The sequence below is a fragment of the Mya arenaria genome, chromosome 8 (genome assembly GCF_026914265.1).
Source record: "Mya arenaria isolate MELC-2E11 chromosome 8, ASM2691426v1".
NCBI classification, from domain to species: domain Eukaryota; kingdom Metazoa; phylum Mollusca; class Bivalvia; order Myida; family Myidae; genus Mya; species Mya arenaria.
Window position 1 is genome coordinate 41,750,045 of NC_069129.1, and position 288,358 is coordinate 42,038,402.

Below are 288,358 nucleotides of genomic sequence, written 5' to 3' on the forward strand. Positions count from 1 at the left end.
GTTCCAAACTTCTTGCTCATTCAAAATATCATTAAAAGGAGAACAGGAATTAATATCTGCGTAATGTTCCAAACTTTTTGCCTATTTAAAATATCTCTATTACAAGAAAAATATTCACACTAACCCCGCCCAATAAGAGATGTTCAAAGATATCAGTTTTCCATTAAATAATGTCAATAAATTATGAACAATTATTTTAACATTATTTACAATGGTAGTAACACAAGCTCAGTAATAATATGTCTATTATGTGTCTAGTTACTTGTGTAGAAATGGGTGGGGCACCCTTTCAAAAGGCCTCACCACTATTTTGCTTGGCCACACCCCTCTCTACCAAGCCCCAAAAGTAAATGGCATCATATACTTTTATGAACTCCTTATCTCCTTTCGATGATAAATGTAAAGAATTATTTTATGAAAGGAATTTTGTATTCATATCTTCAAACACCTTTGCACATAAATAACACTACTTTTTGCATTTTTGGATCAGATTCCCCATTCAATATTGCTGGTGAAAGTTTTTCGAGCCCAAAATATTATTATTCTCTAAAAAATATTTTTTGGGGAAAGAGAAAATAAATACAAAGTTCTTGTCTAAACATATGGCTTAAAAAAGTCCCCCTTATCATTATCTGTGTCCGCCCTGCTACAAGATTTTAATTCTAAATAAAAGATGCTCAGTTTAACGAAAGACAACAAAAAACAATTTCTTCAGTAAGATACGTATTAGCATAAAAGGATAGAAAAAAACGCTAAATGTGGAAATAAAAGGCATCTAGTTCCAGTATCATTTACATGTTTAAAGACATGCAACTTCCAATTGCATGCAATTCTCCCACAATCCTTTTCTTTGTTGAAAGTTTCACTCAGGTAACAGAAGCAATAAGGCCTTCATTCAAAAAATGTTTGCAATGGACACTCATATCAACAGCAGTGCAAGTGGATCATGGCAGCCAACGCTCACCCGACTTTTCTTCAGTTGATCATCTACAGTCGAACCTTATTGGCTCAAACTGGTTTTGCTCGAATATATCCTTGTTGGTTCAAACTGACGGTTAAGTACAGAATTTGTTTCTACCGTCTGCTATCATTCACGCCTGACTCAAATTTCCCAAGGGTCAAGGTATTTTCCCTGGTCCCTGAGAGTTTGAGCCAACAAGGTTCGACTGTATTCACATTGTATCAGGCTGTGAAGAACCTTTATATTCTAAATTTGACAGAAAATGTAGACTAGACGTCAAATGGCAACATGCCTAGCCTGTTGAAAGCGCCTTTGACACAGACATAATGCTCTAAACTCTAATATCTTGTAATGTTATTATTTTATGGTCCAGTTATCTTGTTTGTGCACCAGCAACACCAATAACACCAAGGCTTTGACACTGACACCATGGCTTGCACAAGGACACCAAGGCATTGACAGTGACACCAATGCTTTGCAAACAACACAAAGGCTTTGACAATAACACAAAGGCTTTGACAATGACACAAAGGATTTGACAATGACACAAAGGATTTGACAATGACACAAAGGATTTGACAATGACACAAAGGATTTGACAAAAACACCAAGGCTTTGACAACAACACCAAGGCTTTGACAACGACACAAAGGCTTAGACAACAACACCAAGGCTTTGACAACAACACCAAGGCTTTAACAACACCAACACCAATGCTTTAACAACAACACCAAGGCTTTGACAATGACACAAAGGCTTTGACAACAACACCAAGGCTTTAACAACACCAACACCAATGCTTTAACAACACCAACACCAATGCTTTAACAACAACACCAAGGCTTTGACAATGACACAAAGGCTTTGAAAACAACACCAAGGCTTTGACAATGACACCAAAGCTTTGACAATGACACCAAGCTTTTGAAAACGACATCAAAGCTTTGACAATACTTCAACTTTGACAATACTGTTAAACAGGGGCCTTGGACTCACAGGTTTTTTTTAAGTCAGGCCACTGCAAACAAACATTTTTTTAAGAATGTTCTGACATTCATTTACAAGAGATAGGTGAATAATTCCCTTTGAAATGGAGAACATTTGAGAATCATTTATGAGATTTTTTCCCAAACTCTAGAAGACCTATTATAACAATGGGAGCTTTTATAAGTATCATTTTCACCATTCCTCATGTTAAATTGCATTGTCATTATGAAGATGAAGAAACCACAGCAGGTTCTTGAGAGTGGATTACTTTCATTTTATTCATGTACTTTTGAGTACTGTTCTTTGTTTTCCTGGCAGTGTGATATTTCATATTTAGAAGTTCTCACACAAGGAACTTAACTTTTTATGTGGAATAAGTTAGAAAAGCATAAAAACTTGAATAGACCATTGTAGGCTAAAATTTTCTAATTTTTCTTACAACCCCCTGGCTCATTTTTTTCAGTTCCTTTGGTCGAGCGTACATGCCTGGTGCAACCCCTAAATGTCTTTCCTGCCTGTAACGTCAAATTCATTGACCCGCCCCTGTATTTGATACTGACATTTCACATTAATGGTTACCTTATGACCTCTCAGACCAAATAAGGCCACCAACATCGCAAAGTCTATAACAATACCTTCACTCTGTAAACTTTTCTTCCAGGATCTGTGATCAAATCTTGTTCTTCATGTATATCCCTTTACATTAACAGAGAAACATGTTGCATTCCTAATGAGATTTTAATATCATCAGTGACAGATTTCTGCTATCTCTGATCTCTGATACCTACTGCTCTTTGATTGGTCGATATTAATCAACGATACAGCACTGAGAATATGATCCTTTTCCAAGAACAACTAGTCAAATACACCTTCGTTTCAGGTAAAAACTTTATCTGCCACTCATTTCCAATTCTAATAATCCTCTGGCAAATTTACCTTTTGTTCGTGGCACCATCACGTGGAACATCTGTGACCGGAATCTACAACATTTCCGTCCTGCAATTTCATTCTATCGATTCCATCCAGAGGACAGCTAGCTTGGAATAGATTGGAACTTCAGAACACTGGCGACAGCTGGCAGAACTTTGCAGCATCACAGAGATGGAAATCTACCTGAAACATAATGTTAGAATACAGAATATATTTCATACATCATGTGTCATAAGTCTCTAACAATCATATTGGTATTAGCAAAATGGGACAAGGGCTGATCTCATGTTGAAGTAGAATTTTGAGGGTGTAGTTCCCACCCCCCTTGAGTTCCAACCACTTTTCCATTTTTTACCCGCAACCTGTAAAACAAACAATATTTCATGATTTTGAGTCTGCATGCTGTATGATGCCAACTTTAGAATTCCAGCATCTGTGTTTTTCAATCTCTAGAGTCCCAAGTACTCCGTAACAACAATAATGACTACCTGATACCAAAAAGGGGTGATTCATCCTCTTAGTGAAGTTAAGTGTATACCAATTCATTTTAGCTTGAATGCCTAGGAAGCCAACAGGTTATTTAAAACACTTAAGTCCGGTTCCTGGGTCAACCTCACCAGTACTGCGTGCCCATGTGAGGGGCCACAAGAACGTTACCTTATCGAGGATCAAACTTGTGACCTCTTGGACGCGAGGTAGTAACTACCTCTGAGCCATCCTGACCATCAGCCTCTTCATCAGATAATCTAGCTATACAAGTCATAGATGACATGAAAGAAGTTAAAAATATATTCATCTATCTGCAGAAAATCTGCCAAAGAATTTTAAATTTATTCACGACTTACGTTTCTGATACAACACAAAATAGAAAAAAAAGGAAATTGAAAGAAATTTGTTAAAAAATATTACGCAGTGCCTTATTTGAATGTTTCTCACAATGAAATCATAACTGACTTAACTAAAAATTGGTTAGTGTTTCTTTTTGGTTTTCTAAACAATGAAGATGACAGGCCCTGGAGTGCAGCACTGTGCCGATTTATTGCTAAGAAAACCAAAAATAAATGCTAACTTTCTTGGTGTTCAATGGGAAGTACCCTGCGAATGTCTCTATACTGAGCCTGTGAGCATGTGAGAGCTTCAAATCACTCAATTTATAAAATTAATGAATAAATGGAAATTTGGCAGTTGTTTTCATTGCTAAATGGTAAGTTGGCAGTTGTTTTCGTTACACAATGGAAATTTAGAAATTGATTTCATTACTTAATGGAAATTTGGCAGTTGTTTTCATACTAAAAGGAAATTTGGCAGTTGTTTTTGTTACAAAAAAGAAATTTGATGGTTGTAATCTGCTTAATGAATTATTAATTGTCCGAGGTCTTCTAAATGATTAAATGAAAATTGGCATCGGCAAAAGCCAGAACACTTAAAAGTCTTTCACCTAAAAACAGTTGTTCTTGTTTTTTAAATTAGAAGGGAACTTAAAAAGGCTGGCACATAATAAGGAATGGGAATCCTGTATTTCAATAATTCACAGATCCTCTTCTGAAACAACTTATACAAACTTTTTATTCAATAATTGCCAGTCTTTTGCACTTCAGTACTGTGGGGTTCTTTTCTATCCTATTTCACAACTTCTTTTCAAAGATAACTGACCTATTCTATAATGACCACGATTCTATAATGACCACTGGTTCACATAGCAGGGTCCTGCTGAATAGAAATAAGATGCTAATTTTCTCTCCCATAAAGTGGGTCTTTGACCAAGTAAATAGCCCGTGGCATTCTCAAATGGCATTTTTCGCCTTTTTGGTCGCATTGTAAAGTAGATCTCATTTCACAGGACAGTACATAATGAGCCTATGTCCATATTTAGTGTGATACTGACTTATCTCGGTAAGAAGTCAATATAAGCTAAATCAGTCTATGTACCATAGTCACCCTTCAGCGATGTCATTTCGAAGGGTTAATGATTTCTCTGCGTACCTGGTTTTACCTTCATAACAACATTTTTATGGTTCTGTTTGTGGACTTTGACAGATCGTCTTTGTTAAGAACTGCCCAGAACGAAACCTAACAAGCTGAAATAGTGACCGGCCCTTTGAATATCAAATATGATATGGCATTTACGAGCAGTACAGTAAGTGTATAACAAAAACAGTGGCAGGCATCATAATGCTTCAGCCATCATTATTCACTCTTTTTTCGCTCAATGTCCTAGACAAAGAATCTGTTTCATGTGGTGAGTTCAAGATGACAATTAATAACATTTATTGCAACAAGTGACAGCCCAAAGAAGCCGCGGAGTACCTCTCTTTAACTTGTAAAGCATGCATGTGGAAAATAGGACCTTTTTCTAAGTGGTCATTGTTTCTTTAAAGTAACTCGCGCATGGTTTGTAAAATGCACTTCTTTTTTATACAAAAATATAAAGTGTGGCAAATCATAAAGAGTGTTAAAACAAAAATACCAAAAGCTTGAACCCTTCAGTAAATGTTGATATTTGCTCAAATATTGTCTTTGGAGACCACAATTTTCAATCTCACTAGTATCGCGATTGAAAATTAATTACAGCTGTGGTGTTGCGTGATTGGTTGATTGACATTATCACGTGATGTTATCAATGTATCCATAAAAGGTCAACATATCCACCACTTTTGTTAAAGTGCCGGTGGCAGTATGAACTGTTTTCTACTTTTTTCTTGACTATACCAGCGTAGGTTAGAACCTCAATTGAACCAAAATACTTTTTTATGCTATAACATGCTATAACTGTATTTTTTCTGCAATTTCGATACGATAGAGTAAAATTAACTAAGGATAAAATAAGTGTTTTCAGATTCATTACCGGGAAAACTTATTTTTGGTCCATAAACATGAGCGAGTCGCTTTAAATTATACATGTAAACATTATGGAGGTATGACCAACATATACAATATGACCTGTATAAACTTTCAGATGGCTTGTGAAATTTGCCTCAAAGTTCTTGATCGAACACACATTTTGATTTATTTTTATTTTTAAGTACTTATAGACTAAGCAAATTTTGCATGAATTTCAAATGATTTTTTTCATGATTTGTTTGTTTTTCATCATGATTTAAATACTTAGCTTAAGGTTTAAGAACTAAATGGATTAAAAAAATTTTGCATGAATTTCAAATGATTTTTTCCCTGATTTGTTTATCTTTCTGCATAATGTAAGTAAAGTAAGAAATTTAATACCCTAATACTCATGACCTGGAAAAATAACAAGAGATGTTTGTCAAACATTATGCCCCCCCTGAGCGCCATGTTGTCAGGATTATATGGACAATTGAATGAAATATGCATGGACCGAAATGACAGCTGATTTGTTGCCGTTAAGGCAGTTTTAAGATTATGACCATTAAAGTGTGAGGATAGAGTGTGTTATGACCATGACCTTTGACTCTATTAACTCAAAATCCAGAGTCATCAGCTGGTCACCAGAAACCTAAATGTCAAGTTTGAGGGCCATGGGTGCAGGCATTGTCAAGTTATCACTCAGACAACCTTTTATCATTCAAGGTCACTGTGACCTTGATGTTTGGCCCAATGACCGTAAAATCAATAGGGACCATCTTCTGGCCAGGCCCAACCTCCAAGTCAAGTTTGAGGGCCATGGGTGCAGGCATTGTCAAGTTATTACTCGGATAACCTTTTACTATTCCAGGTCACTGTGACCTTGACCTTTGGCCCAATGACCCCTAAAATCAATAGGGACCATCTTTTGGCCAGGCCCAACCTCCAAGTCAAGTTTGAGGGACATGGGTGCAGGCATTGTCGAGTTATCACTCTGACAACCTTTTACCATTCCAGGTCACTGTGACCTTGACCTTTGGCCAGATGACCCCCAAAAACCATAGGGGTTATCTCCTGATCAGGCCAATTCTCCAAGTCAAGTTTGAGGCCCATGGGTGCAGGCATTGTCGAGTTATCACTCGGACAACCTTTTACCATTCAAGGTACATGTGACCTTGGCCTTTGGTCCAATGACCCCCAAAAACAATAGGGGTCATCTACTGGTCAGGCCCAACCTCCAAGTCAAGTTTGAGGGCCATGGGTGCAGGCATTGTCAAGTTATCACTTGGACAACCTTTTACCATTCAAGTTCACTGTGACCTTGACCTTTGGCCTTATGACCCCCCAAAACATAAGGGGTCATGTACTGGTCAGGCCCAATCTCCAAGTCAAGTTTGAGGGCCATGGGTGCAGGCATTGTCAAGTTATCACACGGAAAACCTCTAACCATTCAAGGTGACTGCGACCTTGACCTTTGGCCAGATGACCCCAAAAAACAATAGGGGTCATGTACTGGACAGGCCCAATCTCCAAGTCAAGTTTGAGGGCCATGGGTGCAGGCATTGTCAAGTTATCACACGGATAACCTCTAACCATTCAAGGTGACTGTGACCTTGACCTTTGGCCAGATGACCCCAAAAAACAACAGGGGTCATGTACTGGTCAGGCCCAATCTCCAAGTCAAGTTTGTGGGCCATGGGTGCAGGCATTGTCAAGTTATCACACAGAAAACCTCTAACCATTCAAGGTGACTGTGACCTTGACCTTTGGCCAGATGACCCCAAAAAACAATAGGGGTCATGTACTTGTCAGGCCCAATCTCCAAGTCAAGTTTGGGGGCCATGGGTGCAGGCATTGTCAAGTTATCACACGGAAAACCTCTAACCATTCAAGGTGACTGTGACCTTGACCTTTGGCCCGATGACCCCCAAAAACAATAAGGGTCTTCTAATGGTCAGGCCCAACCTCCAATTCAATTATGAGGGCCATGGGTGCAGGCATTGTCGAGTTATCACTCGGACAACCTTTTACCATTCAAGGTCACTGTGACCTTGACCTTTGGCCCGATGACCCCCAAAAACAATAGGGGTCATCTACTGGTCAGGCCCAACCTCCAATTCAATTATGTGGGCCATGGGTGCAGGCATTGTTGAGTTATCACTCGGACAACCTTTTACCATTCAAGGTCACTGTGACCTTGACCTTTGGCCCGATGACCCCCAAAAACAATAGGGGTCATCTACTGGTCTAGCCCAACCTCCAATTCAATGATGCGGGCCATGGGTGCAGGCATTGTTGAGTTATCACTCGGACAACCTTTTACCATTCAAGGTCACTTTGAACTTGACCTTTGACCCGATGAGCCCCAAAAACAATAGGGGTCAGCTACTGGTCAGGCCCAACCTCCAAGTCAAGTTTGAGGGCCATGGGTGCAGGCATTGTCACGTTATCACTCGGACAACCTTTTATCATTCAAGGTCACTGTGACCTTGACCTTCGGCCTGATGACCCCCAAAAACAATAGGGGTCATCTACTGCTCAGGCCCAATTCCCATGTCAAGTTTGAGGGCCATGGGTGCAGGCATTGTCGAGTTATCACTCGGACAAGCTTTAAAATTATTTTAACATTAAAGGTCACTGTGACCTTGACCTTTGACCTGATGACCCCCAAAATCAATAGGGGTCATCTACTGGTCAGGCCCAACCTTCATGTGAAGTTTGATGACCATACGTCCAGGAATTGTTGAGTTATCACTCGGACAAGCTTTGGTCTACCGACGGACCGACCAACCGACCGACCGACCGACCGACATACCGACATGCCTGTGCAAAGCAATATACCCCTCTTCTTCGAAGGGGGGCATAATTATTAAAAAAGTTACTGGCACATAAGAGTGCATCTTTAAACAAATAACTGAATAAGGGGTTTATTGCATTTACTATTGCTCCAAACTAGATACAGCAATCAATACATATATAAAGCACAGACAATATATTATATGGCAAACAATTATATAATATGATCAGCGCATTATAATGTGAACACAAACATAAACACTCATAAGCAGCTTCAATTGAATAGCATAGTGTAAATACTTCGATGAAATAAGAAAGCTAAGATAGAATGCACAATTAAAATTGCATCTGATGATAAAATCTTGAATCTTTAAATACTGCCAACCGGCAACATAAATATCGTGAAACCGTGAAAAAGACACAGTTTTCTTTGAACCCAAAATTGTTTCACACTACTAACATTATAACTAAATTATGCCATCTCTTTGCAATATAAAACATAAGGAAATGTAAGAAAAATAGGCGGATCCGTGGTCTAGTGGTAACACACTTGACTCTCATTCCAGGGGTTGCAGGTTTTATTCCCTGCCGCAACACTAAAAAAAATACTAAATGTTAAATGGGGGTCCTATGTGACAGTGTTATTATACACTGGTGCTTGTCGAAGAATCAGGGTAGCTCTTACTAGGTTTACATTCTGTTTGTGCACTTTGCTGCAAAAACCTAAAAAGACTTAAATGACTTTCAATCATATCGGAACACTAGCTTAGATTGAGTCAATTAGATCTTAAAGGATGTTGATTGCATTTTAAGTTGTCACATATTTGTAGGACTATGAGTTTGGAATTAAATATTTCTCTAACATAATTATGTAAAGGATTTTAGCTAAAACCACCGAATTAGGAATTAAATTTCCATAAGTAATATATATATATTGGGAATTCTGCATGGTTATAAGACTTTTTGAGCCACTTAGAAAGGCTCATGGGAATACCTAAAACAGGCCTGTTCAAAACTATATTTTCCTCTGTGTCTGATCGGAATTAATCTCTGTATCACTAAAAGCTTGACAACATGATCATGCAGCACCTTGCAACAGCTTGCAAGGCAATTTCAGCACCAACAGTCTCGTAGACAATCCATGGAACAGCTTGACAAAATATCTTCCAATATCGGTGATTCCTGGTTTTCAAACATTACAAAGATTAATTACCAGGCAAGTTAAAAGTGTATGCTGTCCAACACCTGAACAATCAAACCCTCTTTTTATTATTTACGAGGATTATAGTCCACATCAAATTGATGTTTTGTTCTAAGGATTTACGGCGCCCATAATTTTGTCAGAAAATTCAAACAAAATACGGTATATAAATCATTATTATCAGACCTCACATATTTTTTTACCATAAAGTTTGTTTTTTTTTGTTCAAACATGTTATATTACGTCTGTGACAACTTTTTGAAGACTGATACAAGTTCATATAATGAATATTTCATTGGATTTTTTTCTTTAACTTACACTTAGAAGAGTGATTAATGTTGTAATTGTAAAGTATTGAGACAATTATAAGAAATCATTATGTTAGGGAAGAAATGGTTTCACTTTCACCCCACCCCATTTTTAAATGGAATGGAAAACATCTATTTTTGTTTGTATTACCAATCGCTCGTTCAAGTTTTTCTAATTTAAAAAAAAGGAAAAAAAAAGAATAAAAACTTAAATTGGTGTGGCTTTATAAGATTTCACCTGGAAAATAGTTATCATGCAGCAAGCTAAAAAATAAAATACAATGTATCAGAAATTCAAACAAATTTCCTGGGTCCTATTACTGCATTTTCAGAGGATTTAGAGAAATTTGGATGTGCACATGTAGAAGGATGCATAATTGACCAAGGGGAGTAACCCAAAAATTATATATGAAACGAACTTACATTGACTTGGTAACAATTTCTGATTTTTCCCTGATATTTAAGTTTTTGCATTACAATGAGGATGCTGACAACAACAACTGTGACAACGACAACACATTGTTATTACAATACCTTATTTTTTTCCTCCAGAAACAACAACACTGCAATTAATACACGTAGAATATAACATGTATACATGATATTTGTGTTCTTTGGTAACCATGAACACTTCTTTTTGAGACCATAAAGGTTTTAAAAGTTTGCAAAATGTGGTTCTCTTTATATGATGTAAATCATAAAAGTATGTGTGTATCTTTGATGGTCACCAAACCAAGTTAACTGGCTTATTCAGACCTCTGGGTACTTCGGTTTCCCCCAAATCACAAGACCACGCTCTTTGGAAACATTGTGCCAACAACAGTTATGTTGTTATAACCTAGGTTTTACAATCGTTGCAAAATAAATAAGTTTAAACTTAAGATAGAAGTTGTCATTTCCAATATTTTCACTGATTTGAGTGTGAATTCTTACAACTAAAGGGAGACAATTCAAATACGAACCCAGCAACATGAAATACAATGGCAACACAATCATGAACATACTTAAAATATTCACAGTTTTTTATATTAAACTTCGGAATAATTAGGTTTCCAATGATTTTGCAACATATGGGCACATAAGAATTGCTTCCACGTGTAATAATGAATTTATGATGAGCTTATCAGTCAAAAGAATCATAGCTTCAATTATGCATAGCTGATCGAGAAAAGACATTTACATAATATCTACATCCTAACATATTCATATTCCATGTTTTTTTTTCATTTCAAACAAGTAGCAGATTGCAGACATGGCTTCAATGCGTTGTTTTAATGACGATTGACTGACGTCACAAGCCAATGGAAACATAGGCAGTTCATTCAACAGTTATATAATTCCAGTTGTTTTAACAGGGACAAAGCTAGCTGCACAATAATATATATAATATTGATAATTGCGATGGTTCAGTCTAAATACATACAAAACAGCCCTTCATGAGGATGCAAATGCTTGTCCTCTTTCTAAATTGACCTTGGAACTTTGAGTCAAGGGACTTGCTTATCAATGTATTAAAGCATGTGTATTAAGTTTCATGTATATCTCCAGCGTTACAAAGTTATCAGAGCCTTTTAGGGAAAATTGGAAAAAGCGGCCTAAGCTTTTCATTTTGGGAATTTTTTTGAAAGTGAATTTCATGCAGCATTTCAAATTGGGAAAATTTAATGCATTAACGCTTCAATCTCATTTAAAATTGACATACAATTCAAAAACAACAACAACTATAATATCAGCTCAAACAATGAGTTCATGAATATTTTTTTATGGGTACAGAAAAACATCCCTCCAAGAGATTGCGAATGCTTAATGTCCGCTTTCTCACTTGACCTTGAAACTTAAAGTCATGGGACTTGCATGTCAATGTAACCACGTGTATTAAGTTTGTATGTGTATATCCAGCGTTGTAAGTTATGGTGCCTTTTCAGGGAAAATTGGGAAAAGAGGCATGGCCTTTTCATTTTGAGTAATTTTAAGTGAATTTCAGCATTTCAAATATGGTAACTATTTAATGTGTTCAAGCTTCAATCTCATTAAAAATTGACATACTATTAGAAAACAACAACAACTATAACATTAGCACAAACAATGAATCCATGGCTATTAATTTTTTCAATTAATATACCGATTCGTAAAACAAATGCCTAAGTTACTTTTTTCAAGATTTACAGCCTCGGCTAAATAAAGGTGAAAAAGCCATTATTGTAATTTTTAAGTTTGGGCATGATACCGATGGCCACAGCAATCCTCGGTCCTTCCACAACACCAAGAATACTGTGAAATCATTTATATTCGTTGGCACGAAATTTCGTGGTTTGCCGAAAAAGTTCGTGGGTACTTGAATTCGTGGTTTTTCGTTTTTGAAAAAAAAAATCGAAATTTCGATCGTCCTAGATCGACTGCATTCCACGGCTGGCCCGTGATTTCCGCTGTCTACATCACTCGGCTTATGACACTCGCTAAAGTGGTATGACATGCCAATTAGTGCATATAACCTTGTCAATTATCGATTTAATTGGAAATTAAGGTCATAAAAGAAGATGTACCCTGATCCTTAATACAGATAGACGAAGCCATAAATGAATGCCATATAAGAATTTTGCAAACTGTAAAAACACCGAGAAGGTCCGTATATTTGAGTAAACAATCCCTAAAGATAGCTGATGTTTACAAATTCAATTACTACTTTTGAATATCATCTCATTTCAATATTTATTTACACGTTTTTGTTTAATAAGTATATTGAACGCTTTGTTTTGTACATTGTCACATTGGGTGCTCAGTAACCTCTAATGTAATCGATTAATTATTTCAATAAAGAAATAAAATCGAGAACTGACACTCATCACTCACATTTTGTAAACCTGGAGATTTTAATGAACAGCACATGTTAAAGGCTGATACTAGTATAATATATTAACAAACAATGATAGTAAGATATACATTTAGATGGATATTTTTGATGTGTACTGCGGCCTCCGTAACGATTAAACTAGAGTATGTACAGAACATGGCAATTGAAAAAGGGAATAAAGGGTCAATATTTCGTGGGATCTTGAATTCGTGGATCACCCAACCCACGAAAACCACGAACATTAATGCCCCACGAACATTAATGACTTCACAGTATGACAATTTCATTCTACCTTTTAAAGCTACACTCTCACAGATTAATATGTCCGAAAAAAAATGACTTAGATCACTTGTGTATTTTGGCATCATTATACCTTCAATTCGGTCATGATAGATGATTCAAAATAGAACAGATCTCAATTGTTTAGGAAACTGCTTAACATTTCTTTTCCATTAGTAATGCTTTAAGCAATAAAACATCAATTTTTTAACATAAATATAAAAAAACTGTGATCTGTTCTATTGTCAGCAGCCTTATATCATTGGTTTAGACACATTTATGGAATAAGTGGCTCGTTCATTTCAAGACAATAAAAAGTTGTCAAAACAGTCAATCTGTAAGAGTGCAGCTTTAACAAAAAAGGACAAGCTTAGAAAACAATACATTCTTCCAAAATACATTAACATTAACTATCCCAATTTTGGAATTTATAAAAAGAATCAACTTGGAAACATAATCTTATAGCCCATCAGAGCTCCAACCATATGAATAATTATTTAAGCGAATTTTTGCCCATTTCTTAGATTCCCCAATTGATACTACACCCATTTTAATTTTATGTGCATCTACTTTCAGCCCGGTTATGGGAAAGTCAGAAACTTCATAGCTTCGAGCCACTCATTTTCATATACCCAATTTTTTCTTTTAATCTATATTGGGAATCATAAAAAGTTTCCATCGAAATTGCTTTTCTAAAAGGTAAGCCTAGGTAGTAGACAGCGAAACGAATGAATAAATTTCAGTCATTTACCTCAAAGCAATTTTTGCTATCAGCATGTGTACGCATGTGAAACGATGCTAATACATTTTCATCTACTAAGAGTTATTCTACCGACATGACAGCCCAACTCATAATCTCTCCAACTTCGAACTATAAAAAACGCTATCATCTTTTTATGGTAGAGTGAACAATCAGATTCATTTCGTTGCCAGGTATGACAAAATTTAATAGACACATCTACCATGCAGACCATTTCCAACGCCCTGGAGGCCATTATAACCATTAGAAGGCCACCATTTGTTTATTTCTTGTTTCACTGTTTTTAAGCCCACTCTCAATTCCAAATCAAACATCAGCACACCAACAGGGCTGGGCCACGTGAACATTTTTTTGTTAATAGTTTCAATGTAAGATCGCCATATATTTCACCTCTTTAACACTTAAATGTATATAATGTTTATATATATATATATCACGCCTCCAACATATATGACGCAATGCCATTGGTCCAGGATTGGTCATGCAGTGACCTCATATTTTTCCATATTGGGTAACCAAATTTATATAGTACCAAAATGGTGTCTATTTTCCGATTCTGCTGAATAAATGGAACATTTAAACATGTAAACAGGTAAACAGGTTGATATTGTATATATGTTATAGGTTTAGTATGTGACCCGATATGGGATATACGGGGCGTGAAAAACATATTTGGGTTCGAGCTTCGCTGCCGATCTCACCCGATATGGTTTCCTAATTGCCCCATATATCCCATATCGGGTCACCTACTAACACCGTAACTTATAATATTTATGCATATATGTGTGTATATATAAACTGATGTAAATAAAAAACGCTACAATGGTTTTATTTAGGTCGTATTTAATGACCAACACAATTTTTTTTACTTATTTAAATAAATACTTTTCAAACAACAATCCTATGGTTATCAAATTATGCAGAAAGTTAAACATAATGCTGTTAGGTGAATTTTTATTTCAATTGATTGCCGCCACCTAATTGGTAATATTGCAATATGCAATGATTTTTGATTCATCACTTAATATCACGATACACCAATGACAAGCACGATTGTGGATCGCCGACTGGTGTCAAACTTGACGCCACCTGAAAATCATGCCGCAATATGGTCTCCTGCAGCGTATGCCCTGCTCTAGTAGCCCATTTCTCACCTTTTTTCCAGTTGATAATCCTTCCTCTACAGCCTTCAATAAGGTTGGACGTTGAAGGCACTGTAACAAACCGATCGAACAAACCGATCGCGGAGATGACGTGTACATATGGTATTGTCCTGACATGCTGACGTCACACACCTTATCTTTGCCTGTCTAACACACTCATGTTTCGTTTATCCGCTGTACTAAGCGTGAAATTGTCGTATGAGACACATTAAAACGTCTAGCCATGCCTTTTTATGTACGTCAACATTATAGCATGTCCAAAATCCTAGCCCAATTTCATAATTTAGTCTATATAGCGTAAATTAATAAAAGAAGCAAGACTTTTGTCCAAAAATCATTATGTAAATCATTATCCGGGTATACATGTGATATTTTAGAGATCAAAAACTGCATGGTATAGTTTAATAAAAATAGCACGTGCAAAACTTGCGCAAGCCCACTCAGGACTGGATTAATGTGTATTGGAGCGTAAATTTGTTTTGTGCGTGTATTAGATGCATGAAATAAATACATCTATTGGGCTTACGATGATAATTTTGCAAGAAATATATGAACATTTTTCAAAGTAGCGTTTTTTTATTTACATCAGTTTATATAAATGTTATGCCTTCCTACCCTTTGGTGGTGGTGGTGGGGGGGGGGGCTAATATATATATATATCTTTTAGTTCTTTTACTCTTTTACAGTTACCGAAGCTAGGGAAAAACAGTGAAACAACCAAGTAAAAAAACAGTGGCCTTAAATCACAGTACTCACAGGCATACAGCATGGAGCTCCATTAAAAGATGAATATTTTCTCAAGCTTGAAGGCCAGCCCCTCCAAGTGAAAATACTTACTGTGAACGTGTCATATGCCGGTGATCAAAGAAGGCCGCGTACATTGAACATTTTCAGGTGCAAACTTTCATTACATTGACTGATGGAATGCAATTTAAATTCAGGGTTTGTTTTATAGACCAAAAAAATGGGTTATTTTATTATGATGAGGTCCAAACCATTCTGAACCACTTACACTGTAACTTCATTGCCATGACATTAAAGCCCCAATATAGTGACCCAAAGTATAGTTTTGTTAAGATCGAATTCATTTCAAGATGTCTTTACAGGGGCAGTTCATAAGGTTTTCATGTCCAAGGGTGGGCGTATTCTTGCTACATCATCAGAAAAAGGTTTTTACTCAAATAAAAAGCTTTTTGAATTATGGGAGGTATTCAAGTTCTCAAATAATGTTTTGTTGTAAATAAGCATGCCTTTTGTTTAACTTTTATGACTATTTTGATCAATTTAATCTTCTGTGTTTGGGTGGGGCATGCTAGATTAGCCTCTATCTACATTGGCAAGTAATTTCTATATAAACAAGAGCTGTCACAGAGACAGCGTGCTCGACTATTCCGCTGCTTTTCAATGTAAGGATTGAAAAGTTTTGGCGAAACATGCATGGATCACTGTTAGATTAGATTTCATTTTATGCAATACATGGTGTGTTGAGATATTTACATAAATGTGGTTACATGCAAAATTTTAACGAGAATTTCTTAGTCTAATAATAAAGGGCCATTATTTGCAAAATACAGTTATCTAATTTGGTTATTCAATTAAGTTGGGTGGTCGAATACCATTGTATAAAGTCTCATTGCAATACATCAAATAGTTGCCGAGATATTCTTGCACACCAAACGAGTTTCCGGTCATGTGACCGGTGCTGGAAAAACTCATCTTACACCCCCCATGTAAGATGAGTCACCGGCAACAACGCGCCACTTCTTATTTCTTTTATTGTATGGTTTATGAAAAGTATATTATGCAATTTCAATAAAGCGGAATAAAAAATATAAGTATACAATAGTTTTAATTAAAATTGAAAATAAATAATCTTTAAAAGCGTGATTTTTAAAGGAACTATTTGACGTCGATAGTGATTTAAAATTACTGCGCTTTATGACGTCAGTACACAACGTCGCACGCGCTTTTTGGTGAAATGTACAAAAGTGCGTTTTCTACGTCAATTTTTCCACAAATTCATAATTTTAGGTATGCAAGAAAAATATCACCCTCCGGCAGGCTGCCTGACCGGTAACTCGGCAAGCTTACGCGCGTGCCCTAGGGTCGGATTTTTCTATCTGTACCGGAAACACATGAAAGATACTTATATTATTCTATGTGTGCTAACATGCAAGACCTTAACCAGAATTTCTTAGGTGCATAATAAAGTGGCAAAAATTATATATTATAAAAAAGATTTATCTTACTTGATTAATTAGAAGGTTAAATAGATGGGAGCCTGTGTGTAAAGTTTCAATGCAATACATGATGTATTCGCTGAGGTATTGACTTAAAAGTGGTTACATGCAAAACCTTAACCAGAATTTCTATGTCGAATAAAAAAGGGGCCATTATTTTAATTTAACACAAACTGGAGTTATCTTACTTGGTTATTTAAGTAGATTGGATGGTTGAGTACCATTGTATAAAGTCTCAATGCAATCCATCAAGTAATTGCTGAGATATTAACCTATGTGTGCTTACATGCAAAACCTTAACCAGAATTTCTAAGTCAAATAATAAAGGCCCATAATTTGCATTATATTCAAAAAAGTGTTATCTGGGAATACATATCTAATGTTTCAATGCAATACATGATATATTTGCTGAGATATTGACTTAAATGTGGTCACATGCAAAACCTTAACCAGAATTTCTAAGTTGAATATTAAAGGGCAATTATTTTGCATTAAATGCAAACTAGAGTTGTCTTACTTGATTAATTAAGTAGGTTGGATGGTTGACTACCATAGTATAAAGTCTCAATGCAATACCTCAAGTAGTTGCTGAGATATTAACCTATGTGTGCTTACACGCAAAACCTTAACCAGAATTTCTAAGTCGAATAATAACTTTAGGCCTATTATTTGCATTATATTCAAATAATTGTTATCTAACTTCATTAATTTAGTATGTAAGATAGTTGGGAATACATATCCAAAGTTCCAATGCAATAACTGATGTATTTACTGAGCTAATGACTTAAAGGTGCTAACATGCAAAACCTTAACCAAGGTGTGACGCCAACGCTGACGCCGAAGCCAACGCTGACGCCAGGGTGAGTAGTATAGCTTTCCTTATTCTTCGAATAGTCGAGCTAAAAAACGATTGTAGAATATATTAAACTCTCTCATCCCTATAATTATACCTTTAAGTTATACTTATTTTCTATATCTAAGACATGAATGAACACATTCATGGAATATTCCTGTCTGCTGCATACTAAGTCATAAAGACAGTCATTGATCTGATATCAATAAAGCTGTTAAAACAGCATCCTGTCATTGACAAAACACAAGCGCCCTGAGATCCAGATCTTCGCGGACCTATTACTCACAATTGGAAACTTTCCATATATGAAAAAAACAAACGCCCCGGGCAATTGCAATATGATTTTCAAGCCCCTGGTGACACAGACTTTAAAAATCCAACGCCCCCATACCGGAGTGCTTAAATGGCCTTGGGAAGCCTCTGGATAGGTTATTATATAGTTCATGAATTAACATTTTTTCCAAGGGAGCAACTGCGACTAACACTAAACTCAAATATATGTATGTATATCATTAATTAGGTATAAAATCACAACCCAATAAATGAATTGACTCAGCCATGTGTACCAATAAACAAAATACAAAGCATGAAATATATGGCTCTGCATTATTCTGTCTTAAGCCAAGTGAAGATGTACATAAAATAAAGACACCACTTTAACTTTCCATTGTTCAATCCAGAATCATTTCCTATTGTTAATTTCTTGCCTGGCATTTTGATATATTTAAAGCTCTGCTCAAGTGTTCTGAGATTGCTTGTTAACTTTTGATCCCAGTTTAATATACCAGACAAAGCTGGAACTTTTTTCTCCCTGGCACTTGTAGACAGAGGGGTGGTGGTTCAATTTAGGTTCTGTATTTTGGAGCCATTATCCCATGATTCTATTAGGCATTTTCTTTTGTCTTTAATAATTCCTGATATTTTGCAGCGTCTGTTTTGAACTTGGAATTAGAGGAATGATTAATCCTGAAATTGTAATATTACAAAGGCAAATTTCACCCAAATCTGGTACACTATTAAATTGCTATGGTAATCTGGATCATACTGGATCTCTAAAGCCTCAGGGAATCCAAATTTTTTGTACTATCAGCCCCTAGAGATAAACATGTATCAACGTACACCACAAATGTAACAAATGTATTAACTGTTAAAGGGGGGTGGGGATTTTGTAGAGAAATCCAGGGAGTTTTGACATTTGCCCAGGGGATTTATAACAGGTCTCAAAAGCACAGCATTATAGCTCATACATGCCATTTTTCAGGAAGCCGCCCAAGGGGATTTCACTCAGAACACCAAGACAGTTTGTCCTTCAGTTAAATAGATTTTAGGTCACTGTCTGTGGGTCTTTAAACAATTGCTTTTGAACATGATAAGTTCAAACCGACTCAGTAGTTACATGTAGATATCCACTTGAGCTTGGTTCCTTTTGAAAATCAGCCAGATCCACACATATGTGTCTAGATTATGGCCATTTAATGCTTTTTTTGAGGGAGACAACTTTGTTCAGAAAGTTTTGTATCATTAGTTGGTGCCCAGAAGGGCGCCGTCTATATTCGATATTGTCCAAGATATTGTTCCAACATAGGGACCAGTTTATAAATTGCAGAACAATGCTTTCGATATTCTTCACGTTGCATATTACACAATAAAATGTGAAGTACAGTATATTTTATAAAATATCTACACATTAATTGAAAATGAAGTCTTCAATTATAATAGCCCCGATTATTTTTTTTTTTTGAAAATTTTGATTTTAACTACCAACTTTTTTCCTGAATGCATGGCACTATAACAATATCTTACATGTTTATCAACCTCCTATGCAGTAATCTCGCTTGACGAGCTGCGATTTTAAAAAGGAGTTTTGAAAAACTAACATTAAACTTAATTGTTTGTTTTGAAAATGTTGTCTGAATGGATGAATCCCAGATTATTCCCTCATAGTGTTTAGTCTTTTTTATCCCCGCTTTATCTACTCATAACAGTAAAGTGTGTTCACAAAAACAAATATAATTGTAACAATATGTTATCACCCATAATGTTCTTCAAACATATGTATACCTTACGTGTAATCATTGAAATAAATATCAACTTTATTTTGGTTATTAACATGCATCTTTTTCTTCTAATTGTATGGCACTTTCAATTTTTTTCTTGTTGTAGTATTTGCCTGTCTTTGAAACATGTTCAGATGCTCTGAATTAATTAAAAATGACCAAAAGCCAAGGGAGACTACTTTGTAAAGAGAGTTGTGTATTATTGTGTTTGCCTCCCTTTGAAAATACCATTATCAGAGCAAGTCTCTAATTTTTTGCAAGTTCCGATTATGCATTTTAATAATAAATCTAGTTTACAAATTTACCCCCTAAGTTTCACCCCCTTATAATGTTGAATCCTGGATCTGCCCCTGCAATGGGCTGGATTTTGACAAGCACTGTGACAGATCAAGACTTTGCAGGATTGTTTGTCAACTTTTGCTCACGGAATTTACCAATATAATAAGTTTAACAATTGTAGTCTGGGACAACAAAATTTGTCCCCTACCGCTTTCCCGGGTGACTAAAAAAACATTTTAATATAATTTGTTCCGGGATTTCACGTGCATTTTTTGTACACAAGTGGTGAAGGATTTCTAGGTAATTTAAACTGATTTTTTTTAAAGCACCAACCTGCACATGTCTGTTTTAAGTTGTTGGATGTTGCACGTGAGTAATGGTTTCTACTTTCGGTTTATGATTGACATTTCGGCGGGAGTTTTACTGCAACTATGAAAGTTCCAAATTAAAATATAATTGTATCACTTACATTTCTTTGAATATTTTTATTTGAATTTTCTTTTAACTGTCAAACTTAAGAATTTAATTTAATTTCGAAATATTTTATTAGTCATTCAGTGCGGAATGACAAGATGGCTGCCTCCATACACATGTGAATAAAACATTTTTCAAACGTCAAATTTCTAAAGGTAAGAGGCTATTTTTAAGAAACAAGCACAGAATTCATATAATAATCAGTTACTTAATCGACTACTTTAGCTAGTTTTATCATTATATATTTCCGTCAGTATGTAATTGCTTATCTGTTTCAGATGTAGTAGTAAATCGGATACGGTATATTCGGATAAGTAAATATGTCGGTGTTACTCGGTTTTGTGGTCACTATGTTGTGTAACGTTTGCTAAACTGTTCATTTGATTAACAATTTCATAAAAAGTTTATTTGCAGTAGATCAGTGTTACTTTATGGAGTCATTTTTCTCGAATATTTACAGTTCATTGATTTACCACCATGGGGGAATTTAGAGTTCATCACATTAGATTTTTCGAGTGGACACCCCAGCCAGTGCAGTGTTTGGCTTACAACAAATCGCAACAGAAACTTGCATTGTCAAGGTATACAGTTTTGTCAATAAGAACTGGATGCCGAGCAAAATGGATTGTTCATATGGCAATTTGGATGGTTCAGGGTTCGAATTTAGACTCGCATACTCGCAAAATGCGAGCGACATTTGCAGATTGCAAGTGACATTTATTCAAGTTGAAAAATTCTGCAAGTGGCTTTTTCTAGACCTCAAAATGTTAAAAGGAAAGAGAATAAACATGAACTTAACTCCGCTGCGTAGTCGAGTGTAAACAGCCTATAAGTGGCATGTTTCCACTACCAGTATAAAAAAGACAGTAACGAGTCACCCTCTAGTAAGTTTTCAAAAATAGAACAAAGGCAAAGTTTAATCTCGAATCTTTCCAGGATGCTCCGAGGCGTGCATAATACAAAGTGAATACAAATGACGTAATCACCTAGCTCAATCATTAGCTAAATTTAGCGCAGTCATGCACTATATGTAAACCCCGTCAACCTTTGGATATATTTCCGCCTAACTGTCAAAGTGAATAGACTTCGTCAATTGATATTTTTAATGGTCCAGAGCATCCTCGCTACATTTACTGGTGCTTTTATTCATTTAAATTTATAATGTTATTGTTTTTAATACTTATAGACTTTATGAAATCTGTACCATGCTTGCCAAATGGATATTACCCAATGGCGAGGGTAAATATACAAAGTGAACAAAGTCAAATTATTGGACAGCTTTGTAATCAAAAAGCGGCCAGCATCTGATGAGTCTTTCCGTACCCCCCAAAAAGAATAAGCCATCAACAAGTTCTAGTAGTCGAGTTACTCAAGATTGATACATTTTAATATTTATAATATGTCTTTAAAGTTGTAAATTTCTACTTAAATTAGACAAAATCATAAGGGAATAAAGCAAATAATAAAATTGCAAGTTGATTTTTCATTTTGCGAGTTGCCTCAAAAAGCACTCGCAATGTTTTGCGAGTGCTCCTCAAAGTTAAATTTGAACCCTGTGGTTTTCATTTTTTTGAAAAATAAGTGAATTTTATGTACAATAAGTAGTTGCCGGTCAGTTGTTTCACCATTTGAGACAGTATAACCGAGAATTATTGAGAACTCTTGGTCTTACAAAATCCAGCAATGTCCTATTTTTCTAAAATAGTAAAAGACTGATGGTGGAACTGATGAAAGTTATGATGTTTAATGAAATAAATGCTGCGTTTTATTTGTAAGCCAATGAGTTCTGATGCATAGGACTTATCATAAGGGTGTTTGTTTATCATACATCAGTATATGGTAATCTTTTAATTTCAAAAACAAATTGTCACTTGTTTCCATTGACTACATGTAGCCAGACTATTTATATGTAAATATATGCTGTTCTCTCTCGAGAGAGTTTATTCTAAATTATTTTAGTGTTAATCGTGCTGATGGTATGGATAGCTTTGTTCATCATACAATAAAAAGTTACAACTATCATACATTAAAAATAGAATTGAAGGATATTGTTCCTTAGGCCTTGTGAATTTTTCCAAAGTTTGAAGTTTCTTTTGAAATATTTCCCAAACACATGTGGCGGATTAATACATTAATATGGTGTACTCTTCCAGTTGTTTTGCCCAAAGGTAGTATACTTGAATCTTGGCATTTATCTCATTTAGTCTTTGTACTATTTTTTTTATTACACCTTTAACAGTTTGTGTATACCACTTGATAAATTACGTCATATATGCTACGTCGGATGTTGCTTAAAATAAAGACTTAAATCTAAGATTACTTTTCTTTTACTACACCATTTTAAATGAAACAGAGGGCAGTCTATGCCGCATAAAGAGCCCCACCTTTGTTTTATAACCAGAGTTTGATAAGGTGATTAGTTTTATCAAACACTTCGGCAAACCTGTTTCCAATACAATGTTTTTACAGTGCTCCGTCAGACGGCCGTATTGTGAAAAGGTTTGTCGAAGTGTTATAAGAAACTAAACTCTCAATCAAACTTTGGTAAAAGACCAAAGGCAGAGCTCTGTAAGCGGCATAGACTGCGCTATGTTTCATTTAAGATGGTAAAGAAAATGAAAAGTTATCTTTGTTTAAAGTCTTCAAGCGAAGCAAAATATTGCCTTCCGACATAGTATTTATGACGCAATTTAACACGTGGTATACACACACTGTTTAATTGGTAACAAACATTTCAGGTCAAATGGCGGCATTGAGATATGGGATCTTACAGATGACTGGTACCTTGAAGATGTAAGTAACACATTTTTTGTACTTTGTTCTTTAAACTTGATTGTGACAAAGCTCATAGCTCATAGAACCAGTACTGATATCATTGAGAAAGTTTCCTTGGTGGGGATTTAAACGTAGCTTCCTTTGGTTGAGGGTACTAATATACTAATAAAACAGTTATGAGGCGAAAAGCAGTTTATTGATATAAAGTTCAACTGCTGTCCACCTCTCATCTGAGAGGTAATGGTTTGTGGCTAATCTGAGGCACTGTATCTCAAAAAAGAACAGTCCTGGTTCTGCTGTAGACTCCAGAGTGAATTATTTCAGCTATCTTTCACACTAAAGCCGAAATAAATCGGCACACAATTTCTCTGTGTCATATTGTTGAATTTTCAATATTTTGCTGCTGATTAAGTATGATGCATGGCATGTGTATAAGTCATGCTTCCGTAGGGTTGCAGGTTCAATCCCAGGCCCCATCATACTGAAAACCTTATAAAAGGTTACAATATCTCCTTGCCTGTATGGCATTTGGCATGAAAATTGTAGGTATCTTTACTTGGATGTGTGTTATGTTGCAAACTTCAGTAAGAAGGCTGATGTTATCTTTTTTCCAAAAGCAATGTTGAATATGCCTTTTTTATCTTTATCATCCTGTAGGTAGTCCCTGGCAAGGAGGGCAGGTCTGTGGAGGGACTGGTGTGGCAGGGAAACCGATTATTTACTGCTGGTCTCCATGGAAACGTGACTGAGATTGACCTGGTTGCTCTACAAACTAAGGTTTCATAAATTTAAGCATTTGATATTTCGTATTCTTGATTCGATCAGTGACGTTAACTAGTAGAATTCATTTTCATACATCAATTTTAAAGGTAAAAATCATTTTTATTTGATCAGTTGAAAATATTTCAATAAACTTGTGTCATCAAATTCATGTTCTGCTTAGCTCTTATGATTATTGTAACATTATATTTTTATTATCTGATAAAATTGTATATTTCCAGGATAAAAAGTATGCTTTGAATTAAAACCCCCTTTTTTGCAATGATAGTTGAGTTGTTCGTCAAATGCGGGTCCGATTTGGTGTCTTACATCAAACCCATCAGGCTCTCGTCTTGCTGCCGGGACAGAGGAAGGCTGTGTCGTCTTGTTCAACACTGAGGATGGGGCTTTAGAATACCTCTCTAGGTTTGACTCCCAGGTAAGCTTGTTTGTATGATCAAGGGTTTTTAACCAGGTTTTCAACGTCAAACATTGGTTTCTGTTCAATAACTTTAGTTAGCATTGATAGATATTGATGAAACTTGTGTGTAGGTAGCTTATGGGAAGAGATTGCTTGGGATTGCTTTTGAGGGGGGTGGGGCTAAGGTCAATGTCACTGTTACTAAAAATAGAAAAATGGTTTCTGCCCAATAACTTTAGTTAGCATTGATAGATATTGACGAAACTTGGTGTGTAAGTTGCTTATGCGAAGAGCTAGCTTGGGATTGCTTTTGAGTGGGGAGGGGCTAAGGTCAAGGTCACTATTACTTAAAATAGAAAAATGGTCAAGGTCACTGTAACTTAAAATAGAAAAATGGTTTCTGCCCAATAACTTTAGTTAGCATTGACATTGATGAAACTTGGTGTGTAGGTAGCTTATGTACAGAGCTAGCTTGGGATTGCTTTTGAGGGGTCAAGGTCACTGTTACTAAAAATAGAAAAATGGTTTCTGCCCAATAACTTTAGTTAGCATTGATAGATATTGATGAAACTTAGAGTGAAGGTAGCTTATGTGAAGAGCTAGCTTGGGAGGTGGGGTCAAGGTCACTGTTCTTAAAAATAGAAAAATGTTTTTCTGCCCAACAACTTAGTTAGAATTGATGGATAGTGTGAATATAGCTTATATGAAGCTGCAGATTGAACTTTTGAGGGTGGGGAAGAAGGTCAAGTTAAAAACTTAAGGTTTTTTTCAAAAAGCAGACAACTGATTTTTTGAGAATATTTTACAAGAACATGCATGCCTTTGAAGTGAAGCAGGGTCTGTGTTCACTATCGTCATGACTCTGAGTTTTAGACTCAGACTCAGAAAAGGGAATTTTGAAATGTTATATAACATCTTTAATATAATCAGCTTGACAAAATAAGAGTGTGTTATCATTGAATATGATTTTAAATATGTAAAGCCATTTTCTCAAATATTGCTCAGCAAACAGTGAATTTACATTGAAATTGGCATTTGCATTTTATAAAAGTGTTAATAATCAGATTAAACATTTTGCTTTGTAAAAATAAATTGTCATTGATATTCAGTGATGTTGGCTTGCAGAAAGTTAAATCATTGTCATATGCAAAAAAATAGGTAAAAGATATTCACAAAAATTGAGACTTAGTATGAATGTTGCAGCGAAACTAAACACATAAGATACTTAATTAGAGTAATTTTCAGTTACGTTTCTTTTTGATAAAAGTAAAGATAAAGTCAAATTAATTGGCTATAATTTCTGATTGCCCATAACAAAAACCTGGTTTCGTCGCATTGCGGCGCTTCTAGTTTAATGATACTTAAGTGTAAGATGATATCCATAATACTTTTTATTGCAAGATAATGCACAAATTATAATGCACAAATTGCTCAAAAACAAGTCAATAAATTTGATACTTAAACATACTTATTTTCAAAATTACAATTAATTTAAATACTAAAAAATAAAATCTATGGGAAAAGGGGGACAACTACGATAAATAATTCTTGATAATTCTCCCAATAATTTTAAGCACTGATATACAACCATAGTTATGACAATTTTATATAAAAAAACTTTGAATGACAAGCTCTAGGATTTGGAAACCATTATACAGGAATTAATATAAGGGCAAAAATTCATAAAAGCAGTCAAAGATTGTCAACTTAAAATCGCTTCTATTCGTGAAAAATCTTCTATTCGTGAAAAATTTAAATTCTACCGGTTTTGTAATGGTCTTTATGAGCTCTTACTGATGATAATCTGATATAAGCTATTTAAAACATTAAAATGATGGGTTTGAGTTGCTTATAAATATTCAGAAAAAATAAAAGTTATCTTCATGTAGTTTGATGCTGTTTTTTTTTCGTATAATTATTTGAGTGCTATCCTATTTACAAATGAGATACATATTGACTGCAAATGTATTGAATGAATTCATGTATTTTGATAATTGCCATTGACACATAGGCTTATATGAGCTGCAAAGCTTTACCTTACGACAACAAATAAATGAAAATAAATGTCTTTATTAACTGATCAAGGTTCCACTTCATATGAATTTACATAAATGACACAAGTCAGGTGAATGCATTTTCATTTGAATATGTACAATGGAAAATAATCTCATAGAAGGTATGAGAGTTTGACTGCATGTGTACATCATAGAGCATGTTTGTTGAAGAAAATTATGATTAAGTGGATCATAAAGTATAATTAGTTTATAAAAACCAATTGAATTTATCTTAGCCAATAGTATGTGCAACTGGTGGAGTTTTAATCACAATCTCTCTAGTAAAAGGTTTATGCCCTGCAATACATCCAAACCACTCTTGTCCCCTGCTCACTTTTGTCAACCTCCTTTTCAGGAGAGTCGAATCCTGTGTCTGTGTTGGCATCCGACTGAGGACCTGATAGTGACAGGTGGAATCGACAACATCCGTCTGTGGAGCGTGTCGTCTGGACGGGCCGTACAGAGAATGACACTGGCTAGACAGGACAAAAACAAGGAGACAGTCGTCTGGTGTGTCGCCTTCTTGAGGTAAAATGAATGTGTTTAAGTGCATTCATGTTCATCCTTATAATAATGTAAACATAACAGCATTATTATAATTAATAAAATTTTACCCCAACTTCAGAAAGTGAAGTGGGGGCTATATAGGAGTCACGTGTGTCATCACGTCCATCTGTCAGTCCGTCAGTCCCATTTTTGTTCCAGTACATATCTTTTTCTTTCCATGTTCGTTTTACATGTTAGATGTTACATTTCTTGAGAGTTCAGGTTGCAGTATAAACCGAGGTTAAAGTTTTGTATGACATCACACTTTTGTGCAGTTTAAAAAATACTTCTATAAGAACTGCGTTGTAGAGTGAATTAACTGAAGTTAAGCCACTAAAAAAAATTGTTTTGTTAGGGTTACATCCTTTTCAAAAAAAGGTAGGGTAGGTAGGCTTTTTATTTTTTTTTATTTTTTTTTTTTATTAGGCTTTATATAAGAATGTCATTTTCATCATTGGAGAATGGTGTTAAAGTTATCTTCTATATAAGCAATTAAGGTTTTAAACTACATATTGAAAAGCAAAAAAAAAAAGAATTTTTCATTTTTTTTCATTTTTTTTTTCAAACTGACTATAAAAACGTTAGGTTCGGCGCCTATTCCGTAGGTAGGGTCGGGTAACCCGAACCAAATGTATTTTTTTTTTAGGCCTAAGTTGAAAACACACTTAAGAAAACCTCTGTTCCTCCAGCTTTAAGATTTCTAAATTTATTATTAAGATCCTTCCCTTGTGTCCATTTTGAGAGAGCATGGGAATGGGAACAAGCCCTTGATATCTTGTGTGAGAGGGGTCGACACCTATACCACTATCCCACTCAAACAGTTTATTATTTATTTAATTGCCAGTTTTTCAAAAAGAAAATCAAAATAAAACAAGGGAAGTAACAACAATTTGCTTGATTATAATGTCTTCTCATGAGTTACCCTCCTTGAAAGGTTTAGAAGTAGAACTGCAACCATCTCCTTAGCATTTATTTACTTTTCATCTGCTTTTCAAAGAAGTCAATGTTTTGTAATTGCCTAAGTGTCTTACAAACACTAGAACCATGGTTACAACTCAAATATTGTTCAAAATGTGGAATTCACAACAAACCTAGTCCACGTCAGTGTATTTTCCCGTTTTGGGATTGGGGACCAGGAGCCAGGATATTTATGATTAGCTTATTGTGTCATTTTGACTGAAATTGCCAATTGCCCAGAAATGGACAAGAATGGTTTAAAAAACAGACAGAAAAAAATAGGGTGATACATTTATCTTTTAGATTACACAAATTCTTCAATCTAAATGTGGTTTTTCGTTCATTTGTTTATTAAAATAATAACAATAACATTCATTTTCACATTTGGGATAAAGGTATATGTTTTAGCATAGGAAAAGACCTAAACTGGTCAGGAAAAAAGCCACTGCACATGGGTAGCACTTCCATTAATCTTGTTTCACAAATTCTTAAGTATTTTTCTTTTGATGATCAACATGATAAGCATTAGTACTGAGCCTTACATTTTGCCACTTCACAGAACAAGTAAAGTTTCCCTTGTATGTTTCAGTGACATGACGATTGTGAGTGGGGATTCCCGGGGTAAAACCAGCTTCTGGAACGGCCGACACGGAACTGTCATCAAGGTATGTAGGTTATGACGACGTAAGTTTGCCATTATTCAGATGAAGTTTAAAATACCAATTCAAATTACGTTAATTGTATAAATTTCTTATTTAAAAGAGTATTAATTCTTAAAGGAAATTATTTTGAATATAACCATGATAAGCTACTTTTTTATGTTAAATCTAGTATATGCAAGTAATTTTGCTCAATAAATTAAGATACTTAAAGCAGTTTTCCTTAAGATGTTTTAAGAAAGTGGAGCCTGATTTTGTGAGTTAAAATACATTTGCTTTAGATATTTAAGTGTTAAATTATATTGTAATGAAGAACTCTGCATTTTTTTCTAAAGAGTATTAGCAGCCACAAGTCAGATGTATATTGCCTCGGGGTCGACCCCAGTGAGACCATGGTAGTATCGTCAGGTGTAGACTCCAAGGTCGTGCAATTCAGTTATGTTGCGGAGCGAGAAAACAGCGATTGGCGCGACTGGGTGCCAACATTCTTACACAACCAGCATACACACGACGTCCGTGCCATCCAGGTTATAGACAACCAAGTTGTGACTGGAGGTAGGTTATTTTTTATGTGTGATTTTGCTTTTGCATTTTATAAGTTATCCTACAAATTCCAATATTTGGAACTACTTTCCTGATGAGAAAATACTTAAAATTCATTCAAAATTTCCGATTTATTCAATTTCCTTTAGGAATTTCTATTCCTAATAAAAAAGGGTTTGGAAATAATTTTCCCAAGTGCTTCATCCCAAAACACCTTGTCAAAACTCTTAGAAGAAGGATTTCCTGATGATTAATGGATATGCAAACTGTTAAAACCTAGTTCTTACCTCATGAATAACCAAAAAAATGGATTTATATCTTAAGAAGACTGTGTTTTGATATATGAGAATAAATTGTAAAGAGTCTTCCCACACTTTTCAAATTGCAAAATTCAAGGTTATTTCCAGGACTGATTTTCCTGATTTTTTTCCTTGAATTAATGGTCTTTCAGAAACCTTCTTAAAAGTTTTTTATTTTTTATATAAAAGAGTTGCTGTTATTATTTTTCACTAAATTCAGGTGTGGATACAAACCTGATATTGTACAGCATAAAACGGCACATAACACAGAAACCAAAGATGAAGGAGAGAAATCAGTGGCGACGTATACCATCTCTTCCTCAGGTAACGTTTTGTTTATGTCCTCAAATTAGAGATTCGTAAAGATGAAAATTAACCAGGTAAACACTTATATTAGCATCTTACATTATTTATTTATAATCATTTTCAATCATTATATTAGCATCTTACATTATTTATTTATAATCATTGACAATCAATCTGAAATACCGATTGATTGGAAATCTTTGCATACAACAGAAAATCTACAATCTTGTTTGGATGATCACATCCCTTGAGTGAAGAAAAAAGATCAGTACAACTGAATAATACTTGTATAAAAAATGGCAATATCACCTATCTCTGTTACAAGGAGAACCTTGCCCCTTTTTCAACTGAAAGATATGACAAGTGTTGGCGTTCACTTGGCCGCACTCTTTAGTTCTCATTTTATCCCCAAATTTTACCAGACTTGGCTTAGATGAGTTTCATGAACTTTGTATGTAAGGTAAATACTCTTCATTTAACAAGCATACGTTATTTGAGAAGGGAAAATCCTGGCTTATATACATTATGTGTTTTCATTGAAATAATTTCCGAATATTCGAATATCTATTTTGCCATTCGTTTGCATCTCTATATTTAAGGCATACTACTATAACTGCTACTACTACCAGAAGTACTGTTACTCACCTCAGAGTTTGGACACCTTAAAATAATTAATTGTCTTGTTGTTATTTTAATTCTCTCATGTTTCCTATGGGGAAAAAAATAACAACTGAACATTTGCATTTGCTGTGCGTGACTATTGTTGATTAACAGACTATGTATGTATGTATTTGTATCCCATTTCAGAAGCCGCTGGTTCACGTTGCAGGGAAGGAGAATGTCGTAATGTTACAGTACCCGAATTATCTTGAAGTGTGGAGGCTTGGATATACTGACAAAAGTGGTAATGTTTTACACAAGGTTCAGAAAACTTTGTAACATTAAAATCTTTATATTAGACAGTTTTGAAAGATAAACTAAATGGGAGAAATATGCTGTTAAAAATACCATATATAGAGAACAAGGCTTCAAGTTTAACATGGAGCTAGATAGGCTATAAGGGATTATTTTTAGCTTGTATTTTTTTTAAGAAAACATACATTTTTTTTATAAGAAAAACATTTAGACAATATCATTGTTTTGATGTCATTATTGCCAAATGAATTTGCATTGACTTCATGTAAAAATTTAATGTAGAATAGTTAATAAATAGTTAACTTCATTAAAATCGAAGACAAATACATTAGATATCATGACATGATTGAAATTTGCGGATGGTATTCAAAAGCTTTTTTTATGCCAAATATATTTCATCTTGCAGAAATGAGACATTCATGTATTCAATGATTGAAAACAAGGAATATAACATTGAAGTAAAATGAAATAAATTTCTTAAAAAGTGAATATTTGAAATCAAGCCTTTTTGTACATGATGGCAGGAATCTTTTCTGCTTTTCAAGGGGGATTACTGTGTAGGTACATAGATACATGAAAAAGTAATAGGTACATGACATGTTATTTAACACATTACACATATTATCTTCAGGAGTGAATGGTGATATATTATCCCTGACATCCAACCCTATAAAGCTGATTCAACTGAAGACGAAAGGAGGATCACCTGTTTACTGTAGCGCGCTCGCTCCGACGGCAAAAGTGCTCGCGTACTCAGATGGCGAAACTGTGCGCACCTACACGATTACCATGGTAATATTTAATATATTTTTTAAGTCATCAGTCAACTGTAGCGTACTAACTTACATGGCTACTGTGCTCGCATAATGAGCCGAGAGTGTCTATGGCATTTACATGGTTATATAGCATGTAGGAGTGAATAAAATTCACACTCAGAAGGGTGATGGTGGGGATGTAATTTATGATATAAAATAATTTAAACCATGGTAATCCAATAAGTACAAACAGTATTCTTCTGAGTATGCAAGCACTTTAGCTGTTGGGATTCCTTTAACCTGTTTACTAAAATTGATTAAAACCTGCCAGGGCTCGCTTGTATCAATTTCAGGCCTTCCAGCAGCCACTAACAAAAAAGTAGGAAAAAGTAGGAGGTTTTCTAACAGAAAAGAAGGAAATAGTAGGAATATTTTTTACAAAAAAGTAGGAAAAGTAGGAATATATTTGGTTAAATATGTAATTATTAATAGCTATTAACTTACCTAGAGGAGATGTTTTTAATGCAAAATCATACCATTTTCACCCACACAGTTCATTTATTTTTGGGTAACCCGACCCTACCTAATAGAAGCTGCAGACCCTAGTATTTTAAAAAGAAAAAAAGCAGCAAAAAACCCGGTCCTCCCGCCATAAACTCAATTTTGTTTAAACAAACTGTCATTAATGTTTGACAGAGAATAAAGCTTTATAACAACAGCAATATATGAGTGACTTTTGCAAGAAATAGTGCTGTTTGCAAGGAAATGACAATGTATATTTGGAAAAAAAAATCCCTACCTACATGTACCCTACCTAATAATTTTGGGGATGTTACCGTTACAAATATCTTTTTAGGCATAATGACCATGAATTAGATATCCTCTTTGGATTTTCATATGAAAATTATTTGGTCTGTTAAAGCACACTCACACCCATGGCCAAATTGCTCCCATTCTCTTGTGGAGAGTGGGTCTTGGGCACTGGTATTGAGAACGTACATCGTAGGTGAAATCGAAAAAAATCTTGAAATAAAAAAGATCTTGTAGGTCAATGAAAATCATTTGAAACAGGAGTGTTAAACACCATTTGAAAGATTTGCACCTAAAATCAATCATTACCAGTAGTTAATATTGCCATAAATATTGCAAGAATTTTACTATTCGAAACTTTGTGATTTGATCAAGATGAAGATTTAAAACCAAACAAAATAGTACTTAGATAGATAGATAGATAGATTTATTCCTGCATATATATATGTCATAGTAACAAAACTTAACAGATGTTTGATAAAAGGTGTCACAATTTTAAAACTCATGAAATCTGTTAGGCAATAAAATCACCCAAAATAGACCATGTGAATTAAATAAACTCAATAATAACATTGTTGAAGTTAACAATGTTGCTAATGGGATCGTTGTTAACTTTCAAATCTTAAATAATCTAAAAGTTTTGTGAACACGGATGTCTCTTTGGTTAAATTCTAGAGCCGCCCCTGGTATGTTATTTTGTGACAATTAAGTATACAAACAACTATAGCAAATTTCGCTTTAAATGTCTTATTTGTCTATAATATCAAATAATGCTGATGGTTTGAAAATACTGGTCTAGACTTAATAACATCATTTAAAAACCAACTTATAAATAATGCTTAAAAATAACAGAACATTCATACGTATATGAAAATCATCAGACATAGACAAATATACTGGAATGTTATTTGTCAAATCTGAAAAAAAATATGGAAATAATTGTAAATTAGTCTGGGTGGTCAGACACATTAAAGTTCCCTGGAATTTACATTATTTTCTCTCAGAACTTGATTTTATTGTTGACGATGCACTCGGTATACTTATCATTTGCATGTAGTACTATGCAGACAATCTGACATACTTCACTTAGGCTTACGTTATTTCAGCTTACTTGTTTTATGTGTTTTCAAGAGACATATTTTGTTGAACACATGGTAAAGAGTATCAAGCTTGTTTTTTTTTTATTTGAATCTTATTTTAGTGTCTCCAAAGCATACTGAAGACACGGAACAAAATCCTTCATTTCAGTACATTTTTTTACGTTCTAGAATGGGTCTACTTAGCGTAATAATATTTGAGTAAATTGCCACCGGCCTCATTACATTTTCTGATATTTTGAAGCCTATGTATAAGGTTTATTCAGATGATTGCCAGAGATGGCCGAGTTGTTACGATTTATATATGTCTGCAGTTGCAGAAATAAAATAGTTAATATCAATTAAATGCCCTCAGACGGCCTTAAAGAAAAAGGAAATCTTCCATTTTTAATCAACAAACTATAAATTGAAGGTTATAAGAAGTCGCAGCAGTTGCAGAAATTAGATAGTTAATATCATTTAAATGCCCTCAGACGGCCTTTAAGTTATTTAAGAAAATCTTCCATTTAAAACCAACAAACTTTAAATTGAAAGGTTATAAGAAGTTGCTGCAGTTGCAGAAATGAAATAGTTCATATCATTTACATGGCCTCAGACGGCCCTTAAATAAAAGAAAATCTTCTATTTTGAAACAAACAAACTGTAATTAATGGTTTTAAGAAGTTGCTGCAGTTGCAGAAATGAAAAAGTTCATATCATTTCAGACGGGCTAAAAGTAATTTAAGAAAATCTTCTATTTTTAAAATCAACTTACAGATGCAGATTATTAATTAGGCAAATGAATGCAATTAAATGGAATAAAGCAAGAAAGACAATTTGATTTTAGGTTACTGTCATTTTATTATTTTGAAATATCTTTTGGCAGGAAAATCTGAAGAGTATTCAACCGGAGGTGAGCATGTGCCGTATCCAGGGCGACACAAACCGGGGAGCAGATGGCGCTCACTGTATGTGCTTCCTGTCAGACGGGGAGAGGCTTGTTACCGTGACAACATCGTCTAGACTGCAGCTCCTGGGTCTAGAGTCTGGCAAAGTTACTGTGGAACATACGTTTCCGGCATTGTCTGGTAATTTTTCGTATAATGGGAGATGTTAATAAGCGGTTAAAATAAAAAATAAAATGAGATTACAGAATTGGTTCAGAAAATTGTAACAGACAACTATTTGAAACAACATCAATGAAAATTCACATCTACTGTTGCAGCTTAAATTCATTATCTTTATTCATCATATGTTTTCCAGTATTTTATTAGTGAAATAAAAATGGTATTTCACTGTTTCAAACTGCGAAAAATATCAATTAGGTATTTTTCACTGTTATGAAATTTTAGCCTGTTATTCGCATTCAAATCAAACGTCAGCGTGCACACTGCTTGGACACAAATTCAACAAATGATGTCAAGTTTGCGCACAATTTGGCATGCTTTTCTGGAAAATTACAATAATGTCACAGTGTAAGATTGCAGTATATTTCATCGAGTGCTATGCAGCTTATAGCTCACTAGCTAATGATGCTCACTTTTGAAATATATTGCGTTCTAAAGCTAAAATAAATTATTGTCCTATATGTGAACAGCCACAAAAAGAAATGGGTTTTAAAGTAAACATGATGTAAAGCACAATGACGTCAGAGTTTCTTCTTACTAAAAGGACAACTGTGCTCTCTATTGTGTGTATTAATTGTCAAGTTAATTTTAAGGAAAATTGTATTTAACATTTCTTATAGTTTAACTTATTTGATTATTAATTTTTACCTTATGTAATAGAGCAAATAAAAGCCCTCTCCACCTTGGAAATTAAGATTAGTTTTTCCTCTAAAACTATAATTGCTTATCTTTAATCTTAAAAAAATAAATAGATATATTTTTTTTCTCTTATTTTTTTCAATTCTATACAATGAGAAATTCATGATTCATTAAAGGATGTTTCTGAGCGATATATTTTACTCCATTTGTCACCAAAATGTTTGAAATAGTACGGGTAATCTGAGACTGTTTTTCCAAAACTGAAAAAAATCTCTTTTTTTCCTTTCAAAAAGGACTTCCCCACAACTGGTTTGAACGTTTGATAGCAAATTGAAGCTTAAACATGCACATTATATACAAAAAATCCCCCTTTTTTACGCGAATTTTCCACCTTTTCAAAAGGCCCCAGGCCCCCTCCCATTTGTTCAGAAAAAAACCCCTGTCAGATTTAATATAAAAATGCAAAGATTTAAGATAAGATCCCATTCTACTTGGGAAAAAATTGTTTCTGAATAATGAATGAAAATGTAGCAACTTTAAGACATTTTTTTTATAACGCCAAAGAAAGAAACGGCAGGGACACCGCCTATTCTGTAGGTAGGGGCAGGTAACCCGAACCACATGTATCTTTTTTAGGCCTAGTTTCTGTACAGTTCAAGAAATATGATTCATGGTTTATGATTCTTAGTTTCTATGAGTAAAGCATAGATTTTAAGGTTTTGCATCATATTGCATAGCACTGTCATATGTAGTCTCTTGTTTGAAGTTGGTTAGGCGATATTGATAATTTACTAAATTTAAATGTTAATTAAAGACATTATTGTGAGTGAATAAAGTTGTAACTTTCTTATGTTATCCCCAGAGAGTTACCATCTGTTGTGTGCGAGTTCCGATGATAGGTACGCAGCAGCTGCGGACCACGCGTGCAACGTGCACATCTACAGTCTCACCAGTAAACAGGTATGCAGGGATGTAAACAATTTGAGTTAAAAAGACCCCATCAAGCAGATTAAATGCACCATATCTACAAGCTGCAACCTTTCTTTTGGGATTGAACGCACCATATCTCTTGAGTTCAATATTTATGCGAAAAGCTTAATTTTGGTGAATGTTACCAATAAATACACATATTTGCATCATTCTGTCCATATGAAAATTTTGTTGCAGGTATAACTTATAACTTAATGTATTTTGGGGTACACTCATAAACTCATAATGATATTCTGCTATTAACTGGAAGATGGTTTGCACATAGAGTTTTGTATGACATATCTTTAATATAAGGGGTCTGAACTAACAGTCCTGGGTTTGATTTCTTAATTGGGCGCCTGTGATTTTGGTTTGCAGTCAAGAAGCTGGACAAGTGGGTTTACCGTGGGTAGTCTGTTTTCCCCCACAACACAAAACCACACTCTCTCGTGCCGTGCCGATGAAAATGATTACTATAATCTGTTTCACAAATGTTGTAAATAAAGAGTTTAAGCTAATTAACTATAAGAGTCTTTGTCTTGTTTTTCTTCTGAACAACACTAACCATGAATTTAAACTGTGAAAAGTTAAATAAGCTAATTTCGCCATTAGTCGTCATATTGGTCGCCATTGGTGTTCAGTGCACTGACTGACATTACTAATACAAACTTACACTTGACGAATATAGTATACAATATCAAGCTATATAACAGGGCTTAACAAAGTTTATTATAGGCAAAGGTCCTTAGTTTTCAATGGAGTGGCAAATACATAATTTTTTATAAAGACTTATTGATTTACTACTGCAATAAAAAAGGCTAAAACGAGAACATTATTGCGAACAATTTTTTTTATATGAATATATTGGTATGTGGAACAGACATAATCAGAGTTGTTAAACTTGAGGTTTAAACTATGCCATCTTGTACCCTCTGTTTGACATTTCAATGAGTGCAGAGGGTTAAAAACTGATAACCAATTTTATCAAATCTTCAAGAAACGCAGCCAGATCATGTCTCAGCATGATGCTTGAGTCAAGTCAGAATATGAGTCATATCGGGTCAAAAAATAGGTCATTAGATGTGAGTGTTATAAAACAGTGAATAAATATAAGTGATTGTTATTTAACCGCAGTTATTATGTCGCCGCCATTTACGGGGAGACATATTGTTTTTCCCTATCAGTCAGTAAGTCAGTGCGTCTGTCACACTTTGTTTCCGCTCAATAAGTTGAGAACACTTGGACCTAGGAACTTCATACTTGGTATGCCAATTGGTCATGACCAATCGATGACTTCCATTGATTTTGAGATCAGAAGGTTAAAGGTCAAAATTGAGTTGACCTTGAGGTGAAAAAAAAACGCAGTTTCTTTTTAATAGATAATGATCCATTAGATCCAGTAGCTTCATATTTGATATGCAAGTTGGTCATTACTAGTAGATGACCCCTATTGATTTTGAGTTCAATAAGTCAAAGGTCAAGGTCAACTGCAGTGACCTTGAGGTGAAAAAAAGAGTTTCCGCTCAATAACTAAAGAACACTTGGACCCTTGGACATGTTTCAACAATGTTTCTTAGTCTTAAATCTTATGCTCCAAGTGCATGGTTTTAACTGTAAATTACGGGCAGAATCTTTGCGATAATTGTCCTTACAATATTTTGAGTGGAACGCAGGTTACACCAAAAACAGAGTTACGCCTAAAAAGTTACGATCTTAAGCCTTACAATCTTTATTAAAATGGGGCCCAGAAACTTCATACTTGGTATATAACCAGTCATATATAACCGGTCATAACCAGTAGATGACCACTATGTTTGTTCGTCTCCAGTCAAATAATACAAATTTCATGTCCAAAATTGATAATTTCTCACCTACGTTTGGGGAGACAAGCTCTTTTTCAATAATCTCTAGCTGAAATTATATTTGAGCACACAGTTTAAGTGAATAGCATTGATATATAACAGCATTCTAGTTACTGAATACCATCTGTTTAATGTTTAAAACCAATCACCTTTGCCTCTTAAAATTGAAACCTTGTACTGGGCCAATATGTATGTCCAATCTTGAGTCTTGATTATAGACTCCAGACTGAAAACTGCAATCTTAATTTTATTGTGACTTTTTTTCTTGCAGAGGTATTATGGTGAAAATTGCTAAAATTATTTATACGTTGGAAACTCGCTATGTTGAATTCATTGGGTCTTTGGTAAATGCTTCAGTATATTAATTATAACGGAAATTGTATAACAGAATAACAGACATAGAAAACATGTCTTACTAAACCCTACATATTTTAAAAACAGTTTGACATAACCAGAATATTGAGATAACACAATTTGACATAGCGAGTTTCCACTGTACTTGCAAATTTAAGTATGATTAACACAGATTATGTTAAAAAATGATGTAATAAGTCTAGACTCAGACTTCTGACCTACACCGAGGGTTTTGCCCAGGAAACAAACTCGATAGTGATACATAATTATTACCTGTTAGGTTTCTTATTAAGCTGAAATTAAATTAGGATAAGATAAACCAATCATCCCACTATATATCTATGATGTTTTCTGCGTTGTTTCAGCACGTATGTAGCGTTCCACACATGACTAGTCAGGTGACTGCTCTTGCCTTCCACCCTGACGGCACGCAGCTCGTTATGGCATATGCCAACCAGAAGGTAACACATATATTGTCATGTAACATGTATTAAAAGACAATGAAATATTGATAGTGCAAAAAAAAAAAAATCTTTGTGGGTTAATCCATTTAACCAGACAACCAATCCAAGGAAGGCATTTCAAATTGTACCATCCTGTCCTCCTATAAAATATCAATGTAAAAAGGTTGAAAAAATGAATAGGAACATCCTTATTGAATTTCTTCATTTTACTGTCCTTGTATTTTAAATTGGAATAGCTCTTTAAAAAGACTGAATGGCCAGAAGTTTGTGTTTTGACTAATGTATCATATCTAAACTGTTGCTCCTCTATCACATAAAAGGCAGTGATATATCTCTTTAATAAATGCAGATTTCTTTTTTTTTTAACATACTGCGGCATATTTTAACTTTTATTTTTTTTAACAGAAATTTATTATTATTTTGAGCAATTTAAGAAGTCTTTGGTGACAGGTTCACACCTACACCGAAACTTTTATTATCCTGAAAAATCATAACATATAAAAATTCAAGCTTATTTTTACAATCCTGTTTTAACTTTGGTTTGCCTGGTTACGGAAGTGGTTGACGCACTCGCTTCACACCAAGGCGATCCATGTTAGATTCCTTGCCTGGGTGCATGTGAGTTTGGTTGACGGTCACCAAGCCAGACAAATGGGTTTTCTCCAGATTCCCCTACAACACAAGACCACATTCTCATGCAACATCGTGCCAACAAGAGTGACTTAATATAAGTTTATAAAACTTTCTTCACAAATGTTGTAAAATAGATAACATTTAAACTAATCCTCCAAACTCTCGCTTCCATTTATCATCCCCAGATCGTCGAGTTTGATGTAGATGAGGAGCAGTATAGCGATTGGACACGGGCAAACATGCAGAAATTCATGCGGTCTTGGCTTACACGACGTTCCAAAATCACCAACATCGCCTACAACCCATCCAATACATCACAAATCGTCTTCAATGACGAACAGTTGTTCTGTATACTCGACAAGACACAGGTAGGGAATTCTGAATTATTTTCTTATTTTATCTCCCTCAGACATGATGCCATTTTGCATCTTGTGTTAGAATATATTGTCATTGACATATGTTTTCAGTCTATGTAAAAACATAAAAAAGATGGACTGCAACCAAAATCATTAAAGCCACACTGATCAAACGTTGCTCTTTAAATTGTAAAAAAAAAAACATTTATGAAGTTTGAAAGGTAAGTTTACCAATAACCTGTAACATTGACAGTCCCATATGTGGTATATTTTGGTTTCCCAATATTGAGAATCGTGTTGAGTAAAGTTGTGTGATTTGGCGTTGACTGGGGTAATACTCACTTACATCAGAAACATGAAGTGGGATTGTATACATTGTCACTGGCCAGTTCTCTGTCCTCCAGGTCATGAGGTGGTGTGCAATTTTAATTCAAGAACACAGTACAGTTTATTTGTTACATATACTTACTGTTTAGGCTTTTGTTTCTTCTGATCAGAACGCCACAAGGTGTCCTATACACAGAGGGGCATCCTAACACAGTGCACTAAGATGCCCTGAGAGACACTATCTGTTTTCTTGTAGTTTGTTTGAAAGAGAACCCTTAGTGCACTGTTCAGGCTTCATGCCATTAAAATAATTCTCAACAGTTTCCAGACTGGGGTGGTGATATCAATGTCACATTTACCTACCCATTCACTGTCTGATGTGTGATGACATGACTTGACATACATTTGCAATTTGTTTCATGTGTATTTCTCCATTTCAGAAATTCCCAGACTCTGGTATCTCATGGCAGCGACTGTGTTCACCAAACCCTGACCACCCCTCCGCATTTCACCTGTGTAAAAACTACAAGGTAAATATTTATCACTTGGTTCATTGGAGCAAAACTATTATAAATATCATCTCATTGTCTCAAAGTCAAGCTAAGTACTGAACTCATTTAATCATGTAAGATTAGTTTTAAGACACATTTAGATTTGAAAGCTCAGTGTTTCTAAAGGAGTCTATGTTGTCCAGTGATAATTCAATTTTAGAGGTGTCTTGACCAATTATGAAATATGTGTACATAGGTATCATTATTAAACTTACACTTACAATTACAAAGATATTTGACCCTGACCTTTTGTGTATCTTGTACATTGGTTTCATTACTCAACTTGACCTTGACATTTTGTGTATCTTGATAAGTAATCAGTACGTGAATATAGGTTTTATTACTCAACTTACAATTTCCATAGCTAAGATATTTGACCTTGACCTTTTGTATATCTTAACCAAATCTTAAATATGTGTATGTAAATTTCATTACTAAACTTACACTTCCCATTGTGCAGATATTTGACCTTGACCTTGTTTGTTCCAGTTTCTGCTACAGTTGACCCCGTTGCCAGACAACTGGCTGGTTGCCGTGGAGAGGCCCCCACTGGACATGTACAGCTCCCTGCCAGAGGCACTCAAGCGGAAAAAGTTCGGCACATGATGGGGGACCTTCGTTGTATTGGAAATATATATATATGGACCAGTATGATATGCCTCTGAATTAAAGGCATTTAAGTAAAGATTCGCATCAGATTCAAAGTGGAAGTGGTTAATTTACATCAAAAAATATACTGGTAATATAAAAATAAAAAAACTGATGAATTGGTTGGGAAAAAAAATGTTGGTGAAATGATGATGGTCTTCAAAGAAAATCAAGAACGGTTGCATCAGTTTAATCTAGCTTATCTATTCTGATTTTTAAGAAAAAAGTTGAGATTTTGTCATAGCCTCGCTGTTAACATTGGCCTGCCAAAACTTAAACTGAACATGGGCATCAAGTTTCTTGAGAATATAATCATTATACTTAGGTAACGCTTTTTTGGGGGGAAAAGCTTATAATTAATAACCACTATCTCAAAATCTGTTCAAAAATATTCTCATGAAACTTTATGCACATGTTACCAATGAGATTATATACATGATTAGCAGAGTCCATAAATCCAACATAAACTTTTGTTTCACAAGCCATCTGTCTCTAGATTGATAGAAAAAACAACAACAGAGGAGTAAATTGACATTTATACAGCGCTCTTAGTGAACGTTAGCAAAAGAATAGTAATAAAAAAATGAAGTTTTAGATGTGCATGAATATCACTTCAAAATTGGTTGTTCATTATAAAAAAAACACAGGAAATTATGTTTTAAACCTTGTTGTTTGTGACATAGTTATTTTGAAGTCTGAAAATTATATATTTGATTAAATCTATAAAATTAAATAATGTTGTTATCAATCATATGCCCTGAAGCTGAAAGATGACTTTGCAATAGATGTTATCTGAGCTTTATATTCATGCCCCACTTCAAAGAAGCGGTGGTATATTGCTTTACGGTAGAAGTTTCATTGTCCTATTGTTAACTTGAGAAAGTTTGGGCCTATGGTCCCAAAACTTGGTAGGGAGGGTTATCATGATCAGCAAATGTCCCCTATAAATTTGGAGGTCAGTTGGTCAAAGGTCATGGTAGGGTGACCTTAAACACAAAAAGCTTTTTTGTTGGTAACTAGAGTATTATTGGGCCTATGATCTTCAAACTTGGTATCGAGGTTGGTTATAACCTGCAGATGGCTTATATTGATTTTGGGGTCAGACAGTGTGGTGACCTTGAACACAAAAAGCTTGTCTGATTGATAACTAGAATATGCTTTGGTTAAGGACTTCAAACTTGGTAAAGAGTTAGGTTATTGCCTACAGATGACATCTACTTTTGATTTTTAGGTCAAAGGTATTAGTTACTAACCTTCAACACAAAAACCTTGTCTAATTGATAAGGATGCTTGGGCAGTCCTCATATTTAGAAGGGAGGTTGGTCATGACCATCTCTCTGTGCGACAAGACGCAATCAGGGAGGAATTAGTCACTTGATTGTGACAGCTCTTGATATTCATTTTAAATAAATGTTTCATCTCATGTTGATAATAATGTAAAGGTCAAGTTTCATATATTTCCATTGGTTTTGACTCGTATTATACACTTGACGCCATGCCAATGAGTTCGTCACATGATGTCTTCGCTTGTCTGTTTTTGTGTTGTCATTGACATGCAGAAACTTAAACCTTGGACATAATTCAACATCTCATTCAAGAACATGAAACTTGGTAAATGAAAAAAGCGCGACAATAGGCAAATATGTAGCAAGGCCCATATATGTAGCAAGATCCATATATGTAGCAAGGCCCATATATGTAGCAAGGCCCATAACTCTGGCAATATTAATTGGGCTAATTTACTTATCAATAAAAAATCCTTGAAGATTCTAGCATTGCCGACTGCTTGTGATGCTCCAGTTACACAGTTTGATGGCCATGTTCATTCCATAAGCATTATCAATCGTTGCTTATTATATGCTTTCATGGTGTTTATACAGATTTTTTAGTGAAATAAAAATGATATTTCACTGTTTCAAACAAATGTGCTGATAAAATCAACTCTGATCAAATTTGCATATTTTATTTCTTTTATATGTTTTTTTGTTTAATTCAGGGGGCTATTTGTCCCCCGCCGGGAGACACGGGTATGAATAAAATTTCCTGGGGATTTTTCCCCCCACCTGTGATATAGCGTGTATGGGTTCTAAATACAATATTCTGGATAAGCAAATCATAGTACATTGAATTATACATTTGAGGAAGATACCAATTTGAGAAATTCCTGAAATATTCAGTTTGAGAAAGATATCCATTAAGGAATTCCTGGAAAACTACAGTTAAGAAAAATAAATTTCCTTTAAGAAATTCCTAGAATGTTACAATTGAGGAAGATATCCATTAAATTATTCCTGGAATATTACAGTTGGGGAAAATATCAATTTAAGAAATTCCTAGAATATTACGATTGAGGAAGATATCAATTTGAGGAATTCCTGGATTAATACAGTTGTGGAAAATATCAGTTTGAGAAAAAAATAAAAACAGGAATATTAATGAATATCTGTCAAAGGTGCCATCTGTACACTGGAGTGGATAGACAGTTTAATGAAATGGATATTCAACTGTTCAGATATTAATTGTTATTAATAACCCTATCTTTTCAGGAACGTATCATACAATAGTTTTGTCCGAATCATATTTCAGGGTAGTGATAATACCTTTATTTCCATCATAATAGTTCGAAAATGTTTTTTACAATTTTGGAATTAAAATTTCCTTTGTAAGACAGTGTACTGGTGTCCATTTCAAAAGGTCATGAGAAAATACTGCTGGTGGGGCCCGAACCCATAACTTTTGGATAAGAGGCGAACACTTATACCATTGTCAATGAAACCCATTGGGTTATACAACAAGTGCTTTTATATAATGAAGAAATGTATTCCTTTCATTGGTCGATTGACTGGTTTGAATGACAACATGGGTCATGTTGATTTTTGTAGGTGAATGTTAAGAGATGACATCCCGGCCCCAATTTTTCCAAAGTTCTTCAAGAGTATCAAGCTTAAGTAGCTTTATTCATTAATTAAGCCATATTTCTTACTTAATCAGAAAACCCATGCTCTATTTTTAGTAACATGACCGTAACGTTGACCCCACCACCCTCAAAAGCAAGTTATTGATCAGAAACCAATGTTTAACGCCCGCACTCCAGTCTGTCTACCTGCCCACCTAACCACCCAACGACATCTTATATGTTGTAATCATGCTTAATTAGTTTATTGTGATTACCAAAAATGTAATTTCCATTCAAAGACCAAAAAATGACAATATTGAACATTATTACTAATTTTGAGAGTACTTGTCTAAGATGATATGTCCATAGAATGTTGTATTGATTTTGAGGTATAAAGTTCATATCTAACTATATAATTATAATTTTGAGAGTAATTGTCCAAGTTATTATGTCCATAGTTATCGAATATTGTATCAATTTTGAGATATTATGTCCATATCTAACATTATAATTATAATTTTGAGAATACTTTCCCAAGACATTACTTCCATATTGATCCTTGCAATTAAGTTTGAGAAATAAAGTATGAAAATTGGTTAAAAGTTAGAGAGCAGGAAACAAGTGGATTCCCTGAAAGTAGCTTACAAACCACTTATTTCCAATAGGGCCCTCGGGACATGTTGGCATGGCTTTGATTTTACCTCGCAGCAAAGTGCATTTTACGTTAGACGTGCAGCTTTGCATGGCTATTGCTGCCGGTCATTCACTTATACTTTGGTGCTGTCTTCTTCACTTTCTGGTAAATTACATAGGTGACAGTTTTGACCAGAGATAGTGATTTTTTTATATTTCTATGTAAATTTATATAGATAATAAAAGTCTATATATATTTAGTATATAAAATAACTGTCTTTTTCGAAAATGCCACCTGTAATCTTAAAAATATATAATTATATACAAAAAAAACAAGACAAGATATGATCAAAACTGTCACCTATAACAATTCAAGTCATGACAAATATCCATCATTGTCACCTTATAGTTATTTGAGACATGACAGAATCCTTAAATTGTTGTCACCTATGGTCAATTGAGACGTGACAACGTAATTCTATATCCTTCACTGTCACCTATAGTTATTTGAGACATGACAATATCCTTCATTGTCACCTATGGTTATTTGAGACATGACAATATCCTTTATTGTCACCTATGGTTATTCTAGACATGACAATATCCTTCGTTGTCACCAATAGTTATTTGAGACATGACAATATCCATCAATGTCACCTATAGTTATTTGAGACATGACAATATCCTTCATTGTCACCTATGGTTATTTGAGACATGACAATATCCTTCATTGTCACCTATGGTTATTTGAGACATGACAATATCCTTCGTTGTCACCTATAGTTATTTGAGACATGACAATATCCATCATTGTCACCTATGGTTATTCTAGACATGACAATATCCTTCATTGTCACCTATAGTTATTTGAGACATGACAATATCCATCATTGTCACCTATCGTTATTTGAGACATGATAATATCCTTCATTGTCACCTATGGTTATTTGAGACATGACAATATCCATCAATGTCACCTATGATTATTTGAGACATGACAATATCCTTCATTGTCACCTATAGTTATTTGAGACATGACAATATCCTTCATTGTCACCTATAGATATTTGAGACATGACAATATCCATCAATGTCACCTATGGTTATTCTAGACATGACAATATCCTTCATTGTCACATATAGTTATTTGAGACATGACAATATCCATCATTGTCACCTATCGTTATTCTAGACATGACACTATCTTTAATTGTGACCTATGGTTTTTTGAGACATGACTATATCCTTCTCGTCACTTATGGTTATTCTGTACAAGACAATATATTTTATTGTCACCTATAGTTATTTGAGACATGATAATACCCTTCATTGTCACCTATAGTTACTTGAGACAAGACAATATTCTTCATTGTCAACTATGGTTATTCTAGACATGCCAATGTATTTAATTGTCACCTATAGTTATTTTAGACATGACAATATCCTTCATTGTCACCTATATATATTTGAGACATGACAATATCCATCATTGTCACCTATGGTTATTAGAGACATGACAATATCCTTCATTGTCACCTATAGTTATTTGAGACATGATAATATCCTTCATTGTCACCTATAGTTACCTATAGTTATTTGAGACATGATAATACCCTTCATTGTCACCTATAGTTACTTGAGACAAGGCAATATCCTTCATTGTCAACTATAGTTATTTGAGACATGAATATCCTTCATTGTCACCAATAGTTATTCTAGACATGACAATATCCTTCATTGTCACGTATGGTTATTTGAGACATGACAATATCCATCAATGTCACCTATAGTTATTTGAGACATGACAATATCCTTCATTGTCACGTATGGTTATTTGAGACATGACAATATCCATCAATGTCACCTATGGTTATTTGAGACATGACAATATCCTTCATTGTCACCTTTAGTTATTTGAGACATGACAATATCCATCAATGTTACCTATGGTTATTCTAGACATGACAATATCTTAAATTGTGACCTAAGGTTATTTGAGACATGACTATATCCTTCTTGTCACTTATGGTTATTCTAGACAAGACAATATATTTTATTGTCACCTATAGTTATTTAAGACATGATAATATCCTTCATTGTCACCTATAGTCACTTGAGACAAGACAATATTCTTCATTGTCAACTATGGTTATTCTAGACATGACAATGTATTTTATTGTCACCTATAGTTATTTGAGACATGACAATATCATTCATTGTCACCTATGGTTATTTGAGACATGACAATAATCTTCATCATCACCTATGGTTAGTCGAGACATGATAATATCCTTCATTGTAACCTACAGTTATTCTAGACATGACAATATATTTTATTGTCACCCAAAGTGATTTGATACATGACAAAAATCTTGATTGTCACCTTTGGTTATTTGAGACATGACATTATCTTTACTGTCACCCATTGTTATTTGAGACATGACAATATCCATCAATGTCACCTATGGTTATTCGAGACATGACAATATCCTTGGTTGTCACCTATGGTTACTGGAGACATGAAAATATCCTTCATTGTCACCTATGGTTATTCGAGACATGACAATATCCTTGGTTGTCACCTATGGTTACTGGAGACATGAAAATATCCTTCATTGTCACCAATGGTTATTCGAGACGTAAAAATATCCTTAGTTTTCATATATGGTTATTAGAGACATGACAATATCCTTCCTTATCACCTTTGGTTATTTGAGACATGACAATATCCTTCCTTATCACCTTTGGTTATTCGAGACATGACAATATCCTTCCTTATCACCTTTGGTTATTTGAGACATGACAATATCCTTCCTTATCACCTTTGGTTATTCGAGACATGACAATATCCTTGGTTGTCACCTATGGTTACTGGAGACATGACAATATCCTTCCTTATCACCTTTGGTTATTCGAGACATGACAATATCCTTGTTGTCACCTATGGGTACTGGAGACATGAAAATATCCTTCAATGTCACCCATGGTTATTCGAGGCTTGACAATTTCATTTGTTGTCACCTATGGTTACTGGAGACATGAAAATATTCTTCACTGCCTCCTATGGTTATTCGCGACATGACAAAATCCTTTGTTGTCACCTATGGTTACTGGAGACATGAAAATATCCTTCATTGTCACCTATGGTTATTCGAGACATGACAATATTCTCTATTGTCCCAGTGCAATTATTGAGCTGCTATGCTTTGTCTGAGAACTTAAAATAAATAAAATTTGGTGCTTTAATGGATTCGGCGCTGTGGTTTAAAGCACGGATACCGTCTCAGACTAAACTAATCAAGAAAAGGAGAGATGGCAATCAGAGACGAATTGTACTTGTCCTAGACCGAGCTTGTTGTTTGTATTGATTGTTTTTGTCTAGACTGTTCTAATAAAATATAGAAAGAAGGCTTGAAAGCACATTATTCCTGGAAATATGTGTCTAGAACTTGCCGTAATGAGGGTTTGTCACTAGTGATACTTCACACCAGGTGACTGTTTACTTGCACGGACAGATCCATTGTTATGTTTATACGGCTCTTGGGTCGAATTGTGGGTAAGCCTATTGCTTCCGTAACTGCTGCGTAACATCAGAAATGGTCAGGATACTTCCTTTAAAGGTGCATTCTCATAGATTGACAGTTTTGACTTTTTGTCATCTTTATTTTGGTCTCAGAATCAGCTGATTTTGGCATCAATGTCTTCAATTCAGGCATACATTCTATAAGATATCTCACAATAGAACAGATCTCAATGATAGGAAAACTGCAGCAAAATTCATTTTTCTAAAAGCTGTGATTTCAGCTATAAAACTTCAATTTTCGAACATAAATATAAGAACTGCAATTTGCTCTTTTGTCAGCAATCTCATATCACATTTATGCAAAAATTGGCTCATTGGAGCAAGCCAACGCTGGTCTGTGTTTCTCCATCCATCAAGGTCATAACTTGGCAAGCCAATGCTGGTCTGTGTTTCTCCGTCCATTAAGGGCATAACTCGGCAAGCCAACGCTTGTCTGTCTTTCTCCATCCATAAAGGGCATAACTCGGCAAGCCAACACTGGTCTGTCTTTCTCTGTCCATCAAGGGCATATCTTGGCAAGCCAGTGCTTGTCTGTCTTTCTCCGTCAATCAAGGGCATAACTTGGCAAGCCAATGCATGTCAGTTTTTCTCCATGTATCAAGGGCATAACTTGGCAAGTAAATGCTTGGCTGTCTTTCTCCATCCATTAAGAGCATAACTCGGCAAGCCAATGCTGGTCTGTCTTTGTCTGTCCATCAAGAGCATATCTTGGCAAGCCAATGGGTGTCTGTCTTTCTCCGTCAATCAAGGCATAACTTGGCAAGCCAATGAGTGTCTGTTTTTCTCCATGTATTAAGGGCATAACTTGGCAAGCCAATGCTTGGCTGTCTTCCTCCATCCATCAAGGCCATAACTCGGCAAGCCGATGCTGGTCTGTCTTTCGCAGTCCATCAAGGGCATAACCTGGCAATTATCAAAGCATGTCAATATGTTTATTTTAGAGAGGTTTGAGAACACTACTTGTATGTGTATGTACGCAATACTTTCTATGTGCACTATTTTTTGTGGGTATGTGAACATTATACAAATTTGAAATCGCATCCTAAAAAGCACAAGTCACACAATTTATTTCTATACCAGCAAGACTTAGTTAAATGCTTTACAACTCCTCAGCAACTTTTCTATTGTACCTAAAGCTACACATACAAGAACACGTACAAGAAAAGATAAGGAACCTCTCTATTGTCTTACGTCACATGGTTACACTTCACTTGTGTTCTAAGTTTCATGTCAATATTTTGAGGGGAGACTTACACAGCCAATGACCATAGTATACATCCCGAGATTTTTGACAATCCTTCTGTTCTAGGATTGGGTTCAGAGTTCAGATAACAAAATTTGCACTTTATCCAAAACAAAAACCAAAAAAATATGTACCCTCTGCTTCAAGACAGATGCTGTTTAAACTCTTAAGCTTAAACCAAACTAAACAGTGAAATGGTGTGGATCTGATACAGGATTATTCTGGGGATTTGTGTGTCTCTCTTCTAAGCCCTGTCTGGCAGGAGCTTGTTTGACAGCAAAAGGTGTTCCTTGATCCTAAGATACAAATCACATTAAAGCTCATCTTTGGTAGATATTTCAGTCTTAGGATTAGCTGTCTCGATTCTAAAAGCACAAAATGTTGTAAGATTGCTTGTGATGTTTTCTAGACATGGAGGATAATTCTCTGGAACATCTTTCTGGAATTCTGTCTGCCAACATGATGGACATTTCTGTCTGTTTGCTTATAAATATGTGTTTTTCTGTCCATACAAATCATCAGCAGGCTTTTTCATGCTTACCTCATCTGCTTTTTCAAGAGAACTTGCACCAATGTTTTGTCATAACCTTGCTTTGGTTGACAAAAAAACTCATGGTTATTGTTGGTCATAACAGGGAATCAAATATTTTCTGTAAGAGGGGTCACATTATGTTGTGATGGGTGCAACAAATTAGGACATGGGCTCCCTCCACTAGAAACCAAAAAGTTGGGCTGCAAACATGGTATGGGAGAGCTTTTTTTAGGAAAAAATTAGTCGGAAATAGTGCATTCTGGTATAATTCATGCATTATTTATTTTACCATATTGACAGAAGAAAATTTCTCGACCTCTTAGTTAATATAATAATACTTTTTTTCAGTACAATAAACATGCTATATCTTATTTAGTGAATTAATGGTAACATATTTACACCTCAACTTCCATTCCTTAAATGGACTACCTTTAGGCAATTGCGTTCATCAATCGATGAACGCAACATCTTCGGATATGTTCGGATCGTAATTCATTGCATAACTATATACATGAAAGCTATTGATCTTGTTTTTGGTTGTATTGTGTCTGCAGGTCCTGTAAAATATAGATCAACATTTTTAAAAGTGTTAGTTTATTATATCTTAAATATATTGGTACCAGACGTGTTTCAATTTTACGTTTTAAAGTGATTTCAAGTGGTTGATCTTCTGCCGCGTTATTGTGACGTCATTTGAAAAAAATGTTTCCGGTTATAGTTGGGTCGTTCTATTTACCGAATGGGTAAGAACGGGTTACTGAAAGGTTTTCTTAAATGAAACTAGAGCTGTCACAGGAGTGACGAATACCCCCAAATGCCACCTGGACACAGGAATGGCAAACCATTCCTTTGAAAAGAGGCCATAACTCCAAGGTTACTGCACACTGCATCTTCTTTTATCATGCATGTATTGTTTTATTTAAATCTGTTGAGTAATTTAGAAGTTACACTGCTGCAAGAAAAACTAGCCTTTCATGAGTTATCGTCTGGAAACCGTTATTTTTAGTAACAGTGACCTTGACCTTGGCCCCACCAGCCCCAATATCGAACTTGACCTGTATCTTCTGATGTTACACCTGTGTACCAAAAATTGTTCAAATCTGTCAAGCCTTTCATGAGTTATCGTCCAGAAACCAATTTTCTATTTTAAGTAACAGTGACCTTGACCTTGGCCCCATCAGCCCCAATATCGAACTTGACCTGTATCTTCTGATGTTACACCTGTGTACCAAAAATTGTTCAAATCTGTCAAGCCTTTCATGATTTATCGTCCGGAAACTGTTTTTCTATTTTTAGTAACAGTGACCTTGACTTTGGCCCCACCAGCCCCAATATCAAACTTGACCTGTATCTTCTGATGTTACACCTGTGTACCAAAAATTGTTCAAATCTGTCAAGCCTTTCATGAGTTATCGTCTGGAAAACTTTTTCTATTTTTAGTAACAGTGACCTTGACCTTGGCCCCACCAGCCCCAATATCGAACTTGACCTATATCTTCTGATGTTACACCTGAGTACCAAACTGTATCTTCTGATGTTACACCTGTGTACCAAAAATTGTTCAAATCTGTCTAGCCTTTCATGAGTTATCGGCCAGAAACCGTTTTTCTATTTTTAGTAACAGTGACCTTGACCTTGGCCCCACCAGCCCCAATATCGAACTTGACCTGTATCTTCTGATGTTACACCTGTGTACCAAAAATTGTTCAAATCTGTCTAGCCTTTCATGAGTTATCGTCCGGAAACTGTTTTTCTATTTTTAGTAACAGTGACCTTGACCTTGGCCCCACCAGCCCCAATATCGAACTTGACCTGTATCTTCTGATGTTACACCTATGTACCAAAAATTGTTCAAATCTGTCTAGCCTTTCATGAGTTATCGTCCGGAAAACGTTTTTCTATTTTTAGTAACAGTGACCTTGACCTTGGCCCCACCAGCCCCAATATCGAACTGACCTGTATCTTCTGATGTTACACCTGTGTACCAAAAATTGTTCAAATCTGTCTAGCCTTTCATGAGTTATCGTCCGGAAACCGTTTTTCTATTTTTAGTAACAGTGACCTTGACCTTGGCCCCAACAGCCCCAATATCGAACTTAACCTGTATCTTCTGATGTTATACCTGTGTACCAAAAAATTTTCAAATCTGTCCAGCCTTTCATGAGTTATCGTCCGGAAACCATGAAAACCGACAGACCAACCGACCGACAGACAGACCGACCGAACGACCGACAGACCAACTGACTGACAGACCGACCGACCGACAAGCTCACTCCTATATACCCCCTCAAACTTCGTTTGTGGGGGTATAATGAAGTATTTTTTTAACAATTCTTGAATGAAATAATGAACTATTGGTGTAAATATAAGGAATGAATTGCGGGGTTGATGTCATTATCGGGGATATGAACGCAATTGGGTTAGTCAAATTACGCGTGGGGTCCTTCAGACTCCACACACATTGACCAACCCAATTGCGTTCATACCCCGATAATGACATCAACCCTGCAATTCATTCCTTAATTAAGCTATATTAACCATTTTTTTCTTATTACAACAATAATGACATTGAAATGTTGTCTTGAAAGTTGCGTGTCCATGCATCTTGTCCGAATGGAATTTTTCCCATTGTTAGTGACAGACTGAAGGTAATCATCGGATTCATGACGAGAAACAAGACACGCCGGAGTTTTCTTGATTCTCCATTTCCACATTGCCGAGAGGAAATGTCTGCAACTTTCCTTCTCAGACGGTATTAAAAGAATGGGACATTTGCAATGTAAAATTAAGACAGACAGTGCTAATGATCACCTCACCATGACTTCTCAGCAAAAATGTTTTTTCTTCAGCCAGACAATCAATCCTTATTTCTGTAATGTACTGTTGTAAGCTGGAAGTCCTTTATTCTGCGAAAACTTAAGAACATGTATTATATTTCAAACAACCAAATTATTCCAGCAAAATTAATATACTTATGAATGAATTAACAGGATCTTGTTTTAAAAGTCCAAAATATGTGAAGATATACGTTATTTTGTTGGTATAAAAACAGGTCCCCTCACTTAGGCTACAAATTGAATATGTATTATTGCAGTTGTCTCCCTTCGTACAGACAAACATGTCACAGGCATTAGAAGCTCAAATTCTAAATTTAAACTTATTTTAAAACAAAAAAATTAAATGCATCTCCCACATTTGTATCCAATGTTGGTATGTTTTCGCCACTCCAGGGGGCTCCTTTCTCACTCCCTCCAGATACGAACTAGACACATATTTAGTCTACACCAGGGGCAGTATTAACGATATAATTCTTATCATTATCCTTAGATATGCCTCGGTGATTCCATCCGGTCTATTGGCCAGTTATTTTAACAGTCCAATCAAAACACTATTTGAATAAGGCCCCAGACTCTCTGCTAGATGGTCATGGTCACATGTTGAAGTCAAAACACATTCGGGTGTACGTGGTCTAGTGGTATCAGTCTCTGCCTCTCTCTGGAGTGGTTATTGGTTCGACCCCCTCCAAGGGAACTGTTTCATAGCTTCTCAAAACTATTTCTGGTTTCTACCCAGAAAAAGATTTCAACAGCATAATTCTTTCTATAAGCAATCAGCTTTATTTTACCAGATATTAGCAATCAGTTTTATTATATAAGCAATCAGCTTTATTCTATAAGGCATCAGTTTTGTTCTATAAGCAATCAGCTTTATTCTATAAGCAATCAGCTTTATTCTTTCGAAAATATATTTATTCTATAAACGATCAGTTTGTATTTTCATTTATAAGCAATCAACTTTATTCTACTGTGCATAAGCAATCAACTTTATTCTATAAGCAATCAGCTTTATTCTACCGGAAATTAGCTATCAGCTTTGGTTGCAATCTAGCAAAAAGAAATCAGTCAAAACACTTCCACATTATGCACAAATGTATCTGACTAGACTGTCTCTGTCTGAGTGGTAGAATATTTTGAAATAACTTCCTTCTAGCAGCTTGTTTAACAATCCTCAAGATAATTTATTTGCATTTTTCATGACTGGACAATTTTGCAGCACAGTCTGAAGATGATCACATGACAGGAAAAACACAACACAATGTATTTGACAATTGCTTTTTTTTATTTCTATAATGCAACAAGGGACAATTATAAAACACAAGCGATTTTAAACCAACATGGTTTACCTTCAAATTGTGATCTGCTGAATGGAAATGCCAAACTTTGGTCACATTTTCTCATCACATTACACTCATTTTATGTTTTTGAAACAAATACTAAAAAGATGTACAATTTTCTTTTAAAAAATGTTTTAAAATTTCAGTCTGACCAAACCACTCTATCAATCTTCATGAGTTAAAGAATGAGGAAATGATTTGAATGAGACCATTTTGAAAGTTAAAATAATAAATGAGGAAAATCAATCGTAATATTTATTACATTTTATTAAGTTATAGCTCCTTACAGAAATCTCGTTCTGAAAAGTCTAACTAGAAATGGAAAATTTTGAATTGAGGAAAAGTAATAATTTAATTATCAGAACCAACATAATGAAAACAAATAAAAATGTAACAGTTGCCATGGATACAAAAGAATGTGACGAAAGCTTGGCTGAGTGAGCTTTTAGCTTCAACAGAGAGAAATCCTCAGACTCAACAAGTATACAGCACGTTGTAATAAATAATTTGCGTAGTTGACATGTCTAATAGCAAAAATACAACAGTTCCTTGTACCATAGTGGAAAAACTGTTCGGTTGTTTTTGTTCAGTTATTAATTTTCATATCAGAATGGTAACCAGAAGGCAGAGCACTTACCGTGCAATAAGTCACTAGTTATACCACATGCTAGTTATTGAACGTTTTCCTTGGTAACATGGTACAAAACGGTTACTTCACCTACTACCCTCAATATTGAAATTATACAATTTAACAATATACAATAATTTCAATAACCAGGGTAGTGGGTGAAGTTGCTTGTTATTAATTATCTGAGATAATGGGCTGATTGTTCAGAAGTTTCCTTAAGTTAACAAGGTTATTTAACTTCATTGTTGTTAACTTTCAAATCGTTACTGCTCTGGAAGTTTAATTGATACACATGTTATCTGCTGTATTTCTAACAAAATTTGAGCTGAACTTGTTTGTATTTAAATATATGAGCACATCATCAAATATTCACGTTTAAAAGTTAACAACGATGTCGTTAATCACGTTGTTAACTTTAACCAAGTTCTGAACAATCGGCCCATCATTTGCATTCTGTGTTAGTATAATTTTTTATCAGTGATACTATGACTTTGTGCAGTTTTGAGCATTATTGTATAATTTCAAGATTTGACCATTAACAAGCGTTAATAAATAAAGACAAAGATACAGCATTTTCGCATCATGATGTAATTAAACAATCGAAAAACATGCAACACAGTTTCAATGAAAAAAAATATTGAAGGAAAAAATATACAAGTCAATGAAATATCACATTTATTTTTTTATGTGATTTTGAAACAACAAAGTCATAAAATATAGCAAAATAGTAACAAATGAACAATGAAACAATTTCTTGGTTCTTTTAGGTAATGCCCTTGAAATATTCAACATTTCTTAAAGCCATATTGACGCAGTGTTCACATTTTCCTCAATATAATTCTTTAACTACTTCATTGTGAGAAATTTCAAGTCTAGTTTTGCATATTTGGCAAAATGCTTGCGAATCAGTTTTTTACCATATGCAATAAACAGAAAAAATCTTTTGGTCATAAATATCAATTTTTTACTATCTGTGAATGAGAGTTCAACTCAAGAATATGTTAAAATTCTTTTCTAAACAAGACTGAATATCATACTCAAGTCTGTCAGTTGTGTGCAACTGAGCTGGTGTACAAAGCTGTCATAAATATGTTCAATATGTCTAGACAGGTAATAATTTGATATAATTCTGTTTGATCAAACAAATTTCTAGTAATTCATAGAAGCAGTGCTGACGTAACATTTAAAAAAACCCACATCAGTTTTCTTGAAAATCAGTTTTTCTTGAGCATAATATGCTCTATAAAGAAATCGTAAGTCGGCCATGTTATTTGTAAAAGTTGTACTCCATCAAATGACAGGACAATTTGTAAAAAGTCTATTTAATATCTATCATATGAATTTCTAATTTATATGGCTTTATTTTTAAGGAAGTGAAGACCCAATAAGCCCTTAAAACAATCAACTTATCTGCAGTAACATCTGATAACCTTAAATATTTGCCAAGTTATTTTGTAACATTATCGATTCCAATCGATGACTCTCGTATTCCATAATTTATATCAATTTCAAAATGTTTACATGGTTTCACAATTTTTGAAATCTTAATTTCATTCATTCTCAACAGCATAGCATGGTGACCTTGAACTTGCTCAGAATATAGAGCAATTTCGTTCATTGACTCTGAAACATTACACCACCATTATGAACAGCAATAGCCGATCAGGACACAATGACATAGGAAAAAAACTGCTGCTGTTATCAGCAAAATTCATCAATTTAATTATTTTCCATTTTTGTTTTCAAAATAACATCATAAATTATGGACTAATTATGTTTGTTTTAACCTTGGTAAAATTGGAGAAATAAATATATTTATAGCCAATAAAGATAGGAAAATATATGATTAATTCAACAACAAAAGTCATAATTGGTCTGATCAAAGTCATTATTCCAGGAAAAAGTTTTATTGACAAAGAAAAACAGCTGTTATTTTTACGAAACTCGTCATTGGTTAAAAAGTGTCTGATCAAGGGTATTGCACCTCCTAAATGTTTTGTTGACAAAAGAAATACAGCATTTCAAGGACACGCTGCAAGCAGGTCCTAACTCCATGTAACAAGAGCTGTCGTAAGACAGCGCGCTCGACAATGCCGCTTTGACTTAGAATACAATAACAATGTAATAATACCAAGTTTGGTCTCTTTATGTCAAACCTAACTAAAATTATTCTATTCATAAGGTGACTTTGATGCTGCCCTCCCACCAGCCCGCCCAAACAATGACGTAAGTCATTCAACTAACTTGATTTCCCATTATGAAAATGTGGTTAAGAATATACAAATATGCCTTTCAAAGGAAATAAAAAAAATTAAAAAATTCAAGGGTCATTATTTGTATTTAGGCTTAAAACGGAGTAATGTTTCTTGTTGTAAGATGGTCGTAAATAATTTTGAATTTTATTAAGTGCATTTAATGAACGGTATAGATTTTTTTTTATTAAAATCCCAACTTGCCCTTAACTTTTACTTGCCTAAAACTTTAACCTAAGTCAATCAGGGGCCATAACTTGTATTAAGGATATGGAGTTATGTAACCTCATTGGGTGATGGTCCTGAACAATTGTGTGAAGTTTAAGTCAATTGAATGAAGGGTATAGAAGTTATTAAACAATATCCTAACCTGCCCTTAAACTTTAACCTAAGTTCCATAGTCAATCAGGGGCTGTAATTTGTATAAAAGATAATATGGAGTTATCTAACCTCATTATGTGATGGCTCTGAACATCTGTGTGAAGTATTAAGTCAATTGAATGAATGGTATTGGAGTTTAAAGTGAAAATCCCAACTTGCCCTAAAACTTTAACCTGCCCTAAAACTTTAACCTAAGTCAATCAGGGGCCGTAACTTGTATTTAGGATAACATGGAGTTATGTAACCTCATTGTGTGATGGTCCTGAACAACTGTGTGAAGTATTAAGTCAATTGAACAAAGGATATAGAAGTTATTAATAAATATTCCAACTTGCCCTAAAACTTTAACCTAAGTTCCATAGTCAATTAGGGGCCATAATCTGTGTAAAGAATGATATGGAGTTATCTAACCTCATCATGTGATGGCCCTGAACAACTGCGTGAAGTATTAAGTCAATTGAATGTAGGGTATTGGACTTATAAGTGAAAATCCCAACTTGCCCTAAAACTTTAACCGGACGCCGATGCCAACGCCGGGGCGAGTAGTATATAGCCCACCTATTCTTCGAATAGTCAAGCTAAAAATAGAAGGAATTATGACAGTTTTGCGCCAAGCCCTAAATTGACTCTGACCATGATTTTGTCAATATTAAACATACCTATATTTCATGCTGGCATCATACATTTCATAACATTTGTTTTTCATGTTAATATAACAAGAAGCAACTTATGATTCCAAGTTTAGCTCAGTGTGTTTCAAAATAAATTATTATTTTCAGCAGACCTACTTGTATATGTCTTTTGTGCATATATCGTTCAACTTGAGCATTTTGACGCTCGAAAACAAATCAACGCTCTTTATCATTATAAGAACCTGGGTTTTAGAGCCAGTTGAACTAAAACGGAGCGTATTGGAATGCAGACAGCACAGACAACAATTCACTATGTCTATCTCCTGCATATCTTCAATATGAAACAAAACATTTTACAATCTTGCTTAATCAATAAAGATTGTTTCAAAGAAGCTATTAAATATAAAAAACAAATATAAATAGAAGCATAATATAAATAGAACATTGTTATTATAATTTAAAGAATCGTGCAACTGATTCGGCATTAGTACACTGAACAACTAAAATTTAAGTTTTGTTATAAAGCAGAAAATTGGATTTTCAAGTACCAACTTAAGTCTTAATTGTAAGGCATTAAAAAATAATTGTTTGTTTCCACGAACCCAACCGCCCCATTTTTTCCTCCCCACCCTACACTGTTTTTTTACTTTACAGTGGGTTGTGCAATTTCCTAAAAAATGTTCATTTATGAGTGAACATGTTAAAATTTGACCATTTTACATTTAAAACTTCTTACAATAGCGATATATTCTGGCATAGGTTGGTTTTATACAAAAAAATCGGGGTTCCCTTTAAAAAAACGCCTACCCTACCAACCATATTATGGAGATGTTAGTGGAAAAAAAGATTGATTTTTTTTTGGCCTCAGGTACATGATTTCTTAAACAAAACAGAAACGATGTATATGGGCATGAAAAAGAGGCACCATAGGCCAAAGGAAATTAATTGTTTGTTTCTACTAATGTCTCCCCCAAACAGTTTATATGTAGAGGGGTTGGTAGGAATAAGCAAATTCTCTAAACTTTTTACTCATTCATCTCTTTATAACGATAATGCCTATGGCCTCAAGATCATGAAATCTTTTTTTCTAAATATTTTTCATGACATCTTTTATTACATATATATATCTCAAGATACTTGTTAATGACACCTTTTTATGAAAGTTTTTATTTCATGACATATTTCTATATTATCTGCGTCATGTACAATTTGGCAAAAATAACTGAAAATGGACACAGCATTAGAAGGAAATATATCACCCGAGAGTATTCATGGTCAGCACTAAAAAACACTGCCCCAATTTCTAAAAACATCTTAAGTCTCTTATAACAAGATTAAGCAAAGCTGACTATTTTTGTTTTGGTATGATTTGTTTCATATTTATATTCTATAGTTTTTTTTGACTTTGAAAGGAAATTATCTTTATGATAATTGCGACAAGCTAATTTTTATAAAACCCTTTACTTCATGCCAAACCAAGCCATATTAGGCCTGCCAGTGTATGGCTTATCAGTACATTGATTATCAGTAGCCAAAAGATAAAGTACCCTTACTGCATAGGAGATTAATGAAAATCAAAATTAAGTAAGGAATTTGCTCTATGAAATATAAGCTACTTAACGTAACGCTTAAGAACTTTCAAGAAATTGGCGCACGGTCAGTCAGGTTAGCAGAAACAAACAACTTAATTTCTTAAGACCGTATCACATGACCTTGCTATCTCTTCTGATTGGCTATATATCACAACGTATTAGGTCGCCAAAACGAAAAATATTACGCCACAAATGAACATTTTGGGTAACAAAATAGCATTTGAATACCTATAACATCATTTTTTGTTCTTTGTTTCATTCATGTAACATACATACCCAAAATCTACATTTTTAAAGGCTTGTACAAAGTTCATGTATCCTGTACTTCATAAGCATTGGCACCGTTTGTTTCACAAAATTAGACAAATAAAACACATTTATCACACAAAATCTGCCCTAAATGACTGTTATTTTAGGTCAAAACTTTGACCATGATGCTAATTTTATTACAGATGAATAATGTTCCTTCATCCAATCAGAATGAGTCGACTTAGCCTTGACAATGATGGACAGCATTCGCTGCAGAAAAATTCACATACAGCACAAGCATTCACATTTCGCGACTTTTAAGCTTTCACGATTAACAGCCTCTGTTATATACACATACACGCTTGGTGTGTACGACAAGGTAGCGCCATAACGTGGCGTTTCTTGCCTGTTGATGTATACATAGACGTTATATATATAAATTTGTATAATTTATACTTTTCACAATAGTGTCATATAGAATCACAGAGCCTAAAAGGCAATTAAGATCACACGCACCAAGACTCAACGACCTTGGAGTTTTCACACAGTCACTTTATAGCACAGAATACACACAAACTCTTTATAACTGCCCTATCATACGTTGTCTATTTTTAGACTTACTTGACTATTATTATCACTAGAACTCACACCCTCGTAGTCAGGTGGTTCGTCAATATGTAAATTTGGTGAAACACTATTTTTCGCAGTTCTTGTTTGTCCGTCTGCTGCTAAATTTGTAGACAACGTCCTAGAATGGGTTCTTGTGTTAGCAGACTGTCTTTGCGATCGTGATGCGTCCTTTGTGCCGTTTGCCGCTGACGGTTTGACATTCGACGACATGCTAAAACAGCGTACCATCCGAGTAACACCGTAAGAGTCTCTTACAAGTCTATTTGCTGGGTTTGCAAAATTTTCTAAACTGGCAGTTTTAGAATCATACGGGGGTGGGCTCTCACGATCATGAACAGTTTTATTTGGGGGTGGCCTAAATATCATATCGTTCATATTTCTGGGTTTACATAATAAATGTTTTTGACTATCAGGGTATCCCTCCTCTCCATCTTTCGAGATGGGTATTTGCGGGGGAAGGTCGAGCATAGTGTCTGTCCGTACAGAGCGCACGCGCTGCTGGTGCTCGCGTATTTGTGAGATCTGGTGGTCGAGAAGTTTATCCTGGCTAGTTGCAGGAGTTGGAGAGGGCACATACACCACCTGAAAACAGACAAAACAACTCGTAAACATACGCTGCCATTTTCCATTTACACATAAAGTATGAGGCAATCCTTAATAAATTGTTTACAAGTGTAAGAATCAACCCAGTAAGCTCAGTCAGTGCTGTGCTGTGACAGGGTATCGTGCAGTGCTGTGACGGTATCGTGCAGTGCTGTGACAGGGTATCGGCATGCATGGGTTAGAGCCCTGCACAGGGCACACTTTTTCCATCGATTCACTTCAACTTGCAGAGGCCTCCACCAACTCGATGAAAAAGCCCCTACTCATTTTTTGGCATAAGCCACTGCATAAAAATAGTTGGTAGATTGGGATTTACCTAATGCTAGGAGTAACCCATAATCACTTATAATGTCATTCATATGTATTGTTACAATTTTGATTCTTGTTATTATCGCTATGTTATATGTTGTCTGAATTGTATTAAATTGCATATATATACATGTATGAATATGAACACATGTTTTGCACTCTTCGCCATTTTGTATGAAATTCGTCTTCTGGAAAACAAATGTTATGTTTTGTTCTGTTCTGTTCATTATAATATAATGCTAACTCAATAGGTCATTTCTTATTTACAAAATATTGTAACAATTGTGTTCAATTATGTAAGTATTGCTGTATTAATAGGTTAATGTACTATATTGTCTACATATTTAACCGCATTACCAGAAAACATGTTCCAAGGTTGCAATATGACCATCAATTATATTTTTATCATCATACCGTAAACACCATACGTTTTCCTGATATTTCGTAAAGGACAGTGCATTCAAATCTGAGCAATTTTCCCAGATATTACAAAAGGCATGGTGTTCCGTGCACATGTTTCTGCAAGACAAGAATTGATTGCCCAGACAAGGTAAAAACTGTATTTCTTGCAGGCGTACATTCCCGCAAATAGCAGACAAGATACGCACAATTGTGATAAACACCTCTTTAAGACCCTTTCTCTGAGAAAGGACATGAAATACAGCACCAACCAGACAACCTAAAGTACTAAGGCTTAAACATCTATTAGAATGTAAAACATTTTGCAAAGAACTTCTTGTAGACACGACAAGGCAGGTTGAAAGTAGGCGAGACAGTTATATTTAAAAAAGAGGCCCAAAAGGGCCTATGCTCTACCGACATGGCTTTTGAGCTCATATCAATCCAGAGCATGTATGTATGGGTAAAAGGCAAGAGACATATAGTTTATGTTTTGTGTTTGGGTTACCTGAAAACGTAGCACGTTCAACATCTGAGCCCAGAAAGTATTGTAAGCAGATTAGTTGCATGAACTATTTTAATATGTGCAAAGTAAAAGTCATCCCACAAAAAAAAAATGCTTTCAAAACTGTACTCATAGTAAAAAATTCTGTAGTTTTAAAAGTTAAAAAAAAGTGGTCAAAAGGTCAAAGTCAAGGGCATCCTAGGACAACATTGATCAATTTGAACAAACATTCACAATCAATTGTGCTGAGATGAATGCACGAACACACAAAAAGATTTTCAAACCTTTCCAGATTTATGTTTACCAAACCTGTGAATCCTGGGTGTGGCCAGTAATGACACCAGGTGCATAACTTAAACATTCACAACCAATTTTGTTAAGATGAATGCGCAAACTACAGAACTTAAAGCTAAAAAATGGCCTTTGGGCTTTCAACAAGAAATAGGCAGAGTAATTCACAAAATCAACTGCAGAAGCAAAAAGCAAATTGTCTCTCAAAATCCTAGACTTGCAAATTGTCTCCCTTAACTCTAGACTTGAATTTACATGTACATGTAAACTTGGCTAAAAATAGAATTCGCTCATGCAGACCTGGCTAAAAAAAGAAAGCATTTCTTTAAAACTTTCATGGCCCATAATCTAGGCATTCATGGGCGGATCTTGCTGGTTTTCGAAAGGAACCAAGCTCTAATGGATATCTAGATACTGTACAAGTTTCATCGAGATACAATCAAAACTGAAGACTGTATCGTGTTCACAAGCAATTGTTTACAGACGCACGACCACACGGATGCACATACTACTATGAAGAGCTCTCCACTCAACATGTACTATGAAGAGCTCCCCACTCAACATACACTATGAAGAGCTCCCCACTCATCATACACTATGAAGAGCTCTCCGCTCAACATGTACTATGAAGAGCTCTCCCCTCAACATGTACTATGAAGAGCTCTCCACTCAACATGTACTTTGAAGAGTTCTCCACTCAACATACACTATGAAGAGCTCGCCACTCATCATACACTATGAAGAGCTCTCCCCCCTCAATATGTACTATGAAGAGCTCTCCACTCAACATACACTTTGAATAGCTCTCTACTAAACATACACCTTGAAGTGCTCTCTCCTCAACATACATGCTTTAGTCTACATGATATACCCTCTTATGATATTCTCTCAAGGGGATCTACACTCTGATGAGCTTTTTCTACAGGATCTACACTCTGATGAGCTTTTCTTGCATACCGGACATGTGTTTCCGGTCATGTGACCGGTGCTGGAAAAACTCATCTTACACCCCCAATGTAAGATGAGTCAAGCGCAACAACGCGCCACTTCTTATTTCTTGAATTGTATGGTTTATGAAAAGTATATTATGCAATTTCATTAAAGCGGAATAAAAAATAACAATATACAATACTTTTAATTAAAATTGAAAATAAATAATTGTAAAAGCGCGATTTTTCAAGGAACTATTTGACGTCGATAGTGATTTAAAATTACTGCGCTTTATGACATCAGTACACAACGTCGCACACACTTTTTGGTGAAATGTAAAAAAAGTGCGTTTTCTACGTCAATTTTTCCACAAATTCATAATTTTGGGTATGCAAGAAAAAATACCAATACCGGTACGGATAGAAAAATCCAACCGTCGGGCACGCTGCGTGACCGGTAACTCGGCAAGCCTCGTTACCGGCTTACGCATGTGCCCTTGGGCTGGATTTTTCTATCCATACCGGAAACACATGATAGATACTTATACTCTTTAGGTGATCCACGCTCTGATGAGCTTTTTCTACAGGATCTACGCTCTAATGAGCTTCTCTCTAGGTGATCCACGCTCTGATGAGCTTTTTCTACAGGATCTACGCTCTGATAAGCTTCTCTCAAGGTGAACTACACTCTGATGAGCTTTTCTCTTCATGATCTATGCTCTGATCTATGCTAAATTTTCCCCCTAGATCCAAGATTGGCAAGAAAGTTCATAAATTGAATAATAAAGTATGTTAATATTATATGGTTTTATATAATGTTTTCAATAATCAAGCGTCACATGTCAGACAACAATTTTTTACATAAACTGAAAGCATGATGTCTAGCTGATTGTTTCGAAATGAAAATAATATTAACATGCAATGTAAATCCATTACCGCGTTATTTTGGGTGTACTTTATTACCTTTTCTATTGCCGTAATTTTACATCTGAATGCACCGGAAGAATTGAGAGAGATTTCCTGATATTGTTGTTATAATTGCGTTAAATGCAAGAGTGCAATTACCCAATACTGATGCAAGTTACATTATAATTCGCTTGTGTGCACTCTCCCATCACTTAATTGAAACTTCAATAGAATATGCCAGACACATAAAAGCTTAAAACCGCTTCTATCATAGCATTCTGAATGTTTTTTTATCAGTAAATTACGCTTACATCACAAATCAAAGCTTAAACAAAAATTATATTACGTCAGTTATTACAAGAAAGGTGAACTGCATATAGTTTTTGATCGAAATTACAAAGCTGAGTGCATTTCAGCAACAATTTGGGAGCACAGTCTAATCGTGATCATATACCGTATCTGTTCTTATAGAGGCCCATTCCCTTTTAGAGACATACACAGGGTCTTTTTCGTGATCATCTTCACATAGGACCATACCAATACTTATTTTGATAAAAGCAGTAACAAATTGAGATTATTTTTCTATATCTTTATTTCTCTAGTCTTTTAAATAGACAAAACTCGACATACATATTGTATAACGTACAAGTGGTTATGATGTCAGAATATTTCTTCTTTTTTTTTCAATATTCTCTGTGATAACATTACATTTAAGAAATGGTATTTTTTATGTTTTTTTTCGACTTTGGGAAAAATACAAAGTCATGCTAAAATAGCAAATAAAATCATGTTTTCACTTTTTATGCATACATTATGCTGTTAATCAGCTAGTCAAGATTTTGTTATTTTTTTAAGAAATTCATTGCTTTTTATTCATTTAAAAAAAACTGTATTTTATTTATTGGGAAAATATTATGATCTTTTTGAGAATATCAACTCTTCACGAGGGGAAACAGCCTTTAGAAGGCAGTAAATTGCACCAAAAAAATCACTGTATACAAACATATGTCAATAAATAAGCAGCTGCACAATTTAGAAATTACTTATTTTCAATTGCGATGAATAATTATTTAAAACGTAAATATAATCGATCAAACCTTAATTAACATGATGTATCTGTAGCCACTTTGTTGACAGCACCTGTTGATGCCATTAAAGGGACTGTTCACCAGATTGGCACCAAAAAAAGTTTTTTTCTGTAATGAATCTCAGGACAAACCTTTAATAGAATGTGTTACGTTTTGATATCATAACAGAACAAAACAAAAACATGATTTGTGTACACATAAAAAAAGTTAGCCTAATAAATGTCGTTTTTTTGTTGTTGTTATTTCAAAATCACAGTAATGTGGCCACAAAATTCCTCAATTAAAAAAAATGCTTAACTTTTTTTGACTGTATTCAAATTATATACTTTTGTGTTTGTTTTGACGACTAAAGCCAAAAGAGTTAAACATAATAATGCATTATACAATACATATATTGTCCTTCTTAATGCTAGAGATTCTGTCAAAATACATGTGAAAGGGGCATCTATTAGGATAAATATGGTATGTTCAATATCTTGTTTACAAAGGACATTTACAAAACTAATGCTTCATTTAGGTGAATAAGTATTTCAATCATCAGTCATTTGCACCTTATGCTCGTTACTTTACATCCGTTTTCATGTGTATTTATATACCTAATAACTTGTACTAATTTAAGCTTGCCTTTAATAAATCGCAGTGTATGAAAGAAATTCTATAAATGATTCCATTGAGGAATGAATCTGAGTCAATCGCCTGTTAATTAATTACACTGACTGAAAAAACAAACATTAGAGGCAATGCACTCGGTTTAACAATCAGTTGTCTGTAGCCTTCAGAACATCCGCCCACCTAACCAGCCTGCTTGATTGTGGATGTCTGCTGCACTCATTGACCACAAAAAACTTCAAGGTTTCCGATTCTGACAAGCTTCTTTTTATATCAGGAACAGCCTGTTCATTCATCACATGAATAAACATCTCTATCAGAAACAGACATCAAGCGAAATAACTCCATCAACCACCAGACAACCTCAAACCACTACACTGTACAAACAGCACCTTAAAGAAATCCAGCAATCAATAATTTTTCAGACTTCTGACAACTATGAGCAGAAATGGAAATACAAACAGAAAATATAAGGGACCCCATCTATTCTATAATAATGATTTTTTTAATCAGACTTCTGCTCGCGCGACAACTATGAGAATATACAAATAGAAAATGTTCGGGACCCCGCCCCATCTATAATGATTTCTTTGATCTTATTTAGCCCTCCCCTGTACTTAGAATATTCCTTTGAAAGTGAGACCCTATGAATAGCCTCAATGAAGTTCGTGACCAAATAACCTCAGCTCTGAGGAGCTTTTTATTCAAAGCTTTTTATAGCGACAAACATATACAAATGAACATTCAACTAGAAATGTTTTTCAGTCAGTTTTGAGAAACAAGTGATTAAGAACCATATAAAATTTGTGGGGGCCATTTTATTAAAGGTTCTTATCAAATCTTTATAAATGTCACAAATTGCAACAAGTTGATATTTAATAATTTCCTCATCTTTGCTTTTATTTTAAAATCTGGCAAAGTTCAAATTACAAAAACATGAAGCAAAATAATGAAAATATGACAATCAGATAATTTAATTTTTTTACCAAGATATATCAGGACCTTGCGTAAAATGTGGGCTCCTCCCTCGGTGATCTTAATAACCAGTACTAGCCATTGACCATCTTTAACTACTAACAGGGATCAAACCTTAAATAGCCAACGCTACTGACAAACCTTTCACAATATTGACTAGTTCATATTAACTGTTACATTCAATGACTGAAATACATCAAGCGCTCGGGCTTCCAATATCATGACAGGTCTGCATGTCAAGCCAATATGTCAATCCCCTGACAGCGTATGCATATGTCAAGCCGCAGACAGCGTCTGCATATGTCAAGACCCTGATAGTATCGACAAATGTTAAAACTTGACATCGTCAATATATGTGGAGCCTCTAACACCATCATTATGTCAAGCCCCCGAAAGCGTCAATTTATATCAAGGGCCATGACAGAGTAAAAAAAGGTCGAACATACGGACTTGTCAGCATTTCTAAATAGCTCGCTACCTACGTGTGCTTGATATTCTGTCTTTCCGGAGGCTTTCAACAACTGTCGTCTGAAGCACTCAACACTCCCCTGGTATAGCCATAAGTCGTGTGCCAGACAGGATTGCTGACTATTGAACCATAATGGTGGCTAAGGGCAAATCGGGTATAATTGCTCTAACAGAAATCTTCCAACCACAAACAGTTGAAAACTTCTATGGATGTATGGCCTTGCAGACATAACATCATCAGCAGAACATATAAAGCAATAACCTACAGTATTCTGGTGGCGAGAGAAAAGTGCAGGAAATCTCAGAAATGGTCTGTTTGGGTTATGGAGGGGATTAAATTTAATAGTTTAGCACCTCTCTGCTATCACTCTTCACAAATGTACGCTTTCACCCTCGGTATTTATGCGCTCATCCTCAGTATGTACATGATCATCCTCAGTATGTACACGTTCATCCTTGTTAAATATACGCTTTCACCCTCGATATATATACGCTTTCACCTCGATATGTACGCAATCATCCTTGATAAATATACGCTTTCACCCTCGATGTGTACACGATCATCCTTGATAAATGCACGCTTTCACCCTCAATGTGTACGCGATCATCCTTGATAAATGTACGCTTTCACCCTCAATGTGTACGCGATCATCCTTGATAAATGTACGCTTTCACCCTTTGATATGTACAAACACTCAAAGACATTCAAAAAAACATTCTGTTGTCCTTTTTCGAGAGTAAAAGATAACATAACATGCCCCTATTTACCAGGCTCAAACCTTTGTCCAGACGTTTTTGAGAAGCAGACGGCTATTATAACCACTGGAATACTCAAATATGGATGTATCTTCACTAATTTCCCCCACATTAATCACAAAAGTACTTAATACATACAGGAAAAGTATCTAAAAATAGTCCAATGTTATTGGTAAAATGATGAATGAACAATTTTGGATGCTGGTTGTCAATTTCATGTAACATTCAAGTGACCAATAAATGGATTATATTTTGTCAATAAATAGTAAAAAATGTTTGTATTATCTAATGGATAACTTTGTCACCTCTGACCAACAACTTCTAACAAATAACCAGCCAGAGACAGACTTGTGTCGATTATACTTTTTATATGAAAATCAACAATACAACAACACAACTCAATAAATATATAAAATACTATTACCTTTGACTGCCACAAAATCCCCATGATAAATTCCAAAAGAACACTTTTCACACACAGAAAACTTAATCCATGTCAACGCTGTTCCAAACTCTTAAGGCACAGTGAAACAGAATAACAACAACAAAAACAACGTTAAGTTGTAATGCTATTCAGAAACAGAATGAATCTGTCCAGTATAGCGAGCCTAACTCACGAGCCAAGCTCTGATAAATATTGATGAAAATAGGAAAGTTATTCGTAGGAGTAGTTATTGAAGTTGCTGTTTAGTCATCTAATATCAAGACATAACTACAATCTACTCATTATACTGTCTGTCGCTTTCTGCCCTTAGTAATCCTAAATGGTTAAAATAAATGAAAGCTTTCCCTATTAAGTAAAGCTTGGGTTATGTCTGAAAGTCGTTCAATGTGAGTATAAATGCCAGACAATATCCAACCCTACACTGTAAACATATCCATCCTCTCCATATATAGCAACTACTGTCTACATTGCCTCTGTCTCGCCAGTCGTAATATTACTGCAAGCATAATTATCATGGTATTTTCTGATAAATTCCCTGAACTGTATACAAGCTGTGAAGACCGCTAGACTTCAATTAGCAAATCCGTGACGTGCTGGCTAGCCATACCTATGTATTGACATGTACCTTTAAGATCTCTCTATCAAGATCAGATCTCTATACGATCAAATCGTCTATACACTCAGACAAAAAAGTCAGAAAAGCACCCAATACTATCTAATTATCACACACAACTGTATTTATCAGAGATCAGTAGTCAGTAAAAATGCAATATCTGTCATTGATTTTGTCTACACTTTAGCCGTTCCTTGTGCGCTGTATGCGCTCACGATTTCACAGCCTTTCAACAGTGTTGCCCAACCTGTTAAAAAGTAAGAATCCCTTTGTGCACTATTATGCATTCAAGTGTCAAACTTAATCATTCATATTATCTCACATTTCCACAATGGCGGAATTCAAGGGCTAAAAATAGTGTCAGTCATTATTGTCATGACGTGTGATAGCATGAAGTCAACATCATCAATACCAGACGTCTACCGATTAAGGTTTTTCACTTTTATCCAGTCACTGTAATCTTGAGTATTTAAATAGCACTGATATCACTTTAAAAATAATAACGCAGCATAGGAGTATCCAGGCGAATAAAGTTCAATTAAATTTAAAAATGATCCCCAAAAAGTTCCTTATGCTGGTGAATTAATTTTGAAAGAGATCATTGTAAAACATCCACAAAAATGTAGGTGCATGAGGCAGACTATAAATAATTCATTCTGATGAAGAAAAAAAAACGGTGAAAATTTATGACTAGTCATCTAGTTATCAAGAGCTGGGAAGGATTTGAAAAATATATCTGATAAAATCAGCCAGCCGCAAATTTAAAGTCAGACGAGCATTTAGGCTTGCCATGCATTTAAGTGCATATCATAAAACTAAGGCCAAAGGAAAGTTTATTTATGCGAAACTGAAAAATATTTATGTACATCATCAACACATAAACATTTAATGTTAAGGATGTTTTCCTCTTTACATTAACTTCCATAACAGAACAGTAACATAAGAAGGCAGAGCTTAACCATTCAATAACTCGTGTGCAGGTAAATAACAATACTATTCACTTACACTGCATTTTAGTTAATGAGCGTTGTCCTTGACAACATGGTACAAAACAGATACTTCACCGCCATCTATGCATGAATTGGAAATCCTGATAATTCAAATTTATTATCTAGCAGTATCAAATAGGACCAGTCCAAAGGTGTTCAAAATCAAATTAATCGAATCAAATTAATCGATTACTATTACAGTCCAATAGTCTTCAAAATCAAATTAATCGATTACTATTACAATCCAATAGTGTTCAAAATCAAATTAATCGTTTACTATTACAATCCAATAGTGTTCAAAATCAAATTAATCGATTACTATTACAATCCAATAGTGTTCAAAATCAAATTAATCGATTACTATTACAGTCCAATAGTGTTCAAAATCAAATTAATCGATTACTATTACAATCCAATAGTGTTCAAAATCAAATTAATCAATTAAGATAACTAATAAGGACAGCCAAACAGCACTCTGGCCATGACCAACAGTCGATATTGTTATAATTCTAGCAGTCGACGAATGAGGCACATTACCCAGACAATTAATAAAAGCAAGAGTTATCGGAATTGCTATACATGTGCCTAGTGCCTAGTGTCTCAGAAAACAAGTGTACCAGTTCTACTCCAACCTTTTGAACAGTTTTTGAGCTACGGCCGAAGGTTAAAGTTCTTGTGCCGACGACATAGACACAAAGGCCCATTTGTCCATTTATCAAGCACGTATCTATTCTAAAAACAGCGAGTTGCTAGTTGTCTCATAAGAACATATTCAGTCCCTATCAAGCGATGCTCTGTCATTGTTAAAGGAATTGTTGACAATACAATTATTATCAATAAATTTTACTGAAAACAAAAAAAATATCCATTGCCTCAAATGATTAAACCGTCTGGCTCGCTAATAATATCATTGATCAGGAAATGCAAATGCGACAAAGGTAGACGCAAACAAACAACCATCATATATTAATATCAGTCACCAGTTATGTAATATAGCTTGCATGTTCAAAACAGGATACTTTTTAAAGGATCATATTAAATTAAGTGAGAAAAATGACCCTGTCTGCAGCCTTTATCATTGTCAAAAGGCAAATAAAGCGATATAAGAAACACATGGAACATAGCACAGACAGACAATTAATCATAACTTTTCTACGAAGCAGAGATAGAACAAGAAAACAGGAAATACAAGAGTTATTGAACCTTGAGAAATATTCTGTATTGACTTTCTGCCAATGAATACAGGTTTGTACTTTTTGCCCATGAATACAGTCTGGACTTTCTGCCCATGAATATTGTTTTTTTAACTTTATGCCCATGAATACAGGTGTACACTTTCTGCCCATGAATATGGCTGTACACTTTCTATCCATGAATTCAGGTATATTTCAGAATTGGTCTGATATCTTTCTCAAGGTCATACACATTTTCTTCTGAATGTAAATAAATAGTTTCAATGTTAAAGGGACTTGTTCTTGTTTAATGCGGTCAAACAGGTTTGTTTGTTTTTTGCGTGAAATGTGAACAAAATGCTGGTAGCATTAATTAATGAAACATTTATGAAAGTTCAAATTGGCTCTAATTTTAATAATTACTGGAAAATGCGACAGAAGATGCTCCAATTTGTCAAAAAGCTTTACTAACGCTGTTGAAAATTGAAACTTTTTTGGCTTGGAATTACTAATAATGTTCAAATGAGGATCTGGCAGTTGCTATTTAGTCTTTGTTATGAAAGTAAGTAAATCAACTTAATTTCAAGTCCTTTTCAAGTGAGAGAAATCTTCTACTTCACTAGGTAACAGTTAGAAGACATGAAGTAAATTCATAATGACTAAGAATGGGCAGGGTAAGCATAGCAAACCAGTCTGTCTTAATCATTAAGATATTGCTTCAGGTCATCTAACTGACTTAGAATACAACATTATTGGGTGATGCATTGTCAAGCAAAATCTGACACAGGGGATGTGTATCAGATGAGTGGTAGTAGACGGACCTTTCAACACCTGTGAAAGTTGAAATTCTTAATGATAAAATCTACTACTTAATGATTACCTATCTGCAATTTCATTGGCTTAAAATGAAGGTTGTATTCTAAATACATAATGTGTTTATATAACCTACATTTCCAGCAAATGGAACTTCCTATTGGCCTCAACTTTCTATGCTGTAAATCATCATGGCACTGCAGAATCACAACTTAACAGACATGACGTCATAGTAAGGTTCCTCGGTCAGTTTGAACATATTGTGCTAAATCTTAATGACTAAGAACTGCTGGCTCCCATCCCTCCCTCCACCAACAGTACTTAATCCAGGCCACTTAACCTCACTAGAAAGAACCTGTCAAAATTTTCAACAAAAATCTGCCTAATTTCAACGATCAAATGTCTGCTTCATGCTGTTCTCCAAGAACTGATACCTATCAATAATTATTGCTGACAAAAACACGACATAGAAAGAGTGAAATATTGTATTAGCACCGTACTTTCTTCCCATTTGCTGCTAGATGAAAGCAAAGATAAAAGAACTAATAGTGAAACATTGTATTTTGTGGAAAATCAAGATGTCTGGTAGCTGAAATTCAGAACAATTATCTTCAATTTTGAAAAATCGAATGACGTAATCAGATAAATCATAATTACACATTTTTGACACCTTAATTTAGTACCAAAAAGTCACATTTCTAATTATTTCAGAAAGTGCAGGGAATGGATTTATCTGAATCAGACCTGGAGTACACATGCAGGCTTTATTCGTGGAAATGAGGGTGTTACCCACCTCCCTCTAATGTACCAAATATCCCTTGATTTTATACTGGAATTCTTGAGTAACATATAATTTTGAGAGAGTCTTACAGCAGGGGTGAGGTGGTGGTGGTAGTGTGTGTGTGCCATGGGTAATTTCAAGGGAGTCTTAAGACAGGGTGGGGTGGTGGTGGTGGTGATGGGGGGATTTCGAGGGAGTTTAAAGGAAGGGTTGGGGTGGTGTTTTGGGGGGGATTGGGAGAAATTTTGAGGCAGACTTAAGGAAGGGGTAGGGTGGTGGTGGGGATTTCGAGGGAGTCTTAAGGAAGGGGTGGGGTTGTGGGTGTGTGTGCTGTATGTGTGTGTTTGATTAATTTTGGTCAAAGGTGTTGACCAAGCCTGACATTATCAGTGCTGGTGTGTTTTTTCCACTGTCGTAATAAAAGAGGCCAGAGCTAGATGCCTCACCCAGCCCTGTTAGATTGTCAATGTCCAGGGGAAACCATTTCCTGAATATTATATTCTTCAATGCCAGTAGAAGAGTTTTCAGGGGGAAAAATGCACATTTTCTGAAAATGATTTACAAGCCCCGACCTCCAGAGCCTACACTGAGCCTGTGGAAGTGGTATACATGTACATTGATTTGTAGAAAACTGTACATATGCACTCATTGATAGACTGACTGGTCAATGACATTACTGGTGAAGTAATGGGAGATTGGTATCAAGTCTATCCAGATATATGATGCCATCATTTACAAGGGACTGTAACCTTGGTGAGAATAAAAACTTGGTCAATGACCAAGTGACATGTATCTGTGGTCATCTGAGAGGTCGAAATATGAAGCCATCACCACCATTTACAAGGAATTGTAACCTTGGTGAGAAAAAAAGCTTGGTTAATGACCAGGTGACATGGATCTGTGGTCATCAAAAGGCTGGAAATATGAAGCCATCATCACCATTTACAAGGAATGGTTTCCTTGGCGTGAAAAGAAGCTTCCTCAATGACCAGGTGACATCTTCCTGTGGTTAACGGAGAGCAAGATATACAAAGCAATCATCACCGTTTACAAGGAATGGTTTCATTTTTGCTGAGAAAAGATGCTTGGTAAGTGACCAAGTGACATGTTCCTGCAGTCATCAGAAGGTCGGAAATATGAAGCAATCATTTACAGAGATGGTTTCTGTGGCATGAAAAGAAGCTTGGTCAATGACCAGGTGACATATACCTGCGGTCAAAGGAGAAAAGTAAAGATTGAATGACCATAAGCATTCAACAATCATAATGTGTTTGGTTAGAAATTATGTTTTTCACCTTAGTGTTAATATTTTTACTTAGTGTTTACACTTAAGCCTCTGATCAATGGGAACATCAGACAGATTCTCATTTTATCATCTACAAAGCCACCATCCCAATAGCTCAATGGTTGTGCCTTTGCTTCAGGTACAGAAGGGTGGGGTTCAAACCCAGGCCGTGTCAAAGACGTTTAAATATGGTACCAGTAGCTCCCGTTCCTAACGCTCGACGTTCAAAGGTCAGTTCTGGGAAAACGGTGTACTCAGTACTGGTTCAACCCAGGAAAGTTGTATCCCGTGTATTGGTGCTTTACACTTATCATGTTAATGCTAGGTTATCGAACCCAGATCTCTTGTATCTCACTCTGTTTCTTCAAGTCTTCCAATGTCTTAAAATTGACTGCCAATTGCTATCACTTCTATCTCATGTCACTAAAGGCATTTTAACACAATTTAAGTTGTGATGGCGTCACAGTGGGGGTCAAGCCATAATGCAGCCAATGGGTGCAGGCAGAACTTGATTAGCTCACATAAACAACATCAATGTAGAAAGCCTCTGTTGACAAAGTTTATTGGTATTAAATATAATCATCGTTACGATTATTGAATTTTACAACACCATATGATGTTTGGTCCCACCAGATATCTAGGCCTAGTGTTTGCACCCATGTCCACAGGATCGCCAGACATTTTCTGATTTTATCATTTAATTAATTGGTTTTATTAATTGGATTATATAGCGGTTCGTGCATACACCCTAGCTAGCATCAAGGCATCAAAGCCAACATTAAGTAAATAATTACTCTTTTACTTTAATGAACAATCAATTCATAGCTTTAGTGATTCTTGTAAATTTTCTAAAAGCTTTTTTTTATTAAAACTTCATAAGAATGAAATTGAGTGTGTGGGCTTAAAAGTTGAAATAGCTGATACGCTGGTGATAAAAATTTAATATGTTGTTATTATATAAACTCCAAAAACTTCCTTAATCATAATAAAAAAATCTTCACCAAACACACAGTTTTGCTGTATGAAAACATGAAATGCAAAACCATATCCTTGGACTACGATTCCTGCGCATAATATTGTTATAATTTATGTCATATAACTGGTATTTTCCTAATTATCGAATTTTATCAACTCAATGCCATAGATGTTATCAAAGTAATTGCTTAAAGCTTCACTCTCACAAATTTACCGTTTTTACAACTTTTTTTTACTTTTTGTCTTGGAAAGAGCAAATTTTTGCGTAAATATCTGCAAACCAATGATAAAATATTGCTGACAAAAATCTGAGCGCAGATTTGCATATTTCCATTAGAAAATTAATGTTTTATGGCTTAAACCGTTACTAGCGGTTAAAGAAAAATGCATAAAACATAATTTTTTTAACTTAAATATTGTTCTATTTTTTGTCAGCAGTCTTATATCACTGGTTTCCAAGGATTTTCGCCAAAAATGGCTCGTTCCACGAGAAAAATTAAAAAAGTTGTAAAAATGGTATATCTGTGAGAGTGCAGCTTTAAAGTTAAAAAAAACAACAATGATCTATCATCATACTTATGAATGGCCAAGTACACGAGCATGCAAAAACATCGACCATAAATCATTTAATAATGTGCTCAAAATGGAAATGTAAATATCTATATATCTATAAAATGACTGAATTATAATAAAACATGATACACAATATCTGTAACATAAATTTATGGGTAGACAGACAAATTTCCCCCAGCCTCCAACAATTAAAGCATAAAAAATTATGCGGACAAATCTCCTCTATTGATAATTTATGCAATGTTTTTTGTTTTATTTAAATGCATTTTAACGCTCAACTTAATTTAATGATTAAAACCAAAAAACACAAATGATTTTATGTATCGATAAAAACATTAGCCTTTATAATTATTTTTCTTTAAATTAAAATCTACGTGGCAACAAATTTCCCAGATCAAAAAGCGCTTAAATACAGCTAATATTTTTTTTATCTCTTCATAAATCATATGTTTTTGTTTTGTTTTGATCTTTAAAGACAAATGAATAATTAACAATAATACATTGTGTCTCTTTTTCGATTGCGATACTGTAGATAACTAGGATATCTACATGGTTTCCAACAATAACATGTTGATACCAGCCAAATGTTTATTTCTAAAGTACAGAAATCGCCACCCAACGACTAAACGGTTATCAGTATTCCAGCAAACCAAAAATGGCCCAAGAGATTGTCTTAGAGCTCTAGAACATGTCTCGAGGGTCGGACAGGTACAATCACCCTGAATAATAATGCAGTTGACAGCCAACGCTGCTACGATGCCAGGGAGCGATATGGAATTAGCGTTATTACTACCCATCCCCGAACGTACACTCAGACATAACTATAGCCCTTAACTGAATAAAATTTCCATCATATCCAGTCATCTTAATGTCTAAATCAGCAGACAAACTATCGTGCAGGGAAAAAACTGTTTTCCATAAATCGCAGGATGACTCAAGCATTGAAATACAATATACAGATAGAGTTTCTGATTAGTTAAATAATATAACTATGCATTTGAAGAAACTTAATTACCGAGTAAAAACACTTTTTTTTTAAGGAGATCAAGAGCTACTGTTTAAATTTCAATATAACTGTTTAGAAATAAACTGATCAAAGCTTGCTTGTCAATTGATTAATACAATCACACTTATTATGTCATTTTGCAACGAAGAGGCAGTCAATACATACTTCCCCCCAAAGCGATTTTAAACAGCAAGTTTTTGGCACTTCAAAGAGATTTGATTGTAACCGTACCGTTCCCGTATGCGTAATTTAAAGCTGCAATTTGATTGGTCAACGATGTAAAACCAATATAAAATGAACAAGCATTGGATAATATGGGAGGATAAGAGCCCGCCTCTTTATCAATTAGTTCCTGGTGATAAGTCAAGAATACGCCAAAATCGCTAATGACTGCAGTCCGGGCTCCCTTTGATGTGGGGAGACTCGATCGACTGGTGAGGCTAGAGAGGTTGCACTTGATTTGTAATGCACTTGTTGGATTTGGGCAGACAGAAGCCACAATCATCCAATGTATCACAACTGAAATGCTAACTTGAAATGCTAAGTTCAGTAGAAAAAAGTAGAAAGTGCACAAAAGTTGGACCATCCTTGGTACGAAGCATAGAGCATCGCAAGGCTATACAAAACACTATTGACGAATCTGTTCTGCTTTTCTCAGCCAATGAGAGTCATGGTATCGAATTTGCTACACAAAGTCATCGTTCAAATATGTATCAAATTTGATCTGAGTTTCTTATTAAGTTCTCGATAACATTGAAATGTTTGCAAGACTCCATTTAACAGCCTCCAACAGCCCCTAAAATGCAGACTCCGACAGCCACTAAAATGCAGACTCCCAACAGCCACTAAAATGCAGACTCCCAACAGCCACTTAAATGCAGACTCCCAACAGCCACTTAAATGCAGACTCCCGACAGCCACTTAAATGCAGACTCCCAACAGCCACTTAAATGCAGACTCCCAACAGCCACTTAAATGCAGACTCCCAACAGCCACTTAAATGCAGACTCCCAACAGCCACTTAAATGCAGACTCCCAACAGCCACTTAAATGCAGACTCCCAACAGCCACTTAAATGCAGACTCTATTGATGATTGTGACAATACTAAGACTAGAACAATAACTTCATTTTTCCTTAAAAAAAACCCCAGGCTTTAATTGAGTCGATAAGAACCACAAAACACATCCAAAGCATGAAAACAAATTGTCTCCCTTTGAATCGGATGAAAAAATATGGCTGATTTTGAAACCCTGTCAATGTATAAGGGCATTTACTAAAGTTAGCTTATTTCTCACCTCTGAGGTGCAAGACTCTGGCCGCCCCTGACTATTTTCTAATCTGTCTCTGCTGCGTCTGCGGCGTGGCCACATTCGAGAAGCCAGCGGGCAGGGGCTCACCACACAAATGATGAGGAGAAGGCCGGGCATTAAAACCACGCTGAGTAGGATGGCCACGGCCTGGATCAACTCAACATCAGATGGTGCTGCGAAGATAAACATGTACACAGTTGAAATATCAGCAATATAATAAATCTATACATTGTTGATTATATCTAGTGTTGGGAATCGGTTTTAGTTTGACTGTCGATAATCTGTTCCACTCAAGTAACTGATTATCAATAGTACAATAGGTATTAGACAATACCTTAATTGTAGTTTTATTTTTGTACAATAACTCGTAATCATTAACAATGCTTATGTTATGTGTAAGTTTGATGTTATCAAGTGTTGTTGTTGCGTTCATCCATATTATTGTTAACGATAAAAAAGGAGAAAATTGGTGCAAATTAACTAAACGCAAATAACGGGAGAAGAGAAGAAAAAACAACTCGCCTGTTGAATCAATGATCGATTATGACCAAATACAATCGATTGTAGCCGATTTCAGGCCCAACCAATCAGTTTATAGTTATACCTTTTACTACTGACACTAGTTTAACAAGTAAGCCTTGGTGGAAAAATAGACCTTGAAGAAAGTTATGATAACTTATCCTAAGTCGATCTTGTTGGCACCATGTTGTGCGAGAGTGTGGTGTTTTGTTGTGGGGGAGTACCCGGAGAAAATCCACTTGTCTGACTTGGTGACCACAAACCAAACTCACATGGGCCAAGGCTGGGAATCAAACCTGGGTTGCCTTGGTGAGAAATGAGCGCGCTAACCAATGTTCTAACAAGACAACCATTGGCCCAAAGAAAAATGCAAACAAAAATTCTTATGAAAACAGTGCATAGATATATTTCAATGTCCACGATCATAATTGAGGAATACTTCGTGTGGCACCAATGGTATTTCTTTATTGATAAACTCTTTTTTTTTTTAAATCATACTAGATCCATAACTTTTATCTATTGAAAAATAAAAGATATCTGAACAAAACAACTACTAGGGCCTCAAATAACAGTCAGTGAAAGGAAAATAGCTGTAGCTAAGCTGTGAGGATGTCCTCTTTCTTGCTACATCATCGCAATTTGTCTTAAAAGGAGGACACAATTCCTGAATGAACACAAAGGGATTGATGTTGCAAAAAAACAAACATTAGGTGAATCGTTAAATGTTGTCAATTATGAATGCATAACTATTGTAAACAAAATATTGCGAATAATAGTCCCATGGCTAGACGGTGAAAGTCAACACCGGATGGCCTTGTAAATAACACACTCATCAGTTCTATTAACACTTGACGTAGCTCCACGAGAACTTTATATCCATTATTTACAGAAATTCTTTAGTCTTGTAACACTTTCTGAAAATGCTTCTATTTACTTTTGATGTAATGATGTAATAAAACTTTGGGAGTGGTGGGGTGGGAAGAGTTGAGGAAGTTTGCGGAGGTAGGGGGTGGGAGACGGGTGCAGCATGCAACCACGAAAACGTAGTTAGACTGGCCTGCACAGTTGAGCAAACCCCCAACCCCCACCCATGGATGAATTCATGTCTGGAAATTGTACATTACTGATCTAGGGACTTGTTGATTTAATGTTGGCCATTTTTTTATTGTTGAAATTGGGTTCTTTTACTTACTTTCATGAACAAAGACCAAACAGCAACTGCCAGATCCTTATTTGAACATTTTTAGTAAATCAAAGACAAAAATGATTCAATTTTCAATAGTGATATTAAAGCTTTTGGCAAAATAGAGCATCTTTTGTCACATTTTTTAATAATTAGAGCTAACACAAACTTATGTAGATATTTAATCATTGCCACAAGCATTTTGTTTACATTTCATACAAAATAAAAAATGGAATTCGAACCCTATAAAATGTGACTGAGTCCCTTAAAAGCTGTACTCTGACAGATTGACCATTTTGTCAACTTTTTTGATTGATTGTCTTGAAATGAGCCAATTTTTGCATAAATGTCTGTAAACCAGTGATACAAGACTGTTGACCAAAGATCAGAGCGCAGTTTTTCCTATTTATGTTCGAAATATGTTTTATTGCTAAATGCTTTAAGAAAAATGAAATTTTCGGCAGTTTCCTAAACAATTGAGATCTGTTCTATTTTGAGTCATCTTATATGACTGATTTGAAATTATTGCTACCGAAATTAGCTGATTCTGAGACAAAAATTAAAATAACCAGTCAAAACAGTCAATCAGTGAGAGTGCAGCTTTAAGTGTATAATATACAACTACACTTGACTATATAATATAACACACACATAAACTCTTAATTAACCCACGTTTACGTGTGCGTGTACATAGATAATACATATGCACCGGGAACGCGAGTTTGGCACATGCATACTGCTTTCTGGCAGGCGATATATCTTCATATGCTATCTTGTCCACATTACTACAAACCAGAGACCAGACAGGCAAAAAACTCTGAATTTGTTGCTAATTATACAATAAATATGGCACATGGCCAATTAAAAATATGCTCACATTTAGTGCAACTGAAAGCATGCGGAACACTATAATACACAATAGCGGCAACATGCATGCTTAGACACAGAAGTTGTCAAACGCAATTGTACAGCTGTTGTTTACAACATTGTAGACAAATCGGCACAAATTGTTCAGAAATCAGTACTGAAATCTGTATATTTAGATGAAAGGATCCCATAACAACAATTAAACCCATGTTTCACCATGTGCAAGCTGAACAAGAGACACAGGATTTATTCTCCTCATTTAGATAAACAATATAGGGTATAATGACATCATCAAAACATAATTCATAATTAATAAATTGAAGAAATAACTACAGCTATCACAGAATTTGATGAAGGCCCTCACATGATAGCATATTTGAACAAGGGATTTATTTGAAGGCATGATCAAAGCACATTGCCGCAAAATGACATCAGTATAACATGACTAATAATTCATAAAGTGCAGAAATAGCTTAAGTTATCACACAATGTGATTAAGGCCCGCACATGATAGCATATTTGAACAAGGGAGTCATTTGAAGGCATGATAAAAGTACATTGGTGCAAAATGACATCAGTATAACATTACTAATAATTCATAAAGTGCAGAAATAGCTACAGCTATCACAGAATTTGATTAAGGCCCCGCATGATAGCATATTTGAGCAAGGGATTTATTCAAAGACATGATAAAAGAACATTGGAGCAAAAAAGACATCAGTGTAACATTACTAATAATTCATCAAGTGCAGAAATAGCTACAGCTATCACAGAATGTGATTAAGGCCCCCACATGATAGCATATTTGAATAATGGAGTTATTTGAAGGCATGATCAAAGCACATTGGCGCAAAATGACATCAGTTTAACATTACTAATAATTCATATAGTGCAGAAATAGCTACAGCTATCACAGAATTTAATTAAGGCCCCGCATGATAGCATATTTGAGCAAGGGATTTATTCAAAGACATGATAAAAGAACATTGGAGCAAAAAAGGACATCAGTGTAACATTACTAATAATTCATCAAGTGCAGAAAAAGGTACAGCTATCACAGAATGTGATTAAGGCCCCCACATGATAGCATATTTGAATAATGGAGTTATTTGAAGGCATAATAAATTAGTACATTGGGGTAACAGCTCCAAAATGTGGCCATTCAGTAAAAATCTTGCTCTTGGATCATAAGCACTTTCTCTGAGTAATTATATCTGTATTAAATGTGATACAAAGAAGTTTGTTTATATCTACTGATGAAGGCGTTACGCCGAAACGTTTAAAATAATAAACTTTAAGTGTTTGTATGGTTTATTTTATTCATACAAAGAAGTTATAATATACAATAACCTAACCATAGGTATCATTCAAAGAATATGAGTATCTTACACAACCAACAGTGAAAGACATGTTCATTTCATCCACCCTATGGGACGGTTTCAATGAACCCATCTTACACGAGCAGCCATAGTAAATGTATTTTCTTCCACCTCATTTAAACAAAGTTAAAATGTATTTATTTGGCTATTTAGCTTATTTAACCTTTTTGTGCAAATTGAAAAAAAAGAGTTCCATACAAGTTCTTTTTTATCTTTGCCTGTTGGCAAGAAAAGGATTTCCAAAATAGTCAAATATTTGGAGCTACTTATCTTGGGTTGGAGAAATAAATTTCTTGATCTGTGTACATGTTCCCATCACTGTCTGTTTCAGTTATGTCACTATACATTTTCCTTGAACTACAAGTATGTAAACATTGCCATAATTATATTCATGATTCACAACTCATTCAATTAATTTCAGAACCACTTTTGTACTTTTTGTTTTTCATCTAATAAAGTGAAGCAATTTTGTTTCAACTTGTCACAGAGCTATGATTCTTCTACTTCACACAAGTTCAAATTACCAAAATTATAATGATTACTTTCAGCACTTTTTCAGCTTTTTTTAAATTCTTATAAAAAGTATATTGATTTGCTGAATTTGATTTTTTTTTACAAAGGGCTGTATATCTGATAAAATTAAATCTGAGTTATATATCTGTTCATAAAAGAGCGTTTTGTTACTGTCAGAACACTTTATATATATCTTCAATAGCTTCAAAGTTATTTTAGAAAAACAACAACAGATGTGGACATACAGACACATAGGCAAACAGATGTGGACAGACAGGCAGAATCACAGATTATAAGGCAGCCCACAAATTCTGTGCAGGGTCCAAAATTACAATTTACTTAAATAACTTCAGTTCAAAAAGGTGAGCAATTATCTCCACAACATATTTTTACACCAACAATAATTCTCAAGCCAGACAGAAAAAAGTGCCATTAGTGTTGCACCCTTAAAACCTCTGACAAAATAAATAAGTCCAACTTCCTTTTACACTGCACACACTTCTGGCAGTAGACAGGAAACATAGCTTACACTGCACTGAACGTAGACACAAAAACCTGCAAACCTGCCTGTTTATGTTCATAATTGCTAAATTATGCAGCATGGACAAGTCTGTAACAAGCTAAGAGTAAGATATCTGAGTGTGAACTGCCTTTAGAGACAAATGATCACAGACACATAATTCATAGGGCAAGTGGATCGAGCTATGCATAATGTAGCATGGATGAGAACAGAAAGGGCATCTTACAAATATAGTCAACATTGCCTAAATTAACAGGGATTATCTAGTTCGGAGTTTGGCTGATCCGTGGTTTAGCAGTTACACACTTAACTGTCATTCCAGGGGTCGCAAATTCGATTCTCCGCTTCATCACTAAAAAAATTACTGTCTTTCAGGAGGGACATTAAATGGGGGTCCCATGTGAATGTGCTATAAGTGGTGCACAAAAAAGCACCTGGGTAGCTCTAACCAGGGTTAAATTCTGTCTGCGCACTATCCTCATAAATCTAAAATGACTAACAAATTTATCGGGAGCCCTTGCCAAATGGGCAAAGCCCGAGTGCGAGTATTAACAAGCTTACACACCTGGGCTGACACTCCTGGTGAGAAACCTAGCTTTGGCCAACACTCCTCGTGGGAAACCTAGATTGGGCCAACATTTCTTCCGCGAAACCAACTTTAGGCCAACCCTTATTGAATAAACCTAGTTTAGGTTAACACTTCTAATGTAAGAACCTAGTTTGGGTCTACACTCCTTGAGGGAAACCTAGTTTGGGTCTACACTCCTTGTGGGAAACCTAGTTTGGGTCAACACTCCTTGAGGGAAACCTAGTTTGGGTCTACACTCCTTGTGGGAAACCTAGTTTGGGTCAACACTCCTTGAGGGAAACCTAGTTTGGGTCAACACTTCATGATGGAAACCTAGTTTGGGTCAACACTGCTTGAGGGATTGTTTTGACAAACACTACTTGTAGAAATCCTGGTCTCGGCTGGGGAAACATGCACTGAAGAAAAACAAACTATCAAACCTGCATGTGAAAGCCAGACTTATTGAACATTAACCCCCAATCCATCAAAAATCAGTTATTTCCAAATAACAATTATTAGCATACATAAACCATAGAGTACAAACATCAAACAGCTTTCTAGGCTAAAAGTGCATGTCAAACTGCTATTTAACATGCATTATGAGTTCATCTCATAATATTGCTCTGAATGGGGAGAATATTTCCCTGATGTCCACCATCTAAGCCCCAGACATACAGACATGCACTCCTCATTGATTTCCTTAGTCTCCCAGACAGGGAAATTGAATCAATCCAGATGATTCATGGCATATTTTGTTGTGTTGGCATCTAGTTTGGAAACCAAAGTTTGTAAATTAACTCTTGATGCCTTTTTGTGCACTTTGTTGAAAGAAAGAGGGCATGCATTTGATATCTACAGACTGCATGGTTTGCCAGCCGGGCAATCCAAAGATAAACCATCACAGGCTCAGTTTGTTTCCAGTTTCTCCAAAGCCAGAAACAAAGACATCAGAGCAGCCACAAGGGCTGATTAGTTATTCCTTGATTACAAAATGAAATGCCCGATTAACTGATGGCATTCAAGTTTGAATTTAACTTTATGTCTGTGTTTTTTTTCTGCCAACAAAGTCATTGTCTGACTGAATTTGATCTCTGAAATTCATCTTTAAACCTGAAACCTGCTTTCTGAGAAAACAAAAAAGTAATCCTAAAAGTAGTGCAGACCTTCACACTGACTTCTATGAATGTTCCAAGTTTCAATTCATTCCTTCAAATGGTATCCAAGTTATGGTTTGCTCTAGATGAGTTAACAAAGGGAGTTAATTTGCAATCAAGTGCACAAGAGTTATCATTCTTGCAAGGTACACAACTTCGCTTAACCATCTATCAATGTTTCATTCAGTACTTGTTTCCTGGCAGTGAGTAGCATCAGATTTACTGCGGATCAATTTGGTTGAAGAAGCGAAAATAATAAGAATAATTACAAAAACTCCCCACAATACCTCCCTTTGTTGAAAGGGAGGTATAATTATATTAAGCAAATCAAGAACCGAAAACCCATTGATTTTAAACTGAACCTATATTACTTTTTTGTTTACTATAAATGAATTATGCTCACTTAAAATATATTATACAGAAATAAGAAACACTTTTCATGTGGGTGCAAAAAAGGCAAAGAATGACACAAGCATGCGCTGTGCACATCAAGAACCAAAACCCATTGGTTTCAAACTACCCCTATATTACTTTTTGTTAACTATAAATGAATTAAGTTCACTTAATTTATCATACAGAAATAAGAAACACTCATCATATGGGTGCAAAAAAGGCAAAAAGTGACACAAGCATGCGCTGTGCAGAGCAATAGATATGGGTACTAGTATTTGGTGTTTATACGCTATGAAATGCGCCAATTAAAATTTCAAATTAAACATCTGTTCATAGCGGAACAAATTTAAGGGTGTACCATCAACTTACCACCCTTTCAAGAACAACCATTCTGACAAAATCGAAGATACCGATAAACCAGCGCAGAATCATTTCAACTCCTACAGTTATTCCCCTTGACGTGCATTTTGTTTTATAATACAAAGGGGAGGACGCGATGTCCTGTGTATTTAACCAAGCTTATCGTGTATGTAAAATACATGCATGTTTAAAATTGCACTTCAATGTGCCAGTAGACTTTAACAATCACCCTTACGATTCATTCAATGAAACCTAAGTGTACATTACACTTTACAAAATTACATATGGGAAGGTTACAATACACTTTAAGTATAACGTTATCTGTAGCTCTAACTATGATATTGCAAAGAATTCACCAAGCCAGACAGAAGCATGAATTATAATTCATGCCTACATCTTAGCCAAAGCACACACTGAATTTTCATTTCTCAACTAATTATGCCTGTCAATTCTTTATCAGCCAGCTATCTGCTTCTTATGATGCGCACCACTACATTTTGGTAACGTCTCCCTGCATTCTTTATGTGTTTAACTTGTTATTTCCATATTGCACGCATAAATGAAAACTAGTGTCTACCTGTCAACACATCTACTGTATGATAAATGAACACATTCTCTGTATTGCCACTTAACACTGAGAGACTGTGGAATTTATGTTCAGAAATTGCATTCCTGGAGTTTGATTTTTTATGTACATTCATTAGGTCCAGTGAAAATTCGGTGAAAATATTGTTGGTATCTTAAAGATAAATAATGTATTGTTATAAGACTTAAGAATACTGCATTTTTCCATTCATTTAGTTTCTCAAATTTGAGGCCATCGCAGGTGCTATGTCTTTTACTTGTCAAGGATAAATGTAATCAATCGTTTGATTTTTAAATAGGTTTATAAACATAGAAATTCCATCAGGTCCTCGCGAAGTGTGCCGCAGTAATGATAGCATGGAACTTGTGCAATTTACAGTGAAAACTGTATTTATAGACCGTTTTTATAAGTTATAGAAGAGAATTAAACCAATTCCAGTGTGGTATGTTTTTAACAAGTATTCTGACCAAGTTTCATAACAATTGCATAAAACTAAACAAAATTTATTTCTTTTTCTAAGATTTGACCTTTTGACCTACTTTTTTTACCCCAGGTGACCCATAATTGTTCAAGACAACATGCAGACAACTATTCTTACAAAGTTTTATTACATTTTGATAAAAACTATTGCATTCATGATGTTTTTTCTTCTTCTGCAGATATTTGACTTTGTGACCTAGTTTTTCATAATTGTTTAAGACAACATACAGACAAGAATTCTGACCAATTTCATAACACTTGGATAAGAACTATTGAATTTATGACATGGAATAAAAACTTAAAGCACAGAAAAACTCTTGCTAAACAATTATTTTCAATATTGCATACAAAACTTGTATTATGACTAAACATTTTCACATAAATATGGCCGAAAATTGGGCCCATGGGTTTTCTTCCAGATTTCTCATACATGGCATATCCTCCAAATTTCAATCCATCTCCAAATTCCTCCTCAGAGGATGTACATACCCTGGAGTTTAATAAAAAGAAAACTAGAGCTATCACTGAAGGTGATTAATACCCCCGAACGCCGCCCTGATATGAAATTGCAGTCAACTATTTGGAAAGCCAACCTATAAATGACAACTTTATTTTATGGACTATCGTCTGTTATTCATTTTTTGATTATGTTTTAAAAAAGTAGAACAAAGGCTTTAAACAATATCAGTGATGCTAATACTGAGATGTTAATACTGATATATTTGATGTTCTAAAGCACAGAATAACAAAGGGCAATAACTCTGTAATTGGCTGAAATAAAATTGCGGTTCCTGTACACTGCACTTTCTCTCATTATGATCTATCAATGTATGAAGTTTTATTAAATTCCACCCAATAGTTTTCAAGTTATGCTCCGGACAAGAAAAAGTAAACAAGAGCACCGCGGAGTGGGTGCCAACGCTCGTCTGATGAAATTCCAAGTCGAAAAGGGGGGATAACTCAATATTAATTAAAGGCAAAATTATATGACCTGCTATAAACATGCATAGTGTTAATAGGAACACGTGTAGCAAGTTTAATGTGAAAATGTTGAACGGTTTTTGAGTTATGAGGTAAGGTTAAAGTTTTTGGACGACGACGACGACGCAGACGCAGACACAGACGCAGACGACGCCGACGACGCCAAGGCTATCACAATAACTCGACTTTTTTTCTTCGAAAAACAGACGAGCTAAAAAGGGCAGTAACTCTGTAATTAGCTGAAATAGAATTGCGGTTCCTGTACACTGCACTTCCCCTCATTATGATCTATCACTGTATGAAGTTTTATTAAATTCCATCCAATAGTATTCAAGTTATGCTCCGGACAAGAAAAAAGTAACAAAGGGCAATAACTCTGTAATTGGCTGAAATAAAATTGCGGTTCCTGTACACTGCACTTCCTCTCATTATGATCTATCACTGTATGAAGTTTTATTAAATTACATCCAATAGTTTTCAAGTTATGCTCCTGACAAGAAAAAGAAACAAAGGGCAGTAACTCTGTAATTAGCTGAAATAGAATTGCGGTTCCTGTACACTGCACTTCCTCTAATTATGATATATCACTGTATGAAGCTTGATTAAATTCCATCCAATAGTTTTCAAGTTATGGTCCGCAATTGGGTTGGTCAAAGTACGCGTTGAGTCCTTCGGACTCCACACACATTGACCAACCTAATTGCGTTCATACCCCGATAATGACATCAACCCCACAATTCATTCCTTAAGTAATTAGCTAAAGTAGAGTTATGGTTCTTGTGCACTGCACTTCCTCTCATTGTGTTTTACCATTGTATGAAGTTTCAATAAATTCCATCTAGTAGTTTGCAAGTTAATGTCTGGAAAAAAAATTGACAGCAAAAAAACAAATAAAGGGCAATAACTCAGTAATTAGCTAAAGTAGAGTTATGGTTCTTGAACACTCCTCTCATTGTGTTTTACCATTGTATGAAGTTCCAATAAATTCCATCCAGTACTTTTGAAGTTATACTCCGGACAAAAAAAGTAACTAAGGGCAATAACTCAGTAATAAGCAAGAATAGAGTTGTGGTTATTGTACTTTGCACTTCCTCTCACTATGCTCTACCATTGTATGAAGTTTAATCCAATTCCATCCAGAAGTTTTTAAGTTATGCTCCGGACAAGGTAAATTGCAACGGACCGACAAACCGACCACAGGGTGACTCCAATATACACCCTTCAAACTTCCGTTTGTCAGGGGTATAATGATATATAATATATTTTTAATCATTTCTTTGTATGCTGTGATTTGGAAAAATTGAAGAGGAGACATTGTGAAATCCATTTTCTTACAGCAAATATTCTTTATAGTACAGTGCTTTTTAGTTCAAAAGAAATGCTAATTGATATAAAATGATTTTAGAAGTAGAATAAGCCAAAAAATATAAAGCTTGTGGCAGAGATGATAATGATTATCTATAAAAATTCCCCTAGTTGTGTGCAGAAGTTGTAATATAATAAAATCCCTTGAAAAGTCTTCGAGAAAAATGGCTTGAAAGAGATACTAAAAAAACTCCTTTTAATACACCCCCCCCACACACACACACCAACCCCCTTGGCTAATGTAAAAATTCCCCTGGTTTTCTGAACAAAATCCCCTAGTGAGGTTTCCAGAAATATGGCATGTCTAGAAATAAAACTCTGTCAATGATGCACGCTGATTGATTTTTTAATCTTAAACACTATCTATGTGTTATGCTTATAAATATAACATCAGTACTTTAATCTGTATGTAGCAAGTTTTAACCAATTAACGCAACTCAAAATCTGTAGTAGTAAAAACCAGTTTTCATTTTTTGCCACATGCATTATTCACAGCACGTACTGGAGTGTAATTTGCACAGACGAGTGGACTGCACTGTATTTAATATCTTCAATGCATAAAATGTTATTATCAGTTTATTCACCGCAAAAACTCCCATCTTGTTTAGAAGTCGCATCAAGCTGTTGCAGACAACAGATTGTGCTTTGACGTAATAAACCATACAGGCCGGGAGCTAGTGCACTTAATCTATGCGTGCAAAGTAAACAATTACTGTCTGACATTGGGACCCATTTGAAAAACAAGCCATATTTTCTGTGAAAATGCATGATGAACTGGCTATTTTTTCAACTTCCTTTCTAGCTAAAAAAAAACAGGAGCCTTCAAAAAATCCATGCAGCAAAAACGCTCAATTTTCCTCAATACAGACAAAACATGCCCTTATGGTTATAGTATATCCAAACTTCAGACAGAAATTCAGACAGGAATATCGGTTTATGCATTGTTTATGATTCATGTTTCCACAATAGAAATATTAAACAAATGCAGTCAATGAGACACTGCACACTTTTAAAAAAAGAGTATTTGTTTACTGACTTTGTACCGGAAAAACTAAGTTATGTCTGGGAGTTATCAGTCACATACTTTTAGTAATTGTTAGTGACAGTTTTGGTATTCTAGACAATAAAGTCGGCACACGATTGAGCACGGACTGCTGACCTCATTGTTTAGACCATGCTTACTTTAATTACATGCATGCTGCTAGCACAGAGGAATTTGGCGCTAAACACCAAGCGCCAAATGCCTCTATGCTAGCAGCATGCATGCAAATAATGGCTTAATGAAAATATGGCGTTTCTATTCGTCACAGGCTTTCTAAATGATTTAATATGTATCCCATCAGTGATCCAATTTGCACAAGCATGAACACACTAATTACACCTAGAGATCAACTGTTAAATAGATATCTAGAGGCTAAATAGCCAAAGGGATCAGACTAAGGTTAGCCCCTTCGTGTGGTGGTGGGGGGGGGGGAACAAAAAAATAAAAAAGAGAATGAAATTTCAAGGTTCAATTTTTCAAGGGGGAAAACGCCTATAAAAAGATAGACATGTCTTTTGCGAAAGTCATATAAACCAGTGTAAAATGTGGAGTCTTACAGAATAGCATCGCACCGAGGACAGGCATAACTCTATTAAATATTGACTGCATTCATAATTCCTTTTATCTGCCCTGCCTTATGAAATAGCCATTATTGTCAAAACATTTCATAAAGCACTTCCTATTGAAATAAAATATGCCCAGCCTCTATGTAAACAATTACACTATCTTGTAAATGCACGCACGTAACATATTGCATCCTTGGAAGAAACTTCCTGCGTGTTTTGCCTTCCAACTTCATTTGCTGGAAATTCGGTCGCTACTTTTTACAACTGCCGACAATATCAGGTAGCACCTGCTCTTTTTACAAATTTGCATGTTTATAATTGGTCAGAAATTGGTCACCTTTTTTATAACGGTTAATAATCAGATTATCATGCAACAACGTACTCTGATTACAAATTTTCATAATTATAAAACAGCTATAACCAATTTCACTTTTGAGAACTATTTTGCTGCAGTGAACAAACTTGGCTGCCACAACCAGCCATAAGTGGCGCTATTTCTCTGTCATGGTGTGTTTGTTGCAGTACTGGTTAACCAACTGACCTTTCTTAAAGGGACTAGACACCAGATGTTCCAAAAATCAGCAAATAAGTATCTCTTCATATCAAGTCTAGCATTATCAATACGAAGCAATACGAGGCCAATAATACATCATTTCACATGATTGAAAAATATTTTGTCTCTTTCGTTGCTGAGTTCAGATACATGTGTCATAAGCGATGTGATACATCAGTAAGTATAAGATGCACTAAGTAAGATGTACACAACAATATCAATTTTGTGCAGGTTTTTGACAATTTTCTTTTTTTTTAGCAGTGCTATTGTCTGGTGTCTAGTCCCTTTAAGGCCCAACCACATTTTTTCCAAAAGAAAATATTTCCCTCAACCAACCTAGCACGCTTTTTTGTCAGCATATACCAAGAACCGTAATATTTCTTTTAGCCTTATTTTTTTTTCATTAATGGATGTCTTCAACCTGTTATTTAAAACATTCAGTTTTTCCTCCATGACTGTGCAAAACAAGTTCATTCTTGAAAACGTAGAAATTGTCTTGACAGTATAATCATACTACACCCTGTATAAAATTCATCAATATTCATTGCATTAATATCATGTTTTTTGAATGCAATGAATTTTAAATGAAAAATATTGATGCAAAAAAAGACAACTTTTTAAAAGTACATGTACTCTTTACAGACAGGAAGGAAAATTTACATGTAATGGAAGCTGTCAATGACACTATTCGAATAACATTCCTTATTTCTGTAAAGGTTTGAAATAGAAAACATTTTTGAACTGGCTCCAAAGAAGCTAATAAGAAACAAGTAAGGACACATTATACTATGACATCGGAAAATGAAGTTAAACCATGAAATAAACGTGATTTTCTTATTTGATGACAAACGACTATTTAAAAGCAACACCATGTCTGAAGAACAAGCTGAATAAATATATAAATAACAGTTTAGCAAAGCAAAAAAAAATATTTTCCAGTTTGAAGGCTGACCCTCAACTTTTGCAACCAGACCAAGGGAGACAACTCTTATTGAAAAGCATCAGTGCTCTATGAGAAAGGGAGACAACTGAAGTCTTGTTTGACAAGGTATACAACTCATACTGAATAACACTAGTCTGTAACAAGAAGGTAGACATTACTCATTGAGATCTTGTTTGACAATAAAACAACTCGCACTGAAAAGCACTGGACTATATAACAAGGGAGACAACTCTTACTGAGAAACACCAGTGTTCTGTGAGATAGGGCAACAACTGTTGTCTTGTTTCACAAGGTAAACAACTCACACTGAATATCACTAGACTATATAACAAGCGAGACAACTCACAATGGGAAAAACCGTGTGCTCTGTGAAAATGGGAGAAAACTGGTGTCTTATTGACAAGGTAAACAACTCACACTGAATTGTACTAGATTATATAACAAGGGAGACATCTCACATTTAGAAGCACCAGTGCACTGTGAGAAAGGGAGATGTACAACTGTTGTCTTGTTTTACAGGGTAAACAACTCATACTGAATAACAATACTGTATAACAAGGGAGACAATTCACATTGAGAAGCACCAGCACTCTGTGAGAAAGGGAGTCAACTGTTGTTTTGTTGACAAGGTAAACAACTTATACTGAACAGCACTAGACATTACTCACATTGTGAAGCACCGGTGCTCTGTGAGAAAGGAGGACAACTGTGCTCATCGGAGTTATCCGTGCAGTCTGCTCGTCCGTCACACAACTGATGGTCCGACAGGCATACACGGTCATCACAGATCTGCGAACAGGAAGCTGAAAATATACAACAACAACAAATTTAGTATTGATGTTTTTGTGTTAACAACTTCATGTTTGTACCAATAAAATTTAAGATAACAGTCTGGTTTTCCAAAATCTTTCGTAACAAATACATTTTTCTATTTTGCGAGTATGGATACCAATAATTCTTTAGTCTTTATGTGCACCACATACAACCCTCCTGCGTACTATTTTGGCCTCTACTTTCTGGAAAATATACTACGATTATGGTAATAACCTATATTTATTTTGAAGCCAATGAAATTGCCTGACAGCTTCCAACTTTTCCAGCTTTTATAATTGCAGTTTTACACTGATGTTATAATCCCCCCCCCCCCCCCCCCTCCACACACCCAGTCAGTAAGAACATATTATGTAGAAGCTTATTACCTAAGAAAGGGCTTGCTTGCTCCGACATTCTTAATCATTAAGACTTTGCACAACATGCTGTAACGACTATTTATATCTCTTAAGGACAACTGAACTTTTAATTATAGCTCAAAACTCATATTCAAATTTTATCAGACAATATATTGAGCTTATATAAGTTTTTATTACCAGACAATGAAAGAAGGAAGCATTTTTTCCCATGGAATGATAAATTCCACAGGTAACATACTTTCCTCTCTGATAATGATAGCATGTCAGAAGTACTCCAGTCAGCCTTTCCACCAGGGGCAAATTCCTCGAACCACAGGCAGTGGTTTAAGCCCCCCCCCCCCCCATTATATGTTTTTTTCTCTCAAACATTTTGTTCCATAGAGGTATGCAGTTTGGCACAGAAAAAGTAACATAATTAGTAATTTACTTTGCATTTACCGAACCTTCGGCATATTCACTTGTGCAGGTGTTTGAATGATGGCATTTTTCTTTCTGTGTACCAGTTTTCAGTGCAAGTTCATCATGTTAATGTAAATGTAAATACATAGTTAACATGAATGGAATTATAACTATGTTTACTGATTGTCCTCTTGGCGCGGTATTCATAAAAAATCTCAAGTCATTTCCTAACCTAAGTCATTTTTCTAAGTTCAGTATCTAGTCATATGATGTGATAACTAAGTTAATCTATTTTACTTAATTTTCTTTGTTTTTATTGAATAAACATACTTTTATGCTAAAAACACTGACCCATTTCTTTTAATATGACTTTAAACATATTAGGAATACAACTTAAGATGCATGGAAATGACTAAATCAGTTTTATGATGCAACCCCAGAGATTTATTCACACATGAATATTCAAGATTTCTAATTTCTGATAAATCACATAATTAAGTTAAGAAAAAGACTTAGATTACGAAATGACTGAAGATGTTTTATAAATACTGGCCCAGCCCATAACTGCAGGAAACCAGTTAAACCATATTAACATCCTATTAACATCATGTTATTATTTACATCCATGTATTGACTTCAAAGAACCTGGATATTTAAGTCTCAAGAAACAGTTTCTTGGAAAATGAATGACATGATATATATAGATACAAATAAATATTAGCTATACACTGCACTGGCTAAACCTACTGGTTGCCTCTGAGTACTCTATTGTAAACAGACCATTCACCTTATCACTAGGATGTACTTAACCAGTAGTAACCCAGTTCTCAGACAGGCTCTTAAATTGCAATATCTTGATATATGGCATGTCCGCTTATGCCAGTTACTGGTCTCACCATGAAAAAGGCCGCTAGAACATTCACAGTGTGTCTATACCACGTGATAAATTGCGTCATAAATGCTACATCAGAAAGCAATATTTTGCTTCGAATGAACACTATAAACAAAGATGACTTCACCATTTTAAATGAAACATAGCGCAGTCTACGCCGCTTACGAAGCCATAACTCCGGTCTTTTACCAGAGTTTGATTGAGAGTTTAGTTTCTTAAAACACTTCGACAAACCCTTTTACAATACGGCCGTCTGACTGAGCACTGTCAAAACATTATTTTGGAAACATGTTTGTCAAAGTGTTTGATGAAACTAATAACCTTATCAAACTTCGGTAATAAAACGAAGGCAGGGCTATTTAAGCGGCATAGACTGCCCTTTGTTTCATTTAAAATAGTGTAGTAAAAGAAAAGTAATCTATGTTTTAAGTCTTTATTTTAAGCAAAATGTTGTTTCTGACGTAGCATTTATGACGTAATTTATCACGTGGTATGCACACACTGATTCACTATGCTGTCCAGGTTGTCCCCCTCGACACATGAGGACTTTGTCAAAAGTTTAGCAGTCTACTGAATGTGTATTAAGGCTTGTCAATCACAGATTTGGACATGAAGGTCACACAAATTTATTTTAGTAATTGTTAGAATTCTTACATATTATTTTAAAAACTCTGGAGTCCTCTTCCTGGGTCAAACTCGTCAGTATTCAGTGACCTTGTCAGAGGCCACAAAAAAGTTCCCAGACTGAAAATTGAACCACAGACCTAATGGACATTAATGTGTTGAAATAGCATCAAGTTTAAAGTGACACTTCGTTTTTCATGCATATTGTGTCAGTTTGGAAGCATGTTTTCTATGAATTCATAGATGATGCATTTTCACATTTCCTCTCAAAAAAACACATGCTTTAATAAAGTAAACAGCATAATTACACTCTCCTGAAAAACTTTTCCCTTTAACATGGACAAATTATTGATGGCTGTATTCCAGTGGAAAATTTATAAGACTCAAGTTTTCCAGGAAAAACTATTTTTGTGCCAGGCTTTAGTTACTTGAAGATTAAAGCCAAAATTTTATCCAAAATTTAAATAACCTTACTGTTTGATATATTCGACAAGTCTCAACATTAAAGATAAATTTAATGGCACACAAGACCTTGTTCATTTAAAAATTGTGTATGCTGGCAGGAGCCCAAGAGAGACAACATGTTTTGGCTGCAAACTGTGCACATGGCTGATTATGTTGGCAGAAAAGTATCTCCATTATAACTTGTTTGGTGCCTGGAAGACCTAACAAAACGTTAACAACTGGCAACTGCAACAGCAAAAAGTAATCTCCTAAATCTAAATACACCAGAACAGCCCTTCCATAGTCTGTCAAAATAACATAACAGGTTTTCAATTCTGACCCCTGACAGCACCAATCAAAATGAACCAGAACAGCCCTTCCACAGTCTGTCAAGACAACGAAAAGGTTTTCAATTCTGACCCCTTACGTACCAATCAAAATGCACCAGAACAGCCCTTCCACAGTCTGTCAAGACAACGAACAGGTTTTCAATTCTGACCCCTTACGTACCAATCAAAATGCACCAGAACAGCCCTTCCACAGTCTGTCAAGACAACGAACAGGTTTTCAATTCTGACCCCTTACGTACCAATCAAAATGCACCAGAACAGCCCTTCCACAGTCTGTCAAGACAACGAACAGGTTTTCAATTCTGACCCCTTACGTACCAATCAAAATGCACCAGAACAGCCCTTCCACAGTCTGTCAAGACAACGAACAGGTTTTCAATTCTGTCCCCTTACGTACCAATCAAAATGCACCAGAACAGCCCTTCCACAGTCTGTCAAGACAACGTAACATGTTTTCAATTCTGTCTCTTGACGTTCCAATCAAAATACACCAGAACAGCCCTTCCACAGTCTGTCAAGACAACGTAACATGTTTTCAATTCTGTCTCTTGACGTTCCAATCAAAATGCACCAGAACAGCCCTTCCACAGTCTGTCAAGACAACGTAACATGTTTTCAATTCTGTCCCTTGACGTTTCAATCAAAATGCACCAGAACAGCCCTTCCACAGTCTGTCAAGACAACGAACAGGTTTTCAATTCTGACCCCTTACGTACCAATCAAAATGCACAAGAACAGCCCTTCCACAGTCTGTCAAGACAACGTAACATGTTTTCAATTCTGTCTCTTGACGTTCCAATCAAAATACACCAGAACAGCCCTTCCACAGTCTGTCAAGACAACAAACAGGTTTTCAATTCTGTCCCTTGACGTTTCAATCAAAATACACCAGAACAGCCCTTCCACAGTCTGTCAAGACAACGAACAGGTTTTCAATTCTGACCCCTGATGTACCAATCACCAGAATACAAAATACACCAGAAGAGCCCCTCTCCCATGATGAAACCATCATAACAATCTGTTATTAAAAGGGACTAGACACCAGATGGTCACAAAAAGTACAGAATTTCCTCAAAACCAGCATAGAATTATCAATATGAGGCTGATGATAAATCATTTTCACTGTCTCAGCTGAGGTTGCCCATTTAAAAAACGCTCATAACGGTTTCTCAGTTTATAGTGTGTATATTTAGCATGTTAAAGTCACGATATTGGTACAAATACCGACGCTATTTTTGAATTTACTTGGATTTACGTAGAAGATAAACCCAGTTAATTTCATATTTGAAGAAATAAACAAACAAGAGGCCCAAAAGGGCCTATGCTCTACTGGCATGGCTATTGTGGTCATATCAATCCAGAGCATGTATGTATGGGTAAAAGGCAACAGACATATACTTTATGTTTTGTGTTTGGGTTACCTGAAAATGTAGAACGTTCAACATCTGAGCCCAGAAAGTATTTTAAGCAGATAAGTTGCATGAACTATTTTAATATGTGCCAAGTAAAAGTCATCTGACCAAAAAAAAATGCTTTCAAAACTGTACTCATAGTAAAAATTTCTGTGGTTTTAAAAGTTAAAAAAAGTTGGTCAAAGTCAAGGGCATCCTAGGACAACATTGATCAATTTGAACAAACATTCACAATCAATTGTGCTGAGATGGATGCACGAACACACAAAAAGATTTTCAAACCTTTCCAGATTTATGTTTACCAAACCTGTGAACCCTGGGTGTGGCCAGTAATGACACCAGGTGCATAACTTAAACATTCACAACCAATTTTGTTAAGATGAATGTGCAAACTACAGAACTTAAAGCTAAAAAATGGCCTTTGGGCTTTCAACAAGAACAAGGCAGAGTAATTCACAAAATCAGCTGCAGAAGCAAAAAGCAAATTGTCTCTCAAAATCCTAGACTTGCAAATTGTCTCCCTTAACTCTAGACTTGAATTTACATGTACATGTAAACTTGGCTAAAAATAGAATTCGCTCATGCAGACCTGGCTAAAAATAGAAAGCATTTCTTTGAAACTTTCATGGCCCATAATCTAGGCATTCATGGGCGGATCTGGCTGGTTTTCGAAAGGAACCGAGCTCTAATTGATATCTAGATACTGTACAAGTTTCATCGAGATACAATCAAAACTGAAGACTGTATCGTGTTCACAACCAATTGTTTACACAATAGCATTTTTTTATACTATCAAGGGCCATAATCTAGGCATGCATGGGCGGATCTGGCTGGTTTTCGAAAGGAACCCAGCTCTAATGGATATCTAGATACTGTACAAGTTTCATCAAGATACAATCAAAACTGAAGACTGTATCGTGTTCACAAGCAATTGTTTACAGACGCACGAACGCACGACCGCACGGACGCACGGATGCACATACTACGTACACATTACCATCGCATAAGCTCTTCTGGCCTTTGGCCAGTAGAGCTAAAAATGCGAAAGATACACATGTTGTAAGCGATGTGATACAGCAATAATCAAGATTTAATGCATTGTACACAACGATATCAAACTTATGTAAGTTTTTTTTTTTAAATATTTTTTTCCTGCAATGATATCATCTGGTGTCTAGTCCCTTTAAGAAAAAAAATCTTATCTATGATGCATAAAACTATACCAGAAAAGCCCTTTCATAATAATTGTTATGCAGTCTGTACACGGCTAGGAGTATTTAGTTCCAATCCCTGTCTAACCAATCAAATTGCACCACCCCAGTTGCGACCATTTTAAAAGTCTGTTAAAATTAATTCTGCTTTTCTTTGACATATCTTAACAAAAATGCACCAGAACAGCCTCAGACTAGTCTCCAATATACTGAATCAAAATGCACCAGAACAGTCCTAGACTCAACCATCAAGATAACACTACAAGTCTCTGACCTACCTGAATCAAAATGCAATAGAACAGCCTCAGTCTCGGCCATCAAGATAACACTACTAGTCTCTGACCTACCTGAATCAAAATGCACTAGAACAGCCTCAGTCTCTGCCATCAAGATAACACTACTAGTCTCTGACCTACCTGAATCAAAATGCACTAGAACAGCCTCAGTTTCGGCCATCAAGATAACACTACAAGTCTCTGATATACCTGAATCAAAATGCACTAGAACAGCCTCAGTTTTGTCCATCAAGATAACACTACTAGTCTCTGACCTACCTGAATCAAAATGCACTAGAACAGCCTCAGTTTCGGCCATCAAGATAACACTACAAGTCTCTGATATACCTGAATCAAAATGCACTAGAACAGCCTCAGTCTCTGCCATCAAGATAACACTACAAGTCTCTGATATACCTGAATCAAAATGCACTAGAACAGCCTCCGTCTCTGCCATCAAGATAACACTACTAGTCTCTGATATACCTGAATCAAAATGCACTAGAACAGCCTCAGTTTCGGCCATCAAGATAACACTACTAGTCTCTGACCTACCTGAATCAAAATGCACTAGAACAGCCTCAGTCTCTGCCATCAAGATAACACTACTAGTCTCTGATATACCTGAATCAAAATGCACTAGAACAGCCTCAGTCTCTGCCATCAAGATAACACTACAAGTCTCTGATATACCTGAATCAAAATGCACTAGAACAGCCTCAGTTTCGGCCATCAAGATAACACTACTAGTCTCTGACCTACCTGAATCAAAATGCACTAGAACAGCCTCAGTTTCGGCCATCAAGATAACACTACAAGTCTCTGATATACCTGAATCAAAATGCACTAGAACAGCCTCAGTTTCGGCCATCAAGATAACACTACTAGTCTCTGAGATACCTGAATCAAAATGCACTAGAACAGCCTCAGTTTCGGCCATCAAGATAACACTACTAGTCTCTGACCTACCTGAATCAAAATGCACTAGAACAGCCTCAGTTTCGGCCATCAAGATAACACTACTAGTCTCTGACCTACCTGAATCAAAATGCACTAGAACAGACTCAGTCTCGGCCATCAAGATAACACTACTAGTCTCTGACCTACCTGAATCAAAATGCACTAGAACAGCCTCAGTTTCGGCCATCAAGATAACACTACAAGTCTCTGATATACCTGAATCAAAATGCACTAGAACTGTCCTAGACTCAACCATCAAGGCAGCTTTGGGGACAACTTGACTTTTGCAGCAGTCAACATAATTATATATTATCCAGTTATGCTATGTTTGATGTTTGATCATTATAGATATGCACCCATCCCAACAGGGAGTAACCTGACTCTCAAACAGCATTAGTGTCATAAAAAATAGCGCTCACTGTCAGTGAGGGGAAATCTCAAAACACTGGCAACCATAATACCTAGTCAACTGGTGCATTCAGTCCCTATTAGAAATGTGCATTTAAAACACTGGAGTAGTCAACAAAATTAGACTTTTTGGTTTGATTTGCAGTGCAGCAGTCAACACAATACTTACTCGTCATAGTTTTGATATGCACTAAAACAACAAGAGCTGTCCAGGTTTAGACCTAAGTGCCGCAGTCAATACATACTGGTGCACCTTGCATGTAGCTTACATATGCACTAAAACAACAAGTGCTGTCCAGGTTCAGACCTCAGCGCAGCAGTCAACATATACTGGTGCACCTTACATGTAGTTTAAATATGCACTAAACCAACAAGAGCTGTCCATGCATGGACCTCTGGCAGCAGTCAATACATACTGGTGCACAATAGCTATGCTATGCACTACAAAACAACAACATCTGTCCAAGTTCAGACCTCAGGGTGCAGTCAACACAGACTGATACACCATAGCTTAAATATGCACTTAATCAACAACTCATTGTAGCAGCCATCAATACAAACATATGTTTATAATAGAAACATAATATTTATGCACTAAATACACCTTGGCAGTCCAGACAGTGTACATGTAGCTGTCAACAGAACAAACAAATGATCCTTAATAGAATCATAACAAATATGCACTTAAAACACCAGGGCAGTCCAGACAGTGAAGCAGTCAACAGTAAATACTGAACTGTATCATAACAGATAATCATACTCTCCTCTCTGAGAATGACATGACTGAAGCCACATTTACGTGCCAACAGAAATGCAAGCCATCAGACATGTGCTTTGTAAAGGGAAATGGCACTTCAGAGTAAAAAGTCAAGCTGATCTCTTCCTATATAAAGCTTAGTCTGGAACTAGTCTGAACTTGTTATCAGACTCTAACTCAGACAACAATCAATGTCTCCCTCTTTTCTGTTAAGTTTATTGCCCTTCTTAGACTGGAGACATTTGCCATAATGCATGGTTAGGAACCCCAGCCATATTTTTTCGTAGATTTAGAAATATCAAGCCAACAACCTTAATATAGGTTTAATACACTTTGTAATAATTCACAGTATGTGTAAACTGACAAGATTACATGAAATAATTTTGAACGTGAAAATTCAATTAGAATTCTGCAAAATGAAAATGCTGCTTCATTGGGGCGGCCTCTTATAAGAACAGAAAATTATTAAACAATTATTAATTTCGAGAAAGGTTGATGTAACTAGAGCAGCAATGTGTCATTAATGAACTCAGAATGAATAGTGTTATCTAAGTGTTCATCAAATTTGTTCTGATATTATGCAAATAACATTGTAATGAAATGAATATTGAATAACACATGCTCAAGTTTGAGTGCTAACAGAGTGAATTTAGTCATATTTTTACAAATCAAGGGCCGTTACTCTAGAGTTAATAACATTTCTGGCTGTTGATTTTTTTAACAATGCTAATAATAATTGTGACCAAGTTTGGTGAAAATTGAATTAGAAATGCTCCACTAAGAAAGAGGTCAAATGGAATTTGGTAAAATTTTGACTATTCAAGGGACATAACTTTGAGTGATATGATTTGATATGCCTGTTAATCGAACTCGGTGGAGATGATATGCAAATTACAATTGTGATCAAGTTTGGTAAAAATGGATATATAGATATGCTCCGGTTTGAGAGCAAAGTGAATTTTGCAAAGTTTCGACAAGACAAGTCAAGGAACATCACTCTTAATTTAATAGTGTGTTAAATATCTTTAATACTTTCTGAGTAATGGCCAAGGTTTAAGCTTCATACTTCATTGCGATGATGAAGCCGTAGTCCCTTTAAGATTGTTTTTATTTATTTTCAACCAGCAGACTTGAAAAATGGTAGGGTCAAGTAACTGGAACCAAAAGTATTATTTTTCAGGCCTTATTTACTAGAACAGATGAATGGTGAACAAACCAGTTATTGAATGCCTGTCTAGACACCATTGGGAGTGTAAAGATTTCCTGTACCAGTTCAAAGAAGCAAGTGCTGGTCAACAACATTTACTTGTACAAAAAAACAGAAAAAACCAAAAACGGTTTTCTTGTCGCAATAACAATTCATAATTATGATGCTGTCTGTCATTCAATTGACTAATAGAGGGATTATATTTTTTCAATAAACAATAGAACACATTTGTATAATCAAGGGCACTTCTTTGACCATCTCTGACATTAAAAGGTCGGCTAAGAATTACCCCCCCCCCCCCATGTGGAATCAGCAGGCCACTCAAAAATATTTTAAGTTCAGTGCTATGAATGAAAATTATTTGTTGTCAACTGAGCTTTCAGAACGCATTGACCAACATCCGTTAACACCAGCGAATGCCCATTATGGTTAAACATCAAATCTGACAGTGAAATGTTTCCAGTAGGATAAAAAAAATTGACAGTCAGCTGGCCTCGTTACCGACTTCCACACATTACCGACTTCCACACAATCCCTTGGGTGTAATTTTTTGCACCAGAAACACATGGAAGTTACTTAATGACACAAAAACATATTTTTTGTTAGAAAAACAGACATTGTGTAAATAAACTGATGATAATTGTGCATATAATTTTTTTATATCAATAAAAATAGTTTTAACCACAAAAAAACCAGTATTTTTTGTAACTTAAGTCTCAAAAGATACATCAGTTGCAACTTAAGTGCAAAATCTCAAGGTCTGATGTACATGCTAAAATTATCCTCAGTCAAACCTTGATACTGTCTATTCATGATAAATTTTCCAAGAAATAAACATGATCCAAAATCAATTTATTACAAATTGAAATCATAATTATCCTCAGTCAATCCATGAAACTGTCTATTCATAAGTTTTCCGAGAAATAAAAATCAATCCAAAATCAATAGATTACAAATTGAAATCAAAGTTATCCTCAGTCAATCCTCGATACTGTCTTTCCGGGAAATAAAAAACGATAATACTTGGTCTGTGGTTAGATAAGATTCACTCTGAGCTTATTATTTTCAGGTTGTGAGTTAAAGCCCCAGAACACATTCTATTCTTTTGTTGCATTTTTTTAGGCGAGTATAAATTAATTGTTAAATTTTCATCAACGCCCACCCTCCCCCTTTTTGTTTCCTGGAACTGCCCATTACATTTTATTTTCTTAAAATAAAAATGTCGAACTAGGGTCTGTGTTTGTATATCGGTCTGGAACTGTCCAGAAACGATGTTTATTCATCATACCGTAAACTTGTCGATGTATATAAACATTAACATGTAAAAAAAGAGAAATGTAACAATGGTGTTCATGATTCATCTAGAAATACATGTATATATTCCCTTATGCAGTAAGAAAGAGCATGAACACATATTCAATGGTGAAACAGTTATGTAAGACAAAGAAAAAAAGCAAATGTTACCCCCAACCCTTATTTAAAAAAATTTGAATGAAAATCTCACATTTTTTTATTATATATTGGCCTTTAACTCTCGGGAATTTTAAGTGTTACCTTTAAACACTAAGACATCTCATGAGGGCTTTTTTAATTATTTTTTTTTTAATTTTAATTATAGTAGGTGTAATAGCAATCTCATGAAATATCGATTGAACACGAAAAAGAGGTAGTTTCCCGAGACAAACTTGTATCATTTATGTAAAAAAAAAATGTTCATTTTTCATTAGCTATGTGGGACACTGACTTCACTTAAATTCAAAGATTTCAAATCTAAAATTCTAATCAGTATTTGATTTTTTATGCAGAAATAGTGAAGTCACACAAAATCTACAGCTTAAAGTGCACTGACAGTGCAATTATAATGCTTATGTAACAGTTTAAAGGCGCACAATACAGAAATTGATGCAAAATCATATATTTTTTTAATTTTCATGCATTTGACTCATGGACTTTCATGATAAAAATAAAAAAGGCGTATGATTAAGGTATAGATAAAAAATATAATAGCTACATTAGACTTTGTGGCAACATAGCCATTAATATACAAATATGGAAAGCATTAAATATGGAAAGCATTAAAATTTAAAAAAGAGAGGTTTTTTGCATCGATCTATATTGAGTGCCTGGAACCAAATTAGACAAAATAGGTTCCTAAATAATTGCGTTTAGCATCATGACTGCCTATGGCGAATTAAATTACCGTAAATTATGGTAAATTTTTCCCCCCTGATGTTGACTTGGTATTATCAGATAAATCAGATCTTGCTAATTTATGTCATTGTCTTACAGTAAATCGGCAACCAATTCAGTCCAAAGAGGTGATGCAAGTGCAACGATGCAAAGCACACAGTCAATACTACATTTGTGCAAGTGCATTAAAGCAAAGCATACCTTTTATATTCAGGGTTGACTCAATCAGATCAATTGGTAAAAAATCAAGGAGTTTTCAGGGAGAATTTAAGTCCCTTCATTCAATTTTCCAGAACTATCTTAAATAACAAATTTAAACACATATTTTCAATCTTATGAAAATAACCCATATTTTTGACATAGTAACCTGTCGAACATTTCATTTTACTTTAATGTTTTTCTGACTGTAGGTGGGATTTCAGGGCAGACTTGACTATTGAACTCAGATGTCAATCACTTTTATGCAATGTTTACACTCATTTTGAGTTAATTTTCATGGTCAACCAGACAAGGATAAAAAACAAGAGGGCCATGATGACCCTTAAACGCTCACCTAAGCAAAGGGCCACAACTCTTTGATAAAGCATTAATAAAAATGTTGCAATTTAAACATATCTTTACTGATGACGATGCCTTGTTTTATTTGTAAAGGGTCATGCGATGAAGCTACCTGAAAAGTTTCATTGAATTTAGCCTGGTAGTTTCAGAGATTTTTTTAAAAGCAAAACAGGAAGTCAGCCATTTTGTTGTTGTTGTTGTTGATCAATCTCAATGCCTTGTTGTATTTTTGTAGAGGGTCACCCAAGGAAGCTTCCTGTAAAGATTCAGTGAATTTGGACTGGTAGTTTCAGAGGAGATGCTTTTTAAGGCAAAACAGGAAGTCGGGCATGTTCTTGTGGTTGTTGTTGTTGTTGTTAATCAATCGTGACCCCTTGTTGTATTATTGTAGAGAAACACTCAAGGAAGCTTTCTGTGAAGTTTCATTGAATTTAGCCAGGTAGTTTCAGGGGAGATGTTTTTTAAGCAATTGTTGACTGACCGACGGGCGGACTGATGAACGGACAGATGATGGACAAAGACCGATCACAATAGCTCACCTTGAGCACTTCATGCTCTGGTGAGCTAAAAACACAAGAAATTATTTTGTTGATACGCAAGACATTCACAGCAAAAACGAAACCGTTAGCGGAAATAGACTGATATGTTCCCATGTAAATTGTACCACTTCTAAGTCTAAAACCTGTACAATCTCCGTACAGTCACACGCACGCAAACAGATTTCGAAAGAGCGTCCACATAGAACAAACGTCTTAGGTCAAGATGAACCATTTTTATTTCAGGCACGCAATCATTGTAGCAAAACAATAATAATTTGAGGACTTTTTTCAAAGATACAAGCAAGTTTTCAAGAAAAAATAAAAATTCAAGTAGTATTAATGAGTTAATGGCAAATTTAAGGACTTTTTATCTAGCGACCATAAGTACTTATCAAGTCTGTGCGAAGGCTGATACTAAAAAATGTAAGTGCAAAAAGGCAAAGCATGTGTCAGTCTATTAACTAAAGTACGCCTTTATAAAAAATGCAGAGCAATGTCCTCATAAAATGTGGTAGACTTATATATCGTATTTATATGTTCTGTGTCCTTGTCAAGAAGAACAACAGAATTTAATCAGCGGGAATTAAATCAGTCAAACTTGTATCAATAACAGAACTTTGAGCTACATGGTACTTTGGAATTCTTTCAATAAAGTCTATTGAAAGCTTAGGATATCCAAGGTTAGAACACAACTTTAGTAACAATTTCAGCCAATGGAATTGCAGAAGACAATCATTATGTTATTGGCTTAATCATGAAGTATTTCAACTTTCGCGGGTGTTTAAAGGTCCACCTACTGGCAATCACAACCACTCCCTGGGTCAAATTTTGTGTCAACAATCTGTCAGCCAATGAGGTTGTATTCCATGTTTGTTAGATGACCAGAAGTAAAATCTTAAAGATTAAGAAGGGCATGTTCGCTACACTCACATATCCAATTCTTAATCATTAAATTTCTACTTCATGTCTTCTAACTATTACTTACATAATAACCCATATAACCTTCAATAAGTAATATAATGCCTTATCATTCAAAATAACATCTTTACATCTTAACAGACATGACGCAATAATTTGGTTCTCTGTATGTTTTATTAGTTTCTGAATGTCTACATTCATGCCTACGTCAAAGGGATCAATGTTAAGATTCACTTTTAATCATTTAGAAAGCCCTGAAGAAAACAACCACCAAATTTCCATTCATAAGCCTTAATTGTTTTTTTCAAGTGGGTTATTTAAAAGCTCATGGAATACGCAGTGGGCTATTGTAGAGGCATTTTGCGCTCAGCACTAAGAAAGTTTGCAACTGTGTCCAGCCTGCCAACTTAATTGTTAAGAAGACCAATAATAACAAGTAGACCTTTTCCCACAGGTTAACTATTTTATTCCCAAAAATAATGCATAACAAATAATTCCAAACCAATTTCATACTCAGCATACTTAATATAATGCCAAATAATGAGATTCTGCATACCACATTTCACAATCAAACCCCTGAATGTTTACCAAAAGGGTTCCAGTTCACACCCTTATAACCAGAACTTTTGAACATTGTGTACTCTAAGAGACATGTTTTTACGTGGTCTGCCAAACACAGTTCCATCATCCATGCCTTTTTTTTTCACAAAATAATATCTAATTTCATCAGTCATCAAAATTAAGACTTTTGGATGAACATGCCAAAATTCTTATAGTATTGCTTGCCATCAAATTTTTTAACAACTGCCCTGCTATATAAAATTCAGAATTTGAGCAAGCCCTGAAGACATTTTACCAGTGCAGGGCTTGCGGGCTTGTGTTAATTTCAACCACTGTGTCATGTAGCATTCCTTTGTGCAAATTATTATTCATATTGAAATTCAGTACATGTACAGCACAGGGTATAATACTTATAAATTATAATAACCTGAATTTATGATAATTGGAAAGATAAAAACACGGTTAATATTGCACCAGGCAAAAATATCAACAATATTCACACTGAAAAATCGGGCAGGCCTTATTTTTGTCACATTATTGCCTGCCAGTGGAAATTCTGTCTTGACAAGTCTCGCTGCTAGAGGAGAATACTTCAGTCTCGTGTAAATGCTGTCTACCTGAATGGCACATTGTCATGCCAGATGGCACAGTTCCCACTCAAGTTTATTTTTCTGGGGGTGCATATACCCACTGCGTAAAATTCTGGGGGTGCAAAACAGTTTTGGGGGGTGCAGTAACTAAATGATTACTTTGCGCAGAAATAAAACTCACATTGATAAAAACAAAGTAGATTCAGCTGTGTTATTTACTTTTACATCTGCTGAAAAGATTAATCAATAAGCATACAATTTTCAACATTTTTGTCAGCTGCATTTGAATCTTCGAATGTCATTGCATATCCTGTCTATCGCTTATAATATCATTTAGTACTACACATTTAAGTCGTAAAACATTTTTTCAATCTATAAAAGCTGCTGAAAAATGCTTGTCTGGATTTTTTTTAATTAAACAAGGGACATAACTCACCAATTATTCAAGTCAGAGTTACTGTGATGTGCCATACAGTATTATGACATTTTTGTGTGTGTATGATGTCTCTGGCAATATATGCACCAAGTTTCATTTTAATATCTTGAAAAAAAAACAACATCTGTATGAACTTAAATGTTAAACTATTTGCACTACAAAGACAATGCTGACACATACCAAGGCTATCAAAATACCTAGACTATATACATTCTGTGAAAAACAGACAAGCCAACCATCCATGAAAATGTCTTCAGGGGTATAAAAAAATTTCAAAAAGTTTACATTGTAAATCATTTTCTCATTTCATTATCACTGATTAAAACTAAAAGGCATAATGTAAATACTTGCAAAATTTATATTATACACTATGACTAATCAAACAAAATACACATCATGGAATATAAATGAAGGGAGACCACATCCTATTCCATATCTTGATTCCCAAGAGGGTCTAGACTTGCAGCTTAGCAAATATGAAATCTCGAAAAAATATTGACATTCTAATAAATCCTAAAATAATGTAGCCATTCCCAGACTAAAGCAGCAGACCATTTGGGTTTAAGTAACACTTATCTATAAACAAGCTGGCATACTGAGGGACTGGTTGCCTGATCGCCCTGTTGGTTTCGGACAACCTTTTTTTAATTCTAGTTGTCCAAACCGGCAAGTAGAAAAATCGTCCAAAAAATACTTTATCGAAAATTTCTAATCAAACTGTCTTAAAACCCTCGCTTATTGTCAAATTTTTAAGCCTAAAATTATGAATGCGTTTATTGGCTATTTGCATACATGAGAAGAAATCCATTCTTGTTTTAAGCTGTCTTTTTGTTTTTCAAGTTGTGGTTCAAGAATGCGTGGTTACAAAAATTCCTTTTGCGACTGATAATAAGATTAGTTTTTTTAATTCTTAAACAATACATTTTTATCTGTTTAGTTGTTAAACTAGAACTCCGCGAGTCGGATGTGTCGCCTGACGAATTATTTAACTGTCAACATTATAGCTGTTAGATTGGCATTTTATTCATTTATAGACAATGATGTTGCCATTTAACTTTCAAGTTAGGTGGCATTTGAACTGAAGGTAACAATGTTAAGCCAGGAGCAAGCAACTGGTTATATAAGCAAAAATGAGCACAATAAATACTGAAGTCAATGACATTGAGAAATAATTTGAAGATAATGGATTAATACGTTTTCAGGTGTGAAATGAGCATCTCTGTCTTGCTTCTGTCTAAACTGCTATCCAGACCGGTTTATGATGGCTGAAGTTTCAAGTTAATACCCCTTATATTCTTCAAGATATGCCCCGGACAAAACTTTAAGCATGAAAATTAACAAAGGGCAATAACTCTAAACATATAGATGCAAGAGTTACGGTTTTTGTGCACTGCACTTTCCCTCAATCAGATATACCTACGGAATAAGTTTCAGGTTGATACCTCCTATAGTTTACGAGATATGCCACGGACAAAACCTAAGCAAGAAAATTAACAAAGGGCAATAACTCTAAAAATATGACAGCAAGAGTAACTGTTCTTGTGCACTGCACTTGCCCTCAATGAGATCTATCTAGCTATGAAGTTTCAAGTTGATACCTCTTATATTCTTCAAGATATGCCCCGGACAAAACTTTAAGCATGAAAATTAACAAAGGGCAATAACTCTAAACATATAGATGCAAGAGTTACGGTTTTTGTGCACTGCACTTTCCCTCAATCAGATATACCTACGGAATAAGTTTCAGGTTGATACCTCCTATAGTTTACGAGATATGCCACGGACAAAACCTAAGCAAGAAAATTAACAAAGGGCAATAACTCTAAAAATATGACAGCAAGAGTAACTGTTCTTGTGCACTGCACTTGCCCTCAATGAGATCTATCTAGCTATGAAGTTTCAAGTTGATACCTCTTATATTCTTCAAGATATGCCCCGGACAAAACTTTAAGCATGAAAATTAACAAAGGGCAATAACTTTAAAACTAAGAAAGCAAGAGTTACTGTTATTGTGCACTACACTTGCCCTCCATGAGATCTATCTACATATGAAGTTTCAAGTTGATAACTCTTATATTCTACAAGATATGCCCCGGACAAAACTTTAAGCATGAAAAATAACAAAGGGCAATAACTCTAAAATATGGAAGCAAGAGTAACAGTTTTTGTGCACTGCACTTGCCCTCAATTAGATCTATCTACAAATGAAATTTCAAGTTGATACCACTAATAGTTTAGGAGATATACCCCGGACAAACTTTAAGCATGAAAATTAACAAAGGGCAATAACTTTAAAACTAAGAAAGCAAGAGTTACTGTTATTGTGCACTGCACTTGCTCTCCATAAGATCTATCTACATATGAAGTTTCAAGTTGATAACTCTTATATTCTACAAGATATGCCCCGGATGAAAAATAACAAAGGGCAATAACTCTAAAAATATGGAAGCAAGAGTAACAGTTCTTGTGCACTGCACTTGCCCTCAATTAGATCTATGTACATATGAAGTTTCAAGTTGATACCACTAATAGTTTAGGAGATATACCCCGGACAAGCGAAAATGGGATGCGGACGCCGCCGCCGACAAAAGTAACCCCTATATGTCGTCTTTTCAGGCGACACAAAAATAAGGTCAATTAAAAATTGATAATTCAAAGCACTGCATAATATTCCACGACATGCAATCAGTCGTCAATGACTATCGGTTAACGTCTGATTACATGAACTTAGGGTTTAAAAGGTGAGCCTAAAAAAAAGGCTTGTTTCTAGAAACATGCAGAAAAAATAATGGGCAGGTTGGTTTCTTTTCATTATGGCATGTTAAATTAGTGTCAAAAGGCATTTTTCATTGTCATATGGAAAGAAGTTCTATTGCATCGTTTGGTGCTGAAAAAATTCTTGTTGGGAAATTAGCAAATGCCATACTTTCAAACAAAAGATGCATATAAATAATCATATTGATTAAGCTTAACTGAGTTTAACTTACCATGGATTTTATGTTTAATGAAAATATTTTTTTTTATAACGTTTTAGTACATCAAACAGAAAAAGAATTTGAGAAATTAATAAATATAATAAATATAAAAGCCTGGTGTGCTCTCATCCAACTATTGTTAGATTTATATATAGAAAACTTAAAAATTTCAGCTGTTCATGTTTGTATTTAAATAAGTGTTAAAATGTTTTTGAACAAAATACAAATCAATCATTTTTTTTTTTTTAATTCATACACGTTGAATGGAGTGTGTTTAATTTTTGCATATATATTTGAAAGGAAGGCACTTCGTTTTGATACGTGTATACAAAGCTGAAAGTAGACCAAACTCTAGCTCAGCACAGTTTTCTTTCTTTTTTTATTGTGCGGTAAGGCTGTATAATTTTTTTTATTTTTTTTTTATTAGGTTTCACATAAGATTATTATTGTCATCATTGGAGAATGGTGTTTAAGTAATATTCTGTATAAAGGTTATAAAGGTTTAAACTACATTTTAAAACACATTTTTTTCACCAACTGACGAGAAACATTAAGAGTCGGCACTTATTTCGTAGGTAGGGTCGGGTAACCAGAACCATATGTATCTTTTTTAGGTCTTAGTTAAATTAGACTTTAGAACATATCAGTCTCTTCTTTAGAAATATTTTGCTGTGTAATTTAGACCTTATTTAGATCAACAGAATGAAGGAGTATTCATTAAATAATAACAAATTTCTTCATATATTGTGTAATTATGAAGAATATTTACTGAAAAACCCTGCCAAAATCTAAGTACCTCCCAGCCCCCCAAGGGCATATCAGATATTGCATTCTTTTATAGGCCAAATACCAATGGGGGCAAATATACCCAACATCCAGACATGGGGCAATAATTAAATTACCCCAGTAGATATTTGTGTTTATATGCATATATAGGTTAAATATTGTCAATTCAACGGGTTAAATGTCGAGCACAGCAGGGTAACAGGGCCTGGGAAGACACCCTAGCCCTTTTGTGGGTAAAAAGTGTGTGTTTTTTCAGTTTTGGGGGAAATTTCTCAGAGAACATGTATTTTTATTTCAATCGATTTGGACAATTTAGTTTAACAAATGGAGTATGAATTTAAAATACCTTATAAATATATAACTATGAAACATCATTTAATGAGTCATAAGATTCTTATAATATGAAATAAAAACAATAATAAAAAAAATAACAACAACGGGGTTTGGCCATTGGGGAGAGTGAGCTACGGCAAAGAAGGGAAAAAATGCTCTGGGCAATGAAACATTTTTTAAAAGAACTAAATATGCCCTTAAAACAACATTAAGAGTCACTTAAAGACCTCTAGGCAAAAATTTCCCTTACACACATTTGAATAACAGTGGCCTTTAAGTTTTATCAAGGGACACAATTCAAAAACTATTTGAGCGCAAGTGATGGTAATTGCTCCACATGTTATGCAAAACGGTAATTGTAAACACAGCGTTTCTTCATCTAACAATACCTGCCTTTTTCTCTTTGAAAAACAGACAAAGTAAAAGTTGATAATTTTCGATTATGATAAGCCCGAGCACATGCCAGATGTATGGGAAGAAAGAATGCCAGTTAACAGTTCAATCAGCAGACAGTGTAAAACATCTATAGATAGAATAAATAGAGAACTTCAATGCAATAAAGATGAAGAAACAATGAGCTTCTAAAGAATTTGAAGAATTTCACATAAATGCACCACTTGAGCTTCCCACAAAACACCAGACCAGCAAATAGTCTACTTATTTTCACCCATCTGCTACTGTGGGCAATTTCTAGTGCACAACCAAACTTGGGAGGAATATCATGACGTTATCTGGTAATTAATTGTTGCAAAGTAAGTCAAAAGAGGCTCTTATAGGTATATTTTAAGCTTCAACATGCGACTCCCCGAGGAGTGGAGGTGCATCAACCAGGTGCAACGCCAGATGAACATAAAGATGATAGAGTGCATACCAGTGTTCTTTTAACTTCGGAACATTAATTTAATGCTCAGCGTTACTGAATGTCTGATCAAATATTAAAGAATTCATTCCTAGAATAGAGTTCCTCATCATAAGGAATAGGATGTTATTGACGCCAGACGAAATGTACGGAATCACTCCATATTATAAGCAGAAACCCTACATATCATGGTCGTTAACCCTTACATAAAGTGCAGAAACTTTTTAAAATTAATAATAATAAATATACAATAAATATCCTACTAGATGTGCATGCTGTAATAGACGCACAGGGGGTCTTTAGTCCATCTATTTTCCATAGCTGAGACTTAAAACAATGCTTATTTTAACTCTTTAAGCTTAAAAATGCGATCAGTAGTAGCGATTAAAAGCGTTCCATCAGTGCCTTTTATTTATAGCGCACCTGCATGCTTATAAACCCATACCCGATCATATAATTTAGGTCACATACCACCTACATTGATAACCGGGTGAAACATTTCTCATTCTTGCCAAAATTTGTGTCATAATATTCTAAAACCACCCGTTCAGTGGACAATTTAAAGGAATTATACACTAGCTTAGCTAAAGTGGATATTGATTGCTGGTTGGTCAGTCCTAGGCTTTCGACTCCGCCTACCGTCATGTGATTGGTAATTGTGACAAGCGAAGTTTATATTTGATGTTTATAACTCTATGCATGACTGATCATCGAATTAAGCGGTTCTTATTTGGCGCCTAGCGTTTTCTTAAAGACACGCGCATGACCTAATGGACAGACAGAAATCCTATACATGAATTAACCAACAAAATGCAGACATAATTGTCAGAAAAATCAGATGTAATAGAGAACAAAACTTTGACATAACATCTGATAATGGACAATACCAATGGCTGTTTTTTTCCCCGCCATTCGGCCATTTCGAAAGCCATGAAATATGCATTGACATTGGAGTCAAAGCCTTGAACAGTAGTAGGCAGAAAGCTCAACAGAATGGGCGAAAATCCATGACAAAATAAGCAGAAATCCTTGACATAACGACAGAAACTCAAAATATATTAGACTTAATTCTAAAATAGACATCAGGGAGCCAGAAACATGACACGTTTCTGACATGTTCAATACAGATTCTCGATAAACACTTAAACATTTAAAGAATTTGATGTTTTGCATTCCTTCGAAAAAAATAAATCAAATATTACATAAAATCAAGCAACCAGAAGAGAATATCTATACAAAGAACAGCTAAGAATCACTCTCAGACAGTCTGGCATGAGCAGAAATGTCATAAGTAATTAGCCTACAAAGAAGAAGAGGCAATTTACAGATCAGCAAAATGAAGCTTGTCGAAAATATTTTCAGCCTAGATCCGCCTTGCTTATTCTAATACACCGGGTAAGAAAACACACTTTTTACACATGTCTAACCTGTAAACACTTCGTACACAAACAAAATTTTACTTACTGTTCTGGTGAAAGTCAAAATCCAAAGTAAATCCACTGGAATGATTCTCCACCCATATATACGTTATTTTAACAACATTTAACTTAGAATGAAAGACTTTTGGGAATCCTATATACCGCGAATTTCTACAAATTCTCACAATATTTTCTTGTCTATTTTCGTCGTCACTATCCGTTTCCGTCAAGACCAGTTCCGGCGGTACGCATGCGCTCTTCACGTCTTTGTTGTATGATCCAACTGACTGTAAGTTACCGGTTGTCATGGAAGATCGAGAACGGAAGCCAAAAAATCGAGTAATATTCAATTCTATAAAATTTGTTCTCGGTGCTCGAATGTTGTACTCGCACTGTTTGTATCCCTTTTCCTCGTAGTGCTGTGACAATGCTCTGATCTCGTCTTTTTGGGAGTACGTGAAGCTACACACGCCTGAAAATACACAAGAGATAAATATCACTCAAACATCAATTAGCGTTTATTTATTTCATTTCCATCAAGTGTGCATATATACACTTAAACAGGACATTATGCCAGTAATCAAAGCATGTGCTAAGCGCACTCACGTTACGGAAGTCCAACCAATAAATATCGACTAAAGTCTATGAAAATGTTGAAATAAGCAAGCGCACCAGTCCCGCTTTAGCCTCCTGCAATATGACTAAGACAGGATTTGGACTAGTTTTTTTTTGGTTATTAAGTGCGCGCGCTGCGGACAAAAACAAACCATACTTTCTTCTTAATTCTTATTTCAATCTAAGTTACAGAGTTACATTGTGCAGCATAAAGGAAGTTGTGCACATGGGAAGTTAAATACCATAAGACTTCATGCATACCAGCGAAAGGCGGATAGTGAACTGAAATTCTGTTTACTGAAATATATCACAACAAATGCAGCATTAGTCATCCGGCTATTCGGATTGCTTGGTCCATAATTAACTTCTCTTTCTTCCGATTATTAATTGTATCAGCAGTTATATTTAACATATTGCAATCCAGTATTACAAATGATGTATTTAATAATATGCTAGTGTGTGAGTTTCATAATAATTAAGACCAAATTTAACGGACCAATAACTTAAGGTTTAGCAAGCTGTCGTTGACATAAACCATGCAATAAACAATGGATCATGACCGATTTTTTCTAGCTCATTTATTGCGAAAGATCATTATACATATATAGATAGAGAGCAAGGACTTTACCCTGCGTCTAGACAGGGAAATGTATCATTATCTTACGTTCAACTGCATCTCCGATTTCATTAAGTTGCACAAAAGTATTACGAAAGTATGCAGGCAATACCAACAACCAACTCAAAACACCTTTCACAAAACTTGGCATAAAGTGCAAATAGCTGTCATTTTGTATAGGATACGCCAGACTATAGTATAAATGTTTATACAAGTCGTAAATTATGAAAATGATTTGCATGAAAACTGCTTCAGGTCTGACAATTTAGAGTAGGAAATATGCTAAAGTGGGCACTTCAGGTAAAAGCATAAATTTCACAACAGTTTCACATTTCAACTGTTGAGAAATGTCACTTCACTGCTATCGTTAAGATATAAATCACAATAAACATCAGTAGCTGGAACTCACATAAATGGAATAAATATGTCTTGTTTTAAGCAACACTTTAAATCTTCTGTAAGCAACTTTTGAAATTAAGTTTCTGAATTAAGTGTATATGTTTAGCTCTTTTAAAAGCATGTAGCAGAATACTTAATATCTAAGGTCATTGAATGAGATAAAAAAAAGCACAATTTTATACAAAATGCAGCACCCCCACCCCTATCTCCCTCTAACTTACAGTCAACACCATGCAATCTTATACAATTCAAATACATCTAGAGTTTGCAAAGTTTTTTTTATAAAACTTAGTTATTCAGTTAAACCAACTTTTAAGTAAAGTTTAAGTCTACAAACTTGCTTAATAACTTATTCCAAACATTATAAAATCCTCTTCGAGTTTAATACATCAATGTTAAAAATAATATGAATTAATATATCAGTCAACCTCCAAATGTGACTGAACTCCAAATCAACACACCAAAACTCCAGACAGACCACAAAGGTCAGTGGCTAAATTTGATCCCCCTTTTTCCAAGGGTCATTAACAACTACCCTACAACACTGCAAAGAGCCTATTCAGACACATGTGGTCAGGGAATATTACTGCATTATTGGGAGCTGATATCTGGGTCAGTGTGCACATGCTGTCTAGCCAGCATTATTGGCTATAATACATGTACCTAGTGACCCCAGGTATAGCTAACACTTTCAGTAGAGACTGGCCAGGGGTTTAACCTCTGCTTGCACTCAAGTGTATATAATGACAGCCCATGTAATGTGACATAATAATATATATTTGTGTGTATAATTTAATCACTGCATGTAATCTTTGACAGGGGTATAACTTGTGTTTCTAGCGCATGACATTTTTTTTATTATCATTTTAAAAATGTTTTTTTGTTTGTATATATATATATATTCTTCTATTTTATTAAAGCAAATGATTTCCGATTAGGAGATATATATATTTCAGATTTGTCAACAAGACATGTCAACAACATCATTACGCACTTAGGCCTAAAATAACATATCTGTGTTGACTGACTAAGCCGGTCTCAAAAAAACTAATGCTAAATTTGTTGGAAGTTATTTTAAGCCCAGTCAAAATGGTTGATTTTTTTTTTAAGTCCTGTCAAAACAGCAAAGCAGGTCGCGAATGCTGTGAATTCCATAATTAATATTTGTGTTTAATTGTATAAATATAATCAAAACAAATGGATTTCAGGGTCAAAAATAACTAAAAATCGGAAAATTGCATATTTTTTCACTCTTGGGTCGAATCCCCCCCCCATCTACGCTCGAGTAATTTTGCCAGGTAGAACCTGGTTGCTCTAAACACAGGACCAGGTATCTTTTTAGGCCTTTATATGGGTTGCATGCTTCTCCAATGATTAGGATTTTAAATTTCCCAAATTAGATTCACTTCATTCAAGTGCCCTAATTATCAATCATAATTCATTTCATTACGTAATCCATCATCTTGTCACAGAGATACACAATAGTTATTATAACTGCACCCACTTATAACTGGAGCTATTTATAATTTCAATCATGAGGGTCGTTAAGCAATGTTAACTGCACCACCCACTTCAAGAGTTATTTATAGTTTCAATCATCATGGTTATAGGGTCTGATTTATTTATAGTTTCAATCATCAGGGTTATTAAAGGCCTGAGTTTCAATCAACCATTGATGGTTGAAGTAAATGATTGCAGCTAGGTAATGAATTGTCAAACTTACTGTGCAATAAGAAACGTGTGTATATTGAATGAACTTTGTTATTTATAGCATGCTACTTATTGCATGCTACTAATTGTATTGGAACAGGTAAGAGCACTGACTCACCCAGGTTTATTGCAATCCTTGTGTGTGTATATTGAATGGACTTTGTTATTTATCGCATGCTACTTATTGCATGCTACTTATCGTATGGTAACTGGTATGAGCTCTGACTCACCAAGGTAATTATTATGATATGACAATTAACGAATAAACAAAGTTAACACCCCCTATATATATATATATATGCTTATGATATCAGCAGGAGTTATACCACACACAACATCAATGGTCAGTTGAGTCGAAGATTGACAAGAGAAATCATGGCTGTTTAGTTTCATTGCACAGAATATAAATTAACCTGTATATTCATCATATGCTGAATGTGCATAACGTTTTTCTACATGTACAATATTACTATGAATGAACTTCTAGTTCAGAAACAAACTGTCTGGCCACTTCAGTCTCCAAGTAACAATGTTGCATACCAAAAATCTGCCAACTGCACCTTTGGCCATTGTAAGTGGCAGTTTTAATACTGTTTGACCATTTGACCACTTCGATGACCAGTCAATCCCTTGGTCAAACAACTGGTCAGTCTGCACTTAGACTGCCCAAGGCAAGCTGACTGGCTATAACTTTTCCAATTAACCATGACTAATAACGATATTGAACTATATGTCTGGTATGACCAGCATTTACAAGGTTTTGACCACTGGAGTTAATTTGGGCTTTAATCTACTGACCAGCACCCCATGAATTTATTAAATATCTATTAATACCATAGTAAACTCTGAAAACCACAGAACAATGGTTAAATCACCCTCAAAAGTTCTTCTAAATATATAATTTGGCTTAATTGCTTCTGGGGTTTATAAAATGCAACAGTCATGTATATATATATATATATGACATAATCCATGACTAGCTTATATATTAAATATTGAAATATTGCAAACTCAGCAAGGTCATAATCTATAATGATAGTGCACCTTTAAATTGTAGCCCATTGAATATATGTGTCAGACAGTCTGAAATAGAGAATATTTGTGAACAATATAGGACAGTTTTCAAGTCATTATAGATAAAATGTCGCACAAAACTTCATAATGAAGTCCCAAATGAGGTTTGTAATTATGAATTATTGATAAAGTATTATTCCTAGTGGAAAGGTACAAAATTGATGATCACCAGACAGGAAAAAAAACATTAATAATATTTCTGTCCCAAAACAATCAATGTATCAATCAATTTTTCAAACTGTTTAAATTAGTCATGGGTCTGAGCATTGATGGCCAAGCTATTTGTAGACCTAGAAAAAAGGGGGTCAAACCGCAGACTGTATAATCAGAAATAAAAAAATTCACCTCATATAGCCTCGCTGATGCACTTAACGGAATTGTATAGAATCTGACCCAAGTCCTATATTAGGGTTGCATCCTTTTCCAAAACAGGTAGGGTAGGTATGCTTTTTATTTTATTTTTTCAATATGCGTTATGTGGGAACATTATTGTCGTCATAGTTTATAAAAACAAAACATTTTGAAACACAAACTTAAAAAAAATAATATATATATATTATTTATACAGACTGACTTCAATAACAGTAGGGTGGTGACTTTTTCATAGGTAGGGTCGGGTAACTCGACAACAGGTGTTATTTTTTTATAGGTTTAACTTATTTGTACCATGTTCCATATCGGAGTTAAATTCAGCCATTCAATAACTAGCATGGGGATAAATGGTAATGTAATTCACTTTTACTGCATGCTAGAAATGAACGCTGTGCATGTCAACATAGAACAAAACAGTTACGTCGGCAACTTCCCACGTGATACAAATTATACACTAAAGTTAAATGGCTCAGTTATAATTTTAAAAATAGGTGTTGCGAGTGCAACTTACAACGCTATTCACTTATATGCACCCTCTATATTGAACGTTGTCCATGGTACAAAACACTTACTTCACCCACTATACCCTGGCGTGATTGATATTATACACTCATGCGGCGTTAGCGCTGTAATTGTAACTTCACTCTTCTTGGATTAGCAGTACATTTTGCAACGCCTTGCAAGGTTAAATTATACCCTTATAACAAGATTTCTTTCCAAAATTTATTCTCAAATTACAAACATATGTAAATGAGCAGAAATCGCTCACTGCTATAATGTGACAAACCAAAATGAATGGAACTAAAATCTGAATAAATATTATATTGGCGTTTCATTTCTATACTGCTTTTATTACCCGTTAGCATTTTTTTTATTTCTGCATAAACAATTCATAAATGTTAAGAGCCTGCAGAACTCCTGCAAGCGCCATAATAATTCCAATTTATAGCATACAGTAGAAAAAAGACCCGTCTGCGTCATTCCTTGTAAGTGACTCAAAAGTTTAAAGAAATAGAACTTCTGTTTAATTTACCAGTCGTCGTTCAAACATATAAGCCATATAAGGAAACAAATGATCGCAGAGATATATATTTTTATTCTTCTCCAGTGAATGTGCATGTGCAATTCTCTTAATAATTGTCCCATGTTTAACAAAACCTTCGGTGGGTTGTCCTAGGTTCATCAAACTTGCATGCAGTACCCAGAGATCAAAGCCAAGTTTCAGACAATAATTCACAGTTAAGTATTGTTAAACAAATAATACATGATTGCTTTTCACCATATTGAAAAGATCAAAATGATAGTGCACAAACAATGTTAACTGCTACACAAACAGACAGTTTTCTTTTTCTGTTTGATCTCAGACAGACACTGAAGTACTGACCCCAAGAACCTCAATAGTTTCTTTTGTCTGCAATACTAACATTTTTATTATATAATATTTTTCACGAACATAAGTTTTCAAACAAACAATTAAAAAAAACAGGTTGAAACTTCGGTGAACAGTCCTAAAAGTCCACAATCCTGGAGAGTTGTTTGTGCTGATGTAAAAGTTGTGTTGGCTTCTAACTGTAGTTTGATCTTCAGTGTTACGCAACCATTCTAAAACCTTTATAGAACAACACTACATGACTAATATGTGTTTTAAAACAGTATTTAACTCTTAACTAAAGGGCTCATTGCAACTGTTGTTTGTGTATATTCTTTTTTCATTGAACAAGGGGCATAACTCCCCAATGAATGAAACTACAGTTATGGGGCTTGCTATACATGAGCATATTTTCTTTGGCAAATAGACTGATACCATAAGTTACAGGGTAAGTAGGTGACAGTATATGGGATATACAGGCAAAGGAAACAGAGCAAAGATGTAAATTCAACTTAATTATTTACCGAGAGCGCAGCAGAGTGAAGGACAATGCTGTCTGGTGGGTTTTTTTTTAATGAAACAGGGGGAACATCTCCCAAATTAATGAAGCTTCCTATATATGTTTGTATTGACTTCGGCAACTTATGTACTAAGTTTCATTCCCACCTGGATCAGATTTTGAACAGATTTTGAAGAATTGCCAATGTTAAAGTTTATGCCAATTGTCAATAATGTCAAGCCACTGCGCGACAACACCAAAGCAATATGACAATTCTATCGCCCTTTTTTGGCAAATGCAGGCAAGCCTTTAATTTATTAATTTATACATTTCACATTCTACAGAGTCGGATACAGGGATTGGTATCCTATTCAAAACAAAGATATCTAGCAAATTTCTCAAATTTCAAGATGGTAACATGTTTTAACAAATTCCAATAGATGGAGAAGTGCAAATGAACTATCTGCTGTCTGTCGTGATTGTGATAAACTATGTCTACCATTACATTACAAAATCCTGACAATTTTATCATATCTATCATAATTACTTAAAACCAGACACTGTAAATTCTAATGCAAGGCCAAAGGTAAATATAATGTGGTACCCTCGCCCCTATACCAAGATATTTAGTATGTTTATTTTTATTTTTTTTAACATGTGTATGGATCATCTCAACAGGCATCTATCATTAAAATTGTGTTCGCTACAATTTAAAACATAAATAAATAAAATAAATAAATAAATAAATAAATAAATAAATAAATAAATAAATAAATAAATAAATAAATAAATAAATAAATAAATAAATAAATAAATAAATAAACAAATAAATAGACATACCTATATAATTCCTATCATTTTCAACACCGTAGCCCTAAACACACAATTCATTTCCTAAGCCTTTGTCAAGCCGCTTTTAACAGCCTGACTGAATTAATTTGAATACGAATAACCTTGACCAAATTTATCAAAGTTAGAAACAAACACATGAAAAAAACATTGATACAAGCCATAGAATAAATACACACATGAATAGGCTAAAATTGGCAAGGTGGTTGACCAAAATATGGCAAGGTTATCACTATATTATCAATATAGATGTCTCATTTGCTCAGTCTAGACACACATCCAAATACTATAAACCCAGACGGCCAGTCATGATAATCATTATCCTTTGTTTAACATAGGAAATTTGGACTTTTACTCACACTGGTAGTGTAAACAATAATCTAGCCCATGATCATATGGAATGTTAGAAGGTAGACTATTTATCATTGAATGCACATTTTACCATTGCAAGAGCAGAAATGTTTTACTCATTTGAGGGCAGTTTGGTTGGTATATAATTGATAGTTAGTGGAAATAATTGTTGCATTTATATAATTGTACTAAAGTTAATGGAAATATATATGCAGCATTTATAAATTCTAAGTTAATGGCTAAAATAATTCTCTATAAATAGCATTGGCACTATATGACAATATCATGAATTCACTCAAGTTAGGCCCCACCGAGGAGGCAATGTACGGATCATTAATAAGGGGACTTTATTAAAGACTCAGACTCTCAGGATTTTGATAGCTTGTGGGGGGATGGGACTGCCGCCCAGGAAACAAACATGGTTACGTTATTTCGTCTTAAGATTATTGGTGCTCCGAACAAATGAGACATCCATCTTCCCAGGAATTTCGACCAGCCTTCCTAATCCATAGGCAGGATTAACATAAATAAGTTTGTGATATTTCTAGATCTCATGGGTGAGCCCCTTTTCGCCCTTTCCCACCTGTGGGGTTTCCATCTCTCTGTGGGGGAAAATATTGACGTGTGTTTACGTAAGAAAAATCTGTGGGCAGGACAGTCAGACTGTTATTTAGACAGTGTTAGCATTTTTTTCCAAGAAAAAGACAAGACAAATTAACGAGGTGTCTATCCTTTTCTTGCCATCAAAAACCTAACTACAGCCCAGACAGTGGCCCAGTATAAAATATGACTCAAGATACTATATTATACTGCAGACAGGAACATTTGTAAGGAAACATCCATCTTTATTGAGTTTTGCATATAAAAGAGTTGGCAATATTTACACGAACCAAGATCAAGAGCATTTTGAATGAACGTTATTAATACAGGAAATGATCTGATGGCAAAAAGTTGCACCAGACAGAATGATAAATATTGGTTTTATCCAAATACAGGCAGAAGAATACTAAATATGACAATCCTCAGGTTGAGAAAGCATTCTACATAATTACGGTCTACATGTCTGCGCATACGAGGTGGCTGCAATGTAGTCTGCATGGTACAAAGCTTGTGTTTTTTGGTCACATTAAACCATTTCATTAAGTAACTCCGCCTAAAAATAAAAATCTTGCTAAAATTTAAAATTCAGGTTTAATTTTTTTTTTTTTAAATATGCACATATCATATGCAATATTAAAAAATAGTATTTATAGGCCTGATCTTCCAATGGCTTAAATCATACAAAGGTCTGTAGATAATTGCTTTAAATACAGCTGTGACAAATGGATATTGTAGTATATATATCAACATAAAATTATCTAACCATAATTGTAACACATTTTCAACAGAATTTATAACCCTTAAGGCAAAAGAGATATTTAAAACATTTCTTTTCTCTGAAAAAGTGTACTGTAACATTTTAATGACAATTTGGCAGTAATAAATTATTCATAATTTTTAGTTTTGACACTGTCAAACAGACTTGACGAAAACAAAATATGCATCATCACTGTTTAATTTACATTTTCACTCTTACTTGAAGTAAGCAGACATATTAATTTTCAAAGTACGAAAAACAAGAAATAAAAAAATTGAGCTTGAGTCATGATGAGACATTTTAACATGCAGCTGCTAGAAACTTCCCTCAAGTTTACCAAGTTGATGTACTTGCATCTAGTTCATTCATTCTGAACTTGTTTATGGACATACAGCATTCAAATCCAGTATTTTCAATTGACAAAAACTTTATCTTTCGGCCATCTTATCTTTCGGTCATCTTAAAAAGAAAATTGTGTGTTTGCAGCTATCCAACTGACTCAGTGAATTTGGCAAGACTCAAAATGTTTTGGGTGCCTGCCTGCATTGTAAAATTTTAAGGGGGTCTATTTACTACAGAGGGGCCTATTTTTTAAAACTAGCCAAAAGGTACATACATCAGGAAAAAATACATTAAAAGATAAAATCCCTATGGTAACCGTAAACAACCATTTTTAAAACTGTGGCCTTGAGATTATTTTTTTGATATGTCAAGTCTTTTACTATTGTTAACTGAAGAATGGAGAAATATCTAGACATCCATTTAAACACAATCAATTAAATTGAAATATTTTAAGAAAAATAAAATCCTTATGGTAACCGAAACTATTATTTTTAAAACTGTGGCCTTGAGATTAATTTTTTGATATGTCAAGTCTTTCACTATTGTTAACTGAACAATGAAGAAATATCTAGACAACCATTTAAATACAAGCAATGAAATTGAGATGTCTGGGTTATACTCACACCCTAAATTAACTTCAGCAGACTAGGTTCATATAACATATTTCTTCCAGGAAAATTTCATATTATTCTATGATCAAATATTAATCTTGATGCTTCATTTCAGCAAAAAACCGATTCCCAATAGATTTTCCCTAAAATAGGTATCAATGATACATTTCAAGCTACAGTCAAAATCCATTAGCTTGATATCGCTTGGCTCGATTTCCTCGTTGACTTTAACTGGATCATGTAAAGGACCTATTTTGACTTACTCTTTTTAAGCATTCACGCTTGGTTCGAAATTCGCAAGGCACTTTGAGCCTTGAGAATTTCGAACCAAGCGTGAATGCTTTTTTGGTCATTCCCTGGGATATCGAGCCAACCATAAATTTTGGCCTCCAAAGCTCACCAAAAGGCTTAATGTTCATTCGTCTGTTAATGCTTTTTTCCATATATTATTACTCAACCATTATTAAACCCAGAGTTATAAGTCTTGCTACATATGGCAGTGCCTATCATCTCTGAATATCTTTTTAACAGCTATTGCAAACGTTAATTTTTTTTGGCATAACATCGACAATGCCCTTGCAGACCTTAACAATACTTCACTTTTTTTTATAAATATTCATGCAATTCCTCATGGGCTGCAAATTCATCAGCCAAACAACTTTCTAAATCTTTACTGCGATTGTTTAAAGGGACTTGACACCAGATGGTTTCAAAATTGGCAAATACAGTATTTTCTCAAAATAAAACTAGAATTGTCAATATGAGCTAGTATGAGGCCGATAATACACGTACATCATTTTACATGATTAAAATAATATTTTGCTGCTGTCTCAGCTGAGGTTACCTGTTTAAAAATAGCGCACTATGGTTTCCCAGTTTATAGTATGTATAGTTAGCATGTGAAAGTCACATGATTAGTACAGGTACATATACCAAGGCTATTTTTAAATTAACTGGGATTTAAGTGGTAGACAAACTCAGTAAATTTTCAAATTGGTAAAATACGCAAAAACTTTGAACGATACATGTGCTGCAAGCAATGTGATATATCAGTAAGATTCAATGCCTTGTACACAACAATATCAATTTTTTGATAACTTTCTATTTTGTTTGCAGTTGTATCACCTGGTGTTTAGCCCCTTTAATGCTAAAACACTCCATGGGCTACACATATTTTTAATCAACCGAGCATCACATGCTCAAATTTAATACTGCACCAGATATATTCCATAACGTCATGTCTGTACCCACTTCAGTGGGCAAATTCACTCACCTTGCTGAGTGCAATCAACAATCTGTTGAACCTAAAAGTACTTTCTTTAATGCGAAAAAAATATAATTGCAATAATATGCAACACATTGCACACATCATGCTCAAGCTGTTTTGCTCAGAAATCAATAGTCAGTGCGCAAATTATTTTTAAGTCCAAAAGCGCATTGTGATAGGTGTTTGCGACTGAAGCGATCAAAAGAGTTTTATTCATTTTTTTACGCACTGGGGAGGATGATCTATAGGGTCGGGCCTTGGCGCCAATGGCAGTCACAATTTTGGGACTTCGGCGCTGAAAAAAGTATGGGCGTACTAAAAAGCGATACAGCTTTATGAACGTAAATCTACAGTGAATTTTGTGTGCATAACATCAGCCGCAAAAGTGAGACAATTTTTGCCATAATTGCTAAAAGGGTAAAAAAATTAAGTCGAAAGGGAAAGTTAAGGCCCTTGATTTTGTACCTTGTAGATTACATCCAAATCAATCTTGCTTTACCCCCCTTAGGACTGATGGTGGATGATATATATAGTGCTGACAAGACCAACCCCATCTCCAATCCTCACCAATGACTGAATAACTGGCTACATTTTAACAGCTGAGCATTATGATAATTATGTTTCCAAACGTTACCTAAAACAGGAACATTTTTTAACATTTTTAATAGCAACTCGTCCTTTCAAAGAATGCTCATTTAGAGCAACAGAAATATTCATGAATTCACAGCTTAACAAATTCTTTTAAGTACAAAGTGATTCAGCCGAGGCCTAGGTAAAACACACAGTTCAAAAGGTTACAAGTTTGTAAAAACTCGGTCATTGTTAGACACTACTTTAAATCAGCGGGTTACAATATGGCGAACTTGCAAACATCATTAATTATCAAGTATTATAATAAATAGATTTTAATTATGAAAAATATATGTTTGATGACACCATATGTACAATTCATACCATGTTTTGTGCAATGAACGCAGATGATTGACTTACAGCCAAAAAGAATGTCACAAAGAGAAATATGTTACCCTAATGAGAAATATTGCTTAATGAGGAAAAACTAATTCGATCCTCTTCATCAGTAGGAGCACATCTCATTTAAAATGACTTATTCTTTTTTCAATTTTCAGGTGCATCTGAGGTTATAAATTTTGCCACAATCAGAATTTCTTGGGCAATAGATCAACAAAAATACCAATGCTGTTTATATAAAGGTACTTTACATTGACTTTAAAACCCCCCAATTATATTGGGAATAATCTGAACTTCATCCCTAAGCATGTTACAACAAAACCTATCTGAACTTCATCCCTAAGCATGTTACAACAAAACCTATCTGAACTTCATCCCTAAGCATGTTACAACAAAACCTATCTGAACTTCATCCCTTAGCATGTTACAACAAAACCTATCTGAACTTCATCCCTAGGCATGTTACAACAAAACCTATCTGAACTTCATCCCTAGGCATTTTACAACAAAACCTATCTGAACTTCATCCCTAGGCATATTACAACAAAACCTATCTGAACCTCATCCCTAAGCATATTACAACAAAACATATCTGAACTTCATCCCTAAGCATATTACAACAAAACCTATCTGAACTTCATCCCTAGGCATATTACAACAAAACCTATCTGAACTTCATCCCTAGGCATATTACAACAAAACTTATCTGAACCTCATCCCTAAGCATATTACAACAAAACCTATCTGAACTTCATCCCTAAGCATATTACAACAAAACCTATCTGAACCTCATCCCTAAGCATATTACAACAAAACCTATCTGAACTTCATCCCTAAGCATATTACAACAAAACCTATCTGAACTTCATCCCTAAGCATATTACAACAAAACCTATCTGAACTTGGTCCCTCAGGAATAGTACACAAGACCTATCTGAACTTGGTCCCTCAGGAATAGTACACAAGACCTATCTGAACTTGGTCCCTCAGGAATAATACATGAGACCTATCTGAACTTGGTCCCTCAGGAATAGTACATTGATACCTATCTGAACTTGGTCCCTCAGGAATAGTACATTGAGACCTATCTGAACTTGGTCCCTCAGGAATAGTACATTGAGACCTATCTGAACTTGGTTCCTAAGGAATAGTACACCAGACCCATCTGAACTTGGTCCCTCAGGAACAGTACACCAGACCTATCTGAACTTGGTCCCTCAGGAACAGTACACCAGACCTATCTGTACTTGGTCCCTTCAGAATATTACATTGAGACCTATCTGAACCTGTTCCCTTTGGAATAATTAAATGAGACCATATTCTGAAATTGGTTCCTTAATAGTAGATTGAGACCTATCTTAACTTGGTCCCTTAGGCCCTTCAGGCATTTTGATGTCAGTATTGGCGCCTGCTGCTAGTTGAAGTGATGAAAGGGATGTTTCTTCTCTCCATGTGCTAACATATATATATGACGTTACCCACCTTTGTGTTTGTTCTGCCTTTTCACTTGACAAGCAATATAAAAAACTTCCAAACTTGTTTATGTTTCGGACATCACAGTTATTTCGAGAATAGGAAAGTGCGTATGTACTATGCTATGCTATGTCATGTTTATTGTGCAGCATGACATATATACACAGGAACCAGCGGAAAATAATGAAAGGGTACCAGGGTCCAAAATTCAACCCGTCCATGCCTAATTAGTTTGTAGTCCGTTCAATTGGATGCTAATGCTGAGGGAGTAACCAAAGACCTCCAAGCCCCTCCCCCCAACCCACACACCCACCCACCCAAACCCTCCTAGCTTCCTAAATACTCTTTTATTTTCTGCCACATTCCTGTGTTACAAAATTCTTGACCGATTGATGAGAGTCTGCACACCATATGATGCCAATTTTGAGCTTCTACGTACCAACCTCCTGAGTCCAGATTACCCTTTAAATAGTTTTTGAAGACTGCACTACAAAAATGGGGTTTTCAGCCTCATTTCCAATCCTGAATAGTCTGAAAACTTACATTGAGTATGGACCACAGGACCACAGCAGACGGAGTAAAATCCCTGTGGAAATTATTTATATTTGTACATATTACAATTTTTAATGCAAATGTCTAGCAAAAAACAAAATTAACGTCTGGAAATTTAATCTCTCAATCCTTATTCAGGATTATAATCCTGAATTTGATTATCTCCCAATGCTTATGCACCAGTCAATTGTAACCACGCCCCCCCCCCCCCCCCCCCCCCCAGGTCGGGGGGTATACTGGGGATAGCTAGGGAAATCGGCCTGAGTCCGCGGTGCAGAATGAATGTGATTGTTTTGTCTTTGAGCAAAATATAGCAGGGAATTGGCCTTACCTAGGGTCCCTTTGGTGCAGGGGCATTTTGCAGGGATTTTACCATTAGTTCGTCCCCACAGAGCGAAGATTTTACCCGGGGTTGGCTGGACCGAAAGTCAAAGTCCCCGCTATTCCCCGGACCTTGGGGGGATGTGGTTACAATTGACGGGTGCATTAAAGTCAGATGTTAGTAGCTTTATCTCAGTTGGCCAATGTGCATAACTGAAATCTCTATTCTAAGTTTAGAGGTATGGGACATGCTGCACAAATGCACATTAAATACATCATTGCTAAGGTATGTACCAAGTGAATATCTTGAATCATTCACAAGTGATGGCTGATGAATAAGGTTTATAATACATACATTGCCAACAACGATGCTGACAATTTACAATTAAATAAGTCATAACTATACAATTGCTATAAAAATACCTCAATTTTATTTCTTTGAAAGTCAATTGAACCCAAAGTTACATTATCACAGATGTGGTTTCTTACGCTTATGGAAGTAAGAAACAGCTAATATTAAAAAGCCACCACAAATCTGGTATAGTTTTTCATGTGGGGAGTACAAAATAATACAAAAGAACTTTCCGCCAGACTTGCTGGAGTTCAATATCCTAAAATCTATAAATACTGGACTAAAAGTTCAACGGCATTGTGACATTCAGCATTTGCCTTTCTCAAAACCGAAATGTTCTTTTAAAGAAATTGAGGAAAGCATGGATGCATTCAAACATATGCCCTAAATATCAGGTCAGAAGACTAAACAGAGTCTGAATAGTCTGTATCAGTCGGTACAAAGCTATGTTTATATGTTATATGAAAATATACACAAATAATTTTGAAATATATTTGAAATATGACCTAGTTGATGAACCCACCACACCCAAACCCCCCGCCTCCACCACCACCCTGCATTCACCGATTCACTATTTTCCCCAAATCTCAAAACATACAATTGAATGATTGATATAATGCACCAGTCAATTGTAACCACGCCCCACGCCCCCCCCCCCCCCCAGGTCCGGGGAATAACAGGGACTTTGACTTTCAGTCCAGCCAATCCCGGATAAAATCCCCGCCCTGCGGGCACGAACACATGGTAAAATCCCCGCCAAATACCCCCGCACCCAGGGAACCTAGGTGAGGCCACCTGAAAGGTAAAAACACGGCCCATTTCCCCGGTTATCCCCGGACCTGGGGGGGGGGGCTGTGGTCACAATTGACTGGTGCATAAGTAATAAAGTTCTCCTTAAAAAACACAGAAATGGAATTAAAGAATCAAGTCTTTATTTATTTATTCTTCACATGTTTTTTTCTTCACATATATGATTTACATTATTATCTTAAAGTACAATCATGAATTTAATTGTGACCGAAATCATAAGACCTTGAGATTTCATAACTTCAATTGCTGGTTTTATGATGTTGTTTACATATTTTTACTTTATCAATTGATGTTTTGAGCTTTGCAGAAAAATTGAGGAGGGGGAGCGCATTTTGGGTGTGGGGGGATGCGTGGGTGGCCCTTAAGGTGGGTGGACGGGTCATTAAGAAACTGCCAATTGCATTTATGAACACGTTCAAACAATATTACTGCCAGTAGAAAACAGGACAGAGAAACAATCTCTCTCAATCTGACACCGAACTATAGAAATTCAGCCACACTATTTATGTGTACATTCGATCTGACACCGAACTATAGAAATTCAGCCTCACTATTTATGAGTGCATTCGATCTGATACCGAACTATAGAAATTCAGCCTCATTATTTATGAGTACATCCGAGTTGCAGATCAGGTCAATAACAAGCATTTTCGAGCAGACACCCACCACCTCTCCGCACTGAGCCTTTCTAAGACCAATACTCGTGTCTAGACGATCTACATCATTCTGCATAATCCAAAACCAACACACCCAAGTTTTAAGCCAACCTTTTTTGCTATACTTTCATATTTTTTAACAAAAACTATTTCAAACATTTTCACACTATATTGCTACATATAAATGTATTGTAAAGCCAGAATTACAAATACATATCCTTGCATATGTATCATCAGAGTATGCCGGTAACAGCAAAAACCTAGTGAGCTTCAAGATGTCTTCAATTCAATTTAGCATGACAAGTATGCATGCAATATGGAGTTAAACAACTGTGTGCTTTCTCCTATTTTCATTACACTCCAGTTTTTTACGTTGACCTAATTTACCAAAAACATACCTTTCACAATGTACAATTTAACCCAAACACTCTGCCTACAGTGAAACAAAATATTGACTAAGCATTTGCAACTACTACAGTGGAAATACCTTACCTGGACAGCCACTATTTTAAAGCCAATTATTCCCCATGGAATGTCACAAGCTACTATTTAAACAGAAAAAGTCAACGTTGTAAGCTACACTGCAGCAGATTCAAGAGAAATACTGCTGTTTCACTAGGTATGTTAAATCAGGCTACTCAAGAACACAAGTGTGCAATCATACTGCAGTGTGTGTGTGTGTGTGTAGACCCCAGACATTCTCGTCTAGCTAGCCAGATATCAATACACTTTTAACCAGCATTAGCCATAAGCTCTTACACTGGCAAGCGTAGTATGGTATATAGTACCAAGTGGCTCAAATCTTACAATCTAACAACATGGTGACCTATTCATTATATTTACAGCTGTATTATAATTTACAACAGAATGTTGCATTCAATAGCTACAGATTAAATATAGCTACAGATTTAAATATAGCTACAGCTTTAAATATATATATATAGCTACAGTAGAAATTGATGACTGTTGTATTTTATTTATAGCTGAAAATAAAATATAGCTGTAGTTAATAATTTACTACTGTAGCTTTATTTTGTGTCTTACTGTTGTTGACAGTGAATTGTGTGTGGGTAAAAACCAGACGCCCGGTTAGCTTAAGAGCGTTGTGCTAGTGTTCCAGCAGCCATGGGTTCGAGCCCCGGTTTGTGCCCCGCACCGAGCGCATTTTTCCTCTGAGGTTTACTTTAATGGTGACAGCTGTAAACAGCAGGGGTGCCGCCGTTGGCCGAAAAAGGTTAATGGGGGAAGGAGTTAAGTATGTGTGGGTAAGAACCAGCCGCCCGAGTCATAATAGAACCAAGCCCAGTTGGTTAGACCACCGTGCTAGTGTTCTGGCATTCATGGGTTCAAGCCTCACCTTTTCCTCTCAGTTTACTTTATTAATGGCAGCAGTAGACAGCAGGAGTGCCTCCCTAGGCCTTTAAGGGTAGGGAGTTAAGTGTTAAGTAGGTAAGAACCAGCCACCAAGTAAGCTCAGTTGGTAAGAGCACTGTGCTAGTTCTGGCGGTCATGGGTTCGAGCCCGGCACCTGGTGCACTTTTCCTCTCACGTTTACTATAATGAAAATTAATTTTTTAGGCCACCTGGCCACCATATACTTCTGTGTAGTTTGTGGCCAAAGAAAATCTTGATAAGTATTAATTCCTGCTAAAAGTATTCTTTCACTAGTTATTTATTTCTTAATCTACTTTTGAATCAAAGTCTACAGATGATGTAACAACAATAGCCTCGGAATTTTGGACAGATGTCCAGGATGAATTTGGCAAATACTCCTGGTGATTGTATTGTTTGATGAAGTTCTTTGCAATTTGACGAATCTATTTTTTTATGTTTTTAGGTAATTAAGATCTTTGCCTGACATCTTCAATAATCTTCGTGTGTTTACAAACATGCTTAATCTACTTCCAGCAGTGTAAATACAAGGCTCCCGGTGTCCGAATTTACTGATACCTAAGATAAGTTTGAGGTTGCCTTATTGATGGAGAAAAAACATTCATACTTCATCCAAATGTAATGTATAAGTTTATGGTTAAATAAATGTTTGTTGATAAAAAAACGTTTTCGTTATTATACATTGGGATTTGAGGGGGGGGGGGGGGGGGGGGGGGGGGGCGTCTGCGTTTGGTAAAAAATATATAGAGGATAATAGTTTGTTTTCAGTGTAAGATCACAATATATTTTTCACCGAGTGTCCCAACACCAAAAGCTTTTCAAGACAGGCGGAGCCACGAGTAAAATATTTATTTGTGATGTTCACAAGGTGAAATATTTTGCGATCATACACTGAAACAAACAATTTTTTTTCTTTTTATTATATCTTAGAAAGGATATAAAATGTCATTTTCATGTAATTTCTCAGAAAAGCATGACAAATTGTATGCAAAATGAACATTATTGGAAAAAAATTGGAAAGTCGTTGAAATTGTATCCCAACCCTGAGCGCACTGGTGTTTGATCTTGGTCCCTAGAATGGGTTAAAATTTCAAAACAGTGAATAATATCAATTTGATATTTTGACTGTTTGAAACAGTGAAATATTATTTTTATATCACTGATAAATCTCTATAAACCACCGGAAAGCATATGATAAATATATTTATATTATACACATTTCAGCTATGCTTGCAGCATTAAGTAAGCAGTAAATTGCTCTTGATCATTTTGAACAGTAAAACTGAAACAAACAACAATTAATTTTGACAGATTTGGGAATGCAAAAAAACAAACACAACAAAGGCCACAGATGCATTTGACAACTGAGAAATATTTTAAGCTTAAGATAGTGCGCACAATTTCTAACCCCAAGGTTTGTTTGAACAGTCTGACCTTACTGTAATCAGTTAACGATGTATAGTAAAGGAGTCAATTTGATGCAATATGTATGAAAAATGCCAACTAAATCTCCTAATTCGGAGCATTATCAAGTTAATACAATCTTAAACCCTATAACAAGATAGCACAACCATTAATTAATACCCCCAAAGAGGGTTGACACTTTCGAACAATAGTTGTTGCAAAGTACTAATTTCAAAACAAGGAGATTTGTTTATCTATATTTCAAACTCCCCAGCCTTTTTTTATCAGGAAAAGTGCAAACAACCCCATAAAATGTGTAGTCTGCAGTGTTGGAGTTTTTGTTCTCAATTTTGGGCGAAAATTTGACCCCATTCCTTATAATAATTACAAAAACATTTTTTCCCAAATGTAAAAATAAAAATCCCAGTTTCATGTTTTTTTGTTGTTGTTTTTTATTGTTTTTTTCTTTAATATGAAGATTATGCGATCCTAAAACCACTTTTGCTTGGAAAAGCTGGTGTTTTCATAAAGATTATTTTTTTCTGCAATTCTTTTATATTTCTGTCTATATCTTATAGCAATTCTTGTTAATTTCTATGCAAATTTGGAATTTCCAAATTTAGTCAAAATGACGAAAAATTACTCAAGCAATAATGTTGTTATAGGAATCTTAAACATATTAAAAAAATCAGATTAGCATAAGTATAATCCTTACTATTACCTTAAATGATTTCAAGTTATGGCCTTCAAGTATTTCAAAAGACAACAAGATCAAAAACGCCACCTGGTGCACCAATGATGATTACCAGAGCAATGACAATGACCTCATGATTGCTGTCAGGGTTGTAATTGCCGACATGGGTGTACTGTATATATCTCATTAAACATGCAGGGCGTGTGTCTTTTTGAGAACCCTGGGCACAAAAAGTGGAATAATTTTTACCTATTCTGCAACTTTTTCAAATCCACTGAGTCAAAATCATGAAATACAGATCAGTATATGTATCTGCTGTATCGTAGCTGTATACACACCCTGCTGTGTAAATCACTAAAATAGTCCACTGAACACATGGCTTCAATATATCAATTAACAACTTTCCGCAACTTTATCGCACCTGTCCTATGTTCAATAGGGTTTTTTTTGCCGTATATGCATGACATTAGCAGGTGCTTTGAAATGGTGGCCGTAGGAATGCTTTTCATCGGAATAAATCACATATTTTTGAGTTTTAAGGAAATCATACTTCATGTCACAGAACTCACCGAAAAATCCCTAGCTAGTCTATAGGGCATGTGCTGTAAATAGGAAATTTACGGTAGCTTGACTGAAAAGAGGCATAGCCAAAGTTTTAAAGGAGTCTGAGGGCATATCCCCTACACATTTTTACGGCAAGACTGTCTGAGGTGCCGGTTTAGTATAATCTAAGAGGTTATGTCCTTACATTTTACCTCAAGTATATAATATTATATATATCTTAACTATAGCTAAAAAACAATCTTATAGAAAGATTCATATTGGTAGTTTGGTTTTGTTTTATTTTCATAAAAAAAAAGTGGATGCTATGTCTACAACGCCTACTGGAAGGCGCACTTTGTGCTGGCTGTAATGCTTTTTATGCACTAAACATCTTAAGCAAAATTTATGAAAGACTTATATGCACTTAAATTCATAACTATCGTCGTGGCCTATATTCTGTCATGCAACTACAGCTATATATATTTTTGGGGTATCAATGTTGCAGTTAATTGATATTTGCTACCATTACATGTTGATACTTGAAAACGATTCTGACAACTATAATGACAAGATCGCGTGCTTCCTTTTCAACTATTTTTTCAAGGCCAGTGCACGTCTGACTAGGTAATTTTTTAGACAGAGGGTATAGAACCATGCAGTTTAATTTACAGATTTTTTCTAACCATTTATGAAAAGACTTATAATGTGGAAAGATTATCATTTTGATATCCTTTTGTGCCATAAAAAAAGAGAGAAAAATCAACTTACTGTAATTTTACAACATATAGGCAGCTATGAATTAATTGCTAGATTTTCATCCCAGTCCACCCCCTCTTTTTCTTTCAGCCACCCCTTAAATTTTATTGTCTCAAATAAAAATGTTGAACTAGGGTGTGTATTTCAGTCCGGTACTGTCTGGTGTTGATGTATAACATTCACATGTATAAAAGGGAAAATGTTACAATCATGTTCGTGGTTTGTCTAGAAATGCAAGTATAATTTATTACCTTACGCATTAAGAAAGAGCATGAACACATATTCAACAGTGATCTAAGAAAAATAAAAAATAAAATGTCAAAACCACCCCCATTTTTAAAATAAAATGGATGAAAATCCAGCAATTAATATATACTGGCCTTAAGGCAGCTATTAAAATGCCATGTTTTTTCATGTCCTACAGTCTACCGACAGAGAAACCATATATAGGTCAGTAGCGTGTCATAAAGCCCTTACTATGTAAATGAGATCATTTAGAAACAATTGCACATTAAAAATGCACGACAGGAAATGGATCGGCAGGAAATGGCTTTATTTGACACTTGCAGAAAGCTTGTTAATGACAATAACATAAATGGTTAAACGCTATTTGGATAAAATTTCGATACCCATTGAGGGGCCTCGCTAGAGTAATTGATGTGTCGACGATCAAGAATGATCGATTATATTCGGATATACAAACGCTATCCGACAATCGACAACATTACATCATTGAAATAGACAGGCATCCCCCATTTGGTTGAAATCTTGTGATTATTTTTTGTTCAATGTTTTAAAGCTGCACTCTCAAAGATTGTCAGCTATGACACTTTATAAAACAATTGTATCAGAATCGGCAAATTTTGGCATCAATGCCTACGATTTAGTCATATTAGATAATCAGAGAGCAGATCTCAATTGTTTGGCAAACTGTCGAATATTTCATTTATCTTATAGCGTTAGTATGCTGCCTTGTATTTCAGCCATAAAACATCAATTTTCGAAGGTAAACAATAATAAGACTGCTGACAAAAATCGGATCGCAGTCTTTCATATTATGTTATTATTATTTTTGTCAGCAGTCTTATATCACTGGTTTCCAGACATATACGCCAAAATTGGCTCATTCCATTATTTCTGTCAGAATACTGGTATCACACTAGACAAGTACAAAAAAACAGGAACAGGAGATAAACCTCATTTTATTCACAAGAGTACATAAAAAGCAGTAGATCTATATTGTCACTTTCATCTTAACTTTTGGTTAAACTGACACCTCTTTGCCTGGTTTAGCACTAGGAAAATAACTGGGCCTTGCCAATTACATTTCACCAGAAAAATAACAAATGTCACTGGTACCCACATCCTATTAATGAAACAACATGCAATATCTTTGAGGAACTGTCGGAGCGATTCGTTGACCAATCAGAGCAACTCAGACGGAACCTGCGATTGGACAGATGACCATAATTACTGAATACTTTTAACAGTATGGGACACTTGAGTCATACTTATCACCCAATGAAAATAAAGAATTTTGCTGATCACACTCCTTTCGATTGAAATGTGATGGTCACAGAGGGTGAATGTGGTCTGGGGTGAAGGTGTCTGCCTCTCACCCAAGAGGTCATGTCAGTACGATCCCCACTATGGGTACTATTTCATGGCCTCTCAAAACAAACAGTATACTAAGGTCACAGAATGATAAATTCTAATTGTTAAAAGTTACTGCTTTTCTTCGCAGCATACAAAATGTCACCAAGCACATCAGGCTTGTTGTGAAGAATCCACAAGCCGGATGGAATTTTAACTCCTGTTTACCCGGCAGGCTTGTGCAAATTATACACACTTATGGCATCCTGGGATTAGCTATGACATTTGCAACTTAGGAGTTATGATATCAAGCAGAAATGTTATGACAATTACTGAAAGGGAGTTATGATATCCAGTCATGAAGTTATGACATCAATTAACATTGTAACGACATTCTGATAGGAGTTAAAGGATATCCAGTAAAGAAGTTATGACATACATAAATTTCAGAGTCATTATGACATATTATTTGAGACACACCATTTTTTTTACCATAAAAAGCGTTTGCTCCTAAAATAGAATTTTGACAACACAATTAAATTTTGCTTTTCTGATCTGAGTCACAAACATTGCCTCTTGAATTTAAATATGTCCCCAGGAACCCTCATAGATTTTAAAGCTGCGTATTCCTCTTATATACCCCTACATATACTTGCGAATCCTCTGAATGCACCAGTCAATTGTAACCATGCCCCCCCCCCCCCGGTCCAAGGGTATACCGGGGAAATGGGCTGTGTTTTTACCTTCACAGTGGCCCCGCAGTGCCAGGTGAATGTGGTGGTTTTGTCTTCGTGCCAAATATAGCTGGACATGGGCCTTACCCAGGGCCCCTGGGGTGCGGGGGCATTAGGCGGGGATTTTACCGTCAGTTCATCGCAGTAGGGCGGGGATTTTACACGGGCTTGGCTGGACCGAAAGTCAATTTCACCGCTATTCCCCAGACCGGGGGGGGGGGGGGGGGGTGCTGTGGTTACAATTGACTGGTGCATAACCATGGTGGTAAGGACTCTGGCGGTTATTGGGATTTTGTCAATGGGTAAACATTGATCATGGGGATTTTATCAATAGGGCCTAAAAAAAAAATACATTTGGTTCGGGTTACCCGACCCTACCTACGGAATAGGCGCCGACCCTAACGTTTTTATAGTCAGTTTGAAAAAAAAATGAAAAACTAAAAAAAAAAAATTTTTGGCTTTTCAATATGTAGTTTAAAACCTTAATTGCTTATATAGAAGATAACTTTAACACCATTCTCCAATGATGAAAATGACATTCTTATATCCTTTCGAGTACCGCTACCGTACATCGACGCGCTACCGTAGCCGCCTAATGTAGACCAATTTTTCAAGGGTGCTGGTTACCGCTACTGTTTTACTGTAGGAATACTGTAGACGACTGAAACGTACCGAAAAAGTAGGTACGTCCAGTTCCACAGCCGCAAAATGCACATTTTCCACAAATTTGTGGTACGTTTTTCATTAAAATAAGAAGGATTGTGAACTTTAAAAACAGCATTAATACGCTATGGTACTTTGTCTTAGAAACAGTTACTACACTACGGAATTTCTTTCAAATATAATAACCATGCAAAAATAAGCAACGGTATTTCTTTAAAAATCGTCATTCAACATTATTCGCCTCTGGTATTTGTAAATTTGCTTTAATAAAACCGCATTCTTATGCTTTTCCTCTTGTATCAGAAGTACGCTGTGGTATCACTGTTAAATTTAAGAAATGAGCAAAACTGCGCAGTGGTATTACTGTGATATTTGTTTAACGGACTGTGTGTTAACTTCGATAAGGTAGACATTTCATGTTTGAATTAAACTAAATCAGTCACTTAAGTGCACTTTGGTAGCGTTCTTGAATCTAGAAGTATGCAAAACTACGCAGCGGTATTTCCTGTATAAACATAATACGTAATCAACATAACACAACCCATTTCAAAGGCGACGTTGCCTTTGAAGGTCATTTAACGCTAGTTACGCTTCCTTTTAAAACTGTTGACATATATGCTACAACTTTCTTATAAATCCAACCGGACATCTATTACGTGATCGCTTTAAAGTTATCATGGAAACCATAGTGACTGCAAATATATCAACAGAACATCCATTACAAAATAGCTGTCACAGTTGCCATGAAAACCACTGCAATAGACAATAAACCAACCGGACAAATATCACAAGGTCGCATCAAGGTTGGAACCACAGTGACCCCTGTTATGAATGTTGTATGGGAAAGGAGCATTACTTAATACAACATGCATCAATACATATCTGTCGTTGAAACAATGATCAAATGTCACGGTCACCATTCAAGAATCGTTGGTGCTTCGTGTGTCATGGGGCATCTTAGGAATTACCAGGCGTACTTAAGTCGAAAGATAGAAGTAGGGTTGACTCAAACAGTTGTAGAGAACTGAAGAGAAGATGATCATGTTGTATTTGCCGACAAGTTTAAAACATCAGTTCCTCTGGCGTTTGGAAAAAAATCTATACTTTCGTGTCACGCATTAAACACCGGAAGGACATATTGGTCAATCGCAAAATCAGTCCACGAAAAGAGATGGCAAAGTTAGGATGCTCAGCAGAGGGGAACACATGGCATGAAATATTGCGGACCGGAAGCTTATGTCCACTGCATGGGAATAATCAAAACATGTGTGCAACCCGATGACATGTTTCAATCCTATAATAAATAGCCGACAGAACAAGGTTTTGGCGGAAGAAGTAAATGCAAAAGGAAAGTGGGAAAAACATGCATCAAAGTTATTTTATAATTAAAAAAGAACATGGGTGTTGTAGACAGTGAACATTTACAGTGTACCAACACAAAGTGCTTATTTGTGGACATAATGTGTGTGGTTTGCCGTGTACATCTCGCTTGTGATTCATCATGTATAAAGCTTCAACCCTCCGGCTACCTATAAGCTGTTTGAGAGAATGGTAATACTTTTTTACAGTATATTACAAACATGCTGTAGAATGTTAAATAGTAACCATAATCAGGTTTAATAACATATTGATTGTTGTTGCATTACCACCAAAATGAAACATGAATAACATCTTTTAAAATCAATCAGCTGTTTAGTGTTTTATGTTTCTGTTTTTAGGTTGCAGAACAACTTATCGGCGGGAATAGCACACGTATAAGGAAATCCAAACAAACAAGCGACATATTTTAACTTGACCTCTTTGGCAATGTGCAGTGCAGAGTCAGCTTGCATGAGTATAATTCTAATGTTTATAAAATAAAACGCAAATGAAATGTTCTTTTATTTAAGGGAATGTTTTATTTCGTATCGTGGCATTACCTCTAGGAAAGGCCGAATGGAGGTCAAGTCCAACAAGACTATGGCTCCAGAAACACAGAGGAACGGAAAACAACAACTCATGTATCCTAAACATTTTCAATAATATATGTTTTTTATATAATTGCAGTTTGAAATGACCCTTAAATCGAAACAATGAATGGCCTCTGAAGTTCATGAAAATGCATACTTTAAATTATTTCTACTGTTTAATGGCACATCTTGAATTTCAGAGTCTAGTACAAGAAAGCGCCGTTTAGATCAATCATGTATTAAAATAAATTTTCAATATAGTATTGATGAAATAATCATAACAAAATGTTGTTCAGGTGTCAACATGTTGTTCCTGAAGGGACGAATAATGTTTGTTTTAATGTTTTTTTTATAGAATTAAACATTTCAAGCTTAAAATGAGGACATATTTTTCGAAATTACACATATACAGTGCAATTGTCTCTAACAACGTGTCCTTATAACAAATATTCATCAATATGTGATTTCTTTTTACAGACCGATGATATTGCATTGCACCAGAAACTCCACTAGACTCTGTTGCCGTTTCGTTAATCGCATGCTGTGATTATACTGGTGTTGTTTCCCGTGACAAATCTTGCGATATTTTTAACAATATAATAGTTACAGCCAAATTCTTTGATTTATGTTTTGGTCTATGTTTTTCTATTATATAATTATGTACATGTGTTCTTTGTTGATTGGAGAAAAAGTATTTTCATTATTGATTTTCGTCGTGTTTAATTTTATCCCTATGTATTCCTCAAGTTCCTATGATGTATATAATTGATCTATACATTTTATAACCTTGATGTATGAATGAATTGTGAATCCGTATTTGGATTTTAGTCCTATAAGTATACATTTATATAGGAAATGAATGAACATGTTTGTAAAATATCATGATAGAGAATTGTTATTTTAATTCCTTTCTGATCTATTTGATGAAAAACATATTGTTTTGTAATCGCTCTATGCATGTATAAATACTAAAATAAACAAAAATATGTATAATATAATGAATACTACAGGGACAATCCCATTAGTTGAACAGTAAAAAATAGGCCCTGTTAAGGTGTACACGTCAAGGACCCAAACAACAATGAACTAGAGACACAAACATTGTTACACCACTTCTTAAATCATAATTTTCACTTTTTGTTTTATTACTGAATTTTACATAAAATGACACGTGCCTGGAAAACTGTGATAATGTGATGTATGCATTAAAATTAAGCACAGCTAAAATAGCGCATTTATACATACATGGTTTAGCCACACATGGCATTCCAGAGAGTGTTTATGTGGATTTTTTTCAATTTACTCCGATTCAAGCACACACATGCATAATATGATTGAAATAATAAAAACATTTCGCAACGTTGCCTTACAAACATATTTTTAAGCATTATACTTTTGAAATATTTTGGAAAACCTTTTTCTACAACTGTAGTACAAAATTGCTGTTTGAGAAATATCAAATAATAGCCGTAGTGTATTTATGAGGAAAACAACAGACATAAATATCGAGTTACTACAAAAGTTAAAACTGCCATAGTGTATCTATGCATGCACACGTGGTATAATTCCAAGATTGATCATAACATTAAACGTCTCCGGCAATTTTGAAATACATATACCTGAAATGTTTGTACTAGAACTACCAGAGTGTATTAATGCATAATATTATCCTTTATGTACTTAACAAATTGTTCAAAGAAGTAATTCCTATCTACAAAACTCGCCTATAGTAGTTTTATAAACATTAAAAAGTAGCCAATACCGAAGATGAAAAATACCACAACCTACATATCACAGGATTACCATTGCGCTGTTTTGCATGTGCATTTACCTACTGATGATTGTCTTCAATCAAATTACTACAACACACGTCTACGGTTATTCCTACATTTGTTCAAAATTCATCATATCCGTAGTGTATTAATGAGAGTTTTGTATTTTTCCGAAGTCAACCAGAGCGTAGTTATGCCGAAATGTCATATATATTAATAAGTGAATATTTTAATTGCCGTTACATAATAAAACCAATAAAATGCATTTTATTGTATTAATGTGTCTATCAAAGGGTTTAAGTAAAAGGAAAAATGTACATTTTCACTAGAACATTACCTAATTAGGGATAATGTATATGTCACTAATTCGTGAAATGCAAACTTGATTTATAAGGGTGTTATGTTATATAATTTTATGTACTATATAATGTTTGTAATTAATTTCTTTAATTGTGTTATAAATTTATACTGTTTCGAAATTGATAAACATTTTACCTAATTGCTAACGCATTTTAATCGGGAGATTTAAGTCTCTGCTTTTAGCAAAACATGTACAAGATTATAAAAATAAGCGGTATTCCCACGCTGTACGATAGCGGTAATCAGAAGCCGAAAATTTGAGTACGGTTTACACTGCTGTGGTAGTTCGCCGGTGTATGATAGAGGTAATGGGGACACCCGAATTTTGGGTCTGCATTAGGCGGCTATGGTAGCGGAAAGGATATAAAGCCTAATAAAAAAAAAAAAAAGCCTACCTACCCTACCTATTTTTGAAAAGGATGTAACCCTAACCAAACAATTTTTTTTTTTAGGCCTAGGAAAACATTGTGGGGACTTAAATTGTTTGTCTCTTCCAGCTAAGGCTCAGTACTATAATATCCCACTGGCATTGTTTAATAAAGTCATGGCAAATATAGCATACAAGGAATTTGTTTTGTCAAAATCCAAATGTCTAGCAATAAAATTCAAAACAGCAGCCATTAATACCTTCCAGAAGCAATGGTGGAGCCAGGGGCGGATCCAGGATTTTGGGTTAGGGGGGGCATAACTTTTAATCACTCTGAAGGTTGCACTAGCAGATCCAGGGGCATACCTATAGTTCTAATATCATAACGAGGTTTCTATTAGAACGACTAAGTGGCTTATATAATTTGTATATTTTCGTTAAGCGGGAAAAACGAGGGAAGATACATGTATAATTGTGAACCCATGTTCAGATACTTTTACTATTCAACATATTCTAAGTGCATAGCTATCTATGTGTATCTATTCGCACAATGGATCTATCAGTAGCATGCGCCTAGGATATTTCCTGGCGTAGATGTTCACAATTTCCTCAATATCCAATTTTATGTCCCTATGAATGAAGAGTAGCATGAGAGCGTTGAACCCAAAGGAAATTAATTGACTGATGTGTTTGTTTGTATGGGTTTTACTTCGCATCAACATGATCATGTTATATAGTGCCGAATTATTACAGTAAGGGAAGGCGGGAACGTTTAAATTGTGTGCACTCTGTGTTGTGTACGAGTACATCGCAAAAGGCAATGTTGTATAAAGATACGCGAGCTAAGCGAGCGAAGAAAAAATAGGAAAATATAGTATATTTTATTGTTTCCATACCAAAGAACATGTAAGCTCCGGGAATTTTAGGGGGGGCGTGCGCCGGGTGCGCCCCCCCCCCTGGATCCGCTAGTGGGAGCTATAAACAAATTCAACAGGGGTAAGATTTCAAATTACTCCAAGGATGCCGACATCTAAATGCAGACTTAATGCTAAATATCTGTAAGATAAACTTCATCTCCATTATTATTATTATTATTATTATTTCTATAGTAGACAAAACAGAACAATTTAATGCACATTCTGTCTAAAATGCCATTTAATAAATTTATGGTTAGGAAATCAGCAAAACCAGTCAAGTCTTAGAATTGAATATGTTGATTTTGTTTGAATAATTGTTTATGATTTCTTTGAATCTTGACCAATACTGTCTTGAATCTTGACCAATACTGTCTTGAATCTTGACCAATACTGTCTTGATTGATCAATACTGTCTTGAATCTTGACCAATACTGTCTTGAATCTTGACCAATACTGTCTTGAAAGACATTTAGTAGTTGAAAACATTTCTTAAGCAGTTGTACAGGTGGGGCAAGATGTAAAACATAACCCTAAAGTAGATTAAAATACAAGTTGTATTTACAAGTGAGTCATCAAGCTGGACCCTGTTTACATATCCCCCACAAAGCTGTTTGAGACTCTTGAGAATGAAGGATTTTCCCCTGTGACACACTGTCACCAAAGCAAGGAAGGCATAAGCCGTACAAGAAAGCCTTATAGCTGCCATGTCTAGACAAAAAGCCATTATTACATAGGGTTATTGTCATGCAATTCCTGGCTTATGCAACGTTAAGCTCATAGCATTACCCCGATATTGTTGGTTTTAGTATTGACTAATACACATGGAAATCCTCGTATTATCACTGACTCAACACTGGCCACAATTCTTAGAAACTCTAATGGCAATGGACTATTTTAGACTTCTGAGATTGTTACAATGATTTAGTTTACTCACAGCATTTTTTTTAACCACATTTAAGTGACACCGGGGCAGAGCCCTTCGATAGGGGGGAAAAGCGTCGTTTAGGCCAAAAGGGAAAAAATATGAACGTAATTCATATAACGTTGAACGTCCTCAAGCCTTTATCAGTGGTGGATACAGTTTTGATGTTAGAGGGGGCGTAACTTAGGGGCGTAAGAACCAGACCCAAAATTATTTGGTTTAAAGTGTCGACAGGAGGGCTTAGGGGTCCTCCCCGAAGAAATTTTTAACAATTTCTAGTCTGAAATGGTGCATTTTGGGCATAGTACTTTACTCTCTATGTGTCCCACTCCAACCCCCACCCCACCTGGCACACTGGACAACTTATCATACTTATCAATGGCTTATCATTGGGGAAGACCAAGTTGTGCCCCTACTGGTTCATGAGCACACAACCTATTGGGTGAATGAGTACAGCTGTACCCACGTGACCTGACTCACTGGACAACTTATCATACTTGTCAATTGCTCTTGTTCATTGGAGAAGACCAAGATGTGCCCCTACTGGTTCTTGAACACACAACTTCTTGGGTCAGAAGCCGGAACCTATACCATGTGGCCTGACTCGCACACTGGACAACTTATCATGGTTTAAAACAATTACTGGTGTTCTTTTGAAAAGACCAAGATATGCGCCTGGTTGATCTTGAACACACAACCTCTTTGGTGAGAGGCTGATACCTATACCACTTGATTTATGATTGACCCAACTCCTACACTGGACAACTAATCAAGGCTTTATACAATTGCTGGTGTTCTCTGGGAAAGACCAAGATAATCCACTGGTTGTTTTTAAACACACAACCACTTGGGTGAGAGGGGAAAGGGTACTAGTGACCTGACTCGCACACCGGACAACAAATAATAGTTTCATACAATTTCTGGTGTTCTTTGGGCAAAATCAAGACACGTCCCAGACCTGGTCGTTCTTGAACACACAACCTCTTTAGTGAGAGGGGACAGCTGTACTAAGTGATTAATTTGACTCCCACACTGATTTGAAAAATCCATTTTTCAGCAGAAAATGAGAGTTGAAGCCTTTATTTCAGCTGATTACACCAAGTGGAACATAAATTTAAATGGATTTGCACTTAACTTATGTTCATAATCTAAAGATAGAGTTGTACACAGAAGGCATACCATAGGTTGCACTTGGCTGCATACTTAATAAAGATATTGTGTTTCAAGGTTGTGCTTTTACAAAACAATGCTCTGAGCAAGTCGGTCAGTCAGTCAGTCAGTCAGTCAGTTTGTAATCATTAATACTACATGTCATTATCATTAAATCATGTTTATTTTAAGTACCATTATCATGCAGATTCTTGGGATAAACAATTGACTGGGTGTTTAGTAGTAATTACCGTAATTCACCTAAGAGTTCGGACACTCTAAATATTCGGACACCCATAATTATTTTCCAAAATAATTTATTTTGCGTACCTAATTTTCGGACACGCAAAGGACATCAATCTTAACTTTCACAGTTACCAAGTTTCACAGACGAAGATTATTGATTTTTATCTTTACCATGCCTGGCTAGATTACCTAACCGCATGTATACACCATTGTGACAAGTTAATTAGTTACTACCCATCCTAAACGATTTATTGCCAGTTGAAAATGAAGTGTGATATATTTATTGAAGGATTAAAGAAACAACAAGGGCAATCAAGGGATTAAGAAAACATAGACATGACATGTTTGTAAAACGATCTGCCAATAAACTTTCAAACTTGTACCACACTTATAGACTGTATGAAGTAATAATCGTACAGTTATACATTAATCCTGCATAGCAATGTCCATGCTCTCCACGAGATCCTCCTTGTGGGTATAACTGTATGTTATGTGACGTCACACAGTGTGACTCTTTGATCTGAAGCCGATAGAATGTGTTTATTTTAGTTCAATGCATGTATAAAATGGTGTTTTAACTAACTTGATGAAGGATTTACACTTAATGGCGTAATAAATAAGTTTATGACCATTGATTACTACGGATAAATTAATAAGTGGTAAAATGCAAATATGAAGAAAAAAGGCAGGTTAAACAAACATGTAAATAAAATGTAAAAATGGTAATTTTCTATGTATTCGGACAGCAAAAAAAATAATTAATTTAAGGTGTCCGAACTCTTAGGTGAATTACGGTAGTAATTATTGGATAAATATATATTGGCCAATCAATAAACCAGTGATTCTTATCAGATTCAATAAACTGTCTCCATATACAATCAAGATTTGAGTCAATGTTGTTGTTTTTTGCTGAAATTCGGCCCCATTTCCCTCCTGGAAAAGTATATATATTTCCCCTACCCAGGTAAAAAAAATATTAAAAATTGTCATAACCTGTCTTTCAACATAAATATATATATATACACATATATGAATGGCATAAAAGCCCTTGCATGATTTTAAGAAATCTTTGCATTCTGAGGCCAAGGAACATTTAAAACCTTAAAAGCGTGGAGAATGCTTTTCTTGCAAATCTTTATTTACAGGTACGCTTTGGAACATGATGTGCGTACATGTCTCTGCTGACAGGTGTGTTTTTTTTACTTTTATTCAATTAAAACCAGTCAGTCATATTCAATTAAACAAAGTTATTTTATTCAATAAAACCAAGTCATATTCAATTTAACCTGGGTTTCATTCCACAGGCCTGGGCGTATGTGAGTTTGTGGTCAATTTGCCAGACAAGTAGGTCTCATCCGGATTCTCCGTTTTCCCCCAGCATCATGTGACCACAATTTCGCATAACATCATGCCAATAAGAGGGATTGAAATAATCTTGTAATCACTTGTTTGACAAATAAATGAAAAAAATAAGTTGAAACCCAAAGTAAACCCCATTTTTTTCAATTAAAAACCTGATGTCATATTTTATTCAATTAAACCCAATGTCATTTCATCCAATGAAATAAAGGTATTTTTATTCAACTAAAGTTATTTTTATTCAATTAACCAATTTAGCGGCTAATGTCATTTTATTTAATGAAAACCAATCGGCAATGTCATCATATTCAATAAGTCATACAGACACAGCATTGAAAACATGGCAAGTAGAAGAGGAACATTGGAAAAACAGCTACCATTATTTTACACCGCATGATGACATTTTCTTAAAAGGTAATACAACAAAAAGCATGGCAAATGCTGATATTCTTTACACCATGCAATTGAATTTTATTTTATTTTTATCAGCAAAACGGAACCTGACAAATTATCAGTTGAAATTGTGCTTAAGGACGCATTATGAGTAAGGAACCACTTCAGAATTCTATATTAGGGATACTTGTTATGTTGCATTTCCTTGCAATTCTTGATGGGGAGGCTTTTAAATTTCTAATGGTTTGTTGGAACTGCGGATGTTGACAAGAGCAGCGTAATAAGTCCGGCTAGACAAAAACAATCATGTTTTCCGCATTGGATTTGCAGTAATGTCTGCGTCAAAAAAAAAAAGAATCTCTCTCAAGCTCGACGTGACAAAGTCAAGGTGATAAAGGGGAACATGCAATCGTTAAATGGTGACTACAAACGCCAAGCAAGGTGAAAATTCATTACTAATGAGGGTTTGTTGAGATCGGTAATTCAAGGGTCATAACTCCACAATGAATAAATATAGAATTATTGGTCTTGCTTCACCAAAGTCCAGCGCATTTTAAACTGTCAATGCTTGTTTACTTCTTTTTATGTGAATATCTGAAATATTTCCTAGAAAGGCCTAAAAAAATAATCTTTGGTTCGAGTTGCACCACCCTACTTATGAAATTGGCACCGACCCTACCGTTTTTATAGTCAGTTCGTTCAACTGTTTTTTTAAAGGATATAACCCTAAACAAACCGTGTTTTTCTTGGCCTAAGTGCAAAGGTCTTGAAAGGGTGACAACACTGCTCTCACTCAAGCTAAGACAATTTTTTACCTTAAACTTCTTTCTTTAAGCACAAACAAGCTTATGCTGACACATTGTACAACACATCCCTTTAATTGTCTTTAGGTTTCTACATTTTGAGCTGTTGTTGACCCTGAAATCTATTTATGTTGATTACAATTAAAGACAAACAAAGTATTAAACAAGAAACGCCGCAATGCGACGAAACCAGGTTTTCAATGATAGACAGAAGAACTTCAGCCTGTGTCTGTTTTTCTATTTTTAATAACAGTGACCTTGACCATAGGGACCCCAAACGCAATAACATGAAAGGTATCCATAAACTCTTCCTTTATACGTAGTTGGGTCAAGATATGTCAACCCTAACTAAAGTTATTCAGTTTCAACCGTTTTTCTATTTTTAGTAACAGTGACCTTGGCCATGACTCTAGGGAGCCCAAACGCAATCCCATGAAAGGTATCCATAAACTCTTCCTATAGACCAAGTTTGGTCAAGACATGTGAACCCTGACTAAAGTTATTCAGTTTCAACCATTCTTCTATTTTTAGTAACAGTGACCTTGACCTTGACCCTAACGACCCCAAACGCAATCCCATGAAAGGTATCCATAAACTCTTACTAATTATACCAAGTTGGGTTAAGATATGTCAACCCTAACTTAAGTTATTCAGTTTGAACAATTTTTCTATTTTTAGTATCAGTGACCTTGACCATAGGGACCCCAAACACAATCCCATGAAAGGTATCCATAAACTCTTCCTATAGACCAAGTTTTGTCAAAATATGTCAACCCTTACTGAAATTATTCAGTTTCATAGGTGAGTTTGACACCGCCCGGCTGCACGCCAGCCCGAACAACGACGTTTGTCGTTCCAATAACCAGGTTTCATTTTGTGAAAACCTGGTTAAAAATCATCACAAAATATATCGAAATGTGATGGTATAAGCATTCGTGACTTGCTTTGCTGTTTTGACTGGACTTCAACTGTGGATCATCCCTACCTTTCCTGGCATTTTTGAGACCAATGCCCTATACTCAGATTTATTTTAAAGGAACTCTTAATACTTCGCGAAATGCACTTTTTACGAAAAAATAAATAATTTAACATAATAAAGTGAGGCAAATCATTAAGAGTGTTAACAATAAGATACAGACAGCTTGAACCTTTCAGTAAATGTTGATAATTTGGTAAAATACCTTCTTGGAAGACCACCATTTTGAATACAGCCAGTCATTGTAGTGTGACTGATTGATTGACATTAACCTGTGATATTATCAATGTACTGTGAAAAGGTCACAATATCCATCAACTGTTGTTTAAGTCCATGCAGCCTAAAGGTTTAAACGTTGGTTTTCTATTTTTTTAACCAGAGTGGGTTCGCACCCCCCCAAAAACCAAAATATTTATGTATACTTTCTATGTATTTTTTGTCTTTTTTTTTCTGTATCATTATTATTAAGAGTCAAATAATGATAAAATTAATGTTCTCAGATGCATTACCGGTAAAACTAATTTTTGGTCCGAAAACATGATGATGATGAGCGAGTCCCTTTAAAGACTATCTTACATTTATTTTTTACCGAAATAGAAGAGACAATCATCCCTTAATGAACATTGTATATTGCCATCCTTGCATGCTTACGGTCATTATAAATGCACCAATAACAACAAGCTGTCATATATGAATGACAATAAATGTCTAGAACGCTCTCTTTTTGGACATTTTCAAATCCTTTTAATATTCTATGCAGAGTTACAGACAGTACGCAGATGGTTACAGTCAGACATTAGGAAATTGACTTTCGGGAATTTTTACATTTTTTTTTCGTTTCTAGAAGGAAAAAAACGTGCATTCATGTCTGCATAAATCTCTGTCCGCCAAATACGGAGATTCGCTATGTTCAGATGACAAGATGAGGTAAAAATGGAATGCACAAATTACCTACGCCAGCCTATAATGTAACTGACAATAATGTATTTGAGACACGATCACCAATTGCACTAGACAAACACATTGATTTTCACATTTCTGCATGTCAACCATTCTCTGTGCTTAAGCAAATGAGGCAGATGTGAATTTTTTGAGAAACACATTTTTCACTTACTGCGAATTTCAAAACATGTAAGTGGTCAAAAACAAACATCTAATAAAAGTGAAACAATCAACAACACACAGTTTCGTGTACGTGCACTGTAAACATTAATGCACGTGAATTTTGCATCACGTTAATGTTTGCATGATTGCATTAGGTTTTGAACCATAGTGTGGGAATATCATGCATTAAAACCATGGCATTAAAACAAGGAATCAGAAAATGTCAGATAACACGACTCAGCTCCTGAATGCCTTTTAAAACAACAAAATCACATTCTATAAGAGGGTCAAAATCACATTCTATAAGAGGGTTTCTTTAACTATCTTTTTAAACAAACAATACAAAAACTTAAAATGATCAAAAATCTTTGAATTAAGACTGAGTATTTTGCAAATACATAGAGTGGGACACACATCAGATACCCCACTATGGACACATAACAGTCATCCCAGGTGGGCCACACAACAGACAACCCACGTGGGGCACACAACAGACAATCCATGTGGGGCACAGAACAGACAACCCATGTGGGCCACACAACAGACAACCCACGTGGGACACACAACAGACAACCCACGTGGGACACACAACAGACATCCCACGTCGGACACACAACAGACAACCCAGGTGGGACACACAACAGACAACCCACATGGGACACACAACAGACAACCCACGTGGGGCACACAACAGACAACCCATGTGATACACACAACAGACAACCCACGTGGGACACACAACAGACAACCCACGTGGGACACACAACAGACATCCCACGTGGGACACACAACAGACATCTCACGTGGGACACACAACAGACAAGCCACGTGGGGCACACAACAGACAACCTACGTGATACACACAACAGACAACCCACGTGATACACACAACAGACAACCCACATAGGACACACAACAGACAACCCACATGGGACACACAACAGACATCCCACGTGGGACACACAACAGACAACCCAGGTGGGACACACAACAGACAACCCACGTGGGACACACAACAGACATCCCACGTGGGACACACAACAGACATCCCACGTGGGACACACAACAGACATCCCACGTGGTACACACAACAGACATCCCAAGTTGGACACATAACAGACAACCCACATTGATAACATAATGATGAGCAGGGTCTTGAGTCTAAGGAAATTTAATTCTGTTATATTTACTTAGTTAATAGACAAAAGCCTAAAAGTACAAAAGCATGTTTTTTAATTCAGACAGAATTTGTTATTATCAACTCAACAAATTTTAAAACTTTTTTTTTATTTAAATCGTTTTTTTTTTTATTTAAATCGGATGTTCTTTTTCCTATAATCATGACCTGAGGTTATGAAAGTGGGTCAACTTTGAAATTCGACCTCTGTGAATGGGAAGTTGGGTTGCAGCACCATAACCCTCAACGTTGATCATGAGTGAAAGTCACGAAAGACACAAGTTTGACCCTGTGTGAAGACTGTTTATTCACCCCTCTCTTCCCACCACATGAAATTCTTTATAAAGCTGTCAATGCACTTTGCTATAAAGGATGTAAAAAAACGTACAAATGCATGGCAAAAACCCCAACAACAGACGACCTTAGAAGCAGAATATTCTCATAGAAGTCTCTGACATCTTACAGGAGATTCAATCAGATGGGATCAATAGTCTATAACATGGAGAGATTCCAATCTAAAATGCATGCCTGTGTTTTTTTGGTCTAGACACTATACAAATGTAGATTCCATCAATGCCCTGACACTGAACTAAAACTGCTTTCTGCTTTTAGAGCTTCAAGAAATATACCAAAGAGAAGATGAACATCTTTTACATAGCACAGCAGAAATTGGGAATATACAAAAGAGATGAACATCGTGCATATTGTACAGCAAAAATCGGGAATCGTTCTGAAGGAGAAAAACATTCGTTACATTATAGAGCATAACAAGAGCAAAGCAGAACACAATGGGAGCTAAGGCCATGCAATGTGGTTGGTTTTCAGTCTAAGAGGGGCTATTTAATTACCTCAACAATCATTAAAACAAGAGCGATGGACGCTGCTACACATGTGTGCACTGTTCCTTGCGGCATGATCTAAAACCTGGCCTGGCCGGGCCAGGCCAGATTTTAATCATACTGAGTATTCATTTTGAAAGTTTCCGTCTTAGTTAATTGGTCAACGTAAACCAAGTTCTTTGAACAAGGCCAACAACAACAACAATATGGCTATACAAACAAGCTAACAATGACTGGTACTACATGATTTTGTTTCTAGACCAATTATGGAATCCAAGAGTGACATGATAAATTCGTTGGCCAGACCAAGAAGACTGCCTTTCTAATATACTTCCTCAAATCAATCATAAACCACCATTTTTTCATACCATTCAATATGTCTGCAGCAAAAGCCCAGTAACTAAAAATCCAGCGTATTTGGCTATTCAACATTATGATAACCAAGCTCAGTGATTTTTTTTGGTATTATTTTCACCGCCTGTTCCGTCGATTTGGGATTTTTTTCGACTTTGGGAAAATAGAAAATCATGCTCAGACAAATATAATAGCAAATATACATGTTTTTATTTTTTAATGCATACAGTATGCTGTAAAAGGGCTAGTCTTGTCAAGAGTTTGTTTATTTTTTTTAATAAATTCATTGCTTTTTTATTCATCCACAGGATCTGTATTCAATCAATTGGGAAAATATCATGAATTTTTGGAGAAAATAAACACTTTTTGCTAGGGGAAACAGCCTTTAGAAGACAGTAAATTGCACTAAAAAAGATCACTGAAGCTATGTGTACTATGAGGCATTGTGGTCTTATGTTAATAAATTACACAAACCTGATGCATGATCAAGTTTCTGTTTTTTCCCAAAGTAAACAAAATATAATGAAACTTTTATGATCAAAAGGCTTTGTGTGGACTCCCAATAAATTCTGGAAATCGAGTATAAAATTTCAATGGTATTATGATCATAAATATAATAAATTTACGCCCTTGTCCGTTAATCAGGCCAAACATTTGTTTTCTCAAATTCAATAAAAAAACACATGCTTATTCAACTTTTTTTCAAATATTGTGAAGATTTTTTTTTCAATTGACATGAATCTAAATTAACCACCCTGATAAAAATATTTAAAAATGTTTATTTTGAGGCTTGTATGGAGGGATGGGCTCATTCATGTGTCTGTGGACTGTGTGTTCTTGTCTAAGGTCCTGACCTTGAATTGTTTATATGTGTTGGAATAAAGCACTTTTAAGAGGTTGGCCAAGGCTACTGGCTACCATTATTTTAATTCCCAGAAAGATTTCAGCAGGTGTGTTGAGGATAATTGAGACAATTAAGCTAAAAAAAAAGAATATTACAATTATATTTAAAATGTTAAATACTGATATAAGAGCTTCGCATTAGTTGACTGTAATCACTTGTTTTTTCCCGGTCATTCCAGTCATTTGATGTTTTACATACCCAATACCTTTTTAAATTATATGTTTAAATCCTTGCAAATAAATTGATCAAAAATATTACAACTACCGTACATATCCATTTAGACACACCGAGCGTGCGTCTTTTTGAAAAACCAGCAGATAAATAAGAACCATTTTCCCCCAACTCAGCAAACTGTTTATTGAAATCTTCCTTAAATTTGATGATTAGTCATGGGTAAAGTCATACACATCAAATACGACAAAACTTGTCACAGTTAATCATCATCTCGACAGTAGGCGGAGACAAAAGCCTCTGACTGCCCTATCAGCGATCAGTATCTGCTACAGTGTAACTTTGTACATCCCCTGGTGTATAAATGAATAAACTTGTCTACAAAACATTAAAATAATTGTATATGTGACTTCAATATAACAAGACATTTTAACTTCCGGCAAGAATGTGATATGCTGCACTCTGTAATCAATGCAGGTGGTGTGTAGCCTAATTATAAGACAGGGTATGGGATTATAAACATGACCTCAGAATTTTTTTATAAGCTTAGAGTTAAGGTAAGCTTAGTATGACAGTCACAGAATCGGAAAATAGATGAACGGACCCCTGCGCATTTATTAGGGCATGCTCGTCTAATAGGACATTTACGGTATTATTATTATAAACAGTTGTATTTTTAAAGATATTCATATCATCCTTTAGGCAGATTAATATAAGCATAGTTCTGTCTACCATCGATTTACCAATTGCAGGTATACAAGTATATACGCACCTATGCAATTGTATTTTTGTATTGTATTGTTTTCACATAGACTGAAAGCACAACAGTTTTCTTTGCCAGTAAGGGTAAAAGGCTGAAAACTGTCCAATATGTCAGAGAAAAAACAGTCTGAGGCACGCAGGACAATGACTGGACAGTCAATTCTTCAAATAATAGACAGTTAGTAGAAATAAAGTACGGAAAGCAGTCCAATAGCCCATATAGAGTACAAAATGAACCAAGGATGATGTCACAAACATGTTTTAATGGTTTATTTAGAGTGTAATTGTTTGTTTCAGTGCAATATATATCACCTTGTGAACAAAATTTTTAGTAAATGTTTCACTTGTGGCTATAGCTTTTGGTGTTCACAAGGTGAAATATACTGTGATCTTATACTGAAATAACTATTTTCTGTTTATTATAATGCCTAAAGCCAAAATAAAACAACAGCTGATTGTAGTTTTTTTGAAAAACAAGCAAAATTGTCTGCGAAAACTTTGTCCAAGCCCTATACGCACTGACGACCCATTTAGATCAAAGATTGGTTAAAATATTCCTTTTATTTCTCCAAATCTCTGACAAATCTCTATAAACCACTTGAACGCATTACAAAACAATATTTTATTTAATACCACATAATTTCAGGATTTTTTTTTTAATTAGTCTATTACTTTTTAAAACAATATTTCCAGTCATATGGGCAATGAAAACGAAGAAAAAAATTCAGATAAATCTAAGACTAAGAGATTAAATGTACTTTACATGCCAAACCCATAAGCCTAGCCCATGAAACCATGCCCAGTGACAAATATTTTGGTGCTTTTTAAACAGGGGAATTTGTGGCCACAAAGCTATGAATTATAAAAAAAGGAAAAAGTTAAAACGAGTAAAACATAACAATGCAATAATTTAAAAAGAGAAAAAAAAGTTTTTTGCATGCATTGTAGCCCTTAAAACTTAACTAGCCTTCAAAATACACCAATAAGCACTCAGAAATGACAAAATGATTCATCTCATTTACCAATAACTGAACAAGAGTGGGGGGTCACAGAGAGTTGAAGAGTACACAATAGCTCTAAACCCTTCCCAGGGTCAACAGTGAGGTAATATGCCGCAACCCAGACTCCCCCACTCTCCGAGGTCAAAGGTCAAAGTTGAATCACAGTGCAATGGTTCAGGCTGGCAGGCTGTATTGATCTGGACAGTGGCTCAAGACTGAGCTGTCCTCATTACATCAACACAATATATATATAGCCTTAGGCTTGCCATGTCTCATATTGTAATGAGATTGCAGAGTTACTATCATTCATGTGTTGAGTATATCAATAGACTATTATTTATATATGAATGATAATACAGTATATCGATATACTCAACATATGAATGAAATATATATCGATATACTCAACATATAAATGATTGACTATTGAAATACTCAACATAATTATGAATGATAATCTATAGATATTCTCAACATATGAATGATTGACTATTGAAATACTCAACATAATTATGAATGATAATCTATAGATATTCTCAACATATAAATGATTGACTATTGAAATACTCAACATAATTATGAATGATAATCTATAGATATTCTCAACATATGAATGATAATTTATCAATATACTCATCATATAAATGATAGTCTATCGATATACTCAGCATATATATGAATGATAGTCTATCGATTTTCTCAACATATGAATGATAGTCTAACGATATATTCAACATATGAATGATAGTCTATTTATTTAAGAGCCCTTTTATTTATATGTATGTTGCGCAATCTAGAATTTTAATCAGTCCATAGATGAACTGTCAAAATTCCTTTGCATGACTTACCCAGCTTTACTTAATTTGGTGAAAAAGGACAAATGGACTGAAGTCTAATCATTATCATGAACTACAGTTTTCTGTCACAAGGAAATGCCTTATATAATAATATGCTATTTGGTGTTTCTTTGTTACAATATTTATAAACCTAGCAGCATAGCACATCAACCTGGCTTTGGTACTCTAGCGGTGATAATGATGGCTGTGATGATGAGAGGCAACCATTATAATGTTGTAGATTGTTTTCTCCCATCAATGGTGTGAAAAGGTCAGACAGAACTAGGTGGCGTCCCCCATCCATCCTGACCTCTATGTGACCCCAGACTGGTGTCCTCCTCAGACTCTACACTGGCGTAACTTCAATCATTCAGCTGGAGCAGCTGTAAGCTCTGGCCTATACAAGCTTCCTAATTTGTTTGACCATTAAACAGCAGCCAAGCCAGTTGTTGTCAATCTGGGGGGTGGGGGGGAGGGACATTGTGGACCTGAGCCTACAATAGCATCTCAATTTGCTGCTGAAGCTGACTAATGAGAACAACGCCAAAGGAACAAGTTGACGTCATTCATTTCCTGACCTCAATATGACCCCGGATTGCTTGTTGTACAATGTCTAATTTAATTTTTCACTGGTGTAGCTTTTCCAATGTTGCTGTATGTTAATACAAAAGCACCATTCTTTCAAACAGGAGCACCACAAAAACAGATGCCAACAATCTGCAATCAACAGCATATATTGTGAAAAGGTCAGACAGAACTAGGTGGGGCCCCCAATTCGTCCTGACCTTTACGTGACCCTAGACTCTAGCTATTACAGCTTGTCGGCTTCTGTTATTTCACTGGCAAAAATAAGCTCTGATTTAGGCATGCACAAGTATTCAAGTGCTTTGCAACAAAAAACAACAACATTAAAGCAGATACTAATGCTCTGTGGAGAAAATGTCAGATAGAGCTGCACCTAAGATTAGTACCCATTTGGTCTGACATCAGAGTGACCTCAGATATTGCCAGCAGAATCATTCTGATACCATTTTATCTTAGCAATGTAGTGATATAAAAGATCTCATTTTTCATAAAATCAGTAAAAGGGTGAATGACCTGAGCATGCAAAATATTTAAAACAATTGCTTTGTAAACAGTTACTTAAACCGATTGTTTTTCTCAGTAACAGAGAACAAGGGGCATAACTAGTGATGTTCTGTTCATCGATTATAATCCATTGGTTGGGTCTGAAATTGGCCACAATTGATCAAATTTGGTCATGGTATTTGTATTCGGTTAATTTCAGCCAATTTTCTCCTTTTAAGTTCATTTATACATTTGGAAGTATTTAGTTGTTATCGATATTCTATAATCGGTTGATAATCGGTTAATTGAGTGGAATCGATTATCAAGAGTCAAACTGGAACCGATTCCCACCACTAGGTATAACTTAACTATTACCTTAGCTAGTAAAGGGGCTTGGTAAGCTCACTTTCTTGTGTATTGTAATTGCTAACATATGTACTAACTTCCATGTGAATTCATTCCGTTGCCAATGACCCCAATGAAATAAGTTTCTGTGGACGCTGCACTTTAACCTTTTCCACTATTTTACTATAGATTTGTTTCATACAGACATTGCTACCTAAATTCAGGTTGTTGTTATAGATAAATAGAGCTCTATAGAGCCTTCATGTGGTACTCAGTCGTAACAATTGACTCAGCCATCTTGGTCAGGCTTTCAGAATGGACCTGGTAAAATTAAAGCTTCAAGATATACGAAAATGTGATGAGGCTGCCTGCGATTATCTCAATTATCATTACACTAGGTCAACCCAGTCGATAATGATAACAACGTTTACAATCATTTCGATACGTGAAAACAAAAATTGTACATGAACTTTCAGGACTGGTGTAATGTCACTATTTCTCCTCCCTAAAACATCTAATATGTCCCTTGATGCTTCAAAATCACAAACAACACTTTTTCAATATGGGTGCTACCATAAAGGACTTTTTTTGAAGACCGTCATTATTTCTGAGATCATATCTCAGTGTTCGATAGTGGCTGAGGTTTTCTGAATGTGCAGTACTTTCTGCCTATCAGTATGCAACTCGCCCCAGAAAAACTACCTTTCCGTCTAGCTACACCACCAAGTTTATTGCAGTAACATTCACCAAGCAGTGGAGCACCTGACCAACATGCTAGCATACCAGACAGGAAAACTTGTGAAGTGGTTGCTTGATGAGGCCTGTGTACAAGATGAGAAATAAATCACATGTGATTGCTCTCTCAACCTTGCTTTTGTAATTCATAATGGATAGGAAAATTAATTATATTGGCTGTCTAGCCATCATGATAAAATCAGTACTTAAAGATAAATATAACGCCCAGACAAAGCATACTTATATCATAACATTTATTGAACTAAAACTTCACAAATGTATCTATAAATTCAGTACAAAACATTTAAACAGTAGTACATTTTTGAGTGTATAATACTGAAACATTAAGATAAAGAAACAACAAATCTGTGTTTATGAACAATTGCAGTGCATAAGCCAGAGCCTTTGAATAATATTGCTTGCAAATACTATAAATGTATGTCTGGAATACTGATAGTTCAAAGTTCATGACAGACATACAAGGCTGTCACCCCACCCCTGTTATAGACTGCACAAATAATAGAACCTAGTGTGTGTGTGGGGGGGGGGGGGGGGGGGCAAATTATGACACCATGTCTGTTAAGTTATATATATATATATATATATATATATATATATATATATATATATATATATATATATATATATAAGCTGGGAAACCAAATTATTACATCATTTCCCATATATAGAAAAGGGAACCAAATTATGACACCATGTCTGTTAATTAAGTTATATTTAGGAAAGGGAACCAAATTATGAGACCATGTCTGTTAATTCAGTTATATATAGGAAAGGGAACCAAATTATGACAACATGTCTGTTAATCAAGTTATAAATAGGAAAGGGAACCAAATAAGGACGCCATTCTAAATCATAGGAACATAACTGTAAACTTGTTTAAAATGCAGGAAATTGCACCATTTTGGATACAAAAAAAAAGTCAACGTACGGAGGGGACACCCCTCCCGAACCCTCCCCTTCCTTCATGCCTTATGAAATTCCTGGCGGAAACCCTGAATTAATAATATTCTAATAACCAATTTTAGAACACCACAGAGTGAAAGTCAGCGTTCACCTTGCTAATTTTTCAGTTTAAAAAGGGGCATAACTCAACTTTTATTAAAGCCAAAGTTAGCTATACATGTGCATATTGTCTTTGGCAACATGTGTACAAAGTTTAATTAGATTTTTTTTTTAATGTTTTTTTTTTCAGTTATGCAAATGGTCGAAAGTTTTTGTACAACAAAACTGACCATCAAAAAAACATCAAAGCTTTGACAGTAATCTAGATTATTTTTTTTCTACAAAAGAAAAGACGATCCAATAAAACCTGAGTTATAATCGCACAAAAAAACCACCAACGATTATTATTTGAAAAGCTCCTATGCATGTCGTGTCTGCAGTGGGCAAGATCAAGCATTATGAGTCATCGTCGGCATGTTTTCTCCAGGACCAACTCCAGACATCCATATAAGCGCCTACAATAATTATTGCATGTTTCCAACAAGGACCCATACATTTATCATAGAGAACAGCTCAGAATTATATGGCCCAAGAAAACCATTACGCAAATGCATTGGATAATAACGTTGTTATAAAGTATCCACTGTACAAGGATGGTTTTGGTTGTTGCCTAGTGAGGCCTAAAAAAAGAAGATACTTTTGGTGTGGCTTACCAAGTCATCGAAATTAGACTTGTGGATGAACACGCCCAAATTTTAATAATTGCTTGGCATTAAAGTTTTTAACAAGCCCTGCTTGATAAAATTCAGAATGTTAATTTCGACCACTGCTTACCCGACCCTTCCTACGCCAACCCCAATGTTTTCATAATCAGTTGGTAAAAAAAAAGAAAAAAAAGAGTAGGTTTTAATATGTAGTTTAAAACATTTAAAGCTTTATACAGAAGATTACTTTGACACCATTTTCAAAAGATGACAATTAAATTCTTACATAAAGCATAATAAACAAATAAATATATATAACAACATACCCTACCAGTTTTTGAAAAGGATGTAACTCTAACCAAACCATTTTTTTGGCCTGACCACATATCATTTCAGTTATCATTTGGATATATATTTGCATGTCTAGTGATTACTAATATTCAAATAAATGGGTAAAAATACACTGTATACAGATACAAGTTATTGCAAGTTGTACATTTGTTATTTATTTCAACTTGAAGCTGACATAAATGAGCTGGCCTCTGTTTCAATAGTTCAAGACCAATAACACTTGTTTGTTATATAATTTATAGTATAACTTTTATATATCTTTTTTTCTCTTCACTCATAAAACCCTTAAAAAAATACCAAAATAATATGGGTATCCAGGCAACCTAAAATCCCATGAATTTACACCGGCTACCTTAAGTTGCACTTTATTTGTTGGTGATCCAAGCTAGAAAAAGAGGTTTAAACTTGTGACAAAAATCTTATGCATTTTCCAAGAAAATAATGTACCAGGTGGTTCGTTTTAAACTTTAAGAACTAGGGCAAAACATATCTTCCATTATAAGAAAGCAGTCTTGTTACAAGTTGGACCTAATAAAGTTATAACATAAGGCCTACAAAATGGTTATGTTGCGTCTTACGGGCTCAAACTCTATAGGGTTGGTAGGTAGGGATTTTTGATTTTTTTTTAAAGCAGGACAGATGCTGTTAGCTGGTTGTTGACACCATCAATTTGATTCAACTTCATTTCACTGGGATGTAAAGATCTTATTATAACTGTTAGCATGATAGTTGATCAGAAAAAAAAGTTTAGCTAATCTTAATATGCATGCAGTACAATATATCGCATTGCGACGCCATTTAAACTGGAAACGGAAGTCATCGTCACTAAGTAATGGTAAAGCATAAAACACAAAAATATTGTCACCATTTGACTTTTTTCCCACAGCGAAAAGAAAAATATGGTCAGGGCTTTTAAAGACAGTCAGTCAATAGGCCCTTAGAACTATGTTAACAGGCACAATAAGTACATGCATTGCTATGATGAAATATATTGTTCGAATCTCAACCCTCTATCTCCCGCCACAATTAGAACCACCCTTCCCTCAACACCAAAATGATAATCATTTACCTGCCCCATGTATAAAGTTGTTTAACTCACAAATAATTTGTAAGGTATCTCACTTGATCAATACTACTAAACAAGGTTTTCTGATGAGGCTGGCAATCTGTAGTGGTCACCTCTGCTTGACCCCTATAAACCAGTCTAGACACCTGACCAGCACACACCTTGACCATTAACAGGCCAACAGGCATACTAGAAGGTTTAAACAATACTAAAACATCTGCAGGCCATGTGTCCAGTTTTTTTTCTTGCTGAGTAAAGATTAATTAATGAATGCAATAGAAATTGATTTTAAATGTGAGAGTAAATAATAATTTTATCAATTAATAATGCTTAATCTTGTCATAATGTCCGCTATCATTTTAAGTGTGGCCAAAGAATGCTGTCAGGACTGCATCCTCAATAAAGCCTGCTTGCTTCACTTCAACTTCTTTGTCAATGGTAGAGCCATAACTTGTCATAGTTGAGAGGGGGGAAGGGGGCGAGGGGGGAGTTACATTCTTCAACAGTTATTTCTTCGGGGTTGGGGAGGGGGGCGGGTGATGACTGGCTTAGGGTACCCAAAATGTGAGCATATGTATAAATAAGTATTTAATTTTCTTGACCTACAGACCTTCTGTCACATGATAATATTGACAGGACAACTGATTTCTTGTAAAAATATTCATAGCTGTAAAACCAATGGAGAGATGCATCTAGTCTCATGATAATCATGGACGTGGACTTTGATTCAATAAATTACTTTTTCAAGCATATTATCAATGGCGGTCATAAGCCGATTTAAGCCTGATATCAATTAAAAAGCAAACATGTCCATCTTAACTGACACGATGGTCAAGTGCTGTCATAACAGGTTCAGGGTTTTTTGCAGACGTTTGACCAGACGTTTTTGCCTGTGTTTACAAGTGTTTACATTAAGGACAAGCTCTCCATTTCTAATACTCCATAATTGATTCTTTAAGTATACACAATTAAGAACTAGTCTGGGTTGTACAGTTTACAGACATGATTGATATATACTATTACTGTTCAGTGCACAAGCCAGGATTTGAAAATGGGGCACTTGCAAACAGGGGTTTTCTTAAGCGGACGCCCGCTTGCCCGCGCCGGGTTAAAATCGCCGCGGGCAAGTGATTTTTCAAAGCAGGTAGCCCGCTGGGCAAGTGAGCTTTCGTAGTGAACGCTTTCCGGTAGTTTTATTTTATTTTTCTTTGGGTTAAAATATTTCCTAACAAGCATAAGTTAAACCAATTTTGATTGGTTATTGGATTTTAAAACGCCAATCAAATGAATCGTAACGTATAGCGTTCGTCAGCCTTGGCAAGATGGCGGACAGAGACGAACTGGGCGAAACTGAACACTTTTTTCTCAATTTTCTCAAAAAGTAAACCAAAACCTAAGCCGAAAACTTCCGATAATGAAAGAAAAAGTAAATATGAAAAAGATAGTACAAAGAGAATCTTTCAATCTTCCTGGTTAAACGAATTTAAATGGTTAGAATACGAAAATCATCTCATGAAATGTAAAGTTTGTACGAAATATGATGATGTTGGTTCTTTTGTTACGGGTTCAAACTTCTTTCGAAAAGACTCTTTAAAGGCTCATGAAGAATCGCAAGGTCATTGTAAAAATAAAAAGATAGAAAATGCAAAAAACCAGATGTGACAGTGAGGCTCTGGCTGGATGATGCTCGTTTGAAAACAAAATGTAGCAGTTAAGATCTGTTAAAAGTTATTCTTTGTGTTTATTAATAGATATCATTGCCTTTAATACAGATTGATTAAAATTGTATACATATAACTTTGCAAAGATCGGGCAACCAAATTTTACAGGGGGCAAGTAGATGTTTAAATTGACTTGCCCCTGGGGCAAGTGAAAGTCAAATCGTTAGGAAAACCCCTGCTTGCAAAGGTCAATGTTCAATTTATATTGTGGACGTGTTATATCTCACTTTCAATAATACTTAGTGTCAAAATTATGTAGATATATTTTATACTTATTCTGAAAACTGACATGACAATACGCCAAACAAATAACAAATATAGTTCATAATCATTACAGAGAGGTATGTCAAACAAAAGGAGCGGGGCATAGTATAAAGGGTGCTGGAAAAGGGCAGCAGGATGCCCCCCCCCTCCACCTGCTATTAAGGCTGAGCATGAGCACTGCTATTTACAAATGGTATTAGCATTTCAAGGTTTTGAAGCATTAAATAATGGCAAAGTTTACTCCGTCCCAAATCCATGATTGCCTTTTGAATGAAATTAGTTTCTAGAACATCAAAAGGCTGTAATGGATGTAAAAATATCACAAGACAAAACTATCTTTGAACTGTCAAATTGAGCTGAAACTGAAATTTAAAGGGGTGGGCCACTAGGTATGATTGACAGCCAACAACAAACAGAACTGTGGATGGGAGCAAATTGAAACCAGTTCAAAATATTGGGTGTGACTGTTGCAGTTATGGCAGTATAACATGATACTAAATTGCAATGTAAATGTGCTTTCTTTCTGGCCAAGCTATGGGCATTTCAGAGACCTTCCTTAAAAAATCTGGCATTTCAGAGACATTTTAAAATGCATCTCGGCATTTCAAAGACCTTCAAAGACCCCTCCAAACCACCGAAATTTTAGTCCAAATGACGTGTATTTCTAAAACAGAAAGGCCTTATGGCACAATTCCAAAATGGTGGAAAAATAAGTCGGTGAAGATTGCACAGCTTTGCACGTAGGATATTACTGCAAAGCTGCTAAAATTCATAAACAAAAGAACTGGAGGATTAAACTGTCCACCGAATTATTTTGTGCAGAATGTCATAAAAGTTTGGCACAAATATCAGTGACATCTTGCCGAACAGATCACTTTAAAAAAAACAATCGGTAAAAAGATAAGAGTTTAGCAGCTATTAGCCAGTGGAATAAAAATGTTTTTTTCATGCATGGTCACAGTTATCCAAGATGTTTGTTGATTGGTCAATATTTATCCAATTATTACTACTTGCCAATCAAATCATTTTAAAGAGTACACTAGCCCAAAGTGTCCAGTGGACATGATCTAATCGTTATACAAATGACTGTACTTGTATAAAATTGTTACTTATTTACGTGGTTAAAGTTAGCCAACATAGTTTTTGATTGGCCAATATTTACCCAATATTTTACTGCATGTTGCCCAATCATATGTGCTAGCTGTACCCAAAAGATGACCTATGGATAACTTATCCAGTTTTCTACATGCAGGTCCGTTGAATAAAGGCATTGTGATTACAATTACACACCAATTTTTCATTGGATTGAAACCAGTGATATTCTGCAATGTGATATACACATCTATATATAAAGGGACTTGATCAAGTAATGTCCTGCAATGTGATAATAATACACATCTATTTTTAAAGGGACTTAATTCAGTGACGTCCTTAAATAAGATATACACATCTATTTTTAAAAGGGACTTAATTCAGTGACGTCCTTAAATAAGATAAACACATCTATTTTTAAAGGGACTTAATTCAGTGACGTCCTTAAATAAGATATACACATCTATTTTTAAAAGGGACTTAATTCAGTGACGTCCTTAAATAAGATATACACATCTATTTTTAAAAGGGACTTAATTCAGTGACGTCCTTAAATAAGATAAACACATCTATTTTTAAAGGGACTTGATCCAATGATGTCATGCAATGTGATCTACACATCTATTGTTAAAGGGACTTTGTCCAATGATGTCCTGCAATGTGATCTACACATCTATTTTTAAAGGGACTTGATCCAATGATGTCATGCAATGTGATCTACACTTCTATTTTAAAGGGACTTGATCCAACCATGTCATGCAATGCTATTTATCATATTTTGATAACAAGTGGCAGACACTCATTTGACCAGAACTTTGTAAATTAACGCCTTAAATAAATTCAATTTTAACTAGCGTTTAACTAACTCTTTTGGCAATCTACAGGACATTCTATCATATTTGAAGAGAAGTAATAGGGCTCTCTTTTGATGATATTATCATTGAAACATTTTGCTTTCACTTCACACAAAGCTAATTTCTTCAAGTCTGACCCTATAAACCTTTAAAATCCATGTAAATTACAGTGCCAATTTCGACTATGGACTTTGTTTTTTTTTCCAGAAAGTGTTTATAATAAAGGTATGGAGTGAAATTCCAGAGAGATGGTTACAATTTGGCAGGTTCTGCTTGCCATTCAAACGCCAATAACAAGTATTCTTGGAATGCAATCCGTTTTGGGTTTTTTCTTGTTAGACCTTGAGTTTGTATGTAACTGTGTTCCTTCAAGTTAACATTTTAAAGATGTACTCTTACTCTCAAATAAGATGTACAACAATTAATGCAATCGTTTTAATTTACTGAAAAGGATGAATACATATCGAAAACAATGGTTCTTATGAAGGATACCATGTTTAATTTGAAAGACAGGTGCAGAAAACACAATATTTCTACCTTATAAGAAGATAGTTGATCACTGTAAATCTTTTAGGACCTTCCAGTCATTTAATACTTGTGCGTTTTCAGCTATTAAATACACAGTTACAATCTTGTTATCAGTCATTAATATTTTCCATAAATGCATAATTTAGTAAGTAGTTATAGATATATCACTAAAAATTTATTTTTGTTATACATGTGTATATAATGTATTGATTTCAAATATGTGTGTCCCTTTAAACAACACCAATGTTACTAAACATAAGAATAATAGTAATTTTAAGTAAAGCAACTATGCTATTACTCAAATATAAATATACAACTGCAAATTATTGTTGTTTTAATATTCTTACCAGTATTGAATGACGCACTTAGAGAGATGTATAGTACAAGGAAGGTCTGTTAATTGGTGGGTAGTTAATCTGATTCCTCAAGGACGCCCTTCAGCTATAATGTATAACCTTCTTAGTACATTGAAGGCAGAATTATAATCTATACCAAAATAATGTGAAGACATACATTTTGTTATGTAATGGTGCCAAACAACTGATGAAAATGTGAATAGTTAGTTTAGATCATTTTCCTGTAACAGTAAACAGTAACTCTGTCATTCCTTTGGATGCTTTTGAAACTTTGTCATGCCTCCTGTGGAACCTACTTTCCACTAAACCATTCTCAGCTGAGGAGTAAGATGGGATTGGGGGAGGGGGCATAACTCATCCTGTTATAGCTGTGGAGAGAAGATGAGAGGGGGCCTCACCCATCCTGTTGTGGTTGCAATTCATGAGGAGAGCACATGGGGGAGGGGGCCTCACCCATCCTGTTGTAGTTGCAATTCATGAGGAGAGCACTTGGGGGAGGGGGCCTCACCCATCCTGTTGTAGTTGCAATTCATGAGGAGAGCACATGGGGGAGGGGGCCTCACCTATCCTGTTGTGGTTGCAATTCATGAGGAGAGCAGATAAGGGAGGGGGCCTCACCCATACTGTTGTAGTTGCAATTTATGAGGAGAGCACATGGGGGAGGGGGTCTCACCCATCCTGTTGTAGTTGCAATTCATGAGCAGAGCAGATGGGGGAGGGGGTCTCACCCATCCTATTGTAGTTGCAATTCATGAAGAGAGCAGATGGGGGATGGGGCCTCACCCATCCTGTTGTAGTTGCAATTTATGAAGAGAGCACATGGGGGATGGGGCCTCACCCATCCTGTTGTAGTTGCAATTCATGAGGATATCAGACTGGGGAGGGGGCCTCACCCATCCTGTTGTAGTTGCAATTCATGAGGAGAGCAAATGGGGGACGGGGCCTCACCTATCCTGTTGTAGTGGCAATTCATGAGGAGAGCAGATGGGGGAGGGGGCCTCAACCATCCTGTTGTAGTTGCAATTCATGAGGAGAGCAGAAGGGGGAGGGGGCCTCAACCATCCTGTTGTAGTTGCAATTCATGAGGAGAGCAGATGGGGGATGGGCCTCACCTATCCTGTTGTAGTTGCAATTCATGGGGAGAGCAGCTGGGGGAGGGGGCCTCAACCATCCTGTTGTAGTTGCAATTCATGAAAAGAGCAGATGGGTGAGGGGGCCTCACCTGCTCTCCTCATGAATTGCAACTACAACAGGATAGGTGAGGCAAAGAAAATAGAGAGGACCCTAAAATGTGTGTAGAATGGACTGCTGCAGGATATCCACACTTAAAACAACATGTCTCCACATAGATAGCATGGGTGGAGACATAATAAAGCACTTACAATCTAATTTAAGCCCCAATACCAAAAAGTTGATAAGATCTGAGATACAACCAGGTCAGTCTTAGTTGACCAGTGTTCAATTTAGTTTTAATCTTTGGTCAGTCTGGCCAAACAATTAAAGGATTACTTCCAGGCATTAAGCATGTTTCTATATTAAGAAAGTAAAGCTGAAAAGCACATTCATAATGTAAAGCTACTTAGTAAGATACTATCTTAATATCATAAACAACTCATTCATAAAACTATTTTCATATAACAACTTGTCCAGAAAACAGGTCATAAAAAATTACATGAAACCGCAAAACTGAAATGCAGATAAAAAAAATCTTCACAATACCCACTTGAAAACGGAAAGCAGTGATTGAGAAAAAACAAAGTTGAATCTTTTGAACTAAAGTGATATACATTAAAGCTGCACTCGCACAGATTGACGGTTTTAACAATTTTTTTTAAATTTTTGTCTCAGAATCGGTCAATCTGTGAGAGTGCAGCTTTAAGAACTACATCAATGGCCATTTATCTCTGGACAAAAAATGTGGTAATGAAAAGCAGGATTCTCAAAAATAAAATTGTTGAACTGTCCATAAGTTTTGCCCCAAACAGATATGCCGTCGTTAAACTGTAAATAATGACGTTGACGTAACTTTCTGTTTATATTGTTTATTATATAGATGCACTGATGAAGAAGTTATGCTGAAACATTTACAAAAAAATTAACATTCCGTGTTAGTGCAATTATATTATTATTATTGACTGAAATGTCTGAAATACAACGGTAACCACAACCAGCTAGCCCGCTACAAGAAAATTGCTTTTGAAAAAAAAATCTTTTTTGGCAAATTTGAACCGTCACCTGGGTCATTTGACCGTCCGTTTTGGCCAGCAGCCCGTTCTTTTTGAGAACCCTAAAAAAGTATGAGTGTAGTTGAAAATTCTCACATATGTGTCTTTTAAACAACTGTGCTTCCTCTACCGTGAACATATTTATCTTTTTTCAAACCGACATAATTTGTGTAATTAACCTAGAAACTGCATTACACACATGGTAATAACAGGCACATAAGTTTTATGGTTATCACATAATCTAGCAATCTAACAGCATCCATTAAAGCGACATTTCCTGTAATATATGCCAATGTTTCAGACAAATCCCAATAACACGTGGAGTAATAACTATTTTGGCCAGGTCTACCATAGAACTAAATGAAGTTGGTACAACTGCCCAACGTAGGCCCAACGAATATAGGTCCGATGAACGCCCAATTCTGAAAATGTTTAAGGTAAATCAATACTTGAAGGAGTCATGGGAGATATCTGATGATTCGTTGTTGTTGAGTTTATAAAGGTCTGCCCATGCTTATAATGGCTACATTATGGCTTGACCCCGTCACATCCCCAAGTGCGACTTAAACATAATTTTGAATCCAAACGGAGAGTTTTGAGTTTTACCCCCACAGGTTGATAGGATATTCGCAAAAAGGAGTAATTTTGTATTCAAATACTGTGAGACCTGCGATGAATGATATCTGGAGTGGTTCCACAGCTCCGACTATTGGATGATATTTGATGAAAAAGGATATTTATAGCCATGAAAGACCATCAAAAGACAATGGCACCTTAATCAGTTTGTTCACAGATGTCAGTCATAGGTGTAGAATAAAATACTTCTGTATACTATTTTACATTATAAATGTCTTCAAACAATCAAATCACTTACACCATTAACTGTCAGGCCAGGGGTTGAAGTGTCAGGGAAGACTGAGAAGTCTGGCACCTGTTTCCAGGCTAAAAAGAAGCTAATAAGAATGGAAGAACATCGCTGAGAGGTGCTCAATTAGGACCAATTATCCATGAAATGATTCATTAGCTCATTGTCATTTGGACAATGTTGAGATATAAGAGCACCCAAGTAAAGTCCATGCACTATGGAGCTATCAGCGAAAGTAGATTTCTCTTTAAATTGCTGGTTTTGCAACACGTACAGCACTTAATGGGGGACTCATTGAAAAGCCTTTTTATGGATTGTCAATGTTTGGTAATTACTTGTGTGTGCACTTTTCTTAAAAAGCTGCAATTTGCAGGTGTTATATATCCACAAGGGGTAGAAATGGACTGTTGACACATTCCATTAAATTTCAGACTTCTTATGCGTGATCTTATCAATTATTTTCACTTTTTAGATTATTATATCCCAAAACCGACAAATTAGCTCATATTTTCAGACAATTAGCGTACAAAAAATACTTAAATTGTCTGGCTGAAATGTTGAACCGGTTCAGTTTATTTTTTATTCTTCATATTATGACAGCTCAGACAACAATGAAAATGCAAATTTTTTATAGTAATTTTATACCTATCTAGCTGAGGATCTTTCACACTATAAGGTATGTCTTATTGACATGACACAGAACCACCCTGATCTTAATACTATTGAGTGTCTGACCTACAATTTAGCCAATCAAGGGCGCTAGATTTTAAAAATGTTTAGTTTTTTATTTGTGAAGAATTGTTGCTTATTGCTGAAGACTGTTTTAGATTAAGTAAATTGCTATAACTGTGCATGCGTATATAGCCATGCATACTGCTTGCATATGCAAAGGCGCAGTTTCAGAGTCAACGATTTAAATGATGTTACAATATCTTGGGAAGGGGGGTTCAGTTCATCAAAGAAAACATTCTGATGATGTTGATAAAAATTGAACCAAATATAATGACTCTATAGTGTGTTCCAAAGATTTGACCCAGTGACCTAGTTTTTGACCCCACTTTTACAAGCAGTCGCCAGATGAGATTTCAAGAAGGGGAAAACTCTGACAAAGTTTGAACATTATCTGACCAATATGATATGGTTCAGACAAAAACAGAAAAAAATGGGACTCACCGAAGAATCAACAAAAGGAAGGATGTTCCAATTTTTCTTGTTTACATGTGATTTTTCCTTCTTTAGAAAGCATATTTATGTGTTTTGCAAAAAAGAAAACATAAAAAAATAATCTACTAACCCTAATGGAAACTCCCCCTTAATACCCGGCCCGGACTCAGACAACACAAAAACACTATCCCCCTCCCGAAACCTTAGGATTGGCAAGGGATAATAACAAAAGGGCAATAACTCTAAAAATATCATACACGAAATGTTTCTTTTGCCCAGCACTATAAATTTTAAGTCAATACACCAAAAACATGAAGTTATGGAGAAAAGTAGATTTGTCCCAATGACCTTGGACTGAGGGATGGACAGATCAACGGACAGGACAAGGTGATTGCTATATAGTACATAGAACCTGGTCGCTTACGAGTGCAAAACAAAAAAATCCTACATATATGTTTGAATATGTTAGCTGCGAGCGAGCCATCTAGGTCTGGTTAATTTTATTCAGGTCGTTGCTTTTGACAAAGTACTATATGCAGTACTAAGTGAAGTCTTATCCTTAAAATTGCCATAGTTTATTTATATCAAACATATAGGATATTTGTGGTAATATTTAGATAAATAAATAAATATTGCAATTTTTTTAATGCCATAGCAGTTAAAACATAAAGCAGTTCTAATGAGGTTTTGAAAATCAATTATTTCTAAGTTTTTATACTTAAGTGAAAATATTTCAGATTTTACTTAAGATGCTTCTGTAAAACGTCGCGCCTGATTCTTAACATTTTGGCCCATTTAGCCCATAAGTCACAGACGACAGCCCCTAAGACTGCCAATGTTGCATTTAAATATTGCAACATAAAATAGTATAGTATGTATTTTATCATATTGTTGGCGCCAAAAGGTACAAGTCCTTTGCTCAGATAAATTACTAACTATATTTATAGACAGATCCCCATGCATATGCATGAGGACATGCGCATCAGATAAGGACATTATATAAACCGTACTTATTCAGAAGGGTGAACAATTCCAAAAACTTGTGGTACAGGCACAACACATGACGGGTATATATATTTACTTATTAATTCTGAAGATCAATATTGGCTAGACATTCTCTCAATAAATTCCATTTTCATTAGCAAACCAGCTTAATCTAGGATCATTATAAGAAATAAATAAATATGCTGACAAAAACGAAACATACCATAAATCCAGCGCAGATTTTATAACAGACCCTTAGGGTAAGCAATAATGTTGTCGATATTTGGTAGCAGGAACAGGACCCCCTCTTAGAACTCTCCTAGGAGACAGTCAGTATATCTGCCCATAGTATAGTGCTATAGGTTTGAGGGATCTTTATACCCCTCCCCCCTAAAAGTTTGAAAAGGGTGTGGGGTAGGAGCACTGTGAATATGGTTGGTTGGTTGTTAATTGGCTGTGTGGTTGGCTAATTGCAGTGATGGATTCAGGATTTGACATAGGGGACAGAAGGTGCATGTGAAGGTTGCAACTTGGCAGTCTTGGGGGGGGGGGGAGGCGCTAGGTGTGACCCAACCCAACCCCAACCCCTTGCTGTGCTAGTGGATTAGTTAAACCCTTACCTTCATACAGACGTGGCCACATCAGCCGCCCGTAGTTTTATCCTCTCAAAGGTCTTTCTGTGAGGCTAATGGTAAGAGAAGTAAAAGGGCAAAAGGCATATATCTATGAATGACAGGCTTAAATCAGTTTGGTTGTCTAGCTTTTACAAATGTTTGTGGAGCAACATACATGTTATTCCACTATTTAAATACTCCCTATATTTTGACATAAAAAAGTGATCTAGTTTTGAATAACAGTTTGAAGTCCAACTGAGCCTAAAAGTCAGGACCGTGCGCATAGAGGTAGGAAAAGTGGAAAGCAGAGTGGGACGACAGACTTTGGCATTTCAAGAATTCATGCACTTGTGGTGCTGTCCGACCAACATTAGACAAAACACTAAAAGACAACATCCATCTCAAGTTCCTTTGCAAAGAAGTGTTGCCTGTATAACAAAAAGCGGTAACGTGCAAACGAAACATTGCCCAGCTACGAGGGTTTGGCAACGTCCCGATTTTCAACAGGAAAACTGGCTTCCCAATCCTGTGGGAAAATCACAGATCAGAAAGTAAATCACAAGAAGTATGGAAGTTGGCCAATGTGCCAATCAGACAGCATGTCTTATACAGGTTGAATAAATTCCAATGGAAGAGGCTGAGGGAATATTCTTACACACTTAAGGTGTTCAATCCATATAAATTTACCTAGAAACTCATAATTCATATTTACAAAATGTTCAACATCCAATTCTATGTATACAATATACGACTGTACTAATAAAATAAATTGGATTTTGGCAAAATAGAGTATTTCAAGTTCAGTTATAGTGGAATAAATTTAGCCAAACCACAAAATTGCCAGACTCGAAATCAGTCTTATACATTTTTTACCATTTTATGAGTAATTTTGGAGTGATAAAACCAGACCTAAAATTGATTCAAAATGATGCCTTAACACGAATACTATATGACATTAACAGGGATGAGGCATCAAAATTCAACATAACTGTGAAGTGGACTATAAAAAGCATGGCTTATGATGGTTAGGATACCTCAACTAACCTATATATCCCCCTGTCACAAACTCCCCATGAACAAGTGCCAACCAGTCTGGGATGCATTTTCTACCAGCAGCAACATTCAATCACACTTTTTCAGGTTTTATGTATCAACACAAGATTAGAATGCACCGTTTTTCTATTTTTACGCCAAATAAAACAGCACTGTAGTTTTTCAAGACAAATTAAAGTTATGCTTTAGTATGAAGGCAAATATTCCATGATTTAGAAAGGACAATGCATGTATCATTGGATACGAGACTACCATAGCCAGCACACTTCCTAGACCAGGGGCCAATTGATTACGAACAGTTTCATGTCTGAATTCAGACTCAAATGACAAAACAGCAAATCTTCATTTTATCTTTTTTAAAGTCAAGTTTGGATGATGAAAATTGCTGAATTTTATTATATACAATTTGAAATTGTACAATAACTATTATTCATATTTATTTTAGAAAAAGAATGGAATTGAGATGATTCTTTGTAATTTAAAAGAAAGTGCATTTCTGAGTCTGAGTCTAGACTTGGACTTAAGACTGTTCATATTCACGGCCCTGTACCTTTTTAATGTCCCTGAAATGCATAATGGGGCCCTATTGAAGCAGCAAAATTAACTGATCACACGCCAGCAAGCTGAGGCAGTCCATGGGGAGGCTTGGGCGGATGGTTCGGGCTCGACCGGGATAAAGTGATCAGTTACATTAAGGAAACACCCTTTCTTTCCCTCTGTTTGATGGTTTGTTGGATATTCCAATTATCTTTATTTCTTCTATTTTTAGCCGTGGCTGCCATATTTAAATGTTGCTCCACTGTCTTAAATATATAAATATGGCTGTTTTTCATGCATCACAGGGTGGGGATTTTAGCCGGGGTTGGCTGAACGGAAAGTCAAAGTCCCCGCTATTCCCCGGACCTGGGGGGCCGTGGTTACAATTGACTGGTGCATTATCCAGCTATTTCTTTATAGACAAATAGTCACAGTACAGCTTATTGCCCATGAATTTTAAACATATTAGTTAATCTAGGAATAGATTTTATCAGGGCCTCCAGAATTGTTCCACAATTATGATCATGGAACGGTAAATGTCCTATAAAACGAGCATGCGCTAATAGTCATGCCGGTGTTCTTTTTATGGGTCTATTTTCCGATTCAGCTCCATCACAGAATAATGATTACCTTAATTCTAAAAAATGCAATTTATTCTGATGAAACACATTCCATCGGGGGAAATATTAGAGCACCTGCTGACGTCATGCGTACGCAGAAAAAACATGCGCTATTATATACAATGATTGTGAGGTGTACTAAAAGTAATTCCTCAATCATGCCATAAGTTGTGTATTGATATATTGAAGCTGTGTGTTCGGACCATTCTACTGCTTTATGCACACAAGGGTGTGTATATAGCTACTAATCGATATTTCATATTTTCTTTTCTAACCAGATTTTCAAAAGGTTGCTGAACATTGCCCTGCACGTTTAAAAGGACATATACAGTAAACACTCTTTCATTTAATATAGAAGAAAACCCAATCTCAGAGAACAGTCACTTTACTGTAGAGAAATCCAAAACGAAGCTTCATACAGTCATGCAAAGAAAATTGAGCCACAAGGACTTACTCCATGGGGACAAGGCGTTTACGTGCATATTTGCAAGTACAATGGAATTTGATATTATATATCTCTGGCCAGTAGAGCTGCACATACTAAAACCAGACAGGCATGTCAGCTTAATGTGTTCATGTTCTGCATTATTTAAATATTATGTAAAAGTTTCAGTTTGTAAGTAATACATTATATATAATATTAATACATTAATATGAAGAACATATTTTGTAAACTTTTTACAATTAACATTTAGGGCTAAGCTACCAAAAAACGAGTGAGCCCATTCTTTTAGCCATTAAGATTTTACATATTTTTTTCAAAAAATGCGAACCATTACTCGCTTTAGAGTTCAAAAATGGCCGTACAGACTGCATGAGATTTTGCAAATTTTGACTGAGGCTCAATCAGCCTGGATTTGACCATAGTTTAAGCTGTACAATTTCATTGGCTGGTATTTTGGGTTAAAATATTTTGAAAACATCCAATAAAAGCTTATATTCTAAATGTAGACACGCACAAAATGTCTGCATGGAAATTTAATTGACTTAGAAAAACTATATGCACTATTTCTAACAATACATGTTTACGTCTGCCTATTCATACAAAAATGTTGAGCAGCTCTTAATAACCATTCTGCAGAGATTCAGACAGTCTGACCGAGATTATTATGATGTTTATTTTACATAAATAGGACAGGAAGCAATTTTCAACATGCTCAAAGAGAGAGTTTACTAACAACATGTATAGCATCATGCCCGATTAGAAAGCCAATCTCTCTTCAGGGTACATTGTATAATCAAAGTGTCTTAAAAACATATTTAAGGTATTTCCGTAGCCTTAGTGTTTGTAGGTACCCTTCAAATTTCTCGGTAAAAAAATATATTAGAAAGTATAAAAAAGAGTAATAGAGTAAAATATTGCCTATATCATCTGTGTTGCTGAAACGTCAATTCAATTTTCAAGCTGTTTTTAATCCTTCTGCATACTCATTTCTGCACAGTTAAATTAATATGTGCTTCGCGCAAGTCGTCTTGTTGGTCTCCCTCGATGCCAAAATCTAGACGATGTTCCTTATAAGTACATCATCATCTTTACAAAAAGCATCCCTAAATGCAAATTCATGTTTGTTTGTTTCCGGCAATGTGGCATCTGGTTAATCACTACCAAGGGACAGCTTAATGGTGTCTGGAAAGAATGCCTTAAGCCAATGTCAGAGCTTGTCTATTGCCTGTCATGTTTCAGACTGAATGTTTTGTATAAAACTGTATGATTGGCTGCTGTCAGGTAACCTGACCACACGTTTATATGTTTTCGCAGGAAGAACACACCTTCCAATTCAGTATGTGTACCTCAGAATTGAGCTTTCGCCGGGAGGTCACTAAGCCCTTATAGGCTGGAGGCATGGATAACAGAAAGACTAAGCCGGGCAGTCACTAAGTCCCTATGGGCTGGAGGCATGAACATCAGAAAGACTAAGCCGGGAGGTCACTAAACTCCTATGGGCTGGAGGCATGGTTATCAGAAAGACTTTGCCGACAGTCACTAAGCCCTTATAGGCTGAAGGCATGGATATCAGAAAGACTTCAGCGGGAGGTCACTCAGCCCTTAAAGGCTGGAGGCATGTATATCAAAAAGACTTCACCGGGAGGTCAGTATAAATATAAGCTCCTATGGGCTTGAGGCATGGATATCAGAAAGACTTTGCCGGGAGGTCACTAAGCCCCTATGGGCTGGAGGCATGGATATCAGAAAGACTTCCCCAGGAGGTCACTAAGCCCCTATGGGCTGGAGGCATGGATATCAGAAAGACTTCACCGGGCAGTCACTAAGCTCTTATGGGCTGGAGGCATGGATATCAAAGAGACTCCGCCGGGCAGTCACTAAGCCCTTATGGGCTGGAGGCATGGATATCAGAAAGACTCCGCTAGGCAGTCACTAAGCCCTTATGGGCTGGAGGCATGGATATCAGAAAGACTTCGCCGAGAGGTCACTCAGCCCCTAGGGGCTGGAGGCATTAATATCAGAAAGACTTCGCCTGGAGGTCACTCAGCCCCTAGTGGCTGGAGGCATGGATATCAGAAAGACTTCGCCAGGAGGTCACTAAGCCCCTAGGGGCTGGAGGCATTAATATCAGAAAGACTTCGCCTGGAGGTCACTCAGCCCCTAGTGGCTGGAGGCATGGATATCAGAAAGACTTCGCCAGGAGGTCACTAAGCCCCTATGGGCTGGAGGCATGGATATCAGAAAGACTTCGCCAGGCAGTCACTAAGCCCTTATAGGCTGGAGGCATGGATATCAGAAATACTTCGCTGGGCAGTCACTAAGCCCTTATAGGCTGGAGGCATGGATATCAGAGAGACTTTGCCGGGAGGTCACTCAGCCCCTATGGGCTGGAGTTTATGGGTTGGAGGCATGGATATCGGAAAGGCACATAATCGAAACAGCTTTTTTTATTTAAAATCAGGAAGACCGTGAAGCATATACAAGATATAAGAGCCTTGACAAGCTATCATTCCGGAAATTGAGATCAACTTCAAGTATTAAGAGTTCAATATTGGTGATCTTCAGAAAATATAGTGGGCGTACCGCAGCCACAGACTGGTAAATAATAAAAATGATGTCATCATACTACGATGGTAACTGCGACAGACTCGGGAAGAGAACTCGATCAGTCAACATGACAGACTTGGAAAAAAAACTCAATCAGTCATTGTCGACAGGCATTTACATGCAACATTAGTCTGGCAATATCGAGACAAGTATCAGATACCTCTTCGTCTAGCCAGCCACATTATCAGAACATAGATTCCTCATGCACTATAGGATTCACATCATGAATACAATCTTGAATATCAATCTTTTGCAAAACGCAGGCTTTCATTTGGAAACACATAAAACTCATTAAAAGCATTACACAATCTGTACCATATAAAAAAAGGTTCATATTACAATGTACCGGGTAACTTTTTCTTGCAGAGATACATAGCTCTATTTTCAGCTGCATTCAGATATAAATACTCAGCAGAATAATCTGAAAAACCTCACGAGTTCAATGAACTTTTTCAATAAACTTTTTCGCCAAGATACAAGATTAATAACAAGACATTACATATTCCATGTTTTTATCTACATGTATCTTGAGAGTTGCATGCGAAAAAGTCCTAAGTGACTATCAAATAATGAAGCAGGTGAATCTTTTTGCTTTCATTTTTTATAACTCTCTATCTCAAAGCCAATAAACCTGAAATAAGTTTTGTGTGTCTGCAACATTCAAGATAGATCTCAAAAAACCAAGAACTGTATTTCGAGCAGACATGATCTATATATCACTGTTAGTAACATGTACCCCCAGAGTAGGGGTTTTCGATATTGTAGCTTGCCTGGCTTTCCTAAATTTACTAGGACAATCTTCCCAAAATAGTAAAATTTTTGCCTGTCCACCGGAAGTTATTGAAGGCACGTTGGAAGTTATAGCCTGTCGAAAAAATAATTGTCTGTCCAAACAAACACTATATTAAATAGCATACAAAAATAGTAGTTTTAATGCTTTCCTGATTTATTCCACAAAATCAGCCATTTAAACACTGCATGTGCTCTATGTTTTTTTCATCATCAGGCCCCAGTTTCTCGAAACTTCTTAAGTCCCTTATAACAGGATTAAGCTAATCCCACTATTTTACTTTGTCTTAAATTCGCGTAATATCAACTTCATTAAGAGTTATTAGACTTAAAATAGGAATTACTGTCACGGTTATCACAATAAACAATATTTTATTTACCAAAATCACATTTAATTTTGTATTTTGTCTAAATAAAATAAGCGACTTAAGCCTTTTATGCTTAAGAAGTTTCAAGAAATTGGGGCCAGAGCATTTTCTCTACTTTCCTAATTTTGGCATTTTCAAAATATTTCAACAACGTCGCCATTTTGACACCGAAGCTGAAGCATATTGAGTGCTGACAATTTTGATTGTGCCTTGATGCAAACCAAGAACCAATCAAAACAGTTGTCATAAAATGCTGCTACAGAGGCATCGTAATTTCCTTGTTTATCTCTGGAAATCAACATCATGATTCTATACCGGAAATGGCACACTTTTGTCGATGTTTTGTGACGTCAAATATCAATGTGGGATCGTCTAACTACCCCTAGGGCATCAAGTTAAAAGACCAAAGTGTTTGCTTACATTACCTTTTCGCTAATTAGTCGTCTCCATAAATGCCTGTCATCCGTACGACCATTTACTAAAGAGCTGCTGGCCCCATACAAAATTTGACGGACATGTCCAGCGGACCGACACATTTCCGGAAGATTGCCAGGAAGGAGGAAGCTTTAAAATGGGTTTTGAGATCAGACTCATGTCACAGCCAATGGGATTGCTGGACAGATACACATTTATGATATCATCACTTTGAAGAGCTCTGATGCACCAGTCTATTGTAACCATGGCCCACCCAGGTCGAGGAGTATACCGGGAAAGTGGGGGAAATAGGCCATGTTTCTACCTTCCAGGTAGCCCCGCCATACGGAGTGAATGCGGTGGCTTTGTTTTTGCACCAAAATAGTGGAGAATGGGCCTTACCTAGAATGTCCCTGGGGTGCAGGGGCATTTGGAAGGGATTTTACCAGCAGTTTGTCCCTGCAGAGGGGGGATTTTACCGGTGATTGACTGGACTGAAAGTTAAAGTCCTCGCTATTCCCAGGACCTGGTGGGCCGTGGTTTCAATTGACTGGTGCATTACCTACATATTTCCAGCTACTAATGAAACAATCATCAAATTTTCATTCAGACATTAATTGGTTTTAATAAGTGAGTTATTTAGAAGCTCACACTGGCTAGTGTAAAGACATTTCGAGCTAAACACTAGGAAAGTGGGCATTTATATTTTATCTTTTAAACAATTAGTCGTCTGTGCCCCCGGGTTGTGCTCCGTCTGCCAAATTAAACGTTTAGAAGAACAAAATTAAACACTAACTATTACATTAACATACTATTTAAGAACACGAAAGTTCTTTCAACATTAAGCAATTGATTTCCAGAGATTTTATTACCAACTTCAATAAATTTCCAAATGATTCCCCCACAATAACATCTCAGGCTACGCCTTTATAATGTGTGGCACTTTTGGAGATTTTTAATTAAAACTACAGGGACAAGCCCAGTAAAAAATCTAGAAGCCTCAGGGTTCTCAACAAGTTTCGGTTGAACCATTTCAAATAGTAAAGTAACCGACCAGCTACTACTTATTGTACATAAAATTCACTTATTTTTTTTAATTTGAACCAGCCCAATTGCCATTTGAACCGTTTATTTTTGCCAGCAGTCGGTCCTTATTGACAACACAGAGAAGGCACAAGTTTTGAAGTCGCCCTGGCACAATCTCAGTCTTTTAACCACCATTGGCAACAGTATGAAGTGTTCATAAAAGAGACCTTGCAAATGAAATAACTAAGCACAGACAGACGCCCAGGACCTGAGGCAAACTTTTGCTTTGATCTCAAAGGTTTAGTGGGTAATATTCTTTTATATGCAAATGATAATTTTATTAGTCCATCATGTATCAACTATATAAATTATTAATAACATCAGACAGACACATTCAAAATTGGCATACTTAAGCATTACCGATAAAAATCTGTCCAGGAACCAGCGCAGAGTATGTTTTGAAAGCAGTTCTAACAGAAAACACAAAAAAATATATTGTAAATTTTGTCCGAAACAATCCATATATACCTATAAGTTACTTGTGTAGCAATTTCTTCGGAAAGCATCTCTGAGCTTTCCAAAACATGATGTGAAAACCCGTCATAAAGCAGTATCATTCAATACAGAAGATCTGTGACATTTAAAAATAAGACCAAATTCCTTAAAGTTCCCTTGATATGATTAAAAAAAGAATACCCTGAAGGACAAATGCATAATGAAATGAATGACACTTCTGAGAAAAGAATTATTTTTCCAATCACAAAGTCAAGGATATTATTTCTGATTTTCATCTGTTCAGCATTCTGAAATAATTCCCTTTTCAAATTAATTCATAGCTCTTGTAATTTAAAAAAAAAATCCCCTTATTTTATTTTCACTTTTCATCAACATCATTCCAAAGTTTCAAATGCAAAAAGCATGTATTTTTTAGGCCAAGCTCTTGTTATTTTAAAAAGAATTCCCTTGTTTCCTTAAGCTTTTCATCAGCATCATTCTGATATTTCTAGTGCTAAGAACGTAAAAAGTGAACGCTGACATTTTTCCATAAATAATTGTCTATTTTCTCAAGGGAGATAATTCAACAATTATCAAAGTAAGAGTTATGGACCTTGCTACATGTCTGACTGATATCAATGGTAACTGTGTACTCAGTTTATGAAATACCTTGCAAGGTTTCTCAGTTATTATAGCCGAGGTTAATATATTGCCAACCATGCCGACAACGGCACTGTCAACAACGGCACTGACAACAACGGCACTGACAACAACGGCACTGACAACAACACCATGGCTACGGCAACATGAGTCCTCTACTTTTTCCTTTGAAAAAACAAATGAGCACAACTACACCTTATACATGATGAGAGTTTAAGATAAAACCTTGGGTTAATATGTGCATGTAAATGCAAATATCCTTTCAAGTAAATTTACTGACTTAGATAAAAATAAAAATATAATTAAAACTACAAACATTATCATTACAAGATCACACATAAGGGCTTTGATCAGTAAAATTGTTTGAGAGGTACCAGGATAGTAATATACCAAGTTTGGTCACCATTTGTCAAACATAGCTAAAATTATTTTATAACATAAACTGTGAATTTGACGCCAGCCAGCCCCCTACAACAGCGTACATTATTTTAATAACCAGGTTTCACTTTGGTTAGAAATATAAAAAATGTGCCTGTCAAAAGCAATAAATATAGAAATAAAAAAAAGAGTCAATCATTGAATCAAGGGCCATAATTTGTATTTAGGGTTAATATGGAGTTATGTAACTTAATTGTGTGTCTGGCATAAACAAATGTGTCAATATTAAGTCAATTGAATGAAGAGTATAGAACAGATTTGTAAAAATCCCAACTTGCCTTTTTACTTTAACAAGACACAACGTGCCCTTAAACTTTAACTTACTTCCTAAGTCAATTAGGGGCCATAATATGTATAAAGGATGAAATGGATGATGTTTTAAATATTTTTCTAACACAAACTCTTGCCTTTATGTTAAAAAAAGATTCAATTTTTCAATTGCCATGTTGACGCATCCAAAAAAAATAATAACCCAGGGGAAAATATTGGTCATATCAATATGGTAAATGACTAGTTCACTCCAAGTGCACTTCAAAATGTTGGAGGTCCATGCAGTGGCATTGCCATTCTTTAAAAGCACAGCAGACAAATCTATAGCATGGCACCAGGACAGTCTCCAATACTGGTAATATCAGCCAGCAGGAATGAGTCACCGCTCATCAATACTGCTTCCAGTCCCAGAGTGTGTGCCTTATGTTTTTATAAGCAATGTATATAATGTTTTCATCTGCTTATAGATGTGTCCTTATGTAACTTGCTTGATTAGGTGCTGTCATGCATAATTGAAAGGAGTTAATTGTTCATAAATTTGACACTTGAAAACAACAAGGTTACTTCCGTCTAGACCAAGTCTACAACATGCACTTTTTTGGTATCCAATATTAACAACTGCCAAATACAGTGTGATCCAAATTAACCTGAATCAAGCCTAGGCTTAAGGAAAAAACCTGGCTTAAACCTTAAGTTAGGTGTTCCAGTGATGGCCCATGGTTTAAACGCCTTGATTGAATTATCAAGACCCAACTAGTGTTTTAATTGATAAAAATAACTAGCACATTATCTTCCTTAGTTCTTAGACAAACAACCTACTGAGTGAATAAACTTTAACCACAAATGTTACATAAATTGACATGTCATTTCAATACAAATGATAACCTTGTTTTTCCCAACATTTGTTGTTGTTTTTTTTTTCAAATATTTTAAAGCCGTTTATCTTAAGTGTTTGAGGTTACCAGGGCAAAATCTCAAATTCTGAAGACTTTGATGTAGTGCCTGTAAAAGGGTGCACAACTCTGATGTCACAGCATGACTAATCTTACTTTACCGTCACCCGGTCACCAAGTTTCAATGAGATTGGATCGTCTGTGCACAATGTATGTGACATTGCCACTTACACTAGCCGCCACCGCCAGAAGTAATTCATACCTGCATAATTATGTACATATTGCTTTCTCAGGCATAACAAAAAACCAACAAGCTAACAATGAAAGTTAGCTATCAAGTTAGGACTTAAAAAACATATAACTTGATTGTGTGAACACAAAATGTTCTTACTGTTACTAACATCTGCGGATGAAGCTAATTCACTAAGCATTAAACTGAAATCCATTTAACATTAGAAATGATAAGGACATTCATTCAATTTGCAGTGTTTTATTTTTTTATCACAGTGATGGCCACAGTTGCTAGTGACATCCCAGGGGATTTTATAAAGCCTGATATTTGTTTTGTCAAAATCCAATACCTGGTGGTGTGTCATAATTCTTGCTACGATGTAGGCGTTAATAATAAAAGGATTATAAACAAGTCAGATATATATTATCCAAGTGGCGGTTGCACACAGTTTTTGACAACTCCATCTATCAGGAAGCCTTTACTTGTAATGAACAGCCGGGCCGGTATTAAAAAAACTCATCTTAAGTCATTCTTACTGAAGTTATTTCCCTAAGTTAAGTACCTCACTGGATAGAATAACCTAATAGCTATAATACTTTATTTTCTTTTATTTTATTTAATTAACATACCTCTATGTTAATAACACTAGAACTGATCATTTTGTGACTATATGTTTTAAAGAAATCAACTGACGTAAAGAAATGACTGAAAATAGTTTATGAATGCTGGTGCTGTATTGACAGTCTGGTCCACAGTGAGTCAGACAGCAGACACTGCGACGCACGGACGGTGCATGAAACATATAATGATATATACATGTATATGTCAACACGTTTCAATGTAAAATAAACAACTAAAACCGACCATTCACACATGACAGTCATTGCAAACAAAAGAAAAAGGTACATACCGTTTGCTACTACTGTGTTATACAGCAATAATCCTGTAAATATAAGTATGCATTCATTAATTCAATGAAAAAACATCAAAATCATAGACAGGAAGTAAATTTTTCTAGACCGGAAGTAGATTACCGCGATTAAAGTGCTGTCCGAAAACTATCAAAGTTTACCAACTTACCAAAGAGCCCAAAACAAACGAGCATGTCGCTGCAAAATGAGATAGTCCGCTCCAAAACAAGAAGTGCATGGAGACTCAAAATCCGATTTGAATGTCATGAAAAGCATTGACATTGAAAATCCACCACAAAATATGCGTGTAAATGTCTCCTTCCCAAGATGCGCAGACGGCTTACTGCGCATCTATGTCTGCAAGTTTCGAGAGTACCCGACTGGCATCATTTCGAGACACTGCAATGCAATGCACGAGACGAGGAACATTAATTAAAGTTTCATCACATTGTTTATATTTATTCCAAAGAATTTTATTTTCGAAGTTAAATATTGCGTTTAGTCATTTATCTTTTAAAGGGACACGTTCACGTTTTGTATTATCAGAAAAAAATGGGAAAAAATGATGTGTGAATAATGTTTTCAACAATAATAAAATACCAATAGAAGTGAATTTATCAGTTCTCTTGTTGTTGTTGTTGTTTTTTTTAAAATATGAAAAAATGCGCTACTAGCCGGAAAGCTTTAGATTTAGTTACACTAATGAAAATTGACTGACTTCATGCCTGGGTTTATAAAAATCTGTTCAAAAGAGTATCGGCCAGTTCTTCTTTTGTGTTTGTTATGGAAGTTAATAAAATAACTGAATTTGAAAAAAAAAAGTTTGAACAAAGGTGTTGCCAACATAATAACTGTGAATGAGCCCCTTTAAGCAGTACGAAATGGTTTTTTTGCGCATTCAAAGATCGTGCTCGTAGAGTTACATGTACAGAGCATAAACGATGATTTAATAATTTAAGATTTCAATCGTTTTTACAACGAATGGACTTTTGTCATAAGAAATAAATAACAAGAAAATGCACCGAAAAAAATCTAGTTAAACACAAAGGACGAAACTAACAAAATAACAAACAGAAATACCATCCCTAATGTACACATATATACACAATATTGTGTAGCCATTGTAGCCAATATTGTGTGCCATAGGAAGTGTTGGGGTATTTTAAATATGCAAACAACTTAAAAGAACGTGGGTGTTAAGCAAAATGTAGATTCGTGCACATTCATGGTTTAAGAATTTTACAGAATTAAGTAACATACATGTAATAATAAAACTCCTGGAAACAAACTGTTCAAGGGCAAGTACTGTTATTGAGATCAGAACAAATATTTGTTCTTGTTTCTCTCCCTTGGAAAACTTTCAATGCTAGTAAATAGACCGTTATGCTTTTGCCTACATGCCTTTTTTCATAGAACAGAACGGAACAGAACAGAATTTATTACACGTAAACTATGCAGTTTTTTGTGTTTCATATACGTAATAAATATATTACAATTACAATTATACAGTGTAGTGTGAAATATTAAATATATATTATAATCAACTTTTTTAAGGATGAACTGGAATTGTAAATCACAAATCTATCAAACTAAAAAGTATACGGAACAGAACATATTCTATAACACGTAAATTTAACAGTATGTGTGTTATGTTTTCATATAAACATATCAGCATTAGAACTAAACTAAGCTGATAGCGACTAGTATTATTGACATACAAAAGATGGACTGAAAAAAGTGTTATTGCAATCATCAAAGTTAGTACAAGATTTTTATTTGACATTTGTGTATACATGTTGGAACAATCATTTTCAATATATAATTGAATACATGGCGACAATAGAATTAAATATCATAACTTAAAGGTAAACGTGATTTAAATATTCTAAATGATAATGTAAAAAATAAAAAATAAACTACTTATTACGATGAACAATTAATGATATGGTTTATATATTCATTAAAAAAGTATTACGAATCTTAAATGCTTCCGATATATATTTACCTAACATAAATGCTTCAGATTTATTTTGTGTATTTAACAGCTGAACAAGTTTAAACATACTAGGTCTAACTCTGTAATAACGTTTAATATAATTTTGTCTTAACGTAACATATAAGGAACACTTAAACATAAAGTGATACTCATCTTCTAATTCATTAGAATCACAGAATTGACAATGACGCAAGTTTCTTTCCAGTCTATCATAACTATCATAAAGCTCATTTTTTAAACTATTTTTTAATTCGATACATTACTTTGTTTCCTGACCTGGGTGGAAACTCTATTTTCTACGAAAAAGGTTAGGTTAAAATATGATAACCGTGTATAGTTTTTAGAAAAATATATTGAAGGTCGGTCGTAGGAGTCACGTAATCGACACTAGCCAGGGGAGTACCCAGGATTTTTAGTTAAAGGGCGTAAATAATTATGAAAAAGAAAAAAATAGAGGGGCGTAAATAAGGGACGTAACCCTTTGACTTGCGCCCGTCCCTTAAAACCGAAATTTATTTGGTTTAAATTGTTGGCAAGTGGGTTTGGGGCTAGTCCTCCATGAACATTTCAACAATTATTTAGTGCGAAATGGTGCATTTTGGACGTAATTTATTACTTTTTATCTCCTTTCTTAAAACAAAACGTAAACGATTTTTGATGGTGGAGGGGAGGTAGTGGGGGTGCAACCTCCCCCTGGATCCGCAAGTGCTAGCCTGGGTATCTACCAAGATAGACTATATAGTTTATTAAGGATGCTTTATTATTCTTAAGCTTCTATACATTTTTATAAATACTTTTTAATTAGCCGGACTCTTTTTCATTTTCATTCATCAGAGGCAGGGACGTAGCTAGGGCCGAATTCCATGTACTCTCACCCAGGATTGTTTAAAAACTGTCGGATATGTGCAACATGGGGTGGGTGCGTGAGGGGTGTCCTATCCCCACGTTTAAAATTTACGAATAACTCGGGTAAACTGGTGCCAATTCAAGGATATCTGAACACATCAAAGTGAATAAATAAGGCGCAAAACATCATGAGTATTTGCACTTTTTAATGTCAAAACATTGGGCTGTATCGCACTTAGGCTTCAAGTTTTACATCATTTTTAGGCCATTTAAAATTTACATTTTTCATAATCGAAGTACTCACAGGAGTATGAGTTTTCAACCTTCATTAAGACCAATTCAAATGGTAATTGTGAAAAGTGGAAGCTTAAAGTATATGTACAAAAGACGAAAAATAGTTTTATACAAGAAGAGAAGTAAAATGAACCATTTCGTTATTTGATGAGTGTGAAAAGGTTAAGTCGTTCATCTACTGGGACTCTCCGTTGAGTTATCTAGTAGAGATTGTTTTATGCAAGCCACGGGTATTCCTGAAGCATTTTTATATCTACGCCATTATAATTGGGTGAGCCTTGGAAATGTGAAAGTATTTTATGATGGTGGTCTTGAAATGCATTGTGCGGTGAGTTTGGGACGGGTGTCTCGTGTATCGTTTTCAAAGAGAACAATAATGATATATCTGTTTAAGAATTCTGAATGCAAACATTTAGTGAAATTACAATTAACCTTTTCTATTTAAACGTTGTGTGCATGCTCGTACAACTCACTAGTCTTCAGTTTTTGTTCCTGATTTTGAGATTTTATCACATGTCTTTAATAATGAACCAAAACTGATTTATACGCCCGGGCGTACTGGAGTTTGGCCATGTACGCCCCTGCAAGCTACTCACACATTGTAGGTAATGGTTTAATAACCATTGGCTGTTTTTTTAGTTTTAAAAAATAAGAGTGTACCAGTGCATATCATTTTTTTATTGTGAAACTGTTGAAAGGATACACCTTTTTTAATGTGTTCGTGGAGTTAAAATAACTATCATTAGTTCTATATATTCCATCTGTCTATTGTGAATTGGGACGAAACCTTCTTTATAATTATTTTAAGATCTTTGATAATTCAATACATGTTACATACAAATTGTAAACGTTTTAATACACTGATCGATCTAATGCAGAAGACAGTACATGTTGCATTGGGGTCGAAATGTCGAGACTTTCCATTGTATTAATGCATCAAAGAAAAGGTTTTGATGTAGTGTGGTTATTTTCCGACTCTATGAAAAAATATGTTTTTTTTCCATGTGTGAAACTAGACTATAAGCTGCACTCTCACAGATTGATGGTTTTGACAACTTTTTTTTCTTTTTTTTGTCTTGGAACGAGCCTATTTTTGTGAAAACAACAACATGGAAACCAGTGATACAAGACTGCTGACAAAAAATTAGATCGCAGATTTTTATATTGAAGTTCAAAAATTAATGTTTTATGCACTTTTCTTAAACCGTTAGTAACGGTTGAAGTCATAAAACATTGGTTTTCGAACGGAAATATGCAAATCTGCGATCTGATCTTGTATCATTGGTTTGCAGATATTTACGCAAAAAATTGCTCTTTCCAAGACAAAAAATTTTGTAAAAAAATTCTATAAACGGTAAATCTGTGAGAGTGCAGCTTTAACGACGTGTACATTTATAGTTTGTTGGGAAATGATTTGGGAACAAACTAGTAGATTTAAATTGTTTATGTTTTCAATTATAATCCAAGTGGAGCGCAGTTAATACTGTCGTCACAATCGAGCTAGCCAGTGATTAAACTATGTTTAGCACATTTTTTCTAACTACAACAATGCACGTTCAGTGCAAAAATATGTTTGAACCCTGTAAATAACGAGGGAATGTTATGAATTGCAGTCTTCAAAATAATCCTCTAGCGGTCATTGATACTGACCTTTTTTTTTATCTATTTCTTCCACCTCATTCCACCTCTTGGTCTTTTTGCCATAATAAACTCCCTTTCCGTGACCTTGACCTAATGTGTTGATGGACATAGTTTCTTCAAAACAAAAATTAATCAATTCTTGAATTTTAAGACCGGTTTTGTCAATGAGTGTTGCTCAAGTTGTGGAGATTAATCCCTGCATTATGCAAGTTCAAAGTGTTCTTGCACTGAGCATAATTTATCTGATCGCTGCGTGGTACGTATGGTAAAGTCAAAACTCGCTATGTCGAAGTGGTTGGAACAGTTAACCCACTTTAGTCAAGGTCAGAAAAGGTCAGAGTGTTTTTGCACTGAGCATTATTTATCCGAACGCTGCGTTATGTGTATGGTAAAGTAAGAACTCGTTAAGTCGAAGTCTTTGAGACCTCGTTAGAAACTGTTACTTAGACAGCTTCCGCCCTCCAATAGGTGTAAAATGGTAGTTTTACAATTAAACAGGCTACATAGTCTATATTCGTCATAACTTGGTTCAACATAATTTCTAACAATGCCTTGGTGATCTCATTGGCTGGAAACGCTGGTTATAATCTACGATAATGCACGTTTAGGCTTGGTATAACAAAACTGCATTTTAGGGTTATAGCCAGGTTTTCAAAAGGGAAGAAGAAGTCTTAATCTGTGTGGAAATGTAAAATATGTCATGAAAATGTCAGACAATCGTTTGCAGTTAACAAAAATAAAAGTCCATTTTTTGTAAAATTCAACATCAATTTCATATTTGACGTCGCAAACTGAACCCCCTACAGTGTCTGGCAGTGAAGAACATAATATTAATTAATTTTACAAAAATAAAGGAATTGCGCTTAATTTAAGTAATAATAGTAGTAGTTTCAACTGCCAAATATGTCAAGTTTGTATAAATTGATAATATTTTTTTAAATCTTTTAAGTTATAATCAAACAAAAAGATGTTTTATCTTATAATAATTAGCACTTAATGCTTTGAAGACATGAGTGTATGTACACATGCTGGTCTCCTTGAGGGCAGAAGGGTGCTTCCAAAAAAGAACAGGGTTCAGCACCCTTCCGTAACTATTGAACTAAATTCCTGCATTTGTTTATTAGGAGCGCAGGAAATCCGACAAAAGTCTCATTTTATTTTCAGACATACTTTAAGAATAATGTTTTGGCCAAAATAAACACTACAAAAATTGTTTCTCCTGAAACAAAAAATAAGCATAATAAGTATGATACGAACACCAAATGACGAGTACGGCGGTGTCTAAGAAATTATAAATTATTTTGTTGATCTTTTGGACACTTAACTTATGTGTCCAGCTCTATGAATAAACTATCAAAGGTATCAGAAACAGGGTATGCCAATAAGTTATCGTATTTCGATTTTATAAGCAAGCCCAAAATAACAAAATCATATCGTCAGGTAGAAAATATAGTTCAAACCTCTTTTTCCATTCATGGCCGTTTTTTCGCACCTTTCAAAGAAATAGCCAGCAGGCTATAGTAAGGCATTGTTATGGTAATAATAGATGTATTTATAGAATATTTATTATTAATTTATCAAAGTATACTGATGTACAAACCGGAAGGCAGAAAAGTATAAATAAATCATAAAAATATGACTATTAACACACTTTTGGGAAATTTTAATTCTAGAACACAACTCTGAAAATATGATATTATAACATGTTTGTTTCTGTACATCACTGCGTGCATGTTGACAATTTATTATTTCCACGGAAAATGATATAGATATCTGCTATAAAACCTCCTATTTTTGTAATAGGTCGAACAATCTCCCAAGGTTACTAATCTTGGTTGTTTTTACGATAACTAGCTGTGCTGGTTATCGAGCTCGGCTCAGACAGAGCCAACGCTCGTACGTGTGGTCGTGCATGGTACGAGATCTGTCATCTCTTCTGTCTTTCTCCACGGCTCTCAGAGCCACCATCGTACATGCGTATGTGGTCGCGCATGCTACGGACACATTACTATATTACATTTTTTCCAATAAATCCCCCTTATCCAGCTCCTACACCCTCTCTCTGTCTTGCCCTCTTCTCTTCCTTTTCAAATATTTAATATGTCTCTTCTCCAACCCTTTTCCCTCTCTTGCTTTTTTACACTATTCAACACTTCTTCCACCTTCACTTCCCACATTCTTTTACATCCCTCTCTTCTAAATCCCACTCTCCCTATTTCTTCTATATCTTAATTCTTACTTGTTCTCCCTCCCTTCCTTTTATTCCCACTCTCACTTTATATCCCACTCACCCCTTCCTTCTATAATCTTACTTTTTTCCTCCCTTCTATACCCCACTCTCCCTTCCTTCACATAACCTTTCCTCCCTCCTTCCCCACCCTCCCTTCCTTCTCCTCCTCCTCCTTTTTCCTTCCCCACTCTTCCTTCCTTCACCTCCCCTTCTTCCTTCCCCTCTCTCCCTTCCTTCCCCTTCCTCCCTCCTTCCCCACTCTCCCTTTACTTCTTCCCCACTCTCCCTTCCTTCACCCCCTTCCTCATTCCCTTCTATATCCCACTCTCCCTTTCCCTCCCTTCCTTTCCCACTGAACCTCCCTTCCATTATCCACACTATCCATTCCTTCTATATGCCACTCTCCCTTCCCCACACTTCCCTCAAACCACTCTTCCATTCAAATTTTCTATCAAATAGAAAAATTATGATTAATATAAAACTGGCATTGCAACCTTAAAATGCACTAATTATAAAACCTCACTTCTATAGAACATATGAAATTGGCAATACGGTACGAATACGGGATTTACTGATAGTATTTTACTTAAAGTCTGTATCACTTGAGCGCTTTGTTTACCAGCCGACAATTCTTGCCAAAATGGCAGCAAGATTCGCAACTGTCCGTGAAAATGGTATTTTTAGTCTTTAAAATACTACAGTTTTTGTTCGGTATAATAAAATAGATATTGACTGCCTTGAGGGTGACAGTGCATATTGTCAACCTTCGAAAAACACTGTCAACCTCGGCTTCACCTCGATCGACAGTATTTACCTCAGGTTGACAATATGCACTGTCACCCTCAAGGCAGTCAATATTAAATACGCGTCATGAGACTTTTGGCCCGAAACCTCGAAACCTTTTGGCCTCGATTTCGAGAAAAACGTGCGCAAAGTTGAAGTGTAAAAAATAATAAAGTAACAAAGTATTTATCGTACAAACAACCATTCAACATTTTTGTCACCCTAGATTGTTCAGTCAAATATATTCTTTAAAATGTAATGTTCATAGAAATAGTGTTTTTTAACCACTTTCTTTCGTATTGTTTATTACTTTCGGTGTTTTCTCCCGTAGTTGTCATGTGCTATTTTTTAACCCAAATTTGAGGATGTAGGTTGAGCTGAACCAAAGGCATTTACATCAAATTAGGAATTTGTAGGTAAGTAGAATTATTTTCATTGCTTAAGCATATAATTTTACAAATGTGTATAACTTTAATGTAATGCAATATATTCTAAATTCGGTCGAATGGATGGAAATTGATCGAAGGAAAAAATATACATCTTTTCTATTTCAAATTGTTGTTTTTTTCAGGTTCACAGATATTTATCTCAGTGATAAGGGTTTAGTATTATGTGGCTAATGGTGTGGTACCTCATTTTCAAAATCATCCATATGGAGAAGAATCTGCATGCCTGTACATTGACAACTGTGTTGGGTGGAATAAAAACAATGCAGTCATTGAGTATGATGGACAAAAACAGTGTTAAAGTACATCACTTATATGCACTGCATATTAAAAAAAATCTCAAAATATTCATTAGTCTTATAAAAATAGTTCTGGCTTAAATCTGTTCTCTTACTTCTCTAAATGTCATGGATTGAAGGCAATCAGTTCAATAAATTGTATGTAATTCTATGTTTAAGGGTCTGATGTATTCTGAAGGGGCTACATATAGAGAAATAGCATTTACTTTAATGGGAGCGGATGACATAAAGTTCTGTCCTGTCTGAGATTTGGTCGGTGTAAGGTAAGTTGTAAGAATGTTTTTTTTTTTTTTTTTTTTTTTTTTTTTTTTTTAATTTTAGTGCGTTAAATGTTGATTTAAAGCCATATTTAAGGATTTTGTGTATGTAAAAATATTGAAGTTTGATACTTTATTTAAACACTGAAGTTGGTTATAATACCTTCTTATGTAAATGAAAGCTTGTGTTAAAAAAATAGGTATAATATCATAATATAAACAACATGTATTTTTTATTTAGACCAAATGGAGGCAGCACACATCCTTTGTGGATTGATGACCTTGGCAAACTGGTTATATTCTTTGACTGGTTGGAGTACACCAAGAGACCCCTGAAGTCCATTCCAGACTTAAGGAAATATCATCACTTCAGGTATAACAAAAGTATCATAGACAGTATTATTGCCTGTGTATGTAATTCTATGAACAGAAGTCAAAAACAATTTTAGACATTATTTCCATTTTATTCAGATGTGAGTTTTGATGTTCAAGTTAATTTGCATAATTTATTCCAAACACTAAGTATTGAACATATGAACATTATATTGCAGAACTTCAGCTGACAACCCAGTGAGTGAATTCATGGAGCATGCCAAGGACAGTGAGAATGAAGTTAAAATTGACAAGCCCACAACAATGGCTTTTCCATGGAGAGTACCCTGAACGCATCCAACTAAAAGGACTTTATGCAAAAAGGCTCTGATCCCTTAAATGAGTGAAAAAACTCCAGTATGCTGTCAGATATGTGATCTTTATAAACTAAATCTAATATTTGAGAATGATCCGTTACTTAGCTGATGAAAACAATTCAATTTTTTATTGACAATTATTTATTCAATAGAAACATGTTTATGTGAAATAAGGCTACCAGAGATTTCGAGTGATAAACTGTGGTTTAGCAAATGAGTGATCGAAGGGTGCTGCACCCAGTCTTTTGTTGGTAGAACTCTTCTGCTATAATGGAGACCACTACTAGTATTAATTATTAATATTAACTTAATAAACATCTGGCAGTTGAAGCCTATAAATGCTTGAATTGAAGACATTTATAATATTGTTTGTCAAAGTTAGTTACTTCACAGCCTAATAAAATGTACCTTAGCAACCTTTCAGTTTTTCTTCAATATCTTCATTTTTAAAACCTTCATGAACCCTATAAACATTTTAAGCATTAACTTTTACCTATGAATAAGCATGGAGAATATTATTTGTCATGTACTATGTGGCCAAATGCATACTTCTTGAAACTATATAATGATTTGTACATGATAAGTAGTTAGTATATTAAATAAATCGTTTTCATTTTGTAAATGTGCCCAATTATTAACTGATCTTATTATACACTAGTGTAAATTATGAAGTATTGTTATGTTTATTAAATTAAGAGTATATTAACCACCAATGAATAACTATACAAAGATCACATTTGAGGTAAATTGGTAAAGTTGGTGTGATTATAATCATGTTTGTGGCCTGTTGCCATGGCAACCAGGATAAAAAACAAACCCTTAAAGACCATTCAAATAAGATAAATAATTATAGTAAATTACAGTGGTTACATCCTTTAACCTCTAGATATACATTGGTTTTTATTAGGTGCAAGTTACAACCTTATGTAAATTTATTGTGAAAAAATTCCAATAAACTACGGTACTTGGTTTTTATTTATTCTGACATTTGTCAAATACATACACCAGGTACAATAAGGTTTGAGGATATCAATTAACAAATCAATTATTACTGAATGCTTCAGATGACATTTATTGTATATTTACATGTAAATTTACCCCAAAACGCCTTTTTTCAATAATGGTTGCCATGGTAACCAATTAATTTTCATTTATTTTCTCAATAATAATTATGCCCCCCTTCGAAGAAGAGGGGTATATTGCTTTGCACAGGCATGTCAGTCGGTCGGTCCATCGGTAGACCAAAGCTTGTCCGAGTGATAACTCAACAATTCCTTGATGTATGGTCATCAAACTTCACATGAAGGTTGGGCCTGACCAGTAGATGACCCCTATTGATTTTAGGGGTCATCGGGTCAAAAGTCAAGGTCACAGTGACCTTTAATGGTAAAATAATTTTAAAGCTTGTCCGAGTGATAACTCAACAATGCCTGCACCCATGGCCCTCAAACTTGACATGGAGGTTAAGCCTGACCAGTAGATGACCCCTATTGTGTATGGGGGTCGTCAGACCAAAGGTCAAGGTTACAGTGACCTTGAATGGTAAAAGGTTGTCCGAGTGATAACGTGACAATGCCTGCACCCATGGCCCTCAAACTTGACATGGAGGTTAAGCCTGACCAGTAGATGACCCCTATTGTGTATGGGGGTCGTCAGGCCAAAGGTCAAGGTTACAGTGACCTTGAATGGTAAAAGGTTGTCCGAGTGATAACGTGACAATGCCTGCACCCATGGCCCTCAAACTTGACTTGGAGGTTGGGCCTGACCAGTAGCTGACCCCTATTGTTTTTTGGGCTCAATGGGTCAAAGGTCAAGGTCACAGTGACCTTGAATGGTAAAAGGTTGTATGATTGAAAACTCAACAATGCCTGCACCCATGGTCCTCAAACTTGACTTGGAGGTTGGGCCTGACCAGTAGATGACCCCTATTAATTTTAGGGGTCATTGGGCCAAAGATCAAGGTCACAGTGACCTTGAATGATAAAAGGTTGTCCAAGTGATAACTCAACAATGCCTGCACCCATGGCCCTCAAACTTGACATGGAGGTTGGGCCTGACCAGTAGATGACCCCTATTGATTTTAGGGGTCAAAGGTCAAGCTCACAGTGACCTTGAAAGCAAACTCGACAATTCTTGGACCTATGGTCATCAAACTTGACATGAAGGTTGGGCCTGCCCAGTAGATGACCCCTATCGACTTTGGGGGTCATCAGGCCAAGGTCAATGTCACAGTAACCTTTAACGCAAAAAAGTTAACAAATCTTCCCCCACTGATATCTCAACAATGCCTGAACCTATGATCATTCAACTTGACATGGATGTTAAGCCTGACCACTAGATCACCCTTATTGATTTTAGGATTCTTAGAGCCAAAGGTCAAGGTCACAGTGATCTTGAATGGTAAAAGATTGTCCGAGTGATAACTCAACAATGCCTGAACCCATGGCCTTCAAACTTGACTTGGAGTTGCATCTGACTTGTAGATGACCCTTTATGATTTAATAGAGTCAAAGGTCATGACGGTCATAACACACTTTATCCTCACACTTTAATGGTCATAATCTTAAAACAGCAACAAATCAGCTGTCATTTCAGTCCATGCATATTTCATTCAATTGTCCATATAATCCTGACAACATGGCGCTCAGGGGGGGGGGGGGCATAATGTTTGACAAACATCTCTTGTTGAGAATTGTTTTGAAAATATGTTGTTGTCGTTATAATGTGGGAATTGTGTATATTGTAGTAATGAATATTTATTGCATCTGTGAATACAATTGTTTTAATAAATTCTTGAACTTTACCGAATTTCCAGCTGTTTCTGAACCAAGTGCCCTTCTGGTTTTTGTCATAATTTCGTTAAAAATAGGAATTTTTGAATTTTCTTTTTAGTATTTTTATCCTAAAGAATAGTCAAGTTAGAAATAACTCATATCTCATTATCGCCCAAAAATGGTTTCGGGCCAAAAATCCCGTGACTGGTCACATTAATATAGTACAAAGTGCATATTTAAAAAAAAATCAATATTTTTTCACCTATTTGGTATTATAATTTTAGTAAGGAATTATAAGATTTTTTTTGATTTAAAAAAAAAAAAGATTAATTTTGAAAATCCGGTGCCAGTGGTTTTGACATGTTTTCAGTTTTTGTCACAGAAACAGTTTATTTTGGTATCAATGCTTTCAATTCATTTATATTAGAGAATTCACATTTATTTTTGAAAACAGCTTTTTCTTGAACGTAAATAAAAAATCTCTGATCTGAATTTTTGTAATCTTCTGAACTAAAACAGTCAATCTGTGAGAGGTAGCGTGCGCCAGAATATCTAACAGCGCTGTTCAGTTTAAAGAAGGTTACTTGAACACACATATCTTGAATGCATATGTTGATTAAAAATATATACATCATATTGATTTTGATATTTGAGTTGGAATGTAATTCTATTGAAGTTGGAAACAAATTATACCCCCTTGGTCGAATTCATATCACTTGTGCTCCATGCTTGTTATAGGGGGGGGGGGGGGGGGGGGGGGGGGGAGGCGGCACCAGCACCCCCCTTTAATTGTCCAAGTCTACTATTTATAACAATATAGGAAAAAAACATAAAATACGTAGACACTGCACTATTTCGGACTAGAAAATGTTCAATTATCCAATGGGGAACCCCAAACTCCCCTGCGATCAATGAAAACCAAATATATAAATGTTGGTTCGGAGGGATGGTCGCATGTCAAAAGATTACACCCCTAAGATACGCCCCCTCTAACGACACATCCTGGACCGCCCCTGTAATGTACAATGTACTTATGTGACTGAGGCTGGTCGACTTAGCATCTTACTTTATTGTCTAAATGGGCCGTTTCTTCAAAAAAAATTAAAAGTTAACAACGTGATTAGCAACATCGTTGTTAACTTTTGAACGTGGACTTTTTGAATATGTGCTAATATATCTAAATAAAACAAATACAGTTGAAACAGTTATCTCGATTCCTGTGAGAACACTAAAGATCATAAGCGTGTCTATTTAACTTCATGAGAAGTAAAGATTTGAAAGTTAACAGCGATGACGTTAACAACGTTCTCAGTGAACAATCAATCCAATTATAGGCTCATGTGACTGAAGACGGGTCGACAAAGTATCTTGCTTACATGTCAATGTTTGGCAAATTCTTTTTTGGGAGTATCTTTTAACCTTTTCATGTTGAAATAAAGTAAGAAAAATGTTTTTCTATGTTAATTTCTGCTGTTACAAAACTGAAATACGTCCAAAATGCCTGATTACTAAAGTTTTGTATTATCGCCCGTCTCATGGCATATTTTTGCCCGCCATTTATGGAGTGTTTTCGCCCCGCCATAAGGCTTTTTTCGGCCCGCCGTATATGGTGTATTTTCGTCATGTCGTAAGGTGTATATTCGCCCCGCCATAATGCATCTATTTGCCCCTCCCTCAGACATATTTTCGCCCCGCCATATATGGAGTATTTTCGCCACAGCATAAGGCGTATTTTTGTCCAGATGGCGTATTTCGCCAACCCATTTGGCGTGTTTCGTTATTTCGGCCCGCTACTTGTCGTTTTGTCGTACTTTCACCCGCCAGTATTATCATATTAAAAAAGAAAATGGCAGAAATCAGCCACCATACCTTCCAGTAAAGACACATACTCGGATCTTCGCTGGTCTGCATGTGTTTAGAATACAATTATATATTTAGTGTTACCTATGGCACGACCTTATACCTTTTATGACTGATCACATTTTACTTCCGTTCAAATCAATGCCTGTCCTGGCTATTGACAGACAGACAAAGTAATACCATGCAATATACACTCTACACTCACTGAATGACTGACATCTCTTTTTCTTAAATCTGCATTAAATCTCTTTGAATTACGGTTTATCAATGGGCCAAGCTTATGTTCGTGCGCAAGACACAATAACAATCGTATTGTCTGATATTGAATTCCACCACTCTGTTTTAGGTCTGAACAGATAATACATTTGTAGATACGCAGCTAAAACGATAGGACATTTTTGTTCCAGTGATCAAAATAGATTTATTAAAACAATGTAGGTATCGACAAAATGTTGGATTAAGATTTTCTAATACAAACAAATAAAAAGTGCATGGTTAAGGCAAACAGACTTTTATCTTTACCGTGGGTCGTAAAAAAACTTCAGATATATATTTAAGTACGTATACTTAATTGGAAATGGAAAGTGGTTTTACTTTAAAGCAAATTGTTAAGCGGCGTCTGCTATTATAAAACAGCGCGTTGTTAAGATCTGAGCGTCGCGTCGTTAGGGGTTTAACAGGTATGTAATTCTTTCACTTTTAATCGTGTAAGGCGGAAACATAAGGATTTTGTAAGGAATAAAAGGGATTATAGATTGGTGTTTTTCTTCTACAGGTTTACTTGAGTGTTTTATTTGTGTGTGTTTTTTTAACCACAGATATCATAAATTTGTGCTGAAGGAATAAAGTATGGCTGCTGAGAAGGGAGCTGGAGTGAAAAACGCGGCTTCAAAGTGCAATTTTGTAGCACAGGACCAAATATGGTGGGTATATTTAACTTTTGTTGTGACAATTAATTCCTTGGTTATGTCATGTAGCATTAAATTGGCTTTATTTACGGCACATAATTTCGTTTTGTTATATGCCGTACCCTTGACAAAATGTGATTTCGTTTTGACATTTTTCATATCTTGGACAACATATGTGATTTTGTTTTCGTTTTCTTGGACAATGTGTGTGATTTTGTTTTTACATTTGTCGTATCCTTGACAATGTGTGTGAGGTCGTTTTGACATTTGTTGTATCTTGGACAATCTGTGTGAGATCGTTTTCACATTCGTCGTATCTTGGATAATATGTCCTTGACAATGTGTGTGAGATTGTTTTGACATTTGTCGTATCCCTGACAATGTGTGTGAGATCGTTTTCACATTCGTCGTATCCTTGACAATGTGTGTGGGATCGTTTTGCCATTTGTCGTATCCTTGACAATGTGTATGAGATCGTTTTGACATTTGTCGTATCCTTGACAATGTGTGTGAGACCGTTTTGACATTTGTCGTATCTTGGACAATGTGTGTGATTTTGTTTTGACATTTGTCGTATCCTTGACAATGTGTGTGAGATCGTTTTGACATTTGTCGTATCCTTGACAATGTGTGTGAAATCGTTTTGACATTTGTCGTATCTTGGACAATCTGTGTGAGATCGTTTTGACATTTGTCGTATCTTTGACAATCTGTGTGAGATCGTTTTGACATTTGTCGTATCCTTGACAATGTGTGTGAGATAGTTTTGACATTTGTAGTATCTTTGACAATATGTTTGAGATCGTTTTGACATTTGTCTTATCTTGGACAATATGTGTGAGATCGTTTTGACATTTGTCGTATCTTGGATAATATGTTTGAGATTGTTTTGACATTTGTCGTATCTTGGACAATATGTTTGAGATCGTTTTGACATTTGTCGTATCTTGGACAATGTGTGTGAGATCGTTTTGACATTTGTCGTATCTCTGACAATTCGTGTGAGATCATTTTGACATTCGTCGTATCTTGGACAATGTGTGTGAGATCGTTTTGACATTTGTCGTATCTCTGACAATTCGTGTGAGATCATTTTGACATTCGTCGTATCTTGGACAATGTGTGTGAGATCGTTTTGACATTTGTCATATCCTTGGACAATGTGTGTGAGATCGTTTTGACATTTGTCATATCCTTGACAATGTGTGTGAGTTCGTTTTGACATTTGTGGTATCTTTGACAATGTGTGTGATTTAGCTTTGGCATTTGTCGTATCTTGGACAATATGTGTGAGATCGTTTTGACATTTGTCGTATCTTGGAAAATGTGTGTGATTTTGTTTTGACATTATTTTGTGGTATCCTTGATAATGTGTGTGATTTAGTTTTGACATTTGTCGTATCTTGGACAATATGTGTGATTTTGCTTTGACCTTTGTGGAATCCTTGACAATGCGTGTGATTTTGTTTTGACATTATTTTCTGGTATTTGTTTTGACAGTTGACGTATTGCTACCAAAATTAGCTGATTCTGAGACAAAAATTAAAACAAATATATCAAAACTGTCGATCTTTGAGAGTGAAGCTTTAAAAGAGATTTCACAACAATATCTAACTATGTAATTTTGAGTCTGAAGTCTAAAACTCAGACTCAAGACATAATTAAGTGAATACGCGACAAGACCCATTATCGTTACCATGAACCTTATGTTTGATTTTGCCAAGTTTAAACAGCAGACTAATAGTATATTGTAACCGCACTATATAAATCGCCGATGGACATAAAATTCGGATTCAAGATTCATTAGATACGAACATTGATTGAGAGCCAAATCGATGGAACAACAAATAGAGAACCCGCATAACAGAAAACTTTAGTGTCAACCTTGCTATTCCTCGTAGTCTGGTGCCAGGGTTTTATCTAACCAATCGATGGTCCACCCGTTTAATTATACGACATTTAATTTAGACAATGAGCCTATGACGAGTATTGGCTGTTGAATGATAATTCGTTATTTTATTGAGCCATTTCGATTTTGATTTTGTAGACAGTATGGGTGTTTGGTAAAATCTTTTGGCGGCAAAACATAGTATAATATTTTTTAATTCTACAAACAAGGACATGTCATATTATTATTTACGTACCATATTAACTGTTACTATTTCTTGCTTTTTTAAGCATACAATTTCTTAAAATATATATATTACATTTCTGCCTAAAGTAAACCACCCTTTAAAAATGGCACAAAATTGCACTCCAATTCATGAAATATTTAATGTAGAAATTTGTTTGTATAAAACATAAGTATAATCTTTTTTAATTCTTCAAAACAGGACATGTCAAATTATTTTTTTGCGTATTATATTAATTGTAACCATTTCGTTCATTGTTTAAGCATAATATTTCTTAAACAATAAAATTATTTACACTTCTGCCTAAAGTAAATCACCCTTTAATACACACAGCTTTTAAAGGATCTCAGACAAAATGGCATAAAAATTGTGCACTCCTATTCACCAAATATTTATTGTAGAAATTTGTTTGAATAAAGTAGGGCTTAAGTTACGTGTACATTTGATAAACACATAATTTCTTATTTACGATGATACGTTAAACCAATATTACGAGGTCCTATCGAAGATTAACCAAGAGTCAACCTAACAGTTAAAAGCCGCTGTTTATACAGCCAATATCAATGACAGGGTATGAAAAACCTGCTGATTTGATCAACGAAAGTTCAATAGGCCCTATTGAGCAATTTTAAACATGAAACGGTGAATTACATGAAAACCTGACATAAATATATAAATGATATCGACAGTTGACATTTTATGGTTAAAAATATTTTCGAAGTGATCATTTGTATATTAACGGCTCATTGTTTGTTACTTTATTTCTGTATTTGTTGCATTGTTATATCTATACATTTAAAGAGCTTTTGACTTAGTATTTCCTTTTAATTTTGGGTATGGTATAGTTTAAGAATACATACATATAAGTAAAGTAGTACTACTAGGTTGAAATATTTCTTGTTTGGAAGGTATTGTGGCAGACATAAATTTGTCGAAACAAGTGCTTTTGAGTGTTTTGATTATTATTTTCTTAACAGAACTACACATACACATCAAACATTCCGTTGGTATAAAACCATTGATGCAGAATAAATACATATAACAGTGTACGGTTCGGAGTTGTTGGGATTAAACAAATATCCATGCATGGGGTGGGTACATATGTAAGGGTTTTAACCATCACATAAAGCAAGTAATTTCAGACCACAGCCAAACATTGTCATTAATGATATGGCAATGGCGATATACGCAGGAAATTGTCATGGCATCACGGTACAGATGATATACCATCGAAATAATTTCAATCAATTGGGTCATGTTGTCATGTAGAAGTACTTGTATTCCACGTAAAATTTTATGACGTATAGTCAGCTCGTAATAATGCGTAAGAAATACGTGGACTGAAATAGTTTAAATGTCACAATACCAACTAACGTTGTCTTTGGTTTTCAGGAAGGACCACGTTAAGCTTGAGGAGACTGCTGCACGCTACTGGCCTGACAACTGGAACTTTCTTACCACGAAATACGAAGACGTAAGTTCTGTTGTATAAGCTCTCGAGATATTGTCATAGCATTCGTTTCGACTTTCTTGTCGTCGTACAAATTCATATGAAACTTAGTTGACGTGTAACACGCAAAAGTGCAAGAACACTCTTAACTCTGACTTTGAAGCATTGATAATATATATATATATATGCAAAAAGCTGAAGAAAGTTGTATGCCCGTTAAATGACGAGAGTTGGAATCCACTTGTGATTCTCTGGTAAAAAGTTTGCTTGGTTTGGTTTAATTGTTTAAAAAGGAGGCAATTGCGTTGTTAATTGTTGAGCTCTATGTCGTTCATAATGTGCTTATGATAGAGAGGTTATGAATCACAACAACCTGTACGTATACTTGTACGCGTAGATACACTTACACGAACACGTTAAAATGTAGTTTGAAACATCGGTTGTGAAATTTCTGTTTAAACTTGCACTTGTATTCTCGATGCTGATCGCATTAAACACTTTCCTCGTGCTGTCGTTCATAACATTCTTAACATGTGCATCGTACTCATACCTTGATGATGTATAGCAAAACAACAAGGCAGCACGTACACATACCCGTACAAGCAGTGCTTTGCAACATTTGTAAACATTTGATAACATGACAATGTTGTTAATATTTTAAAAAGTTCTGAACAGTCAGCCAAATGTCATCACTAATGGAGGGGTTGTGAAAACTATATGCACGTGTACTTGTAGTTACATGTATCAGTTGCAGTTTTATCAATCGTTAGCAAAATTTCCTTTTAGGCTCGTTGATACTGGCATTATTCGCTTTTCGCATGCTATCATACATGTAATTCCAAACGTAAATCACCTTTGTCATATCATTATTTACAATGGTTGGCTGTTTAAAATGAATTGCTTTATGTTGAAAACCTAACATATGTACTTCATCTATGTACGGATACTTGTTTACTCCCCACAACTCTCAACCGTACATCATGTATCAATTCTGCATCATAAGTTTTGTACCAACGGATTGTTCCATGTATGATGTATAATTGTAGTTGTTTTAATTCTGTTCAATGTATACATACCTGAATGACATAATTTACAAATTAGCCAACACGTAAATGTACCCAGACACGTAGTGTTTCGCAACCTCTTTGGTAGTATACTGTATATGTCATCAATGACGTCTTTGGACCATTTAGAAGAGAAATGTTATATGCTCTTCTTAGTCCGTTTCGATATATTATAGTAAAATATAAAATATAGTAAAACATAAAATGTTATAATCTGGCTCAAAATGTCACAAAAAATTCTGAAGTCAAATCTCGGTCTCTACTCATTTTACCCCTTAAAAGTATAGTTTGATCCAAATCGTGTATGTTTTTACATTTTTAACGTGTATTTTCTTATAGAATGTGTTGATACACCTTTTTGTAAATATTTCGAAAAAGAAACGTATTCTAGGACAAAACATATACTTGAGCGATTTATAAAACAACAACATTGAGGTGCTGAGTACATTTACATGTTATGCTTTAGCATATTTTTTTCTTTAAATCTTGATCAAACTTTTAAATCAACATCTAAGAGAGAATGCAATTTTAAAAGGTATAAACACATATATGATATGGGTAAAATGAGCTAAGTCTGAGATTGCAATTTGACTTAGGTATTTTTGTTAAATTGGGGCTTGTGTTCGATAAGAATTTGTTGAATAAGTTAGTTTAAACTAATCATTTAGGATTAGTTATTAACTACGTATCTGGACATATTTACATTAAGAATACTCTTTAATTGCAGCTGGTGAAAGACGATTTACCTAAGAAGGAGAAGAGACACAAGGACGTGGAACCGATAGAGCCCCACCCCGTAACGCCCATAGAAAAATATATCAAAGTCGACCCCTCTCCCAAGCCATACCCTAGAACTACCGCACAAAATATCGGATGGCGCTCGACGCAAAAGGATTTAGCTCTGGATAAGTACGGGAAATACGCCAAGCCGAAAGGAGGGCTTATACGCCAATTGAACTGGCCATCGGAAGCAATCTCATAATGTCAAAAGCTTAAGCTGTAACTTTTGAGTTAACTTGTTTTAATTTACGTTTGTCTGTGATTTGTTACTTTTTAAATGTACAAATTATTTGCGCAATACATGTGTGTCTGAAGATAAAAATTTGGATGGATTTTACAAAAAAGAAAGAGTTTTACATCGTGTTTAAATTGTTCGATATTGTTTCCGTTTAAAGAAGTTTTTGTTATGAAAAACATTTCAGTATTATGACTATATTGTGTAAGTCGATATTTGATATGTGCTTTGATAAAGTCTGATTGTTGATATTTACGAATTATTTCTGTGATAAAGTTCTGCCATAAAAAATAGTTATATAATTATTATTACTATTTCAATATGCAGTGAGATTCATTTAGTGGGATAACCTTTTTCATCATTTTTAGTAGCCTTTCTTACTTAAGTCTTGAATTGTCCACCCTTCTTTCGAAATTTAGCTATTTCAAAAACTCGCTGTTCAGATAGTGCAGACAGAGAACATATTTTGAATATTATGTTAGAAACTTATTTCAATTATTTAATTGTAGGCGTAACCATCGCTATGTTGGACTAAGTTTATCTTTGATACAACTGTATTACCGTATTATAATAAATTATTACTATTTATGATATCGTATTGTAGTTATGTAGTTATATTAATATTCTTCGTGTTTTGTTATGAAACGAATTCAATGCAATCTTATCATATACAGGTGCAACGAGGTATGAAAGTTTATGAACGATAGCGAACTCAACAATTTTTATATGAAAGGATTCGTACGATTTTTGGGCGTAGCTGTATAAAATTGACTGTGATCTAGATTTAAAACCAATCAAATGTTAAAGCTGCGCTCTCACAGATTGAACGTTTTGACAACCTTTTTATATTTTGTCTTGGAACGAGCTGATTTTTGCGATGCATGGAAACCAGTTATATAAGACTGCTGACAAAAAATTAGATCGCAGATTTTTATATTCAAGTTCAAAAATAAATTAATGTTTTATGCATTTTTCTTAAATCATTAGTATCACTTTAGGCCATAAAACATTAATTTTCGAACGGAAATATGTTAAACTGCGATCTGATCTTTTGTCAGCAATCTTTTATCATTGGTTTGCAGATATTTACGCAAAAATTTGCTCTTTCCAAGACCAAAAAAAAAAACGTTGTAAAAACAGTAAATATACAGAAATGTTTTTTATTGTTTACAATTTTAAGAGCAGGGGGCCCAAATAAAAACATAATTCGCTTAGTACCAAGTATATACAGTCGAAACTCGTTTGTTCGATATACCAGGGACCGGCCAAAATACCTCGAGCCTCGCGAATATCGAGCCAAGCGGGAATGCTTACACAGAGTAAAACAAAATCGGTCCTTAACATCCATTTTGAGCCAACGAGGATATTGAGCCAAGCGATATTGAACCAATCGGTTTCGACTGTATCAACACTGAAAGCCAAAGGAAAGACATATGTACGTTGTAGTACCAAGAACTGAAATGGTTTTGTTCAAGTTCATAGTTTCCAGTAATTTGTCGTCGAATGGTACTATTCATCCCGTTGCCGTTGCCCGCACCTCTTCCAAAATTCCGAAATAGGACGATCCTTTTGAATCGGAAAATCTCGGCTTTGCCGAAGACGCTGAGTAGTAAAGATGTTTGACAAAAATATTATAGCTTATTGCGCAAGATTTTAGTTTTTGAGTGTCTTTGAACATTACGACGCTATACATATTAAAGGTACGGTCATACTTAGGCAACAGAGGATTTGCACTGTGTTTCAGGCTTCTATAGTCTGGCTTTTGACCAGCCTAAATCTACGTCCTCTGTATATATTGTTTATGGAAAGATACGTATGATTTTCGGCGTGGCTTCGTAAGATTGACTTTGACCTAGATTTTAGACCAGTCGAGTTTTGTATAAATATAATGTAAAATATAATACAAACATTTTTTTTGGAAATCAGTAAAGTTATGTTGTGTTGCTTCCAATATATTCTTATTTTAACCGCAAATATCATTTCATCTACGCCGTTTATCTTGATTAAAGATTATTTTCATTGCCGTTAGAATATCAATGAGGTATTTTCACTGTTATTTATAGACGTTGGTTTCTGTTTTGTTTGATCAAGTCAAGTCAAGTTTATTAAGTAATTTACGGCCACCGGCCCATAATACAGAACATATTTACATCAATGACATTCAGAAATACCATTGTCATTTCCATGACTATATAACAATATTAACAATATTATAGAAACCTACCAACAGTTAGTTATTTTTCATAATTGCATGTCTTTAATAAAGTTTTATAATTTTTGCATGAAAGTTTGCTATAAAATACTTCCACTGAAGAGTTTGCAATTGTAATACTACCTAAGTAAAAACATCGTATTATATCATATTTCTTGCATTCAAAGAAAACATGGTACTCATCTTCAACTACATCTATGCCTTTGTCAAAACAAAAGGCACAAAGTCTATCCTCACGTACAATTCCTAGATGTCTACCAGTCTCTATACCAAATTTGTGACTAGAACATCTGAATTTTGCAAAACTTTTGCGTAAATAAAAGGGAAAGTTTGCACTAAGATAGTATTCAACATCGAGTAGAGTTTTAAAGTATTTATAGTGCTAGCATCTAGAAGATTCGATTATGTCACGATACCAATCTTGTTTTAAACTATCCGATACACGGCATTTAAACGTTTCAATGAATAACCGTATATCGCCAACTTCCTGACTAACCCATACGAATTCAAAACCAAATTTAAACAAGGTTTCCCTAACCTCAGAAGCCCATGTTCGCCTACCTATGTCATCGTCAGCGAACATTAGCGTTAGTATGTCAGGTATTTCGTTTGATACAAAGATTCCCGAGTCGCAGTGATCTCTTAAATATGTACAGAGGTCATTTATATACAAAACAAAAATCAGAGGACTACAAATATCACCATGGCGCGTTCCCTTTAAACATCTGAATCTTTGTGTAAGGCCATGACTTGTTCTGACTTGCGCGACAATGTTAACATACATCGCTTTTAATTTTAACAAAAAATTGCCAGTAATGCCTTTGCGAGATAAACATGAAAATAGATCAGGATGATGGATATTATCAAAGGCTTTGGTGAAGTCAACGTATAGGACATATACCCTACCCCTTTTTTTAGAAAGATATTTTTGTATTATTGCATTAAGAGTAAATATATGATCAATCGTTGAATAACCAGATCGAAAGCCTGCCTGGGACTCATCGATTTTACCATTGTTTTCTGCCCAACTGTATAACCTCCTGTTAAGTAAGGAAGAATATATTTTACAAATTGAGTTTATCAATGATATACCTCGGTAGTTATTAGGCTTATACATTGAGCCAGACTTATGAATAGGACAAATAATACTCTCAGACCATTTATCAGGAAATTGACCCGACTCAAATGCACGGTTGAATAATCGAGTTATAAACAGCAAAGTCAAATCCTTAGTAGTTTTGATAAACTGGAGCTTTGCCTACAGCGAGGGCATTCATAGCTCGAAGAACTTCTTCTTCAGTAAACAGTGTATTTAATGTATCATCTACAACTTCCCCCCGATTTCCCAACTCATTTTCTACTCCACGAACGTGAGCATTTAAATTAACATCACCCAAGAGTTCAGAGAAATGCTCAAACCAAGCGCAAGGTGACACCTTATGGTTTATACTACATTGAGTAGATCCTTTAAGAAAATTTTCCAAAACTCCTTAGGCTTACTACGATTTTTAATAAGTGCCGATCTTTTTTCCCCCTGGTATTATGGCTTAGAACGCAAGATTTAAACTCACGTTTAGCTTGCTTATACTCAATCAAATCAGAATTCTCGTTAGATAGGCGATATTTTCTAAGATTTCTGGTCTTGATATTTTTTTTAAATTCACATTGCCTTTCCCACCAAGGCGGCTGTGTTAGAGGAACATGCCTTCTATTTCGTTTTAAAAGCCCACGATCCATTACGCTTGATCGAAATATGTCTGTAAACAAATTTACAGCAATATCAATGTTAGAATGTAATGACGCTATCAATGCGTCATACATGGTATTAAATTTAAATGTAAAATTTGCAACATATCTTTCCGCTTTGGTACTATCCCACGTGAACTTATCGGGTACCGAGATATTGTTTGATGACCCATTTGCATTCAAATCCACACTATTATGTATGTTATGAACACATGGGAAAGAAAAAGTACAATAAACCGGGAAGTGATCAGATTGGTCCCTTTCAACAATAGTAAAATATGATACATATTTGAAAAGCTCTGTTGATGCAATATTATAATCACGGATGTACATGTTATATTCCCCAATACATCGCCAAAAAGTCTGCCATTAAAGACAGATATTGTGATAATACCATTATCTAAAAAATATTGCTTAACAAATATACATACACCTCCACTGTTTCTAAATGCACTATTTCTTTTTCTTACAGCGTTGTAGCAAATATAACCATTCAAAAAATCTTTGTATTCCCCTAAATAATCACTCCATGTTTCGCACAGATTGATAATATCGAAATTATTTAAATAGTTCTTAATATCATTTGCTTCACTATATTTTTAAGACCACATATGTTTCAGCTTAAAATGTTTACATTCGTTGACACATGTACATTGTTTATCGATGGATTCATCACATGGCTTCGGCAAAAATGATGAAAGTAACGAAACGTTTACTTTGTCGGGTGTAACATGTTTGAATTAATGTCACAATAATGACATCACGCTGTTATTTTTCCACACGATTAACACCAATTCAATGGCCATTTAAAAACACCATCCTCCTTAATCAGAGGTTTGAAAATGATAAGGACGAACTCACTGGGTCTTTAAACAGGGAACACTTGCCCCTAGTATCGATATGTAAACAATCAAACAACTTGGAAGGCAATACAGAATTAAAAAACAACAACAACATAAACATATATCTGTTTTACCTTTACAACAATAACAAACACGTCTCACAAACGTGAGAATAATATTTATCTGTATTAAACGTACACAGGTCAAGTTTAAGCTTTTATTTGTATGCTGTTATTACCAGTATACGCGAGTTGAAATGTGATATATTATTTTATGAGAAATTTGAGCTATCAAAGTAAGCAAACTGCGTTCGAAACTTAAACGCTCATAAAACTTTAAAACATTTGCATACAAATAAGTTTCAAAACATTCAATATACATACACAATAGGTCATGGTGATATAACTTTAGAGATGTTTGGAAAGTTGTAAATCTTGCCTAATACAATGATAAAATACTCAATTCCAGTTGGTCCACACATGAGGAAAACCCTATTTAAAAGAAGATCAAACAAGTGGTAATGATTGAATGAAATCCATGACAAACTAGTGCAAATCCGATAATCACCAGCAGATCCTGGGGGCTTGGGGCGCACCCGGCGCGCGGTCACCTAAAATCGTCAAAGTTTACTTTCTATGGCAATATCGGAGAAAAAAGGAATGAAATACGCTCAAAATGCACCATTTCGAATTAGAAACTGTTCATTGGTATGTAGCACCATCCCCCCACCGCCAACATTTTAAATTATTTAAATTTCGGTTCTGAGGGAGGGACGAATGTCAAAAGGTTACGCCCCCTCCACCTCTGATTATAATATTGAAATTTAAAATCTTCAAATGCATATCTCAGTAATCTTATATACAGATGATCTTCTTCACTGTTTGCGATTTCTGCAGTCTTCTTCATCAATTCTATTCGGTAATCGTGAATTGTCTTTCCCGAGCCAACAATCGCCGTGAATACAATATATACACTTTAAACACATCATTCAACAAGCCCCCAGTACTCGTGAATAATTCTCTCAATTTCCCCTCTTTCTATTTGTTTCTTGCCTGCGTCACTTCCTCCTTTCAGGAACATCTCCACGACGCGAGGAATAACGCCAACAACCACCGTGAAAACAATGTGTAACATCTCGGATTCGTCGCTGGTGAACTCGGAGTTAAATTGTGATGTCAAACGAATGGACACCGTTATCAACGTCATTATTAACGCAAAATGGAAAACCAAATTTAGTAATTTAACGTAGATTGGTCGTTTCGAATTTACAATCCTCTCGAAAAGCTCTTTTGGAATACCATGTGCCAGACCTTTGCATTTTACCTTTGGTAAGGTACTTCTCCGAAGCTGTATTTCCATTTGTGCATTCACTGGTACTTCTATTGTACAGTCGTGAATTATGACAGTCTTTATGCTCTGACTTACACTGGGGACATACAAAGTACTATCTTTAATGAATGTCCTGTGTTCCTTTGTATCCAGTTCAATGGAAAGCTTAATCGCATCTTCTAACAAATGAGAATAACCATCGCCAAACCTTTGGACCAAATGAGCAATGTAATAAACAAAAGCTGTAAAGAAGAACAAGTAACCAAAAGAAATTGTTGGAAATAGAACCAGCGCTATAAAGCAATATATTGCAATCTGTGAAATAAGAACAAAGCTTTCAAGAAATACTAAGCAAAGACAGTATGTGAAAAGGACAAATGTCAGGGAAATAATCAGAGTGACGATTATCCAAATTACGGTGCGATTCAAAAACTGAAATCTTCTTTTAAAAGAGTGTCTCGTTTCCATAATAGTGCGCACAGCTCCTTTGATCATTATTAAGCTGAACATGAAAAATGGAATAACATAGAAAACAAAACAACACAATGCCTCAAAGATGCAGAAGATAAGCTTGAATATAAATATAATGCAAGTCAAGCAAATTTGAACACACCGATTAGAGTGAATGCCATGACATTTAAACCTCTGCCTTTGTATTCTTAATACTCGTCTCCAGAACCTTTCTGAGAACACCATGTAAACAGAGTTTCTACATATGACGGAAGCTCGCTCATATCCCGGTTCCAATACAGTTGAACTTGACGAAAATGACAAGATCTCTTCAAACCCGATCAGAAGGGGAAAACCATCAGAATGACTTGGCAACCCATTTTCAACTATTTGTTTCAAACTTCGTGGTAGAACTATCAACACAAAGGCCAAGCTGAAATACAACGTCATTACACCAACTGGTCCTCCCAAAGCCGGAACAAAGTTGTCCATCCGTTTATGTTTGTCACCAAATAAGGAAAGAAACCCAACGGGAACCCCGGCATTGACCATGTCGTTGACATATATGGTGATATTGTTTGTATGGCCAGTGATATATCCATCTTTAAACATGAACATCTCCAAATAAATGAAACATGGTGTCACAAGGGTACATAGAAATCGACGTAGACGGGACATTGCTACAGGGTGATGCTTTCTGAAGTCTCGGAGAGGATAACTTAATGTGTTTGAAATTGTTATAGGTGATGTTCCATCGAGGTATATCCAGTCGTCAATTTCATAATTATTGCTATCCACAACAGGATGCATTTCTAGATCACGAGCGACTATTTGGTCCCCTTTAGAAATGAACGCACACACTCTGAATAACACGATTGGAAAGTACAGAAGAATAATTACTCCCAAAATGTAAGGATCGATGGTGCAGAGATTCAAGTCACTAATAAAAAAGTTACATTTAATGGGTTGATAGCTAGAGTTAAAAAAATTATATCTGTACTCACAGCACCTGTATCTTATGTAAGGAGCAGGGTACTTTAGATACACTGCTGCCTTGTATGCCACTGTATTCCTTGATTTATTCATTTTAGAAAAATGGCAGAAATAGTAATAAATGTATTGTGGGACTTCTTCATCTTCGATTTGTACCAACGCGCTTAGCGCTCTAGAGATGCTCTGTGTTGATGTTTCACTTCCCAACGCCAGCGAGCATTTTTTTTGGTTCGTAACAAGAGCGATAAACTCTATGTTAAATGTTTTAGTCCCGAGTAGCTTGAAACTTAGTACTTCGTGCTCAATGCTCCAAGAAAGGTATGGAAAGTGTCCACGAGGTGGCGAATATGTCCACACCCAAAGGTCCGGCTTAAATAAGCCAGGACGGTCATTCCGCACTATGTTTGACTTATTGAGAAAATCTAGCTGCAGCCTGATGAAATGTGGCTCCAGTAAGACTAGGCGGCTTTTAAAGAACCGTTTAGACTCATCTGTTACGGAGAACTTGCATTCTGGTATCGGCCGATGTATGCTACCATCAATGGTTTTTTTTATGTGTTACATTGATTGTGCCAGACGATAGGATTATCTGTACCAGCAATACCAACAAAGCCGTCCTGTGCATATTTCTAGGATCTGCTGATGAGGTTGCTTTGTCTCTTGATTTAGCTTGAACTATATCGATGGCGTATACAATTGGACGCCCTTCGTGAACACTTCAGATCTTCGACGTATGCTCTTTGGAATAAATGTCCTGAAATATTGAACGTATTCCAAATTAATCAAATGTGGTGGGATGACACAAATGCGAAAACTACCATTATTAACATGTAAGTGCACTAACCTCTATTCCATTTACTTGAGAGGAGAAACCCACACACTTCTATTGAAACCTACGTACCAAAATAAACCGTATACGTTGGAGTTGTTTTCGTTTTATATCAATTATGTCATGGTTGAGGGGGAATGGGTATAACCTAAGTTATTTATGGAAAGCAAACATTAACTAGGGACTTTTTATGCATCATCATTGCACTCGTTCAGGTCCATTCAACTGCTGTAACTCGATCGTTTTTATTGTCATGGATACTTAATGGGACATAAAACTTATAAATATATGGTAAGATAGAATTGTCCTACCACTGTTGGGACTTGGCACAACTTTGTGCCTTGAACAAACATTTATTTGCTTTCTGGCACTTTGTGTTTCCATGGAACTTAGACCACAAGCCACACACTCTGACACATTTTTCAGCCGGATTTTTCAACGAAAAATTACGGGTTATAGAATGGCGAAAACCGGGCGGGCGGGCGCGCGTTAACAATTCTGCGTTAAAGTTTTCATTTATGTAATTTAATCAAGAGTTTTTATCCAATGGTTATCAAACTTGGTCAGACTATTTGTAGGCATGTTATCTTAAATATATATGAATATGGGTCATCTCGGGTCAAAAACTAGGTCACTAGGTCCAATCTTCAGAAAAAATATTTCACGGTAATAAATTTAACAATGTATATCAAATATTGATGAAACATGGCCAGAATGCTTGTTTTATTTAAGATCTACTGTATGCGCATGCATCCATATGCCTAGTCTAAAATAATAGACGTGTTATACGGGATTCTTCCAATCCCTAACGTCTAAACGGGAATGTGCAAAAAACGGGGGTGTTTTAAAAATATTGAAATTGTTTTAAGTGAAGTATTTTATGGTTGAAATTGATCATAAAGAGTTATATTCATATTTTATCATGTAAGTGAAATGTTATTTTGCACTTAACAAGCATTTAATGCATTTAAACAAGTTGTTTAGCTTTTCAATAAAACGAAAGTTGACTGACACAGAAAACAATTATGCGAAGGGGAACAACTCGATACAATCGTAATAACTCGGCCTCCTCCGACAAAGCTTCGAGATAGACCTCGTTGCACAATCGTAACAACTCGGCCATGGCCGAAATGTTCCGAGCGATTAAAACTGTGCCCTAAAGCCTTGCAGGTGCCCTTCATGTATATATCGCCTTATGTTTTGACAGAATGAAATGAAGAAAAGCCGTCAAACTCATAATTATAAGTTGGATATTTATTTTTTGTGTACGGAACTAATATAAAATAACATTATCTGGTAATATTTCTTGTTTTTATGATATTTTATAGACGCTATATGCTTTAACCCGGAATCCTGATCGGAACAACTACCCACTTTTGATACTAAACAATTTGTACGTGAAGGATTTGCCATATCAAAAATCTAAAAAAATCCGTCAACGTACAATTATTTGGACTACCATATGCCATGCCTGCCTTGTAAGTATGATGTCTGCATGGAATGTATTGTATATTGAATTTTAATGTTTTAAGTTCTCGTCTGGTATTGGTCTTGGCAAAGGAATTCAACTGGCCAAAGGAAATACATTATTTTAAATAGTCAGTCATTTACACCAAAATAAGTCCCTATTCTTCCTGTAAACATTGAATCAGGGATGCAGCTGACTAATCATGCTCCAACACATTCATTTTTCAGTTCAATCATTTATCAACAGCACGTTGATATAAAACTAGTTAATTCTAGGATTTATTCAAAGCTTGCCGATCGCAAATATTATCCAAAATATCCTAACTATTTAATAGATCACAATGTTCTTTACAAGTGGCTGCAGTCTGTCTGCTACGCCCTCGACAGTATTATATTTAACTGACATGTCAAAAGTACGTTCTGTTGTATAGTGTAATTTGCAATTCAAATGATTGTATAGGTATTAAAATTCCACGACCTACGTCTCACACTAATGATTTTTGGAATAAAATCCCCATTTGTTACACAGATAATAAAGGGTCGTTCTGCGTTTCATCGCCATCAGTTTAAATAAGCTACATTGTCAAATATCATATAAAAGCATTAAAGATGACATTTTAGAACCACATTGTTGCAACGTATATTTACACCCATCTTTTAAAGATGGAAAGTATTGAGTTTGTGCAGGACCCTGAATTATTAGCAGGATTGGATTTATTAGAATTTGGAACTGATGTGAGATGTTAAAGTGAAGACGCATTTTTGCCCCTCAGGTCAAGGTCGCTTTTAATTAACAAGAGGGCCATTAAGGTCATATATAGCTCACTCTTAAAGGGAGTAAAAGTAGTTTGATCGAAGTTTCAACAGTATTTTAACTTTCTATCATATTTTCTCCAAAATTTCAACTTGACAGAATTGTGTATCACGATGCAACACTGTTTGCGCCGTGAAATTTTAGCCAATGATTGCATCATAAATACAAGCAAATCTAAAATACTACACAGGCGTAGAAGCAGAAAATAGCATAGTCTTTTATAGGCTAAGAAATGTTTAAATATATTCTCTGTTAAAACAGTTATTTAGAAAATACGTGTTTGTTTACATCAGTTTTGACCCGTGGTGACCAGTGTGAGAACCCCGTTAAAGTCACGTGATTCCTCGCCTTGAATATGAGTACATTGAAGAACAAGTATTGCAAAGATATTGTTAATAAAATGTTTTAGATTGACATTGCCAAAATATCGTACGCTCTTCAAGGCTTTTCGGTGAAATATGGACTTCTTTCATTGTAATAACAACCGTGAAACATATGCAAAGCGAACTTCGGAGTTAACAGCCACATTTAATATCAATTGTTATTAGTTTTAGTTGATCAAAACGTATTTTCAAAATGTCTGATTTTGTCTTACGAATTTCGCGGAATATTCACACAACAATTATTTATTATAATAAACTGAAATACCGTACTACGCGTCAAGGGTCAACAACGAAGCATGGTTTGAGAAACGACGTATTTTCAATGACCTTTCACATTTTTATTCAATAAATGTCGGCGTAGAAATTTGTTCATGTAAATTCATGCCATGTTTAATTTAAATGCTTTCGTGCACTATCTGTTATTAATTGAAACATCTATGCGTTAATAAAAGTTCATTGATTAATGTTTGCACTAAAAACGATTAAATGACAAACTATGAGACAAAATTTATCGTATAACTTTTTATATCCACGAACCGGAAATAGAAAATTGACGGCTACTTCATCAGCTATAATTTTGCGGGAGGGGCATCCCACGGATAGCGGCATAGAAAACACTCTGTTAAAAAGGCGGTATTTAGAGAAATAGTTTAAAAAGAAATGAAACACGAAATACATGGTAAACTAGAATAAATCTAATTATAAAACTCAAATGATAAGAAAATTCTTCACTTTCCAAGTGATGGTCAATACTGGTGTTCTTCTATTGGTCGTGATTTCTGCAATCTTCGTGCTCCGGTTTTCCCTGAGCTATGTTCCTGACCCTTTGATTAAAAACATTTTTAAACATGGATTCAATAAAACCTAGGACCTGTACGTGGAAAGTTAAAGGGAGGACGCATTTGGCCCCTTAGTCAGTGCGTGTATACCACGTGATAAATTAAATCATAAATGCTACGCCGGAAGGCAATATTTTGCTTCAAATGAAGTCTTTAAACATAAATAACTTTTCTTTTTCTTTACCATTTCTTTACCATGCCGCTGAAATGGCCCCGCTTTCGTTTTATTGAGTGTGATTAGGTGATTAGTTTACTCAAACACTTCGACAAACCTGTTTCCAAAATAATGTTTTGACAGTGCTCCGTCAGGCGGCGGTTCTGTGAAAAGGTTTGTCGAAGTGTTTTAAGAAACTAAACTCTCAATCAAACTCTAGTAAAAGACCAAATTCGGGGCTATGTAAGCAGCGTAGACTGCGCAATGTTTCATTTAATATGGAGAATAAATAGTAAAGTTACCTTTGTTTGAAGTCTTCATTCGAAGCAAAATATTACCTCCCGACCTAGCATTTATGACGTAATTTATCACGTGGTATACACACACTGTTAGTTAAAAGTCGCTGTTGCCTAATAAGAGGCCAATGAAGGTCATATAAAGCTCACCCTTAAAATAAGTTTGATGTTAATATTTCAAGCGTTTCTTTAACCTTAATAAGAAATTCTTCATAGATATGTTCTAAACAGGTTTTTGTCTCATGGTTATCTCAATATGAGAAGATGCTGTAAAAATGATTTTGTTTGTGGTGTTTGTATTTGTGGATGTGGTGTTAGCTTTTTTGTGTGTGTTTACATGTATATCTGTGTGTGTGATGTTAATACGTTCACTGCAATTTGCCCCTTAACAGGGTCTATTTTTGAATTTTTGACTACTGGACTACTGTATTTTTGTGTATTCATTACTGAAGAAGTGTTTAAGCTGTTTGGGAAAATGGGACAATCATGTCACACTACCAGTCGTAGTATGTTAAGTACAAGATCTTACTAAGGCCAAAGCGTATGTGGGGAACTGGGTACAGTGGTTATGAAATATTGTACTCTGATGAAAACAAGCACAATACTTTAATTGACTCTGACTAGATATCGATAAAAACAAACATTCTGAACAAGTTCAAGTTCATTAAAAGTAAGAAAGAAGAAGATACCAAAGGACTGTGAGTGATAGGAAAAGGTATTAAACATTTATTTTCATGACATTCTTTTTCATCGGTCGAGGCCAATGGTCAAGCTTCAATTTTGACCTATTTTTTGACAATACCTGCCCAATTATTAAACTTAACATATTTTTTTACAAGAAACGCATCAATGCGACACACCCCGGTTTTAAATGATTGAAAGAAACATATGCCTGTGTAGAAATCATGTTTCTATTGTATAACCAGTTTTATTAGTTCTATTAAATGAACTGTAAGTAAAAGTTTTGCAGTTTGAATTGTTTTCTAATTTTAGTAACAGTGACACTGACCTTGATCCTAGGGGACCCAAACGCAATCCCACGAACTCACGTCCCACGTCCCTCTATAAACTCTTCATATATACCAAGTGATAGTCAAAATATGTCAAACCTAGCAAAAGTAATTCAGTACAAACCGTTTTTTTCTATTATTAGTAACAGTGGCATTGACCTTGACCCTATGGGCTCCAAACGCAATCCTATGAATGGTATTCATTATCTCTTCCTATATACCAAGTTTGGTTATAAGTAGGTCAACCCAAAACAAAGATATTTAGTTTTAACCGTGTTTCACTATTCTTGGTAACAATGACCTTGACCCAAGGTGCACCATGAAAGGTTTCCATATTTTTTCCTATAGAGTCAAAATATGACAACCCATACTTAATAATTGTTCAGTACCATCCGTGTTTCTATTGCAGTAACAGTGACATTCACCTTGACCCTAGGGGCCCAAAACAAAATCCCATAAAGTGTCTCCATAAACTCATCCCATATACCATGTTTGGTCACAGCGTTGCAACCCAAACTAAATATATTCAATATCAACCGTTTTTTTTATTTTCTTAGTAACAGTGATCTTGACCTTGACCCTAAGACCCCAAACGCAATCCCATGAGAGGTCTTAATAAACCTTCCTATCTTGCATATTGGACACCTAGGGTCAATGTTAATGTCATTAAAACTTAAACTAGAAACACGATTGGTACTAAATATCTTTAGTTTGAGATGTTATATTTTGAGCAAACTTGGTATGTAGATAGAAATTATGGAAAGCTTTCATGGGATTGCGTTTGGGGTCCATAGGGTCAGGTCAATGTTTTTTTTTCTATTTTTAGTAACAATGAACTTGACATTGACTTGTATTTGTCCCAAACGCAATCCAATGAAAAGTATCTGTAAACTCATCCTGTATACCAAGTTTGGTAACTTTGTGTCAACCCAAACTAAAGATTCAACCGTTTTTTCTTTTCTTTTTCAAGCAACAATAGCCTTGACCAAATTGGCCCCAAATTCAACACTATGAAAATTTTCCATAAACTCTCTCTACATATAGAATTTGGTCAAAATATGACAACCAAAAACCTTGTGTTAACCCGAAATAAGGGTATTCAATTTCGACTGCTTTTCTTCTCTATTTTTTAGTAACAGTGACCTTGACCGTGACCCCAGAGACACAAAATGCAATCCCATGAAAGTTCTTCATAAACTCTTCCTATATACCAAGTTTGGTTACAATATGTCTACTCTCACTTAATTTATTCAATACCAAAACGCTTTTCTTTTTTAGGTTACAGTGACAATGACCTTGACCCTAGGTTCCCAAAAAGCAATCCAATGAAAGGTCTCCATTAACACTTCCTATATACCAAGTTTGGTCACAACATGTCAACCAAGACATAAAATGTTCAGTTTCAACTGTTTTTGTTTTGTTTTTAGTAACGGTGACTTTGACCTTGAACCAATTTGCCTCAAATGCAAAAAATATATAAAGTACCATATGTGAGTTTGACGCCCGCCCAATGACCAACTTCATTCTAATAACAAGGTTTTTACTTTGTGAAAACCTGGTTAAAAACTTACACATGAGGCTTGAAGAGTATCAACAATGTGTTTGGTCATTTTTTTTTTTATCATTTTGACATACGTAAGTCAACTGCAAAGACATACACTCTGACCAAGTTTCATGAAGATTGAGTAGACACTGCAGAGCATATGTTGTAACTAGAGTGCAAACAAGCAAATTATTGATGATGACCAGCACTGGGCCGACAACAATAGATCATAATATAAATTAAGAGATTGCACAATATAAGTGTTCTCCTAGTGCATATATGATAAATAAACATAATAAATTTAACAAATGCTTCCACATTTTTATTGCTTTGAATAGACTGTAATAACTCATACATGTAGAAACTATAGAATTCTAGTTACATAGAATAATACACTTCACAGACTAAAGAATAAAATATAATGATATGAAATATAACGATGCTTTTGTTTATCAACAATCTAAGACATCCCTGGCTATTAAACCTTGGAACAATTTCATGAAAAATCCTAGGTGCAATTATTACTTGTGTTTAGGAGAGATGTTCAACAATAGGACTGCCATGCTAATTTTCACTCGTATTTAGGAGAGATGATCAACAATAGAACCGCTATGCTGAAAATCTCTCCTAGACATGAAAGGCTCCTAGAATTGTTGATAAAACACCAACATCGAACCAAAACTATTGGCCAACATTTGTTTAAGACCATCAAAGCCAAGCAAATTATAAAGAAAAAAAGACTTAAATGCACTATAATTAACCATACACACTTATCTATATAAATGGTACACTGTTTATACTATCACATGGATAATTTATACCACAAAATAAAGGTCAAGCAATGAATTTCCTAAACATGGATTTGAGGACTTAAATGTTTTATGAATGAAACCCATGAAAATTTGCCTGAACATATATTATAGTTTTGGGCTTGGCTTGAACATGTTTCAAAACTAATTGGACACATTTTGGAAATAAATAATCAAATAAATGACAATCTCCTCAAAAGTGGCACTTTCGAACAGAGATGGTGACTTTTCATAATATATATTTATATACTTCCAGGGGCCTTTTATCCCCAATAAACGTACAGCAAAATAAAGTAAAATCAAGCATTCCTGGGTTTTGACATTACATAGATTTGATTGAAAGATAAACTTATTTTTACCATTTGCCTTTATTGTTTACAACAATATAGCTCATCCTCTAAAGGGAGCATTCATAAAATTGAATTTATTGCCCAAGTAAATTTATTTATGATACATTCAAGGGAACTAACTCATTCAGTAATCAATAAGTTCCTACTTTCCAATTTTAATAGTATTAGTTAACCGTCTAATCTTGCTGTTCTCACAACTAATACTTTTAAGAGAGTACCAATAATTATCATTATTACCACTTGTGATACTGATTAAAAAAATGATCATACAATACCATTGTTGTTAAGAAGGTCCTATAATGTACACATATATATACTTTCAAACAAGAGCTGTCACAGTATGTGACGAATGCCCCCGAATGTGACATTGACCTACGAACAAGGTCAGTACATGAAAAGTTGATCTTGCCTTTACGTGTCAAATACATATGGCAAGTTATTTTAAATTGCCTCTGAACATAAAAAATACCACCCATACTTGACAACATACACTGTTATGTCCTTATATTCAGAATTCCCTTGTGAATAAACACTTAGTGTATCTTTCACCTTAGAGGTAGGGACATGGGTCTTGCACACGACACGTCATCTTCGTATGTGGAACACATGTAGCAAGTGATTTTAAAATCTGTCCATACAAGGGAAAGTTACAGCCCGGACACGACAACCTATACTCTATGTCCTTATATGCAGCTCTCCATTGTGAATAAACACTAAGTGTGACCTTGACCTTTAAGGTAGGGACACGGGTCTTGCACGCGACACTTCATCTTGGTATGTGGAACACATGTGGCAAGTTATTTTAAAATCTGTCCATACAAGGGAAAGTTACAGCCCGGACACCACAACCTATACTCTATGTCCTTATATGCAGCACTCCATTGTGAATAAACACTAAGTGTGACCTTGACCTTTGAGGTAGGGACACGGGTCTTGCACGCGACACGTCGTCTTGGTATGTGGAACACATGTGGCAAGATATTTTAAAATCTGTCCATACAAGAGAAAGTTACAGCCCGGACACGACAACCTATACTCTATGTCCTTATATGCAGCACTCCATTGTGAATAAACACTAAGTGTGACCTTGACCTTTGAGGTAGGGACACGGGTTTTGCACGCGACACGTCGTCTTGGTATGTGGAACACATGTGGCAAGTTATTTTAAAATCTGTCCATACAAGGGAAAGTTACAGCCCGGACACCACAACCTATACTCTATGTCCTTATATGCAGCACTCCATTGTGAATAAACACTAAGTGTGACCTTGACCTTTGAGGTAGGGACATGGGTCTTGCACGCGACACGTCGTCTTGGTATGTGGAACACATGTGGCAAGTTATTTTAAAATCTGTCCATACAAGACAAAGTTACAGCCCGGACACGACAACCTATACTCTATGTCCTTATATGCAGCACTCCATTGTAAATAAACACTAAGTGTGACCTTGACCTTTGAGGTAGGGACATGGGTCTTGCAAGCGACACGTTGTCTTGGTATGTGGTACACATGTGGCAAGTTATTTTAAAATCTGTCCATACAAGAGAAAGTTACAGCCCGGACACGACAACCTATACTCTATGTCCTTATATGCAGCACTCCATTGTGAATAAACACTAAGTGTGACCTTGACCTTTGAGGTAGGGACACGAGTCTTGCACGCCACACGTCGTATTGGTATGTGGAACAAATGTGGCAAGTTATTTTAAAATCTGTCCATACAAGGGAAAGTTACAGAGCCGGACGGACGGACGGTGCAATTTTAATATGCCCACCTTCGGGGGCATAAAAACAAAACAAAAAATACCAAACATGATGTTTATGTATAACGTTATATTGTTTTCAATATCCCTGGCCTATAATTCCACCTATGGATTCGAACGCATCTAGCAAAAATTCTAATAGTGAGATTCTAATATATGTATATCATGTAAATGGTAAGAGTATTAAGATTTAAACAGGGCATCACGTGTATACAATTTCTAATTGTAACAAAGCTAAAATTTGAAATCAGATTCTTCGACTCCGAACCCTGAGGTATTCAATCCTAATTCACTTATCAATGTTTTACCCTATCTGAGGTGGCGTAAAAACTGGAAGGATTTAGACAATGTGCACATTTTGGTGTCTGTATACGACCAATGGCGCAGGGAAATTTGTCAAAAGCCGTAAGTTTTGGAATGATCAAGACATCAAAAATACTTTGACCCCCCCCCCCCCCCCACGCCAAGTCCATTACCCCCCCCCCCCCACCACCACCACCTCACAATCCCTAATGGCAGTCTGACATGGCCTGTCAAAGTACCACCTGTCAGGGATCACCTACTGTCTAAAGTCCTGTATTAAATGCCTGCTTACCCCACCCAAACCCATACCCAGATAGGACAAAACATTGATTGACGCATAATCTTTCCTTCACACTGAATGTTCTTGTGATATTGGAATGTTAATCAGATTCATGGATATCTATGCAAATACAAAATGCAAGTCAAAATTACTAAATCATAAATACTAACTAATCGGAATACAATTTATTTATATCTCAAGAGTTTAATTTTGACTGAATTGTTTTCAAGAGTATAAAACTGATTAATGTGTTACAAGTGATTGGGGAATATTTTTTTTATGGAATTACATTGAAACACTGTATTAATGATAAAAACAATTGAGACAACATATATTTTCTTAATTGAAAAGGAAAACTTTGTTTTGAAAAATATCCCGTACAGAATCCTTTAGAACCAAGATATTATAAGCATACTGTGAGGATAAAAAAAGATTGAAACATTTCATAACAAACATACGTAAGTACATAGTTAGGAATATTGAATGTTTCGTTGAACGTTCAGATATTTCCATACACCAAATTGTCAAACAGTAAACTATATTAATGACTGGCTGGCAATAATATAAAAATATCCAAATAATTGGAACAGCGATCACTCGTCGACCTGTTTACACATGATCAAACTTTTTTCAATAAAGAACGCTCTGAATATTCTAAAAAACACACTCAATATTTTCATAATTTGAACACACATTCCCTCCAAATATTCATTTGCTTCTATATAAAGGTATTACAAACAAAACAAAACACAAATTCCTGATTCTATGATTTGTAAAGGTCACTCCAACACACAAGGAGAAAAAACTATGGGGTCATATTATCAACGGGCGTACGACCTTTAAGCATGGGACAGGACGTGGTTAAATCACAATTTAAATTTAATACAAAGCCAGTTTCAGAAATTTCACTATTTTAATCTAAATAAGCCAACAGCCAAATTTTGGTTTCAAAATTTATATTTCGTTACGAAAAATGGATACAAAAATATATTTTGTATGATGTGATCGTTGATGACATGGCCCCCGTGTTTCTTGATTAATGTGCATAACAGAGGTATAAAGTTAAATCAACTTAAATATTTCATGTAAAATAAAATGCAATAAATGAGAGTATATATTAAAACAATAATAAAATTATAACACATGTCTCATTTATGCTTAAGTTTGCTCCGTTTTTGGGTTGTCCAGTTTGCGCAGTGGTTAACACACTCGCTTCTCTCCTAGAAGACAGGGGTTTTATTTCCTTGCCTAGGCGCATGTAATTTTGGTTTGTGGTGACGAAGCAGGACAAGTGGGTTTCCTTCGGGTACTCTGGTTTCCCCCACAACACCAGACCACTCTCTCGCGTAAAATCGTGCCAACAAGAGTGATTAATACAATGTTGTAATAACTTGTTCTCAATTGTTTTTAAATAAATAGGTTTAAACTAAGTTTGCTACGTCAATAAATGTAAATGAGGCTCATGGACCAGTTGCCATGATGCCGAACCACCCTGATATGAATATTCATAACAGTTAAACCAATCGAGAGCTTTCTTTTTACATTAAGCTCTATTGAACCCCTTTCATATAAATCAGGGTTATTATTCAATAAAAAAACTTAAGTTTATCTTATTATTAAGCATCATTGACTTCATTCACTCTATTGGTCAGTTATTAATAACAAGTAATCCGATTAGCTACATCATTCTGAGAATCAATTAAAACTAATACCAGCCCTGACTCGCACTCAGTACCAACTTGTCACACTTAACCAACATAATCAATCGTTTAAATAAACATCAAAGAATAACACATCGCAGTAACACAATCCCATCACACGCAAAATCTCACAATAGCATTTTCAATTAATCATTATTTCATATCACCAGTTTATAATGGCAAAACAATTGTTAGCTTAAAAACAAACAGTAATTCTATATTATTATACACAAGAAATACTTCTGTTAAGTATGAGTAAAAATTGCATGAAAAGGGTAGGTGTATAAAGATACCTAACATACATGGCGAATATTTGGACGATTACTGATAACAATAACAAATAAACTTCATTTAAAAGACTAAAGCATTCATAATGGAGGCAAAACACTAACAAAAACAATGTATATATAACATATATGATATGTTATTAAGAGTATACAAGGGTGAATGTGTTAAAACCGGGTAAAACCTATAGCTGGCTTTGATTTGCAAGGTCTTTTTTTTCCATCAACATTTTGATTTGCCCAAAAATGCAAGATTTCAAATTCACATCGTCTTTTTTAATTCGTAAGATAATATCAAATATTTTGCAAACGGATTTTAAATTTGCAAGCCAGATTGATACAAGAAAATTTTTGAAAAATAAACTCTTGTGAAATATTGATTTGTGAAAAATCATGAAAATTAAATCCTTGAATAACTATAACAATCAACAGTAATTATGTGATTCATAATGACATATACTAGAGCTAGTATTATTTAAACTTACAATGATTTACACAGCAAATTCACACTTTCAGAATAAAAAATTCTGAAATTTTAATGCAATTTTATCTTATAAGAAAGTTTATCTAGTTATATTTACTATTGATGCAAAAAAAAACAGTTTAACTTATTAGTAGAGCCAAAATATTTGTGGTAATCATACTCTGCAATAGTAAATTAAATCTTTAAACATTTTATTTCTAGTTTTAAAATTCCAGACTTTTCAATGAATTGGGTATAACCCACTCTTTTTTGCAAATCACATTGCAGTGATCAAGAAAAACACATACACATGTATGTTCTTATCAACAACTTGTGCATAATTCGAAAATATTTGACATTATTTTACAACAAATCAACAACATTACATATCAAATGCTTCCCTAACATCATTATTAATTTAAGATAAAACCAAAACACAGAGTTAAATCTTGTCCAAAGACAGGTAGGGTGGGTAGGCTTTTTATATATTTTATTAAGCTTAATGTTAGAATGTTATTGCCATCATTGGTCATCTTTCCTATAAAGCTTTATAGCTTTCTATTAACTACATATTAAAACACACACTTAAAATATATATATATATATATTTTTAATTTTTTTTTATTGACAAATTAAAGATATTGTAAGGTCCATTTCTTAGTAAGTGTCCAGTAACCCAAACCAGAAGTATTTTCTTAAGCCTAAGCAACAACTGGCAAAACCTGTGATAAGAAGATACCATTAAATACAACAACTTAACAATAAGTTCACTCTGACAAACATTAAAAATTAATAACAACGATTAATATAAACCCATCCTAAGAAAGATCTGCTACTACAGCGCCGATGAGTTTCTGCATATCTTTGGCACGTTTCTCTCCGGTTTCCAGCACCTCTTCATGATTGGCGACTTGTTTCGAGTCGTACTCCATGACGCAACTGTTCGTAATCAACGAGATTCCACATACCTCCATCCCACAATGGTTCGCTACCAGCACCTCCGGAACCGTGCTCATACCTGGACAAGACAGCAAGTTTTATGTGAACAGTTCACTATCTGATGAGTTAAGCCATCCACAAATTGATAATATTGCTTGTTTGTTATGATAATGTAAAGAAATGTATAAGGTTGTTTGTGTCTTAAAGCATGTATACCTGGTATTCAATAAAATCATATTAATAATACAATATTAAATTATTATATCTTGTAATTATATCATAATTATGATCAGTGAAATACTGAACTTGGAAAACTGACTTAAGATAGGAAATTACTTAAGATTCTTAATGAGTACTGGCAAAGGAGCCATAAATGTAAATTGGCAATATTTTAGGCTCGATATTTATAGAACAACTGAAGTCATTTCCTTACTGAACTTGATTTCCTATAAGTGTTTATAGTCAAATTTAAATATTTCAATAAGTCTACTTTTACATCAAAGTATTAAATTTTAATTAATTTTGGTTTAAGTCTATGAAAACATTTCTTTAATGATTTCAAGAAAGTTCTATCAAATGACCAATAAAATACTTAAAAGGACTTAAGTTAGTAAATGACTTATGACATATTTTATGAATACTGTCCCTGGGATGGTTAATTAATTATAAAACTTAAGTGTCTCTCTTATAATATAATACAATAGGATTATTAGTACTGCGTTTTGGTTCGGAAGGTTGTATTCAACTCAAGTGAATTTTTGCATGTTTCACGAGGCGCAAGCCGAGTGAAAACAAAATCTGTAAAATTCCATGAGAGTCCAATACGACATTCCGGATCAAAATGCAGTACTAATAACCCTTTTATTATATACATTACTGGTTAGATCACTTAAAAGCCTCATGTTTTCATAATAAATGTCATTTTAACGACGCACTATTTTGTTTTATGACGTCATTTTAACATCGCGCAATGATACTTGATATGACGTGACGTCACAAGAGTCGAATACGGCCGTATTGCACTGGAGTGGAATACGGACTACCGTACTTTGGGATATGTATTGCGTGTGGATTTATGATGGGTATATAATAAAATGACTTAATAATTTCCTTAATACTTCATTACCAATGATTTCTATAAAAAAAAACCATACTTTTTTTAAGTTGACTATTAAAATTTTAGGAAATTGACTTAAGTTAAGAAATGAAGTTTTATGAATATGGCCTCTGATGAAGCTTTTATAAAGAATTATTTCTGACAAAGTTTCACATATCATACCAGTGGCATCCACGCCTGCGACCTTAAGGAATCTACATTCCGTGACGGTCTCAAACGACGGACCCCCGAGAAAGCAATACACGCCCTCCTGCATGAAACTATTCATCCCCAACTTCTCCGCATGTTTGCGGAGGATCTCTCGTAGTCGCAGACTGTAACACTGGGAGGCAGGCGGGAATCTAGGCCCGAACCTGGAAACACAGAAGGAAGGACATCAATTGAAAGTATAAGTTTTGTTTCATATTAATTTTTATTTGTGCAGTAATTAATTCTAGCTTAATTAATAACTTGGAAAGACAAAGAACTCAGTTTATACCAATTTATTTTTGGTTGATTGTGATGGCCGCTGTACGCTTATATAAATCCCTCCTGAGAAGAAACCACTGCTGGTCTCCTTTCTGAGGGGATAGGATCTGAGCCCTGGTTAGGCTCAAACAATGACCTCATGGGTGAGAGGCCAACATCTATACTGCTAGATCACGCTCACCCTAACACAAGGGGCTTGAGATATTTGCATCAATGCAAATCTGTTGTCTGGAAAGTATAGTGGTGAATGCACTCGCTGAGAATTCATAAGCATCTATCACACTAAAGCAATTGATTTTCGGGGGGCACTTCCTTTTTTTAAGTACATTTAATTTGATAAATCGAACATAAATAAGTTTTATCAGACTGGGAATTGAACAGGGCACACCTTCCCAGGGTAATTTTATTTGTTAGTGGTATTTTTTTATGACAATTTCAACTTCTTAATGTTCAACTTATCAAAATAAATGCACTTAGAAAAAAGAAGCACTCCCTCGAAAATCAATTGTGTTAATGTGATAGATGTTTAAGAATAAGCATTTTACAAATAAAATCAAATCTTTGCACCAAAATTATACCTATCATCATTTGGTCCGACGAGGGGGTTGACAGCAGCAAACCCAGGCATGTTGAAGTGGTCCTTGATGATCATGATGTCCCCAACCTTGAAATCTTGGTTTATCCCGCCTGCTGCGTTCGTCACAAACAATATGCGGACACCCATCAGCTTCATTACTCTCACCGGTAGGATGATCTGTTATAAACGTGGAAAGTTTAATTTTTTTAAAGCTGCACTCTCACAGATTGAGCGTCTTGACAATTTTTTTGTTTTTTTTTTGTCTTGGAATGAGCGGATGGCGGAAGCAAATGACAAATGCCAGACACAGACCAATCACAATAGCTCACCTTGAGCACCTTGTGCACAGGTGAGCTAAAAATTGTTTGCTGCAGTGTAAGATGACAACATATTTCACCTCGTGAACAATAAAAAATAAATATTGCACTTGTGGCACAACCATTCGTAAAATAAACTACTAAAACAAACAATTATCTTCTGTTTTCAGTCTTAAATTTTTTTACATGGCTTTAACAGGAAATTTATATATAATTTTTATAATGTACATTACTAAATAAAACTTTAAGTTGCTTGGTTATGTTTCACTCACTGATTTTCATTAAACTTCCTTTGTTTGTAATATTGAATTTCATTATTTGTGCAACTGAAAGCTTGCACCTTATTATCTATCTCCCATGGATTGTGATCCAATAATAAAATGGCCTCTGAAGAGACGTAAAGTAATTATTTGGATTTGTTCAGTCGCTTATTTCGGAATAGAGAGACATTCATGCAATTAAACACTTAGAATGTTAGTAAATTTTTAAGTTTACTAATCAATTAAGTCAGTGCTAATGGCTGTGCCTGCAGCCTGGCTATAATGCATACTTAATAGTTAGGTAAACTAAATTTAATGCCTACTACTATAAGTATAATGTTCGAAACCTTATAGATTTTTATAAGAGGGGCAATATCATCTCAATCTCAATTTATTTTACCATATTAAAGCATAGTAAGATTCAAAATCGTCCATGTTTTTACATGCATTTTATAAATATATGTATTTTCTCATAGACTGTGTTGATAAAAACCTTGTCAATATTTCAAAGAAAACTAGTTCTTTAGAAATAAATGTACTAAATAAGTATTTAATACAAAACAGTGAGTTTCAGCCAATTACATTTTTTTGCTATAGAATAATTTTTCTTTGGAAATTTAACCAACTTTTTAATGGGCATTTTCTATGAGAGAATGCACTATTAAAAAGTGTAAAAATATAACAATTTTGATTAACTTTTGAGTTTTGACATTATGTGGTAAAATGAGTTGAAATTAAAACTGGGAATACTTCGTATTTCATTAAATATCTTGAGTAATAAATTTCCTTACGCGTTTCTAATGAAGTCAAGAATTCAGTCAAGTATTTCAGAAATTGTCGAGTAATGATATCATATTCCTAGTAAGATACTGTATTAAGATATTAACTTAAGTTGGGAAACATCATGACTCAATATTTCTTATGAATACAACACAAAACCTGATCTTAACTTAAGAAAACACATGTAAGCTTTTATAGTATGTCTTCATTTCATTGTCAATGGGCATATTCATAAATTTAAGTACAAAGCTAAGGTATAAAATATTAAATCTTTCAGTTAATGGTTCACAATCAATATCATTATAAATTCTTTACAAAATTTCACCAGTGAAAACATTCCCACATATGACAAAAGAAAAATAATGATGCAATATTAAAAGTTATTTTATTATTTTGAATGCCACAATTGTGTGACTGAAATGTACAGACATAACAATCTATCAAGTTTAATGCCAAATATATTCAAATGTAGTTAATATTATACTATGCTCTAAAATAACTCTTGCTGCATTAAAATAACAATAAATCTTAGACTGTTACTTTCATGTGGGTGAAAATAATGATATTAAATCTCATATAACGTGCAAGATGTTTTTGGACTAAATATAAGTTTTCCTTATCTTATTCTGTAATATCAAAATATCAGAAATAATACAATTTAAGAATAAAAAAATATTTTGGTTTGAGTGGGTGCAAAACCACACCAGTTAAGTCGATACAAAATTGAAAACTGAAGCAGAAACCACTAGGCCACAAGGTCATATACGACATGATACACGTGATAATGTCAATCAACCAATCACACTACAATGAATCGATGAATCCAATTAGTAACAGTAAACAAAATTGTGTTCTTCAAAGACAATATTTGAGGAAATATCAACATTTGTTGAAGGGTTCCAGCTGTCAGTATCTTAGTTTTAACACTCCTAATAATTTACCATACCTTAATATTTCATAATATACAAACTTTTATTGCGTAAAAAGTATTTTACAACCAATGAACAATTTCCTTTAAACAATCAAAGTAAAGAGGTTATTAGAACTTTCTTTCTTTTTAAGTTAATATATATATATATTTCCAACCGCATTGATACAAGGGCGTAAGCAATCAGAAACAGGTGCCTTGAACATGTATCCATCATTATATGTCCGGTAAACGCAGTGGTTAGCGCGCTCGCTTCTAACGAAGGCGACCCGGGTTCGATTCCTGGCCTGGGCTCATGTGAGTTTGGTTAGTGGTCACAAAGTCGGACAAGTGGGCGTTCTCTGAGTACTCCGGTTTCCCCCACACCACAAGACGACACTCTCGCGCAACATCATGCCAGCGAGAATGAATTAGTATAAGCTATCATAGCTTTCTTCACAATCGTAAAATATATAACGTTTATACTAATTTTCTAAAGATGAATGAGTAGATGTTAATACAACAGACCGCCATTCCCTACCCCGACCGACCCCACTTCTATATACCTTGTGTACGTCATATCCCTCATACAAGTGGGCCCGACCCTGCATAAGTACGACCTGCTGTCCGCCCAACAACCCGAACACCAGACGACCCGCATGACCAGGAACTGTAAAGAAAGAAATGTGGGCTTGGTAACATCGGCAATACCAGAATTAAAACAGGGGGAAGTTTTGTCACAATGTAGATGACTCACTCACTGTGGTTAAAATGGAGGTAAAATATTTAACTATGACTTGAGTGTAATAATAGAAACTTTTTTTCCACATCATTTTGAAATATTTACATTACATGTAGCTATGTTCAATTGTCAAATAAGGAAACAATTTCACATTATATCATGTGTAAAAAAAAATTAGAAACTGTGGGTATTTTGGGTTTATTGGCACTGAAACTAACGGTGTATAATATACACTATTCATTGCAGAGAGTGTTACCCCCTACCCCCTCCCCCTTTTTGGTGAGTTTTACTCTGCTTTCTGGAGCCTCTAGGGGTAGCTAGTATGAGGTACAGATCAAAGAAAATGGAATATAGTTCGGTACACAGACTCAAAATAGTTTTAAATACTTTTTAACGCATGTTTCCGATAGGAAGGGAAAATCGGATATGAAACGGGATGCCTCAGCTCCAATATCACGAAAATACATAAGTCAAATCTCAATCTCAACTCATTTTACCATACAACATCAAAATTTCATGAAAAAAATATATGTTTTAACACATTTTTTAAACCACATTCTATCATTGAATATGTTGATTGAAACCTTTGTTCTAGATTCCAATGGAAAAATATTCTACAGCCAAAATATACTTGAGTATAATTCATTGCCTTTTATTAATTACTCAAGTATATTTTTTGCTCTATTCTGAATAAGTTGTCTTTGAAATATTGTCAAAATCTTTCAATAACACATTCTGACATTTTAGTAACCTTTTTAAAAAGTAAAAAAACATGCAAGATTTTGACAATACTTTGCTTTTATGTTGTAAATTGATTTGAGACTGAGATTTGACTTTAGTGTTTACAACATCTATATAACCTGATGTGAGAATAGCAAAGTTTCGTGCAAAAAATATATATAAAGTTAATAAAAATTGTTCAATCAAATGTAAGAAAGATGAAAGGCACTCATGTAAAAAGTCCACCTTTACAGTAACTCAGTTAATGGAATTTTACAATCAATATTCATTATTATAAAACTTTTTATTACAGAAAGATGAAATTTTTAAGTGAAACAGGAAAGAAAATAAAACAAAGCAGATATAGAAAAGTAGAAAAGAACAAACTCTGAATTACATAGAATTTACAACTATAAAACTTGATTAAATAAAATAAATATAAAAGAATAATTATATTGAAGAGAGAGATTTGAAGCAAAATGATACATTCCAAGATACATAAGAGCTAATTAAAACAGACAAAATGTTGCATAACAATTGTAAATTAAGGTGGCAGATAATTTAGTTCGCCTTTATAATGTCCCTCCTTCAGGGCTAATTTACTGACTGATTATATGGTATAAAGAATGATAATTCAAATATTTTTGCCATGGCTTTGACAACCAAGGTTTCAATTTTTCAGATATGGTGCCAAACTGTCAGTAGTCAGTTGACATTTTAATCCTTTAGTTAAAATCTACCACTTAGGTATTTCCAGACATTGTAAGAATGACATTAACTAAGAAACAGACCATTCCCTTACTCCCCTCCATAACCAAAATAACAAAAGAGCCACAAACAGCATGCCCACACCTGTCTGTTATTTTTTCATTCGGAACACCTCGGCCTTTATCGAACAGAATTTACAGTGTCGAAAGAATCTCAAAGCTTGCCGGAGATGGCCGAGTTGTTATGATTGTTGAAGCTTTTCTATTAATCAAGGGGCATAACTTTTTATATATTAAGTCCAAGTTACAGGCAACTTGTTCCACAAAGGCTAATTATCATACTGAACATTTCATGCTAATAGTTAAATGTTTAAACTGTTTTCAATATCAAAGATTTGACATTACAACAACAGTTTCGACAGCTAGTATGAAAATAATATGTATAAACATTTTTATTAAAAGACAAGCTAAAAATTAATTATCGTGAATTAAGAATATTCAGAAAACTCAAATATTCTAACCATAACCAAAATTTTACTAAAATCTTTACCGCCACTTTAAAACAATCAGTTGCATGCACTGTTTTATAATTTTTGGGTAGCTTGGAATCAACTCAATGATACAGGGTGAAAGGTGAGGCACCCGAAGCGGGGGGGGGGGGGGGGGGGGGGGGAGTAGTTTTACCCAAAGGGCCCCCCTAAAACTGTCCAAGTTTTACTTTGTATTTCAATTTTGGGGAAAAAAGTAAAAAAATACACCCAAAATCATTTTGTACTAGAAATTGTTAAAATTTTCTTAAGGGAGTACCCCAGAACCCCTCTGCCAACACTTTAAAACAAATAAATTTCAGTTCTGAGGGAGAGGTGCAAGTCAAAAGGTTAAACCACTAAGTTACGCCCCCTCTAACATGGAATCATGGATCTGCTCTAAATAGTAACTAAATAAATCTTAAATCTGTAGGGATGTCACAGACGGCATTTTATTTTATTTCTTTCCTTTCATGACTGTTTTCCAATTAAATAATGATAAGAGTTCACTTCACACCATTATTATATACATCTACAGCAAAACAATGAAAGCAGGGCAGTAGGATAATTTCTTCTTCATTGAAACAGCCCCCAGGGAGCAATTCACAATTGTCTTTTGAATCATGTGTTGTTTACAAATAATTTCATCCTATTTATTTCATTTATTTAATTCATATTATTAATGATTTTTAATTCATTAAGATTTATAAATATTTCATAGAGAAGGCTTTAAGCTGGACTCTCACAAATATACCGTTTTTACTTTTTATTTTATTGTTTTTTGTCTTGGAAAGAGCTCATTTTTGCGTAAATATCTGGAAAACAAAGATAAAATATTGCTGACAATAGATCACATCGCAGATTTTCATATTTCCATTCGAAAATTTATGTTTTATGGCTTACACCGTTACTAACCGTTTAAAAAAATGCATAAAACATCAATTTTTGAACTTCAGTATAAAAATCTGTGATCTAAATTTTTGTCAGCAGTCTTATATAACTGGTTTCCATGGATTTTTTATACAAATCATCACTACATTAAAAGGATGTGATGATTTGTATAAAGTTATTTGAAAATCGCTTTATTAGTTACCAAGTTATGGCCCGGACACGGAATTGCTAACGGACGAGTAACAAAGATGTGGCCCGGACACAGAATTGCTAACGCCCCCCCATGGTGATTCTAGTCTTTGAGTAATGGCCTGGACATGGAATTGCTAACGTCCCCCCATTGTGATTCTAGACTTTGAGGTATGGACCTGGAAATTCCATGTGACACATCCTTTTAATGTAGTGATGATTTGTATAAAGTTATTTGAAAATCACTTTATTAGTAACAAAGATGTGGCCCGGACACAGAATTGCTAACGCCCCCCCCATTGTGATTCTAGTCTTTGAGGTATGGACCTGGAAATTGCGCGCGACACATCCTTTTAATGTAGTGATGATTTGTATGAAGTTATTTGAAAATCGCTTTATTAGTTACCAAGTTATGGCCCGGACACGGAATTGCTAACGGACGAGTAACAAAGATGTGGCCCGGAAACAGAATAGCTAAAGCCCCCCCATGGTGATTCTAGTCTTTGAGGTATGGACCTGGAAATTGCGCGCGACACATCCTTTTAATGTAGTGATGAATATGTATAAAGTTATTTGAAAATCGCTTTATTAGTTACCAAGTTATGGCCCGGACACGGAATTGCTAACAGACAAGTAAAAAAGATGTGGCCCGGACACAGAATTGCTAACGCCCCCCCCATTGGTGATTCTAGTCTTTGAGTTATGGCCTGGACATGGAATTGCTAACGTCCCCCCCATGGTGATTCTAGACTTTGAGGTATGGACCTGGAAATTCCATGTGACACATCCTTTTAATGTAGTGATGATTTGTATAAAGTTATTTGAAAATCACTTTATTAGTAACAAAGATGTGGCCCGGACACAGAATTGCTAACGCCCCCCATGGTGATTCTAGTGTTTGAGGTATGGACCTGGAAATTGCGCGCGACACATCCTTTTAATGTAATGATGCTTTGTATAAAGTTATTTGAAAATGACTTTATTAGTGACCAAGTTGTGGCCCGGACACGGATTTGCTAACGCACCCCCATGGTGATTCTAGTCTTTGAGGTATGGACCTGGAAATTGCGCGCGACACATCCTTTTAATGTAGTGATGATTTGTATAAAGTTATTTGAAAATAGCTTTATTAGTTACCAAGTTATGGCCCGGAAACAGAATTGCTAACGCCCCCCCATGGTGATTCTAGTCTTTGAGGTATGGACCTGGAAATTGCGCGTGACACATCCTTTTAATGTAATGATGCTTTGTATAAAGTTATTTGAAAATGACTTTATTAGTGACAAAGTTGTAACGCCCCCCCATGGTGATTCTAGTCTTTGAGGTATGGACCTGGAAATTGCGCGCGACACATCCTTTTAATGTAATGATGCTTTGTATAAAGTTATTTGAAAATGACTTTATTAGTGACAAAGTTGTGGCCCGGACACGGAATTGCTAATGCACCCCCATGGTGATTCTAGTCTTTGAGGTATGGACCTGGAAATTGCGCGCGACACATCCTTTTAATGTAGTGATGATTTGTATAAAGTTATTTGAAAATTGCTTCATTAGTTACCAAGTTATGGCCCGGACACGGAATTGCTAATGGACGGACAGACGGACGGACGGACAGACGGACAGACGATGGAGGCCATAACATAATACGACCCTTCGGGCGTATAAAAAGTTGTCAAAACCTTCAATCTGTGAGAGTGCAGCTTTAAAGAATGTAAAGTAAAACACTAGCAGTTATACACATTTCTACATATACCATCAGAAAAAATAAAACAAGATGTGTCCTAATATGTTCGTTCTGTGACATTCTTCATTTGATTGTATGAATGATACCCATACATTTACATGGATATTTAACAAAACTGAATATCAAGTCAGGATGTCACTCTGATGTACCATATTGGAGGGTGTTTTCTTACAAAGTATGCGTTCATACATGAAATTATCATATCAAAATGATGACCAGTACGCTATGCGGTAAGAGGTGTGCGGATGAATTACAACGCTATTTCAATGAACACAAATATGTCACATGATACTTATTGAATGGCTGTCCTTGCGAGGATGAAACAAAACAGTTTCTTCACCAACTTCCCAAATATAATTGAATTATACATTCGCATTTCATGCTGAATGTGCATAATTTTAATTTTTGCAGTCCGAGTTATACTAATTAAAATTTCAATATTTTAGTCCTTAGAGTTACTAAATTGTTTCCAAGATATGCGTCCACAGGTTTTGGTTTCCCGATTGAAAAAACAGCTCATTTGATATGATCAATTCTGGTCAAATATTTTTAATTTCCTTTAATATACTATAATTCTGACTACAGAACACAAAAGCAGACAACATGCTTCATACTTTGTACTAGTATTCTTGGCATTTAATATCAGAAAATGATGCCTTCTGTGTGATTCCCATGATCATACACCTAAATAAAGCTTTATTTGTACTCATTTTGTTACTGATGAAAAATAGTAAACTTTACGTAGTGTATTAACTTTTTGGTGGACCAATCAGAATGCTGTTTTATCAAATTTCCCCGAGTTTATATTCCATTGAATAGTTGGTTGCTGACAATATTTAGAAGAAGGAATTAACTGATTTTTCATTTTGATTTTGTAATTTTTTTAATAAATGTAATTGAAATCAGTTTGAGGGTTTGGCTAGAGTCCAACCTATGACAGAAAACAATCTGGAGCACTCATGACTGAGCATTCCTGACTGAGCAATTAAGGCTTACATCATCCACTTTTAATTTGATTGCTTTAATGTTGAAACTTGATTCTCATTGATCCACAAATAATTGCATCCACTAAACAAGATAGTATATTATTGACTTCCTACAGAAACTTTCTTGTTCAGGGTGTGCTTCTATTTTCTGAAGATCTTCAAAAATATACAGGATTATTTACATGGCAAGCAACACTGCCAATCTACAAGGAAGTTATGTTATAGCATTCACATCATTCGTAATTAGCCACATTGTTAGCCATGCCACAATTTCTATTGATCACCTTCTATCAATATATAGGGATATTTACAATACAAAATTTAAGACTATATGTCATTTACATAAAATAGGCACAAACACAGCCAGTACAAATGGACCCATTCTTTAGAATTGGCAGCTAAACAGAACATGCCATTTTTAAGCAATTTGCTACCCTGATTTCTGACATCACTTTTGACATATGAGGACACAAAACTTGCAACCTTGCCTTATATCCAACAAGACATATAATGTAAATGTTGACTTTGCGATATACCTGACATCCAGCTTTGTTCAATATCCACTGTTCCTAAAATAATGCCAGTTCGACCGATATACAACAGCTTGTGGTTACAGACAATAATGAGGGCGACACACCCCCTTATAGTTTAGTTTAGCTTGATTGCGAAAACGGCTTCAGCTTTTTATATAAACTCAAATTGCAAGGACATTTTCTTTGGTGGAAACCAGTACTGGTAACCTTGTTAAGAAGCCAATTTATAATTACGAAAATATGTCCCAGCTAGGACCTTGAATGCTTAATGTCTTGCATGGGAAGTGAAAACAAATTGTATAACTATTCAGTATTGACCCACTTTTTTTTTAAACATTACCAGAGAGTTAACAGTATGCTAGCATTACCAAATTTGGTAGAATTTGGTAGTCAGATTTTCAAAATTGGTTACATATCCATTAAATATAGGTTATAACTAATGTATATATATTGCAAATAAAAATAATGTATTCCACGGGAGAGACAGAGACTTCTTGAATTTAAAAGTTTCATTTTCCTATACAATACTTTGCTCTGAATGGAAAGTTTTAGGCAATGAATTTTAAAATATATGAGTATATTAGAATAAATATGAGTTATATTTTGATCACAAAAACCGAGGGGGTGTCGCCCTCACATATGCATAAAAACACAGAAAAGTTTTCCCGCGTTAAAAAGCACTAGATAAGACAACAATGATCAAGTTTTGCTTATAACATTGATCAAACAATGTGGATGAAAAGCACAACAAACAAAAATAGACGTTAATTGCAATGGTTGCATAGCAACAGTAACTAGTCAAAATCAGTCGAGAAAATCTGAGAAATTATCACTTCATGCCGAAAGAATAAATTTACATAGCAATTATCACTTCTGATTGCAGAAAAAGTAATCGATATACAAACATGTGCAGAATAAGATAACATAGAAATCTATAACAAATAAAACTTAAAAGAATGGTAAAAGCATTAAATCATTTATTTACCGACAGATACAAAGAAGTACAATGTTTCACTAGAACGCACATTAAAGGCAAATATCCGTGTTGTTACAAGGAATTAGGACAGACTTGTGGATATGTTGTATTTTCCTCATTACTGATATGAGACCCTCAGAGTTGATTTATTCAGATATTTTTTTATTGATTAATGGACGCAGCTTATTGCCAGTGACTTTCAAATTTTATCAATAAATATATTTTATCAATAAATATATTTTATCCGAGCCTCACAAAATGTGCACAATTATGATCATGGAACCTGAGTGAAAACTATGCATGCAGTACATTCATTACAAATAAAAGAAAAATGTGACTCAGCCTGGGATATTTGTCTTTAAGGAATTACTCTGAAGCTTTTTTGAAAAAGCTGTTTGCAAAACTACAATGTACCTGTGCTAACTGGGAAGCCCTCAATTTCAGAATAGCTAATTTCCTCCTTGTTCTCTAACACGTCTGCGAGCCCACCGAGCCCCGAACCGCATATAATGCCGATGTGGGGACGTGACTTCACCCGGTCCAGCAGTGATTTTGCGATACGAGATACATCGTCATAGGAGTATCTGAAACAAATATATTTGTGTTTTTAATAATAAGGCCATATATCTTTTATGAATGCAATAAAATATTTTTGCAAAATAACACAGACTGGCTTGGCAGATCACAAATGCATGCTCTGACCATGTAGTATGCAAAACATTTGTACAATGATGAAATTGGTTCTTACACAAGGGCAGTAATGTCAGGTGCGTCCATGCTTCCCGGTTCATTGTTTTGAGTGGAAAACGTCCTCGATTTGGTGAGTATTATCACTGTTTTCTATATGTTTCAACGATAATTTTTAGAAACGACCTTGTGCACCGAATGAAGAGCAATTGCTCGTTTACGAAGACGCTTATTTTAGATCATAATAATGTCTGTATTAAAATATCTCGTGAAAACGATGCACGTTCTTACTAGGCTTCCCGACTCACTCAATGCGTTTTTTGCTTCAAAACAACTATTTAATACCGCTTTCTTGCGTACAAACCCCACCCGATGCTTTGTTTTGGACAATAACAGTATTGCTATTGTTTTCCGAATGCAGACAGTCAATTTTGGAGTTAAATCGGCTCATTTACGAAAATACTTGCTGGTTCATTCTGTACATTTTTAGAACCTAGGTTCATCCCAAATCTGGAAGATCTATGGCACACTGTATTTACCCGAAATACCAGTCGTTTTGTTTAAGTTTTTCACAAAAATTAATTTTGTTAATTATTTGATTAAATAAGAGGGTGTACAGATACATAATTTATATTTTCAGGGAATAAAAAATGAAATGAAAGAAGAGATCAAACCTGAATCTAAATAGACAAAAAACAAGACGCTTAAAGTTAGTCCATATAAACGACATAATAAATGAACTTTGCAGATCTATATCACCACAGTTTAGGCAAAAAATTGTCAGCAGCATGAAACGATCTTTTCCAAGATCACCAAGCACAAGAACATTTACACCCACAAAGTCACCATGTCGAAAACGCATTCGACAATTGTTGTTTGACAAGGAACCAGGTACTCATTTGAATATAAGTGTGCCACATAAATTGACATAAACTAGCTAGATAGTTTTTTTCTGTAAAGAAATTCAGGACAATTATTTAAAGAAATGTTTTACTCTTTCATATCATAATTGTAGAAAAAAAATAGAGTCGAAGACCGGGTTGGAACCGGTGTCGCCAAAAATGGCAGTCCAGTGTTGTATCCACTGTGCTACGAAGGCTTACTTTCTTTTAAACAGTTGGAATATTTAAGCTATATACCTAACTTGGTTATATCACGTGATGACATCGACTAGCCAATCACGTATTACGGGAATGAATTCCACTAGGTAGACATACCTAGTAATCTTTTTTATTGAAAAAAAAACATGAAAAAATTGCGAAAAAAGAAAATAATTTTGAACTATGTGGTACTTCTGTTAGTAAGTTTCAATGCATTGTACAAATCGATACGAAGTTTATGTCAGGTTTCGACAATTTTCTCTTCTTTTTTTTCGCTATTTCATCATACGGAGTACAGCCCCTTTAAAAATTGCTTATGTAATAATGTAAGGTAAAATTGTGGATTATTTAAAACTACCTTTTTAGGAAATAGCAATGAAAAGGAACTAAGAGTTTACCTTAAAGAGTGTGCTATATGTTTACTTTGGCAATCAAAATAAAAAGGGAGACAACCTGCAGGAAACAGTCAACAATTTAAGGTCTTAAATGTTGTACGTTACACATAAGTTGATAAAACTGTTTTATGTAAAGACATAACCGTGTCTCGACTTACTATATATCCTCCAAAAATAATGACAGTTCTACTTTAAGTAGAGAGTCCTGTCTGTGTGTGTATACCACATGATAAATAACGTCATAAACGCTACGTCTGAAAACAAAATTTTGCTTCGAATGAAGACTTTAAACAAAGATAACTTTCCTATTTCATCACCATTTTAAATGAAATATAGCACAGTCTACGCCGCTAATGGAGCCCCGCCTTCGGTCGTTTACCAGTGTTTGATTGAGAGTTTAGTTTCTTAAAACACTTGGACAAAACTTTTCACAATACGGCCGTCTGATGGAGCACTGTCAAAACATTATTTTGGAAATGGGTTTGTCGAAGTGTTTGTTGAAACTAATCACCTTATCAAACTCCGGTAATACAACGAAGGCGGGGCTCCTTGGGTGGCATAGACTGCCCTTTGTTTAATTCAAAATGGTGTAGTGATTGAAAAGTTATCTTCGATTTAAGTTTTCATTTTAAGCAAAATGTTGCCTTCCGACGTAGCATATATAACGTAATTTATCACGTGGTATACACACTCTGCCTGTACAAAATTACCTTCTTAGACGTGCTTTAGTACATATACACGAATTTTAAAAAAATTGACGCCTTTTATTCGTTATTTTAATGTGCCATAGATCTTCCAGATTTGGGATGAACCTAGGTTCTAAAAATGAACAGAATGAACCAGCAAGCATTTTCGTAAATCCAAAATTGCATTCGGAAAACAATAGCAATACTGTTATTGTCCAAAACAAAGCATCGGGTGGGGTTTGTACGCAAATAGTTGTTTTGAAGCAAAAAATGCATTAAGTGAGTCGGGAAGCCTAGTAAGAACGTGCAATGTTTTCACGAGATATTTTAATACAGACATTATTTTCATCTAAAACAAGCGTCTTCGTAAACGAGCAATTGCTCTTCATTCGGTGCACAAGGTCGTTTCTAAAAATTATTGTTGAAACATCTGGAAAACAGTGGTAATACTCACCGAATCGAGGACGTTTTCCACTCAAAACAATGAACCGGGAAGCATGGACGCACCTGACATTACTGCCCTTGTACAAACAAAGATAAAACAAAGAGTTAATGCAGAAACCACATTACAACCAGATTTTTTATTTTGAAAAATTGTCATTTAACAGCAGATAGTGAGAACCCTGATCAAGAGGAAAAAATTTAATGCTACCTTTATTCACACTGGTTCAACCTATTTATTTTTTTACCTGAGATGACCCAGATTCACACTGGTTCGAAAATACTGATAAATATTGGGACTAAGTTTCATGGAGATTAGATGAAAACTGTTGTATTTATTACACTAACCAAAAAACGCAAATTTTATAATGACACCGGAACATCTGCCAGCCTTTTTTTTGCAAATCTATAACTTGAGATTTTTTTTATGAAAAATCTGGCTTAAAATATCAATGATACATATATTGTTTTGTATCTAGCCACAACACTTTTATCACATAAAATAAAGGTGTTGATCAATTCCTGTTAAAACACGAACACCTTTTACTCACTTGCTTCCATTAATTTTGATCCCATTTGTCACTGGCATGGCTTAATAATGTCACTGATGTCACTGTATGGCTAAATAATGACACTGATGTCACTGTATGGCTAAATAATGACACTGATGTCACTGTATGGCTAAATAATGTCACTGTATGGCTAAATAATGTCACTGTATGGCTAAATAATGTCACTGTATGGCTAAATAATGTCACTGTATTGTCACTAATAACCAGATTACTTTTGTTCCTGAACTTTACTAACAGATATAATTTTAAACTGTTAATATTGCATCATCTACTAGAATAAAATTTCCTGAAAATAAATAACCACATTTCATTTAAAGCTAAACTTTATTTTATCTAAATTGTAAATGTATACTGAAATGTTCAATAGCTTTTTGTGCTCCAATTTCCTTTTGTCACAAAAGCAATGCTTTAACTACCAGAGTATCAAATTACAAACAAAGAGTGGGGCACATTTGTTTACAGTCGATCATGGTACTAAAGTTTGATCTATTACATCCCAAGGCCAAACAGTTTTGATCAGATCTTTGTCAAATAGAGTAAAGGTCAATGAGAACTTCAATAGTATGGTCCAGAACAGATTTAAAACATGATAAATATTTAAAACAATGTTAAAATGTACATGGTTATTATTGAAGGTTCAATTGTTATTGTGTCTATATTCCACAAATGCCAGAGAGTTATATACATTTTGTAGTACATGTATGAATGAATAAAACACACTGATATTTACATTAATCATGTTTTATTACAGAAATAATGTTACTTTAAGTCATCAGAAAAGCTTTTCTGTATTAATTTAGTGTTTAAAAAATAGAGAAGGAAACATTAATAATTAACTGTTAATAATTATATATTCAATTAAGCTATAAGATGTGTCTAAAGGTGAAATAGCCAAATGGGCATTTATCTACATACAAAATGGACACGACTAAATATGAACATGTACATATATGTTAAGCTTAATAAAAAGTTAATTAGCTAATAACAATGTCCAATGTGTAACCTCCTCAACAAGCCTTAAAAATTATAAAAAATGATTTTTTTATCACAATATAGGTATATTTTCTGAGAATTATTAATTCCTTATTTTCATAAATACTGTACTCCAGTACTCCTGATAAACCAATCAATTACAAATAATCACTCTTTATTTTAAATAATAACGTGAAATAATCACTGTTCTTTTACAGTATGAATAAATGTGAAAAATAAAAGTCCATGGAAAAAATAATATAGATAATAGTACACAAATGTTTGTCTTCAATACTTCTCACTCAATACTGCTGTTGAAATAATTGCATCACTTTACACTTATGTATAGCCGCCTGCTAGTAAACAGATCGAGAGAAATGATTTCTATCCAATCAAAGCGAAGCTTTCATTCAGCACACAAACACACCTCCATTTTAAGCCAATAGAAAGGTTTGTTTTCAAGGACATACCACCTCCATGTATGAATGTAAACAGCCTTGACCTCGTGTATACATGGAAAATTTTACTACAAATAAATGAAATGCTTCTACAAAATTAGCTTTACTTATCCTCATAGTTACAATAAACATAAAAAAACACATTTGAATACAACCGAACATTATGATCGAAACTGAGTCTTATTTACATTCAGTACATAATAATTCGGTATTGATTTGCTGAACAGTGACATTCAGGAAATACTACATCATAAGCATTTAAAAAAAACATACCCTTTATCTGATTCGATTCCGCTCATCTGGCGACAGAAAATATTAACTTCAGAAGTTGCCATCGCTGTAACAGTAATGTAGTCGGACGTATGCGAGAGCTGATAGAATTGTGTCTCTGTAGGTATTGCAGAAATGGGTTAGAAATGTTATGCGAGCTCTACTTGGCGTGCAAAACCCGGTCACAGGGAAAGTACTCACATATGTATTATGAAAACCGGTCTCCAACTGATTCGTAGTTCCCATATGCGAATTAAAGACAGCTCCCCAACTACCTGACTGAAGTTCACTTCTTATGCAGAGTGTATAATTATAAGATGATGTCAATCAGACTGGCATTCCAGACTTATCATATTTTTTTACCGAAAGTTTTCAAAGAAATTGCTGTTTGGCCTGTCTGATTTTCTGTGACTAATAACAAATCCTACTCCCAGCTGTTTTCGAAGAAAATGAGTCGAGTTACTGTTGTTGCCACAATGTCGGCGTATGCCATATCTAAAAATCGTTCAAGGTATCCATATAAAACTGACGTATGCTTTTGAATGACGTCACTACATTATGACGTTAGCTTATGCGGTCATTGGCGGCGTGACGTCAGTCATAAAATAACGCTGTAACCATAACAGTTCCAGGGCGCCATGCCGTTTTTTGAACACTAAATTTATTTTAAAAAACAATGTAAAATAGCATGTCCACTGAAAACACAGGTATGTCGCTTTCTTATCTTATTAAAGTTAAATTAAATTAATTCGTTAAGTGGGTTGCGAACCCACACGCCGGCAAAGTCAAGAAACATAAATAAATCGATAAACGATCGACGTCTTTAGGCTCAAGGCTAACAGGACTGATACATATGTGATGGAAATGTTGTCATTTTAACAATACATATATAAAACTTACGCGAGAATGTCAATCAACCAATTACACAACAACAAAGCCGTTAATCGAGTTTTATTTTTACAAAAACATGAGCGAGTCCCTTAAACGGATTTTAACAGGCAACTGCTCAAGTTATTGCACAACGCCAACTGCCGTGCCTGGCTGGCCACGTTGCATAATTCATGACATGTGATTAAGGTGCGAGTCACAAGCTTTTAGTGGTTCTTCAATCACCCACGAGGTTGTGAGCCCGAACACAACCAGAATTACCTTCTCGTGGTCTCTGCAAAAGGACACAAGTACAGCCGAACCCCGTTGGCTCGAACTCCCTGGGATGGGCGAAAATACCCAGAGCCTCGGAATATTCGTGCCAAGCGGGAATGCTTACCTTCAGTATATATAAATCGGTCCCTTTACATCCAGTTTGAGCCAAAGAGGAATTCGAGCCAAGCGAGTTCGAGCCAACGGCGTTCGACTGAACTAGTTTCTACCCAGAAAAACGGACTCAAGAATGAATTATAACAGCTTCTGACTGTCTTCAAAATCGAGCTAAATTAAATTAGTATAATCTAACGTACAAATATACATACATGGAGCTTCGGTTATACACTCCTGCCATAGTAATATCCTGGATGTAGAATGTTTCAAACTTGTGCACATGTACGCTTATATAAGAAGTAATTATGAATGAACACGTCCGATATTATTATGGTAAATAGCCATTGTGAACACATGCAGAAGAAACTCGACAGTTGTTTATAAAGTCTAGGTACTAATAACATTGAACTTGTCCATTACGTCACAATGGCTAGTTTCTTCAATACTATATGGTCTACCTACACCAAGCCTTTGTACAACAATAGAAAAGTTTAACATTTTGGATTTATAATCTAAGACTTAGTCTTTAATTTTTTATGGTGTGAGCTAAAATTTGGACGGATGAGAAGACACATAATTATTAAAACCATGTGGTCATTTTATGTGGAAGCGTCCCAGTGCCACAGTCTTTAATACTTTTGAATGAGTTATTTCCTAATTCGGAGATACTATCTTACATAATTAGGATATAACAGATCTGATTTATGCGATATGATCTCAAATCGACTATTAAGGATATATGAGATTCTACTCGTAAGTCCGTATTATTAGGTAATATATCCTGTTTAAGAGAAACTGCTCGTAAGTCCTAATTATGAGTTAATAAGTCCTTATTGTGAGATATTACTGTAAGTCTGTAGTATGATATACTACTCATAAGTCCTAACTATAATACGATAATAACTCCTGTTTAAGAAATGAAATATTAAGTCCTTATTGTGAGATACCACTCGCTATTCCTTATTAGAGGATAATATTTCCGTATTATGAGATACTACTCGTAAGTCCCAATTAAGAGATAATAACTTCTTATTGTGAGATACTTCTCGTAAGTCCCAATTATGAGATAATAACTTCTTATTGTGAGATACTTCTCGTAAGTCCCAATTTTGAGATAATAACTTTCTTATTGTGAGATACTTCTCGTAAGTCCCAATTTTGAGATAATAACTTCTTATTGTGAGATACTTCTCGTAAGTCCCAATTATGAGATAATAACTTCATATTGTGAGATACTACTCGTAAGTCCCAATTTTGAGATAATAACTTCTTATTGTGAGATACTACTCGTAAGTCCCAATTTTGAGATAATAACTTCTTATTGTGAGATACTACTCGTAAGTCCCAATTTTGAGATAATAACTTCTTATTGTGAGATACTACTCGTAAGTCCCAATTTTGAGAAAATAATTTCTTATTGTGAAATACTTCTCGTTAGTCCTAATTATGAGATAATTTCTCGTTTTAATAAAAATTATAAGTTCTAATTATCTTATAATAACTCCTTATTATGAGATAGTATCTCGTTATAACGAAATCATGATCACAGGACCAAGTATATCGTAATCAGAATTTATAATCTGGTAATTATGACTGAGAATCGCTTAACTAGGACTTAATATTTCCTAGTTAAGAGAAAGTATCTCTTAAATGTAGTAAAGACTGTGGACGCTTCCATAACAATATGTATGTCATAGTGTGTCTTTTAAGTAATTAAACAAAGTTTCCCCATGATGGGAAATACAATGTTCAATCGTATATGTTCTCCATACACTTATAGTACAAATGTTAATTCGATTTCATAATAAGTGTTAACAAAACTTCAAATGAATTCTTTCTATTTCCTTTGATTTAATAGAACCCCATATTTCACATTAATAATTCAATGTATAAACCCTACAAAAAGCATCAAACATTTAATGAAATATATGAGGTTTAAGATCATATTATTTACATTTATACAAAATACATTTAAAGCCTTTAAAGTCTTTAACGCTAAATACTCCTGATTTAAAGCTGCACTCTCACATATTGAACGTTTTGACAACTTTTTTTTATTTTTTGCCTTGGAACGAGCAAAAATTTACGCAAAAAAATCTAATTCCAAGACAAAAAATAAAAAAAGTTGTCAAAACAGTAAATATGTGAGAGTGCAGCTTTAAAGCATAGTTACTAGTACAATTAAATGCGCACAATATAAGTTGTTTCTTTTTTTTAATAATAGTGCAATTTTATGTTTAACTCATTTGCCTTAAATGATTAAAACAAAGAAAATGCATGTTGATGTACAGATTTAAACCTATTAACATTTGCAAGTGTGTTTACTTTAAATAATTGCTCCGTAGCTACAATTTACCCTAATTAAAAAGCGCCAATATATCTCTAATATTTTTTAAATGTACTGTTATGCTGTAAATTTTCGAGTATTATTGTGTAATGAAGTTTTACCAAAGTTAAAATACATTAGTTCTTTTCATGTTTCATAATTACAGAATATTCTAAAACATACATTTTTGGCGCTTAAAATAAAACAGAATTTTTGATAATCAGTTAGGCTGTGGTGTCTTAAAGGGATGCCAAATCTTAAGCCGAACTATTTCATGACATTTATTACTCTATTCAAAGATAGTTGTCAAAGTTTATATTATAGTATACACAGCGTGTAGAATTTTTATTATCAATTAGTCTGTGGATTTATATTTCTTCACAACCTTTCACAAAGTCTAAATATTGTTGCAAAACTTTATATTGTAATGTAAACAGAATGCCCAGCTTACAGATAAGCCAGACAATGACAATTTTAGGACCCAGCCCCTGGCGTCCCCTGCATCTGGATTAATCGTCATTCGGAGCTCCTCGGCCATATTTATCGAAAACAATCTCGGATGTATGCCGGTACATCAGTTGAAGTAGTATTTTTTTTAATTATATCATTTATGAAATGAAGTGTTTAAGAATTGTATTATTTGATCTAAGTTTAAATTTATTGCCAGTGAAGAATATTATTGCAAACATAATTAAGATTTCCAAGAATAAAGTCATAAAGTTTAACTGCTAAATAAAATTACTACGCGATCTACTTGCAGCGCACTTAAACGTACCTCTTTTTGAGTATGTAAACCGTCCAAATACATCCGAGGTTGTTTTCGATAATATGGCCGAGGAGTTCCGAATGGATTAATCGTCTCGATTTCATTGGCCATGTATTGGCATGACTTTTTGTAACATTCTTTGTCATTGGATGATGATAGTTTTGGCCATTCTCTAAAAGTTGTGTCTTTCCTCGCTCGAGTGACTCTTGACCAGGTCACTTCTGTTGTGATTGGTTATGAAATCCTTTCTACGACCATTCGCACTGTACCACTGCCCCTGGCATATGTACAGAACTTGTCAGTTCCTTGCAGAGGTGAAGGCAACTAGTACTTGTTTACCGCCTTAAATTCTGCCCAGGATAGGTGTGCGGTGGTTAAACTGTCACTCTGGGACCCTTCAATGTGCTCACGCCGGGACCCGGAGTATAAACCACTAAGACCAACACCACCAATCGTAACAACTCGGCCATCTCCGGCAAGCTTCGAGATATCTTGATACTAGCCGAGGAGTTCCGATTGCAACACCACCTCGAGTCACTCTTTAAGTCTTTTACTGTTGACTTTGAAGTGTTTCATTTCATAATAAAACGAGGAAATAGACCCATTTCTTGATCCTTTTTAGATATTGTGAAGGAGTCACTAAGAGTCGTGTGCACGGCGCAAAAGTACCTTAATAATAAACATTTTTTATCATTAATGTCAAATGAGTTTGACATGATACTGCCTTAAATCTAAAACAGTAATATTTTTGCATCAACCTGTATGTTGAAGCTTTAACATCATGGACGCCTTCGGTGCTTTGGCCATCATAATTTCAGTTTTCGTTAGGCAATAAACGCCGGCGTTGTCACGGAATTTTAAAATTACTTTAAACATGTACATAATGGTAAAATCATAATTTTTGTTCGTCCGTCTGTTTTCAGAAGCAGGCGAGGGTGAGCTGCAGGAATTGGCACTGCTCATGGAAAACCGGACGTTCGTCGACTACTTCAACACATTTCTCTGCCTTCCGGTACGCACGCGCACTTGGTCGGATTAATCTTAACTTTACATACCCCACACCTGCCCCTTTGAACTTATGACTCCCCAAGATCGTGTCTATAAAAAGTGACTCCTCTACAAGAAGTAAAATAATCTGGGGAGTTTATTTTTTTTTGGAGATCGAAATTGTTCCTTAGGGTTTATACTGATAACTTCGTGTCGAGGAGTCGTAATACCCAAGAGTCACTTTGTCGAAAGAATAATGTCATAGGGGTTGTTATTCTATGGTGGTCAAACTACTTCCTAACACTGGGATTCGATTAGTGGTCTGCTTGTTTATCATAAATGGAACTGTGGGCGGGTTCAGGTTTGAAAAGTTGAATAGTAATAAACGAATTTTGTAATATAATAACATTTCTTAGATTTATGATATTTCAAAAAGTCATTTATTTGTGTTTTTATTCAGGTATTCGGACAGCATGTTTTCTACAACTTTTTGGAAGCAGAATTCGACTTTGAACCACCGATCAGAAACAGACGACATGTAATAACAATATATTTTTTTAATTGAAAATACGATTGATACGAAGTGCATTATATACGTAAAGGAAGATAACCAGTGATGACACATAATATTCTTCGAAATGTCGTTTATCTTGTAAAGTATCATACTCAGGGGCGGATCCAGGAATTTACGGTAGAAAGGTTGTAATTTAGAGGCACAACATTTTGACATACGCCCCTCCCTCAGAACCGAAATATAAAATAGGTTAACAAGTTGGCAGGAAGTGTGTGTGTGGGGGGGGGGGGGGGGGGGGGGGTCGGGAATTTTCTTACAATTTATAGTCCGAAATGGTGCATTTTGAGCATAATTTATTGATTTATTTCTCATATATCGACATTCAATATTGACGGTTTAAGGGGGGGGGGGGGGGTGCGCCTTCCTCCCTGGATGCGCTGGTGATATAAGTATACTCCAAATTGCCGATGACTGATTCAAATTCCATTTGTCATTTTTTACTCATTAAATTAAACTTAGACTTACTATGATATTTAATACCTTTTATTTCGCTTTCCTGCATCATTTTATTTAGATTGTCACATAATAAGGCATAGCATTTATCTCTATCGCATCCGGTAACACATAACGAGCAATTACTAAATCACGTGACATGTATTAGCCCTTGTACCACCAACAACCACATGACTTTGTTGACCCATTTCCCCAATTGTTTTCTCTCCAGCTGTACCTCGACCGACGTGAGATCCTCCGGTGGCTGTGGTCGGACCGCTACATCCCCTTCCGGCGATCCACTTTATACGTCGAGTACCAACTATGTTTGCAGCTGCGCGCAACCAGGGTTACACTACCTGGAATCAAACCCACAGGTTAACTTAAGCTTTATCCCCACCCGTCCTATCTCTTTCCATATTCCCCATAGTGAGAGTAGGCGGATGTCGTCTTCAGCACTCCACTATAAATGGCGATTGCCAAATATGTAATAAGTGCCGCGCCACACCAACGACCTCCTCAGTAAAAATTCCGCAGGTATCTGGACCTAAAAAATTTCGATGGATAACATGCATGTTTTGAAATTTCTGAGGCCATCAAACAAAATCCAAGTATGAGCATAGTGCTATCAATCGCAAGAAAATATGTACGCCTTGCTGTCATTTATAGAAATCTATACATGTGTTTCATTTACTCAAACTGCAAAGAAAATTTGAGTGAATGAAACACATGCATAGATTTCTATAGATGACAGCAAGGCGTACATATTTTCTTGCGCATGATAGCACTAAGCTCATACTTGGATTTTGTTTGATGGCCTCAGAAATTTCAAAACATGTTATCCATCGACAATTGGTCACCGCCTAGTAGACAACACATTTTAAATTCAGGCCGAAACGCAGATTAGAATTTGGAAATGTGTCTAACTCAGTATCGAATAATAACATCCAGGAAAAAAATAATCAGCAGAAAATAGCATCAAGCAGTATTATTTTTTTAAGTTCAGATAATGTTATACATGACCTCTTCTAGATATATTTTTGACAGCTCCTACACGAAAACTGTTGCCTGCCACCGTAGCAAAAGTCGCGAGATTGCTCTCCCGTGGATAAGAAGGGTACCAGCATTATTGTTTCCATTCTCATTTAATATTTACTGGTTCCCTTCTAATTCCATTTGTTAAGTTGCGTTCGTCTAGATGCATTCGTCTATCGTATATTTGCTTATTGACAAATGCATACTGCTATTGATGAATATTAATTTAGCTTCCAATGGTCTTATTACAGTATATAAATACTATTAGTTATTTTGTATTTATAGTTAAGGTGTAGTTTTGTACACAATTTAGTTATTTAGTTATTTAAATGTAAGAACTTGACACATGTCATTTGTCGTTTAGACGTTAACACCGTAAGCAATAAAGTGAAGGAATCGTAAAGTTGTATACATAGACAAATGGTTTTGTCAATAACATAAAGGCACGAAGCAATTGCACGAAGGCACCTGCCAATTAGACGAATGCAATTGCAATTTAAAATGAGAAATGTCATAATGCAGCATGAATTAACTGGCGGATAATCCCTTCCATAAGAGGCAGCTTTATCGCTTCCTTTTCTCAGCTTTTGGGGGTGTTGAATGGATCGCTTAGTCGCTATCCAGTGTATCAATTGTGTATGCTTCTTCCATCGCACGAGGTCAAAAAAAGATATATACTATTTCCTCAACTAAAAAATGGGGAGTTTTCGGTACGCAATCTCTAAAAACGTTATAAAGTATCTGGTACGCTGGATGAAAAACATAAGAGTATTTAGTACGCTAGCGAGGATGGAGCTAACACGCGGCCTCAAAGAATAAAGGTACATATTCGGAAAGTCGGCAGATTGGTCTCGGCTGCACGAAGTCCGATGCATGGACGATTTCAATGATATTTTGCATTTTGTATTTTCTTATGTGTTAGCGTAATATATTAAACATGGATGAGGAACTTTATGTTTTTGCTATTCATAGCTGCCCTCTCACAGATTAAACATTTTAACATGTTTTATAATTATTATTTTTTGTCTTGGAACGGGCCAATTTGAAAATGCATGTAAACCAGTCATATAAGACTAAAAGTTAGATCGCAGATTTTTATATTTAAGTTAAAAAAAATGATGTTTTATGCATTTTTCTTTTTAAACCGTTAGTAACGCTTTTAGTCGTAAACATTAATTTTCGAAAGGAAATATGAACATTTGCGATCTGATATTTTGTGAGCAGTCTTTTATCTCTAGTTTTCAGACATTTACGCAAAAATTCGCCAATTTCAAGACAAAAATAAAACAGCTGGCAAAACGGTCAATCTGTGAGAGTGCAGCTTTAAAGCACTTTATTTGTACTTTAATGAAAAAAATAAAGCGAAATATAATATCATGTTTCTACAAACAGAAGACGATGGCGAGGACTGTCGGACGCTTGTATGGAATGTTATGGGGACGGTGACTGGGATGTTGCACTTCCGGGAGTCGCTGCGGAACACGTGCGGGGAGGCCGTCTACCGGTGCTGGCGTGACATAGAGACTTGGAAGCGACTGGAGGATCCCGTGAAGCGGATGTACTTGAAGCATACGATAAAAACAAAGTACATCTCACAAGGCAGAGGTGACGAAGTGAAGAATGCCATTATGGTTTTGGTTTTCAGAGGTAATTATCAATACAGTCATACCCCGTTTGCATCGAACTCCCTGGGTTGGCGAAAATACCTCGAGCCTCAGAAAATTCGAGCCAAGCGCGAATGCTGACCTTCAGTATATAGGAATCGGTCCTTTTACATCCAGTTCGAGCCAACAATGAATTCGATCCAAGCGAGTTCGAGCAAACGGGGTTCGACTGCAAATAAAAAATAGGGTTGTATCTATATCACTCAAATTCATGCGTGGTTTTGTGATAATTGCGTTAACTTATAAAAAACATGGTTTTATTTTGTAAAAATTAGTAGTCTTAAACACATGTCTTATTATGAAACGTACTTTATATTAATGATAGTTATAAAATAATTACCTCTAATTATAACATTTCATGGGGCCCCTTTTCATCAGCAATTTAAGTAAATGCAGAAAACTTTAAGGGTGCAGAATCGATAGCCGAGTATCGTCTGTAATTTAATACTAGTTATTCTACCCGTCGTGTTTATTATTCACCAACGGCCTTGTGGCCTAATGGATAAGGCGTCGGCCTCCGGAGCCGAAGATTGTGGGTTCGAATCCCATCAAGGTCGGAATATTTTGGACGCAATTAAAGCTTCTAAATGTTACCTCTCAGGGGTCTTCTACGTGATTACGACGAAAACAATTAAATACGTGCATCAATGCCAGATTCTGCATTGATATTCAGGTTTTTTTTCTCATATTTTTTTTATTGATTTAAGGTGTTTTGAACTTTGGGCTCGTCCCTGGTGACATCGCCGGAAGTGACAATGTCCATGAAGAACTGGGTCCGCGCGTGGTAGAGGCGTCGGAGACTGATGCCGCGCTGCTGGAGCTACAGGGGCTGCTCATTGCCGCCCTAAAGAAGTACTGGCTGCCCAGACACCTAGTTCGTGTCGTCCATACGTCCACCAAGGTTTGAACGAATTAAACATGTATTTGATATTAGGCCAAATCAAATTGTTCTTATGTTTAGCGCCAACCCTTAGTTCGAAAACCTGTTCAACTTCTGACCCCCCCCCCCCCCCCGACAAACGAACCATCGAAAAAAGACTGCTTAGTGAGTGACATCCTATGTAGAATATAAACACATTGGAGCCTCTTTAAAATCCATTCTTAATTGTTAGATAGATGATGTATTATCGGCCTCATACTAACTCGCATTCACTACTCTAGTCTTGTTTTGAGGAAATACTGTATTTGCCGATTTTGGAACCATCTGGCGGTGTCTAGTCCCTTTAACGGGGGACACTAAAGGTTACACTTGAAAGATACAAGTATTTTTTTTTAATTTTAATGCATTATCATGTTCAACTCATGTGAAATTAATGATCAAAACAAAAAAGCATATAATTTTACGTAGAGATAAAAACTACAAGCGATGTTTTGGCCCCGTTTTATGTTGGGAATATGTGGCCACGTAGCTAATGTGTATTATCTGTACACAAATCATTTTTGTTTTGATCATTTAAGTCAAATCACAGGCGGCAGTTACGGTGACAGGAAACAGCCATATTGCCACACCCATTCCCCCCATTTTATTTTTTAAAAAGGCCAAAAATGATGAATAAAACACACACCAAATATCAACTAAAATTTCTACGAAAAATATATTCTATTACAACTTATTATTATTATCACTTAAAAAATAGTGATAGTTTAAATTGTGATTTCTTCTCGTGGAATATAATTGGTAGACATCTTGGGTTTTTTTTTTGTGGTAAATGAACATGTTCCAATAATTGTTGGTCTTAAACATATATAAAAGAAATGGGGGGGGGGGGGAGGCGTGGCAAAAGGGTGGGTTCTGTCAACGTAAATGTCGCCTGTGAGTCAGATAATAATTGCATCTATTTAATTGTGCCCTTTTTATGTGTACCAATATATTTATATTTTTATTTATATGTATGGTTAAATTCCACGTTACCCCATATGTAATGTGTCTAAACCAGGAGACACTAGACCTTTTAAAGCGAACAGCGCCTGGTGACACTGATACTCTGAGTAACGAGAGACGCTTGCGGTGCCGCTTCATGTTCCCGACGATATATCAGGCGTCCGGTATTAGCTCGCCGGCAACGGAGGTCTACGAGTCAATGTCGGCGACCGACCTGCCCGGACAGACGCCGACGGACGTGTCGGAGAGTTCCGAGGAGCTGGACGAAGTGAAAGTGGAACATATTGATCTGTTGTCGTTGTGGGGAGGTAGGGTGTGGCCAAAATTGCCTTGATTTTAAGTTGTGAAATAAATGCATTCAGAGGTGGATGATTGGTATAGTCTTAGACATGTTTTTGTAATTCTGATACTTTGGAAATGTGCCCTCGTACTGCAAACGGTTAAGTTTCTAACCTTGATTGGAAAGGATAAGGGCGCCGCCTTTGAATCAGATTATAAATATCTTCCATGGCCGCTCCCAGTCCGAGCATAGGGTGTTCTGCGGAAAAGAGGTTACCGAGTTTCCGCAAATTACCCTGCGCGAGGGTTGGGTTTGACTTATTTTACACAAGCGACCATGGAAAATGCCTTTTCCCCACCTCAGTTGAACAAAATATAGTAGAAATGAATCTTAGATTATTGTTTACATACGGGTACTTTTTTATATGTATGGCGCCAAATAGTTGGATCTTTTTTTCTAGCACACAGGATAGGCATATCAATCTTGGACACTGCATTAAATTGTCACTCTTATTCAGAATCAGAACACATGCATAACAAACATACAAGTTCGACTGATAAACCTTCAACTACTTACTAAATAATGCATAAATGGAAAATATTATTTACTGATAACAAGCTTGTAACTGTGTTTTTAATAGCAGAAAGCGCAAAATATTAAATGATAAGTGAACGCTAAAATATTTACTGTGGTCTTATAAGGTAGAAATACCGTGTTTTATGCTCTTTTCTTTCAAATTAAACTCGACCTATCCTTTATATGAACCATTGTTTTCGACATTTATTCATCCTTTTTGGAATATAAAAACAATATTATTAATTGTGGTAAATCTTATTTGGGAGTAAGAGTGCATCTTTAAAGGATTTCCAGCATGGCGCCAATATTTGGATCTACTTATCTTGAGCACTGTGGCTTGATCACAGGAGCTCACACAAGTCCATAAAGCCATATATCAGTTCAACTAGCCAAAATTATATTTAACACATACTTGAACATGAATATCATCAATATAATTCATTGCAATAAACATAAAATGAAATTGACAAAAAAACAGAAGTACCATATTCTGTTATACGAAATATTTATTATGGCTAGATGGACGAATATGAGCTCATGTCATCAAGCCTCTGTGACCTGGGGCGGGAGAAACGTAGTGTTTAAAAGTATGGTAAAACAATCCGTATGGTCGGAGAAACTCCATGAAACTATGAGAACAATTAATTATATTATATTGATGATATGCGGTTGGCGTGAAAAACAGTGAAAGGTGGTAAAATGTATGATATTAAACGTTTTTTTACGTTATAACACTATTATATATACTCGTAGTCCATTGTAATGAATAACTGTAAAGCACTTTTTGATAAATAAAATATAAAAATGACATTTGAAATTTTACCAAAAGGTCCGGCCAGAGACATTTTCACTCGAAAAAGCCTGTCGTCGTGCTCACTTCCGGGGAACGACAGTCCAGACGAGCTCAGTCGACGCAGCATCCAGTCAAAATACTTAAGCGCCGCGCGTCATATCCGGAGTCCTATCCCGATAGAGCTGACGTCATTCCTGTGCGGAAAGAAACGAACACAGCTCGGAAACTTTCCGAACATTTCCAACCGCGTTTTATGGTCGCTTGCGTCAGACATGTTGGCCTGCTGTCCCTTCCGGTCATTCTTGGAGAAAAACGATCATCTGTTTGACCTTCGGTATTTGAACTTCTGGACGGATGTGCGCATCTACATGGACACCGACGACAACGCCGTGGACGACATTGGGCGACCCCTCAGGCGGGCATTGGCTCATAGGTAGGGTGCGGAGCGCTGGTAAGGGCAATTTGTAAACATCTTTGGGATAAGACGTTGTGAGTTTTGCTCAAAAGCAGTGCAACATGCGTGAACGTATTTTGTTACATAGCAGAATCTGCAGTTTTTATACTATTCTTGCGTTTTGACCGTAATGAAATAAAAACTATTGAAAATAAGACAATATAATAATTTCATGTTGATTTTATGGTGTATCGTGATTAAGAAGGTGCAACTACCCCCGACCCCCATTCCCCTTTTTGTATTGTGTATTCACGTGTTTTTTTTATAGTTTTTTTTTTGGGGGGGGGGGGGTTGGACCAAAGATGGTGGTACGCGGTACGCATAAACAATATTTGACAGTTTTGGTACCAGAACAAATATTCTGAGAATAGTACGCAGGATTCATTTGATATCAGAAAATAATGCATTCTGTGTGATTCCAATTATCAACACACTTAAAAACAATTTTTAGTTAAACACATATTGCAGTGGAAATCTATCTGACAATAGAGAATGGACTAAGGAGACTCTAGTGTCTATATTCTACATAGCATGTCACTCATTTCGTATTCGTTTTTTCCGGGGGTTCGTTTGTTTATTCCGGTTTTGTAGATTGACGCTTAAGATTAAACCAATTCGGTATGACCTTAAGGTCTAGTTTAAGGAATGTTAGGCATGATAATCCCCTGCTGTGCATCTCCTGCTTATTGCACTGGTCTGACAGTAGGGGGCAATTTCCTGAGTATTTGTTTATTGGCTCAGGGCCATTAAGGTTCCATTTTTATATTAAACCACCCAAGACTGCACAGCAGGATACTCAGATTGGAGATCTGATAGGACAATTAGACAATAAGATTAAAATCAATTAACAGAGGTTGGGTACACGTTTGTTTGTTTGTTTGTTTTTTGTTGTTGTTGTTGTTTTGTGTTTTGTTTTTTTTGTTTGTTTTGTTGTTTTTTTGTTGTTTTTTTTTGGGGGGGGGTCACTTATTTTTGTGTGATATTTACACTTTCTTCTTATAATCGATCTCAAATATATATGTGTTTGTTTTTCAGAATCGTGTCTCGCTACCTGTACCGGAACCAGGGCGTGCGCGACCTTTTCCCCGAAGCACTCAAGAAGTCGATCTTCTACGCGCTAAACGAACATCGCGGCGACAATGTCCTCTGTATGGCACAAGACATTGCACAAGAGGTACTATTTAAGGAATTGCGAGATTGATGTCGTTATCGGGGTATGAACGCAGTTGGGCTGATGTGCGTTCATCGAAATATATTCGCAATTGCAAAGACATTCATTTAAGGAATGGCAGTTGAGATGTAAATATGTGCTTGAAATAAATAGCTAGAGACTGGTACTGAAACATTGGACCGATTGTTCAGAAGTTTGTTAAAGTTAACAAAATTGTTAACAACATCGTTGTTAACTTTCATCTATTTACTGGTATGGAAGTTTGTTGGATACACTTGTGATGTGCTGTATTTCTTGCAAAAATTAATACAGCTGTTTCAGCTGTACTTTTTTACTTCATTATCTTTTAACGACCTGCTTCTACTGATATACCGGCATGTTCGATGGAAAATGGCCGAGGAGTTCCGAATGGTATGATGGTATGAGAACAAAACCTCGATCGCTGTCTGACGTTTGCTGTGAAGCTACGTTTTGTGGGAAATCTTTCAAAATAGTTGTAAATAAATCATAATCTGAATCACTGATATCTTTATGTTTATTATACCTCACTTTTGTCTACAATGGTAAAATCCAATTACCCGAAAATGAGATATTTTAGATATCAGAAACATTTTCAACCTTTTTGACACGTGACCAAGCGAAAATTCACTTTCAGGTCATGTGACCGCAGTGATAGTTTGAATGTCATATAAGGGAACATAACTGCTTCAATATTTTAGCTAACGCCTCGGGTTGACAATATCAATGTCACACATGCTGCCATATGATATTTATATAATATATCCCTGCATGTTTGTATTTCAGAGTATGTGGGAACCATTGAGGCACTACATGCAAGATGAGCGGCGCAGATTCTTGAATCAAGTGGTAAGTATAACGGCTTATTTCTGTCATTTAGTGTTTGCGCATTTATGCGACGAAAGGGCGAAACTATGCCTAGTGGCGGGGAGAACATTATGCGCCAAGTGGCGGGGTAAACTTGCGCCAAGTGTCGACGCGAAAATCCGAAAACACGAAATGGTAAAAATCAGCCAGCATAGGTAAGTGATCGCTTTAAAGGCGAACACTATAGGTTAATGCATTCGTTATTTTATGTTTGTTTACTTTTAAAATGCATAATCATATATAACTCATTTGATTTTTTTAATGATAAAAAAAACAACAACATAGGTAGGGATAAAACAATATTACCGGTACTTTGGCTCTGGAGAATTTGTGGCTACGTAGCTATCAAATATAAATCCTATTTTTAAAGGCTAAAATCAATCTGTACACAAATTACATGCTTTTTGGAGCCGTTAGACCGTTTGAAATCACCCTGACTTCCTGTGAAATTTACAGAAATGAACTGAGTAAAATTAAGATTTTTCATTGGTCATTATAAACTTCAACGATAAATTCTATTGGTCATTATAATTAGTAAGACAACGAGTAAAACGCTAAAAATAGTATACACATTGCTTTCAGACTTGCCTGCTTTGTTTTTCTTGCGTTGAGACCTACTTAACAAAAACGTTATTTCGGGTCGTGCTTAAGGTGCTGACAAATTAGCTGACGATATAGAAAGAGTGATATTGTTAACTAATTGCTGACCATACGGATTAACTGTTACATTGAAATTACTACGCAATCTACTTGCGGCGTAGTTATATGTAAAGAATTCGTACATTGTAAACCGCCGATATACCTCCGAGGTAGTTTTCGATGGAAAAAGGCCGAGGTGCATTAATTATTTTAAACATGGCATGTCAAAAAGTAGATCTGACGATACCTCATTTCGATTTGCGGTACTATCGTCTGTATAGGCCGGCGGCCTACAGCTCAATAAAACAACAATAAGCTTAAGGTTATTTTTCCAGTCATTTTTAAAGTGACACTCTTATTCAAAATGAAAACATACACAAGTATAACAAACCTAAATTTCAAGTGATCAAGTTTAAATACTTACTTAATAATGCATTTATGGATACTATGAGTTTCTGATAACAAGATTGTAACAGTGTATTTCATAGCTGAAAACGCAAAAATATTAAATGATTGGTGAGTGCTAAAATATTTACAGTGACGTACTATCGTCGCATAGGGTAGGAATACTGTGTTTTCTGCACTTTTCTTTCAATATCAACTCGGTATCCTTCATAAGAACCATTGTTATTTACACTTATTTATCCTTTTTCGTATATTTAAACAATTGTATTAATTGTGGTAAATCGTATTTTGGAGTAAGCGTGCATCTTAAATATCGCACATATAGTATTTGGTCAGTGAACTCCATTATTTTTTTTAACCTAAAGCGAGGAAAACGGTACCAGCTGTCCGTCCGGAAACTACGACATATGGACAAAGTGGTGAAGAAAACCCACGGAAGCTATGAGGCAGACGACGCCGACCCGCTGTTCTTCTTTCAATGCAACACTGTGGACACCGCGTCCGCCGCGTCCGCAAATTCCCCAACTCCATCCACCACGCCGCTATCGCGCCCCGGAACCTCGTACAACATGTCCATCTCGCAGGAGCAGATGTGGAAAGCCATGGAGCTGACTGTGCTCTGCTCGGAGTATGGTAGGCACACTGCGGCGGGTCTAGCGGGTGACACAAGGGCCCGTGCCGACAGGATGGCTGGCAAATGAACCCTTAAACACCTTATTTTAACCTTAAAATGATACATTAACAATTAAAACCCTACATTTACATGATTGTAGTTTTACAGCATATCACTTTATAAGATGTATGTATTGATAAGTATTCTTGAATGCAGGGTTGTAATGAATCAACTTGTATATACGTGTCTTTTTAAAGCTGCACTCTTACAGATTTAACGTTTTGACAACTTTTTTTTTTGTCTTGGAACAAGCCAATTTTTGCGAAAATCTATGGATACAAGGGATACAAGACTGCTGACAAAAATTAGATCGCAGATTTTTATATTTAAGCTCAAAAATTAATGTTTTATGCATTTTTCTTAAACCGTTAGTGTAACTTTTATAATGATAAGTTGATTTAAAATATAATCACGTCAAATTGAAAGACGAATACAACACCACTGTTAAGCAATAGGAATAAAAAAAATCGTTTGTGTTTCGGGTTCGACTCAAATAATTTTGTTTCGCTTTTGCTGTGTTTTATTTTCAAATCATCCGACTGTTTTTGACGTTTACTTACTTTTTCGCATGCAGGCGTATCCATGATGGTCCCGCAGAAGGTTCTGGGGGTGGAGCAGTTACCGGATGTCCTGTATAGCGACTATGGCAGTCTTCACATTAGCCGCGTAGCCACGGTCAGGAATGGTAGGTGTTTAAGATGTGTCTTACAAAAGAGTTGTATATATTTCCATTGCAAAACAGATCTAGAGTCGAACCCTGTTTGCTCGAATTCCCAGTTCGCTCGAACTAGATGTAAAGGCCGATTTCTTTACACTAAGAGTAAACGGATTTAAACTAAGGGTAAACATCCGCTTGGCTCGAATTTTCCGAGGCTCGAGGTATTTTTGCCGGTACCAGGAAGTTCGAGCCAACGGGGTCCGATTGTATTCAATTGATTGAAATGCTACTGTTGTTAACTCGGGCATTCTTACACAAGATCTGACAACAATATAAATGTTTTAACACAGTTGAGTGTATAGTTAGAAATAAGTAGATTATGGCCGTGCAATGTAAATAATTGAAAACGACCCCGACAGGATGTAATGCACCAGTCAATTGTAACCACGCCCCCCCCCCCCCAGGTCCGGGGGTATACCGGGGATAGCCGGGAAAATGGGCCGTGTTTTTACCTTCCAGGTGGCCCCGCAGTGCCGGGTGACTGCGGTGGTTTTGTCCTCACACAAATATAGTGGGGAATTGCCCTTATCAAGGGTCCCTTGGGTGCGGGGATATTTGGCGGGGGTTTTACCAGCAGATCGTCCCCGCAGGGCGGAGATTTTGCCATGGCTTGGCTGAACCTAAAATCAAAGTCTCCGCTATTCCCCGGAACTGGGGGGGGGGCGTGGTTACAAATGACTGGTGCATAACCACCACTAACAGTTGCGTACCGAATCAGGGTGAGGAATCACGTCACTGTAGGGGATTCTCACATGGGTATATTCTTTTATAGGCTTAGAAATATTTTATATATATTTTCTGTCAAATAAGTTATTTAGAAATATACGTCACTTACTTGTTTGTTTACATCGATTATGACCCGTGGTGACCCATGTGAGAGCCATTAAGTCAAGTGTCAAGTGATTCCTTACCATGTAATATTCCTTTATATTCTAACCGAGTTCTGCGTAACATATTACATGTTAACAAATAATTTGAAAGTTTGTGTACCAAATTATATAAAATCTTTATTTTGCCGAACTAGAAGTGCCCACTTGAGGCCCAAGAATTCCCTAAAAGCCTCCACAATGACATACCAAATATTGGGGTAACAACCTCATTATGACTTGAGGAAATAAATCACACTTATAATAACTTGTCAAGGGATAATGTCAAACACAGAACACTCCGTAGTAAATATAATCGTCAAACATACGAATTGCAGACAAACTCCGCAAGCTTACGGAAAAACCCAAGATTGACATCGAAACGATCAAGGTGTCCCGGCGGGTACTGTGTATCGAGGAAGTGGACTACTCGTCATTCAAGCGGAAGAACACCACAGACAAACCGGAGGTGGAGGTCAAGCCCCGCGGCCGTATTGTCAGCAGGCGTATCGGTGCCGCCGCGGAACGTCCCCCTAAACCTAAGTACGGTCATTTAAGCACAATGTTTAACATTAAATGTGTACCTCATAATGTGTGTTTGGTAGAAAGTTACCTTGAATGGGATTGTGAATACTATGGTCATTAACGGATTCTATTATATTGAGATAGTCATTCAGCAGCAGCAGCAGCAGCAGCAGCAACATGAGCAAAACCAACAACAACAGAATAAGTAGCAGCAGAAGCAGCAGCAGCAACAACAACAACTACAACAACAACAACAAAAGAAGTTAAAGAACACATACTATTTACTTAATATTATAACAAAATTGCATTTCATTAATTCAGATCGTTCATCGAGATTTTGACGACTACTGTCCACTATGATTTCTTCAAGCGGTTCATGGCAATCCACAAAATGTCCACACCGCTCATGTTCTGGCGTGCCGTCGAGGACCTGAAGGACCTCAGCAACAGCAGCACTCGCCAGATCAGGGTTTCACAGATCATCCGCAAGTTTTTCGGGAAATACTCCAAATACGGTTGGTTCTTATACTCATCAAAGAATCGCTCGGGCGCGATTTTGCAACCTCATAAAGCGCGCTGTAGCTTTTACTAGAGTATCAAGAAAATTATCAAGATTTTATAATTCGTGTTTTATATATACACGACCTCTTTTAGAGGTCACGAAAGGTCTACCGGTTCATTCACAATGAGCGCAAATTTTATCGTACAAACAATCAAGCGCGAATGTAAATATATTCTAATGGTTCTAATTCTCTCCTAATATTTGTGACGTTGAGGTCTGGCCGTTTTGGTGGAGTGTGCTCTGATGGACGAGGCCATGGCTTCAAATCTTTCATGTAGAAGAATTTTTTTTCTGCTGCATAAAGCTTCCATAATAACACCCAACACGCCTACCATGATTCCAGGTACAACACTAGACTGCGACGAAGAGATAATCGAACAGATACCCAACATGGATAAAGTGACACCCGGCATCCTCATTTGCGCACAGGCCGCAGTATTCAGATCCATGGAGCGAAAATGGTACGTACTCATTTTGCTCTCGTCCCACCAACCGCTGGTGATCCGTTTTTTATTGATCTACAAAAAAGCTTTCGATAGAGTCGAACTCTCAGTTCATTCGGAACTCCTCGGCCATTTTTTTCAAAAACAACCTCGGATGTATTTGGACGGTTTACATACTCAAAAAGAGGTACGTTTAAGTCCGCTGCAGGTAGATCGCGTAGTAATTTTATTTAGCAGTTAAACTTTGTCTTTACTCTTGGAAATCTGAATTATGTTTGCAATAATACACTTCACTGGTAATCAATTTCAACTTAGATACGAACTACTTCAACTGATGTACCGGCATACATCCGAGGTTGTTTTTGAAAAAAAAATGCCGAATTCCGAATGCTCTCAGTCATCATAATGATTAGATAGTCTAAAGATATTTTCCTTTGACTCAGCCATCATCTATCTGAGAGGATACTGTTAATTGATGTGTCAGGCACTTCTTTCTTCGTTGCATTATTTAGACTCATGATGTGGCGTTCCCCAACGATATGTCATATGGCCTTTCTGTTTAGGAAAATAAACTGTGCCCTTAGCCTAATGAACCAGTCATTTGAACTTATTTTTTAATAGAAAGTAGCACGCATACAGTCAACTTTATCCGTGAAGTGCATTGGCGCAGCATTTATCTTGTAAACCAAAGTAAACTAAGTTCGTGATATAATTTTTTTTTTTTTGTATCATGTCCTTTCGAGAAATATCCTGCCACTTCGGTGCATCTCATTATTTTTGTACAAAAGGTCTAACCTATGAGTTAAAAGCTACCACATGTAGTTAGTAATGTAATGTTCATGGAATCATGTAGTCCGGAGCCCGGAAAATAATCATTTCTGTTTTAGTGAATAGAGTATTTTATTTTCGCTTTATCGCTATGACTTCTTTATGATGATTTCGTGTATTTAATACTAATGTTATGGTTTTAGTATTTAATGTCTAAATTTAGCTAGTAAATGATTAATTAATACGAACTAAGTTGTATTCTTAATAGTTTTCTACTTTTTCGTAAGTTTGATAAACTTGACACCCCTACTCTGTAAAGTTAGTTATATATAATGGTTTCGCCCATCGGATTTGTTAAAATGGACCATTCCATTTTGGTCACGTGATGTTAGGGTACATAACAAGCGAAATGCATAGAAATAGTTGGTTCGTGTCTCGACGTCGATGTAAGAACATCAAGTTAATATAGGGTCATTATCCGACATAATTGTCTATCTCGAAGCTTGCCGGAGATGGCCGAGTAAATACTATTGCAACTCCCCGTCCCAGATAACATCCAGTACGATACGACCAACGCCGATCAACGTACATGTACATTCTTAAATCTTCTCCAATACCCTACCCATGTTTCTCATGTACTGGTACAGGTACTCCAACTGCCCGTCTCAGAAGACACCTAGCTAGTCCCATACGGCCAATGTCGACCAACGTACATTCTTGAATCTTCTCCAATACCCTACCCATGTTTCTCATGTACTGGTACAGGTACTCCAACTGCCCGTCTCAGAAGACACCTAGCTAGTCCCATACGGCCAATGTCGACCAACGTACATTCTTGAATCTTCTCCAGTACCCTACCCATGTTTCTCATGTACTGGTACAGGTACTCCAACTGCCCGTCTCAGAAGACACCTAGCTAGTCCCATACGGCCAATGTCGACCAACGTACATTCTTGAATCTTCTCCAGTACCCTACCCATGTTTCTCATGTACTGGTACAGGTACTCCAACTGCCCGTCTCAGAAGACACCTAGCTAGTCCCATACGGCCAATGTCGACCAACGTACATTCTTGAATCTTCTCCAATACCCTACCCATGTTTCTCATGTACTGGTACAGGTACTCCAACTGCCCGTCTCAGAAGACACCTAGCTAGTCCCATACGGCCAATGTCGACCAACGTACATTCTTGAATCTTCTCCAGTACCCTACCCATGTTTCTCATGTACTGGTACAGGTACTCCAACTGCCCGTCTCAGAAGACACCTAGCTAGTCCCATACGGCCAATGTCGACCAACGTACATTCTTGAATCTTCTCCAATACCCTACCCATGTTTCTCATGAACTGGTACAGGTACTCCAACTGCCCGTCTCAGAAGACACCTAGCTAGTCCCATACGGCCAATGTCGACCAACGTACATTCTTAAATCTTCTCCAATACCCTACCCATGTTTTTCATGTACTGGTACAGGTACTCCAACTGCCCGTCTCAGAAGACACCTAGCTAGTCCCATACGGCCAATGTCGACCAACGTACATTCTTGAATCTTCTCCAATACCCTACCCATGTTTCTCATGTACTGGTACAGGTACTCCAACTGTCCGTCTCAGAAGACACCTAGCTAGTCCCATACGGCCAATGTCGACCAACGTACATTCTTGAATCTTCTCCAATACCCTACCTATGTTTCTCATGTACTGGTACAGGTACTCCAACTGTCCGTCTCAGAAGACACCTAGCTAGTCCCATACGGCCAATGTCGACCAACGTACATTCTTGAATCTTCTCCAATACCCTACCCATGTTTCTCATGTACTGGTACAGGTACTCCAACTGCCCGTCTCAGAAGACACCTAGCTAGTCCCATACGGCCAATGTCGACCAACGTACATTCTTGAATCTTCTCCAATACCCTACCCATGTTTCTCATGTACTGGTACAAGTACTCCAACTGCCCGTCTCAGAAGACACCTAGCTAGTCCCATACGGCCAATGTCGACCAACGTACATTCTTGAATCTTCTCCAATACCCTACCCATGTTTTTCATGTACTGGTACAGGTACTCCAACTGCCCGTCTCAGAAGACACCTAGCTAGTCCCATACGGCCAATGTCGACCAACGTACATTCTTGAATCTTCTCCAATACCCTACCCATGTTTCTCATGTACTGGTACAGGTACTCCAACTGCCCGTCTCAGAAGACACCTAGCTAGTCCCATACGGCCAATGTCGACCAACGTACATTCTTAAATCTTCTCCAATACCCTACCCATGTTTCTCATGTACTGGTACAGGTACTCCAACTGCCCGTCTCAGAAGACACCTAGCTAGTCCCATACGGCCAATGTCGACCAACGTACATTCTTGAATCTTCTCCAATACCCTACCCATGTTTTTCATGTACTGGTACAGGCACTCCAACTGCCCGTCTCAGAAGACACCTAGCTAGTCCCATACGGCCAATGTCGACCAACGTACATTCTTGAATCTTCTCCAATACCCTACCCATGTTTCTCATGTACTGGTACAGGTACTCCAACTGCCCGTCTCAGAAGACACCTAGCTAGTCCCATACGGCCAATGTCGACCAACGTACATTCTTGAATCTTCTCCAATACCCTACCCATGTTTCTCATGTACTGGTACAGGTACTCCAACTGCCCGTCTCAGAAGACACCTAGCTAGTCCCATACGGCCAATGTCGACCAACGTACATTCTTGAATCTTCTCCAACACCCTACCCATGTTTCTCATGTACTGGTACAGGTACTCCAACTGCCCGTCTCAGAAGACACCTAGCTAGTCCCATACGGCCAATGTCGACCAACGTACATTCTTGAATCTTCTCCAGTACCCTACCCATGTTTCTCATGTACTGGTACAGGTACTCCAACTGCCCGTCTCAGAAGACACCTAGCTAGTCCCATACGGCCAATGTCGACCAACGTACATTCTTGAATCTTCTCCAATACCCTACCCATGTTTCTCATGTACTGGTACAGGTACTCCAACTGCCCGTCTCAGAAGACACCTAGCTAGTCCCATACGGCCAATGTCGACCAACGTACATTCTTGAATCTTCTCCAATACCCTACCCATGTTTCTCATGTACTGGTACAGGTACTCCAACTGCCCGTCTCAGAAGACACCTAGCTAGTCCCATACGGCCAATGTCGACCAACGTACATTCTTAAATCTTCTCCAGTACCCTACCCATGTTTCTCATGTACTGGTACAGGTACTCCAACTGCCCGTCTCAGAAGACACCTAGCTAGTCCCATACGGCCAATGTCGACCAACGTACATTCTTGAATCTTCTCCAGTACCCTACCCATGTTTCTCATGTACTGGTACAGGTACTCCAACTGCCCGTCTCAGAAGACACCTAGCTAGTCCCATACGGCCAATGTCGACCAACGTACATTCTTGAATCTTCTCCAATACCCTACCCATGTTTCTCATGTACTGGTACAGGTACTCCAACTGCCCGTCTCAGAAGACACCTAGCTAGTCCCATACGGCCAATGTCGACCAACGTACATTCTTGAATCTTCTCCAATACCCTACCCATGTTTTTCATGTACTGGTACAGGTACTCCAACTGCCCGTCTCAGAAGACACCTAGCTAGTCCCATACGGCCAATGTCGACCAACGTACATTCTTGAATCTTCTCCAATACCCTACCCATGTTTCTCATGTACTGGTACAGGTACTCCAACTGCCCGTCTCAGAAGACACCTAGCTAGTCCCATACGGCCAATGTCGACCAACGTACATTCTTGAATCTTCTCCAATACCCTACCCATGTTTCTCATGTACTGGTACAGGTACTCCAACTGCCCGTCTCAGAAGACACCTAGCTAGTCCCATACGGCCAATGTCGACCAACGTACATTCTTGAATCTTCTCCAATACCCTACCCATGTTTCTCATGTACTGGTACAGGTACTCCAACTGCCCGTCTCAGAAGACACCTAGCTAGTCCCATACGGCCAATGTCGACCAACGTACATTCTTGAATCTTCTCCAATACCCTACCCATGTTTTTCATGTACTGGTACAGGTACTCCAACTGCCCGTCTCAGAAGACACCTAGCTAGTCCCATACGGCCAATGTCGACCAACGTACATTCTTGAATCTTCTCCAGTACCCTACCCATGTTTCTCATGTACTGGTACAGGTACTCCAACTGCCCGTCTCAGAAGACACCTAGCTAGTCCCATACGGCCAATGTCGACCAACGTACATTCTTGAATCTTCTCCAGTACCCTACCCATGTTTCTCATGTACTGGTACAGGTACTCCAACTGCCCGTCTCAGAAGACACCTAGCTAGTCCCATACGGCCAATGTCGACCAACGTACATTCTTGAATCTTCTCCAATACCCTACCCATATTTCTCCTGCGTAAAAAAACAGGAATCTGGCTCCAACTCACTAACCCAGATAACATCCAGTCCGATATAACCAACGCCGACCAATGTAAATTCTTAAATCTTTTCCAATACCCGTATCATATTTCTATTTCACTGATACAGGTACCCGATGTACATGGAGACTTACCCAGCGGAGTCCGGCAACAGCTCACCAGATCGGATAAGGCTCAGTCCCTTACGACCAACAGCGAACAACGTTACCCCGGACTTCGCAAACCTCGTAAAGGAAACCGCCACTCGTCAGAAAAGGAAGAGGGGAATATTTAAGACCAGGAAAACGGTCAGAGGGATTTTGTTATATAATGGGCCCATCTTGTCAACGATCTATCATACTCTCGGATTTAAGTATCTTTTATTCTTCGTAAAATTTGAAACCAAAAGTTGGACTGGAACAATTATTCTTGGCCTTTTTAGATTTTAAAATTTATATTTTCACTTTCATTTCTGACACTCGCTTTGTATTCAATTGCAAATGGTTATCGTTGATAAGATGAGACCAATATCCGTTTTTATAGTTCGATACAGGGGCAAGTTTACATCAACACGTTCACGGTAGAGTTTTGTAAAACTTCAAATCGAATCTGTTCGTTTGGATGTATAATTTTTTTAAAGAACTTTTTAATTATAAAAGGATAAAGTAAATGTTTCGTATGTTGTCTACTCCTTGCACTTCAACTATATAATGAGGTCCCCGCCCAAAAATTCGGGTTACCTATAGTAATCACCCTGTACGTCCGTCTGTGTGTCTGTCGGACGTCCAAAAAACGTTCAAGATATTAATTTCAAAATTCCTTTACTTTGTCACAGTAATAGGACGCTTTTTTGTGACAGGCTATGTAACTTATGCTTAAATGGTGTCACATTGATGGCCCTTTGTATACTAAGAAATTATGACCTTAAGTTCATGTATATGATGATTTATAGATAAATTCTTTGTTATATACTTAATAATATTGCACCCCTTTTTAAATATTTGAATCTATTTTATCCCACTTTTTTCCAATTTAATCACAGAACTGAATTTACAGCTCGCAACGTGGCGGAGCCTGACTAGCTCGTTGGTGGATTTTAACCGCGGCGTGAGCAGCAAGCAAATGTCCCAGCTGTTTGAAATCTTCCTAAAGTGTGAGGTGGAGCGAGAACAGACCAACATCAACCCTGACCAACACCTTCTAAACAGTAATATACATATCCTACTACAAAATGTCTTCTATCCAAGTCATTATATCATAAAATAGGGAGAGTATTTCAAAGGAAAAGTTTCTAGTTGATTGTACGTTATTCTCGCCTGTTACAATTGGGGCATGCAATAATAGCGTCAAGCATGGTGTACTATTACTTTATACACGTATACATATTTATATGGTCAAAACTTGCGATGTACATATGCTCGGTCTAGTCATGGCTGTAGCAATTTTTGAAATACATGTATGTTCAGTCGTCAATAATCGATGACTACACCGCCGCAAGTATTACCATATTATCAGGGGTGAATTTCATCCAAAATCATTGGAGCAATTTCGTACCTTAGAGAGATTTTTAACAGTCGTACTGTATTGTAAAATCACTGCTAGGTGCAAACGTCGCTTCTTTGATTCTTGATAAGGCCACCCCTGGTCTTGACTGTAAGACACGTTTATTACATCAACAATGTTATGGTCTTCATACTTCTCTCAGGTCAGTTACAGAATATCGAGAAGAACGCCATGCCGTCCGGCTATGTTACAAACGTTCAGACACGAGTGGTCATCCGCCACCGGCTGGTCATCCTCAATAGACTCCCGTCCGACCTTCGTTTCTGGACTGAAGTGAAAAAGTAACCTTGTCATTCTCATCTTAGCAATTTATAAGTTAGAATGATTTTGTGATTACATCTACCTCTAAACATTCTCCCCGTCTCTTCTTGCACTTAACCCTTCATACTATAATTTTGTGCTTAACCCTTTTCCACCCCATCTTGTCCTAAACCATATGCCATCGCATATTGTCATTAACCCTTTCTCTTCACATCTTGCACTGAACCCTCTCTTATATCGTCTTGTCATTATTAAATCTCTCCCATCCCATCTGTTCAATATCAATCTCACATCCCATCTTTGCATTAATCCTCTCCCATCTCATCTTACACTTAACTCTCTCTTATACTGTCTTGACACTAACCCTCTCCTATCTCATCTTGCACTGAACCCTCTCTTATACCGTCTTGACATTAACCCTCTCCTATATCGTCTTGCACTGAGCCCTCTCTTATACTGTCTTGACATTAACCCTCTCCTATCTAATCTTGCACTGAACCACCCTCTCTCATATCGTCTTGACATTAACCGTCTCCCATCTCATCTTGCACTGAACCCTCTCTTATATCGTCTTGAATATATCGTCTTGACATTAACCGTCTCCCATCTCATCTTGCACTGAACCCTCTCTTATATCGTCTTAACATTAACCGTCTCCTATCTCATCTTGCACTGAACCCTCTCCAGTTTCGTCTTGCTCTGAACCCCCTCTTTTATTATCGTCTTGTCACTAACCCTCTCTCATCCAATCTTGTTATTAACCCTCTCCCATCTCGTCTTGCGATAAACCCTGTCTAATATAATCTTGTCAATAAAGCCTCTATAATTTGATCTTCTCCCAAACCACTACCATCTTAGCTTGCACTAAACCTTCTTTTATATCATAGTGTCATTAAATCCCCATCTTATTTTTAACTAAACACTCTCCCAACCAATCGTGCCCTTTATTCTTTCCATTCCATCTGGTCCTTAACCCTCTCCAATATTTGATTGTACTTTACCTTCTTCCATACCATCATTTTCTAAATTATCTCCTGCCCAAGCTTGAATAAACCATCTCCAATCTCATTTTTCACTGAACCCTCTCCAAGATTATCTTGTCTTAACCCAATTTCACCTCACATTGTCCTATACATTCTCCCACCAAATCTTTTTAACACAACTACTCCCATCTACTCTTATCTTAGAACCATCTCTAGGATCGTCTTATCCTTAACCTTCTCCCACCCCATCTTGTCTACCACCCGCTTCCATCCCGTCTTATCATTGGCCCTCTCCATAACATCATGTCCATTAACCCTCTCTCATCTCGTCTTTCACCCGCTTCCATCCCGTCTTATCATTGACCCTCTCCCATCACATCATGTCCATTATCCTTCTCCCATCCCATCTTGTCTTTCAGCCGCTTCCATCCAGTGTTATCATTGACCCTCTCCCATAACATCATGTCCATTAACCCTCTCTCATCTCATCTTGTCTTTCACCCGCTTCCATCCCGTCTTTTCATTGACCCTCTCCCATCACATCATGTCCATTAACCTTCTCCCATCCCATCTTGTCTTTCACCCGCTTCCATCCCGTCTTGACATTGACCCTCTCCCATCACATCATGTCCATTAACCCTCTCTCATCTCATTTTGTCCTTAACCCGCTTCCATCCCGTGTTATCCTTGACCATCTCCCATCTCAGCTTGCCCATAACCATATCCATCACATCTTGTCCTAAATCCTCTCCAATCTCATATTGTGCTTACTCCACTTCGTCTCATCTTCGATTAAACCTGTCTCTTAAACCATCGAGGGGAACGTCTTAGCCAAGGACAAGGAAGTCCTGTGTGACAACACTCACCAAATCTCATCTTGCCTTAATCCCTCACTTATCCCATCTGGAACTAATTCTTATTCAGTCCCATCTTCCCCTCAACCCTCTCCAATCTCATCACACTGTAACTCTTTTCTTATCTCATCTTCCCCTAAACCCTCTCCAATCTCATCACACTGTAACTCTTTTCTTATCTCATCTTCCGCTAAACCCTCTCCAATCTCATCACACTGTAACTCTTTTCTTATCTCATCTTCCCCTTAACCCTCTCCAATCTCATCACACTGTAACTGTTTTCTTATCTCATCTTCCCCTAAACCCTCTCCAATCTCACCATACAGTAACTCTTTTCTTATCTCATCTTCCCCTAAACCCTCTCCAATCTCATCACTCTGTAACCCTTTTCTTATGTCATCTTCCCCTAAACCCTCTCCAATCCCAACACACTGTTACTCTTTTCTTATCTCATCTTCCCCTAAACCCTCTCCAATCTCATCACACTTTAACTCTTTTCTTATCTCATCTTCCCCTAAACCCTCTCCAATCTCACCATACTGTAACCCTTTTCTCATCTCATTTTGCCCTCAACCCTCTTTAATCTAATTTTGTCATAAATCCCTTTTCTATTTGTCTCTACGCAGGTTCCAAGACCTTACTGATACGATGATGTCCAGGGGGAGCGTCTCAGCCCAGGACACGGAGTTCTTGTGTGACAAGATTCGTTCGATCATCTCATGCTACCTCGCATCCGAAGTCTCTCCAAGAGTTCAGGTTAAGTGCACTCTGTTTGATAAGTGATAACTAATTATTGGTTTGGGTTATTTCGTACCACAATTGTACACATGTGTATGGTTTCGTCATTTCCATCAAGTTGACTTCAATATCACTATACCCTGCGTCCTTGATATATGTCTTTTTCACCCTATAACTCATTTTTGCTGAATTCTTAATAATCCTACCAATTTTTCTTCCGCACTAATATCAAATTTAAATTCCAGATCAACGTGCCTAGCGACCTTGCATTGAATATCATCAACAGCCTCGCGAGTTCTGGGCCGACCAGAGGCATCTTCCACGACGCTATTATCCTCCTCTTCCCTGTTCTCTACCATTACTATGGCAGGTAATGTCGCTCATACATAATCATTTTCTACATTTACTTCTTTCAGTTGCTATTTCTTACCTTTTCGATTTACAGCTAAGTTCGAAGGGGTTATTTTGTGCTGCGCAACCTCATTTCGCTGCAAGTAATAGACACTTACTTTTACATGCCAAACGTATGGAAGAACATGTAAATTAATTACATTATTATTTATAAGGAACACTAAAGTATATTATATAAATAACACCATTATAAATAAATTTCTTTATCACCTTGTCAAAATCATGTGGGAGGTTTTGTCCACCTAGTCATAAGTTTCAGATCATCATCCATTTGTTATAACAGTTATTTCATCAACCTTATCAGTTATTTCTTGATAACCTATTTTATGTTTAAAACTGTAATAATGTATTTTACCTGAATAAGTGTCAATCAATCAATCAATCAATCAATCAAATAATCAATCAATCAATCAATCAATCAATCAATCAATCAATTAACCGATCGATCGATCGATCGATCAATCAATTAGGTTTACGGAGGAGTGGATGAAAGGGGAGATACCTGAAGAGTACATGGACATCATCGAGCAGGCGTTACGAGGCAGAGTCACCGACGACCCACACGCCAACGAGAAAATCCCGGACTACACCGATGTCAAAGCCGACAGCATCAAGGTTACCACGCAGCTTTTCCTAGGTAAAGAATTATTGTAACATTTGTTTTATTCAAGTTTTTCAAGGTTTTCCCGCGCCTATCTGCTGCAGTATTGCTTAACTCCGCCTCGACTACACCATGTCTTAAATTGTGTTTAATGCCATAAGTGACATGAGAAAGAAGTGACTGCAATTCCAATTGGATAACTAGTTTCCAATCTTCACAATGGCCAATTAGATTTCTATTTTTTAACGATCGTCGATAAGACAACTTGTATCATTGGACGTGGTTAGTGTACAGGATGCGGATCGGAGTGAGAGTGTTACATTTGTCAAATACTGCATCACTGTATGGGAACGGACACCGGATATCTCAAAAAGTGATACTAGTAAGTAAACAGACAATTATGCAGTTGTTTTTCTTTACCAGAGGTAAGATCTTGCTGTGTTGACGCATATCTACCGTATCCACAAATGAAGCAAGTGTTTGAACTAATAGATGAATGCTAAATTTGGCCTATGGTATACTTTAAAGTGCTTACGATTTAGCAGACCTCGAAAAATGTTTCTTCAAATCTGAGATGATCACCTCAAAACTTACAGAATTTAGACAAGCTTTGTTATTTTTGGGAAATATATCGAATAAATAAAAAAATCTGAATCGAAGGATTTCACAAGCATAAGCTCAACTATTTTTATTGTAAGAAATGGCAATGTAACTTTTAAACTGTTAAAGATATGCCCTTAGAAATGTTCACAGTACTGTACTGGGGATAGCCGTATTATGTACTGGGGATAGTTTCAAAGTTGAGAAATGTGTCCTGGTGATAACATGTAAATGGGACAAAAATTTATACATGTATGTCTATTTCGAACTTTCAAATAATCTGCAAAAAGTGTGAGTACAGTTTGATAAGAAATTATTGAGCATACTTTAGTTAACAATGAGTTTGATCCATGCTCTCCTAAATGAACGTATATGTGCAAGCTGCTTAAATATCAGGGTTGGTCACAATATATACTTTCTCACTGAAGTGAACGAGCAGAGACCATTAATTATTCTGTTCTAAGTAATAGCAACATCGACCCAAGCTTAGAAAAAAGCTTCACGTGTTCCAAATTTGATCACAATATCTCATTCCCTACTGATGAATTTCTGTGTGCAAAAACGTACCTACTTGATTTACAAAGCAATACTATATATATGAATAGCAAACACCACCTAAATTCTACGGCCATATGTTTTGTGTGCCTCAATAAATCAGATTACCGGCGTATTTCAAATATTTAGATATTTGGGATTCGAACGTTCATGCTTGTGAAAACACATCATGGTTAACTAATCTGTATGAATGAAACAGTTTTAAGTGCATACAGATAAAAAAAAACAACAACATGTTTTTTGCTCTCATCCCTCGATATGGACAACATCGAACATTTTCCCTCGAGCTCGCGTAAGGTAAATGGCCGTTATCATTATCACAGTCTCGTTATTCTAAAAACATCGTTACTATCCTCAGTCCACTTAATAGCTATCCTATGTGCAGTTATTTATTTGCTTCATCTATCCCCAGTACATCGCCAGGGCATCAAAAGGTATGAATATCTCCGTAACAAAAAAAGATATCGTATTGATATCTTACATATAACTAGATAATGTAATTACAATGAAATCGCTCGATTCAGTTTTCATTCTTATTTTCAATTTGTTGATTTATGTTTGAAAGCGTACCACATAAATGAACATTTGTGAGCGATCATGCAACTTTCGGCGAGAATTAGGCTATTATACAAAAGAGGAGACACATTTCCGTCATAGTCGTATATTGCACAGTATCAAGTTATTCAAAACTCTTCGATTTTGATAAATATATCACCATAAAATACAAAAAGTGATAGAAAACTTTCCATGTGTCAAAATCAAACGCTTATCGATTTATCACTTTTTGAGCTATATCCGGTGTCCGTTCCCACACAATGTGCATGGCATCTTCTATTCCCCGAGTTATCAACGCCTAAATGTCCATAAATTGTGGATCAAAATTTAGCGTAGAGCAATATTTCCAGCCAAAAAAATATCTTGTTAGAAAGATTGATATGTTATTCGATTTTCGATCGATCGAAACGATCGTCGATAAGGTAGCCCCATTATAAACGTATAACCTAATCTCATGGCATGTTACAATAACCGTTGGCTAAAATGGTAGTGAAGTTTAATCCAAGAAAAGTTGTAACCCGTGTATCGGTGTATACACTGAGCACGTGAGAAACAAGAGTCCTCTTCGCAAAGAGCTAGAGTATCGCACAAGGATCTCTTGAATCTCACTCTGTTCTAATGGCTGGATTTGACTTGGAATTACAGTCACTTCTATCTCATGTCACTTATGGCATTAAACACAATTTAAGTCGTGATGATGTAGCTACAGGTTACACTTGAGAGCTGAAAAACATTTCTTTGGTCGTAGGCCGACGGTATTCAAACTGACTTCCTGTGAAATCAAATGAACATAATTAAAAATTTCATTGGTCACTATGAAAAATGAAACTAAAAACCCAATTGGCCATTGTGAAGATTGGAAACTAGAGATCCTATTGACCATTGTGAAGATTGTAAAGTAAATAAGGAAATCTAATTTGCCATTATAAAAAAGTCGAATAAAATAAACGTGTATCGAATAAGTATCGAATACGATCCTTTTAGCTTTGTGGTTGTTCATCTATATCAAGCCAAACTATTTCTACGAACAAATAATACACCCATTATGTACTACAGACGAAGGCTCAACGAAGATACAGTTTTCGCTTGCAAACGGAATCACCCTCGTCTACCCAATGACCCGCATCCCACGGACCCCGCCTAATGTCGGACGGCGGATGACGCGCCACTCTATCCTAACGCTGAACGAGGTAGACTCGCCCAAGAAGGACAGCAAGCAACGCATAGACAAGAGGGGCGGTGATGAGAAGAAGAGGTCGGAAAAGATTATAGTTAAAGAGGGAAGAAACATTACACCGGTAGGTTTAATTGGGACAATCACTCGTCTTAGGGGGCATGGACACGATTTTCGCATTAATGGTCAGGGCAAAATGTTAATTACACTTAAAGCTGCACTCTCACAGATTTACCGTTTTGACAACTTTTTTTTATTTTTTGTCGTGGAACGAGCCAATTTCTGCGTAGACATCTGCAAACCAATGATATAAGCCAGCTGACAAAAGATCAGATCGCAGATTTACGTCTTTCCATTTGATAATTATTGTTTTATGACTAAAAGCGTTACTAACGGTCTAAGAAAATTCATAAAACATCATGTTTTGAAACTTAATTACGAAAATCTTGCATTTTCCCATAAATTGGCTCGTTCGAAGACAAAAAATAAAACAGTTGTCAAAATGTTTAATCTGAGACAGTGCAGCTTTAAGTTTCTAGAAAAAATTAATGAACTCACATTGATAGTCGGCGACGCAGTAATCTCCCTTGGCGACAGCAAAAATGCCGAGTTTTGAAAAATTTACATTGAGCCTAATTGTTTTTTTTGAAATTGTCATTCGAACGAATGAACTCCAGATAATTCCCTCTTCATGTATAGTATTTTTATCCCAAAGCAGTGCTTGTTGATTTAGGTGATTGACTGTAAAATACTTTTTCTTGCAAGTTTTGAGCTACAGAGTGATTTTTTTCTCGACATGAATAGCCCCGCCTCCTTTTCCTTTTAAAGACACCCGTCTGAAAATATATAAACACAATCGTTAGCTTTTTGCTTTATACTACCTGGAAATACAGAAGTAGAATTAAGACGATCATTTGCAATCAAGTATTAATTTATTAGACACCAAATGAACCTTAAAGTTCGCGAAGCAGTGTGGTAGTTCGTCATACTTTAAAAAAAATCGAAAATGATATTAATTCAGTTAATTGTTAATTTTCATGTTATGAAAGAGCTCCAGTTTTTTCACAATTCGTTTCCTACTAAATTACAATTTATGAGCACCACAACCTATTCATTAGCACCACAACGTTCAGAAAATCCAGCAAAGTGCAGCAAGTATAACAAATAAAGTTCAAAAATTTGTAACGAGGCAACCTTTTGTCAATAAAAAAGCCAAACACATGTAAAGAAATTGCTTAAACCTAAGGTACGATAACAATTCTCACGAAAATCCAGATTTTTACGTTGTCAACACTAACGTCTAGCATGTTATGCAAGTTCTGGACGATCAGATTTTAAATTTTATTCAGAACTTTTACATTTAGAACAACTCCTATGTTGAACTACATTCTCCATCTCTTTAAATTTACTCGTATAAACCTCTAAAAATGAAAATAAGAAACCATACTCACTGTTTACATCGATATTCCACTCATTGGCACTATAACGGAAGACGCGTTGGAGCATTTTCAACACATAACAGAATGTTATGGCTCCAATGATTACCCGCCATGTGATAATAATATCAACGATTTTGATTCTCGGACTTGCAAAAATAAATCGCAATAATAGGTATCCAATGTAAAATCTAGTGATTTTTGATGCCCTGTTAATACCATGGAATTTTTAAAGCATTTGGAAGGGTTTGACGAATATGTTGAACCTTTTAACATTTTTGTTATAAACAATATATTGAAAGAGTGCAAAATCGGGCATTTAATTTGTTAGATATACATAAGTTATTTGCAAACAAAATACTTTCAAATGATACCAAAATAATATGGAGATACATGACATCAAACTTTATGCAATGACAACCTTATTTATTCAACGAATACCTTAAACTCCCATTACTATGTTCATCCCCGAAGGCCACCAAAAAGACGCCGGCGTCCGTGGACCACATGCGGCGCCTGAACCTCTTGTTGGAGTCACTCAACCGTGAACGCGAAGAGAAGATGAAGGAACAGAATCGCCGCTTCAGCAAGATGATAAATTTCGAGAGTATAGTGGCCGCCGCCATGGCTGAGCGATCGGAAACAAACTCCATGCAGTCGTAGCAGGAAATGACTATGATAATTATGGATCTATTGCATTTTTTTGGTTTCAATCCCACCTTGTCAGTAAATGTTGGTTTCGGAAGCGTCTGTTTTCATTTATATATTACACATTTTCATAAAACAAGATTATATTTTTAACAAAAGTTAGAGGCTGAACTAAACTTTTATCTTTCAACGTTCATTTAAATACTTCTAATAACAATATTCTTTAATATACAATGCTTGTTTAGTTAATTCCTTCCTGTCATTTGATTTCAATAATTGTAGAAATTTGTACACAGAAGGGCATGTAGTAACAGTGCTTAAGATATTTCTTTCTAACATTAGAATAACATGGAAAAATACATAAAAAATGAAATTAATCTTCAATGCCATTAGTATTGCAAGTTAAACAATATCGTTCCTCTCTAGGTGTTCGGTTTCTGGCAAAATACTTTACAATCTATATTGGCAACATTGTCAAATATATCACGGAAACCATGATCGTCTAACAAATTCTCAACAATTGACACCCAATTTATTTAACCACTATTACAGTCCGACGAATCTTGCACATATACAGTCTTTAATATTATATTATCAGTTTTAACTATCCTTATACATTTTTTTAAAATTAAATAATCAGTTATTACTATCCTTATACATTTTTTAAAATTATATTATCTGTTTTAACTATCCTTAACCAATATTTCATTATTCTCATATATCTATGTATATAAAGCGGATATCTTCCTAGTTTACCATAGATACAATCATAACATGTGTTTGGCCTCACAGCCAACAGTCTCTTCCAAATTTCAGGTGTATTCTCACGCATAAAAGAACATTCATAGCCTGAAGGGTTTTTTCAATTAAATGTTCTCGATCAAGGGCAAAATTTCCTGTACATAGCAGAAACAGTTCCAAGGTAGTTAAAATTACTTACCACATTGATAACGTTTCCATAGTAGGTCAAACGCTCAGTGGCTAATTAAACAGTGCGTGTATACCACGTGATAAATTACGTCATATATGCTTCGTCGGAAGGCAACATTTTGCGTAAAATGAAGACTTAAACCAAATATAACTTTTATTTTACTATACCATTTCAAATGAAACAAAGGGCAGTCTATGGCACTTAAAGAGCCCCGCCTTCGTTTTATTACCGAAGTTTGATAAGATGATTAGTTTCATCAAACACTTCGACAAACCTGTTTCCAAAATATTGATTTGACAGTGCTTCGTCAGACGGCCGTATTGTGAAAAGGTTTGTCGAAGTGTTTTAAGAAACTAAACTCTCAATCAAACTCGGGTAAAAGAGCGAAGGCGGGGTATACTGTGCTAAAATTCGTTTAAAATGGTGAAGATCCAGTGAAGTTATCTTTGTTTAAAGTCTTCATTCGAAGCAAAATATTGCCTTTCGATGTAGCATTTATGACCCAACGTATCACGTGGTACACACACACTGAATAATCCACCACGTGTATGAGAAACCATTATTTAACTCAAAGTCTTTAACAATAAACATAAAACAATCGAGATGACTTTAACCTCCCTTGGCGTAAGTCAACAGCATAATTAAAATACTCAGAATAATTAGAACGTGATTTAACACAGGAATTAACTTGTTGGTACATATCGCGTATAATTCTAAGAAGTTTGCCTTGGATTCCACATTTATATTTTAAGCCATTATGTATTTCTATAATTATATGGAATCAAAACATTTCATCATGTCGACAAATATAACATACAATCGTTTATTTTCATTTAAATAATTTTGAACTAATGACATAAGTTAAAATACATGTATGGCATCAACCGAAATCCGAATTGTGCATTCGAAATTTGGCATGCTAATTTAAAAAAAATCAAGTCGTATGTTAAGCACAGTGGTAAATAATTTAGACATACATCTTACAAGGGTAATACATCATTAGCATGGCCTTTTTATGCAAAGGGATTATAATATCATCCATCCACTTATCCGGATAAATACCCGAGTTCAAAATACTATAGGATAGATCACATAAATGTGCCGATAATAAATCTATACTTTCAATACATTACTCATTTAACAAACAATCACTGCCATAGGCTTTATTTCTTTTTTAAAGATTTAACAGCTTTTAAAATTGCATCTACAACAATAGTTGGTCAAATTCAGGGAACGCTTCATTTGGTTTATAAAAATCATTATTTTCTCAAAAATCTTCCGCTGCTTCGTCTGACCATCAAGCACATTAAGTACTGCAGAGATTTTCAAAATATTCTCGAAAAGAATCTAGCTCTATTTTATTAGAAACAGATTTTCTTTTGTTCAAAATATTTCCAAAAAAATGGTTTAGTTTTCTTCTAGTTCTCTATTTGAGACATTTTGCGTCAAAAGAATGCATTTTTGGACGGTGCCCCTCAGGGCCCGTCCTAAGTAGGCACATCAGCCGATCAAACAATCGGAACTCCTCGGCTAGTATCAAGATATGGCCTCGGATATAATACGGGTCGTAAGAAAATAGTCCATCATGGCCGACCAAGAAGATGTTCAAACAACCAAGAGATATGTTAGTCCAAAGACAGAATGAGGAGCGAACTTTTACCACTCATTTGTGTGTAAGTGTTATTTTTATACTTATTGTATTTTAATAAAATATAAAAATAGTTTTAAAAGAGCCCTAATGAGACACTAATTGGAAATGTCATTAATTCTTAGTGGGTAGGGCAAAGTCTTCTTTCATTTGACAGATTCTAATATAGTAAATAACAATTTTGAAGCTCCAGTGATCAGTGGCAAAAATTAAGAAAACAAATATTCTATTTGATTTTTTTTAATAACAAATAAGTCTGAATCTGACTGTACTTTGATCGATTATAGGTTAGACTTTCTCTCTCAGTGTATTTATCTCATACATTTCATATCATTAACTTTATTTTTTTATAATTAAAAATTACATTCTTTTAACCAAGGATGTATGGTTTATATGTCCATGAGTGTTGGTATCGAACAACTTAATGTAATGGCACAATTGAATGCCTCGGCCCTGTTCACTAATATAGTTCTCTAAATAAATTAGATCTTCATTCTATTGGTTTAACAAAATGAGTTTGAACGCATGAACCAGCACACATTTCTTTCAAGACTAAATTCTATGATATCCACCAGTGGTGGTGATGCAGAAACATTGAAAAATGCTGACATTTTTACTGTGCCAATGAAATGCAGACATTTAAATTTTAATCTTATTGTCATTTTCAGAGAAGAGTATGGTACCAGGGGTGCAGCTGACTCTTGATTCCCAGCTTGTTCTAATGAAAAAAGGCAGATGAGGTAATGGTTGTGCGATTTTCGAAATTCGGACAATAATTTAACAGTCAAGTATCCTATTGGTTTAAGCCCAAAAGTACCTGCATGTTTGTACAATTAACCAACAAGGATTGACAGTATTAAAATATCAACATTGTAGATGAATTTAAACATTTACCAGTAGTCCAGAGCTAAAAGCTGCTCTCTCACAGATTGACAGTTCTTCTTGGTCATTCTTCAAAAGCCCAAAGGAGTAATTAAATTAAATTTACACATATAATTAATTATATGGCTTCAAGCAATAGCAAAAAAATATTTTCCAAACAATTTAAATCTGTTATATTATGTGTGACCTTATATGACTAGTTGGAGGAATTTTTACCAAATTTTCAAACTTGTGAAAGACTGTGATCTGATATTATGTCAGCAGTCTAATATCTACATTTGCACAATAATTGCCAATTGGCTCGTTTAAAGACAAAAATAAAAAAGGTGTCAGAACAGTAAAACTGTGAGGATGCAGCTTTATATTGGTGTTGCAGTTAATGCTTTGTGAATACTTTTCTGTTGTTGTATAGGCTTTTAAAATAATTGATCTGAAGATATAATTCCTATTATTGTTGTATTTTCTGTTTTCTATTTCAGGCACTGGAATCCGAATGTAATCAAAAATGCCATTGTATGAGGATTGACCTGCAATGCATGGAAATCATCTAACACAACTGCAACGCCTACCTTGGAAAAATGAGTGCAAGATGGAAACAAAGCGTTCAGTGGAACATCTTGTCATCTCAAATATTTGATGACTTTCATACTGATGTGAAGTTGAAGATAAAAGTCATCTGTTGGTCCGTGATTATTAAATAAATCCGAACATATATTTTAAAAGGGTAATATGGTAAAGGAGTTATCTACGCTTAAAGTGTTTTTCCTATATTATGGAGGGAAGATAACTACAAAAACAGAAACAGATGGCATCGGCAGACCAAATAAAGGAGAACTATTTTGTTCAGTTCAATTTTTAAGACTTCAGAAAATCCGTTAATAGGGCACATCCTTGCAAATGCCATATTGTAAACTGGGCTCTTTAAAAGGTGAAAGTGGTCTAGAGGATAAGTCTCAAATTCAAGGTTGTGAGTTCAAGACCTCCAAGATACTTTCTCTTGACCTCAGGAAAAGGATGCCCATACTTGTTTCTACTTAGGCAACAGACTTAAGAGTGATTTTTTAAGCTTTCAGCTTGCATAGCAATCTGATAAGGCATAAAATAAGATACTAGCTGACTTGCAAACAGTTTTTCCATTTGTGTTGATTTATTTTTCAGTCTGTTGGAATGTTTATTAGAAGTGATGCGAATTGCTTACTGCAACCAATATTTATATTCTTTATTAAGTTAAATTTAACGAACACATAACATGACTTGTGATTTTACAGATGCATGTTTATTTCGTTGATTGTATGAGCTTATTTTCTCAAATGATGTGATAAAGGTGATTCTGAATGACTGTCCTTTTTTGTTTGAAGAAAATGTGTTGAGGTTTTGGCATAGCATAGTGTCATCATCATCATCATCATCATCATCATTGTTGTGTACAAATAAAACATTCAAAACAATGTATTAAAAACCAAACTGTCAAGCCAAGTACTCAAAGAGGCACAAGGATATTGCTCAAGAGACCGGTAATATATTTAGACAAATAAAATGCAAAGAAAGATCTATAATTCTAACACATGGTAATGCTTTAAATATTCCTCTCATTGTGTGTTTATGGTTAAAGTGGAGACATACAATTTTTTTTTTGTAATGAAGACTTAAATTTGTATGGCAACTTAAAGCCATATATGGGGATTAAATGCCAGAAATATTGTGTCACCCAAAAGACTCAATGCACTTAAAAGGGCTTGGCACAGAAATGAAAGTAAAAATGGGAGCAAAACCTAATTTATCATTAATTCTACATTAGATTGCATACAGATGGCTCTGTTATTACTTTACTAATATTAAAAATAAAATTAAGAGACATGTTGATCCAAACTGTAATTATTCTTGTATGCATTTTATGGAGTTGGGCATAAAAGAGTCATTTGGTGAAGAGTGATCTAAAGGCTGATTATTCAAAATAGATTAAGTATTATTGAAAAAAGTCTGGTATACATTGCTGAAAAGCTTAGTAACCTGGCTAAATATTTGTTTAAGGCTTTTATTAACAAAAAAATAAATCAGTTGAGTATCTTATCAGTTACTCTTTTGGTGTTGTTGTTTTTAATAAAAAATGACAATTTACTCAAAGATACTGAAACTAATAATTATAGATTAAGACAAATATAATGTGTAAGGAAACTTCTAATGAGTGGGTTTTATCCACAGCCTAGGAGGTAAAGTGAAGCATGATCTGCCTTGAACAAATACAATTTTAAGACAAGTTCTGTCAACTTAGTGCACCAGTCAATTGTACCCTCCCCCCACCCCAGGTCCGGGGGAATACTGGGGATAACCCGGGGAAATGGGCCGTGTTTTTACCTATCAGGTGGCCCCGCAGTGCTGGGTGAATGCGGTGGGTTTATCTGTGCCTAAAATATAGAGGGGAATGGACCTTACCTAGAGTCCCTGGAGTGTGTGGGGGGGGGGGGATTTGGCAGGGATTTTGCTATTGGATCGTCCGCGCAGGGTGGGGATTTTAGCCGGGGTTGGCTGTACTGAAAGTCAAAGTCCCCACTATTCCCCAGACCTGGGGGCCGTGGTTACAATTGTCTGGTGCATATCCACACGAACGTTGTACTGGTCTCTAACAATTGAGCTTACTGCGTGGATAGTCAACGCCCCACCCCAACCCCAAAGAACTGTTTACACAAAAAAATCTGCAGCCCAAACCCAATAATGCTGAAGTAAAGGCATGCATAGATTTCAGCTGTTAAAGCTGACTGGGTGCCAAGCTCAAAACCATCCTACCACAACCCTCAAAACTCTGGACAATGCAATCAATGATTTTACAGAATAGTAATGATGTTTTAATGGCAAGGCATGGTGTGAGAAATAACACGGCAAAGTATGACTTAAAACTTACATTTTATAGGGTATTCCTATAACTGTTGAGAAAATGTTGACATTTAGTCCATGCGTGCATTTAATCCGATGTAATGATTCATGCATGCCATGAACCGTATGATCATTTCAATGACTGTCAAGTACATTTTCTGTGTGTTCACGATTTTTCTAGAGGAAACAGAGTGCTTCAACTATAAGGAAACATCTAAATATTCATAAAACGAACATTCTTTGAGGTTACAATAAATATTTTCTCTTAAACAAGCACATTTAATTTAACACAATCCATTTCCTTGTTGTAACAATGGGCCTTCTTTACGCGGATTGAAAACGGTGTTAATCGCCGGCAGCCGCATCGCACTTTCGTATATCCTTACTACTATTTACGAGGTCTATCTCAAAGCTTGCCGGAGATGGCCGAG

General features: G+C 35.6%; 6 protein-coding genes and 1 non-coding gene across 14 annotated transcripts; 4 read left to right on the forward strand and 3 right to left on the reverse strand.

The window, feature by feature from the left end:
- The first annotated feature begins 21,032 nt into the window (after positions 1–21,032).
- On the forward strand, positions 21,033–42,491 carry LOC128244977 (U3 small nucleolar RNA-associated protein 4 homolog). Its single transcript, XM_052963149.1, has 17 exons — positions 21,033–21,114; positions 21,420–21,540; positions 23,698–23,752; positions 24,392–24,511; positions 24,783–24,932; positions 27,324–27,496; positions 29,061–29,136; positions 29,466–29,685; positions 30,193–30,296; positions 31,086–31,182; positions 31,825–31,985; positions 34,721–34,922; positions 36,463–36,560; positions 39,151–39,246; positions 40,068–40,250; positions 41,006–41,095; positions 41,606–42,491. Exons 2-17 carry the CDS (start codon positions 21,437–21,439, stop codon positions 41,720–41,722), a joined length of 2,046 nt encoding a protein of 681 aa, XP_052819109.1. The 5' UTR covers positions 21,033–21,114; positions 21,420–21,436; the 3' UTR covers positions 41,723–42,491.
- A 12,258-nt stretch (positions 42,492–54,749) lies between these two features.
- Positions 54,750–185,939, reverse strand: LOC128242255 (uncharacterized). 3 transcript variants are annotated; one of them, XM_052959345.1, is made up of 6 exons: positions 185,785–185,939; positions 185,615–185,647; positions 115,301–115,726; positions 93,631–93,765; positions 78,976–79,163; positions 54,750–61,771 (listed from the first exon to the last, which is right to left on the reverse strand). In XM_052959345.1, the coding sequence occupies exons 1-6, from the start codon at positions 185,807–185,809 to the stop codon at positions 61,154–61,156; spliced, it is 1,425 nt and encodes a 474-aa protein (XP_052815305.1). In that variant the 5' UTR covers positions 185,810–185,939; the 3' UTR covers positions 54,750–61,153. The 3 variants fall into 3 exon arrangements, with proteins under 3 accessions (XP_052815305.1, XP_052815306.1, XP_052815307.1); XM_052959346.1 differs by lacking the exons at positions 185,615–185,647; positions 185,785–185,939 and adding an exon at positions 132,311–132,467; XM_052959347.1 differs by lacking the exons at positions 185,615–185,647; positions 185,785–185,939 and adding an exon at positions 115,861–115,940.
- Positions 185,940–193,210: 7,271 nt separating this feature from the next.
- LOC128243604 (uncharacterized protein C20orf85-like) lies at positions 193,211–206,890 on the forward strand. 4 transcript variants are annotated; one of them, XM_052961473.1, is made up of 4 exons: positions 193,211–193,296; positions 200,549–200,653; positions 204,163–204,244; positions 206,012–206,890. In XM_052961473.1, exons 2-4 carry the CDS (start codon positions 200,580–200,582, stop codon positions 206,264–206,266), a joined length of 411 nt encoding a protein of 136 aa, XP_052817433.1. In that variant the 5' UTR covers positions 193,211–193,296; positions 200,549–200,579; the 3' UTR covers positions 206,267–206,890. The 4 variants fall into 4 exon arrangements, with proteins under 4 accessions (XP_052817433.1, XP_052817434.1, XP_052817435.1 ...); XM_052961474.1 differs by lacking the exon at positions 193,211–193,296 and adding an exon at positions 199,949–200,164; XM_052961475.1 differs by lacking the exon at positions 193,211–193,296 and adding an exon at positions 200,154–200,287.
- A 4,412-nt stretch (positions 206,891–211,302) lies between these two features.
- LOC128242578 (uncharacterized) lies at positions 211,303–214,811 on the reverse strand. The gene is made up of 2 exons (XM_052959795.1): positions 214,716–214,811; positions 211,303–214,625 (listed from the first exon to the last, which is right to left on the reverse strand). Exon 2 carries the CDS (start codon positions 213,962–213,964, stop codon positions 212,084–212,086), a length of 1,881 nt encoding a protein of 626 aa, XP_052815755.1. The 5' UTR covers positions 213,965–214,625; positions 214,716–214,811; the 3' UTR covers positions 211,303–212,083.
- Positions 214,812–224,640: 9,829 nt separating this feature from the next.
- On the reverse strand, positions 224,641–246,297 carry LOC128243371 (purine nucleoside phosphorylase-like). 3 transcript variants are annotated; one of them, XM_052961125.1, is made up of 7 exons: positions 245,668–245,758; positions 244,401–244,707; positions 240,955–241,124; positions 233,092–233,195; positions 230,263–230,438; positions 229,379–229,569; positions 224,641–228,178 (listed from the first exon to the last, which is right to left on the reverse strand). In XM_052961125.1, exons 2-7 carry the CDS (start codon positions 244,436–244,438, stop codon positions 227,979–227,981), a joined length of 879 nt encoding a protein of 292 aa, XP_052817085.1. In that variant the 5' UTR covers positions 244,439–244,707; positions 245,668–245,758; the 3' UTR covers positions 224,641–227,978. The 3 variants fall into 3 exon arrangements, with proteins under 3 accessions (XP_052817085.1, XP_052817086.1, XP_052817084.1); XM_052961126.1 differs by lacking the exon at positions 245,668–245,758 and adding an exon at positions 245,610–245,627; XM_052961124.1 differs by lacking the exons at positions 244,401–244,707; positions 245,668–245,758 and adding an exon at positions 246,125–246,297.
- A 512-nt stretch (positions 246,298–246,809) lies between these two features.
- On the forward strand, positions 246,810–281,610 carry LOC128244204 (uncharacterized). The gene is made up of 23 exons (XM_052962221.1): positions 246,810–246,828; positions 251,394–251,482; positions 251,918–251,995; positions 252,696–252,840; positions 254,891–255,145; positions 255,870–256,063; positions 257,100–257,352; positions 258,730–259,126; positions 260,183–260,321; positions 261,123–261,185; positions 262,613–262,880; positions 263,495–263,605; positions 264,843–265,047; positions 265,351–265,544; positions 265,935–266,052; positions 271,347–271,524; positions 272,273–272,423; positions 272,922–273,060; positions 275,504–275,633; positions 275,861–275,985; positions 276,497–276,663; positions 279,394–279,635; positions 281,422–281,610. The coding sequence occupies exons 1-23, from the start codon at positions 246,810–246,812 to the stop codon at positions 281,608–281,610; spliced, it is 3,849 nt and encodes a 1,282-aa protein (XP_052818181.1).
- Positions 255,647–255,719, forward strand: Trnar-ccg (transfer RNA arginine (anticodon CCG)). Its single transcript has one exon. It is a non-coding gene; the product is annotated as a tRNA-Arg (tRNA).
- Positions 281,611–288,358: the final 6,748 nt, after the last annotated feature.

Coding starts and splice junctions, on each gene's coding strand:
- LOC128244977 (XM_052963149.1), top strand. CDS start 21,437: ATGGGGGAATTTAGAGTTCATCACATTAGATTTTTCGAGTGGACACCC. Junction 24,512..24,782: donor TGGTTGCTCTACAAACTAAG/GTTTCATAAATT, acceptor TTGCAATGATAG/TTGAGTTGTTCGTCAAATGC. Junction 24,933..27,323: donor TCTCTAGGTTTGACTCCCAG/GTAAGCTTGTTT, acceptor CCTCCTTTTCAG/GAGAGTCGAATCCTGTGTCT.
- LOC128242255 (XM_052959345.1), bottom strand. CDS start 185,809: ATGCTCGTTTGTTTTGGGCTCTTTG. Junction 185,648..185,784: donor CGTTTGTTTTGGGCTCTTTG/GTAAGTTGGTAA, acceptor TTATATTTACAG/GATTATTGCTGTATAACACA. Junction 93,766..115,300: donor TTTTGACTTTCACCAGAACA/GTAAGTAAAATT, acceptor GTATATTTTCAG/CTTCCTGTTCGCAGATCTGT.
- LOC128243604 (XM_052961473.1), top strand. CDS start 200,580: ATGGCTGCTGAGAAGGGAGCTGGAGTGAAAAACGCGGCTTCAAAGTGC. Junction 200,654..204,162: donor GTAGCACAGGACCAAATATG/GTGGGTATATTT, acceptor TTTGGTTTTCAG/GAAGGACCACGTTAAGCTTG. Junction 204,245..206,011: donor TTACCACGAAATACGAAGAC/GTAAGTTCTGTT, acceptor CTTTAATTGCAG/CTGGTGAAAGACGATTTACC.
- LOC128242578 (XM_052959795.1), bottom strand. CDS start 213,964: ATGAATAAATCAAGGAATACAGTGGCATACAAGGCAGCAGTGTATCTA.
- LOC128243371 (XM_052961124.1), bottom strand. CDS start 246,186: ATGGCAACTTCTGAAGTTAATATTTTCTGTCGCCAGATGAGCGGAATC. Junction 229,570..230,262: donor GTCGGACCAAATGATGATAG/GTATAATTTTGG, acceptor CTGTGTTTCCAG/GTTCGGGCCTAGATTCCCGC. Junction 228,179..229,378: donor CGCAGGCGTGGATGCCACTG/GTATGATATGTG, acceptor TGTCTTGTCCAG/GTATGAGCACGGTTCCGGAG.
- LOC128244204 (XM_052962221.1), top strand. Junction 252,841..254,890: donor ACCTGGAATCAAACCCACAG/GTTAACTTAAGC, acceptor TTCTACAAACAG/AAGACGATGGCGAGGACTGT. Junction 257,353..258,729: donor TCTGTTGTCGTTGTGGGGAG/GTAGGGTGTGGC, acceptor TTTTACCAAAAG/GTCCGGCCAGAGACATTTTC.